General features: G+C 36.1%; 3 protein-coding genes across 22 annotated transcripts in view; 2 read left to right on the forward strand and 1 right to left on the reverse strand.

The window, feature by feature from the left end:
• shep (alan shepard) overlaps positions 1–62,715 on the forward strand; it is a 213,753-nt gene extending 151,038 nt beyond the window's left edge. For 4 of the 7 annotated variants that reach the window (XM_067086199.1, XM_067086194.1, XM_067086195.1 and 1 more), the window contains 9 exons: positions 21,622–22,191; positions 34,298–34,569; positions 44,623–44,681; positions 48,142–48,391; positions 50,409–50,646; positions 50,892–51,062; positions 52,377–52,478; positions 54,680–54,845; positions 59,605–62,715. In XM_067086199.1, coding sequence (XP_066942300.1) covers positions 21,622–22,191; positions 34,298–34,569; positions 44,623–44,681; positions 48,142–48,391; positions 50,409–50,646; positions 50,892–51,062; positions 52,377–52,478; positions 54,680–54,841 — 1,824 coding nt within the window. In that variant the 3' untranslated portion in view covers positions 54,842–54,845; positions 59,605–62,715. The remainder of the gene's footprint in view (positions 1–21,621; positions 22,192–34,297; positions 34,570–44,622; positions 44,682–48,141; positions 48,392–50,408; positions 50,647–50,891; positions 51,063–52,376; positions 52,479–54,679; positions 54,846–59,604) is intronic. The other 3 variants (XM_067086197.1, XM_067086198.1, XM_067086200.1) reach the window with 1 other exon arrangement.
• A 15,240-nt stretch (positions 62,716–77,955) lies between these two features.
• On the reverse strand, positions 77,956–217,780 carry LOC136828322 (large ribosomal subunit protein eL22-like). The gene is made up of 5 exons (XM_067086201.1): positions 217,761–217,780; positions 204,389–204,533; positions 79,150–79,746; positions 78,547–78,668; positions 77,956–78,176 (listed from the first exon to the last, which is right to left on the reverse strand). The coding sequence occupies exons 2-5, from the start codon at positions 204,530–204,532 to the stop codon at positions 78,020–78,022; spliced, it is 1,020 nt and encodes a 339-aa protein (XP_066942302.1). The 5' UTR covers position 204,533; positions 217,761–217,780; the 3' UTR covers positions 77,956–78,019.
• Positions 92,741–152,786, forward strand: LOC136828323 (neuronal synaptobrevin-like). 14 transcript variants are annotated; one of them, XM_067086212.1, is made up of 7 exons: positions 92,741–92,892; positions 102,926–103,079; positions 113,019–113,097; positions 121,800–121,879; positions 122,207–122,258; positions 123,739–123,799; positions 151,704–152,786. In XM_067086212.1, coding segments are annotated over exons 1-6 (381 nt in total). In that variant the 5' UTR covers positions 92,741–92,890; the 3' UTR covers positions 123,753–123,799; positions 151,704–152,786. The 14 variants fall into 14 exon arrangements, with proteins under 14 accessions (XP_066942313.1, XP_066942314.1, XP_066942308.1 ...); XM_067086213.1 differs by lacking the exon at positions 123,739–123,799 and adding an exon at positions 124,136–124,165; XM_067086207.1 differs by lacking the exon at positions 123,739–123,799 and adding an exon at positions 127,552–127,609.
• Positions 217,781–257,500: the final 39,720 nt, after the last annotated feature.

Here is a 257,500-nt window from a genome sequence, read left to right on the forward strand (position 1 = left end):
TTAGGATGCAGTTCGAGAAACTAGACAAGCAACAGCCACCTTTTATTTGTGTATGTTTACAGAGAGAGAGAGAGAGAGAGAGAGAGAGAGAGAGAGAGAGAGAGAGAGAGAGAGAGAGGAGAGCGCCTGTATTGGACTGTGTACTGTCTTACAGTATGGACAGTTTACCTGGTAAAAAACCGGACATTTTACTTCAAGAAACTTCCACCATAAATATACAAGAGAGAGAGAGAGAGAGAGAGAGAGAGAGAGAGAGAGAGAGAGAGAGAGCAGACCTCTGTCAGCTGCATATTTTTTAAAGCAAAGTAGGCTTCCAGAACAGTTGTATTTAAGGGCGATTTTTCCAGTACTCTCCATCATTGTAATTATTGCATCATCACCTTGTATTTAGTTGGCAGATTCGATAAGATTTAGCCGGCCATATGCCAGCACTTCCCCTTGCATAAAAGCGGTCTGTAAATGTGGTTGTGTGTTCAATGGATTAAGGGGCCAGGTTCGGGCTCCGGTAATAGGACCACCAGTCGAGACTGTTGTTCAGTTTCAAGTTGAACAAGGCAGTACATATTGAGCCTCGTGGATTGCTTATAAAATTATTTTATTTATTTTATTAATTTTTGGAGACTATCCTGCTCAGCGCCCTTGATATAGCCTATAGTCGTACCACTAAAATTTCGGGTGATTAGCAAACTTGATTTATAGACTTTATGAATTTGTTGAATTTGTTTCTGTATTGCTCGGTGAAAATATTTTTCATCTTGCAATACGAAACAATATATATATATATATATATATATATATATATATATATATATATATATATATATATATATATATATATATATATATATATATTAAGATGTATATGCGTTTGCACGCGTACTTACTCCGATGTCACACGCTCTTTTGTGAAACGAAGAAGTGAAAACCCGTTCGTAATGGGCGAAATACCAGTAGGTCAGCCTGTGTGCATTCCAGGCATTCCGGAGTTGCTTTCAAATCGTTGCAGTCGTATTTCAGAAGTCTTCCGAAAGTTTTTGGTTCCGTTGGTCTGCCCCCCCCTTCCCCTCTCTCTCTCTCTCTCTCTCTCTCTCTCTCTCTCTCTCTCTCTCTCTCTCTCTCTCTCTCTTACAACCGTTAGGCAGGCTAGCTTTGCTTTCAGTTCCGAGACGGTCGAGGTAGAAAGCGCCCCCTTGCGGCACCACGTGTTGCGCAGACCAGACATGCAGCTCTCCTTCCGCGCACACCTGGATGTTGGATCGAAAACGAGGTTATAGTTGCTGCCGCCGCCGCCGCCGGTGAGATTTGCTCGTTCGCGGCTGGAAAGGCATTTGTCGCTTAGGGTTTTCGCTCCATGTCAGAAACTGCTTCGTAATGCACTTTCGAGCTGTCGATTCTGTCGGGTGGAAGAATTTTTTGATTTTATATTTTGCAGACTCGGAGAAACTTTCAGTTCTTTAGTTATGTTGATCAGTGTACATCCACAACGCTTTTATGTTTTATACAAGACTTCTGTGAGTTGAAAAGTTGTGCAGTACAGGTTAAAATTTTAAAAGTGTTGTTAAAGTTATGTATGAGACGTCAGTGAAGCGTAAATTGTTAGCAAAGGGTAATAATTACTCAGGTGGAAAATTCACTTGCATTGTAATGCGAAAAATATTAATAAACATTAGTATAGATATAAATTTTATTGGCCTTGTTATAAACAAGAACACGAAGCGAGCTATACTAAGAATCGAAGTTACATGAGTGTTCAACTAATGCCTTATGTGTAGTCTTATACAAGACCAATAATGTAGCGCTCTCTCTCTCTCTCTCTCTCTCTCTCTCTCTCTCTCTCTCTCTCTCTCTCTCTCTCTCTCTCTCTCTCTCATGCACACACAATAAGCTGTACAACGTCAAGGATTGTACGGAAAAGTGTATGCTGGATTTGCTTGATCGAATCGTAGGAGACATAATTTTTATGTCAATTTTACAGAGCGAGTGAGAATATTCGTTTAAAAAAAGGGCAAAGAACAATTTTTATGTCATTTTATAGAGTAAGTGAGAATATTTTTCTTAGATAAGGACAAAGGAACATTACCATACCCCGTTATGACAGCAAGGGCATGTCTCGTGCATCCACTCATAATATAGTCTTTCGAGACGAGTTCTAGAGCTCAGGCGGTTCTTCTCAGCGAAGGGAACGAGCGATATCCGGCCATTGCCTCCGGTGCATTGGCTTTGGAAGGGCGTGCTTACGTACCTGCTGCATACCTTTGCATTTCTGCTGAGAGGTGCCTTCCCCACCCCCACCCCCCACACACATCTCCGTCAACTCCCCAATCCAGTTTCTCTCCAACACCCCCTCCACCCTCCTCCCCACCCAACTGGCTACCGAGTCTCACTTCTCCCGCCCCCCCTTTTCCCGGTCTTCTGCCTTAGCATTCAAGATTATAAGTGACCCAGTTCTCGGCACAGCTGGTGGTATGCGGCTTTGAGAGAGAGAGAGAGAGAGAGAGAGAGAGAGAGATTTGGGGGGGGAAGGGTAAGGTAATGTGATGTGATGTGAATGTGAGGTGGATGGATTTGTGGAGGAAAATTTTGCCCTTTAACTTATTGGTAATCATGCGGCGTTGGAGGTGTTCAGTTCCTGGTAAATATTCTGCCTACCCACTGGCATTGACCTCTGTTCTTCGGGCCTGGACTCGTTAAGGGCATTTTGTTGCCTTTCCTGTTGTCTGCTGTAAAGCCGTTTGCCCTAACGATACCCCCAGAGAAAAAACAGTACCCCGGTCATAGCACACACTCATAATATTGCTTCTAAATGTGATTAATCCCTTGGGCAGAAACCTCCTATAGCATTATCCTCTACACAAGCCTACCCGGAAAGCTCATCAGCAATGCGTCGTGACCAACCACACACACACACACACACACACACACTCACACACTGCGACATTCACTTCTACCTCGCATGCACACACTCACTTCCTGGATATTAAGGCTCTTCCTTTCCAATAATTCGTTCACGCCATCTGTCCAGCACTTTCTAGGTCTCCCTCAGTTTTCACTCAACTCTTTCGAATTGTAAACTCTTCACTATTCTCTGTGATCAAACCATCTTCAAAGTGTGTGAGTCGTACTCTTACCTACGAGAACATTTTTTACCCTTACTGCTATTTCTCATAATTTTTATCTTCTTCCTACTTATACGTAACACAAGCAGTTAATCTCGATAGCTTCAACCCTCTGACATTCTCATTCAACAACCGTGTGTATATATATATATATATATATATATATATATATATATATATATATATATATATATATTATCTATCTATCTATATCTATCTATCTATCTATCTATATATATATATATATATATATATATATATATATATATATATATATATATATATATATATAATTTCCAACTATCCCTTTCTGTCTGTGTATCTGTCTATATCAGCTTGAAGCCTTTTCCTGAAAAAGGGCCTGGATATATATAATTTCTAATTATATCAGTCTGTGTACCTGCCTATATCAGTTTGAAGCCTTTTCCTGAAATAGAGCCTTGATATATATAATTTCCAACTATCCCTTTCTGTCTGTGTATCTGTCTATATCAGCTTGAAGCCTTGTCCTGAAAAGTGCCTGGAGATATATATAATTTCTAACTATCTCAATCTGTCTGTGCACCTGTCTATATCAGCTTGAAGCCTTTTCCAGAAAAAGGGCCAGGAAATTCATACTTTTAACTGTTTGTGTGGAGAAAGACAAAAACTGCTGGAATGCAAGTGAGGAGTCTTTCAAATTACTGTTGAGCTCGGCACTTGTTGGGAGTTTTCTCCTCCTCCTCCTCCTCCTCCTCCTCCTCCTCCTCCTCCTCCTCCTCCTCCTCCTCCTCCTCCCCCCTTCCGATCCTGACTTTGACCTTTCTTTCATACCTCTCCCTTCTCCCTTTATTTCCCTCCTCCTCCTCCTCCAATCTTAACTTTTACCTTTCTTTCATACCCCTCTACTTCTCCCTCCTCCTCCTCCTCCTCCTCCTCCTCCTCCTCCTCCTCCTCCTCCTCCTCCTCCTCCTCCTCCTCCTCCTCCTCCTCCTCCTAACTTTTATCTTTCTTTCATACCTCTCTACCTTCTCCCTTTATTTCCCTCCTCCTTCTCCTCCCTTTATTTCCCTCCTTCTCCTCCTCCTCTTCCCTTTATTTCCCTCCTTCTCCTCCTTCTCCCTTTTTTCCCTCCTCCTCCCTTTATTCCCCCCTCCCCCTCCTCCCTTTATTTCCCCCGTTCTCCTCCTCCTCCTCCTCCTCCCTTTATTTCCCCCCTTCTTCTTCTCCTCCTCTTCTTCTCTTTATTTCCCTCCTCCTCTTCTCTTTATTTCCCTCCTCCTCCTCCCGTATGTGTATTCTTCCGCACTTGTTATGTGATTTTAACAAGCATTGTATATATCGCATGTTGTCCTTGAGTAGGAAATAGTTGGCTGTCTATCATTTGCCCCGTGGATGAATAGGTAGCAGATTTAACTTACTTGAAATCACAGGGTTGTTGAATAGGAAGGTTATTTTTTCATATTGCAGATGCATTTAGACTCTTCTTCAATGGACGCCGATTATCGAATGGAACTCAGGGTTATTTCCGTCATTTTTTTGTACGCCCCTTTTATTTAGCATTGAAGTTCTCCCTTCTTTATCATAGTCGCCCTCCTCACCATCATAGCTTGAGAGGTTTTGGTTGTTCATGGAGGGTGGCTAAAATGTTGTCGAAAGGGGGTTCCGCTCCCCCAGTGGGTATGGGAAATATAACATTTTTGAGTGCCATGTTGGGGTACGAATCCCCGTTGAGATTGCTATTCTGAAAACTACTGAGGCTAGAGGGCTGCAAATTGGTATGCTGATCATCCACCCCCAATCGTCAAATATACCAAATTGCAGACCTCTAGCCTCAGTAGTTTTTATTTTATTTAAGGTTAAAGTTAAAGTTAGCTATGATCGTGCGTCTGCACCGCTATAGGTGCCAACAACACAGGCCACCACCGGACCGTAGCTGAAAGCTTCATGGGCTGCGGCTGAGAGTTTCAGCATTATACGCTGTACAGAAAACTCCATTGCGCCGAAGAAACTTTAGGGCATTGTTTTTACTTGTTTTTTTCCTTTTTTGAAATGATAGACTCCTTCAAAAGAATTTCGTTTTAGTTAAGATTCTGAAGATTGCAATACAATCGTTAAGGTGACTGACAAAGATTGTTTCTGTTGGAGAACCGACGGAGAATGATTTTAAATGTAGTTGAAGGATTGTATAAAAGTTTTAGATGTGTAGTATTGTAGTTTTCTTCTGGGCACGGATATACTGGAAGCTGTGATGTCAGTTGAACGTATTTCCCTTGTGAACTGTAATTTAGTTTCCTTTCCGAAGCCATTATTCATTCTTTTAGGGAGAATGCCACAAGCTGTCTAAGAGGAAGAGCCCGTGCTGGGACAACGTCAGCTCAAACTGAAACAACAAATAAATATGTAATAGCACATTTCCTCTCTTAACTTCTCGAATTCCTCACACTTTTTGGATGCGCTTGTCTCTACAAAGCCTTAGATCCAAATGCAAGAAAATGAAGTAATTCTGATGTCGTTAGCAGGATTCGAACCCGCATACAGAGTATCTGATCTAGCGATTCTGTGGATGTGTTTCTCCCAGAAAGCAACAGTAAAAAAAAAAAGTCCATCTAATTTCAAGAGTGGTAACCTTAGATAAATTTCAAGAGTGGTAACTTTGGATAAATTTCAAGAGAGGTAACCTTGGATAAATTTCAAGAGTGGTAACCTTGGGTAAATTTCAAGAGAGGTATTCTTGGATAAGTTTCAAGAGTGGTAACCTTGGATAAATTTCAAGAGAGGCAACCTTGGATAAATTTCAAGAGAGGTAACCTTGGATAAATTCAAGAGAGATAACCTTGGAGAAATTTCAAGAGGGGTAACCTTGGATAAATTTCAGATAACTTTCAAGAGAGGTAACCTTGGATAAATTTCAAGAGAGTTGAACTTGATAAATTTCAAGAGAGGTAACCTTTGATAAATTTCAAGAGGGGTAACCTTTGATAAATTTCAGATAAATTTCAAGAGAGGCAACCTTGGATAAATTTCAAGAGCTCAAGAGAGGTAACCTTGGATAAATTTCAAGAGAGATAACCTTTGATAAATTTCAGATAAATTTCAAGAGAGGTAACCTTGGATAAATTTCAGGAGAGGTAACCTTTGACACCTCGATTACAATCTGATGTTAAATATAGCAGAAGGTTTGAATTAAAGGCCTCGAAATAGTGCAGGAGTCAGCATGTCCCCCTAAGAAAAACGACGGCAGCAACGCTGGTGTTGATTCCATGTCGTCATGATGACGAGTAGCTATCCATCCATCCATCCGACGATGAGTGCTTGACCTTCAAGCCACCGGCCGGCCGTAGCCGACCACCTGGTTACAAAAGTCGAGAGAATTCCGCCGGTTTGGTTCTCTCGCGTTTCTGCGAAGCGGTTTTTTTTTTTTTTTTTTTTTTTTTTTTTTTTTTTTTTTTTTTTTAAGATGTTATTCAGTTTATTTACCCTCACTGCAATGCTGTGGAACTGGCTTGATGAGCGTAGCTCTTTTTGCTGCGATACTTTTCTGAGGGGCTGTTGTCTATTAAGAGAGCTTTGTAACTTGTTAGGATTTTCTGTTGCTTTATTTACAAGTTTACTGATTATATATATATATATATATATATATATATATATATATATATATATATATATATATATATATATATATATATATATACTGTATATATATAATTCTATTGTATATATGCATGTATGTATTTTCCAGATATATATATATATATATATATATATATATATATATATATATGTATATATTTATATTTAGATATATTTACTTGTTTATTTATTTATTTTGCCATCCACCTGCCATTTTCTTGACTTTAGCATATGCTGGTATTATTTTACAGCTGGCTAGGCAAGTGAGCCGCAGTGGTGGAGTATACTCACACACACACAAACTACATATGTGTGTGTGTGTGTGTACTTTCAAATTTCAAGTTACGAATAACCCATTAATACCGACCCCTCTTGTGCCTGTGAGTAATTTGCCCACTAAGGTTAGGTGTAAGTGTAACTGCTGCCCAAATATCAAACCTCCTACACTGAATTTCCTGAGAAACTGGAACGAGGTAAAATTGAAGAAGTGGGACGGCTAAGATGAAATAGGTTCAAGGGAATAGATGTACGGTAAAAGGGATATTGATTGTAAATCCTAAAAGGAATAGGTTGTAATCCGAAGGTGCAGTAGGATATTTGATGTTTATTATATATATATGTACAGTATATATATATATATATATATATATATATATATATATATATACATACATATATATATATATATATATATATATATATATATATATATATATATATATATATGTATTTTAGTATTTACGTTCCAACTTCTTTTATGTTTTGTGCGAAGGAATTGCTAACGGCCTGGACTCTCACTCGAAATACCCGTGTTGGGTCCCGACGTGTTAGAAATTTATTTCTGTGAAACAGGTTCCCCATGTGTTCATTTCAATATATATATATATATATATATATATATATATATATATATATGTATGTATATATATATATATATATATATATATATATATATATATATATATATATATATATGTATGTATATATATATATATATATATATATATATATATATATATATATATATATATATATATATTATATATATATGTATATATATATATATAATATATATATATATATATATATATATATATATATATATATATATATATATATATATATATATATATATATATATATATATATATATATGTGTGTGTGTGTGTGTGTGTGTGTACACACACACACACAACACACACACAAGTAGAGACAGTGAGCTTAACTCTTAACCACATAACCACGAGCAATCTTGGCCGTAGCACTAGATAGAGAAAGGAGAGTCATAAAAAAAGGAAAATTGATGGGTTTTCCGTCTATTGCCCGGGAGCAGCCCAAGTTTGTAATACAGGCGACAGAATCATTTTTCATCTTAATTCGAAGTTCTCAAGTCCTGGTAAATTGGGAGCGTCGTAATTTGCATTTGCTTTTGCAGGGAGATGAACGTGTAACACAAGCAAGCGTGCAACCTGGGTTATAGATGATGACGTTCTTTTTTTTAGCCATCACGGTTCCGGAAGTCCGATCAAGGCTGTGTGAAACTCTCTCTCTCTCTCTCTCTCTCTCTCTCTCTCTCTCTCTCTCTCTCTCTCTCTCTCTCTCTCTCTCACACACTGATGATTTTGCGATTCTTTCGATCCTATTACATTTCTCTCTCTCTCTCTCTCTCTCTCTCTCTCTCTCTCTCTCACAATTTTGCGATTAGTTCGATCTTATTACATTCTCTCTCTCTCTCTCTCTCTCTCTCTCTCTCTTTACACACTGATGATTTTGCAATTCTCTCGATCTTATTACAGCTCTCTCTCTCTCTCTCTCTCTCTCTCTCTCTCTCTCTTTTACACACTGATGATTTTGCAATTCTCTCGATCTTATTACAGCTCTCTCTCTCTCTCTCTCTCTCTCTCTCTCTCTCTCTCTCTCTCTCTCTCTCTGAATTTTGTGATTCTCTCTATCTTATTACTTAACAAGGCCAGCGGTTATCCGGTGGGGCGTCCGGGGTTCGTTGCTAGCATTAATTAATGTTTGTATGTGGTAAGCGCTAATTGAACTGTAGTTCCTTGCCTTATGTTGGGTTTCAGGTTCCTCCCGCGGAAAGAGAGAGAGAGAGAGAGAGAGAGAGAGAGAGAGAGAGAGAGAGAGAGAGAGAGAGAGAGAGAGAGAGAATGTTTTTCCAGTTGAGTACTAGGCATCATGGTTCAGTTCAAATGGCGACGACGTAAAAAAAAGAGAGAGAGAGAGAGAGAGAGAGAGAGAGAGAGAGAGAGAGAGAGAGAGAGAGAGAGAGAGAGGTTTCATTGTTGCTGTTGAACTGAGCGTAGATGTATCTGTGCCGTAAGTAAATGGAAATTTGATAAAGCCAATGGTATTTATTGTGAGGCCCACATGTAATATATATGTCAGTCTTACAATGCAAGTTTCATTTAGCTCTATATCAGCAAAAAAATGAAAAATAAGTTTATCAGGCATTTATAGTCTTTAGAAATTTATAAAATGTACTAATGGCTTCCTCCAGAACTGTGTAAATACAACGGTCACACAATGTAGATTTTACATTCTCGATCTAATTCATCTTCACACACAACGAAAACATTGTTGATGCAGTATGGATGGCCATGTTATGCAGTTGTGTAAGAGGGCTTCAAAGTGCGTCCCTCCCCGCGGAGGGGAAAGATGAAAGAAGCTGGTGGTGGCGTATGATGCGCTCGTTTCCGGTGCCTTAGTTTCTCATCTTGTATTTTGTCGTTGGAAACCTCTTAGCCTCTTGATCCATCCCATATGAAATCAACTCTGACTCTGTGTTATCATTTCTTAGATTTCTCGTTTGATATCTGTCGTGATGTATGATATACATTCCTACTGTGCTCGCCCTAATCGAATCTAGCTGCTGCTACGGACTGCTAAAGTTCGATCCTGTCACTTCAGTCCTCCCTTCCCTTCCCCCTTCTTCCCCCATCCCATCTCCCCCGCCCCTCCCACTTCTCCCTGTACTCATATCCCATTGCTAGTGTGCTGGTAACTGGCTCACCTGCTACCTGGATCCCCTAACCCCCTGACCCCGTCCACAGTCTCATGATGTCTTCCCTCCCCTCTTCCGTCGTCTCCCTCCGTCTCCCCCCTTATTCGTTTACCGTCCCTCCCACTTCTTGCCGGTCTCACATCCCCTCCCCCCTCCTCATCCATCACTCCCTCCCCCAACCAGCGCCTCCCACCCCCGGTAGGTGCCGGCGTTCCAACCCGTGTACATATCCGGTTTTCTAATTATGTATCATCACTAGAGAAAGCTCTAAATGAAAAGCGATTCGTTCGGCTTGTTTGTTTGTCTGCCATACTTTTTTTCTGGTGACTTGGTCGTGGAATAACCCCCCTCCACCCACCCCTCCCCCCCTCCTTTCTATCTCTCTCTCTCTCTCTCTCTCTCCCTCTCTCTGTCTTTAGAGGAATTCGTAGGAAATAACGCCTTTCTGTCTGGTTGTGAAGGTCGCGTTCCGTCGCTCGGGATTTAAAGGTCTCTCAAGGTCGTCCGGAGACTGGTATTCGCCGGGCTCTTGTCTCCTCACCGTTGCTGGCGGAAAACGGACTCGCGCTCTCGACGCTGTATGAACGTGCCTCAAGGCTTGCCACTGCGGGGCAGGATTTCTCTTACATTATTATTGAAGCTGCAGGTTTAATGAGTGTAGGATTTATATATATACATTATTATTGAAGCGGTGCTGTTTGTTTAATGAGTGTATTATATATATATATATATATATATATATATACACATCAGTTTATTGCATATACTGGAGTGCAACTGTTTGGGGTTAATTATCAGTCAAGTCAAATCATTTCGAAAAGTACTGGATGGCGTATTGACTAGCGAGGTCAAATTAGGATTTTTAACCTGAAGTTCCCCCAGTTCAGGTCTTCCAGTTTGCTCTTCTGTGCAAAAGATTTTTTAATATCGTGGACCTTATTTGATAATATCATTAATGTCACTCTTTTCCCTGTTGTGAAGATGTCCTATATATGGGAGTAGCAATATATATTTATTATATATATATATATATATATATATATATATATATATATATATATATATATATATATATATATATATATATATATATATATATATATATTACATAGATTTATATTATATTTATAATGTGTGTTGTTTACATATGCATATATATACATACATATATATATATATATATATATATATTGTATGTATATCAAATATATATTTGTGTGTATGCATATACAGTATGTATGTATCCATAAATGCATTACTTCAAAGTCCTTTAGGCTTAGGCGACCTTGTACTTAAAGATGCATTATATTATAGCCACCATCATGAGAAAAAGATGGATGGTATTTCTCACAAGGAAGTGAATTAGGTGCTTTTTCATTTCTTGTTATTGATGATGATATTGATGAAGAGATGAAGAGATTGATGATGGTGACCATGATGTGGCAAGGATGATGGTGATTTGGTGATGATAAATTAACAGATGTCACAAAAATGAAAATTGTTCTATTAATAACATAAACTGCCAAAGCACAAATTAGTAATAATAATAATAATAATAATAATAATAATAATAATAATAATAATAATAATAATAATAATAATAATAATATATGAAGGTAATAGACCGTCTCCCAAGCAAGTTTTGTTAAAGAGAATGGCAGCATCAGTGGAATTGATTTTATATATGGTTTTCTCAGTTCTTCTTATTTTCTTCTCGTCAGCGCTGATATTTGCTAATAACTAGCCGATGTTCATAGTAATGACAAAATGATAACATTCACGCCCAAATGTGGATGCGTTAGTTGTCGAAAATAGGCCATTAACGAAGGGCGTCTGACCGGTACTATTCCCGGCCGCTTTGTGATTCATTCATCTTGTGGCCTGAATATGTGAGCTGATGCTACCTGGCTACTGAAAGGTCAGAAGCAATTTGTCTGGCGAGCCTCAAGAAGGCCGCCTTGTGTCTCCGTGAAAGCGTTGGAAAGGCGCGAGTGAATAAGCAACAGTTTCCGGTATACAGTAGTTCCTCGTTGGGCGAGTCGGTAGAGTTGTCGGCTAGCACTCGTTAGGCCCGAGTTCGAGTCTCCGGCCGGCTAATGAAGAATTAGGGAAATTTATTTCTGGTGATAGAAATTCATTTCTCGCTAAATGTGGTTCGGATTCCACAATGAGTTGTAGGTCCCGTTGCTAAGTAACCAATTGGTTCTTAGCCACGTAAAATAAGTCTAATCCTTCGGGCCGGCCCTAGGAGAGCTGTTAATCAGCTCAGTGGTCTGGTAAAACTAAAATATACTTAACAGTTTCTGGTAATTGCGATTGTTATACCAGTTGTTGTAGGTTTGTCAGGAGTTTGTGTGTATGTGTGTGTATGTTCATGTTTTCAGTTTATTATTATTATTATTATTATTATTATTATTATTATTATTATTATTATTAGAGGTTTTGTAAACAAAATGGCAGTTTCAACAGCATTTATTTTATATAGTAAACGCTCAATTGATAAGACGAATTGAGCGTTTACTATATGAAATAAATGCTGTTGAAACTGCCATTTTATTTAACGAAACCTGTATTAAAGAAGGTCTTTTTCCTATTATTATTATTATTATTATTATTATTATTATTATTATTATTATTATTATTATTATTATTATTATTATTATTTAATTTCTTAGTTCCACAGGAAGCTCTGTAACCCAGCCAGACTTTGAAAATCATTCTAATTCCAGGAGATTCCGACGATGTAAATGTGATTGTTCAATTTTCTTTCTTTTTTCAATTTTTTTTTTTTTTTTTTTTTTTGTAATGCTTGAAGAAATAACGGGTGCTGCGTGATCAGTAATTACACTCCACTTGACAATAATGACATTATCCGAATGACTACCTCTGCCTCCTGCACAGTAATTTTAATGTCACTATCAAAGGAGACCAAGTTAGAATTTTCACATGGAATATCAGTATTATACGGACATATTAGCTATTTCTCTGTTCTCTCCTGTAACCTGTACTATTTGGAGAATTACGTATTTGAATGATTGTGGATAAAGCCTTTTTATTTTAAGGTCTTCTGTGATGGTAATTTTTAAAATAACGACTCTTATCATGGAAAATATTGATGTTTGTAAAAGCTGAGAGAACTTTGAGTACTGTCGACAGCCTTTAACCATGATAGTTTCATGGCAACTCGCGGTAATTTTTTTTTTTTTATTTTAATTAGTTGTGCGAAAAAAAATAAACGTTTAGAAAAAATTCACAATTTTGAGATTTAGAATAACAGTTAGAGAATTATTATATGAAAATCGTTGTAGAGAGAAAAAATTATGGCGGAGAAAGAATGACAAGGGAGAAATGGAAAGAAATTGAATTATATTTGAATGAGAAACGATGAACTAAAAACTAAGGAGAGTGAATTGAAGTGATTAACAGTATTGGCATTACGTATACTTACATGGTTTTCATCAAGTCCTTTATCTCTTGAGAAACCTGTCGATATTTTTCCCCAAAATATGAAATTAATATTTTAGCAAATAATATACCATATCCTTAGGAAGATTGAATATCAGGTCAGTGGCCCCTGTGGGCTTGTTACATTTAAAGGGTTCAACTAGTGAATAATAATAATAATAATAATAATAATAATAATAATAATAATAAAATTAATAATAATAATAATAATAATAATAATAATAATAATAATAATTATTTGTTGAAAAGCATGCTTGAAAGAGTGTCTTCTTCCTTCCAACAACAACAACAGTAATAATAATAATATTAATAATAATAATAATAATAATAATAATAATAATAATAATAATATATTTCTATCTTCACTCTCCCACATCCAAACCATTTGTCACTTTCCTGGTTGTGAAGTGTTACAGAAGGACTGTCTGTTGATCCCGGTCGCTGTCTGCTGGTGGCCTGAAAGCCCCAGGGGCGACGAAGCCTTACCAAGGTAGTTATAATAGTTAGTTAGTTAGTTAGTTAGCTGTCTGTTGACCATACAGCTCCTTCGTCTGTGTGAGGGATTTTTTTTTTCTCTGTTAAGGTTAAATGGTCGTTTAGATTTTATATTGAGCGTTTTTTTTTTGTGTGCAGTCGAGAAACATGTACACAAGATTGTGTGTATTTGGATATATATATATATATATATATATATATATATATATATATATATATATATATATATATATATGTATAATATATATATATGTATATATATATATATATGTATATATATATATATATATATATATATATATATATATATATATATATATATATATATATATATATATATATATATATATATATATATATATATATATATATATATATATATATATATATATATGTATATATGCATATGTATATATATATAATGTTCGTGTGTGTGTAAGCATAATATACATACACACACATACAATCTTATGTGTTTCTCAATCGCATCGGTTAGATACCAGTCCTGTCGTACCGTATTACCAGTCACTCTGTTTAATACATTCTAGTGTTTTTTTTTTTTTCTCGTCCATTCTCTCTCGTTTTAATTAAGACATGCTCTGCAGTGCAAGTTTTGCAAATAGGGTCTTTGGAGACTCGTAAAAACGGATGAAAACCACAAGTAATATTGATGGTTAGAGCAATCGAGGGCTTTCGTTGGAATGTGTCAATGGTATGTGCCTGGCCTATTTTCTTCATAGCCGCGGGTAATCAATATGTGGCTAGCTAACTAGTGGCTCGTGTTCTCTCTCTCTCTCTCTCTCTCTCTCTCTCTCTCTCTCTTCTTTTGCTGATTTTGTGTTCATGAGAGATAGTCTCTCTCTCTCTCTCTCTCTCTCTCTCTCTCTCTCTCTCTCTCTCTCTCTCTCTCTCAGCTACCGATTTCCTCAGTGTTCACGAGGAATACATGTAGAGAGAAAGAATAGTTTGTGTTTTGACATCAAGACGTACAAGTGCCCAAACTTGTATGCATTTTTAAACTTGATTGCCTGTGATTACTGTTCGGTAGCCTCCATAACATGGCTTTCCACTGTTTTATTGGTGAATTAGTTTGCTGGAAGGTACACTCAACAGAGTTTTTTTTTTTTATTTACTTCAAGTGCAGCGTTAATGTCTTTCTTTTTATTTTAGATGCAGAGTTAATTTCTTTTTTTTTATTTTAAGTGCAGAGTTAATTTTTTTTTCATTGTAAGTGCAGAGTTAATTTCTTATTTTTTCATTGTAAGTGCAGCATTAATTTTTTTTTTTCATTGTAAGTGGTGTTAATATTTTTTCATTTTAATTGCAGCATTAAAGTATTTTTTTCATTTTAAGTGGAGCATTGTTTTTTTTTCATTTTAAGTGCAGTGTTAATTTTTTTTTTCAAGTGCAGCATTAATTTCTTTTTTTTCCACTTAAGGGCAGCGTTAATTTCTTTTGTTTTCATTTCAAGTAGTGTTAATTTTTTTTATTTCAAGTGCAGCATTAATTTCTTCTTGTTTCACTTAAGTGCAGCGTTAATTTCTTTTTTTTCATTTCAAGTACAGTGGTCATTTTTTTTTATTTAGTGCAGCATTAATTTATTTTCATTTCAAGTGCAGCGTTAATTTCTTTTTTTTATTTTAGTGCAGCATTAATTTCTTTTTTTTTTTCATTGTAAGTGGAGCATTAATTTCTTTTTTTTTCATTGTAAGTGGAACATTAATTTATTTTTTTTTCATTTTAAGTGCAGCATTAATTTCTTTTTTTTTTTTTTTTAAGTGCAGTGTTAGTGTCTTCTTTTTCATTGTAAGTGCAGCGTTAATCTCTTTTTTATTGTAAGTGCAGCGTTAATTTTTTTTTTATAAGTGCAGCATTGATTTTTATTTTTTATTTATTTACGTCGGGCAGGGGTAATTGGCGAGGCAAATTTAGTAGAAAAAGATTTCTTTTTATAATCATGTAGTGACATCTGCAATCAAGTATATTTCTAATATTTCATTTTCTGAAGATTAGGCAAATGCCATCTTGCCCTGATTGTGTGCAGTTTTTTTACACACTTGCAACTATTGTATGGATTCTCGTTCATATAAACTTTTTTTATTTTTCAAAATTGTAGTCTTCGTTTACAATTTTTGTTATTGTAGATTAATCAAGCCTTTTGCTGGCATGGGTTCTTGCTCGCGTGAAGTTTGCGATGTCTGGCTTAATGCACTGGGTTGACCTGGTTAGTCTTAGACAAGAATAAATTAAACTTTTTTTTTTTTTCCCAAGCAGAGAAACTTGTCAGGGTAGGTTTTAAGGGGGGGGGGATGGTGGGTATTATTATTATTATTATTATTATTATTATTATTATTATTATTATTATTATTATTATTATTGCTAAGAAATTCACAGTCTTGTGAAAAACAATCTGTGTAATGAAAATCCACAGTTATATAGGTTATTTTACATAGTAATATATTGACTATATAATTGTAGATTTTTATTACACACTACTACTACTACTACTACTACTACTACTACTACTACTGTAGTAGTAGTAGTAGTAATGTTAATGTTAATAAGACAAAGATGAGAACTTTTGTTTGCATGCGATCGTTTGTTATTGGGTTGAGTCGAGTTATCATGTAACATTTTAATTCATTTGAATAACTGATTTCGCTTGTACAGACTTGTTTTTGGGGTCAATTTATGTGAAAATAACCGCATAGTTTAGTTTATTCTCTCTCTCTCTCTCTCTCTCTCTCTCTCTCTCTCTCTCTCTCTCTCTCTCTCTCTCTCTCTCTCTCTCTCATGATTTATTCGTAGCTCGTTCAGCAAAGAAACTAACGTTAAGCTGTCGTTCTGTTTTTCCGTGTGACATTTTATTTTCAGTAAGTGAATTTTAATAAATTTTTGTATTGAATGTGTTTGTTATGCTTTTGGAAATAGATTGCGGTACCCAAAGTTTTTGGATAGGTTACGTACAACTTTATTTTGGGCTGTTTCAGGACCGGAACAATTTTGTCAGCTTGGTGCAGCGAAGCAGCACTGCTTAAAGTCTAAGGACTCGATACTCCCAGTATGACATAACTCCGGTTTTAGTAGGAAATTTATTTTAGCAGAAAATTGATCTTAGTAGGCAATTGATTTTAGTAGGAAATTTATTTAAGACTGATTGATTTGAAATTATTGATTCAGAATTGAATTTCATGACATTTGATGTGTACATTGGCACTTCAGTAGAAGGGAAATGAAAGCTGATGCTTTCTGTTATTTACATTTAATTTTAATCTTAATTGTTGCTGATCTGAAATTGTGTTACTACTAATGAATGAATGTTTCATTTATGAATTACCTTTAAGAAGTATACTTAATTTATGAACTACCTTTAAAAAAGTATATTTCATTTATGAATTACCTTTAAAAAAGTGTAAAGTTAAGTTTTAAGCAAACCACTGTAGATTACAAACTATTTCCCGTGACGCTGTTGATACTGCTTAACTTCGTCTTGCAGGATAGTTTTTAATCGAAGTTATGGGAAAAGTTCTGTTTATAGCTAATCGCAGGTTTAGCCAGCAGCTCCTGAAGTCTGGGAAGTTTATCTTGTACTAGACAGTCTCTCTCTCTCTCTCTCTCTCTCTCTCTCTCTCTCTCTCTCTTAATGTTCAGTATTGAATAACAAATATAACATTTGTTGTACAAATTATATATATATATATATATATATATATATATATATATATATATATATATATATAAATATTATATATATATATATATATATATATATATATATATATATATATATATATATATATATATATATATATATATATATATATATATATATATATATATCACATTGAAAAATTAAGATTTTATTTCCAGGTGAAAAAAGTTAAAACCTCTTATTTTATTTCCTTCACAATGGCTTGGAAATAAGTCAAAACCTCTTATTTTTCACCTGTGGTAATGTGTGTGTGTTATATAAATTTGCATATCTGTTATGTGTATCTATATATATATATATATATATATATATATATATATATATATATATATATATATATATATGATTATTATCATATATATATGTATATATTATATGTATAACTGAATCACGAAAATATGGAACGTGATGAATATATAAATAAAGATAAAATCACGAAGGAAACGGAAACAGTTGAGTGCTGTGAGGGTTTTGATGCTAGCTCCTTTACTTAGCAGACTCGAGTCTGCTAAGTAAAGGACCTAGCATCGAAAGGCCTCGCAGCACTCCAGTGTTTCCGTTTCCTTCATGGATTTTATCTTTATTTATGTATATTATATATATATATATATATGTATATATATATTTTGTATATTTATAAATATACACTCATATACATACATTACTATGTTTAAGTTTTGTCACAGGAATAACAGATATATTGCCACCAGGAAAGTGAAATGAAAGTGTGCAAGTTCTTTCACATTTACTCCAAGGCATTTCAAAGCAAACTACAACAATGGAACAAAAGATTACAGAGAAGACTTGCTTTACAAACAAAAACTTAAGATTAAAGGGGTGTATATCCATATTAATACATACAGAGGTCTTTACACTTGAATTATTTTTAAGTGAGGAACAGTTGTCTAGGATTAAGTCAGGTACTTGGATTGAACATTTGGGGGCAGAGGACATTAGTCAGGTGTCCTGACATGCTTTAGTTTCTCTGTTATATCTTCATCTAAAACCATGGGTAGAATAATGTCAAAAGTGTATAGGTCTGGCATAAATTAATATTATTTTACATTGTGAGTTGCTTCAACTCGGATTCAAGATTTCTGGGAACAGTATTCTACATCTAATAATTATCATTCTAAGGGACCAATCAGTTACCTGATTTCACACTTAGGTACATTTTACACTGAATATTTTATGCATTAATTTTATTGATTGAAAGCCAGTGAAATTACATGTAAAAATGGTTTCCAAAGATAATTCTTTCTTCCCCTCACCCTTATTATAAGATGTTTTAACAGCTTTAGTGTTGCAAGAGTCCAAAATATGAGCTGGATAACATGTGTCTACCTGTTTTCTAATTTTCAGTACTTGGTTATCCAGGAATTCCCGACTGGCAATACATATTTGTCGCAAAAACATTAAGAGATTTGGTCAACATCAATATTCAGTCAGAGAACTAGCCAAAAGAAAAGTGTCCTTTTTGTGCACCTAAGTGAAAATCACACACACACACCAGCTAAATGGACTTCTGTACCTACCATATTTTGATTATGCCATCCTTATCCACCATTTTGGATGTGATAAGTTTGTTACTATATATCTCTTAAATTGAAAGTAATGTGTACAATACAGCATAGTTTAGGTTAGGAACTATGAGGAATTGCAGTTAAATGTAAGATATCCAGAAAGTATTGAAAGGCAGGCTATAGCATAGGTATATATATATTTATATATATAAAATTGATTTTTGTAAATGTTAACATGCATTTTGGCTACAAATAGGTGTAGAATGCATTAGTTACAATGAAATTTTGAGTGGTATGATATCGTGTTATTCTAAATGTATTATTTGTATTTCTAAGATTGTGTAAATGAGATATTAACGTTAGCCTGTGTTACTATTTACTTTTTTTTATTTACTCCCATGCTACTTTTTTGTGTATATTATTTAACCGTGACTCTTACTTTTGTATTGCATATATTTGCCTAGTCTTCTATATGCTAGACATTGTAGGAAAATTTTGATCTCCAAATCAATCAGAAAGAGTTCTGATCCAAAAGATTTCAATTTGTGGCCCAATCATGAAGGAAAAGCTTGGGTACATCACTGCTCTCTTAATACAGTTCTCTTCTGGTACTGAAATCTGTTGCAGTAGTATGTATTGACTGAAACATTGAATTCCAAGAGAACTTACTGTGACTGCATGCTGTTCTCTCCTTCTTAACTCTGGGATCTGGGAATTTGAAGCTCTAAGCTGAAAATACAGTACACTGATAAATTTTCTACATTAATTGCACATGGCATATTCAGTTGCTTTTCTGCTTTATTGTAAATGCAGTTCTCTTCAGCATAACTTTTAACTGGCATGTCGAGCTCCAAGACTAAATTATGTTATGGAATCGCAATAGCGCATTTTCCAGATTATGTGAAACCGCTCCGTTCTAATCTTGAATTTTGTATATGCCCTTTTTGAATGTTTTCATCCATATATATGTAATCTTGGAAGAAATGTTGCTCTTGGATCCCACCTGTTCAGTAAGTATGGTTTATGGAATTTCAGGAAAATTGGATCTGAGGAAAATCTTTACTTATGAACGTACTTTTAACTGTCATTATAGTAATGAAGGAAAATACAGGATGTCTACATAAAGGAAACAAGGGAATGTTGAACTGCATTGCAAGCAGCACCTGTGTTCCATTTTGACCAATGATGGAAAGTACAAATATGTATTGCATGTGACTAGTGAAGAGCATTTTTGCATTTTTATGGAGTTATATCTCACTTGATTGTAGCGAATATGGAATGTTAAATTCACCAAGAACTGCTGAATTAAGGATCTTTTCTTTAATTTGGCTCGTACAGTATAATCGCAGGTTTAGGTTCATGTCGAGAACACTTCAATTAGTGCAGCTCTTGTCTGTCAGAATACACAAGCAGGTTCTAAATTTTGTGTTCCTTTTGAGTTGGTGTGATTTGTTTTACAACTACAGCATGATTTAAAATAGCAAATTCGTTTTAACTCTGGTCAGAATTTCCAAACACAGTATTTTAAATGTTTGTATTCCATGGCTTTTTCGAGCATATATTTTGTACAACCTGACAAGTGAATTGACATTGCTCTGCACATTTTTTGGCTTTGGCATTTTGCTAAAGCCAAGTGTCTAGTGATTTTTTATAACTATTAACAGGAACAGTTGAAGTACCTTTGTCATAGGAGCGTAAAATTTTTGAGATTGCATAATTTTTGTGTTGGTTATATTAGAAAAAGTTACTGTACTTGAAGAAAAGTTGAACATAAATAATTGGCAGATTTAATCTCACAGTATTCCATAAATCAAATTATTTTGCAGATTAATTGTATCAGAGACGATTATTTAGGAGATTCACTTCATTCCAGACTGAGGTAATCATTTGAAAGACAATTTGAACTTGAGCTTAAAAGTAATTCCTGGGTTATGGAACCTGGATCGAGATGATACAAAGAAGATAAACATTCCATATCCTGGAGTATTAATTGTGATCTAGTTGATGCCAGGCACTAATGATTTATTAGTTCAACTTACTGTAATGAAACCCGAGTTGTACTTTTCCCAGTAGCTAGACAAGGAGCATAGGGTCATTCATGTTATAAATCAGTGTATATATACTTCATATATATTTTGTAGATTACACCTGCACACAAGTATTATCATGAATGGTGGAGCTGTGAGTACTATTTCACCCATTGCATGTTAGTGAATGGTCATGGATACTTCACTAGAGAAATACTAGAGAAAGGAGAGGGGCAGCAGAAATGTGTTAAGTATGTTTTCTTTAGGCGGTAGTGTTTTGTCAGTTTGTGTTTTCTTAAGAGGATACTGTAATCATAGTCCTTTAGTCTAGGTATTTGTTGTCAGGAATCCTAACATGTACCTACATTGAGTATTATAGTTTAGAATAAAACAATACAAGATGGTTGATAGTGAAAAGAACTATCAACCAAGATTAAAATGGTTTGGGAATACGCTACTGTTCAAGTCCATTTGTTGACATGTTTGGTTATCAAATCGTGTTTATGGGGGAAATTGTTAGTGCAGTACTCATAGAATGACGTAAAATGTTAATAGTTTTGGTACATGTTTTGGATGTACTGGATTGTGTAAAATACGTGGGAATTAGCTTGCTGTGATGTTTTTATTTTTCTTTTTTTTTTATTCTGTGTTCCAGGCAAGTAATGGTCCTCGGCCTGGTTATCCTGGTGGTCATGCGGGGGGCGGTCCACCTGGCAAGGGTGGGCGACCCCCATCCAACCCATGTCAGGGTCCTGGTGTTGTACAGTATAGACATGCCCCCCACCCCCCACACTCTGCACAACCACAGCCACCTCCACAGCAGCAGCAGCAGCAGCAGCAGCAACAACAGCAGCAGCAGCAGCAGCAGCAGCAGCAATCTCAGGGTCCACAACAGGGTCCTGGCCCTCACCAAGCAGGTTCCCAACAACCGCCTCAACAAGGTGCGGGGACAGCTCAGTGGGTGGGGCCAGGACCTCAGCAAAAACCACACCACCCACAGCAGCAGCAGGCAGGCGGACCGCAGCAAAGTAGCGGGCCGCAGCAGGGTGGGGGTGGCGGGGGTGGAGGAGGGAGTGGAGGGCCACAGTATGGCACTGTAAGGTACCAAGGCCCCCACCCTGGCCCACATCCTGGCTCACACCCTGGCCCACACTCAGGACAACTACCTTTACCCACACAGCCTCCTGCCACTTATCCACCACCACCATCCACATACCATCACCAGGTATGTCAATAGTACGTAGTACCGTAGACAACACTTGGTGTCACTTAGTGTGAATAGGTATGGAATTGCTCACCGCTTAGCTTCAGCACAACAGGTCATTCCAGTTTACCTTTGTAGAAGGTAATAACATTTCAGGTAAGTTTATTTACAAGTGACAGTTCAAGCATTTCAGCATTTACAAGGCTCAAATAACTTTTTAATGGTGCTGCACATAAGGAGCTGCTGTAACGAACAGTGGAAAAAATGTAAGTAAACTTAGTGAATGATAACTAGTGTAGATTACACTGTTGTTTTCCATTTTCAGTATTTGAATATGCATTGGTAGTATCAGCAACAGTTTAACTATGATGTCACATTCTAGTTGAATGGTTATAAAAACCATTATTGTTTTCTGAAAAAAAAGGCATAAAATGAATTTATAATTGCGCTAAGCAGCTTGCAGATTGTTAGTACTGTAAATAATTTTTGTAAGAGTGGTATATTCATGAAAGGTAAGCAGCGTTAAGTACATTTATAAGTGAGAACAAGTCATAATGCTATGTTAAAAGTGTTAATGAAATGTACTGGTACTTTCACAAATATCTGTAATGAAAGAAAGCCTCTTTACAAACCTGTGTTGTTTTGCATGTTGCTTCTAATCAGAGTTAAATGTATTGATAAGGAAGCGTTAAATTATAGTGTATTTGCTTGTCAGGACTTTTGTCAAACCTTGACTTTTATTCATGCATTTTACTAATTATATTTGCTTGATGGTGATTATTATTATTATTATTATTATTATTATTATTATTATTATTATTATTATTATTATTATTATTATTAAAGCATCAGTATTATTATTATTATTATTATTATTATTATTATTATTATTATTATTATTATTATTATTATTATTATTATTATGAAAAGTAGCTTAACCAAACAATTTCATTAACGAAAGCTGTATTTGCTAAAAAAAAGAATGACTTTGGTCCTATTGGAATTAATATTCAGTAATGAAAATTGTAAAATTTTCATTTATATACAGAAATGGTTTTTATACAATAAGCTGTGTAATTCTCAAACTGTTGCTGAGATATAGCTAGATATGTACCGTAAGTGTAAATTTATGCTTTTCAGCTTCTTGCTGCCTGAATTTACGCTCCTTTACCCAAATTAATGTTCCTTTCAAAGTCATTTGTAACTGAATAGAATGTTTGTACTGCAGATCTTTTTTATTTAGTGTTATTGTTATGCATTTTTGGTCAGAATATATTTTAATAGCAGATATATTTTGCTCAGTTTGAATCTGTTAGTGCCATTACTGTTATGTGGTTCTGTGTAAAAGGTAAGGGATATGGTAGACCCTGTTAATTTTCCCTTTATAATGTCTTCAGCCATTAAATTTTCGATCTCCTACCGTAGTAGTTGAATGTAATCTAGTTTACTAAAATTACTAAGAGAAATTTTAACTTTGAACTGAGGTAAACATCATGTGCTGTACTGTACTGTAGTTGATTTTAACCTGGATTGCTGTTTTGCTTCATATAATTGTTGTTCTGTTGATAAAGGCAGCTGGAAGGCAGCACTGGGCCTGTCACAAAAAGAGCACAACTTGTTTGATGTTCAGCTCTGAATACTGTTCATATCCTAAAAACCTATTTCGAGGAGCGTCAAAGATTCCATCACATAGCTTAATCATGGATATTTGAGTTTTGTGTACACATGTAAAAGTCAGTTTCCTTGAAAAATGCTTTCAGTTCTGATAACCACTTGAGTATGTGCTTACAGCTTTATTTCCCATCAAGGTGATACTTCTCTTTTATTTCTTTTCGCGAAGACAGTTTTTCATCTTTCTTGCAGTCTGTTCTTTCATCAGTACTGTATTGCTCTTTTATTTAGAAATTTCAGAGGTATGGAGTATGTCTTTTCTTAATTTCCCCTGTACACCGTAAATGTTTTTCTTGCTTTTGTCTTTCCAGTCCTTTAATGGTGCGTTCTGCTGCCAGGCTTGGTTGTCTGTATGGTCATAATTTACTGTTAATATAATTTTAGACTTCGGTTGTCTTCCTCTTCACATCTTTACTTTTTGGTAACTTGGATTTTACACTGCATCTTATACAACTTTTCTGGTATTCGGACCGACAGACATATGTGGTAAAGATGATTTTTTCAAATAAGATGTAGAAAAATATATTTTTTTTTTTAATAAAATAATTTCCTATACAAACCCATCAATCAGAAATAGTGGTATTCCTTATAAATTGGACCCAGCTACAACTACATGAAAAGTTGACGGAGGAAAGTTCCACCATGCACATTAGTCAAATTCCACTATCAGTATGCAACATATCTCTTTCTATAGGTAACATTGACCTCAGAAATTTAAGTATTTTCTTGAAATAATTGATGGAATTTAAGACTTATACCAGAATAGCACACACATAGTAAATACGTATGGAATAAAGTTGGGTACTTGAAGAAAAACACACTGTTAAGGTTAAACATCAGAGAAAAGGAAAATGCTGGAACTCCAAGGGGTTGTTCCTGAGTTGGTTGAGGTTCTGAGAAACCACTGAGCTGGGTTAGGGCCTCCAAGAAACTTTTAACCGTACACAGCCAGGGAACCATGGAAGATAATGTGAAAGAAGTGTTTAGAGAGAGTATGATTCCAGTCACTCTAGAGATAGGATGGACTGGAGTGAGAGGGTAGGAAAGACAAGCTGTTGTATGCACAACTTGAGAGGTCCCTTTTATGTACAAACTCTGAGGCCAGCTGAAATTCCCTGCAAACTCCAGCAGTTTGGGTAGGGGAAAGAGGTATGATGTCCACTGAAGTGCATAGAAGAGGGAAGGGCAAATAGGAACACAGCTCTGAGAAGATGGTGTCTCAGAAATGACATGTGAGGCTGAGAGGACCACTGACAGGGAGTGATTCAAAGGCTCAAGGAATTCCTTGGAGCTATAAGCATCCAAGGGCAAACAAGCACGAAAAGTTCTGTTAGAAAGCCGTTCCTCCAGGGAAAGCCTGAAGAGCAGGTGAGTCCAAGACCAATAAAAGAGAAGGAAAGCCTAGTGACATTACTTGGTGAAAAGTTTGTATTACTAAAACGAAGATCAGTGTTGACAGGAGGCCTGTAAATTTTACCAACTTCAAATTCTAGCAAGAGTATGAAGGGCAAAGGGAGAGAACCTGCCATCGAGAGCCTGAAACCATCGTCACTGTGACCAAAAGGAAAAGGATCAGTGAGAATAATCTAAGTCCTAGCAACACCCACAACCTCCAAGTCTCTCAGCATTGCCCAAACAAGAAGGGGTGCAAAAATGCCTAACCTTTCCTTCGATCCAAGGCTTCTGAGTCTCACTGGGAAGAACAAAACTGAGGGAGCCCAACTGACAGGATTATGTCAGAGGACCAGTCTGGATCTCCTTTGTAATTCCATGGTACAGGCAGTCACCGGTTAACGGCGGGCTTGGTTAATGGTGATCTGGTTTTATGGCGCTTGTTTAGTGACGAAAACCTGCGATTTTTGGCGCCGAAAATTGTCGATTTCCTCTTTTTAGCGCTGATCTGCGATGTTTGGCGCCGAAAATTGCCGATTTCCGCTTTTCAGCACTGATGCATACCTAACAAAGGCACTGATAACTGAAAATTGGCACTTTTCTGCCCCGATAAGCCCCAAAACTTGCCGAAAATCGCCGATTTTTTATTAGGGGCGATTTTCGGTTATCATCACACCCTAAGAACGGAACCCCCACCGATAACCGGGGACTGCCTGTACTGTGCAGATAACTGATGGAACTATTGATGCTGAAGGAGGGAATGGATGATAGGGAGATGTGGGATGAACTGACATGGCTAAAAGCTTGTTGTATACTTCTAGAGAAGAAATTGAAAGCCAACAAGCAAAGAAACCTGACCTTTTTCTTTCTCAATCACAAGAAGCAGTAGTGAAGTGGGTGACCATAATCCTGACATGACGACTCAACAGGGGTCCAGGAAAACAAAGGAGTGTGAGAAGACTGGCCAGTGTAGGCTGCTCTGTACACCAACCAAAGGTAAAAGGAGTGCCTATGTTCCCAACATGTTGAATCACCGGGAACAAGAAAAGTTAGGAAACATTATTGTGGAACTGCCATCAAAAGGGATCTTTATGAATACAGTACTTACAATGGGAAGGATGTTGATGAACACGGGTCCCATGACCTTGCTCTGCATGGGACAAAATTGCGCGGAGGGATTGACCGTGGTGGCAACCATGAAGTACCAGATTCTTCATGGGGAACAAAAAGCTATCACAAGACATGCTGGAGGACAAGTTATCAGAGCAAACTCCAAAGGGTTATGGGCCAACACTCTGTTGAAAATGCACTTGTTCTTAAGGGAATATTAACCAATGCTTTTATAAATTGAGTTACAATTTACTGTAATGAACATCATAGTCTAGTGCATTCTGCCTTAAACATTCTTAGAACACTTGCTTCAGCTTACAGTTGGGCAAAATCATTAACTCAAACATTATTTTATCATAATGGTTTTGGTATCTTGTGTAATTGGTAGAACATGTATTGAAAGTGAAAAACAGAATGGGTGTACAATTACCCATGATGAATGCACAACGATGCAAACACAGGAACTGAAGAATGTTTGAAGACATAAATAGAAAAATGATGCCTTTTGAAGTGCTGAAACCACCCGTGACTTGGCTACAAACTGCTGCTTATGTGTAGGATCATTGATACTCACACCAAGGTCTCGGAAAGAATTCTTGCCTTACCCTGGATCATCAGTAGAATGAATGGAATACGCTTCTTTTCCTTGGAAGGTGATTGAGATTGTTAACTGTTAAAATGTAGGTTTATATGCAATGGGATTTATGGGCATGCAGCCTTCATGCTTGGTGATTATTTCAGGGTTCTCCTCAAGAGTAATTGCTTTAATACCCTAATTTCATCAGGAGCAGGAGAGAGATATGAAAGTTATGGATGCATAAAAATAGAACATAGGTATAGGAGGGTACCCTAAGAAAATAGTAGCAACACAAAACACTATAGAGTAGGAGTTGCATGCAAAAAAGTTAAGTATACCTTAGTTTAACCAGACCACTGAGCTGATTAACAGCTCTCCTAGGGCTGGCCCGAAGGATTAGACTTATTTTACGTGGCTAAGAACCAACTGGTTACCTAGCAATGGGACCTACAGCTTATTGTGGAATCCGAACCACATTATAGCGAGAAATGAATTCCTATCACCAGAAATAAATTCCTTTAATTCTTCATTGGCCGGTCGGGGAATCAAACGCGGGCCCAGCAAAGTGCTAGCGGAGAACGATATCGACCTTTCCAAAGAGGAACTAGGAGTTGCATGCAATAGCAACAGAGTGGTGGACTGGGAGATTATCACTTGCCCAGAAAATAATTGAGATTCAAATTTGAAAGTTTCTACTAAATGTTTATAATTGCTGTCACCACCATAAAGTTGAAATATTTTAAAAGAACCATCTTAACCCAGGGCATTGATTGTACAGGAAACCAAAGTGAGCCAGCAGAAGGGGAGAGCGAGCAAGGATCTCATAGTTCCAACATAGTGAGGAGGCCATGCTCTCCAATCCTTTGACGACTCTTAAGAAGACCCAAGTAAACCTTGATGGAAACTGTCAGGGGCAAAGTGAGAAAGCAGTGAAACCCTTCGGAGAGCCTGAGGATTGGGCCATGCAAACAGGAATCCTTAGGTTCGAAGAAGCATGGAAGTTATTCACACCAATATCTGCATGAACTCCGGAGGAAACAAGATGGGATGAATGCAGATGGCCCTCAAAAGCACGGAGATGCAAGGAAACAGCAAGACAATGAAAAGTGGCAAATATTCACCAACGACATACGGGAAATCCCCATGGTTCTTGCAGGAGCTGAGGTCTGCACACTGCACATTGGACCAAACCTAGAAGGGTGCACCTACCTCATCACAACCACAGAAGAATAGCCTAAAGAACCCAAGTCATAATTACAGCTGAAGGCAACTTTCAGTGAGAAGTGATTGATACACTTAAGCTCCTTACTCCAGCCACTCCTATCAGGACAAGATCTCATTGCAGGATGAGTGCAAAACTATTCATGCAGTAACCATTGATCAATCAATGGACTGATGGAGTGAACTGCCTAATTAATCTTTCATGGAAAGGTTCAACCTTTCCAAAGGGGTGAGCAAGTCTGGAGGAAGTGTTGCATCCAGAAAACCTCTTGAAATGAAGAGCAGGAAGTGGGACTAAATAACCATTTCCTGAAGGTCAACTAAAAAACTGCTGAAGCCACAATCTACAAGCACAAGAAGAAAATACTGACTTAAGCGTGCAGGAGAAAGCCCAACTCCACCGACTCAGTGCTCAGTTGTCAAACCAAAGGGCAGCAACAGCTCTCCAAGAGGATGGATGAACTAGTGGGAGAAGTTCAACAAATGTAGAGGTTATTTGCGCTTTCAGAAAGTGTCTTAACAGTCAGTTGGAACAGGTAGGCAAGGAATCACTTGAACTTTGGCAGAAACTGCAACCTTCTGACATTGGGGAAACTTGTCAACACAAACAAAGAGAAGTCAGGGCATGACCAAGTCATAAATAGGACTCAGGCATGCACTCTGCATGGAGGTTGTACAAGATGCAACAAAACTGGGAACTGGGGGTCAAGAAATTGGATGTATCAGAGAAAATACATAGATATTAAGGATAAGGGTAGAGAACTGGGTCAGAAGGATGTCATTGGAAAAGGGGAGCATTGCCATCCACAGCAGAACTTTAGGCAAACTAAGGAAAGACGAAACAGAATTTTCAGAATGGAGATAGGTTATGGTCCTCTGCCCAGTGTCCCCTGAAAGGATAACTCACGATTATAAAGAGAAACACTCATACACAAAATTTCCATGCTGTTCAGTTTGGGGATCAAACACTTGTGTAATGAATCAAGAGAACACCCTATCCCTTGCACAAAGATCCTAGTACTGGAATGAAGGAGCAGTGGACAAAGCCTGAACCCTGTTCCCAGTGGCAATGTGAATATCTGAAGGAAAGAGAGACAGAAAAGTATGGGACATAATCCTGAGGATTGAATCTCACCCACACACACCCCCCTATAGGAAGAAAATCAGTATCTGGATGCGATGCATCTTGAGTGAGACTTGAGAGGCACATACTGTACAAGGCTGCCTCAAAACCAGAGAGAAAGAAACTGAAATTGCAAGCTGTCCAGTACTGTCATACACATGCTGCCTGCCATGAGGGAAGAGCAGAATGCTGCAGCTTAAGGTAACATTTCCACAATGTCAGCATAAGAAGGGGGAAGCATGATGGTAACATGATAAAATACATAGATGAAATGAATGTTAAGACTGAAAAGGAGCGCAACGCAAGCATTATTTTTAAAAGTTAAATCCACTGAAACTCCATGCTTTGATGGTAGTGCACCTTGCTCATGTCAAGGTGTGTGGCAGTTTGTCCATAGGCCACCAAGTGTTTTCTTTTTTACATTCAGTTTATAGATTATAATTATTTGTGCATTTTTGTCTCATCTCATTTGCACAATGCGATGCATGGCATTTCATGATTTATTTACACATTGTTACTTTTGGCTGGTAGCTAGCAATGTTGTGGCATTTTTGTGAGTAGCCTTTGTATCCGGTTACTTCTGTGTATGTCTGATCCCGCCCTCTTGATTGTTACAGTGTTCTTGACCTTGGCTACCATGTTGTGTCTGTGAATCACCCTGCTCCTGTTTATCCTACTTGGGCAATCACAACTCTTGCCCTGACACTTGCCTACACCTTTGGTGTTAATACTTTATTACAGTGAATAAGGATACAAAGAACTTTACCTTAAGCTAACAATACATAAAAGCAGGAGACACTAGACGCATACTTAATATTTAGAAATGGTGAAAATCTTGGATAAGAGCTGAACATGGGCAAAAGTTATTCTAATCAAGTCAGGCCAGGATACAGAATAAATGAAAAAGGTTTTGAATGCCAAAAGAGAAATAGGGTGTACCCACTAGGTTGTGTTGGTGATATGACACTACGCTGACAACTGAAGCAAAAAGGGGCTAAAAGAAAATAAAAAAAACTGGGACAGAAGACAGTGTAGACTTAGGATGTATACTGCACATGTCTGATACAGTTTGAGATCGACAAGAGGATGAAAGATTTTGCAGGTGGATGGTAGACTATGGACTGGCCATGCTGCATGGAACTTTTTCTTTCACTGCGTCCTGTTGTAGCTAGGTCTGTTTTACAGGGAAAGGCTTTATTACAATTAATTAGGTTTTGTCAAAAAAAAAAAAAAAAAAAAAACTAGCAGTCCTTTGGGTTCAAGTTCAATGCTTTATATAGTAATTAAGAAAGTTAATACAGTAAACAGAAAAGAAGTGATGCTTGACCTTGTTTAAAACTAGTTCAGGCACAAAACTTTGCAAAAAAAGCAATATTTCGTTCCTTTTCTGTCTGAGTTTGCTAGGTAATTGATCTCTAATGGAAAATATCAATTATATGCATTTGTGTTTCTGACAATGATGAAATTAAATATTACAGTATACCATACTGTACCAGATTTGTAATTTGCATAATACAGTAAGAGTAGTGCAAACTGGAATGCCCTTAAATTGGAAATAAAGGAAAGGACTTGTTGCTTATTGTGTATTTTGAATTTGGTTGAAGGAACACTTTAAATCAGGTTTGACTATCTTGATTTTGTTCACAGGGGAATTTATGTACTGTATACAAAGTTGAGTCATTGGAGAGAAATGTTATTGCCATATTTGTGTGTCAGTATAGACCTTATTTTTTTTGTTTCCATAGCCATTTGGTCTGTGTAAGTTTTCTTTTCCATTCAGATATTTATCATAATCCTTTCTTTATGTACTGTATTCAGTATCCCATATCCCATGATTTAAATACTTTAAATTTGTAAAAGAGAATATGTCTCTAACAGTATTTTGGGATAAAAGACAACTCTCACTGTGCCAACCTGTTTGATAGGATGCATGGTGGTTTTAATTACACTGCTTCCATGATTCTTTTGTTTCTTGTATCTCAGGCCAAAGTAGAAAAAGGCCAGATTTTCTGGTCTCAAGGGATTTTATGTAAAGTTTTTCTGGTAAACAGGATAAGGATTTTCTAAATCTGTGGAAGCCTCACTTCACCAGTTACTTACTGAAGATTCTGCTGAAGTGGTAGAAGTCTGTTGATATTGTATTTACATTTTTTTCATGAGAATTTCACTCTCCAAGAAGGTATTCATGCTTAGAGATTGTATGTGATCATGTCAGTCTGCCTCCTGTGAGAGCACCTTGGAAGACCTAGACCTTCTTGGATGAGAACTGTGAGTCTGTAGGTTGAGGGTGACTAGTGATTTGGAAGCTAAAGTGCAGGAAGATACCAAGTCTTTAGTTGAAATAAGAGGATCTTAGCTGTATTTGGATGTATGATTGTTTTTGAAGAATTAGAGATGAGTGCATTCGTAAGACAGAATGTAGGAAATTCCTTGTATACTCTGGAGATGGAATGGCCTTTGATGCTGTCACCTAGTTATGGATGGAGATGGGAACTCATGTTCACCCACATTATAGAGCTCCAGAAAAACTGAATTGGGTGGTTGAGGAAAAGCAATTTTTATGCTTCTCTAAAATGAAATAATTTGCCCAATAAGTAGTTTGATATCCCTGATGATTATCTGCAAAGAAATTAATAAGAGGGCTTTGGCTGAAGAATATAATCAAGAAAATCTATGAGTATGGTTGGTTGAAGGGAAAGGAAGAAATATATTAGTTAATACAGTAATCTATAGTTGCCACAGGTCTATTGTATGTTCAATGTCATGATTAAGAAAATGCAGTTGATAGTGGGATAATAAAAATCTGGAAAGGAAATGGGTTCTGCAAATAGTTTGTGGCTTTATAACTAGCATTGTAATAACCTAGAATATAGATTGTGGCTGATAGAGAAGATTAAAGGGTTCTAATAAGCAGTGTAGCTCAGTACTTGTACTGATTACTATGGACTTGGAACAGTTTTTATACTTGTGCACTAAAAGAATATATATATATATATATATATATATATATATATATATATATATATATATATATATATATATATATATATATATATATATATATATATATATATATATATATATATATATATATATATATATATATATATATATATATATATATATATATATATATATATATATATATATATATATATATATATATATATATATATATATATATATATATATATATATATATATATATATATATATATATATATATATATATATATATATATATATATATATACTGTATATATGTATATCTATATACTATATTTATATATCTATCTATCTATCTATCTGTCTGTCTACTCCTTCAACACTGCATAATGTAAGGGGTCCTTTGTGAAATTATCCTGTTCATGCCTTATGTACTTATCTCCAACCTCTTTTCTCATAGTTCTCATCCAATCAGGTCTTGATCTTCTAACTCTCCTGGGGCCCCCACTCTCACTTGCTGTTCTCTCAGGGATTGTGTGAAGGACATGTCCAAGCCATCTCTGTGTCCCTTTCATTATTATCTCATCTGTATATGGAACCTCCATAGTTTTCCTTGCAATATCATTCATTACTCACTCTATCATGCCATACGACTCCTTATATTTTTCTTGAAGACTCATTCTCAAGTACGTAATTTCTTTAAGGCAAAATTTACAGTGAATTTTGCAAGTATTTTCTTTAGTTGTACAAATACCAAGGTGAGAAAAGAACAAAAAGCAGCATGCATACGAAATGAAAATACAAATCATACAAAGGAAGCTATTTAGTGTGAGTAATTAAAGTGCAGTGCGTGAACTGTGAAGTTTTCTCAGAGGCTTGATGCCGTCTCAGTGTCTTTAAGTGCTAAATCTGGAGTTTTCTTTTGCATGCTGGGGAAAAATATGCCTAGAAGAATTTAGGAACAAAATAATACAATTATTGTACAGTAATGGAAAGAATTAAACGCTAACAGTTTTTAGTGCTTAGTTTAAAGGGCATTATCAGCAGATGGCAGCACTGGTTACCAAATGATTTCTTGTGTTGCTTGTGCTGGCTAGATTTTCAGTGAGGGAACATAAAAAAAAATCCCATAATTTTGAGGCTTAGTGCACAGATACTTGAAATATATGTAGAAGTGACTAAGGTTCATAGTTTAAGTGCAATAGACCATATTCTTTGTGAAGACATCCTAGTACTTTACTGAATATTGCACATTATGATCTGTGTCCTAGAAGTTACCAGTTTTATTTTCTCTTCATTATCTTTGGTGTGAATTATTTTGAACTAAAACTCTTAGAACTGGACAAAACATGATTTTTTTTTTTTGTTTAGTGGAATCTTGTACCTGTTTGAGTCCCCCTTGGGAAAAAATATACCATCAGGGCTTAATGTACTCTCCTTGTATGGAGTCCAGGAATTGAGGTTCCCACTCTTGTCAGTCACAGCCTGGACAAAAGGAGAGGATTATGTGAATTGTTAATGCCTCTACTTATTGATTTCTTGTATTAGGCCTTATGATTAAGTTCAGTGCGAGCACTAGTGGGTCACATAAGGTCTACGAAGAGACTGAGAGTACTGTAGTGCATAAAGCTTTGTAAAGTGATCAGCGCATTTACTTGGGCTTTGGAGTCTGCAGAATAAGTGCGATGACATTGAACCAGAAACCTTTTATATTTCTGCAAAGATTGACAGCATAATATTGTACTGTACTCACAAATCATTACTGCTAAGGCAAAGATTTTGATGTTAAGGTCACATGACTCATTGCTTAGTACTACTGTGTGTGTGATGGGTATTTGTGTGTTATTAGGAAGGAAGGTGTACTTAGTAATTTTATTATTGTAAGGCTAGAATTGTCACAGTTGAAAGATTACATTTATTTCCTTGTTTTACAGTAGTGATCCTGTTTCAGTTTATACAGTAAATAGCAAGTAGATCATTTGAGGCAGTTCAGGTACTGTGAAACTTAATGCATTTGTTGTTTGAATAGTTTTTAAGCACTTCGATTGATCACAACAGTGTTTTTATATTCTTTTATGGTTTTTCAGACCTATAGTGGCGGTGGTGGGGGAGGAGGTGGTCATGTAACTGGCGTTTCCCCAACTACTACGCCGACGTCAAGCAGTACAGGTGGAGGGAGTGGTGGTGCAGGCGGTGGCGGCGGTGGGGGTGGGAGCAGCAGTAGTTATTCGGCTGCTTCTCCTTCGCAACACTCGCATGCCAGTAGCTATGGTGGAGAACAGCTTTCCAGAACCAACCTTTACATCCGTGGCTTAACTCCAGACACCACTGACAAGGATCTTGTTGATATGTGTAAAAAGTAAATGACAACCACTTGTCTTGTGTATAAAGGTTTCTCTTTTTTATTCAATTAACTATTTTATATGTCATTGCATAAGCACTGTAATTGCACCTTTCTCTGGTACAGTACTAATGAAAATATTTTCCATACACCTTTGTCTGCTAGTAGGCAGTGAATAAGGTCCATTTGAAACTGAAATAACTGCAATTTGGTGCCAGTGGTTTTCTCAGAAGAATAGAGAAACATTTAGGATTGGGAATTCACTGATTCACATCCTGAGAGTCACTTTTTATGTTTGCATTTGGAGTGCATTTGTTGTCAAGCCCTTGTGTAATGGCCTTTTCATTCTCTCGTTATATTGCTTTAAAAGTTCATTATGTTTTGCTGGTATCTTTTTTTTGTCATTAGTTTTGCTTGTATTCAGTAACATTTTATAGTTTTAATTTCGTTATTTAAGGAACTGCAGTGTGTTTTGTCGCGTACTGAACGTACCATCCATGCATAAGAGAGTAACATTAACTTTGTTTTGTGATACACTCCTCAATGCTGCTTTTGTTGAAAATGCATAGGATGTTCATTTCTTCCCTCGTTATGTCAGTTCTGGGGGAACAAGTCATAAATTTAGATTTCTGTAACAAACCCATCATTTATGTTAGTCCATTTTGTGGTCTTCTCGTATCATAGACATTCTGTTCCCAAATTAAAAGTAGAAGATTATTTGCTGGCAGGACAGTCACACTTGGCATGTGCCCGCATGGATTCTTGGATTCAGGCAGGTAAGAACCTCACTTCTTTTGTGTCCAGCTTGATGACAGAACTATATATTGTATCCTTAACTTCTTATTTTCTAATACAATTCTTATTCATACTTCTCTTTAATCAAGTAATTATTGTTTGCTTTTTGTCATCTGTTTGTATTTGTTTAGCAAAATTAGTGAAATCTCAGTGGTTTTCATCAACTTTTCTGCATGTAGTGTAGTGAAGTATGATGTTTGGTTGATTTCACAATAAACACTGCTTTCATTTAGCCAGTGTAACCTTTTCCAGTTCTTCATTCTCCAGTTATTTTTTAATTAATTTTGGCCTTTGAAAAGTTATTGATTATTGGATGTGTTAGTTGTTTCCTTGTTAACGCAGTTGTTTCTCTGCTTGCTTTAATTGGTTGATCATATGTTTGTAATGCATTAAGTGTTTTGAGGAATGAGTATTCAGTTCTTGGTCTCTGACTCCCTCCTTTGATAACTTGTTGCTGTGGTTATGTCTATGAATAACTAGTTAGCAAGCAGTAGTCTAGGTATTCTGCCTTAGAATTAAATATACATAGTGCTTTTATTGCAGAGAAGAAAATATATGCTCTGTTCGTCCTTTGAATTTACTGTATTTTGCCAGCAGTTGTAACAAGTAGTTTTGTATGAGGTGCTTCTGTGGATAAATGGCTTTTACTTCACACACTAGTATGTGGGTTTGTAGTTTATTCCTATCTTTAACATTTTTAGCTTTAGTGAGATTTGGAATGATACAACTTCTACAGATGTTAGATGGTTGTTAGTTTTATTATTTTGTGGATTCTAATCATTGCTTGCTTTTCATAACAAGGAAGAGGAGGATGGTTTCTAAGGTAAATGATGATGAAAGAATTATCTCAAAAGGCTACTGGTCCTGTTTTCAATAAAGACGACCAACAGATGTGAACAAGGCCAGTTTAGGATCCCATGCTGGGTAATGTTGTTGACTTAGGATGTGGGCACAATTGGACTTTGATGCAAATGTGTTGTCTTCTATATCAGGATTTATAGGTTGTGTCATCTGTGCTACCAAGAGAGAATCTTCTTGATATCAAGAACTTGTATTGGTGCTAGAGAACTTTCATGATCTTGATCATTCAGAGAAGTCAAGACTGTGCTACAGATGGGTTTCAGGATAGTAGTATGATGCATGATGAAGCTTGGGCAGTATCTATCACTGCAGCAGTCATGCTGCTGACTATCTTTAGAGAGGGCCAGGCTCGTAGTTTGGAATGTGCTGCTATCAAAGGCTGCACTAGCAACCTAAGCCAACTTCTGCCCTGAGGAGTGTCACTTGAGGAAACCATTTGTCTGAGGCTGCAGTACATCTTGGCAGCACAAGGGACATAGTCAGTACTCTTGCATATGGAGAATGGATCTATGACTGGGCTGGCTTTTTCAGTGCCAGGATCCTCAACAGTGGCTGTGCATTGTGACTTGACTGTGTTAGCAATGGGTGGCAGAAGTGGGCAGTACTATCAGAATCCAGTTGCCTCCTTTAGGGCCAGGGTACAAGGTTGAATATCCTCTGAACTCCAGGTCAGTATGTATATTGGAACCATGCTGACTAAGGAATTTGTACTTAACCAGATTGGTTCAAACATGAAAGTTTTTCAACCATATTGGTTCAAACATGAAAGTTTCTCATCACTACAAGATTTTGAAGGGCTTGGGAAAACTACAAGCCTTTTCACCACGTACTTTTCTACAGGAAAAGCATGGTGTTCAAAACAGAGGTAAAATAACTTGATCTCTCTTCAAGCTTTATCAGTTAGTATGAAGTTCCATATTTGCCCAACACCAGATACTGTATTGGTTGTGTGCTATCAACCACAATGACATGAGGAACAACTAGTCCTTTAGTCTGTCAGTAGTGTTAGTTGTCAGTTGGTTTGTCCCCATCACAAGGTATATATGTGGGCTGTTAGGATTTCCACTTTTTTAAGTGGAGTCCTGTAAAGCTCTTCAGGTTTGAGAGGCAGCAGTTACAAGTGTGAAGAACTCTAATTTTCCATTGATCTTTCATAGACAATCAACCATAGAATGCTCTGCTGACAGGCACTTATATATCAGTAAATTAATATGATTTGGATTCAGCACCATAAAAACAAGACTTGTTCCAGTTGTTCCACTTTTTACAGTTTTCCTGGTCAATGTAGAAGGGCCTCAGTCTTAACTACCACTCTTTCAACCAATCAGATCAGTTGCTGAATACCTAAAGAACCAGTGACTGATAGCTTCTCTTGAACCAAATATCAATTCCTAATGATGTCAATGGAATTTACTGGAATCTATACTTTTTATCCAAATGAGACAGCCAAGCATTAGCAATGTGGATTTCATTAATCCATCACAATATCCTGTATGAAGAACTAAGATTTAATATCTGCATATGGTTTTCATGACCATATGCCACAACTGAGAAGCTGAGAATCTCACAAAAGCCAGCTCTGTTTTTTCTAACCAGGAAGCATATGTACAGTATATGTAAGAACCCTGACCCCTCGCTAAGCAGGAATTTATCTCCATGACATTATTTGCAGGAAAGGATCCATAACATCATCTGGAGGAAAGGATATTGCTTACCTGATCTAGGTAGAGTGGCTGAAATAACAGTAGGTTTCAGGGAAGGAATATTTAAAAATGAGGATGACTTTTTTCGTGTGATTCCAAAATCTTGGCTGGAACTTGTAGATGATTTGGTCCTTTTAGCATAGGAATTGAATTGATGTATTGCTGGGATTGGAGTCAGTTTTGAAAGCCAATAATGGGATTTGTGTGTCTGTCAACCAGGTAATGCTTAAGACCTTAGAGGTATCAATATGCTAGTCATGATAATATCTCAGAGACCTGATTGTCTCTTGAAAAGAGGCCCATGGATTCCAAAAGTGGTCTGGTTTTGTGGGACACCTAGAATTTTGTCTAGCTAGCCTATCTAGATGATTACATTTTTTTATTGTATTCATGTAATGTGCTTGGTCTTGTACATTTAAGCCACCCTCAAAACATTGGTGCCTTACTTTTGGATAGGGTAGGAGGATACATTTAGATGTTGACTGCTAATGGTTTCTTTAAGTTTTTCAAATATCCTTTTATTTTTAGATATTGGATAGATAGCCCTAAATATTTTAGATACCTTATTTTAGATACCCCTGGACCTTTAAAAGATCCCCAAAACTGTTGATGATCCATGGTGCTAATATTGAAGGTGGCAGATTCCTCCCCAAAGTATCTTGGTCTTACTTAAGATTACACTACAAGAGATTTGGCAGAAATTTAGAAAAAAATTATGGATTGTGCATAAGACCACCAAAACATGCTTTAGTAAATAATGGGCAATGAATGCATTATATATCTGGAATATCAAATACTACTAAGAAATCTCATGGAATATATTAGCTGTAAGCAAACCTTAACTCATACTTCAGAGAGCATTAAAGGAAAACAGAATTGAAAAAGTGTAAACTTTGAAACTGAGGATTTATACATATTATAATAAATGGTTTATGGTTGAAGACTGCCAGCCTTGTACTGTCATGGGCTCTTGCTCTTAAGGCAGCACTTAAGGAAAAAGCTATCCATTCAAATTTTATAATCAACTGTGGAAAAAAAATTACTAATGGCAAAACCAGTAAGAGATCCCAGTAAACAATCAAACTATAGACCTATAGCCTAACAAGTTTTCTCTAAAGTAATGACAAATTCAGGGGTGGCATTGTCCTTGAACATCAGTATCACCCATCCAAATAGGGATCATAGGAAAATAAACCTTCACTTGATCTCATAGATCAGTTAAGAGGAGCATATCCTCAGAGGATTTTAGTGTAGCAAATAACTATTTTTTATTTTGCATTATTTTTAAACATCCAAAAGCCATATGATACAATTTAGAGGCATGTAATATTAAAAACATTGCTTGTCAAAGAGTTACGAAGCCACTTGCCTTTATTTACAAAAATCTTTCTTACCAGCTGGACTTTTCAAGTACGAACATGATAGGCATTCAAACCTATAATAATTGGATGTTGATGTTCCAGAAATAACTATTCCTTACTTTTCAGCATTCAAAAGGAATGATACAACTTACAGATGTATTATATTGAAAGATATTGTATATCAGTGGTATCGGAGACCATCTACCTTTATTGTATTTATAAAAACTTACTTATAGATTGCACTTAGCATTTATGAATACATGATAAACATTCAAACTTCTACAGATTAGAAGATGATGTACCACAGGAAGTGTGTTAAGCAGAGTGCTATTCATCCTTGCAAGCCAGTTACCAAGAGGATTTAGAAATGGTTTATACTTGGATGATATTTCAGTATATTGCCTCAAACCTATGTCTTCTCAGTGTTGCCCTAGAAAAAGCTGACACACAGACCAGTAGGTTTCCATTTTTTGTAGAAAAAACAAAAGTTGTCATGTTTTATAAAAACTTTGCAAAAAATGAATTATATGGAACTAAGAATTAAAAGTGTAATACAACTTCGAAAAAAATGAATTATATGGAACTAAGAATTAAAAGTGTAATACAGTACTTATTAACCAAACTTTAAAAGTCTAGGCTTAAATTTTGGTACCCACGTGAATAGCATATGTAAAAGCTGAAAGCAGCAGTGAGTTTGACCTGATGAAAACTGTCACATACAATTTGGGGAATTTACAACAACCCTGATGTTATTGTAGAAAGGAACTGCCCTATATATTTTCAACCTTGGGATCTAAATAATTGGCCTGGCATTGGAGGCACCATTGACAAGTTTAGTTCCAGTCCAATGAAAGACCCAGAGTCCGTACTTGGGTATCAAGTTATCCTCAAGTAAATCGGTACAGGAGAAAGTGGCAAACCTCTTCTCCCCCTTCACTGAGACTTATTAGCCATAAGAAGTGCAATAAAGATTCAGGCAAGCGACCCACCAAGTAAAGAGTGTTTCAGTCAGACTTACTTTTTTTTTTGTTTTATAAACAATCATTCAACACTATTCCCAGTCAGAGCTAATAGAATGTTTGAATCAGTAAATGTGATCATAACGCTACCTCCAACACTAAAATTTCTCTATCCTTGGGTTATGTGTAACATTTGTGTCTGTATACACTTATACCATACAGCTAAAAACTGCATATACCCCTGAATGTCACAAGAACATACAATAAAACGTATGAAATGTAAAGGTCAAAATTATGCAATCTATACAGATTCATACATGTCTTCCTCTGGTGCTGGATTTGCTGTAGCATGTATTGTGCAATAAAACAAGCCAGTTTTCTTTACCCAGTAATGTATCTGTTTCCACAGCAGAGTTGTTGGCAATATGATCAGTAGTTAAGGTTAAGAACTTGCCTCTACAAAAATTTGTACTGTAATTTGAATTATGTTGAATAAGATATAATGTAATCATTATGAATAAACCCTCCCCACCAGGCCCATTAGAGTTAAGAATGTCAGTACAGTGGTCTATTTAAACTATTTATGATAATAATAATAATAACAACAACACCAACAGCTAGCTTGCAGTAATAAGTGTACAAGCACCAACCTGAGGGAGTGATAGAAAACGATCGGGCAAAGATCCTCTGGGACTATGGTATCAGAACAGATAGGGTGATCCGTGCTAATAGACCAGACGTTACATTGATTGACAAAATCAAGAAGAAAGCATCACTCAATGATGTCGTAGTACCATGGGACACCAGAGTAGATGAGAAAGAAAGAGAAAAAAATTGATAAGTATCAAGACCTGAAAATAGAAATAAGAAGGATATGGAATATGCCAGTGGAAATTGTACCCATAATCATAGGAACACTAGGCATGATCCCAAGATCCCTGAAAGGGAACCTAGAAAAACTAGATGCTGAAGTAGCTCCAGGACTTGTGCAGAAGAGTGTGCTACTAGAAACAGCGCACATAGTGAGAAAAGTGATAGACTCCTAAGGAGGAAGGATGCAACCCAGAACCCCACACTATAAAAAAAAACACCCAGTCGAATAGGATGACTGTGATAAAAAAAATAATAATAATAATTAATTATTTAATACTATGTACAGGTAACTAGAACCAAACTGTACATCCTTCACATTTTTGTAATGAAGAGGATCTTGTTGGTTGCCTGGGAAGAACTGTATGCTTTTCCCTCCAGTGATCCACATTGACATGGAAAAGTATAAGCTGTCCCTCTTACAGGTCATCCCTAGAAGCGCCAGCAAGAGATAAGTTGTTGCTTGGGTACAGACCTGTGTTTAAGTGATTGATGGCTGTGCTACATAGTCTTAACACGTACCCAAATAATCAGTATTTGCCTCTCGTGTGTCTCCTAGGGAAAAAATCCTGATGAGTTGCATGTTTTTACATACAAATATGCTAAACCTTTAGATGCATCATCGACACATGACTGACACACTAAATAAATATAGTATAATGGCATTGCAGGAGCTATGGTGTACCTTGATTTAGTATGCTGTGTACATACTGTGAAGCATTCTCTTTTTGTTTGTTTATTGCTCACTGTGGTGTTGTTTGTCCATTAGTCAGCTTGTCAACCTCTCCCTCTTTTATTTGGTTCCTTGACTGATACACCAGCTTATGGCATGTTCTTTTTACAGGACATATACATTTAATAAAGGTAAAATTGGTGTAAATTCTAAATCTACATGAAACATTTAATAAAGGTAACAATGGTGTAAATTCTAAACCTACTTGAAAATTCTTTTGGTAAATGTGAATCATTAGCTTTAGGTTAAACTTTCATGCTTAGCTGATGCATAAAGTTCTTAGATTGAATGGTTAAGGTTAGAATAAAAAATTATTTGTCGCATTGTGCTGAAAAGGTAATGTTTTGTGACCTGATGTACAGTAAACTACTTGTATCTGTATTTAATCAACCAGAACTCTCAAGCCAATTTGCACATTTTTCTTCCAACTGCCACTAAATTCAAAATGTCAAGAGAGGAGAGAGAGAGAGAGCACATTGTTTTTTGCCATTCTTTGGACAGCTTTTTTCTATTTTTTTCCTTTTAATCAGACAAACAGATTTGAAAGCCCTAATAGCCAATCATCTAATTCTTATGTTAGAAAATATATAGTAATAAAACTATAAAAAATAGGTACAGTAATAAAAAATATGTACAGTATTGCCTATTGGTAATGAATGACAAAATGACAGTTTAGGGTGCAGATTATTGCATTGTAGAAGGATTTCTCGCGTGGAAATTCAAATAACTGGCAACCCTTTGGTCTTCAGGGTGTTGATTATGAGAGATTTTACTGCAGTGGTTCTTGCTTAAGCTATGGTTCCAAACAAGTGAATACTGGATATGTCTTATATATGCGAGCCTATGTGGGCATTGAGCAGGTTTATATGGACAGCATTGACCCAAATTTTGTGTATTAATGTAAGGCCCCTCCACCTCATCTTCTGGTAGTTTTGTGTAGACTTGGAATTATGGATTATTAAGTTTAATATTTTTGTTGGGTTTCAAACTTGCATCATGACTCAGTTCATATTAGAGCTTTGGGTTCTTTGATGTTCTTAATTCAGGTCTTGGGTTCTGATTGGCTGTTGATAAGGGTTTCTAAAACAGCTTATTCTTCCAGCTTAAACTGTTATGATGATGGAGTTGTTTTGAAAATGTAGATTTAAAAAAAAAATAACTATTTTTATCAATACAAACCCAACATTTACATAAATTGTCCCACCTCCCAACCCGATTGCTCATAGTTACGACTTGGACTAAATGGGAAGTGAGGCCCTATCAGTGTGGAACCCAAGATCACCTAGGGCACAAGTGTGATGCTGCTGTCCATCTAGCAGGACATTTTCTTTTAATTGAGAAATGTAGGGTCCAGAATTTGGGAAGACCACAAATTGGACTAATGTTCTGCTTTTAAAAACTACATTTTCATATGACTAACTAGTGAAAGCAACCATTATAATGGGTAATCCCCTCACTCCTTCCTTCCTTCATCCCCAGTAGGGTAGTACTGTCAGTGCACCTCATGTGTTGCACTGTAGGTATTAATCATGGTTCGTTGCAGTGTCCCTTCGGTCCCTAGCTGCAACCCTTTTCATTCCTTTTACTGTTCCTCCATTCATAGTCTTTCTTTCATTTTGCTGTCCAACCTCTTTCTTTCATTTTGCTGTCCAACCTCTTTTAATATTTGTTTCATAGTGCAACTGCGAGGTTTTCCTCCTGTTACACCTTTCAAACCTTTCTACAGTACTCCTAATTTCCATTTCAGCGCTGAATGACCTCATAGGTCCCAGCGCTTGGCCTTTGGCCTAAATTCTATATTCCAATCTATTGCATTCCTTCCTTCATAGAATTCTGCATGTTCCTCTCAGATAATTTTTGTTTTTGTCAAATTTTGCCATGATTGATATCATTCATTGCTTTTTTGGTATTGTAGCATTCACACTGTTGATGATTTTAATTACAGAAATATTGCTACAGCTACTCTTGATAACCTACCTTACTTAACCAGTTTATGGTTTCATTTTTATTTTATCTCACACTATAAAACAAATCTCGTTTCATTTTTTGATGTTGTGTTATTGTAGGTTTGTCTAATTCATGTAATTTTCTAGTTATTTTACATGATCAATTCAGAAGATGCTTGCATATGTTATTCTTTTCCAAATTTGATCAATTGTGTTGTGTTTTGCTTTTTATCTTATTTAGCATATTCCCTTGAAAGAAGATGCTGACATATATCCTAAAGTTATAGTATGCTCATAGAAATCGTATAGAAAAGCAGTCGTTTTGGTAAGAGCTTTCATGTCATTATATGCATATTCCTATATTCCTTGTGAAGAGTTAGTAGATTATTGAATGATTTTGCTAATTGTCAGTCTTTCTGTTCCTTCAAGTGTTTGTTTTTCATGTGCTCCAATGCATATATAAAATTGGAGGGTTTTATTCTAATGTTAGTAGTTCATTTAAATATATTGTATTAAGTTTAATATTCATAATCCAGAAAGTGGCACCACAAACCACACTAACCTATTTTTTTTAAATCACCACTGTGGCACCAATTACCTTTGTCAGTTGCTTCAGCTTTCAATTTTCATATAATACATTACACTAGGAAATCTATTAAAAAGTAAAACTGTGATTGTAATGTAACTGGAAATTGTTAACACAATGATATTGCTAAATAGTAACTTAATTCAAAATTTTTATCAGCTTGAGATCACTAGCAGATAAAGTACATTTTGTTCTTTGTTAGAAATTCTTGTATACATTCTAAATTATTGCTATATCAGAAATTTTTTGGATTTCAGATATGGAAACATCATATCAACGAAGGCCATTTTAGACAAAAATACTAATAAGTGCAAAGGTGAGTTTTAGATTTTGTTACAAGTTGTGGTTGTTATTAAATAGTGTAACCATTTATTTCTGTAGCAGATTGGGAGTCTTGAATTTTGCCTAAACTGTTACATCTTGAAGACCTTGTATTATGTAAGCTTGAACCAGCACTGTAGGAGTAGTAAGTCTTTGATTTTTTCATTTGACCTTTTGTGCATTAAAGTTTATAAAGTACGAAAAGAAGGTTTTACAGCTGTTGTCAATTGCAGGAATTACAGTAGGGTATTATATAGCATACTGCTATGGATTTTTTATTTATAACTGAATTTTGAACTAAGAATTAAGCAGTAACACTCCTCAATCCCATGGCCTAGTTTTCATGTCTCCCAAGACATGTTCCTAATAACATTAGAGATTAGGGGACTGATATGGACTCAGACATTTTTTGGAGAGGTCATACGATAGCAGATTTATTTTTAAAAAGTTGTTGATGCAGTTGGTTTCAGTTTTGCTGCTTCTCCTCATTGAAAGGTTTTACCCACAGTTTGCCTTGCATGGTACATGAGATTGTGCAACACTGATTTTCATGGTTCCCATGTTGAGAGGTTCCATTGGTTTTAGGAACTCTCTTGTCATTTATTTCCCTAGGTCTTGTCCTACCTTACTATTCAGCACCTTTAACTTTGCATTGCACCAATTTTAGTCTCTCAATTGGGGCTTATTCTGTTGTACAAACCCTATGAGAGTCTACTAATGTTCCTGATTTCAGTAAGGGGAGCATCTGGTTTTATCATTGTCTCCAATACTGTATGCCACAAAGTGCCTCGAAAAAACCACGTCTTTTCTGTGCTTTCATTTTTACAAATCACATACTTATTTACAGCTTTCCATCTTGTGGTTTTCATTCAAATAGGTCTAGGTCAGCCAACTTTTAGTGCCCAAAGGACACTGTCAAGCACTGTACTCCTTAGGGTGGTGCATAGAACATGTCCAAGCCATCTCCAGTTCCCTGTCATTATTATCTTAAATCTAAGTATGGAACTTATGTCATTTCCCCTATGGTATCATCTACTGTATTAGTTAATGTATGAGTAGTCTGGCTGTTTATTTTGTCTATGCTGCAGCTTCTCACTCACTTCTCTTTTGTGCTTCACATCCCAGTGTGTTCCCAAGGTAACAGTTAAGCTCTACTACTTCTAAGATTGGCAGTCTGTCATAAGAGGGTTCCCAAATCCCCTTTCTTCCTGAATATATATGTTGTAAATTTGAGTATCTTCAGTGATGCCATCCATAACATTCAGTATACAGTAGAGTTCACTCTCCTGTACTTTTCCCTTAACAGCCACGTGGCCACTTCCTTGATAGTATTTTTCATTTATTTCCTATCCAGTCACCTTAAGCTCTGATTTGCTTACATTTATTTTCAGTCCTCTCCTCTCTATTCCGCTCTTCCACCTTTTCCTCAGATTCTGCTGTTAACACCAGGTAATCTGTATGTATAAGCCCTCAGGTACCCACTTTTGTGCACTCCTGTTAGGCAAGAGCAACATCACTAGCTTATTGTTTCATTTTGGTACCTTCTGCCTTCAAATTGCCCACTTAATTATTTGTCTAACTGTGATAAAAGTCTTTTAATAATATACAACAAGTATGTGGTACAGTCACTTCAGTTTTGTGAGGTATATTCCTGTAGTTGCATTATTATAAAGACTACTACTGTTGTTGTGGCTCTCTTGGGCATGAAGCTAAACTGATAGTTATTGATTTGATAAATTCCCAGGTTTTCCAGTATTTTCATAGCATGCTGAAGAAGTCTTATTCCTCTGTAATTTTGCAGTTTGTTTCCTTTTCCTTCTTATACTCTTACTGTAAAGCTCTTTTCCCTTGTATTCTGGTTCTTTTTTTTCCTTTATGATGTTTTCATATACTCCTTGGATTCCCAGCTTTCTTACTACTTTGAAGTTACCTGATATTCTGATATTCTAATATGTGCCATCTTTCATCTTCCTTAGGGTCCTTTTAACCTCTTTAGCTGTTCAGTTCTCTAGTGATCGCCTTTATTTTGTTATCTGCCTCTTCATGCCCATTTTCTGCATTCGGAAGGTATTCAAAATACTGCCTCTAGATTTTCAACTTTAATTTTCCTCTTTTCATTTGTTTTATATACTTTGACCCTTTTACATCTTTACTATCTTTCCCTAGGTGCTGTGCTATCCTGAACATTTTCTCTTTTCCTTCTGTCATGTTGAGATTCTGACTTCATTCCTACCAACTCCTCTTCCTTGCCCATGCCACCTGCCTTTCAGCCTCCCTTTTCTTTCCTTGTCTACATCACTATCCTCTTCCATGCTTGTCCTCAGTAAGAGCTTTGGGCATCTTCATTCCACCACGACATTTTTAAACTTGGGCTTACATTAAGGATTTGTTGTTCAGTTGGAGATGAAAGTTGGGCTAAAGGGTAATGATGCTGGACTGAACAACATTAATTGATTTTGGTGTGTTATAGGATATGGTAATATTAAAGATCTTAGTACCCACTTCAAATACTACTGTATTCTAGTGACAACAACTTTTCTGGCATTTACTGTCTCACTGCAGACTGGCACTGTTATCAAGTTGAAACATGCCACTAGTCAGCCTAAGCTGGTAGTTTTTAAGGGCATAAGTGGAAGCCTTATAAGATGGGATTTGTGTTTGTATTGAAAGAATTATTGCGCTGACTTATTTTTAACAGAGATGTGGTTGATAATCAAATTCCTATTGGTTTTTTTTTTTTAGTTAGTACTGGTTAAATGAACTGTGATTATTAAGAGTCTTATATTCAAACATCAATCTTTACTTTGATGTGACATACAGTATTTAAAGCAAATCATATCAGTTCTTTATAAATCCAAGTTCTTTGAAAATGAAGACTTATCTTATGCAAATCTGTAAGTGAGAGCAGGAAATTCAGTTTAATTAGGATGGAATGAAGTATTTGCTTCAGAGTTATAACAGTGTGGACTTAGCAAAGTTCATTGATTTTTGTAATATGTTTTCCTTCCTAAGATCTATAAATACTGTCGTATAGGTTTTATTTACACTGAATGTAAATGAAAATACTGAAAGGAATACTGGACAGCTTATTTCTCTTGACAGACTTATACTACTGTACGTTAAGATTATAAATTTTGTTTCCTCTCAGTAATTGTAACTTTATCTTATTATTTTAATCAGTTAGAATATTTTATTATTACTGTTATCAAGGTAAAGTAAACAGTTTGAAAAATAGCCTCACATGTAGGAAAATAGGTTGACTGAATTTCATTCTCTATGTCATTAGCCTTTTCATAATTATATAAAGTGATAGTGTAGTTATGTAAGGTGTTTTGATATTAAGGTAATTATCATCATTATCCAAGATTTGCAGCTTAAAAACATGATTTTAATAATAATAATAATAATAATAATAATAATAATAATAATAATAATGATATGTTTTAAATTTAAAGGTTATGGGTTTGTGGACTTTGAGTCTCCAGCAGCAGCTGACAAGGCAGTTAAAGGCTTACAGGCAGCCAACATTCAGGCGCAGATGGCCAAACAACAAGAGCAAGACCCAACTAATTTATATATTGCGAACCTGCCACCGCAAATGAATGAAGCAGAACTGGAACAACTCCTTGCCCAACATGGACAGGTCATATCTACACGAATATTAAGGGACAATAATGTACAGTCGAGAGGTGTTGGTTTTGCAAGGTAAGAAAGATTTTGGATGGATTTATTTTGATTCATTTGAATAATTTTAGATTACTGTTTCCTAGGGGGCAACAGGTTTATTACTATTTTGCCTTTCCCTGGATGATAGAAGAGTATCTTATCTCAGCCTGTTTGTGATAGACATTGGGCATCAACTGACAATTGTGTAACATGATAGCCACTGTTGTGGGGGCCAGTGTATTTCATACGAACCTTTTTTATTTAGGGACTTACAAACTTTTCTTGGTTGTCTTTAGAGTTGAGTTTTATTCTCTGTTAATGGCAAGTTTTATGATGTTTCTAGACTTGTGAAATCAGTTAATGAGATCCATGAGACAGCTGTTTGTTGGATTAAAGGATATCCTTCATAGATCCTTTTTCAGAACTTTATATTTTAATGCTGTGAATAGGTTATTGTTAGTACAGGCAGTCCCTGGTTAACAGCGGGCTTGGTTATCAGCAATCTGGTTTTACTGGGCTTGTCTAGTGACGAAAATCGCCGATTTCCATTTATCGGCACTGATAATTGGGTATTGGCACAGATACATAACTAACAGAGATTCCGATGACCAAAAATCGGTGCTTTCTGGTGTCGATATGCTGCAAAAATCTCTGAAAAAGTGCTGAAAATCGCCAATTTTCGGTTATCAGCAATTTTCGATTATCATCACACCCTCAGAACGGAACCCCACTGATAACCAAGGACTGCCTGTACTAAAAATGTTTTGCAATATTGCTTTTGTGGGATAATCTGAATGTAATGCAAATTGTTGAAGTAGAGACTAGTCAGTATGTGTACATGTCACCATTTATATTACGAATGTGATCATATGTACCTTGATTTTATTGTAATATATTCTGCTGCATATGGTTGATAGGTTTCCACACCTACAGTTTTCATCAGTTCTTGTGTTGCCTTATCTCATGACAAAATTCATATCAGGAAGACAGCACAGTTCAGCCTGATGTTTACTAGGGCTGATAGCACTTTTTTGTCATCTTTCCAGCACAGTTAGGTGCCATGAGTATTCCATTTGGTAGTGGGTCTTATCAGTGTGCATCATTGGTTTTCAGTGCTTGATTAGCAGTTGACTGTTAGTGTCTCCCTAATTAAATCAGGTTAAGGTTCTCAGTATTTTAACTTGCTGTTCCAGTGCATTTCCATTGACATATTCACTTGTCTGGCAAATGCCCCAAGTGTTATTCATACTATTGTTATTCAGAAGATAACCTTATTCATATGAAACAATCCCACAGGAGCCATTGACTTGAAATTCAAGTCCTCTAATGCATCAGGCATTCAAAACTCAAAACTGTGGTAATAGAATACTTAGTTTATGTTGATTGTCATCTCTCGCAGTACTGTGCAGAGGGTGACTGTATCTGTTTTCCCTCCACAATGTCCAATTTAGGAACATGTAAAATGACATGGTTTGTATAATGTAGAAATATGTAAAAAAAAGAACCATTTCATTCTTTTAAGAACTATAAAATATATATTCTTAGTAGATGACATGTTTTTCAGTATTTTAGCTTAAACTCCAACCTTAACAGACAAGACTCATTGCAATGGCTTCGCCTTCAAAGGAGCCAGGTTACTTTCCTGACTTGCTCCCCACAGTAGAATTCAGACACCATTAAAATTGTATTCAAGTTTAGGATGATCAGTAATTTACATATGATATTTAAGCACCTGTAAAGGTATTATAGGTGAAGTCCAAGATAAGTGCCCAAGTAATATTTCGTAAATTAAGAAACGAGATTCAGACAGGCTATTATGTTTCATTTTCATAGCTTATTCAGTAAAGTATGCATTTGTATTTTGAGATAAGGTTAAAATTATAGTCTTCTTGAGTTTTTTTTTATTTTTTTAAGAGAAATCTTTTACTGGTAGAAATGAAGTTATGAATTCTCACAAATTATTTTGTTCATTTTGAGCTCATAAACATTTTGCATGAATTTTGTATTGTACATTGTATGATGGACTGCCACTTACATGTTTATCATTGCCTTTCAGAATGGAGAGTAGAGAAAAGTGTGAATTAATTATTCAAATTTTTAACAAGAAGTTACTAAGGGGAGCGAAAGAAGCCCTTTTAGTAAAATTTGCCGACTCTGGTAATAAAAAACGGAATCAGTATAAGACTAAGGATCAAGCTAGTTGGGAACGCTCTGAAGTAAGTGACTCATTGATGAAAAATTTTTTACTTACAATGATTGCAGCACATTCTCCCCACTCTACAGGTTTACCTTTGGTAGGAAGATGGGTTTTATTTTTGCCTACCAAATTCATAGATTGTTTTGGTTTATTGTAAAATAATTCCTAAGGGTTTATGAACATACATTTTAAAGGAAAAATTCCTTTCTTCTTGTCCCATGGTAATGATAAATATTATTAGTTTTGTACTGGAACTTGTTATTCGTATAAGGTATTGATTCTTGAATTTGATAACTTAGATTAATTTTTTAAAGAATTGATATGACCTAACTTCTTTTTCAGCCTATTCCAGTGTATGAACAGCCATCTTTACTTCCCCAAAATGGTACCTTAATGCCCTCAGTAGCCCCCGGTACATTCCGGCAGTATCCCCCGTCCCAGGTGCCACCATATCAGCTCCAGCCACTTTACATTATGCATCCTCAAACACTGCAGCATATGGACGTATCGTCTGTAAGTCAAGTTGTTTGTGTGCTTGATAGTGCATAAGATTGTAGTTGGACATAGTCTTGACATGTACTGAACTCTTTATGTCACCCTCACATTTACTTTCAATTATACTTGCTGTTCCTCTTCCACTTTTGACCTGCTGCTGTATGTAAACAGGACAAGCTGTTTTAATATCTGTTCATCTTCTAGGCCTGTTGACGTAATAAAAAATATAGCTTTAATGCTTTCTGGTGTTTGAAATATTATGGAGCTTTATAAATATAGTCTTTGAAAATAAATGTTGAACAATTTATTTTCACATTCAGCTTTGTCAGCGATTTAAAAACCATTCTGTACATACTATTATGTGTAGCTTTACCTATAGTACTTGAAAATCGGGAAATTAAACCAAGGCTACAATTTTCAAAACACCCACAAGAAAAGGAGAAGTTTGTAGTCTTTTCTTGTTCCAATTTGTCCATAAAGAAATAACCCAAATAATAAATATCTAAAGGTGTTTGCACTTTGAAATTCTAGGTATATTATACTGTAGTTGGTTTTGCTGTGTCATTGATGTAACGTGCAGAGTAGTTAAGTCTATTTGATCAACACTAAAATTTTGCAAGCATTTATGTCATACTAATTTAGCCATGCTCGTACTTAAGAACAGAGTTAATTATTCATATAATAGAATTTATTGATAAAATACCTAAATTATTTACCTCTACTAAGTATGGTATATTTTTGGTCTGTTTTATTGTTTATTTGTTTGCTAGCAAGATTAATTTCTTACAGTGTACACAACCATTACTAGTACATATATTGTATGTGACTTGTAAGTATTTTTTTACAGAAATTATAAGAAGCACAGAACTAAATGTAAGCAAGTGTACTTTCTTGTGAACTTCACTGAACCTAAATTATTTGTTTGATCTTTTCACTGATCTATTCCTTCTTAACACACACACACACACACACATATATATATATTATGTATAAGTATATATATATTATATATATATGTATGTATGTATGTTTATATGTATATATACACACATATACATATATACTGTATATATATGTATCTATGTATGTATGTATAAATAGATAGATAGATATATAAGAATGCAAACTGCTGCCAAGGCTGAGCGTTTCAGCTTTCAAAAGGTCCTTTCTCCCAAAAGTTAGACTTTCATACATCAGCTTCTGCCTTTCATACATCAGCTTCTGCCTCCTTTATGCTTGTATTGTAAGATAATATGGATTTGTAGATCATAATATAATGTATTAGATATATTTCATTTGGTGTATTAACCTGAAATTTCTTATAAATTCCAGCAAATGATGCAGACGACAATGGACACTAGCCAAATTCCTTATTCGCCTGTAATACCAACTTTGACAACACACATGCAACAGTTGCATCTAACACCTGGCTCTGTAAGTTTAATTTTAAGAATTTTATTGTATACAAGTCTTTTATCATGTAGCAGAGAAATGTGTATAGAAATTTATACAAGTCTTTTATCATGTAGCAGAGAAATGTCTATAGAAATTTTTTGTGATGACTGGTGCTTAAATTTAATTCTGTGTAAAAGTTAATTCCGTGTAAGTACTGAAAATCTCAATCTCTCTCTCTCTCTCTCTCTCTCTCTCTCTCTCTCTCTCTCTCTCTCTCTCTCTCTCTCTCTCTCTCTCTCTCTCTCTCTCTGTTACTGCAATATTTTTCTCATCTTTGATTTCAAGTTGCATCTTTTGTTCTTCCCACACTTTTCTTGTTAGCTTCAGGACTGGGCTAAATGAAGCCATTGTGTTGCCTCCTGTATTGGCCTTTTTCATTAAAAATTTACAGCTGTATATGTAAATGGCTCTGAATCTGATGCTGGGTTTTAGTGTGAGGCTCTTTTCTCTTGAATGACTGCAGTGCTCCCTCACCCTTTTGAGCTTTAGTGTTCTTAGATAAACTCAGAGAGATCTTCATAAGTAACCTTTGTCTGTCCTTCAAAGTTAGATGTCATTGCCTTATTGAACATTTAATAATAGGACTAGCATGCCTCCAAAACTATAAATCCCTGCTCAGAGAACTGTATGTAAGGTCTGAGCATGTGTCCAGTTGCACTTTATACCAAATATTGTGTGTATACTCCTGAAAATCAGAAACAAAACAATAGAACATATAAGATATGAAGGTTCGAGCTGTGCACTTTATACTGAAAATGTCTTATTTATCCATTAAGAACAAAACCTACTGGTTAACCTGTGAGAGTTAGTGGTCTGGGTAAACTGTTGTTTAATAATACTGTAATGAGTATGTGTAGCAGTGTTAGTGAAATTCAGAAATCAGAACTAATAGCATTTGTCAGTTACAAGAAGGCTTTTGACAGCATCCACTAACTAATATTAAGGAAGGTCTTGCTTTACTGTGGCAGTCCCTTTGAATATTTAGAGTTGATATAAATGATCCATGAATGAATTGGATACAAAGCAAAGGTTGATGAAGTCTTGTATAACAGATTAACAGTGGATAGCGTTGTGCTACAAGGAAATGCTTTTTCACCATTGTTGTTTAGATTGGAGTAGTGAAAGAAAAGTGACACTTAGATTATGCAGATGATGCTGTTTTAATCTGCAAAACACCCGAAGATGTATTAAGTTTGTTTAGTAAAGTAATCATATTTGTAGAAACATGGAACTCAAAATATAGGATGAAGTAACCAATTGGAAGAAAGGGTTATTTGGTTAAATATCTTGGAACAATATCCCGTTCAGGTTATCTTGAGTTTGAATTTGGTGAAAGACTGAAAACAACAAATCAGACAGTGGTTAGGCTAAGTAAGATTAGAAACAATGCCATAAAGGAAATTATGGAAGTTCAGTATATATTAGATTAAATAATGTTGAAGGGGAGATGGAGAATATTACATGTTAGTATCAGCTAGGCTTTTATGAATACCACACGACCTACCTAACTATAGTGATTATTGTAGGATAAGAGAAGAGGCGAGTCATAAAATAGGTGAAGCCAGACCAGTAGCAGATGAAAGAGAAAGTTTAATGAGGAAAAGGAAGAGAGGAAAGGAGTAAAGAGCGAGAAAAGGGAGCGTGGCGGAAACGAAGGAAGAGCTTGAAAAGGAGGACAAATGAAGTATTAGTAATCCTTCAAGATTGCACACCTGTGCCTGAGTATGTTAGTCCAAGAAACCATTACCTTGGCTGGCTTAGAAATCTGTCAGTTTCAGTACTTTATCTGTGTGGTTTAACATTTAATCAAAATATCTTCCAAGGAGGCCAGCATTGTGGGATTGATATCAATGAGAGGAAACTGGAGAACGAAGAGAGAGGGTGGGAAAGAGTGGAAATCTGTGGGAAAATAAAGCACAGGAGAGACAAGAGTAATGAAATTTTCCATGTGCCGTTGTTCCCCACAGCATTGGAAGCAACGATGATGTTTTGAAATTGATCATTATGACCTTTAATAACATGAGTTTCTAAAATTTTGATATCAGTATCTAGATTTAATTTAGGTATAGGAAGAGTTTCTTTTCATAGAATTAGGAGCATTCATGTAATTTATTGGTGTTGCATCTTGTACTTTATTAGATAATTATTGAGCTGTTTTAATAAAAATCATAAATTTACAGCAAGGAGGGTACTTAGCAAGTGGGGGTTATGCGGCTTCACCATATGCACCTATGATGCAACATATGACCATGATGGATGAAACTGCTGCCCACTCCCCCGATGAATACCAGCCTTACCCCACGACCCCTGGCCCTGTTCAGTGCCCACCACAACCTAAGTAACAGTGTAAGTAAGATTAGACTGTGAAACAATGTGAGCTTATTATATCCTGTACTGTTTACAAACAAATACAAAAATGCAGATTTCTTGAACATGCGACTTACAGCATTCAGAGGGTGAGGTTTGGTTCGCAGAAAGACCAAAGCTTTCAGAAGTGAAAAAGTTAAAAGAAACTGATTTTCATTTTTTTGAAAATCTGTGGAAACCTAATTTCTTTACTACAGTGCCATTAATCATATTATGATGCTACTTTCCTTGTGTGCAATGAAATCCCAGTTGCACCAACTTATACCATTCAAGATTGAGAGGCCCTAACTGCATATTCCCAGGCATAAAACATTCCTTCATCTCTGATGCAACTTTTGAGAGTGGACATCTTCAGTATGTCTTCCCTTTCCAGGAATGCCATTTGTGCTTTATTACAGTTATGCATCATTTTCAATTTTTCATTTAATCCTCTAAATATTCTCTCATTTGTATCCTTTCATTTTGCTTTGTTTGAGCATAGGTTAAAGTTATATTCATATATTAAAGTTTTTCTTATATCTTGTGTGTAGTTTAGAGCCACCTCTGCTCTTGCCTCATAAGTGGCTGCTGTGCATATTCATTGAAACTCCCATTGTTTTCTTATTCATTTTTACCTGGCCAATTAAGTAAGCATTTCCAATGGCCCTTTCAGGGTCACAACCATGGCATGTGTTGATGCTCCAAATGGGACTTTCTCACATCCATAGACCTCAACTGATAATGGTCATAATAAATGCAAAGAAAAAAATATGTTCAATGGAATGCATGGTACCATGGGTCCTAGCTATCTTCCTCAGAAGGTGAACCATTGGATAATAGGTTTGTACCACAGAGAATCAATACTTGCCAGTTCAGAAGAGTCATACCATCCCTACAGAGCCTCTCCTAGGTACTGTACCTATCTCCAATAATTAACATAGAACTCACCACCTTTCCCAGAATAAAGGTGGTGGTGTCATCTTTGTCAGTTTTCTTCATTGCAAAACTGTTGAACCTGTGACAAGAAGCCTTGGATGTGGTACGGTTTCTGAAGGGCACTGGAAACTGGGGAGGCACATCCATAGGGGAATTTTTTTTACCCCTACTAGAATGACACCTTCAACTGCAGTATGGTATCCAAATGAATGGCAATAGTAGACTTTGCCAGAGTGAGATCAAAAGTCTTGTACCAAGACTCCTTATTGTCCTTTAGTCAATTACTGGTGTTTCATGAATGGGCTGAGGCTGGCAATTAATCTTGATGTTGCAGACTTAAAGGAGCATTTCTGTAAATGGTGTGTTGTCCTGTAGTGCTCACAGTTCTTAGTAAGTTCTCCACCTGACTTTCCTAATACAAAAACAATGTCCACTGCAGAGTTGATTATGGCCCCCTTAGACTGTTTAAGACTACAGGTAATTGACTTTCTGCTGGTCGCTATGTATGGCTTGATGGCATGCATTCCATAAGACATGCAGTTTTTTAGTGACTTACGGTGTAACATATGACTTGACACGTATGTGTGTGAATGTATATATATATGTGTGTATGTACATTAAGAAGGTATTTATCAATTACTATTATATAAGAAGTGAAGTGACTTATAGAAAAAGGATATGTAAATGAAATATTAAAGGTAAATCATTTTAAGAAATAAACCAAAGATATTGTAAGAAAATCTAATAAACTAAATTACAGGAACAAAACAACAATACTGTACAGTACAACATACAAGCCACCAGCAATGCTTGTACAGCTGGACTTTTGACCAGGTAGTTTTGAAATATATTTTTATCGGCATTTACAGGATATATTTTCATGTGATGATGCACTCATGCATGGAAGATTATTAATTGTTATGTTTTTCAATTAATAGTGTTATATAAGCAGGTGGAGATAAAGAAAAACTAAGAATTTCTGTACTCTTCACAAACCTTTCCTTTTATTGGCCAGGCCCTTTACTACGTCATCCTCTGATGCCCACTCTAAGTCAAGCTAAACCTCAAGCAAGGATCCTGTTTGAAATGTGCTTGCCTCCTGGGTCTTAAGTCCTCTTTTTTTTTTTTTCTAGGGAACTTCTCTCTCGTGATGTCATAGATATTAATTCAGGCAACTTAAATTAGTGAGTTGTAGTGAGCAGATGGTGTTTTTATTATGCAAAAACACCATTTTGCATGCAAACCCATTAATCATGTAGTACATTGTCTTCCAGCCCTGGCAGGGCACAATGGAATGAATGTAGCTGTTGAGCAGTGGGAGGTATCTGGCTCAATGGAAGGAGTGCTTTGTTTTCAGGATTAAACCAATGTGATTGGGATGAATTTTATGTGAAGTAAGGCATCTTATGATGTTTAGGTTTGTATAATGGAAAGCGTAACATTTCAAATGTTCTGGAAGGATGAATCCACTGACTAAGAAAATCTGTTTTAGGATGAATTAATAGTAAAAGGCATCTGCTAAGATTAGCTAGAGGGTCATCAGGTTTGGGAGCCTTTGGAGAAGATGAGCTCTTAACAGAAACAAGAAAAGAATGAAAGAGTATAGGAACCTACAGAACTTTTGAGCTTCTACCCCACATCTTCACAGGGAAGAGGTATCAAGGCAATTGACTTGATGTCTGAAGAGGTCCAACTCACTGGTAATGCAGCCCATGACCAGTAGTAGAAGAGTCCAAGGAGGCATCTATCAAAGTTCTAGAACAATGTTTATAGGATATTTTCCATACAAACTAGAACCAGTTATCAGTGGACCAATTGTTAAAGACCAGGCATGTCAGTTGAGGCAAACCTTGCTGACTCCTATTGGGTTGATACAGATGGGATCCTTAATGAGGGAAGACATGAACAAGCTGCAAGCTCTCATGTGCAGGAAACTCCATATAAGGATGCTGAGGCATGGTAAACACAGCAGACAGATGGATGACAGTAATCATACTTGCCCCAGTCACTAAGTCACAGAATAACAAAACTTACAAAAGCCAAACGGCTGTATTTGTATTTATTTAAGTTCAAAAGCAAAAATTCACAAATTGAAATAAATTGAAAAATGAGAAATAACCTTAGAAGCAGTTTGAGTACAAATTAAAAATCAAGTATGTAAAAAGTTTTAAACAGAGAACCAAAGGCTTCTGATCACTGTGAACTGAGAATGTGAAATGACAGTGAGATTACTAACCAAGAATTAACCATGTTACAAGAAAATCCTCAGCCCCCAAAAAATGGTTACAGGGAGAGCCTAGGTAATAGTGTCTGCAGAAAATTTAACTTGATGGAATGAAAAACATGAAAAACTTGAAAATTCTTGGTGAAAAGTTGGGATATAAGAAATGCCCACACCAGTGTTATGGGAGCTAGGTAAGCACTTTCTCAAAAACAACACCGTGGAATTAAATAAAAAATGTACTCTATACAAGCCAGTATTCACAGACTGAAAGAAGGGAACCAAAAATAAAAATGATGAAAAATGAAGGTATAATGGTTGACATCACAGCAAGCATGGTGTTGCCATGCAAGTGTTTACACCATCAAGTTGCACAACAGGATGAAGAGCAACTGAGGCATCATAGGAGGTACTGTACAGTAGCACCACAGCTATTGGACCTTAACTTAGCAGACTTCTGTACTTATCAGCTACTTTATTCTGGTTAGTTTTTGCTATGCTATCCTTTTTTGGATGTGTTGTATTACATTTTTAGATAAAGTGCTTAAAATTGAATGTTAGGTGTAAAGTACAGGTCAGTAACTTTGTGGAATTGCTGATATCTAGAAATTATTGAAGCGCAGGCTATAATTTAGAGACTTCGTTACTTAACACAATTTGTTACTTATCAGAAAGCCAGACCCCTAAAGTATCTGTTAAGTTGAGGTGCTACTTTATAGGCATGTTCATTGGAGGCCCCCCAAAATCTTGAACAAATTGATTTTATTTTTAAAAGATACAGTTTTATGAGATTTCAACAAAGGTCTGCAGTTAATATGACACCAGAGGCTCTGGTAATGCAAAGCATTTGTTTTGCCTCTTTTCATTCCCTCAGTTAATTTAGTCATAGTGGCAAATGTTGCTGAAAAAAAATATATAAAAGAAGTAATATATAGCACAGTGAAATTGTGTGTTAATCACTGTAACAGTTCCTCATCAGGACTAGTGTAACTTTCTACAAAGAATGAAAAATTAGTTACAAAACTAGGGTATAAAGTTGTAGGTAATCTAAACAAAATTGGAAGTTTAAAACTAAAAAAGGTAACGGGGGTAAGCATTGTACTTCATGAAAACATATGAACTGAAATAGGTAAATTATAGATCAATGTATAATTCAAGATCTATGCAGGAAAGAGATGTGCACCTCGGGACCAACTGAAACACTTTACTTAGAAGTTCATGAGCAAAAATAAAAATTGAAATTGGTACAAACTGTAATGTATGTTGTGCTGTAGTACAGAACTTGGACATTTTGTGACAAGTAATGGTAATGACTAAAAATTTTAAGGATAGAATTGTGCAATACATTTTTTGAATAGAATTGTTGCATTGCAGGAGATAGGGTAATACTTTACCAGAGATGAGCCAAAGTGGTGAATTGCTTCCCTGGTGGGGAGTATATCTCATGTGCCAGTGAATTACTCCAGATTACTCAGTAATTTTCATTTCAGTAAATAGCATTTGTTATAGTAATGATTTTTATACATGAAGCATGAAATTTGATTTAAGATTTTTATTTTTAGCTTGCTATGAATTCAGTAATTTGGAAATGTTCCTTTCCAGGTCTGAAGCTAGGAACTGTTATTAAAGGCTGCACTATCTTCTTATGCTACGGGAGAAACCTCAGAAGAATCACGGAGTCAGAACTGTGTAGGCTTAAGGCTACACATAACTGCTCGATTAAAAACACATGTTTTCACATTCAATTTAAACAATCTTCTCAGAGCAAATCCAATAATAAAAAAGGTGCATCCAGCGTTATACTGATTTATGTTTATTTCATCTGTGGTGAGCCTTGTTGTAGAAAATTGAGTAGTCCTTACACTAAAGTCTTTCTGAAGGGCTACTACAAGGAGAATAGGATATGCTGGCCCTTTCTCTCCCGGTTACCCCAATGCATACAGTGCTGCTGCTGATGCCGTGAGTCTTATGGCAGAAGTTAGAAGTCCTCCCTCACAGCAGCTGTTCTCCGGGTAATTACACTGTGCGTGGGGTCAGTGGAAAGGAGCTTGGGTGGTTGTAAGAGACCTGTGATTCGTAGAAAGAACCGTAGATTGATAGTGTAGAAAAAATTTATTCAGTGTTGAATAAGTGAAACCAACGGTATTTTTTAATGAAAGTGACAAATTTACTGTTTTGTTATACTGTAGAAAAGCTTTATGTAAAATGAAAATTACAGTACTGTAATTAAATAGAAAAGAATCAGTTATTGTTGGATACATAATAACAAGCTCATGAAGATGATTACACTGTGTGATCTATTTCTCTCTTGATTGCTGTAATAATTTTTTTCTCATTATCATTATTATCAGGAAGGATGTGCATGTGAATGATTTTATTGAGTGTTTATTGAGATGTTTCTCTTGAAAAAATCTTCCTTCTTGACGATATTTTTTATACAAGTGCTAGTGAATATAATTGGCTGCAACATGACACCTCATGTATAGCAGTTCTTTGTTAGTTGTTTACTTAAAGAATATTTAAATATAGCTCAAAATTGCCTATTATGCCATGTTCAACTGGTAGAATGTGTAGAATTACAACAAAAATCATTGATATCCACTGGAGGGTTACCGCCTTTGAAGTATTGTAGATTAGTGAAAGTATGCCAAACACAGTCCATTTGTTAATCCTAACAACTTAAAAGAATTTTATCTACTGTAATGCAGCATACTTGAAAATTGACTTCCATTTATAACATTTCCTTACAAGTAATATGCCAAATATACATTTATATAAAATATAGATGTGATGTAAAATTACCAGTTCTTATTAGGAATCAAGATTGAAACTAAAACTAACTCCCACTCCTTAAAAGTACTTGTAAATATTATTTCTTATTCAGATTTCAAAAGATTTTTATTTTCTGATACTTATCCATGAATTCATTACCAATTGCCCAAACACATTAGGTAGCATCATGAATCAACATGTTTTGCCAGATGAGAATATCTCCCAATCAGTTGCGTTCCATATCTGGCCCAGTGGTAGTCATGTTTTTATTTTATCAAAGTTAGCGATCATTTGATTAGTGACCTTAATTAGAACTATCAGATTTCTATTACCTCTTGAGTCAGAGTTTCCTTTCTTGCTTTGGTGCTAGAGATCATTGTCATTTTCTAGTGTAATATTTTTCTTTCAATGTATATTATGCCATTCAATACATACACTTTCAGATGTGAATGGCTGGTTTTATAAAATGGTTGATCATTCTTAGCCTTTATGATTAGGAGAAGACAGGAGGCAACAGCAAAAAGCAAGTGTTGTATTGCTTGGGTATACCATTGAAGAGAGAAATTAACTGGGAATTGTCTTTTATTGAGGCACTCAAAGAACTCTATTGCTGCAGTCTTGGACTGTTCCACATGTTACATTCCACTTCATATTTCCGATCAACCCCACTTAGTAGTTTGTTTAAGTAAACTTTCATCTGTCATTTAGTGCAAGTTTCCTACTTGAGAAGCTTGTAACTCTAGTTTGTTCCCAATATCCAAAGGAAATATAAAATAGAGGTAAATAAGAGTTTATTTTTAAAGTTTTGAAAGTAAAACCTATTCCCATTTTTAGATATGTGCCTTTCTTCAGAGACATAAATTCTTACAGGGACTCCAGTAGTAGATATCCATGCCAAATTCTCCTAGTGGATTCCGAAGGGAATGATTTCTGGGTAAGATAGATAGGGATGGGCTCTTGTGGCCGGCCAGTGATTGGGTGTGTGTGTGTGTGTTAGTGTACATGTGAGTGCGCGCAAGTATGTGTGTATCTGTGAGCACTGCCTTTGCCACAGATTTATTGGTGCACCACCACCCTGCTGGCCCCCTCCCCCACCTGAAGTTTTAACTGTAACTGCGAGAGAGAAATGCCAAGAAACCCCTGTTTAGTTTCTGTGGAAGAATGTCGTTGAGTGCCTGTTAAACCATTTTATTTTAATTTAGGAAAGATATGTATGGATAGAGATTTATTTTTATTTTAAGTAGGGAGAAATTAAATATCAAACAGATTAATGTGATATTTATAGAAGAGAATGTAAATAATGTATTGAACTTATCCCATCCAGGGCTTAGGCACAGCAAGAATATGGTTAAAGCGCAGTAAGTTGTTGTATAGTTGATCACATGTTGAGTGATCAATAATGTTATGCATGAGGGTAGCAATAACTTCTTAACACACATACACATATTTTGGTTAAAAGTGAACCAAGTAAAATTTTATCAGTTGTATCAGAAAGGTAGAGCTTATATCCTCCTTCTCTGGAATTGGTAATTCCAAAAAAGTATGTAAAATTTGCCCTGGTAATTTGTATATGATTACAGCTGGCCTTAGATAGTCATCATGTAATGACTAATTATGGTACATAAAAATAAAAGAAACCCGTTATAACCTAAATTCTGAAAATGGAAATAGATTTGATGAATCAATAAAGAATGAACAAACACAAACTTTTGTTTGTTGTGCATAATCAATTGCATTTTTTGCATAATGGCACCTTTATAACTGATCAGTCCTTTTATTAGGCTCCGTATCCTTTGTTTTTAGTTCCCCACACAAAAAATTAATAATGTTAAAAGGAATCAAATGATTCAGCAGACACTACTGCTGTAACCACTCTCATTGTGAAAAATTACCATGTCGCCTGTATTCACCACGTAAAGATAATTAAAGTTGTCTGATAAATGTTTATTTCTTTTATAGGTCCCGTTGAAATAAATATGGAAAACTTGATACAAACAGAAATAAAAACAAGGGTACAAAATTGAAATATACTGATTTGCTGCAAAATGTAGAATGAAATCCATCATGGGAGTGCTATATTTTTATACCAACTTGTGTGTAATATATATATATACATATATATATATATTATATAATATAAATTATATATATATATATATATATATATATATATATATATATATATATATATATATATATATATATATATATATATATATATATATATATATATATATATACATATTTATACACATATATTTATATATATATATATATATTATATATATATATATATATATATATATATATACACAGGCAGTCCTGGTTATTGGCAGGGGTTCCGTTCTGACAGCGTGATGATAAGCAGAAATCGTCGATAACCGAAAATCAGTGATTTTCAGGGCTTATCGGTGCCAATAACCGGGTATCGCCGCCGATGACCAGAAAGCAGCACCTCTGTTAGGTATGCATCGGCATCAATACCCGATTATTGGCACTGATAAATAGAAATTGGTGATTTTTCGGCACTGAAAATTGCCAAAAATTGCCAATTTTCATGGCTAGATAAGCACCGTAAAACCGGATCGCCAATAACCGAGCCCGCCAATAACTGGGAGCTGCCTGTATATATATATATATATATATATATATATATATATATATATATATATATATATATATATATATATATATATATATATATATATGTATATATATATATATACATGCATGTGTGTGTGTATATGTAACATACATGCACACTTGTACATACAACCCAGGTACCATTTCATCCTTCATTAGAACGTGAAGTGTTTGTTATTAGACATGGGTGTTTATTTTTTTTCTTAGAGCATTTACCCTTTCAAATTCCTTTCAAGTATTTCCAGGTACTGTAGAATAAAAGAAAGTCATTAATAGTTATTTTTCTTTAACAAAATCAGTTATTTTTACTGATGAGACAATTCACTGTACATGTAATATACAAATGAACCAAAGAGGAAACCACTTTAATTTTAATTTTGTTTAAGTAAATCGGACATTAAAAACCTTTATGATTGCTAATATATTATTATAGAAAATTGAAGTAGTTATAAACTTTCATGAACCTAATGGATGGATGGATGATTAAGAAATCCTTGTGTATTTGGAGGACGGCTGTGCCAGGCAGCTGGAATGGTGGAGTATCAAGATGTTCCTAATGTTTTGTGCTTACACCGCAGCCATGCTCACAGCAGGCACTGTCAGCGGGGACCAGTTCCCGCCAATCCCTGTGCCTACTGGCGGCTGCTGCTTCATTCACTTTATGGGACATGGCACTGGTGAGAAGCAGGGAAAAGTTGAGTGGAGATGTTACTGGAGGGAAATGAGATAACAACAAAAAATATCTATTCTAATAATGATTAGCGTTTAGTGTAACCAGTTTGATGATGAAGACTTAATAGTGTTAAAAAAGTAATTGGGATGACTGATAGTGTAATGTACAGCTAGATGATGTTATAAATAACCTATTGAGACTGTTGAAAGAATATAGGTTTATTTTGATAACAAGGCTTATTTTAATAAGGACTACATATACCTGACACAACAGTGTGTACATAAACTATGTATCGAAACCATGAACGTTATGATGACTGATATAGATTTTTTCTTTTTTAATGTGTCAACCAGTAATGCTACTAGAAAGGCACAGATGTAAATAATAATTTCTTCCTGTGTGAGTCGAGAAGTCACTGTGCATCAGGAACCAGCATCAGAGAAAAATGTGTGCATGCAACGGCAAGCGAGATACCGGAGACTGGGCCTGGACGCACAGCCCCAAAGAGCCATTCTCCTCCTGTGCACTGGATGGAAGGATGTGGCTTGAGTGGCACTGGCATTGGCAGAATGGATGACGTGGATGCAGTAGCATATTAGCTGTGCTGTGCATTGTCTCGCTTACAGCCAGCCTCTATATCAGTAGAGCTAATATTACTGCCACATGCACCTGAGTCGCAAAATGTGTGTGTGCGAATTGACTCACTTGCTTAGATTAGGTTCTGAAGTTGATGCAGTAGTTACAGTTACGTGACCAGCAAGTTTTGGTAGGCAGAGTTGGTTAAATTCTGTCACTACTTCATCATATTTAGAGTTAAGGCACTTCCAAAGTTAAGAAAATAAAAAAAACATGTGTTATTAAACCTGTGACGTTGTGTTTTGTGAAAGATTCTTTTCCTTTCTGTTCTTTTAGTACACTTTCTTCACTGTGAATTTTGTGCAAACGAATATAGACTTAAGAAACTGTAGGGAAGATAGGATTAAGGAAGTCTTAGATTTAAGTGTAACAATAGACCCATAACTGAGTAGTTTTGTCTATGGATATGTTGCAAGTTGTACTTGGGAATGCCAGCTTCATCCTTTCATATTTTCTGTCCCTTTCTATTATTCCTTTTCCCTTAACTTTTTATCAGCCATAGTTTTATCAAAATCTTATAATAACAATCTGGCAGTATGCCATTGTAGAAATGAAAAGTAGTGGGTATACTTTTTAGGGTAGAGGTTGTGGTGGTGACTAACAGTGAAAATTATAGCATTTAGGGCAATCCCTGCTCTTTGCAGATACATGCAGACTTCCTAGACAAAACTACTTGGTCTCATTTCCTGGGCTGTTGAGTAAGGTTAATCTTAAATAAAAAATAAAAAAAGAATGTGATTTTGGAAATTCTATTAAAAGATAAAAAACAGTTCTAGCAATGAATGTGCCCATTCCAAACGTCTTCCCTGTGCTCCGGAGGGGACAAATTAGGGAGACTGGTAAATGTGCTCGTCTCTCTTTCTCTCTCACTTTGTCTATCATCTATCTATTTCAGTGTACGGAGCAGCTTGGAGTTCCCCTTGCCTCCCTTAATGCCCCCCACGGCTCCCCTCCCACAGCCCCCTGCACCACTCCCACTGCCATGCCACTTCAAACTCCAACATATATATACACAAGTACTTATGTATATATATGATACACAGTATTTGTGATATCCGATGGTCCTTTTCTGAACTATCACACAAATTGATTTGCAGTCAAAAAGCCTCCTTTTCTTTCCGTGGCTCAATCAAGCGACTGATTTAAGTATGTGATATGAATGTTTAGCCAGTTAATAATATTTATCCATCAATCATGATTCAACTCGGACATTGCTAGGTTTAAGTTAATTTCCCTTTCTTTATCTCTAAGGACAACTGTATGCATGCGTATGTTAGTGGCATATGTGTACGTGACTTTAATTGTGCGTCCCGGAGTCAGGTGAGTTTGGGGATTGGGTTTTGTGAGTAAGTAATGACTATTGCCCATTAATCTGACTTAGATGTCTCCAAATACAGCAATGGAATTCTGTATAGCATATGAACTCTTTGGAGCTTGACAGTTACACCATTTGTAATCAGATGATTTTCATTACAAAATTTAGGTCAGCTTAATTGAGGAAAATTGCTTACCAAACAAGCTTCAATGCCCACTGCTTTTCACCACCAAACACAATCAGTACAAATCTGGTAGAAATAAAATGTCATTGTAGCTTTGTTATTATATACCGTACTGTGAAGTAAGAATCCATTATATACGTGATGCAGCGTTTTAAGTTATCGTCCATTAATTGGTAGGTGATTGTGGAGCAGTAGACTAGCTTATGAATGCAATGTCCTCCATTTTTGTATTTTCATTGCAAACAATCATGCATGTGGGAAGAGCACTGCATCTGTTGGTAGGTGGATGGGATGTAAATCATCCTTCAAGAATGGCATTAACAAAATCTTTTAGCTTAAATATCCAAGCATTTACTCTTTTATCAAGTCATTTGTCCCTTTGAGTAGCAAGGACAGTTCGAGTTTATTCAAAAATAAAAGAATACAGATATTTGAGTGCTAGTTTTACTCACTCATATAACGGCTAATGTTGATAAAATCTAAAAAAGATTGGGCTTATTTATAAAGCACAAGCGGACTTATTCACATTACACTAGTTAAAATTCCAAAGTACGTCATCTTCTAATTCAACTTTTTACTTACTTTACTTTTGTTCCCCCAACACCTGCTACTCAGTATTACCCTTTTTTCATAATAAATGTTTGTACATGAAAGCCAGTTAAAGTTCTGTACAGTACGTAAACACAAAAATTTTTGCCGTACTTTAAATGGCATCTCATTTAACTGGTATAACAAATATTTAGTGGTACTGAAACTTGCCTTTTATACATTATATTAACTTATGGGAAATTGATTAGCTAGTATATACTATTCAGCGTGGATGATACTCTTATTGAAAGTTTATTTTTATAACGAGTGAAATACCGGCTGAAAGATGGCCCCTTTTCAGACAGGGAAAGGGAGGGAAGAATGCAGAAGAAAGTGTCCAGGATGTATTATAGTAGTGTGCAAATGATTGGAGTTATACGAGGGGCACATCATTGGGCAAAGCACCATTTGTCTAAGGTGTATTTTATGCTAATTTTGTTATAAAAGATTGATTTGCTAGTGATAGTACCATACTGTAATCTCACTTAGATATCATGAATTTTTTATTTGACATTTGTTTTTAATGTATGGTACGTTTGAACACTAATATCTGATCTTAATTAGCTTTAGCATTTACATCTGTCAAAAATTTACTTTTATTTTCTGCTCAAATCTTATCTAGTTCTCTAGTTTCGGCTGCTGTAACTACTGAATATGATTTTGTAGCACTAATATACAGTACTTAGCTTGGTGTACAGTCTTTGCTGTTCTATTTTCTTCTGCAGAAGGAAACCCTTGAATAGTTTTTCCAGCCAATGTTCCTCATTATGTTGAAATAGATCAAAAGTAGACCATTGATGGAAAATGCTTTGCCTCAGTGGGTGGTGCCTATTTTAAAAGTTACTTTACAAAAGGAGTTTTATCTAATACTTTTGCATCATCACCTAGTCCTTAATTATTTAGTTTTGAGTGATAGATGACATGCATATAGCTTGTACGTAAATGAAATGCATTGCAAAGTTGGGCCAAGGATGGCAAGTGGTGGGCAGGGGGTGATGGCTGGGTGTGTGCGGCGCTACCACTGTTCAGGGCCCTTGTAAATTTGAGATGGGCAGGGAACAAGTTATACGCACGATGCCGTTGCCACATTTCTGAGTGGGACTACTTGAGGCAACCCATGTCTCTTACTGGGACACATGTCATGTCTAACTCAGGTGACTAGTGTAAGAATCTTCGCCTTATGCCCCGGGTGTGTGGTGGCGCCTTACCTGCACCCTGCCCTGCCCTGACTCTCTTTATCTACATTCATTCATTCACTCATTCATTTGAATATTGTTAAACATTTTCTTCTGGTAGAAATGCAGCATTCTTATCAGAATACACAACTTTTTTTCATTTTATTTTTTCTTATACTGTGTGTAACCTATGCTTAATGCTGCATGCTCCTCACATTTGACAAGAACTATGCTTATATTGCCCATTACTTACTTGATATCCATTTTCTCAGTTAACCATCTGGATTGGTATCCTTACCATGCAGTAAAACATGCATGTCAGTGACATTAATAACAGTACTTTTGTACAGTATAAAGCAGTTTTAAACTTATTTTTCTAAATATTTCAACCACTACAACTTTTTCAGATGCAGCTGTGAAGTTTTATGGAAAAAGTTGAAAATTTCTGGTCATCCAAAACTCAAGATCTTTTCCTTTCATTATATTCATTGCCATTTGATTTCCGATCTTGAAACTGTTAACAGTCTAATTCTTTCACCTAAATCAAAGATTGACATTCAGTTCATGTATTCTGTTGTCTTTATAATAAAGATCATGTCAGCTGATTGTTAATCTCAGATTTAGGGTTGATGCTCCTATCCTATAACCCCCCACCCCCAACCTCTGACCTGCCGCCCAGTTATTAGCCTACCTTGGGTACCTGTATGCTAGGCCGCCCCACCAGCCCAGCAACAAGTGAATAGATGTCACTTTTGCTCGTAGCTGATAGGGGCTCACAATTCCGGAACTTTAATTGACTTTAGGAAATTACTCAAAAGTAAATGACCTCTTTAATTTTATTGTGTTAAGCAATTTAATATTAGGGAATGTGTATCATAAACGATGAAAGGTGAATCATGAGTGATGTGATCTTACAGTAATTACTGTAAATGGAAACCAATTGTAGAAGTTGCTACATTTTCTGATACTGTAGTTGGTTTTATCTGATGCTAGAGGTAGTTTACAGTGAACATTCGTGAATATTGTTGAAAATAATCTCAGGTGTACTTTCACTTCTTAAGAAAAGTAGGACAGTATTGTATTAGCATGGTTTTCATTTACAGGTTTTGTTGTAGAGGTATGATAGCTAAGTAAGGCCAAGAGGCACCTGGTGCCCCAAAGCTTTAAGCAGGCTTGCACTTTTTAACATGCCCTCAAGTCGGAGCCAGTTTACATTAAATTATTGCTGGTGTGTACTTGATGGACATGTCTAACAACATTAGATTCTTAAAAGGATATTTTTTGAAAATTCTTTTATGTGACAATACTCTGATGGATGTTTTGTATCCTTTTTAATGGAAATCATTTTATTTCTATAAAAATTGTCATGATAATTTGAAGTATATAGCAAAAAAAAATACTACCATTGATTTTGTATTCTGTATGGACACAGCCTGTCGTGCATTGTTTCATCTGTTCACTTGTTTTGCGCAACACCAAAGCCTCACCCGAATAGAACTTTATTTATCCTTGCTGACCCTGTATATAGGATTGTCGTGAACTTTTTTATTTTCTTTTCTTAATTTATATGAAATATTTTCTTGACTTACGAATGACTGGAGTAGTCATTAAGGGGCGAAGTTTGTGAATGGTTAACGAGGTTGTCGGTCACTTATGCAAGAACATGTGAAACTGGAACCCTTCTTTATATTCTGTCATGGATGTGAGGAATGGCATGGAATATTATGTATAGTGATTCAAAGTTCTTTATGTGAAGTTATTGTTGACAGATTGAAAGGAATAAATAAAGATTTTATGTTTGAAGGTGGTTTACATAACCCCTTTGTTATTGTTTATTTTAATGTTGGTGGATGGTGTACAAAATTCACTTTGTCACTAATATACTACTGTAGACATTTGTTAATGTAACTTGAATTTTCACTGAAGACTGTAAAGGACAGGTGAAATGTTAAAATGAGGTATTGAACTTTTACAGTGAATAGTAATGCACTGTAGTGTTTACACAGGTATGGTTGAGACACATTCAGCAGACCTATGAATCATGATGAATCCAAACTTTGCCTAGTGGTTAATAGACTTCTGTTAATTTATGGACGGCCCGAATCTCGTTGACAGTTGATACTTGTACTTGTGTTTATTAAAACCAAGACTGGCCATTACATGACAAACATACTGATCACTAGGTCGTCTTGAAGAATTACGGTATGAAGAAGTAAGTTTTTTAGTGTTCTTTTAGGGAATCAGACTTCACAACCCAATTTTAAGAATACAGTATTTTGAATCATCATCATCGTCAGAATTCTATGTCTCTTATGACATTGGTGATCATGAACTTCCACTTGATTCCCTTTCTTGCCTACTAAATCAGTTTTGTGATAGTTTGTTTTCTCTGTCACTCTTGGTACACCTCTATATTATCCTTTGTCTCATCTTACCCTTTCCCCTTGATTTCTCCTACCAAATGTAATGTATCCAATATTTCTCTTGTATATTTTGATTAGTATTTACTGAAAAAATGCTAACTAGACCACTAAATTTAAATTCTTGATTCTTGCATGGCTGGCTCAGAATTTGTTCAAGGTAAAATGCCTGAGTAATATCATGTCTGATAAAGGTACTGTGTTCAATTTTTATAACTGGTTAAACTGATGATTCTGGCCAAATTTGAATTTATTTTGAAAATTTGGGCTCGAAATTAAAAGAACACTACAAAAGGAGGCCCTCTCTTTGATGTTGATTGAAACTGATCATACACACAGAAGTTTTGTATTTACCTCTACAGAGTGTAACTGAATCATTGGACCATTCATGTCTTACTGTATTTTCCACATGGAGGGACTAATTATAGGTCATTGAGAGTGGCTATAAAGTAGCAGTTAATAGGTTTAAGAGTATTTTTCCATGTTTCTTTTTGTTCTGATGGATGCCATAACCCCTTTCTGGGTTTAATTGCCTTTAATTTCTGATAATCAGTTTATTTTATTAAGCCTGCCGTTCATTTGTTACAGTATAATGGAATTTAGTGATGCTATATAATTTTTAATAGGAACTTTAATCTGGTAATTAGGGCTGCATACATTTTCACTTTCTTTAATGCCTATAGAACAGGTATTTGATACACTAGATGAAATTTATAGGACCAAAATTTTTTAGTGCCTCTGTGGCACATCAAAGATCATTATTAATGACAAACATTTATTGGGGTGGATTTTTTACGATATTAAGAGCATATCAAATGACGTACTATTCTTGCTCTGAAACGGAGACACTGTTAAGTAATGGAAATTGTTTTCCTGTCTTGAGGTATTGCTGGACCTCCAACACCACATGAGAGATTTGGAACCCCCATAATAAATTGCATAGTGTGGATCTCGTTGGTGTGTTTTACCGTATGATGCTTACGATGCTGTGAGGTGTAATGCATATTTTTAAGGAGTAAAAATGCACTACGTACATAGTATAATTTAGTGGTACAGTTTTATTATTCATCAGTAAAAAATCAATCAATTCCATCACCAACGCTGATTTTAGAACAGAATTTACTAGTTTTGTCGTTAGTTCATGTTTCTTCTCAGATCTTACTTGTTGCTAGGACTTTGTATGGGTTAAGATCAATTTTAATTAATGAGCTCGGATTTGGCTGTAGGAATTTTCTAGAATTAGGTTTTTTATGATTTTTTTTATAATATAGTTTATCTTTTAGTTTTTCAGGTTTATTGAAGATGCAAATAGATTCTGTAACATACATAGGGAACTTAAAGATCTGGAAATGTTCCACAAGAAAGCGTTATATTGAGAAGGACATAATTCCCATTAGCAATCAAATACATTATGAATCAAATCAATTACCTAGTGTTTTAAAGATAATGTATGCAGAAAATAGATGACTGTGACATATTTTGCACTGCCAAAAGCCTTCAACACATCCAGTGTATTCTTAGCACTGCTACGATAAAAGATAACAGTGCCTCTTCAGAAGGCTTCTAATTTTCTGTATTGTATATTAAAGAGAAGTGGGCATATTTCATGCAATTACAAGATTGAAAGACTTACGATCTTGAACTGAAAGTGAGAAACATTTAGCTAGCTGTGTAAAAACACTTAGGCCAGAAAGCACGCAGAGCATACCTAAAAGCAAAAAAGAAAACATTGTTAAATATGACAAAAAGACTATCTTATATAATTTAAGGAGCTGGAAAATAAGCCCTTGATTTTATTTTAGAAAGCAGATGTTCTTTCAGTTTTAGTTTGTGGAATCCTTAGGCTCAACTTCAAAGACCATTAAAAAGCTTTAATCTAATTCACAGCAAAAGTGTAGAATATGAAACTGTGCACACTTGTACTATTTTTCAAATAGTTTACACCAGTTAATTTTGTATAGATTGTTCCAAATCTCTGTTGGGTGTAGGATTTTGTACCATATCTTTCTTAACTAATCATACTTTTGTTTTCAAAGAAAAACTGTCTGCTAGATGGTCAAGCATACTATTACAAAAGTGTGTAATTTTGAGTAACTCAAAAAGTATGTTAGAAGCCCTTTAAAACTACAGAATTGTCCTGAAAACTCTTTTGTTCAACAGATAAAGATTTATTCCACAAATTATATTAAGTCAACATATATGCTGGAGTATGTTGAACATGTGCTCACATAGGCATTAAGAGAAATGAAGATGCTGATAAAGCAGCCAGTGCTGTATTTAGATCAAATATTGCTATATTTGTCAGTGAGTCAGTGAATTGTCTCTACTGTAAATCTCATAATCCTTAATGAATAACAAGCCTCAGAGAATGATTTTTTAATAAATCAAACTTAAACCCATTTTTAGAATGTGGCATTCATTCATTTGGATGAGAACTCCACATTGTATTAATGTTATCATGTCCTCAAGCTTCTCATTGGGCCTATGGGTATTTTATGAATAAACCACATGACCCTCTCCCAGAATGTAGATAAACCATAACAGTTAAACTTGTGTTCTGTGACTGGCCAATTTTCAGTCAAAGATTATCAATTCTGGAAAGGAGTCCCTTAACCAGACTTGTCTGTAGCTTTAACGTTTTTAGTTTATTCAGGTATTAATTTTTGAAGGGTTGCAATTAAAGTTATACAGGTAATATATTAATAACAAAACCTTGGTTGCTACTCTGTAGGAGCTAAAAATAAGAATGATCTGGTTAACAATGATAATAATATTTACGGTAGGTTCTTTAAACATTTCTCCCAAAGATGGATATCTAAACCCACTTGCTTTTAGTTTCAGTTTAACTCCTGTACCTGCTATTTGAATTCTACTTATACAGTATGTGATTTTGGTTAATTGTTTTAAATGAGGAATAGCCACTTGTCAAGGTGTGATGCTATACTGTATACAGTTGATGCAATTAGTATTTGAGTGTTAATGGACATTATTCACACTCAGCATCCTTGGGTTATTATCATGGGAAATGACTTCAAAAGGGATATCATTAGACTTAACAGTTTATGGTGGAAATAGTAGAAGGTTAGGGACCTCCAGCAGGGTGGAAGGTTGGTTGATGAAAGCTTTCTTCAAAAACTGAGTACTGTACTGTGATTAATAGCTAGTGTTATAACTTTTATTTCTTGGTGCACCCTTTTTGTTATTTTCAGGGCTACTATTACAGTTGAGTTGGCATTACAGTCGACCTCTGGTATTCGCGGGGGATGCATACCACTATCGCCCACAAGTAGCTCAAATCCGCGAATACTTAAAACCCCCTCTCAAAACGCTTATAACGGCCTGTTTTGATAGTTCAAAATAATTTAAAAATGCATATACCTGAATATTTTAATAGTTTTATCACAAAAAGTGCATTTAGTTACGAAAATATGAAAATACAGTAATTGGTGAATATTTCTCTATGAAAAATACTGCGAATAGGCGAATTTTCCATGAATACAGTAATGTGTATATATGTTCCACAGAGAAATCCGCAAATAGGTGAAGCCGCAAATCTAGACCCATGAATAGGCAGGTATCCACTGTATAGTACATTTATGAGAGATATTTGGCAGCCACTCTTGTCTTCTTAATTTGCCCAGTATGGATGACTTCTCAAAGGGTTTAAAGAAAACAGTTCTTCATTCATTAATACTTCCACAGTGTTCTGTAATCAAGCAGCCTAGTGGAAGAGACTGTAGAGTAACATTAACAGTTAAAAGTTTTTGTGTCTGAATCTAAATGTCCTTAATATAAATGAAAATGAATGTCATGATTTAAAAAACAAATCAGTGCAAGGAATTTTGTCAGATTCTCCATCATTTTCGAGCGACCCTATTAAAAAATTTATAGGGAGCTGTAATTTAATAAATAAAATCTAAACTTCTTCATTAATAAATTTAAACCCCCTGGGCCAGCCCTTTCAGAGCTACATAAGTTGTTTCAGTGGTCTAGTTAAACTACTTAATAGCAGTTCATTGTAACTCCATTAATCATAAGTATACCTGAATCACTCAGTTATGTTGTGATGAAGAGATGCTGAATGACCCAAGTCTCTGGTAGCTCAAAGGTTTGCACATATTAAGGTCAAAACCCATCATATATAAGATTAAGGAGCTTGTACCAGGTCCTAAGTCTAAGATTAGGAAAGGAAGTACATTCCCCATCAAAATGAGATGTAGCAACCCCAGTTGTCTGTCTGATAACAGTGCCATGAATTATGGCCACCTGTGACTGCCAGTCCCAGGGAATACACATCCATACATTTATGAGAAATGCCTCTTAAATAGATGGTAGTAAAAGTAGACTGGCATTGCCAGGTACCTGTATGGAATATAGAAGACAATTCCAAATTATATATAAAGATAACAAGATGTAGAGAGTGATTTGACTTTGCAATAATTCGCCTATACGTTTTCTAGATTCTAATTTGTAAATGGGGAATTTCTTTTAAATGGTTTTTTCAATCAAAGGAATAAAATATTCCCTGTGATTTTCTTGAATTTGGTACTTTTCCAGTAGTGCTTTTGCTGAACTGAATTTTCTTCCATGGTTTTCATTGCAAGATGATCCTTTGTTTCTTTGTATAGTTATGGGTATTAAGGAAGCTTTCATTTTTGAGGGAGAAATCTTAATTCATTTGTCACTCTTGGTGTCTTTACTTCAATAACCTACTGTCATGTACAGTATTTGTAAAGGTTTCAAATTGTTGTTACAAAAGTTGCAGTTTGCCTGCAAAATCCTTGTGGGTAGAAAAATCATAGGGCGCTAGGACAATTTGTTACTGGACAATTTGGTATTAGGACAGTTTGGTACCAGACAATTTGGTACCGGACAGTTTGGTAATAGGACAGTTTGGACCTAGACAATTCGGTACCGGACAATTCGTTACCACCAATATTTCCTACTAAAAAGATAAACACAAAACCACAATGTATACATATTGTTTAATTATCAGTGATAAAAAAAGACGACAATTTATAATGCTTAGAAAATTTAAACTGCTATTAAAATCTATGTTTAATAAAATAAATAAATTGACAAAATGAATTTTTCCATTTATTATTCAACACAATACTAAAAAAAAAAAAGATCTTAAAGCTAGCAGTACAGTATTTCAAAATGTTCATCTGTATAAGCGATTTTCACAACACCAATATATTTTTGAACCACCAGCATTTTCTTTATGTTTATGGTAAATAGTTTTCGTTATCAACCGATTTCCTCACTTTTCCAAATTTACAAACTTGCAAGTGGCCATTCCATACCTCATGGGCTCATAACTGATACTAAAATTCAGTTAAAAAAAATAATTGACCACAGTAACAATGCAGCCTTGCAGCCTCTCTTTTTTCTTTTACTGTACCTCCGTTTATATCCTTTTTATTCCATCTGACTTTCCAACCTCTATTAAATTGTTTTCTAGTGCAACTGCAAGGTTTCCCACCTGTTACACATTTAAAACCTTCTTACTGTCAATTTCCCTTTCAGCGATGAACGACACGACAGGTCCCAGCGCGTGGCCTTTGGCCTAAATTCTATATTCTCTATTCAAATGAGTAGTTTAGTTAAAAGCCTTCCGTTACTGAATTGTCTAGTACCAAATTGTGTACCGGACTGTCTGGTACCGAGTCATCCAGTACCGAATTTTCCGGACGTCAGATCATAGAATTAGTGGGGTTCATTTTCACTCTGAAAGTTCTTTCTTCGTTCTATAGATAGATGTTTGATTATACACCTGCCCTTATCAGATCCGTGTCGCAATAACTAAGTCATGTGATCGAAGTTCATTTAACTGTGGACCTCTGAGGCATATTGATTGGTTGTCAGTAACCTCTACATTTTACAGCTTAATTATGAAAATAAATTAAGAACTTTCTCCTCCGTGGTGGGATCAAACACCCGAATGCTAGTTAGAGTGAGGTTGCCCTAACTTGTTAACCTCACTTTGAACTAGTGTGTGTGTGTGTGTAGTTTTGGATCTCACCACAGAACAGATATCTCAATTGCTGGGTAGCCATGTCCAATGGGAGCTTTTTCCTCTCATAAGGGAGGACAAGTTTTGCCCATTACTTGGTAACACTATCAGATACTGGGATGGTGGAGACAAATGGCTTTATATCTGCCATGAACTCTCTCATTTCCCAGTCACTACAAAATTCTGAAATTCCGTCTTCACATGGTTGATTGTTTCAAAAGTGAATAGACAGAAGGCTGATGCCTCCCAGACAGGTCATTGGTTCTGTAAAATTGTTTTTGCACTAAAAATTCCATTAAACTGGAGAAAGGTTGCTTCTATGGTTTTCAATGATATGATTGCTTCTATGAATTTCCTTGCTATATTAATAGGCAGGATAACTGTCTCCTTCGATGGTTTCTGAATTCCTGTTGATGGAGGGACCAAGTGCCATTCAGTATTGGGAAAAGCTGCTCTGTCCCAAAATTCTACACCAACCTCAATCAGTTTTCCTTTCATTAATGAGGTATTTTCCATCGGTGAAAGGATGCACATTGAGGTGTCTTGCCAAGGGTTATCGGTATCATTCTTGGGCAGATATTGGTGCCCATACTACATTCTGATTTGAGGTTTTATTGTCTGATCTGGTCTTATCATTGTTACCAGTCAGAGCTCTGGAATTGGATAGGCTGTCTCTTATTACCAATTCTGATTTCAATAATGATCTAGACAACTGATTCAGCCTCTTTTTGGACTTGGGTTTTTATTAAATTGTTCCCATGACCTAAGTTTTTTGGTGAGGAAACCAATCTCTGCCTGGGCAGAGATTGTGCAGCCTCTCTATGAAGATGAACAGCGGCTCCCAAAAATAGGTTTTTCCTATATTAAAAGCTGTTATTTATTGCCCATTCAGATTCAGCATTTGTATTGTGGTGATGATCATAATAAAAAAGTAGGGAAATTGAGAGGTGAAGGGACATTTGTAGTGATAATCATACCCAAAAAGTGTGAGAAAATGTAGACATGAATTGTTGCATTGATAGGCTAACCAAAAATTATGAGGAAATCAAGAAGTTAAAGATCACAGGGGCTACTAAAAATACATGCATGTCCAGTGAAAGTGACTAGCAGCTTCTGTATCCTAAAAGTGATAGCTTGGCACGTAGGACCATATTAAAACTGTTTTTGAAATTTTTTTAGCTTAAGATTCTCTAAATGTGTACTTTAAGAGTCCAACCTGCTACTGGTAATTTGCTTTTGAATTTGTCAACTTTTTCCACCCAAAAGATGCCATGCCCTTCATTATTCATCCTGAAGGAGAAGATATGTTTTCATTGTAACTTATCACTCTGTGAAGAGCAAGTCTCTTTAGAGGGAGGAGGGAGCAGCAAAGATTAGTTAAGCATCACAGGTGGTATTAAGTGTCCTCCTCACTCTGGCCTTGTAATTCAGAATTCTACCATATTTACTTCAGAATTAATCAAAGCACTTTCCAAATTTTTGCATCAAAAAACTCCCTTAAAAGTCAATGGGAAGAAATGAAACAAGAAAGATTACAACAACCCTTTATTAAGTAGTCTGTCACTTTTACAACCAGTGACAAAAATGGGAAAGACTTATTCGTCGCCATCATCATCATCATCATCCTCATCGTTGTTGATATGGAAGTAACGAATTTCGTAGGTGTCCTTCACGTTAGGCGGTGCAACCACTCTCAACCAGTCACGGAGATTGTTCTTCTTGAGGTACTTCTTTGTTAGATACTTGAGATATCTAGAAAAAAATATAACAAATTCACTAACGCAATCAACATTTGTTGGTAATTTTCCTCAGTAGTCATTGTCTTCTCATCATTAGAAAGGTGAGTAATGAGGTGTAGAAAAAACCATACCAAAGTAAGTGTATTCATTATGGAACCTTTCTCCAATCACCTGCTTGAATGCTACCAGTTTCTTTAAACAGGCCTCAACCTTATGGAATCGTTTGCATGAAGGTCAAGCATATCAGGTAAAACTCCAATTGATGCCGTCTCTTGCAGTAAAAATATGTAAAAAATACTCTGTGTAAATGAATCATGAGCACTTACCGTTAAACAAAACACATAGCAGTTACTGTATAACATACTTAAAGGAAGTTTACTAACCTTTTTGAAAACTGGACTTCGGCATGAATGATGATCTTATCTTTACTTCGTTCAAGTCTTAGTTTATTCGATAAATTGTTTTTCTTGCCATTAATCTTGATGTGGCCAAGCAGGTAGGTTTCCTGTGAAGGTAATGGAAACACGTAAGATAAATTGCAGATCATCCAATAGATACAGTTAGGGTAGTCAAGGGTAGTCAACTATAATATGTGACTTAGCAGATTCCTCCCAGTTCAGTATTAATAAAAAAAAAAATCCCTGACTTATTTGCCAAGTGAAATCATTGTTTTTCCTTAGGAAAGACGACCCTGACAATTAGCAGATTTCTCCAAATCCACGATGGTCTTGGAAACGAGCATTTGGCGACGAAAGGTAACTAATTCATAACTGAAATCTGATGGAAATTAAACACAAAATAATGGAGAGTGATGCGTGTCCAAAATATACTTGACATGGAATACTAATGTACGTACTTGACTGTATCTCTAGCTATCTGTTCGTCTTATACATGACTTTCTTTACCTAGTCTCAGTAATCTTGTACTTAATGTGTTCTTAATTAAGAGCTAAATTAAGAATATGCAATGATGAACCATGTACTTACAAAATCTGCAGCATTCATAATTCCGTCCTCCACAGGTTGTCTGCAGTCAATGTAGAATTTAAAAGAAGCCTTCTTGCGTTTAGTTACTCTACCGGTCTTGCCCTGAACACCCTTTAGAACTTGCCCCTTCTGGTTCTTGGCACTTGTAGCTGCCTTGCTGACTTTTGTGGCTGTCTCCTTTTTGGAAGTATCTTTACCCTTAGCCCCTTTACTCTTTCCTGCAGTGGTACCCTTTGATTTTGGGTCCTTAGCAGGTTTTTCGCCTTTGTCGGCTTTCTCTGAGGTTGCGTGTTTCGCTCTTTTCTCCGACTCCGTTGCCTTGTCAGCCGCAGGACGTTTCGCTGCCTTCTTCGCCTCTGGTTGTTGGAGGGTCTTCTCTGCAGCTGGAGTCTTTTTGGCCATTTCTGAGCCCTTCTTTCCAGACGAAGGAACGTTTGTTCCCTTAGCCTTATCACTAGCGGCGGGGGCTTTCGTCTTATCACTAGAACTGCCTTTACTCTCCTTGGCAGTTCCCGCACTTTTTGTTGGCTTCGGAGAGGCTGATGCTTTCTTGTCGCCATCAGCGCCGGATTTCGCTGCCTTTTTCTGTGATTTACTCTGGAAAAGTACAAAATGAAATTACTGTAAACGACTGTGAAGGTGATGTTACTCAACAACTTACACGTGGATGATGAACTGGAAAGTATAATTACCATGAGGTCCTTAACTGCAAAGAGATTGAATAAAATTACAGACACATTTTTTGTATTTTCTAGTTTCCACAGTCGGTATTAGCCTGAAAAGCATCAACATGTCATAAGAACAAATAAAAGCATCAACATGTCATAAGGATAAATAAATTTATGTAAAAAGATTTAACAAAATTATTTAAAAGATTGGTTTATCCTTCGAAGGGACATCTTAAAAGTAATCCCCCTCCGCACTCCCCTCTTTTCAGAAGGAAAGGAAATTACCCACGCGGAAGCTCTGTAAATACTGTTAACGATTTTGTGGGTCTTTTCATCTATACCCCTTAGACACTCGAAATAGGTTTTTGGCTGTTTTATTTAGCAATATATTACTTCTTTCACTGAGGGAGTTCGGCAAATTTAGTAATGATATAGAAGACAGTGTTAAATTCAAGATTTATCTTAGCCGAGTCCATACAGAAATCAATCACCAGAACTCAAAACCCAGTTGGACTGTTTGGTGATCGATCACCATTTTGGCAGGAAGGGAAGAATTACATTCACTCAGGTTATTCAGTAGTACGGTCTTTGTGGTGGAGTTTTATGGTTGTCAGTGAAGTCTCCTTTACTGAGTGGCCTGGAAGATGGTTAGTCTTGACGGATATACTGGTAAGTGAAAGAGTGGACCACAAAGATGGATTCCTTAGAAGCAAATCGTCTGTCCGATTCTCTCTTAATTATGAATCAGTTGGAAGGACTGCGTGAACGTTCACGGTACTTAATGGATATAGAACCTCATATTGACGAATGTAAAATATAAACGGATAAAAAAAGAGACTCGAAAAAGTCTGATCAGTGACAAGAGAGGAAAGTTCAAGTAACCTCTTTCAACAGGTGATGCTGAGGAAGAAACTTCAAGAGGAATATTTCTCAGCAAATCTTTCATTCAACAGATGAAGGTGGTATAAGAAAAGTCAGAACGATGCCTAAATCATCAGTGGTTAACAGCATTTTGATTGTAGTACAGCGAGAAGTAATGGTTGAGGGGGAACTTTCATCAAAGCAATTGGTAGTGACTTGTTTCCCAAAAGATGGCAATAATATACTAATGAAAAAAATACTGAACCATCTGCAGTTTTCAAGTTCTTTGGCTATATTTATTCACAACTTAGTTGCTGCGCTTTTAAACAGTGTAAAAATCTTTCGCACACAAAGAGTACATTGCCATCCTGCATTCAATGTTCCAGCGCTTATCAAAGTGCCAAAAAATAATTGTAATCATGTTTTGGTTTTGCAGGTATTGATTCTTATGAATAGATAGAGAAGCTGATATGTTAGAGCACTGTGCATTATATTATGCTTTAAAGTTCACCCCCGCCCCCACAAAAACAAAAGAAAAGATAAGAGATTTGTGATGAATGATGTAAAATTAATATGACCAAGAAAAAATCTGCTCAATGAGGCCTTTACTCAAAGGCTTTTAAAGAACAGAACAGTGACTGAAAAATAATGAAAATGTTTCTCAATATAACCATGCACAGACAATATAAATTATATAGAGATATATGGTGACGGATTCCATTGGCATGGAAATGAAATAACTGTAATAATCATAATCATAAGCAGTCATGGGTAGCTATATATATGTCTATTGAAAACAAAGGACAATTTTATACCAAAGCAATATAGACAAAACGAGAGTGAAAGTAGAAAAATTATAGTGAAAATGGAGATCTCTCTATTATATTTTAGACCACTAAGCATCAGCAGAGCGTGAGAAATCTCAGAGTTTAAAAGTTATTCAGAGGACACTAAACCGACAAAACAGCTGAATCTCGCGTTCACAGTCTCCGATCGGCATCTGCCAGGAAGAATGTACTACACTGATTGAGAGGTAAGGCGAGCAAGTCTATCTCTTCACATTACGCCTGGTTTCCTAACTTACGTTACTGTCACGCTTACACACTACCTACACACACACACAACAATATCACTCTACCTAATATATTTTCTATCACGCCAACCAGTCGGCCGACTGGTTGGCGTGTCACTGTGTCCTAATTCTCCCGTCCGTCGCTGGTTCGATCCCACGGGACGGTGGACTTATATATAAAATATATATATATATTATATATATATATATATATATAATATATGTGATAAATAGTATATATATATATATATATATACATATATATATATATATACATCATGGATGTAACGAGTTATGAAAAAAGTGCAAAAGAGAATGTTTGGTTTCAGCAACTGATGCATACTCATCTTAAAGAGATTACATAATACGCTGAGAGAGAGAGAGAGAGAGAGAGAGAGAGAGAGAGAGAGAGAGAGAGAGAGAGAGAGAGAGAGAGAGAGAGAAACAAATTACATAATGATCCACATGTGAAAGAATAAATTACTTATATAATATATATATAGTATATATATATATGTATATACATATATATATATATATATATATATATATGTATATATATATATATATACATACATATACATACAAACATACATATATGTGTGTATATATATGTATATACTATATACATATATATATACAGACATAATTAAACATAATTAAATGTATTGTATTGTTTGCTCACTATATATAAACTGTGAGTCTAAATGTGTGTATGTGCATGTGTATGTACGTGTGTAGGCCTATATGCAAGCATGGCTTCAGTATACGACAGACCACTTCCTCATAACCAAACTCTTGGGCGTGCAGGAGTAAATTTTAAAGGCGGGCATGGAGGGGCGAAGAAATTCGAAGGAAGTCCGTAAACTGGTTATTGATCCTTCCTCCTCGCCAAAGACTATACGACGCCTTCCTCCAATCATGGGCCCAAAGCAACTTCTCACTCACTTGCCCGAATCGCTCCGATGCTCGCGAGAAATGTGGGCTTTGTTTTGTTCGTAAATTAACTGTATTGGTTAACAAGGTGGTGGTGGTGGTTTTGGGGGGGTGGGTCTCTTGGTGTTCCTAGAACCAGCCCCCTCCTCTCTCTCTCTCTCACACTTGGTACATTTAAGTCATTTATTCTTTCACACGCGGAGCATTATGTAATTTACCCCCTCTCTCTCTCTCTCTCTCTCTCTCTCTCTCTCTCTCTCTCTCTCTCTCTCAGAGTATTGGGTACATCTCTTTAAAATGAGTATTTATTAATTGCTCAAATGAAACATTCTCTTTCGCACATTTTGTTAACTCGTTACACCCCGCCATGTATATATATATATATATATATATATATATATATATATATATATATATATATATATATATATATATATATATATATATATATATATATATATACACACATCCGCACATAAGGATTTTTTGGAACTATGGTCTAGGAAACAAGCCTTTGCGAATGTACTCCCTCAACTGTGAAATTGTGTCGTCACAGTCTCCACCAAAAATTATTAAAACCTGAAGAAAATTGTATGTCTCCTTTCGTGAAGAAAGGGGAATACTTAACCCTTCCTTCCCAATAATAATAATAATAATAATAATAATAATAATAATAATAATAATAATAGGAAATAAAGCTTACAAACGGGACTGCTTAACGGACAGGTTTATGATCCTTCAAACGAACTAATCACCTAAGATAAGGCAGGTCTTATCTGATACAGACATCATGAAAATCTCGTTTGGTCAGCAAGCGATAAGGAAGGCTCTCTAAAGTAACCCGCATACTAGACTCAAGCCCAGATTAAAGGAGATAAAACGATCATGATTTGTAAAATAAGAAAATAAGTAGTTGATTTAAACTTGAAGGAGATCGTAGCCATACGTTACAAATGACAGTAAGTCCCAATTAGACTAGCAAGATATACGGGCTGCTAAAGATCAAGAGCCCGTGCTGGCCGAGCCAGCTGAAACTAAAAGAAGAAGACCAGAAAAGCCTACATCGTGAGGTTACGAAAATCTCATATTTATGCCAAGCAGGATAATATATACAAGCTCCCGTTGACTAGGCGAATGTCATAACATTCGACGATAAGATTTCTAGACAGTTCTCATAATTATTGACCGCTATATTGCGTGAAATTTGTCCCCGGTTTGGTCCCTGGCGTCATCGTGACCTTGAGAACGTTCCGCTGACACGAGACTGGAGTCTCTGAATATGTTTACCAACGTCGATCGGGTTCGAATCGCTTAAAAAAAAAAGGTCAGCATTGTGCAAATCTTGAAGATGGGAAAGGGAAACGTGATACAGAGACGACCGCACGCCCACGAAAGATAGGAGCGTGTGTGGGTGGACTAGCAATCCAACGGCGGTATTTGCAGCTGCATCCACTGCATTGTTGTCGAATTATGACGTCGAACTCATTAGTACCGTTTCGTATGTGTGACACTAGGTGACGGGCCTAAACCCTCATGAACTGAAAGGCCAAGAAGAAGCAAATATAATATCCGATGAAATTTTTATCAATATTATTATAACCGAACGGGACGCGTCTCTGTAGAACCAAATTGAGCGTATATCTACCTTTTTGTCATCATCTCATTATCATTATGGAATAAGCCAAAATGGCATTAACTTAACAAGGAACGTACGAAAACAATAAAGCAAGAGCCATTTTACGTGGTATGAGAAAATCCGATAGACAAGTTCACTACAGTTTGATGATGGAGAGAGAGAGAGAGAGAGAGAGAGAGAGAGAGAGAGAGAGAGAGAGAGAGAGAGAGAGAGAGAGAGAGAGAGAATGTATTTGCTTTGGCATAACCATCTAAGCTTTTTTATGTGAAGAAGCAAAATACGTCAAACACACGTTATGTTTTCTCTATCATGGTCGGCGAATGTTTCCATGCCATGAATTTAGATTAAAATCATAATATACGCACGCAATGAATATAATGGGAAAAGTAAGATTTGATGGAGGTAATGTGCAAATTTATTTAGGAAGAACAGATGGAATTGGTGCAGGAGGAGGAGGCATGACCTTAACACCGAATACAGACAAGACAAGGCATCAAGGCACCAAATGGCTGGAGAGCATTGGGGATATAGACTAACTGCAGGATGGCCTGTGAGCTACTCCACCGAAATTATGGTGCATTTTACTAATTTATGCGCTACAAATAATTCGGTAATTGGAAGTTTTCTTCGCCCCCAAAAAAAAAAAAAAAAACCCTACAGCCATAAATATACTTGGACTTATCTAGAAGGCAGTCACCGAAACCAGTCGCGAGAGGAAAACGAACAGTGATTGATCTTAGAAGCTACGAAGGGGCAGATGTCATCAGTGATCATCGCCACACCAAAGCTGAATTTAAAACGCGCCCCGCACATTCTTGACAGTATCTAGGCCTAATACAATAAAATATCTTGAAGATGAACATCAAGAAGCTTTTGCACGAGAATGTCGAAATCGATTTATAGTTCTAGAAACCACATCTGAAGAGGAGCAGACAATCAATGAGGACTGGTTTAACATCAACAGAGTATATCAATCGCTGGAAAAGAAGCACTGAGATACTGGCTAATAAAACGTACACTTAAACAAATCTCAGGGAGGAGATGGGGAGCTCAAAGCAGAGCATGCTAAGTACCCAAGTCTAGACAGTGACGTAAACCGAAGACCAAAAAGAAAAGAAGGGAGAATACTTTGACAAAAAGGCTGATGACGTTGATAAAGCCATGAATTCAGGGAATGGCATTTGTTTTAGCGTCGCCCACATAATTATTTATGAAATATCCATTGGTGAAAAATAAAAGAGTAAAATACCCATCAAAAGGGAGGAATGGATAAATAATGTCACGAGGAAAAGAAAAGCAAATCAGGGCGGAACATTTGAGTGATGTCATGAATAAAAGATTTGAGGGTAATAATTTAACTGGTGAACCTGAAACGGACGAAGATCTGGATGTGCTTATGCATGAATTCACCGGTTCTGAAGTAGAATATATAATAAACATAAAATATGGAAACCACCAAGTTATAATGAAATTCCTGCAGAGATGATTTTAAATGAAAGAGAAATGATACCTCGTATAGCCTAACCTGAATATGGAATGAGGAAGCAAAGACTAAATGACTGATAATTGGTAGACATAGTCAAGACACCAAAGAAAGGTGACCTGGCTTCATGTGGTAACTTTAGAGGCACTGAACTAATATTGGTTGTAATGAATATATTCAGCATACAGATTTGCTATAGGCTGAAGAAAGAAATTGAAAAAATCTTAGAGATTAACAAACTGTTTTGGAAAAAGAAAGAAAATGCAGTTCTGACAAATTTGATTGATTACGAGAAGGCATTTTACATCTTCCACAGACCAATATCATGTCATCCCCGTTATATATGGAAAACTAACAGAAATTAATATTGATGGGGTCGGTATAGTAAATTTGCAGTAAACAGTAGGGTACTATTGGAATGTTGTGTCAACATAGCCGTTTATTTTTCTTATAGATTTTATAATAAAAAAAAGGATGGTTGTAGATGGAAGAGAATTTAGTGTGGAGTAACTATATAACTTAACAGATTTAGCATATGCAGAAGATGCGGCTTTAATCAGCAAAACGCCAAAAGATCTGCAGCGCGTCTATAGTACCATACATCACATATCTTGCCGGAACTTGAAATAAATCTAAGAAAAACTGTATGCTCAAGGAATTAACTGACATTAGATGGAGAAAGAATTAATTAGTCTGAATATTTCAAATGTTTAGGAACAATGACATCCAGTGCAGGTTCTCACGAGTTTGAATTCAGTGACGGACTAAAATGGGCAAATCAAACAATTGGCAGGCTGAATAGCACGAAATAACATAGACTGAAATTGTATACGGGCGTAAAATTATACACAAGTCTGGCACGATCTGTGTTGCTAGACGGACGTGAATCATGCTATGACCGTGAAGCTATAGCTAACAGATTTTATCGATCTGAGGAAAAAGCGTTCAGAAAATTATGATGAATAGGGTGGCAGGATAGAGTTTGATATACCTTAAGGAAAGTTACGGAAGTTCCATAAGTAGATGAGATGATGGTAAAAGAGAGGTGGGGAAGGATTGGGCAACAGAAGAGTTAAAAGACCCCCAGACGTACTTGGATGAGAACTATGAGAAGGGAGGCTGGAGATGAGCAGAAGATAAAGCACAGGAAAAACTTAAGTGGTTGAATTTCACAAAGACACTTTGCGTTTGCGGTTTTAAGGGAATGACAATGACACACACACACACACACACACACACACACACACACACATATATATATATATATATATATATATATATATATATATATATATATAGATAGATAGATAGATAGATAGATAGATAGATAGATAGATAGATAGATAGAGCGCGAGCTTTTTTCTTTTTACTAAGAACGCACACAAGGAATCCATCCATAAGAACAATGTGAGTGACCTCTGCTCATGGTTTACGTGACCTACAACACTACTAAGACTTACGGGATACTTATTGTGTTAGTCGTACAATGAGTTAACCTTGTAAATGACATTTCGTACTTTTACCGTTCCCGTTTTGAAACTGTGTATGTCCATGGCAATTACTACGACGAAGTATTGAGTAGATACGTCGTTGGAAATCTTTGATCCCTTATCAGCCACGTACTGTATTCTAGACCAACGGAATCGTGGTTATTAAAACGAACGGTGTTTGGAGAACCATTTTCTTCCAGTTTTTTACTAAAGTGCTGTCGACAGAATTTCCTAAATCGGGTTAGTAAGCATACAAAAATATTTGACCGATAGACCTGAGGTAATTATACGTTGACGGAATGGAGATACGACGTTCGTCATTTATGAATGAGTCATGTGTGTTGATACGCTCATGTTGCCATGTTCGAATAAATGCATGTTTTTTTCATATCCTAAACGATAGAAAAATGACATCATTTAGAGCCTAAGTCGATTTCTTCACCTCACTGAAAAGATCACTAAATAATCTTCTGGATGAAATCAATGTCTTCCGATAGTAAATAATACAACCGGACATAAAGAAGTCTTTCTCCTACAGAAAACCATTTCTGATTAATGTAATAATTATTCTGTTTGATAACTCTCATGCTGCTTCTAGAAAATACGACCTTAAACAGATACTCTTTTTAAAAACTGGAAATATTGCATAACAAACAAAATATATGAAAAATCGAGTAAAATGAATGGTATTGACAAGTTGCAAAACATTGACCAATCAGAGACAAGGAAGTGAGGCTCTGTGAGTGTGTGCGCAAGCTCTAGTCACCCTCGCAGTGATGCCAGATACAAGAAATTCTCTCCTCTTCTCTGGGGACTTGGCGGAGCAAGTTTGCATGAAAGGGGAAAATGGCTTTCTGATTCAATTCTCATTTCCTGGAGAGATGTCGCGAAAAATTACACGCTCATATGAATTTGAATGAGTGGAACGTGGTTTCAGATAAAAAGAAAGGAAATTGCGGTTAACAAAGAATAGGTAACTGTAAATAAATTTTATCTTGACAGGTAGATGGCTAGCTATAGACAATGATCTTTTCCTTGCGTATAAGATTTGTACAACCTAATATTAGCAAGGTGCATGAACGAATTACCATCTGGTTGCTATACTACTTATTCGAGAGAGGGAAGTAATTACCGTTAATTATCAAGGACGTTGTACTACCCCATAAGAATCAAATGAATAATAAAAAAGGAAGCAGTCTCTCTCTCTCACTCTCTCTTTCTTTATTGAATCAACTAATTTTATTAAACGCTCGTGAGATACACGACTGTAGGCTCTTAAAATCCTAGAATATACCATATGCTTTTTCTTGACAATTCTTTGATTCATCGAAAATGAAAGTCGCGTTATACATCACTATTTGAAGGAGACATCTTGAAATTAATATATTCTAATTACACTCTCAATGTAATCATTTAAGAGATTAACTTGCTATCGTTCCAAAATCACTTCATTCGTTCAGGTATAAAGCAAAATCTAAAGATCCTATTCACACAAATTATAATTTTTGTTTGCTTTAGTATTACTAAAAATAGCCGTGAAAATCCACAAGATTCGTGGATAGTTTAGCTTTAGGATATTGGTGGTTAATTAAGCTGGCAGGTAATTATTTTTTTCGTGTTTTCTTTTTCTCGTTTTTTTTATTCAGGAACCTGTTTTTTAAATTGAAGATGTGAGAAACTCTACGGGATATTCACTACAATTTTCACCAAGCGTAATGACATACCTACAAATAATATAAGCACACATGATATGGAACTATCCTAAAAGGTGATTAGTAGAATATCCACACGTGAAAAAAAAAAATAGAAACAAATTCAGTTTTCTTCGAGTTTTTAATGTTTTCATGTGTGCGGTGTTGTGACATATCTAAATGCGGAACACTCTTTTTGCAGGTACGTTGCCTGAACTTTCATGATATTGCTTAACTGCTCTTCGTGCATGATGTATGTATGTATGTATGTATGTTTGTATGTATGTATGTATGTATGTTTTACCCGTTTTTACTGTGCTTTCTGTTGCTAATATATATATATATATATATTTAATATATATATATATATAATATATATTTAATTTAAATATATATATATATATATATATATATATATATATATATATATATATATATATATATATATATATTGGCATTCTGTTCTGTTGTCCTGTTGGAATTTTGTTTTGAATTATTATTATTAATTATTATTATTATTATTATTATTATTATTATTATTATTATTATTATTATTATTATTATTATTATTGGGCCTATGGAAAGTCTTCTACGTCACCATAACAGACTGAAAGGTTACCTTTTAGTTTCACAGTAACCTTTCGAAACAGGTCATAAGTGAATTCATAAGGGAAAATACCAACACAAAATAGTAAAGAATAATATTTTATAATCTGAAGGGTTGTCTGGAAACAAACTGTACGTCAAGTAAGCTCAGAAAGAACATTAGAAAGCACGTAACAGACCAACTAAACACGTAAAACTCTTAATCTGGCAGAGGACTGATTGACTGCCTTTAAAACACTTGCGCTAAACTGTCAGGGGTCGCCGAAACTGAAAATGTTTTTTGGACTGCGAATATAATATCATTTAAAAAAATGTATTGAGCTTCTGAAATCATTAAATGCACAAACATGTAGTAGAGCAGGAATTGCGTCGTTGTCAAGAATATAAAAATATAATGAAAGTAGGTTTCAGTCAGATTCCTCGAGAGAATTACCGATGCATGAATTTTTTTTTTTTTTTTTTTTACAAATGTGGCAGACAATCTTAAAACATATCCTTGCCGCGAGAGCTTACACGCTCTTGCCGGCACCCAGCACGGGTAAAACAGGAAGGTTGGCCGCGTTGGGTTAACGTCCAACGTCTTTCGACATAATTTACCCGTCTGAGGCGAACAGCAGAGGGTCATAATGAGGCCTGAAAGCTGTGTGAGTGAAATCTGTAAACAGCACTGCATTATGGGTAGATGGCGAGAAAGCGTGCAGTGAATTAAATATTTTTCATCCTGTGTTGTTGGATGTCTGCCAAGGTCGGTGACGGCATGTTATACCTCCTTCCATTAATTTTTGGGGGTCGGGGTTTGTGATTAGAGCTTTTCTATGCGAAGGTCGAAGCGGGGCGGGCAAATAATGTCCTTATGATGCTTAAGATATAAGGGAAAAAAAGGAAAAAGTATACTGGTTGTTCACCTTGTTACCGTCTAAGCTTTTCTAGCGGAAATCTGGAAAAAAATGGTCGACCAGCTCAGTCCACTGAGACTGTGGAGTAAACACTCACACCCACACCCACACCACACACACACACACACACACACACACACACAGAGAGAGAGAGAGAGAGAGAGAGAGAGAGAATGTGATTATGATGGCAAACAAGAAACATACAGTGAGGCAAATGATAAGAGAGCACCAAATGTTGCAGAAGAAATAAATCAAAGCAATTACACTCAAATGAAAATAAATGTACGATATACATTGCAGAATGAAATGTTTATGACAAAATATTATAAACTGATAATGGAAAAAGTAATTTTCAGCTGTAAAAACTGACGCTGACTGAAGGAAAAGCAATGCGAAATGGAATTTACCAGAATATATAACATGGCGCAAGAATACTCTATTTGAAAGGAACCGCGTGACAACTGAATACTTAGAAAAATTATGCATTTGATGCTACTGCAGAGGGTCACATAACATTATATATATTTCAAAGGAGGAATATACATTAATAACAATCAAATCTTTATCATTAACGGTGCTTTAACCAGGCCTGGCGTTCTTAGCACTGCTAATCGGATATCTAAAGTCGATAAGCAGCGGGTAGCGTGACTCAATGTTTTCTGTGGATATACGAAGGTATGCATACGCGCACTAGCATAAATGTGTATTGACTGTCATGCATGCACAACACGGTTGCTCGCACATGTGCATATAAACATACCTATGCGCATATATACAGGATAAGTCATGCACCGCATGTCCGTCCAGATTTTATTGTGAATAGCCTTTGCAAACACAAAACCAGTTTTGTGGACTTCCAGCGAAAAATGTGACTAATTAATTCAATTACCCAAAATAAGGCCTCGAAGCTAAGTGGTCTTCCATTTTCTAGTCCCTAGGCTTTGACACAAGTACCATACATCCCTCCACTTGTCCTAAATTACCACTTGTTTGCTTTATTCTTGACCCACTTCGGCAACATAGGACTACAGTAAATTTGTATTCCCTAACTAAAACTGATACAGTCCGAAGCCAAGTTTAAAATCTGCTTGTACCAATTTCTATTTTTTCCTCTTTTATTGAGAAGCAGCATGTTGCTCGTTTTTAAAATTCTACGTTATTTTTAAACGCTGTGCCTAATTGGCGAGCAATTAGAGTGTTCAATATGAATAGAGTCGGTTCTGTCACGCAAGCCAATCATAAGCTATATCGAATGAGTCATAAAGTATCTGAACAGTAAAAAGATAGTGAATTATCATCGGCTTCGTTAAATATTTCGTCAATGAAATTCGTTGTCTTTTTTTCCTTATTTGATAATGTGTCAAAGAAAGATTTAAAATGGCGTATTTTCTTGTTAAAGTACCCAAGTACTTTACTTCCCTGATTTACTTTTAATCTGTTGTATTATTGACGAACTACACCTCCTATTACACAATACCACAGCCATTATTGACTTGTAATGGTCAAATAAACGTAACACCTGAAGAGTTTATTTATATGAGTTCAGACAGCTGCAGATGTGACCGTCTAACTTTTAGTTTACATTAAATTCCATTCCAATGCGGATTTTTTTTTTTTTTTGGCCATAAGGCCCTTCCCCAAAGGAAGGCCTCTCACCCCCTCCCCCTATTCATTTTGTATGCGTCGATACCGCTAGTGGAAAGGTTTAAAATGTACATCATGAATATGGGGAAACCAGTATCACTGATGATTATTTTTTTTTATTCTTTATGTGCTGCTATACTATTTTGACATTTTTAATTTCCTTCTCAAAACGGGACTATGCTTTGAGTATCAGTAACATTTTGGACGTCTTCCATATGAATGCTCACTAATAATATTATTATTATAACAGTAAATTCATATTGAGATACTTAATTTAATTTTACAGCTACCATTTGCTATAGCAGTCTAATGCCAGATGATAATATATACTCCTACCACCATCACGATGAATGTTAAAGCCTCAGAAAGGAAAATGGATACGAATTTTGGAGAGGAGATTAATGATAATGAAATTCGCAATTTAATTGCTTGATTTAATTTTAGAGCAACCATTTACTATAGTAATCTAATGCTGGATGATAATATGTACTCGAGCACCATCACGATGAATGTTAAAGCCTTAGAAAGGAAAATGGACACGAATTTTTGGAGTGGAGGAGCCGGAGGTGGGGGCGGGGGAGGTGGGGGAGGAGGAGGAGGAGATTTTCCCCGTCCCCTCTTCTTCCTCTTTTTCCTTCCCTAAAGTCGCGAGCTCTGGCGAGTCTCGGCTCCCGGGATCTGGTAACACTGCAACCACATCAGCAGCTGGCTGGCCATTTTCGTTTGTGTACCGTTTAATTTGGCAACTTTAACGGGAAATGTAAGTAACCTAGTGCTAACCAGAGACACAGTAGGGTTGTCGAATGCTAGAGGAAGCCCGTCCGGTTGAAAAAAGGGGGTTTCCGAAGAGACAAAGCCGTGAAATAAGGTCTCGTCGATAGGTGTGGGTGTCTTGCATCGATCGACAGAGTCTGGAGGAGGCGAAAGAGAAACAACTGTCAAAGTCCTCTCTCCCTCTCGCTCTCTCATTTCGAGGTGGACTTGCTGCGAGGAATTCTCCCTTCTCTTTCCGCTCGACCCAGGAGGCAGGAAACATGTAAGCCGTCATTCCGTGCTCTCAGAGAAACCGACTGCGTGTCCGAAAATGAAATATTCTGGTTTTCGACTTGTGCCAATGGTGGGCATGGAAGGAATATTATTCGTCAGGTGTTACGGTAGACGTCTCGGCCTGGCCCAGGCGATGACCGCTTCTACGCCGCTCATGTCTCTCGCCAGTTGGTTTTCTGTGGGAAATTGAAGGCATTTGGCCGACAGACCTTCGGTTCAGTGTGGACGGGGTCGACTTCCTTATTGGGTGCAAATGATGTCGAGGTTGACAGGAGTTGTGGGAGTCGAGTGGGTGTGGCATGACTTTATACCCCATGCCGAATAGATTCGTCATTTTTAGAGATTTGTTTGAATAAACTGGTAGTTTCGAGTGGAAATTTTCTCGTTCGAGAAGGTTTAAGGTCAAATCTGCCCTGGCCCACTACCGGTTATGTTAGGCTAGTGGCCCAGGTCATGTTTGGTCAGTCATTGGGTCCGGGGTTTGGGTAAGCTAGCCTGGTCCTGTCGTAGGTTGGTCTTAATTGGTATTTTTGCATTAAACTTCAAATATCGTGAACCTGATATATGTTATATGAGTTTAATAATTGTAAGGCTGAGAGTGTGTTACAGTCTTTTGAGTTGTGGTCTGTTTTCCAGTTTCTCGTTGTTGTTTTGTCGTTTTGACTCGTCATCAGTATTGTATCGGCAGATTTAGCCAATTGTCTTGCGTGTTTACTGACAGAAAAATTTATTTTTGTGATGAAATTTGATCTGTTGCATAGCCTAGGTTTTGGGATTTTGCTAGCCTGTGTTGGCCATCAGGCCTGTTTTAAGGGTGGGTCTAAAGCTCAGCTTATTGAATAACCATGTATCCTGTGTGATTGGTTATTTTTAAGCAAAATTTTCTTTACAATCTGTTAAATCTGGGTGTGGCATATTTTCGCGAGGTCAGTCGTGCGTCTTTAGATCGAGTTCGGAGCTTCGGGTTGTGGCTTAGGGGTAACTTGAGCAGTGTAATAATTAATAGCACAAAGGAAGATAATAGTTATTTATATGAATTCACTTTGTGTACTCAGTTTGTACACCCTGTGTAAAAGCAGACAAAAAATTCAGCAATTGAGATGAAGTTGGAAGAATAGGATTAACATAATGTAGACATACAGATTCTTTAAAGCTCTCATGATGTGGTGATATTCATTTTCCTACATAGTAAAATATATTACCAAATATGTTGATATTTGTCATCATTATTAGAAAAAAATTCCATCTAATATATTGGGCTTTTGTAATGTAACGATAAGGTTAATACCAAATTTCTTTTGAGTTTGTCGCGCCCCATTCACAGTGGTATATGTAATGGTATGGTGAGCTTAGTACACTGTATAGCTCTTGTGCTTGTCTCTACCGATTTTGGTGTGAGTGTTGAAGTGAAATACAAAAACTTTTCTTGAGTTTTAGACATAGGAAGAGATGGGATGCATATGAGCTTGAGTTAGAATTCAGTGAGGATGACTGAACCTAAGTTGAGGTTGACCTTTTGTTGTAGGTATGTTGCCATATTGTTTGAATGTAATCTGGAGAAATCAGTGTTGAGGAAAACCCAGCCTAGAAATTGCAGAAGTTGGCCTTTAGGAGAAATCACCCTCCATATTTTGTGAAAATGAAAAAATTTTATCCATATACATTTGGAGATAAACAGAAGTAATGTATGAGATGTCAGTTATCCATTTTAAAAGGGGATACAGTTTTCTCTAAGACTTACCACCCCCTTCAACAAAGTTATATGTAGGTTAGGTTTTCATCCATTTTTTGCCTGATTTTTGTTTGTTAGGCAACTCAGAAAGCTATAAGCAGCTTTATTATAAGCAGCTTTCAAAATTTTAGATAAAGGTTTATCTAGTGTAAGAGATAAACTGATCAGGTTTTTTGATGCTGGTCCATGATTTGTTCAGATTTTTTAAGACTTAGAAAATGATCAAAATTTTTTTTCCAAGTTCGTTGTATAGTTGGGGGGAATAGTTTCATGACCAAAAATTTACATGACAGTTGCATTGGCAGGGTAATACACCAAGTGCCATCTAGTTCATATAAGAAACAGCACAGATAGGTTCCAGAAGAAAATTAAGTAGGGCATACTTTAGTTGTCCAGATTGCCAGAGAAATAAACCAGATTGAAGATAATTATTGGTGCACCTCCTTATCAAGTACTTGTACTTATCTTCTTATCTTATTACCCACAAAAATTTGAAATGATGCTGCATGTTTTGATTTACCTTCTTCCAGTATGAAAGAAAATTTGGGGCTGCAGTATAATGTTCATATTGTAGTACTTAATGGTTTGATTAGTAAAAGATTAAAGTCTTGGTTGGAAAACTTCCTAGCTGGGTAGGTTATTCATGGAAAAAGCTTCTGCCAAATAATTGTAAAAAAATACAGTAATTTATAAATAAATCTCCGTCACAATAGTTGCATCAACTACTCTAATAAGAAAACCCAGTGAGCTAATTAACTGTGAGTCGATTGTGTGTGTGTAAGTTCTTTGTAAAGATATCCATCAAGACCAGATTAAGTAAACTTCAAAAGTCTATACTGTATAGGCCTGCAAAAAAAAAAACCATTTGATTATGGAACCTCTTTCTTATTGTGTACCCATGAAAATAATTTAACCATTGTAGACCAGGCAAAGTTGTTTATGACCCTGCACAATATCAATTAACCTTTGTTGGTTATTTAGAGTCTTAAAAATATTATTACTTGGTTCTTTGACTAAAAATGTTATTACTTGGTTCTTTGACTAAATTTAGGAAGCTCTTAGCCACCTTCACTGATACTGTACTGTATAAAAATATATGCAGCTGTATGTACCTGATTGTATTGGGAAGGGCTTTTTATTTATATAAATATCTTACAATTATCAAGTGGATAATCCAAATTAATTTCTCACATGTAAAGCATAGTAACCATCTAACATATGCATTAGCTTTCTTCAAGATTTAAACTAGTTATCTTCACGTTATAATCATTTACAAGTAAGACCGTACCAAAGTTGTGCAACGACAGTTACCACTCTGTGTTTGTTTGTGAGGTCACTGATAATAGCAAGAATGCAGAGACCACACTTGAGATAAAGTGGATTTATGTTCTGCAACAGAATTCATGATAGCTCGAATGAAACAAAAGATGGGAGAAAATGGAAATAGAGGGATGGTGTTTGTTTAAGAATAATAAATAAGATGTCAAGTGGGAGAGTAATGGAAAGGTTTAGGAATGCTGAATAAGAAGCTTACTTTTTGTTCATCATATGATGCCTGCAGCTTATATTTTCTCATGTCTTTTTTTTTATTATATTTAGCTGAGGCCAAGCTCATGTAAGATTAGTCGTCACAGAGGCCAACTTTTCCTCGAGGTGGGCATTTTTAAGAAGGAACTTACATTTCTTTGAATTATTGTGAATGACTGAATCATATATTACTTTGAATTACTGTGACAAACTGAATCATATAATACTTTGAATTGTGAATGACTGAATCAGTTTTTATTAAGAGGTGATTAAGGCCACTTACTTCTGGGAGCTGGTATGTTGGAGGACAACTTATATTACTTTGTATTATTGTGAGTGACTGAATCATACTGTATTACCTCAAGTTGTTGTGAATGACTTAATAATCATTTTTGTAACAAAGTGAATAAGGCTTCACAGCATTTTATTTGGGTCCACATGCAGTACAAGGACTGGTGTGTACAGTGTTAGTGGCTGCACAAGATAAGAGTCTGAAGTTTTGGTCAAAGTATGGAATGCTAGAATATTAGTAAAATGGAAATGGTCAAAATTCGATAAGCTTTGCTATTGAAAATGAAGACACTGAGTGTCATTTCATGGCAGTATTTGTGGCTTCCGATATTAGTTTTTTGATGGATATGGTCAGGTTAGCATAAACCATTTTATACTTCATCTTTTTATTTTTGTTTTTAGGATGCAATTTAAAATTGTAAAACTTAATTTCTGTATACTGTAGCTAATTTTTCAAGTGTACTGTATATTGTTTTATGTATTTGGAAAATTTAGCTTTAGGGATTGGCAAGGTAAAGACAAGATGACAGGAAAAGGGGTTTGAGTCTTACTTTTTCCTACAGCTGCAAAATGTGTTGGGTGTAAATGTATTCAAATGGATACAAATGAATTTGTATCCACAAATCTTTATATAACTTCTGTTATGAATGTTATAGTGAAAAATTGTTGCGTAGGGTCAGAATTTGGCTCTCGATGAATTTTTAGAAAACTACTGCAGATGTGATTTTGAGTTTTGACATTCTTCCTTGAAGAAGTGGTAATGAAATGATCAGTGGGAGAGAGAAGTCGTTGTTGTAGAATATGAGAAATATAGACGGGTTACAGGTAATTTTTGTGAGTGAAATATTGTGGGTGGTTATACAAGAAGTTTGCCTGTTATGACAGGTTGCTTTAGAAGTGCCATGATTGCATATTTTGCCCGGGAAACCTGATTCTTTGGAATGAATTTTGTTCTGCATCAGTTGGATGGTCATTTCTAGCTAGGTCATCAAAATGTTTGGTTTGGTAAGTTGAGGGGACATGTTAAATCATCTAGTACCCTTCAAGCACCTCTTTTTCATATTGTTCTCCTGTCATTCAAAAAGTGGTGCACATGAGATCTTGTTGATTGGAGTAATGTAACTACAGGTTTATTATAGTCGTATGTAACTGTTTTTTTAATCAGAGTTGAATATGACCAATATTTTTTGAACTCTCTGTTTGGTTTGATGAATTTAGGAGGATTACCTGCTGTCTATGATTGACAATTACTTCTTGTTATCTTCAAATGTTTCTACTCCTTAGAACTGCAAATATAGCTCAGGATGTCTGAAAGTGAGAAAACTGAGACAAATGAAAGTACTGAGCCTAAAGCTGAACCAGCTGAAGCAGCAAGTGGAGAACAAACAGAAGCTAAAGAAGGGGAAGGAGAAGAAAAGAAAGATGACAAGGCAGAAGGTGGAGAGGGAGAAGCCAAACCAGAAGGCGAAGGTGGTGAGGAGTGAGTGTGCTCGATCCCTCAGAATAGAATGAACCGTCTTGCCTCTAAAGTCATTTGTTTTTGACAAAAATCCTTGATCATGAAATGAGAGGAACAAAACTTGAAAAAACCACATCTGTAACAGCTGATTGTGGATTTTGTTTTTGACGTACTGTACGTAGCATTTTGAGACAGTAAAAGGCACTGGAGACTTCAGAACAGTGCCATAATGCTGCAAGAATTAATCCTTGGAAGTTCTCTTAACAAGTTTTGTTGTTAGCATCTTTTCTCTGAATGGCTCATGAAGAAGTAAGTTTTGTTCATGAGGTACCACAGCTTAAATGAGACATTTTAGCTGCTTTTCTACACCAAGATTTGGAGACATCAGTTGTTTCTGCTGATAATTTGAAGTTATTATCGACATTTTATATTTGTCTTCTTAGACATCAAAGTGGAATTCTTTAAAACTGAAATTCCTGGATAGGGACTGCTGTCTGATATGCTGATAACTTGCACTTCTATATTTACCAAGTTTGCTTGAGGGTAATTTGGAAATGGTTTCCAAAGTCAGTTTGTTTTTTCTGAGATGGCACCTTGCAGAAAGCATGTTACTTTCTTTTTTGTTTTTAAGGCTATTTTATCTTATGAAATACAGTATATATAAAAGATTTACTGGTACTCTAAGAACTTTGTCATGAATAAGTTTACTTATACTATATACGGAATGGAAATTTACCAAGTAAGGAAAACAATTTTTGAGCATGTGTATTTTATTTGAGAGGTGAGGGTGAATTTCTGGGCACTGGGTTATGGTATTGTACTTCCTGTACAGTGCAGATGTTTGGATAATTTTCATTGCATCTTGTTGCATAGCATTGTTTGTCTAATATCTGTAATGTCAAAGTCATAACTAAAATTTATAGCAGAAGTACTGTACAGTATACTATACTGGTGAGTCATGTGGAGGAGTATTGGTTTGTATGACAACTCAGTGCCTTGTTTATTGGTGTTTAGTTTGAAATTTTATTGAATGCATCATTAATTTTAAAATTGTATACATTTTTTTTCTAAATACCTCAGAGATTTTGTGTAATGCTTGCACCCTTATGTTTATTTGTGTTGCTGATACTTCTGGTATTAAGGTTTTGGAATAGGTAAAAAGGGTCATTTTTAATTGCTATGCAATGTGCAATAAGATCATTACAAAATATATTGTCTGCTTTTTGTTTTATTTTATAGTTTCACAAGACTTAAATAACTATAATTTGTCTGCATGTTCTGAAAAACCTGCTTTTCCAGTATGTTTCACGATGTGCAGGTATTTGCAGTGTTAGAGAGATATTGTGTTTGTATATTCATAGTTTGTATGAGTGAGCATTATTCTGAACTACTCTTTATGAAGTGGAATTAGGGTTAATTATAACATTTTCAGGTCTGTAATTTTAGTTTGATTTTAACACGTTCCTACTCAAGTGCAAACACTTACGTACAATACCTACACATGGGTCTTTTTATAGTCAGAGAAATGGAGCATCCAAAATTGAAGTAATCAGTGTGGACGAAAATTCTGGATAACCGTTTTTATGGGTGTTTTCCAAGTTAGCTCTCCAGCTACTTCAGCTTCTATCATGGTGAAATTTTTGTGTTCACATTTATGAAAAGATCCTTCGGTCAGGCCTTTTGAGAGTCAAAATGTGAAGTGTTGGTCTCATTAAACTACTTGATGTTAATGCTGTACAGTAAAAACAACAACTTGCATGGAGTTTGCAGATGGTTTGTGCTCTTAGTACCTGACACTTTCTTATTCCTTTTGATGTACAGTATTGTCTGTCTTGAGTTTATGAAATTCCTCTATTTTCAACTATTTTTATTGGCATTTGGTAATAAGTGTGGGGTCTTGATTATCTTAACCCCTTTTGAGTTTTGAAGAAGAAACATGTCTTTGATTTCCTGGTTTCTATTGGAAACTGTGGAGGGTCTCCTTGGTTTAACCTGCACCCCTGAGTTCCCCAAGTAGCCTAAGCCATGAAAGGGCTTTTCTATAGACCTGGAGACCTTCGGCTCCTTGCAGAATCCCACAGAACTCTGTTTTAAATAGTTTTGAATTCATTCAATATTATTACAGACATAGCTAGGATCGTAGTTCCTGAGATTGCTTGAAGACTTGTTCCATTCTACTGGCAGTTCCATCACTAGTAACTGAGCTAAAATTGGAGCCAACTCCAAGTCTGGTGCCAAAGAGAACCAGAATGGCCTCGAGACTGATTTTCAAATGGATCTATTGCGTGGAGAAATTGTGGAAAGGAGGAGCTGGGTCTTGTCCCTTTTGTTAATATTAGAGAAGATTACATAGATGATTGAATTCAGATTTTTTGAAGAGAAATGGAGAATACAAATCATGAATACAGTATAGATAGCTGACAGTGCATTTATGCTTGTGAAAGGGGCATGGGTGAGTATTGTCAAGGATTATTGATTTTTGTTTTGTCCTGATTCCTCTTGTTGTGTGTAGGGGAAACCCTCCAAATATTACTTGTACTCGACAATCCTCGTCAGCCACTTACAGGCTTCTTTGCTCATAGTGACCTTGCTCTTTGGTTAACATACAGAAAAGTATTTGTTGAAGGAATTGGGAATAAGGTCACTCATAAAAGGTTAGTCATCATGGAGACATCAGGATTATTGAATTCTTTCCTTCATTGTGAATGATAAACTTGAGAGGTTTTAGATTTTACTACACTATAGGAACTTGTTATGCAGATAATTTTTATCAAGCAGAGGTCAGTATAGGTATCTTTGTATTGTACAGTACTTATAAATGTGGAGAGTTGAAGTTTTTAGTTTTTCATGTCAAAGGATTGGACTGAGGAATAACTTTGAAGTTATTTAGCAACTGGACATTAATTGTGCAGATAATGGTAACATATGGAGACATAATGATAGAACTACAGGTTTAGCAGTCAGTAAGCAGGGAATGAGGCCGACTCATTCCACCACCATTGAAACCTAATTGTATACTACTTCATTAAACTCTTCCACACATCTCTCACTGAGGGCACTGAATAGTTAGACTATATGGTTCCACAACTAAATGTGAAGTATGCCTGACCATACAGTTTGGTTATCCATAGTCTTTGCTAGCCACACTCTAGGGTTAGAAGTGGTCAACCACAGCTGTCCAGTCTATGGGTTATTGTAAAAAATTGACCAGAATTGTGTTTTACCCATCTTTTGAAATGAAAATAAGTTCAGTATTTAATTGTTAAATGTATGCTAAACATAAAAAAATATTTTTATGTTAAATTAGTGAATATAGTACAGTATCATTGGCAAAATTTTCCCCAGTCAGGTCTCTCCTTTGCAATTTTCTTTTTGTAAACGGTTTATTTTTTTATATAAATATTTCTTTTTCATATAATAAACAGTACTTTCAAAAGTTCCTCAAATGTCAAATGACATTTTGCTGAACCCTTTACTCTGCAATCCTCAACTTTAAAGGGAGTGAGTTTTAGCTAAGGTGCATTTTGTCCAAAATTGATGGAAGGGTTTCTGTTTGGAAATAGTGTTCCAATAATCAAAAATTGTTTTATTCTCTCAGAAATTTCCCAGCTGCACCAGTTTGATAGATCTGCATCTACACTCTGAGCAGACTTAAGTTGCTCTCTTCTCCCATGTTACAGGGAGACATGTTTGTCTACAACATTTTATCATAGCTGTTAATGTGCCCCTTCCTTCCCCACACGTTTTCTTGATTGTACTTAGCTTGGAGGAATGACTGGAGGCCTTCTGGGATGCTGAATGATTGTCTGGGCATATGCAGAAGGGTCTTTCTTTTCAAAATCTAAAAAGTTGGTTTAGCTAGGAAATGTTTCTATGGAATAATTCTATTTGTGATTCATGTATATAATTTATTTGTGACTAATGTAAAAAAATTGTTATTGATTAATTTAACCAGAACAGTGAGGTCATTTATTTTGCTCTCTGAAGGATTTGTCTGTATTAATGATGTACTGTAGTTTTGATTTTACTTATTCAATTAGGCTTTTGATGATTTTATAATTGGGCTAATTGAATTTGATGGAGATTCCAACAGAGTTTTTGATTTGGCTTGTGTTTATTATGTGCAATCTTTAGGGTTTATTGCTGAAACAGTTCAGAAGTATTTTCAAGTATTTGAATTTAAAAATGCAGTCTGTAGGCAATTCTTCAGGATACCGTATACCGTAACTTGCCTTTATTGATCAGTTTTTATATTTAGCATACAGGCAGTCCCTGATTATATATTGGTGGGCTTTGTTATCGGCGATCCAGTTTTTCAGCGCTTGTCTAGTGACGAAAATCTGCGATTTTCGCCGATAATCATGTACAGTATTGGCACCGATAACTGAAAATTGGCGATTTTTGTGTATCGTCACGCTGTCGGAACGGAATCCCCACCTGATAACCAAGGACTGCCTGTACTGCATATTATGACTATACTGTAATAGCTTAGTATACTATATATTGTGACTATAATAGCTACCTTTCACAATCTTTGGCATGCTCCATTTTTCTGTCGGACGTTTTTTTTATAATATTGTTTTGGAACAGTTTTACCGAGGGCCCCTTAACTCATGGCCTATTTCAAGTTACACAGAATTTTGTTAATGGACATAAAATTGGTGCGGCGTGAGACCGGAGGTATAAAGAACAAAATACTCTTGAGATTTTGATCTAACTCCTCTTCTGCCTTGTTAGGTCGACTGAGGGTGGTGCAGCAGCAGCGCCTGGGGCTGCTCCAGGGGAGGCCCCTCCCACGGGGGAAAATGGGGAGATTGTAGGAGGACCACGCGGACCACAGCAGATAGCAGCATCCAAAAGACTGCAACAGACGCAAGCACAAGTAGATGAGGTAGGATAAAGTGTCCTCTTGATGTGGAGAGAAGACATCAGAGGCTTCAAGATTGTCTTGCTTTTGAAATCTAAATTTTTTCCTCCTTTTTTCTTATATGTTATTCTAATTTCATCCTCGAGTGTATCGTGTACATGAGTATGAGTGTTACCTGTGTGTGTACGTGTGTTTATGCGAGTAGTATTTAATCTGTTGAAAGTGTTGTGAGTACAGTATGATATTCTGGTATGTAAATAAGTTAGTTAAATGTAAGAAATTGTGCATGCTAGTCTGTGAAGTAGTTAAGTGTAAGAAATTGTGTATGCTAGTCTGTGAAGTTGCTTTTATTTAAAAACTTAATTTTTTTTTATACAATAGATGGAAAGCAGCTGCCCAACAATCTGTAAGGTTGAATTGGAATTGAACAGTATCCAAGTAATCTACTAACTTGAAATGTTTATTTCAGCTCAAAACTTCATTTTTGGTGAAGACTGACAATAGAAAATAAAATCTCAGCATTACATTAAGGATGCCTTATGATTTTGTTTATATTGTATGTAGTTTTGATATTGTTGATTTTCATGCAGGAGAGCACGCAGTGACATTTGTTGAAACATTTTGACAATCCTTTTGCTGAATGAAGTAGAGACTTGATGTAATATGTAAATTAGAAAGGGATTTGGTGACAGTGTCACACATAACATTGATCCAAGTGCCACCTTACCATCAGCATTGCATTGTACATTCATTCATTTAGTAAACATCGTTCACTGTCTCTTGCGCACTGACAGGTAGCAACGATAATGCGTAAGAACATGGAACGGGTGATGATCAGAGAGGGGAAACTGTCAGAATTTGAAGCCCGAGCAGGTAGGCCAGAAAAGCATGCCTTGGGCTTTGGGGTGTTGTTTTAGTGATAGTTTGGCTTTTAAGCAGTGGTGTTGGGATTATTTTTCATGGGTGAAGAACAAACAAACCATTTAATTCTACAGATTTTGTAAGCGTACTGAAATTTCTGGTTAAAAAATTTACAAAGCCAATATTTGAAATGGTCAAGTACATGATGAGGAGATAGGGGTAAATTAGGGAACAGCAGGATGAAGACCCATCAAAACATGAAGATACTGTATGTCATAGTTAAAAACTGTGGAGTAGTCAGATATTAAGGTAGCAAGTGCTTAGGACAGGAGAAAGTGGATAACTCACTTCAGGTCTTAACCTCAGACGTGATAATGTTTCTGATAATATGGGAATTGAGAAAATAAGAATGTAAGTTTTGGTAGAATTGATTATTCCTAAACTCGGACATCTGGCATTTGTGTGCAGTACAAGTGAGTTGTATGCTACAAGTAAATGGGAGAAGGTACCAAAATGAATTTATGCTTTATAAAGGACTGACAGTGATTTTTTTTTTAGCTGAAAATAGAGGAGTACTTGATTCTACGTGGTTTAGGAGATTACAGTCGAGGACATTTTTATGCTAAGGATAGAGTAATAATTTGTATCAGTGAATTACAGTTTGACTTTTATAGTACTCATTGCAGTATTATTACTATTATTTTATTAAAATTTTTACTTTTATTACTGATTCAACCAGTCACTTGACTCTTGGGCTGTCCTGAAGGATCTTGTAAGACAAAAGGAAACTTGAAAAGCAGACAGTTCAATTTCAGGGGGCCAGAAGGTTAGGATAAGTTAGGTTTTGCTATGTTGAGCTCCGTAGACATTAAAGCTTTCTATGCCACCTATAATGTTTTGGTTGTTGGGTCAGTTTTTTTATTAATCATTTTTCTGTCAGGGGTCTTGATTCTCTAAACCTTGTACTCTGCTTGGTCACAAGGATCTACCTCCAGCAGGTCTATGCACAGGGTGCTTACTTTAAGATTTAAATGTTTTTCGGTGCACTAAAGCTTTAAAGCTGCTGAACACACATTGAAGGCTTAGATTGTTAAAAATCCGCTTTAAAACAACAGAGCTGCACTCTTGAGGAGGAAAATGTGCAGTATGAATTTGCGAACCATTTTTTACCCAATTCACCATTTGTTCACAGACAGACTTTTCTCTTTCATTTTCACTTAACTACTTTTTGTGTTATGTAATTTAGCAGCTCTGCTATATATTTTGTCTTTCAGCAATCCCCTTTTCGTAAGGTACTAGTTGATTATCATCTTCCTCCTGTAAGTATACCTTTTTGGTGTATAGCCTGCAGGTCTTTTCTGTTGCAGCATACAGTACTGCACTGTATTACTTTTTGGTTTTCTTTTTCTTGTGTCGACCCAGTTTTCAGTTGTGTACGCCATCTTTTTCTGCTGGCTACTTTTTTGATATGTAGGATATAACACCATTTGTATTATTTTATACTCTTGGGAATGTTTTGGTCTTGGGCTTTTCATGAGCCTTAAGCCATTTCACTGGAAGTTGGTTGTGTTGATCAGGACTTCAGTGTGCAGTGTCTCAAGAACAGTAGGAGGTACACTAGTTTGTGATCAAAGTTAGGTTTTTACCTGAAGCTGCCTGTTTGGCAAAGGTTTTTTTCTTTTCCCAGCTTGGAGTTTCAGAAGTTGCAGTACTACTTAGATATGGAAGTTTAGATACAGAGTTAACAAGGCAAGGAGTGGAGTGCTTTCTCTGCTGCCCGAGAAGTGGCTGTATCATATGATTTGTGGCTTCTTAATGACTGGTTTGTCTTGATCACGTAATAATGATAATTCACCATTGTTGCTCATGTCTAGTGCTCTTTGTCATAGTGAGATGATTCCTTTAAGGTAGAGTGTCAAGAAATCTACAAGTGTGTAGTGGGCCATACATGCATAAAATATGCATACATACCTGTCTGTTTTACCTCCAAAGTACAGTACTGTACACACAGATTAATTGTAGTATTAAAAATGTATTAGAGATTAAAATTACGCTGTAAATTCTTTAAGGTACACAATTACTTTTTTAATTTACTAACATGAATACCGGTATATATACAGTAAATGTGAACCCTTTAAAAATTAGTTTGCCAAAGAACTGTGATCTGTACACTGTGTGTGGGGGAGGGGGGGTTATGCCAGCAGCTTTTTCTCAGCTCCCAGCTTCACTCATGTTTCTCAAGTAGTGGTCAATGCGGTAGATTTTGTGGCTCATATCTTTAGTGCAATGCAGCTGAAAAATATCTAATCCAGCTTTGCAGATCAGGGGGTAATAAGTATGTTTAAAGCCCATTACACACTGTACTCATTGAGAGAATTGTTCAGACTGTACTCATTGAGAGAAATTGTTCAGACCGTGGAAGGTGAACCCACTAAGAAAATTTAGTGAGAATTTTGAAACTTTATATAATTGCTGATGCCATAAATGTCGCTGAAAAAGCCATGCTGTCAAGTTTGAAACAATAAACTCGAGGACAAAAACATTGGCAAGAATGTCAAAACATTAGCAAGAATGTGCCAATGACTTCACTGGATTTACCATAGAGCCTGTCAAAGAAGTAATGAAAAAAATTGTGATTATGGCAAAGAAGGCTGGTTGGGAAAGGTTCAAACTGTGGATCTTGAGGAAATTCAAGATTTAATTGATACCACCCCAACTGAGTCACCAGAAAGAGATCTGAAGGATCTACCCAAAACAGATGCTATATCTGATGAATAAAAAGGAGCAGAGGCAATGAGAGAAAACAAGTAGATAGTAGATTGCAGAAGGATGGCAATGGTTCACTTCTTTCATGATATACACCTTGAAAGTGAAGAAATGACTAAAGGAATTTTTAAAGAAATGCAAAGGCAAAAAATTCTCATAAGTCACGTGTATTTCCTGAAAGTAAAACTCAGGATCCCTAGCCACCTCTTCCACCCTTGCAATCGTGAATACTGTACGGTCCACTATAAAGTGTGTATTGTATACAACTCTATTGTTCATAATTTGGTAAATAATCAACTGGTTATGTTAAATTATAAAAAAAAAAAATGTGTTCAATAGTACACATAATACTGGAACAAGGTTTGGAAGGTCAGCAGTTATTTGTGAATTTTCTATGTTCTTGGGGTTGGTGCCCCTAACCCTTACAAATTTCACAGAACATGAAAGCAAAATACTCTGAAATTTTCGATGAATAGTCCACACTGTTGAGTATAATTAAGAATCCGAATCTCTCCCAATATGAAAATTCAATTCTCGTAACTTAAAATGGCCTTAGTTCTCACAGCACATATTTTTGCAATATGTAAGATTATTAAAAATGCACCTCCAAAGATGGTTGTAATTGTAATTGATTCCAGAATTGCTGTGGAAGCATCGTCAACAAAACCATAATCTGGTATATCAAATTCACATTTAATATTTTTCACAAAAGATGGTGTTAATTTCAAACTAAGGTAAAAGAGCTAAGTTTGCAATTAGTAGTGACGTTATCAAACCATAACATTCCTCGAAGTGATTTTGATATCACTTGCCCATAGTAAATGGATAGCGCCTCAGTGGCGTGGTCGATATGGTGTTTGCGTTCCACCTTGGTGGTCGCAGATTCGATTCTCGGCCATTCCATTGAGGAGTGAGAGATGTGTATTTCTGGTGATAGAAGTTCACTCGACGTGGTTCGAAGTCACGTAAAGCCGTTGGTCCCGTTGCTGAATAACCACTGGTTCCATGCAACGTAAAACACCATACAAACAAACCATAGTAAATGGTATGAGTTGTGTAATGGTAAAGCTTATTGAAACCACAGTATTTTTGTGGCAGGCATCAGTACTAAAAGAAAGAAATGTAGAAGTAATTGGACACATCTGCTTAATGCATAATTAATTGATGCCCCCCCCCTCTACCAGTTCCCTTTTCAAGGGAATGCAATACAGCACTTACAATAAAATATATTTTGAGTGAAATTGTTTCACTCTTCAATATTTGCACCCTATCCAGCTGTGAAATTTTAACAGCCATAACTTGGTAGATAAAATTTGATATTCCTTTCATCAGAACAAGCCCTTTTGGGCCATTCCTGTAAGAGCTAAGAGTTTTAGCTCACTGGTCTGGTTGAATGACTTTTTCTATAACCAGCTGTGAGGGAGCTGTATGGTATTTTTTGCTTTTTGTAACCCAGTACACACACCATTGTTTTGTGTATAGTACATACCATTTAATTTCACAGGTTTGAGTGCACAATCTAAAAAGAAGAAATTGAACAGTTTTTCAAATTGTTGGAGGTCATTTTCCTGTGTCCATTCAAACTGTATTTTTACATTTCTTATTGTCTCTTGAGCTTTTGAGCTGTGCATTTAAACTTAGTTCGGATGATTATGATTACAATAATTAGATAGTGGGTGACTTAATATCAGTATATATTAAATACAGTGTATTCTTTTTGTTTTTCTAAGGTCAATTAGTTGTCAGTAATTTGCTAGACACTGCAGATGACATGTATCATTAGTTAGCATTCAGGTATGAGTTTGAAATATCAGTCAAATAGAGAATTAGTTAACCCTTAAACGCCTGTTGGATGTTTTAAACGTCGTCAAAAATTGTCTGTCGAATGCCGAGTGGACGTTGCAAACGTCGACTGAAAATGCTTTTTTTAAATATTCGCGGAAAAATAATTATAGGCCTAGTTTGCAGAAGATTTCAAATCACGCGCCTTGGCGGATGCTGGGAGTTCACGGATCCAGGTGTTGTGTTGTTTTTGAGCGTCACCCAGACGCGCATGCGCGAATTCCCTCCTACTCATGCCAGATAGCATCAGCGTTGGACCTTGCGGGAGCGATATTTTGACGCAGACGTGTTTTGCAAAACTTTGGCGAGTGTTTGCGTATTCGTGCTGCAACAGGACGTTTGTAGATATGTCACAAAGGCGTCAGGACCGTGAAAGGCGCATACTGCCTGTCGGAAGTGAGCGTGAGGCGAGTTTTAGACTGGGATGCTGGAGAAGGACCAAGCAACCAAAGTGAATTTTAACATTCGGTCAACTTTGACTCGACCGAAATGATCGAAAAACGCATCCATAAGCCATAATTATTACATTCGAGTAACAATCAATCATTTACCTTCATTTTTCAACAAACGGAAAGTCTCTAGCACAATATGTAGATTTTTGGTGAATTTTTGAAAAAATTTTCCTTAAGCTCATACATGACTCCACTGAAAATCCTGTCATTTCTTGCGTCAGCTTGCCGTAATTTTTTCGCCGTTTCATATTATTCGTTACATAAAGTGTTATACATCAAAATGTGCGCAATTTCATGTAGAATACAACAAAAAATATATCATTCCTTTAGCTCTTCACAGTTTTTTATATTTATATCGAAATAACGATAAATAGAAAAATATCAACCTTCGGTCAACTTTAACTCGATCTAAATGGTTCAAAAATGCAATTGTAAGCTAAAAACTTACAGCCTAGTAATATTCAATCAATTTCCTTCATTTTGGCACAATTGGAAAGTCTCTAGCACAATATTTTGATTTTTGGTGAATTTTTGAAAAAACTTTTTTACGTCCAGCGGCGTTACAAATTCATGCATCATTTTGTGATAATATTTTCTCTGTGTTGCTTTAATCGTTTTACAATCTGTTATATACCAAAATCATCGCAATTTAGTGTACAATACAACTAAAAAAATTAACTCATTAGCTTCAACCGTTTTCCTTACAGCGATTTGTATACAATTATATATGGTTTTTTTTTTTGCTGTCATATATTCCAATATTTATATATGATAATGGTATTTTTTTTATTTCTGATGGTTGCATACTAAACTTCAGGCAATGAGAAAAAAGGAGCCAAAATGAACTCTTAATCTTGAAAACTAAGCGCTCTGTGATTTTTTGAAAAAAACTTTTTTTCCGCTTCGGCGCTACCTCTCGGAGGCCGCCGTCATACTGGAGATGTTTTTGAAAATAGGGCTTCGGCGTTAAAGGGTTAAATGAATGTGCAAGTATATGCCAATAATATTTGTAGTGAAGTGTCTGAATATTAACCTGTTTGTTAAGGTTTCCTGTTTTGATGAGCATGTTTGTAATTCCAAATAGCATATTGCATATGCAATGCAAACTTTATTACTACTAAAAACATGTAACACAACTAAACTTTAGGCAGTTCAAATTTACTGGTCACTTGGGTTTCAAAGTTCTCACAGTTTCTCATCTTTTAATTTGTTAAAACCTCAAGTAACAAAGGAACAATTATGTACATATGAACAGATCATAATCTCAGCAGTTTAGTGTTTTTCTTTTATCAGTGTTCAGTGTTTAGCCTTTAAAGGTAGTTAATAAATACCTGGAATAATGTCCCTCTCTGAAGCATTTAGATCTGAGCATTTCACAGGTTTTAATTCTTGAAGATGATGGTTTATTATCAGAAGAGATTGTATATGTGAAGTGTGTTTAGGGTTGCTGTTTAGTATGTAAGTACTTCTGTTTTCTCTTTTTTATTTTCATTGCACTGCTTGCATTTTGTTTGGTATAACAGGTTATGGGAATAATGCGAGTCAACGTGGAGAGAGTATTGGAACGTGATCAAATACTGAGTGAACTAGATGGAAGAGCAGGTGAGAGAGAGGGAAGAAATTACTTAAAGGATGACAATGTTTGTAGATTTGTGCCTGCAGTGGGGAAAATTTGAAAGGGTGTGCTTCTGTCTAACATCATCAGCTTACAGTGAATGCTTACTACTAACTACTAAAAAAGCATCAAGTTTTTCAATACTGAATTTGATGTTTGCAGTTTCTGCAGGTTTAGTGGGAAATAGTATTTCTGTACTGTACTTTTCATCTTGGTTTTTGCTTACAGCATCCTAATGGTACATAACCAGGTTTTAAGGATTGTCTTCAGTAAAGGATTCATTGTTTAGCATAGGGCTTCACATTATGGTGGCACTTGGTTTTAGGTACATTGTACCTGTGATTAAAAATATACAGTAATGTTTAAGTGCTTTTGCATTTGTTGAGTAGACCACAAGATAACAATTATTTAGGTCTGAATGCAAAGTTTATTTTAATAGTGATTTTGTTAAGAGTATGGGGTTATTGAGGTCTGTAAGGAATAGACTTAAAGGTAACCTTTGTTGTTGTAAGAGGTAGTCATTTTCCAAGTTAAGAGCCATTGGAAAAAGTTTATTGCTCAGTGTTTCTCCTATAGACTGCATCATTGTATCAATGATTGATTTTTTATGCAAAAAAAAAAGAATGCATTAGTTGAAAATAGGACCTGAGTATTCTTTAATATGTCATTTTTTAGTTCAATATTTTTATTCTTTTTAATAAGTTTATACATTTTAATTGCTGTTAGTATTGTTAGTCAACTTTTGTAATAAAGCAGCTAATATTATTTTTCTATTTGGAGGCTAATCAGTTGGACGGATAGTACAGTAGTTGTTAAAAACAATGGAATAGAACTGCATGATATCTTGGACCCAACCACCATGTTATGTTATTAGAAATATGACTGATTTCTGACGTGAACTTTACTCCTGACTCACTATTTTTATTTGATGGTTTTGTGTTGACTCACAAGCATGGATCTCAGAATGTCCTTGATTCTCTCATCTTGAACTGAATTGCTTCTCTCTTTATGGTCTTCTCTTTTACTGTACCATATTTATAGTTTCACATTTGTCAGTGATGAACTCTTTTCATGTCTTCGGTTATTATTTTTGTGTTTAAGATGGTTTAGTTTATTGCTGAAGGATTTTTAAGAATCTGAGATTATTATTTTTGTGTTTAAGATGCTTTGGTTTAATGCTGAAGGATTTTTAAGATTCTTAGATGCATAGAAAGGTAAAATGTATATGTAATATATTTCCAAGACAAACATTTAAACTAATTTCTGCCATGCATGAACTTTAAGAATATTTGTCAGTTATACTAGAGTGACTATTTTATATTCTATAAAGCCACAATTATTGCTTAATATTGAATTAACTATACCCTGGGAATAACTTGCCCAGTGAGAATTATCAAGTGCTTCTGCCCTGACCAGGATGCAAACCTGGGCTTTGGGTTTAGAAGCAGTGATAAGCAGTTGACTTTGACCTCTCAGCTGTCTGGGGGGCAGAAGCACTTTTCAATTACTGTATAATCCAATTTGGTGTAGGTTATTCCTGAGTTATACTTGATTTGATACTAAATTATATTTGTGGCTTAATATTGCTTGTATACCTGATTCAATTTGCATGCAAATTTGGCTATCTATATGTTGTGTGTTGGGACAGGGAAAAAAATCAATCACATTCTGGGGGTTTTCTGGTTAGGCCAGGATGCTAGGCTATGGTGTGCTGTCTGTCAGAATAAATAGCTTGCTCAAATACAAAAGTGAAGTACAAGTATGGTAATTCAGGTATCAGATTCAGGTTTAAAGAGGAACATTGGAGGAATAACTATCGCTTTGGTAACAAACAAAATTTATAAAGAAAAAGAATTGTTTGCATGTATATTCAGAAAATTACAAAATGTGAAGGATAAGTAAAGATTTTCTCTTTTAGCATAGATATGAGAATATTTTAATTCTGATGATATTATGGATGTAAAATGTAGCATTATTTGTTAGAAGCATGTGTTTCAGAGAACATGCCTTGGTATAAGAGTCGAAGTGACAAGATTTCCTAATGACTTTGCCACTTAGAACAACAAAGGTAATTTTTAAAGATTTTTATATTAATTATAATTTGCTGTATTCATAAAGAAGGGGTGGGGTTGGCTGTTAGTGATGAAGCTAAAATGTAAGGTGAGCAATTGTGTGTGGTTTTGGAGTAATGTTGTTGACTTACTTTACAGGGCTACAATAATGGTGAATGAAACTGCACTTTCTTCTTAATTTTTTTTTTCTTTTTGGGACAATTATTGGATGTGAAGCTTTTATTTTTGCAAGAAAACGTGTTTGTAGTAGTTGGATTACTTATGGTTTACGGATATTTAAAATCTTGTGGGTGGCTTTTATCTCATGTTCTATTGATATGTTATCGTGTGTTGTGGATTTTTTCATGGATTCTAGGTTGTCGACATCATGCGGACTAACGTGGAAAAAGTCCTGGAAAGGGATCAGAAACTATCTGAACTGGATGATCGAGCAGGTACCAGGAGTTGGTTGCTCTTCTCTTTAGACATAATACAATCTCATTTTGGCCAAATTTGATTCTTATTTTATCATTGAATGTTGAAAGGCATTACTCAACTCGTCAGTTTGTTTGCATGTTGACATGCAAACATACAAATTAAGAAAAATATTCAGTGGTTCTGAAATTAGACTTGTTTCACAAGGACTTTTGAAGAACGTTGTGTAAATTTTGTGTATTGTTTGGATTAATGAGTGCAATGAAGCTTTTAACTGAATAATGCCTTTTGTAGCTTTTCTTTGTGGTTGTATGGGTAATTTTTGGTTATTGAGGAAAAAAATTTTATTAAATAACATTTTATCAAATGTAAAGCTGAATTATCAAGATAATCTAAATTTACCCCAACAACCTTATTGTGTTGTAGTAGCTAAAAAGTTAGTCTATCCTATGTATTTCTGTGAAAATTTCAGACCTCACTTTTCTCTTTTTAGATGTTTTCAGTTGTTATTGTCAGGTGCTTCCGTATTAACCTGTCAGTAATAAGAGCATTGTCTACGTACATATGACTCATATGTAAGTGTGATGTACTACTGTCCTAACAGGTGTACTTTTCTCATTTCCTTTTGACATTACCCCTTCCCAAGGAAACAAGAAAAAAAAAAGCCAAAATTGTAAACTTATGTATTTCTACCATATTTTCCTCCTGAGCATTCATATTGTCTTGTCAAGTTTAGGTGGTGGGCTTGATGAGAGAGAACGTGGAGAAGGTGCTCGAGAGAGATCAGAAACTCTCAGAGCTTGATGATCGTGCAGGTATAGAATTTTCGGGGCCCCTGTGTCACTTTTTGAGATTTAGATCCTAGGAGATTCTCTATGAATATGGCACTAGTTATATAGCCTTCATATGCTGAAGAAGACACATTTCCCCACATACACATACATACACACACCATTTTGGGTAGTTCATAATCACAGAAGTATTTGTTACTTGCATTATAAATCTTCATGAATTGAGTAGAGTTTTTGAACAGTTTGAGAAAAGTTTTTGTTTGATAATAGATGAGGGCACAGCCTCATGAATAGTTATGGAGTTTTAATGTAGAGAGGATGTTTGACATTGCTCCTCTGCATTAATATTTTTTTTACTATCCTACCCCACTTTTTGCATTTTAAGATTTGCACTGTTGTTTGATTTAGTTACCAAAGTAATTTAATGTAATTAACATCTTTGGGACGTGCAGTCAGAAGGGGTTAAAAGGCTTTTTGAAATATTCATGATAAACACTACTGGAGATACACGTTTAAATATGAGGTACTGTAATTACGAAACTTTAGATATGGGTCGAAAAATTTTGCTAAATTTATTGCTGAACTTAACAAGGGGTCAGGTTAAAGTTAACTGATCAATTTGTAATTGAATAAGGAATTTGGCTCTTAACGTTTTCTCTGTAACCATTGTGGGGTCTTGTCTTGGATTACTTTTATGTAACCTTCGTGGTGTCCTAGTTTTGTCTTTAATAAATTGGTTATGTCCTTTAAGAAGGATTTGATTTCAGTAGGTTAACAGGTATGGGATTTTATGGTACAGTAATAGGGTCAGGTAGGGCCAAAAAGTTGTGGGAATTGCAAATACTTTGAGATAAGATTAATGCAATTTCTTGAACTAAGTTTGGTATACCGTGTATGTTGTGAGGATCAGCAATCAACCATGGTTTTATCTGAGCGGTCAATAATCTGATAGGTTTACTTTGCCTATTGTAGAAGACCCAATTACTATGTGATTATGAGTTACCTTGAGTACCATTTAGAGAATCCCCTGCAGTGTTGTTTAGCTTTTTGCTGTGTTTTATTTTTTCATGAGTACATGTATACAACTTGGATCAGACTGGGACAGCAACTGATTCAAAAGTTAAATGTTCTGAGCACTAACCCAGTCAAAAAGAATTTTTAGAACATTAGATGGAAATGCCTGGTCATTTCATTGATGTTTTCAGCAGCTTACTCAGTTGGAGATTAAACATCCAGAGCTTTAAGTATGGCATTTTAAGAACAGTGGCAGGAAATCTGAAACATTGTGTTCTTTTGGAAAATTAATATTTTTGAGTTGTATATTATAAGCAATGTTTCATTCTGGAAATTTTTGACGAATATAAAGTAATTATTTTAGTTTATAAAACAAACAGAGATTGCATTGAGTAGCAGTAATATGCTTTATTAAGTATTACTTATTTTTTTTTTTCAAATTGATTTTTCTTATCTTTACCAGTCACTTTTGAGTACTTAAATGATATCAGATGCACAAAAGCATTTATTTGAAATAAGCATATGCTCCTTTGAGGCTTAGAGAATTTTGTAATGTAAAGTAAATTATATGCTTATTTTGAACATTGGCTACCAAACAGTTTATAACAATGTACGTCCATTAATAATGTTCATTTTAACCTCTGGAGTACAAGTACAGTATATTTTTTATGAGAAACCCATTACTTATTGTGCCCATGGTTGTCAAAAATGTTCCCATAAAAAAATTCTCCAAAGTAAGAAGAGGCATGGCAGTAATGCATAGGTGAGTATATTGTGCATGTGCAGTGAGAGCCATTGGGTCTTGGTTGACAAGTCTGTTCATTCTTTGTCTTTATTTCCATTAGCCAGTCGTTCCCAGACTGTTCCAATGGTAGTGTCGATGATTTATGTGATTTGCTCTCTCTTTTCTTTCACTTTATTCATCATTTGTTTTATCTTTGTGATTTTCTCTCACTTACAATTGCACTCTGAACAGTGATAACAATTCAGCTGTTTTGAATTCCCATCCGGTGGTATCTTTGATTAGTAGTAGTCAGTCAGTACCAGTTTTTTCATATCAGTAAGTAAAACTGGTTATTTTCCCATTTTATAAATTTATTTAGAGTTCAGGATGGTCTTCAGGTGTACTTATCGACGTTGCAGATGACTCTGGTATTTTGCGTCAATGATTGCTTTGAAATTTTGCGCTCTTATAGTTAGCACTATTTGGTAGCCTTGCTAACTGTAGGTTCTAGTGTATTCCAAGTTATTGATTCTTTTCTTTGTTACAGAGAAGCTGGTTAGTTATAAATGATTTGTTTAACCAGACCTCAGAACCCTTTTAGGGTTCTTTAAGCATAAGTTCTTCCCCTACTACTGTCTGTAGTTTTAATGTTAACATTTATCTTTATGTATTACCTTGGTTTGCCCTATTATTCGCTAACCTTCTGTGGACATAAGTCCAAAAATCCAATTTTTTTAATTGTTTTGTAATGTATGCCTGTTATTTATAGTTTATGGGATTCACCCCTGATTAGTCTTCCTTTGGTTGCTTATTTGTAGGGTTTTAGTTTACAAAATAGCTCTAGTAGTTCTTTGATGCCAAGAGGATGGTTTTGAGATTGACGTTCCATTATTTTCATTCCCAAGCAAATTATCAGTATCTTCATTAGACTATAAGGAGTAGTGCTACATTCTACATAACTGCTTTTCTCAGCTGCTGTAGCACGTGCTCTTGTGCTTTCCTTGATCTTGATGGAATTACTAATGCTTTTTTAAGGAATTTTATTCTTCCTGATTTTTACAGCATTTGGAAGGTATTCCACATTTTTCGGGACAGATCTGTAGGTTGTCTTGTATGGAGTTAATTATCCTGAAAAGTGGGATTCTGTTTATGTTGTGCATTACTCCAATTCCATATTTATTAATTCTGTATAATTTTTATCAGCTTTTCTGGACAAATTAATGTTTTAATTTCCTACATTATCAGTGCCCTTTGTTGTCTTTTACAAGTTATCGAATTTGTATATAAATAAATAGACTTGATCAGAATACTCATAGTGTTGTGCTGGTTGGAGACAGGCATGTTGAACATCTTTCCTACATGTGGAAAACTCAGGTTCCACTCGGGTTTGAAGCACATGCAAAATGTAGAGGAAGCATTTGAGGTACAAAGCACTGCCATCTTTGATGCCGTACTGGTACTTCCTTGATTCCTAGGCATATTTTGTAACTGCTGAGTTACAGGCTTAGCATCTTGCCTTTTAGAAGCAGTTCTCTAATTTTTTTTTTTTTCTCAAAGCTGGCCCAAGACCACTTCATTGCCATTAAATGGCAAGAGACAACTCCCACAGGTTTAGTAGACAAACTAGGATTGAAGTTGCTTTCTTTGATTTAGTCCTTGATCATGTATTGTTGCAGTTGTTATTTCTAAGACACTTTTTTTTTTTTCTGAGTCCCAGATTTTTTTCTGAGTCCCAGATCAGTATACAAGTGTTGAAAATTGACTTGGCAACAACTAGTTATTGCATGAGAAGTTGGGAGTGTGTCAGCCAGGAACAAGACAACCAAGAATTCCTGTTTTGTTGGTCTGCCATGGTGCTTGCCCCCGAAGACTTCATAGAATCAGAAGTTTCCCTTTCAAACAGGCACTGTTAAAGGGAAAATTGAACAGTTCTGTGGGAAGAAAAGGTAATTTTGTGTCTTCACAACCTCTGTGTACTCCATTTGAGACTTGTCTCCATGATGAATATAACTTCACCCTTCTAAGACAAATACAAAGTTCTATATATTCCACAGGTCTTTTTGAAACTGGTTTTTGTTACTGTTGAGTATACCGGCATATGGACATTTCCAGGAATTGAACTTGGATATGAACACACTGGTTGCACTAGTGCATCTTATGAGGACCAGTCTCTAAGATCTTTTGATGCAAGAGTTGTCAATTTGATTTTCTCTGCCAAGTTGTGATAAGGCTATAATGGCATGATCAGTCTTGTTGGCAAACCCCCTTTGCAGCCTGTCTAAAATTAATAATTTTATTTGATTCTAGGACTTATAAGGAGATATGCCCTTTGGGGCAGGACGTTCAAGATGTTCCACTGTTAGCAGATAAGCCTACTAGATTTAGACTACAAAAGAGAAATTGGTGCATAACTTCCCTATGTTTGGAGGCAGACATTCCAGTTGTAATAGCCTTTGTCCAGCATGCAAATGATGGAAGTGTGCTGAAGTCTTGTTCAGCTACATGACTCATGTCTTATTGGAATATTGGGGGACTAAGTCAAGATGTTTGTGTTGCATTACAGTAGAGATTGACACAGGAACATAGCTAAAATCTGGCCAACATTTTTTATGTGAAATAATACGTGTTTGTGGACAGTCTTGTCCGAAGAGACCAGATTTTCTCTCCAGGGTATTGTGAAATTTTGGGAACACTTGAATGGTAGACTAGTTCACAATCCTCTCCCTGGTAAACTTACCAGGAAACTTCCCACCTTGGAAGAATTCCTGTATTTATTATGCTTAAGCAAGTTCCATCTGAATATAGAGACTATATCTTCATGTGCAGTTTTCAAGCAACATCTCAGTAGTAGGTTTTTGAAAAATCAGCCAAAGCAGTACCCAAGTCATGAAGATTTGATATTACTAGACTGAGCAATGAGTTTCTCCATTTTCTTCTACAGCAAGAAGGTACTGTTAATCTCTGTAACGAAGACTTCTTGCCCCATCTCTTATCCTTAACTTAGGGTTGGTTCCAACTTACTCATTGGAGTTGAGGGTGCTATGACAACACTGAGAAGGGTCTTCCAAGAAGCAATAATCTTGCTTAAAAGGTCTGTCCTTAAGAAGTCTCACTAAAGCTGCTTTGGAGCTGCTAGAACAAGCCTCTATTCTGAACCTTACCCAGGTGGTATTTCTCTTGGAGTTTGTATCTTGTGAGTCATTGGCCACCATGAATATTTTTTAATCATTGACCATTATGCTCTTTTGAGTGAGGTCAGTCTTGAAAGGCTGGAGATTAAAAGGTCTATCTTATGTTACTGGCTTTCATACCAAGACCCAGACCTCAGGAAAGCGTCTGTATTTTTAATGCTCCATTTGCCATCACTTGTGTTACAAGCCTAATAAAATGTAGCTTTATGTCTGTACCTCTGCAGAACTAAGGCCTCCATGGTTGACAGTACATCAGGAATCATTTTTTTCACTGGATGCGTGAGGAAGCAGGTAATCAGGAATAAGTTTTGTGTTGGTTTAGGAAGGTCATGTTGAGAGTATGCAACAACTTGAGAGAAAGTGAAGCTACCAAAGTTGAGTAAATGCACATGGAATAAGAGTTTTATCCATGTTCAAAATTTTTAAACATAGACATTATGGTGTTAATGGCAAGTTCATGGAGATGCCTAGTGACTTAAACTAATGTTCATCTGAAGCAGGTAGACTTCAGATGGTTGGATCCGTATTCATTCCTTGTAGGGGTAGCTGTGGGACATATGATTCATGTCTCTGAGGAGGGATCTAGGCTGTTATTAAGAAAGTCATCATCTGTACATTTCTCCTTTGTTTTTACTGTTATGGCACTCTAATGATATAGACTTCATGGGTTACTTGCTTCCGTGTAATGTGTGATGGAGTTTTCACCTCCCATGTGGCTGTATCTACTTTTGTGCCGATATCTCAAGAGGTTGTAGACATAATCATCACTCACTTCATGAAGTGTACAACCTCTTATCTGACGATCATGTCAGATGATTGTCTTATAAATTTTGACATAAAGGTTGAATTTTTCTTATTTTTTATGCTCCAACCAGATCCGTTTCAGTTATCTGTGTGTGGATTTGACATCTTTAATCCTCTCCAAATGAATTAAGGGTTTGGCACTAAAGTAACTGATTTTTGAAATAGATTTGCTTACAGAATAATTTCTCTACATTCCTGCTGTCATAAGTTAACTATACAAAGGATGAATAGACCTGTCACCCGAGACCCATTGAATCTCACTGAGCCTGCATACGATATGCCTCTGGAGGGCTGCTGCTGTTAGTCTCCTCCCTTGGGAGAATTTTTTGGAAAAATTTTGTGACAAAAGAAATGGCACTGTAAGTAATTGGGATGTATTTAAGATATAAATTATCAAATGTTATTTTTCCTAAATTTGTCTTTAATTTTGTAAGACTCCAATACCATTGTAACTAGAAAATAATAGGACTAATAGTGAAATGGGCTTAATGCTTACGTATTCAGAACATGATTACTGTTTCTGTTATTGGATATAATTTGCATGTCATGCAGAACCTCCCACTGAAGGGATATTTCTTTATGCCGTAGCATTAATTGAAGATGCAGTATGTATAAGACAGGATCCTACATACGTGATGGCTTAAATCATGAAAGCATTGATTTTGAATTCCATAGAATCATGGCAAGAGACTGTTATACCTAAGGCTCTGCAATAAGACATTACCTACATGTATTCCTCGTTTCCTCCTAAGGTCTCTGCAGATAGTAGCAGTTCTGAATAGTACACACTTCCCCAAACAGCATGGCTAAATGATGTTGATTAGTAACAAACTTGGAATTATTGGTAATTGGTTATTGATGAAGATGTGTATACATACATATGTACACAAAATTTTTCCTCATTCTCTTGAAGACAAGTCATTTGCATTCCTTCTGCTGCCTTCATTCTTTCCTTTTTCTTTGGGGTATACCAAGTTCCAGCTATTATTTTTAATTTGTCCATGTCAAATTCAATGAACTATGTACAGTGTGATGACAGGTGATTTTTGGTTTTCTTATTAGAACAGGATGTTAGTCAGTAGTTCTGTACCATTTAGTTTGCTATAATGGTAGTACTGTAATACTTTTATTTTATTACATACACAGGAAGTTCAGGTTTGCCAAATTATTGTAGTCTAGATAATCTAATGGTGGGTTAAAGCTGTTGGTATTCTGGATATTGCATATTGTATATTCATTTTCTTTATACAAGAACAGGTACTTGTTATGATACAATATGACAAACTAGGAAATGCAACTTCAAAGATATTTTTTTTAATGAAAATGCTGTGATCACAGCAAACATTTCAAGTGGTTGGAAGCCTTGCTGATAATGAGCTCAGACAAAATTATTGGAATTTAGGTTGAAGTTTGTAAGCTGTACATTATTCATTACAGATTTTAGAAATTTGACATTTTGAATTCCCTCCCTGGTCTAGCAAACGGCAAAATTACCATTTTAAAATCATTCCCAAGGCCAATATTTTCCAAGTGTCAGTGGTGTCACACGTGGGTAATCTTTAGTCATCTTAGAATCAAACAGAGTCATAAGTGTGTGCATGACAGTAATTAACATAGTCGACAGATGCTCAGTTTTTTCTTAGAGTAGGAAGGTAAAAGCAAAAGGACACGGCGCACCAGCACTAGTAGGACGAAATGCAGTGGTGTATGCAATAGCAGGACAGTCAGTGATAAAAAAAAGCACTATATTTAATGGTTCTCTCTTGTGCATGACTAACTTCACTTTTGCGCATGTAGAAAACGCACAGGTCAAGTAAGTACTGTAGCTTTAAACTCGGAGAAGTTTTGATTTTTCATGTGATGCAGTGCTGTATTTTATTGCATAAGCAAAGTTAAACTATAGAAGCAAAAGTAGTTTAGAGCCAAGTTCTGATTTTTTGTACAGTACAGAGCAACAATTTGCAATTTAATATGATTTTCAAGTATTTTATACATTTGTAGCTGAATTTGATATATTTATAGAATATATCTTCACAGTAAAATCACAGTAAGTAAGTTGCAGTCAAGTTATTTTATTATTCTTAAGAACTTTTATTGATGATAATACGGTATAAATTTTTGTGACATTTGAAGGTGCAGGAGATTTGTCATCATTTGTAAACTTCTGTTCAAGAATTAATACATTTTGATGGTTACAGATGCCCTTCAACAGGGAGCCTCACAGTTTGAACAACAGGCTGGCAAGCTAAAGAGAAAAATGTGGTGGAAGAATCTCAAGGTGAGGACTTTAACCCCAAACATTTGAGGTAGAAGTGAAAAAATTTAACCAGAAAGAAAAATCTTCCTTTTCAGTACTGTTCAAGTCATTCAAGTTGATAATGTCATATTCACTGGGAATGCTAAAGGAATTCCACACATCAGTTCTATGGCAATTTGTTGCATTTGTGGCTGTTAAGAGTGTAGAGATACCACATTGATTTCGTAATTGAATTTTTTTAATGGGTTGAAAGGTAACTATGTAGAAGCTGGTTAGATGGAACAGTTTGAGCACAATATAGCCTTTGGTACGTTATACCTTTGTTGACCATTGTCTTTCCAATGACAGATGATGATCATTATGGGAGTTATCGGTCTCATCGTCCTCATCATCATTGTTGGTAAGTATTGTTGATAACTTTTGTTTTCTTACATTGTTAGGCTTTAGGGACCTATAGCTTTGGGATATTTAAGTAATTAGGAGTATCAGGGACATTGTTTTAGGGATGACATCTTACGGATCAGTACCGTGCTTTTCATTGATGGTAATTTCTGTTAGCTATTGTGTTGTTTAATTATGGAAGAAGAATATCATTAGGTTTGTGAAAGTTAGTATTGTTAGGTAAATGCATGGTACTGTAGGCAGACTTGAATGTAAAAGAGAAGCTATAACTCTTTGAGGTCAGGTTTTAAGACACTTTTGAATTCAGCTTTTGGGCTAAGCTCATTGCAGTAAAAGATATCAGATTATATGTCAAATTTAATTTTTTCTATTGATTTTATAAGAGATAGGTAAGTTTGTAAAAACTGAAATTGACTGTCAAAGAATACAGAGAGATTGGGTTTCTTTAATAAAAAAAAAAAAAATTGATATTTTGAAAATTGTGCTTTTTCTGTATTCAGGAGGTTTCCAGGTTTTGCTTCAATTGAGGAAAAGGCTGTGAAATTATAAAATTATTTCAAGGATGAAAAAGATTTTAAAGCCTATAAATTTAATACTATCAGAATTTGAATAGTAGTTAGGTTAGATGTAGACCTATGTTCTGTTAAATAATATGAACGATTTCTTTCATATCCATAATATTTACTAACAAAACATTTAACCAGTTTTTTTTATCAGTAAGAAGTTTTTCTAGTTTACCTAACCCCCGTGAGCCTGGTATGTAGTAAGATGGGATAACATGAGTGTTTTAAATGTAAGAGTACCTATGAATTTGTGCCACAGGATTATAGTTTAGTTTCCTGCTAATTGTTAGTGAGAATTTACCTTGAAGCCTGCAGCTCATTATAAATTGTTTTAAAATTTGTGGGCATGCATATGGCTTGGTAAATTTGATTGGATAACTAATTAGCCCAGGATATAATACAGATTCCTTCACTCGAAATGGGTATGCTTACGCACATTAGGACCCATCTTAATATATATTTATAGGACACACTCATATATAACCTTCATCCCCCATCCAAACTTGTGCAACTTGACGCTTACTTGAGCAATGTTCTGTTACAAAGTTTGGTGTTTCTAAAAAATCAAACCTTATTCTATACATTGCAGCTAAATAGTCTTTCAGTTTCTAGATGTTAATTTTTGTCTTTTAATGAAATGTGTAAGTTGTAAAGTACATAACTAAATTAGGACTTCGATAATGAAATGTTTAGGTACAGATGCCTGTTTCTAGGATGTTCTTCATTTGGATAGCTGTACTTGCAAACTTTTTGATAACTGAAAGGCTGCGAAGCTCGAGTATGGGATTGAGGTTTGGTTTTTGCCTCAGCTTTATTATGGTGTTGGTGTTTGACAATGTTTGGTTGTATGGGTTTATTGTTTCTCTAATTCTAAGTTACAAACATGAAGTCTAACACAAAATTTTTCTCTTATAGTTAACTTCATGTAAATCGGCGTGTATCAATGTCTTCTGTTTGTGCGCTAACAAATAACAAGGTCAGGCTCTATTTGGATGTACGGTGCCTTAGTGTGTATTAACGTGTGTATTTGTCATAATGTGTGTAATCGTTGCTCACAGACACACTTCCCTTCATGGAGTATTGCCTACGGTTATGCAAACTCTCTTAAATAAGCCATTGCATCGTTTTAAAGTATCGTAGATTTGTTTATAGTCCTAAACAACAAATACACCTTGGATACACTAGAATAATGTTCTGGTAAGTCTCTTCTAGTGGTCCATAATATGTTTTTTGGTGTCTTACTGATAATGCTTTTATTTTGTGTGTGGCTTATTTGATATTGACCCTTCTTACCCATTTTGCTCGCTCGCAGGCATTTAATTGGATAGTTGACTCCATGAAGGTGAGGGGACAGTGCCTCTGGTGAATTTGTTGTGGTGATTATGTAGTGGTTGGTTGGCAGTAGCTAGCAGCACTTGTGATAGCTACGGTTTATGGGTAACAGCCAACTTTTTTTTTGCTTACGGGAGGATTATACTGTAACTCAGTTTTTGGTAAGATCTGTTAAAACTTAAAAAAAGCACTTGAAATGCAGCTTGTGGAAGTAAAACGCAAGAAAGTATCGTATTGTCTTTGTATTTTGTAACGTATTGTATTCCTAGTCACATTGGCACATAGAAGCAAATTGTTTTTACTGCACATTGTCTAAATTTTACTTTGGTAATTGGTATTAGTGAGTAGCTCCCTGTAGGTAATGTGGTGTAGTGGTTATTTTTTTGTCACCCATGAACTACGGCTCCCTCCCAGGTGTCTGTTAGTGTAGGGCATTTCTTTGTTAAATGTGATGGAGAAGCTGTAAGACTTCTGCACCTACACAACATGGTTTCCTTCACCCATCTGTCATGGGACGTTTCGGCCTTACTGACGGTGTTTTGATAGACTGAAGCTGTCTAGTCTGTGAACATGCATGTTGTATGTAATGGTTATCCACGAACCTCTGTACAACGGACGTTGACCAATTAAATTGCTGATGCTGTTTCTTGTCATCTGTTTTGGTGAAGAATGAAGTGTTATATAGGTGACATATTGATTTAAAGCTTTGGTGCATTAGGTGTTGGTCAGTGAGATTGTGTACACACTAGCCAAAGACAGGATTTTGTCTTAAAGGATTCTTTTGTGTTTTTCTTTTTTGTCACTGGTTTGCTCTTTTATAATGAAAAGTTAATTTGCATGAAAAGGATGATTATTGTTATAGGGAACTTGAAAGACCAAGGGGAATATGAATTACAGTGGTTATGAGAGCTTGGTGATGAAAACTGTCTATATGTAAGAGAAAAAAGTGATACCTGGTGCATAAGAACCCATGTATCCTTTGGGGCTCAAAGGATATAACATTATGGTGATGCGAATCTGGTGCATTTGCTGTTCAGTGTTATTTCTATGGTTTTTATGAATTGTGTTGTTTCTGTTGTTTTTATAAATGGTAGGGTCTATTTATTGCTTGTGGCTCTATATTTTCAGTTGACTTGTCATGTGGGTGCTACTTTAGACCATGACAATTTGAAAATTTTTACATTGGTTTTGGAAAAAATTGAAAACAAAATAGGCAGTGTCGAGAGTATTTTTTGAGTTCCATTTGGTTTGTAAGTTTGGTAAGTTTTAAAAGGTTTAATTCAGTGAAAGAGTAATGTGTTATCATTTTGTATTTATTTTTCTTGCAGATTGACTAGATAGCTCTATCCTACAGTTTGTTTTGAAGCCATAGGAATTGTGTTGGTTGCTATTGGATGCATGCTTTGTATAGGAATATGATTGATTTTCTCTTGGTAGGTAGTGAATTACATTTAAAGAGGTTACTTTGAGGAGTATGTATAGATGGGGATAAATGAGATCACATTATGATTTTGTATTCAGGATGAAAAAGTGAGATTAAGGTTGCCAGGTAAGGAGAAAAAGACAATGACCTTGACAATGTTAGTGTCGTAATTTTTTAAAAAAATTTCAAAAAAATCTGTTGTAAGAGAAGACTAAAGGTTGACTTTTTTATCAAAGAAAAATGTAGAATGAGTGTTAGTTAAGGTTAAGTGTGTGCAGTAGCAAATTGTCTTGTAATTGATAACATGTGAGAGCTGAAGGAGAGACAGACAGGTGCAGTATTGCTAGTTCTACTTACGTCATCCACATCAGAAGATGAATCAAAACAAGTTGATGAGAATGGATCAGTACTACTTCAGAATATGTTGATTAGGTCACATTGACAGTGCTCTCTACAAGTGAAGTAGGCTGTGTACTGAATATTTAGGTGATTTCATTGAATTTGTTTTGCTGCACTGATATCAGTAAAAGCTTCGAGTGCTTTCTGTCACCAAATTTATGGGACTCATTGAGTATTCCTTTAACCTTGAGCATTTATTTTAGAAATTTTCTAAGATTTTGTGATTGTGGAATAAATTAAAAGTTTATGGGAAATCAGAGAAATTTTCTTGCAATAAATATATGGAAGAGTTTTCTTAAATTAATTACCAAAAGAATTTATGGAACTGAATTGCGGGGAATGTTAAATTTTAATAAAACTATTTTAATTAGAATTTATGGAACTGAACAGTGGGAAACATTCAATTTTGAAAACTAACTTCATTAGAATTAATGGAACTAAACAATGGGGAAATTAATAAAACTATTTCCATTAGAATTTATGGAACTGAACAGTGGGGAGCATTAAATTATTATAAAACTATTTTAATTGAATTTTATAATTTACTTATTGAATAAAAGCCAAGGTTCAGTGCACTAAAGTATTCAAGGGTTTCAGAAGCCTTAATATTTGATGTGGAGTATGGTAGAGATGGGGAGAAGAAAGAAAAATTGAAATATATAATGATGGGGCCAAATTTTCTGTGGTCATCTAAAATAAATGCTGTACTGCTTTGAAGCTGTGTAATATTACAGGGGGTTGAGGTTCTAAGGTCTTGATGAATGTTTTAATTTTTTCTGTATTGATCTGATAAATCTCTATTCTTAACTTTGTGAGATTGATGCTTTGTAATGGAATCAGACAGTTCCATGCATCTTTGTAAAGCTTTAAGGAGAGCCACAGAAAAGCTTAAAATATTTAAAAAGGGTAATATTGGGAATATCATGATCATTTTTATTACTAAATTTAAAGTAGGGACACATGAATTTTAAAAAAAAAATTTTAGGGACACAGCAGGTAGTCTTTATTCAGTTGGAAATATTTCCTACTTTATTAAAAGTTGGTTTGGTGATTGGGTATTTGCCCTTAGCTATTCTCCATGAAACTTTTGATAAGTGATAAGAGAGAGTACTTTGATCAGATATTGAGAAGAAATTTTGCAGTTGAATTTCATGGGGTCCTATTAGCAATATAAATAATTTTTTTTAATAACTGAAACCACAATATTTTTAACCTTTTGCTTTGAATTACTTCATTACTAATGCATCTTGTTGCTTTAAAAACTCAGCCTATGCTATAATGCTGAGCATGGAGTCTTGTGGCAGCACAGGGGGGATTGGCGTTTTTCTCTACGACGTTGTCACCGACGAGCGTCATGTACCTGTCTCCTTCTCCAGGTTGTTTTTTTCTCTTTTAGAGCTGATAAAAATTCACACACTTTTCCTTTCCTGCCTTCTTTCGGTGAAAAGGTCCCTACCTTCCCAAGGGAAGTGATAACAAGACGGACAATGTAGCCATCAATAACGCTCAACAACCCAACAACCAAACTTCCTACACGATGAATAACGCCCAATAACGCCCCTCACTCTTTGCAGTCAAGTTGGGCATAGTCGAGGTGTAGTGAGTCACCTCTCTCCTCTCACCTACTGTGAGGTAACGAGATCTACAAGTTCACGGGAATGGTCCGTTGGGACACAGTTTACACTCTCTATTTGTAAACAAATTTATAATTGTGGCAGAATGCAAATATGCCTCCGTTAGAGAGACAGAATGCCAAATTGAGGAACATGCAAAGACCTCGCTATTATATGACACTAGGGGTAGCATTAATATTTTTCGCGGAGGTTGCGTGGTTGCCTGATTATCTCCACTTTTTTAGGAATGACTCTTCTAACTTTTAATCCTTGTCTTTCAATGATGCACTCAGTAATTTATTATTTGCCAGAGAAGAGTTGTATTTATTGATGTAGATTTGTTAGACTTGTTGTTATGAAGAGTGCAAGCAATGTGCATCATTGAAAGGGTAAGGTCTTATAGGCCCTACATAAGAGACACTGGTGCCAGCTCGTTGAATACAGTATGCATGTTTACTAGTACCTGCTTGCAATAGCTATTTGCTTGAATGGTTGATCCATTGGAAGAACTTTTATGTATTTTACTTGCACTTTATTTGGGTTTGTTTCTTGCACCTACTTAGCCACAGATATGCACTCACTGTCTCTGTTTACAGCATTTTGGAATTTTTCAAGTCCTTACATTCCTATAAAATCCTCTTTTATTCAGAACTATTGCTCTTAGTGTGGGAAAGGCAGATTATACGTGGATATCGGGAAAGGCAGATTATGCGTGGATATCGGTGGTTATTTATGCCTGACCATTTAGGTAGTAAGTTTAATTGATTAGCTTTTTCGCTTATGTTTTTGAAAACCCTTTGCTCTCTCTGTCGGATGGTGCATGGTGGTTCTATCTTCATACTAATAACAAGTTTAATCTTTCCCATTCCAAATATCCATCATAAAACATGCCACCCTAAATTTATCAGAAAAATTCTTTTTGAACAATAGGTAAGGAAGTGAGATATTTCTTTTATAAGGTTTCCACATGAGGTTTATTTGGTTAGATGAGTTTCAAGTACGTAGATTACGGCTAGTTTGATATTTATACTTTAAAAAGTTTGGTTTTTTACCTTTCATCCACATAGGCAGTGCTATGTGGCATTTTTTTTTTTTTTAACTGAATCTATCTACTTGTTTTCCTGGTTGGAGAAAACTTCCTATACAGAATTGTCTTTTATTTAGCCGACTTCAGTAACCTTAAAATGCTTGGTGTGTTTTAGTTAAGAACAGTTTAATATACAGCATTGGTTTCTTTTTTGCAGTCCAACACTTTTTCTTTGTAGATGAATGAATTAAATAATGATATTTTTCTGCAGAATTTTTTTAAAATTAAAATTAACCGGGAACAAGGCAGTGTGTATATGAAACTTGGATGCTTACATGAGGTTTGAGCATGGCATCTGCCTTTAAGTAAGATAAAAACAGAGCATCTATAAATACCAGCAAGAGTTTTTAGGATATATTGTTGGAGGTACTGTGGCAGTTACGGGCCCCAAAGGGGTTTGGTATCTTACAGTATTTGTGAGACTGAGGAAGAAATAATCCTCATGGATTTGGTCGTAGTTCCTGATTTTCTCTGGAAATATGTCACAGGATTAAATATTTTTAGGTAGTGTGTAAAATTTTGTACAGATTTATTGATAGAGTAACTTAGGTTAGAATTAAGCCAACACTTTTCTAGACATTTTTCTTTTTGATAGTACACTTCTTTTTAATAACTTGTAGTTTTCAGAATATTAGCATGTCTTTCGAGTTTCTCTGTATCTCACCTTTTTAATATGTTCACTGTTTTTTTTCAACAAAGTTGCATTGACTCTTCATGATTATTTTTCACAGCTTTCCAGTGCTATTGGTGATGCAACTTTGTTAGTTTTTCCATGATAATCTCAAGTTTGAGCTTTTTTCATTGTTACTCATGGTTAAGTCCACATTGTTTAACCTATTTTGCATGGTTATTTTTTATAATATGTATGTTATGTACCTTTCCACTTTCCATGTATCTTGCATTTTAATTTTCATGGAATTTGCTCTATTGGTTTACCTTGTATAGTTATTATGAATTTGGATTGTCAGTATTGCCTCGTTTTTGTGGAAGATTTATTTTCTTGTGTTCATTTTATACTTTTTTCATGAACATACCAGTTCTTAATTTATTCATTGGTATAAGTTTCAGTTGTTATACTTGAGTTTTTTGTTGGGGGGAACCTGTTGAAAGCTTTTTTTCTTTTTTATTGATTAATTTTTTTGGAAGAGCAGTTGACTCTTTCGTTAAGCTTATCATTTTCCCAGAGTTTTATAATTTTCTTTTTTATTCCTGAAATTATTCATTCTTTACTCGTTACTTGAATATTAGCTTACTGAATTATTTTCCTGTAAAAGCATTTTATATATTTTTTTTTATTTCATGTTTGGGGAAGTTCATGTACAGTATTTATTTTTTAATCCAACCTTTATCCTTTGTTACAATGCTTTTTAAAAAAATATAATTAGCTATATATTTTGGAATAATTTTAAAGCTTTGTGATGATAACTAGTCATGATTATAGGTTTCAGTATATGCTATTCATATTGCAGCATACAGTACTTACTCTTGATTACATAGTTTGTTGATGATAATTTTGATTAGATTAACATTTTATGTTTGCAACTTATCATTTCAATTCAACTAATCTTGTTTAGAAAGAGTTTCTTGTGCTTCGAAGTACTGAACTTCATTTTGCATTTATTCCAAATATTTCAATTTATGAAGGAACATACTGGCAGTCTGTGATCAAAAGAGGCGGTGACATACGGTTGTTTTTGAGACATTTGCCAAGGCATGGATACTATGTGCAGTAGACCTAAATTAATAGACAGACCTAACTTTTATTTGTGTTTGTGTTTGAATAAGTTTTTGAAGAGAATTTGTGACTGGACAGGAATGTACTGTATTTAGTTTCTGAACTGAAATGGTGTATCCTTACAAATAATAGACTTGTGAGGAATATCAGGGTATTTTCATTGTGCATGATTTGAAGGGGTTTTGGGTTTTACTGAAATCTCGATCCCAAAAAGTTTGGCCATTTTGATTGTTGAGACCAGGTTTATTTACTTATGTTGAATTAAAAGTGGATGCATTGCATAGTACTTGAATGTTTCATGAAGCTTTTTTGGTTTTTTATTTCTTCCGAAGCAGGTTAGTAGATAATCTGAATTTTCTGTCTTAATTATTTACTTAATTAAGGCTGGAATATTAAAATTTAATTTGAGAAGTTGACTGGCAACAAAATTTTTTGGAAGGCAGAGAAAAATGTGTACAATTAAAATTAATAAAACACTTTTTACCTTGTGTGTATTGTGTTTAGAAAAAATATCACGGCTAAAGAATATCACTTGTGATCACTGATTATGTATTGAAAGTATCTCTTCAGGTTAGATACTTGTATGCAAAAATTGTATCATGAAGACAGAACAATTTGTCTTTACCAGTAAGTAAAGGATGTTGTGTTGCTTCTTTGGTGCCTATAAATTTTGATAATAGAAATACTGTAGTGGCATTAGTATTAGCTTTTAAATAGTCAGTTTATGCACTTACGATAGCATATTATTCTGATCATTGTTGGCATTGATCTGCCCATTCATGTTGTTAAAGGGATGCCAGTTGCCTTTGGAATTATAGTCTTATTTTAGCTACCCTAAAAATCCAAGTAGTTTATGTCTAATTTGGAATACTTTTTTTTTTTTCAAAGCCATTGTTACTGGTTAACTTTGAAGTTTGGTGCTAATTTCAAGGCATAAAGATTACAAGAAGCAATTTTCCTTATTTGTAACTGGTTGCCTTTGAGGCTATCAGTAGTGATAGTTGTAGAACAACATATGGTTTGGTATGACTACCAATTAACAGTTCTTTGGATGGTTATTATAGTATAACACATGTTACAACATTGGCTTGCCCAGTAGTGAGAAGGGTTTAGAGAAGGGGTTGAACACAAACACTTTTGAGACATAGAAGCCCTCTCTTTCTGTCCCTTGAGGATACAGAGCAAACCAAGAATACTTTTGTCCTTTAAACCTGTTTCAAGAAAAGACGGGAAATATTTTTTAGTACAGTCTGTATTAGTAAAATAAGAATACTTTCAATTGTTAGTCTGGTATGTTGTTGATAGCTTGTATTTAATGCTGAATTCTTGGTTTGCATTAGATTACCACCAGTATTTAAGGGTACTTTTACCAGGCATGTAATCATCTTTTAGTTTTGAGTATTTTTTTTTTCCTTTGAAAAAGAGAAAAAAAAAAAAAAATTGTCCCTTGAGCTATGTTGAGAAAGGCTTTGCCGAAATTTACAGGCATTTTGATTTCTTCCCCATAACATTTTCTCCCCCCTCCCCCTGTAGTCCTATTAGATTTTCCATTGGAAAACAAACAGGCTGGTATATGTAATATGATTCTGACAACTCATTAAGAAAGGTAGATAAATGTAAATGGTAAGCTATGAAATCTTGAAGTTTAGTAACTGACATAGCTGATTGAGGGGAATTTCACTGTTTAACTTTGATCTTGATATATACTTGTTCATTATTTAATATTGGCCTGTGAAGAGGACAGGCAATTTTATAAGGGAGCATCCTTGGGCCAGTCCTCTAAGGAATAGTTTGTGAAGATTTTACCTAAGACAGGGACAAAAGGAAATAGTAAAGCAAAGGGGAAAATTAGGGGACTAGAGCAGATGAAAAACTGAAGTTCTATTAAGTTAAACAGAAAAATTCTCAAAAACTTAGTTTTACTTCTGAAAGGTAGAGAAATTGAATCGTCTCTTATCTGGATATCATTATACTAATCTCGGTATGTCACTTGATTTGTCAGAGTATTGGAGCTCTTTTGCTGAAAACAAAAAAATCTAGATGGTTAGAATAGGCCAAATTATTTCTTCTCAGTTCTTGTAGTGTCACTTCAAACTTAAAATTTGCAGTATCTGAGTTAACTCTTGTCTATTTAGGTAAGACCAGAGAAACAAATCAAGATATGTTTCTGTTTCTCTAGTTAAGTTATGAAATTTTTATGTTTAAAAAGTTGAGTGTTTAAAGTGTGTTGGTAAAAATTACAAAAAACTTTTAATCTTTCAGAAATTCTACTTTCCCCTTTCAGAGAGAGACAAAGAATATAGTACAGTAGTATAATTGCTGCTATTTATTGTATATGGCAAAGACAGGCGTATGGTAAGTGTGCCCTTTTCCTAAAAAGGCTTTCTATAAATGGGAAGAGGCGTGGCAGAATGAGTTGTTTCTGAGAAAGTTGCTTGGTTGGCATCAGCGATAAATTTTTGATAAACATAAAAAGCTAAAGAGATTTTTGTAATGTTTACCTTTACATCTTCAACACAGCTTTTTAAGAGGGTTGTTATTGCTGTATTATTCATTATCCATTTATCGATTGCAAAGCAAACATCCCTAGAATTAAGTGCCTGTATGTCAAGAAAAACATAAAAGGGAAGCTGTGTGTAATGCATAAATTAGATAAAAATATTATTGGGGCAATAATTCATAAGTGGTAGATAATATATAATGAGAAATAGAAAATAGGCACAGTATACAAGCGTACTATAGCTGACCATTTTATCACTTGCTGCTGAGTATTGAGGACAAAACCTTGGTTTATGCCCATATCTCCAGTTCAGTATGTTATGAAAAATGCTTCCCTAGAAACTGCAAGTGCTGGCTTACACGTGTACATGCTAGGAATGAAACTAAGCAAAGCACAATCGAATTTGCTGTGTTTTTGGGCAAGTGACAGAAGGGCCATTGTTTGAGGCCTCATAATAGTGAATTGCATTGTTTGTGAGTACATTGTTACACTTCAACGGAAATTTGTCATGTTGTAGATATTGTGGATCATCCATACCTTCCATGAAAATTTGCATCAACAGGAAATGGTTCTGAGTATCTACTAACACCAGGAAGTGATCTAGGAGACAGCCTCATGAGGTCAAGTGCATTTTTCCTTATTATTATTGCTAGGTGCTTATTATTATTGGTAGGCACTGATAAGTAATGGCAGTCTGTTTTAACTGTACATGTTCCTCTCATCTGTCCTATGGATTAAGGCATAATTTACATTGCTGTAAATGTTCTGTATGTGGGAATAGATGTTAGAAAGTAATTTTGATGCAGCAGATGAGCATACACAAGAAAAACATCAAGACATAGTACATTGACAAATGCTGGTGGAGGATGCTGATGTAACCATATTGAGGCTTTCAGCGAGCTTTTCAGTTTCCTGGACAGACAGTAGATGAGACCTCTGGGACCACATGAGTTGATTATAAGAAAGGGTTTGGATCATTCACTGCTGTTAGGGAAGGAGATGGCAGTAGTTCATGCCAGTTGAGATGGCCCAATAAAGTGTTAACAAGAATGGCGTAGGTAGCAGTAGTTCATGCCAATTGAGATGGCCCAATAAAGTGTTAACAAGAATGGCGAGTGTTAAGAAGAATGGGCCCAATAAAGTGTTAACAAGAATGGCGTAGGTAGCAGTAGTTCATGCCAATTGAGATGGCCCAATAAAGTGTTAACAAGAATGGCGTAGGTAGCAGTAGTTCATGCCAATTGAGATGGCCCAATCAAGTGTTAACAAGAATGGCATCTTGACACTTATTCAAAAGTTGATTTGTTTGATATCTTAATTATCATTCAAAAATTCTCTTTCCCATTGAATGAATAATTTTACTTTGTATCAAGAATATTTGGCACTGTGTATGTAAATTCTCAGCTGTAGCAGTTTAAACATATAAAAATATACTGTATATTACAGCAAATTTGGTAAATGGTAGTGTCTGTTTCTGTATTAGTATTTTCTTCTCTGAACTGGATGAACTTGAAATATTGCTCCTTTATTTGATTCAAACAACAGAAGATAAAAGTTTTTGATTCGGGAATTGTCATTGGAAACTCTGAGTAATTTTTAGGAAACTTTATTAATTAGGCTTTAGTATCATCACAAACATTTTTTAAACCAGCTTATCCATTTTTTGGAGTAAGTTCACCCCACTCCTGTTTCCTGTGCTCTTTCTGCATCTGAATTCCCATCAGGTCAAGACGGGGCCCCTCTACAGGTGTTTCATCATGCTGTATACACATCTGCTTTTTAGACTTTCTCATCTCTGTCTTACCAGATCTCATTTGAGAATAGTAGTCCTTTTTCCAAAGAATCCCACTTTGGCCAGCCATATGTTAGAGAATGTTTATATAATTATAATATTAATGAGTGTAAAGATTCTTCTGCCTAGATTTAATTATAATATGTAGTAATTAGGCATTGCTTTTTGATAATAATAGTTTTTGCATTACATTCAATACTGTAAATTGGTATTATGCACTCTTAATTTCAACCAACAAGAAACTGCAATGTCTTGGTCACATATTGTAAATGTTTTATTTTAGTGTTTTTTTATAAATATTTAAAGGTGGAGTGTATTAAGCATATTTTTCCTTACATTTGGTCCTGTTCTAAAAGAACATTGATAGCCAGAAGCTATTGTTTGTATAAATATACTGTTTTACATAACCCAATTAATCATATGGTGCCTTTTTCTATGATGAAAACCTAGTTCCATCAGACTTTCATCAGACGAGGTCAAAAACATTACCACTACGCATGCTTTGTTCTGCTTATTTAGTGAACCTCCAATTCCTCCTCACTTTTCTGTGAGAAACTGAAGAGTCCGCATGTCATTTCTTAGGATTGCCGTCTTGCTGCTGAGCCTTACTGGTCAGTTACTTATTCACGTTCATGCGAATCATCTTCGTGGTTATTAAATTGTGTTTTTGGTCTTGATTTTTGGACAGTTCATTGCAGGTTACTGTAAGTTATAGTATTTTATCCTTATATTTAATCCTTAAAAATTTTTAAAGGTTTTCTATAGCCGTTAATATTGGCACTTTTATTAATTTATCGTAGTGGCAAGAAATACACTATTCCACTTTGCCTTGTTATTCAGGCTTGTTCATGTTTTTCTTTTACCTTTAGTGGCAGTCATTACTCTTTTTGTTAAGCATCCTTTCACTCATGTGTCCATTAATGTATTGTTGCTACCAAGTACAGTGTAGTGACCCAGTTATATAGGCTAACTTTTTACCATTTGATTAAGTTTCAGCACACCTCAGCTTACTTTCAGAGTCTTCTTGTGTGAGTTTGAAGCTCCTCATGTTTTCTATGGAACTTGAACAGTATGTGTATGTTTTCCATTGACCAAGAACAACATGAGTGTGTTATACAGAGCCCATACTCACTCCCCACAGTTTATGTGCAAGGTATGTTGTGAGAGGTTTCCTGAGCAGTAGTATCTCCTCACCAAGGAGGGGATGTTATAAGGGGTGTTCATCAAAGATTACTACTGACACCAACTTGGATTCCTTTGGTGGCCTCACTGAAGCTCCTCCAGTAGCTTCTTTTAAGCAGTGTATTTTGTTCAGTGATTTTTTTAGGGAATATGAGTTTTTTTTTTTTTCTATAGCAGCTGTAGAGACCTCAGCTTCTCGATTAGGTTAATTCACTGGAAAGTTGTCAATATAGTTCGTTACAGTTGATGATTGGCTCTTCCCTTGAATTGTCAGCAGCCCTGGACCCTTGGTTCTTCCATGGCAGTCACCGAGCTGTTGGGGGTGACTTTTCATTCTTCTTTGTCTTGGCCACCTTCTCTGCCATCTCATACTCTCTCAGGTTTCTGGGACAATAACCTCCGAGTAGGCAGACTAGTGGTGGTTCCTTTTGTTGAAACATATGTGCTTCCCCATGAAGATGGTGTTGTAGCCATTCCAGTACTCATGATTGTGTCAGGGATTGTTCTATGAGTGCTTGCAGGAGATCTCTTTCAAGGGGGATGCTCCCTTTGCAGAAATCACGGTGGACATTGTGATATGACTCATTCCTAAAGGGACATAGGTAGAGGTGATGGCAACTGTCACTTGAGGGACTCCTGTCTAGGTCAGGATGTGAACAAGGGTGATGCTTATATTGTCTTCCTTTCTTATCTTTTCTAGCACTTATAGGATTGGGAACCTTCCTTGTTTTTGTTTGTTCCTGAATTGGTGACAAAAACCCAGAACCCATGAGTTGCTGACAAGAAATCTCCTCTTTTTCCCTCTCTCCAGGATTTTGCTGGTGGTGGCCCACATGAGATACTTTTAGACCTGGTGCAAGCTGTGAGGTATCAGCTGAGAAAGACCAGACCTCAAGTGACTTTTTTAGCACTTGCAAACACAATAAGGTGGTGTTGAACATCTTTTCTCTCTAACTTAGGGTGCAGTCAAACAGATTTATTATTCATCAGGCACATTAGATGGTTGTATAGTTCGGATGAGTGCTCACAAGGCATGGAATTTGGATTGTCTTTTACAATTTGGAACAAATTTTTGGTAGCGCAGATAATGAGGGCAGGTATAGGGGGAAGTCAGACACTTTTACCTAATTTTACCCAAGTACATCATTCCACATAAGGGATGTTGCCTCTATGTCCTATGTCCCTAGATACTTTTCTTTGGGACCTGTGATGACTGTTCAGCAGGTTGTGTAGCACCCAGGCTCTCCTCGAACAAAAAAGCAGATTGTCTAAGGTACTCAGAGGGCGTAAGGATAGCGCTGACTGGCTTCTTGCTTCCTTCTTTCCTCGCTCTGTGAGGCAGCATCTCAGGTCAAGTACATCATTTTTAGATGGGTGCAGATGCATGTAAGCTACACACACTGGCATCAAGGCTTAAGAGCTTTGGTTTGTAAGGCACAACTCCGCTCTCCCTTTTATCTGACTTGGGTGGGGTGGGGCGGGGTGCCAGATTTAAGCTGTAAGCTGAACCCATCAATTTTATGGCTGATTTGCAGACTGGGATTGATTTTCAGGACACTTCCACATTTGATTCTTCAGATTTTATGATCTATCTCACTGCCTGCAGGCAGATATGGCAAATTCAAGATGAAGAGATTTATGTTAGGAAATATTTGAGTACTTTAGAAGATTCGAGTACTGTAGAAGATATTTGTAACTACCATTTTTTTTTTGGTTGTCAGGAAATTATACTGTTGAATATGTTTTGTGATGTTCAAGAAAAGAATATTATAGTTACATACTTTTACTGTCCTTTGTGAGTATGTTGACTGCAGTTCAATCACCTTTAACCTTTTGCGAACTGGCAAGTACTAATGCATGTACAGTATATATATATCTATCTATCTATCTCCCAGTCAACTAAGTCTGCATTAGATGTTTGTGTATGGAACTAAAAAGTGATGTTCATCTGGGAAAAGGTCAAGTTTATTAAAATAGGTCTTTATGACAAATTAGAAAGGCTAGTCTATTTCTTAAAGAAGCATGTGTGTTTCATGCATCTACTTTGAGGGTTTACACATATGGGTGAAAGCCATTCAGTGGGTCTGGAGTTCTTTCTGTTAAGATTTCAGTGATTCTAGAAGTATCATAGAAGCCTTCAGAAGTTACCGTCCAAAAAAATTTTCTCGTCTAGCAAATAAAATTCTCCTTCCGTAAATGACACAAAACTGGCGTAAAATAGGAACCATGCTGAATCCGTGCTCATGGTAATCATTGAAAGAAATGAAGATGTAAATAAAGTGTGCAATATGACTAGGTAAACTTAAAATTTACAATAAAGTCCATTTAATGAATAAATGGTGGGAAAAGCAGTGAAATGGATAGTTATACATTAAAGCAGAATGAACTTGCATTAGGATCGTTCCCAAGTGATGCTAACCTGTCTGTGAATTCCTTTTTTTGTACAGTGCAATACAACATTAGAAATCAGACATTTTGTGTGAATGCCCAAGTTTCAGTAGAGTGAACTCTTTATAGAAATTTTTGTCAGTCTCTATAATTGCCACTCTGCAAAAGCTGTAATTTTTTAGAAAATCATTTGATAGGTAATATTTACTATTACTTTAATAAGCACAAACTCTTTGGGCCAGCCTAATAAGATCTGGTTAAACTACTTTTTAAAAACTTAAATTAGGTGGCACATTGTTGTTTTACCTGTATAATTCGTTTATTGGAAGTTGAGATTATAAATGGTAAGCTGTGCTTGTTCCTTGTTCATGTAGGCATTAAAGGAAATGAAGATACACAAAAAGCAGCCAAATCTGCAGCTGTTATAGTTACATCAAACAAAAATCCCATTTGTGATTATCTGCCATTTCCAAGTTGATTAAACAAATGATTGGTAGGTTTTGTAGAGTTGTGAAATTAAGTACATAATGAAGATTGCACCCTTAGCAGAATTGTAATCCTCGGAAAGATATACAGTAGACATAGTTATTATCCTGTTGAAAATGTAGCAAACCCATGTAATAATTAAAAGTCATCCAACATTAGCTTTAAAACAAATTTTAGCCAGTGTCTTAATTCCAGTCAATAGGAAATAAAAAATCATGGATGGAGCATCAGAATTTAGTTCATAAAGCTAAGGTTTTAGGAAGTTCCAACACATTAAAACATCACTGTACTTGCATCTTACATAAATATCATTTGAAAAATTTCTAACTACAGTATTGATTGTTGAATTATGGTGACATGCTATGTAAGAGTCTCACATGTTACCTTAAATTTAAGATTTTACTAGAAAGACTGATTAATATGAATAGAATAGTACAGAACTTTGGGAAGTTATTGTATATCCTAGTAGTATTATGATGCAATGTGTACTGCCATTTTTACATATCCATTTCACTTTTTATGCATAGTTTTTACTAGTTTCACATTTTTCCATGGAGGGGGTTTACTGATGATAATCATACATACCCATTTTACTTCAGTGTACATTTTATTCTGTAACACTAATTTTACTAATTTTTCACTGTTGATAAAGAACTTATTTGAACATCCCTTGTGTTGCTCTGTCCTTACAGGGTTTTTTGTCCTGTGCTGTTTGATAATTACACTTCATTCCTTATTCAAAACAATTGTTGCTTCAGTCAGTGTTGCTAAGTTTCAGTTCCAAGTAATGTTTCACTGACATATTTAACTTGAAAGTTTTTCAGTACACAAGGAGCAGATTTGTTTTGTGACCAGATGAATACTAATCATGAGACATAATAGTTACGAACATAAATTAATTGAGAAAATGTTAGATAATTAAAGCTTACAGGCTTGAGAATTATTTTAATATTTAAAATTTTAATATTTTAGTATGTTAGTTTAATAATAATGTATGGGATTAGAAGTGATATGCATAAGCTTTTGTAAATAGTTATTTTTTTAAGTTTGTAGAATTGTGATATTTCATTTAAAGATTGCGGTGTTATATAATTTTTTTTCATTTACAAATTGGTCCCAGTAGCATGACCTTACAAGAGTTTTGAGTCTCGTCGTATTATAATACCGAACCCCGTGTTTAGAGAATGTACTGTATTTAGATACTGAATTGTGAAACATTCAGAGAATGCAGTTAGTATTATTTCATTGACCTAATACTGTATCAGCAAACACTGAATAGTTGGTCTTGGAGTTAAATCCTTTTGAAAATTTCCATAATCTTGCATAATCGCAGTTCATCCAATTTATTTTGTTGACTTGATATCAACAAACACTGAATGATAGGTCTTGAAGATTAATCCCTTTGGAAATTGCCAGGATCTTTATAATCTTGGCAGTTCATTCAACTCACAGGTTTTAAAAATTTTTAAATTAAAAGGTGAGATATAAAAGAACAAACCCTACTAGAATGAAAAATACCTGAGTGGTCTGGGTAAATAATAATAATAATAATAAATAATAATAATAATAATAATAATAAATAATTAATAATAATAAAACTATTCTGATTGGCAAAGGATAGGGTCTTAAATCTTTCAACACTGCCATGGTGGCAGTGATTGTCAACGGCTTTTCTTTTACTGGCCAATTTTTTTTAATTTTTGAGGTTCAAAAGTGGAATACAGTATCTAAGGTTGGCTTTTTGAAATCATTACAGTTTTGTAATGTGTTTGGACCATGCTGCTTACTGTGAAATGTAAGAATGTAGGTTATCCATTACATTTTAGTCTGATGGAAAATGTTTATATCCTTAGCCTTGGCAAATATACTTAATGACAACCAGTTTTATGAAAAATTTGTATGTCCTTGCTCTTGGTAAATGTATTGCTCAATATGACTTTTTTTCAGGTAACATAAAAAATATGATCGTCAGTAGTGATAACTTTTCATTTAATATTTTTTTATGATAATGAACATCCACTTCTGATGTAAATTTAATTGTATATTTGTTCTTTGATGTATTTTAATTGTTTTAATGCTAGTGAACAAGACAATACAGTTAATCTTCTCCATATTGCCCTACCTGTTGAAATAGTGCTTCTAATTATATGGAAGAGTCTTAGGGAAAGTCTGTATAAAGATGAATTTTGGTTTTGTATTTTAAATCTTTCCAGACTTATGCATAAACTCAAAGTACTCGTGATTATTTTTAGGAATGCTGTATACATTTTTTGTTGATTATTTTATGGAATGCTGTAACATTTTTTGTTGGTACTAGATTTTGAGATACTGTATGTTACTTGGATTTGTGGTTAGGAATATATTACAATGTTTAGCTTATCTGATCTCTTGTAAAGATTCAAGAATTTAGAATGTATGGGTATTTCTGTATTAATAATAACAGTATACTTTGTTTGATTCTACAGCTATATTTGTTTGTAACAACGCATTAATCTTAAGATGCCATATTCCATGTAGAATTATTCCAGTCACACCAGCCTGCATTCAGCTGAATAGAATGCTCCCACAACTCCCAACAGTACCCTCATTCCCATTGTCTACATCTACCCTCATTCTGTTGTGCAGTGCTGAATGGCCTCTTTATCTCCAGTGTCAGGCCATGGGCCAAATTTCTTACATTTGATTCATTCATTCCATTGTGCAACTCTCCATAGCATCATCCCAGCATTGCTGCTCTTCCAGTCTGGCTTAAGGAAGTCAGCGCCATGCCGTCCTTTGTCTTGATCTAAGTAATTTTCATGGTTTTCTTCCATGTTTATTTCCTTTCCTAAATATTCTAGTTTTTAAAGTGAATTTTGCCTGTTTGTGAAGGGAACTAACTTTCATCTGCTGTAACACAGGATTGGAGTGAACACCTAGGTTAAGTGTTAAGGGTAGGCTTTGTTCCAGATCCCCCACCCTTTACTTTTTTATTTCTGCGTCGTGGCATAATTTTTTAATTTAGGGTTAATTGGGATAGTGTGTGCACTAAACTTGCATTCTAACTTGAGGGAATTCAAGCTAATAGTCAGTTTCATTTTATTTGCTGCTATTACATTGCAATATGAAGTTTTTTACATGGCTTTGTGATTCTTTGCACTTGTACTTTTTGGAGTTTTAACAAGAGCAACAAATGTTGGGGGATAACAGTGAAGGGCATTGTTCACAAGTCCTCTGGCTGTTTTTGTGTGACTTGGCTTCAATTATGTCTCAGTAGTTTCACTTTTTTAATAAAGGTGTTGCAATCATTGCAGAATTTTTGCAAGAAGCATAGTCGGCCAGTTTTTGGTATGTGACTGTTCCCCATTATTTCTTCCATCTCCCCTTGTCTAGGTTATGGATTTTTGCAGACTGAGTCTTGTCATGTGATGTGCTGCCTCCTGTGTCCACTGCACAGGCCATGCCACAGGCAAGACAAAATTGCAGGATTTGACCTCACTGATTCTTGGGCCTTTGTGCTCCTGATCATGCAGGGTTGGATATTCCCCTGTATTCCTCTTCAAGAGAGTTAGCTGCTGTGAACATTGTTGGCACGGCTGCCAGTTGCTCCCCACTCCTTCATCATCCTGTGGGAGCTCCATTTGTTGCTCAAGTGATAAGTCTAACCTTTCTGGACCATGTAGAGCCACAGTTCTCTTTCTCTGCCAAGGAACTCTAGTTCCTTGTTGGGAGGGTCAGTGTAGTTCTCAGCTAGCACTCTGCTGGGCCCGCGTTCGAGTCTCCGGCCGGCCAGTGAAGAATTAGAGGAATTTATGTCTTAGGTAACCAGTTGGTTCTTAGCCATGTAAAATAAGTCTAATCCTTCAGGCCAGCCCTAGGAGAGCTGTTAATCAGCTCAGTGGTCTGGTTAAACTAAGATATAATTTTTTTTTTTTCTGCCAAGGAAGATCTGGTTTATGCACTGAGGCTCTACCTCTAGATTACCATCATCCTTTACTGTTGAGAGACTTCCTGAATTCCAGAGCCAGGAAATAAACATTTATAAAGAACATATTAACATTCTGGCTGTGGCAAGTCATCCTGAAGGCTATTCAAGTGCTTAGGGTTATGATTTTACCCTTCCAAGAAGGTTAGCATTCATCAATCAGGAGGGTTCTTGGGCTTTAGGATGGTCTTTGCTGAGTGCAAACCATTTTCTTGCTGCACACATGACCATTATAGGCTCTCATGTCTGTTTCACAGTGGCACATCGTATTCCCTTCGAAATTGCTATTCGGGTATTTTTTGGCTAATGAATGAGCACTGTAATATAAGACCAAGGTTTACTTACAAACACATTATATATAGGGGATTAGGGGATTTTTACTGCTCTCCTCCCATCCTCACGCTTGTTCTGTTCAGACCTCACAAGCACAATAAAGGTAGAAGAAGAGAGAGTGGATGATGGTACCACCAAGAGAAATGGGAACATTCAGTTCAGCTAAAGCAGCTTGGTGTAACTGGGATAGTTTTACATGGAATAAGGTATGGGTTTTCATGAAGAGTTGTGGTATTACATTTTATTAGGATGATAAAAACTGTACATACATGTGAATTATTTGTCTGCACTAGTATTCATATTCATAGAAATGTTTGTTTCTAGTAATATTTATAATTTATATATCTGTGTATACACATTTACTCCTCCTGATGTAATTATGATACGTATTTAATTTTTCTAAAAACACCTACCTATCAGGGTAGATGGAAAAGGGTGTGTTTTTGAGGGCCATTTTTTGGTTGTTTGCCTGGTGTGTCAATATTAGACTAAGAAACCATCTAGCTAATGTGGAGACATTTCATTCATTATTTATACAGAATATTGGAGCCTTACACTAAAACTAACTTCAACAGAATTATGATGAATAAGCAAATTATTTATAGTATACATTTGACTTGTATAGTATTTTTAAACATTAGATATAATATGATCAACTTTATATAGATACCTGCACATACAACTATGTGTCAAATATAATCTTGGATATTGCAAAAAAACAGCTCATTTTGTGTTAATGTGGTAAATGTTTTTATCATTGCTTTTCATTGCTCTCATCTTCTCATCTTATTATTGATCAGTGGTATACATTTTGGAACCTGATAATTGTTGAATGTCTAATATAGTATTAAGACTTGCATTCTCATGTTGGAATAAATAGTGAAGGAACCTGAATAGTTCCTGCAGTTTTGTTTATAAGGCAGGAGTTAAATAATAATTTATCTTTTTTTCTGATGTACATTTGAGATTATAGTTACTTTCAGCTAGAGAATAGCTTCATATGATCTTGTTAGGTGCCTGTTGTAGGGATAACTTATTACAATGAGAAGTGGACATTAGCTTTTTTCATCTGCATCTAGTGTTATCACATATGATACAAATGTTAGCAGAATAATGAACACACACATTCATCTGCATCCATTGTGTGTCACAAAAGTTTAACAAAATTTAGTCAAATAATTAACAACTGTTATTGATACTGGTTGCATGAGATGAGCATATTAATCTTACACCTTTGTAAATAGCTTTCCTGCTTAACAGTTCAGACTTGGAGGAAATCAAGATTATAAAAGATTTATCAAAATATAATCAATCTACAAAGTTTAAAACTTTAAGATATTTAAGAGTGACATTCTGAATATCACATGCTGACCCTTGGTCTATCTTTTTCCTCTGAGTATGTATTGTTTGGAACAGAGGGCAATATTTCTTAAAAGAACTGAACGTTTTTAGTATTTATTCCAGGTTTTATTGAATATTAAACTTTGTGAGGCTTTATCAGATGAAATTCTTATGAAATTAAAAACTTCTTGGACTGTTCTCTGTTGGTAAGGTGCAGTTTAAAACTTTTTAGTTATGTCTTTAGCTTGATTGAATAGTTATGTCATATATATACACTGGTACACAAAATCAAAGACATATTGTAGCTCATTGCTTATGGATATAAGCACAAACTCAAAATTAACATATACTTCCTATAAAATAGCCAAAAAAAAATCGAATAACAAGGGGCTATGTTAGGTTTTTTTTATCCATTGTAAAGCCCCCTACTTTTGGGATAGGGTTGGATGGAAAACTGATTAGATTTCATCACTTATGTGAGAAATGGTAGGTCAGATTGTGTAATGGAAAAATGAATGTTGGTTTTACCTGTCACTTTAAACCCTCTATAGGTAAATTATTAAATAGGTTGTGGATAATTTGATTTTAGCATTGGAAAAATTTTGGGCTTGTTTCTGGGTTTCCAGTATTATTTTCAGTCATTTGCAATCCATTATAATGCTAATTCCAAGTGACCCCATGGATTTACAGCTAGAAGGATGGTTAAAGGAATTTCTTCTTAACTCTTATGGATTTTTCCACGTTTTATTTTTACTTTTCACTTTAACCAAGTTTTAAGTCTCCAGAACCTCTTTCGGTTTTAATAAACTGAATCCTTGTTAAGCTGCTTTTCAGCACTTTGCTATTAGAGATTGACAGTTTTTCAGTCATCTTGTTCTCAACTTACTTGTTCTCAACTTACTGTTGCCTATTTTTCTATTTTCTTTCAAACATCCAAGTTCTCTTGGCTTTTTTTTTTCTATTTCTCTTCCTTTCATGCATGAAAATGTAAGTTCACTTTTTTTGTTGCCTCCATCTAAATATGAAACATTGTTTTCCTCCCAGCTCACTACTTTCTCAAGGTGATTGAGATGAGAAGGTGGACAACTCAGGAGACTTCTGTGTTGCATCCAAGGATGTTAACTAAAATTTTGTGTAATACACAAGGCCATTTACTAAAATTTTTGTGACGGCTTTATGTTATTTCAAAAGTTATTAGATGCAGGATACATTTTAGTGAAAATTATAAGTCTTTTGTATGTTTTTCTCACTTCCCTCAGTCTTCAACTAATTCTTGAATACCAAAGAGAAATGAGGGAATGTTGCTTATTTTGAGCTGATCTGCTTGCTCAGGTTTCTTTTCAGTGCAATTCATTACCATTATATAAATAAATACCAGGCTTTCCCTTGCATCCTTCATGGGCTCATTGCTTGGGAAGAACGGAAACTTCATCTGGTTAGGGTCTGTAATAATCCAGTGAAAAATCAGAATGTTCATGTATTTGGAAGGTCTTTTTGATGTTACTGTGCCATCAGACTAAATTAGTCTTATGACTGAAAGTGGAAGGTTTATGAAGAGGTACAACAGCAAGAGAAATTAATTTCATGGAACATGGGAATCTCTGGAGATAGTTTTTGGTTTTATCTCTCAGTGAGCATAATGACTGTACAGTACTGCTTTGCAGTGCAAGTGAAACTCTTACATTTTTATTATTCTTCCAGAGGATCTTGAAATAAGATACCAGTTAAATCCTTCCTACATCAGTTTTTGATGAGAGCGATGCCATTTGTTTGGCAAGGCGATTTTCAGTCCTTCCTACAATAGGTTTAAGACTTGAAGGCCACAATACTGTGGATAGTCCCCAAGAACATTGTCACTCATTATGGATTCTTAACAAAATTACCATTAAATTGGCAGTGATTCTTGCACCACGTTCCACATAACCTGGAAGATCCTTATCTGTATTTTGATTCCAGTCTTCCAGTTTCTTACAGGAATCTTTCAGGTTAGATTTGGTATTGTTCTTGCAATCAACACCCTCAGGGGTCTGGTAAGAAATCTGAACTGCTGGTATTGAACATATGGTCTATCCTTTCTCACTGCTACCACGATGACTCACTGCCAAAACTATCTGCTGAGCGCATGGACGTTTGTGTTGTTCTGTGGGAGCTTTTCATGGCTACTTTCAAAGTAGTCTTACAGTTGTCCTTGCCCAGCATCCAGGCAAATTTAAATCTGTCTTGTTTAGAACTCTTGTGCTTCTGTATACATTTCAAGCCTTAACTCGGGTTTGTTAAACAAGGTTTTAATTCATTGTGTAACCTTTGTGGGTAGAGCAAGACTCGTGTTTCTTATTGGTCTTGAATGTCTTGAGCATGTAGACTTTTAGGCACTCTACTAAAAAATCAGTGTTATCTTTGTTGTTTATCTGTATTTCCCAGATATTGGTGATGATTGTGAATGCCTTTGATTGAGGCTAGTAACTTTGGAAGTACTGTATTTCTCATGTTGACGTGCTTCCAAGTAGCATTTTTATGATCCAGTGGCAACAGCCAATAATGAGTCTTAATAGCTGTACAAGTCCACGCCATATTTCGTTTCATTTAGTATTGGCCTCATTTTTCAGACTGATGTCTGATGAAGTTTCTCATAACAGTAAATGAGTCTTATTCATTCCTTCCATCCTTCAGCAGTAATTTGGGTTTTGGTACTGGTCAAAACTCAAACCTCCTTTCATACAGTATATTCATTTTTTATATTTGTTTCTACAGTATTTAATCTTTGATAGAATACTCAATCAGAGGCTGAGTAGCCAAGTCAGAACTGTATTGCAGGATCAATCTAACTAAGGAAATCAAGGAAAATTTTTTTGGTCTGTTCCTAAGAGTGTCTAGCCTAGGAACATAAGGAAAATATTTCTTGTCAGCCTGTTCCAAGAATGATTTAAGCTTTCTTGTTATTTTGTTACATAAAGGATAGGGTTTCTTCATCATTGTCAGTGTAAGTGGCTAGCAGGAATTATGAGAATCCATCCGTCCATCCTCCTGTCTGAAGAAAGATAGATGGATAGTGTTACAAGTCAAAAGCCCAGCAGTTCAGGTGTCCCCGTTCTATAAGGCCTGCATCCTGGTACCAAAGTCAGGGGTGAGAATGACAAGGTCTTTTTGTTGGAGCATTAGCAATTTGATCCTTCTAGATAGCATGGACTCTCACAATTCCTGCCAGCCATTTCTACTGATGATGATAAAGAAACCCTCTCCTTGAGCATTTTCTGGCCACATCTATTCTCAACACTGTTGAAAGCTTCAGGGTCAAGCTAAAGTGTTGAGGGTAAAGTAAGCACAAATACCAACAAATTCCTTGAACCATCCATCTTCAAAATCAGTGATGTTGCCCAGCCATAATGCCTCTTGGTGTTACATCAGACATTTAAACACTGGTGAGAATTCTCATTTAAGGGTTTTTTTTTTTTAATATGAACTTCCAAATAGTGTTTATTTCCATAAAGTAGTTTCTAGCTTGGTCAACGTTTCATTTTCATCAAGTAATATCAATTTAGTCCTGCTAGTCTAGTTCCTCCAGAAGCTGACTAACACTTTAATGTAATTTAGGTTGGTAGAATAGAAAAATGGGACGAGTAGTAAGGTAGGTATATTCATACAGATCTTGTATAATTTAAGCCTCATTACATGTTCTTGAGCTTTGGGTCCACCATAGTTGTATGTATTTTCAATGTTATGTACTGTTCTTCCCACTGATATTTAGTTTTACATTTTTTCAATCTGAAAATTGCAGCATTTATACATCGATGCATACACGATACTTAATATACATGTAAAAATACCCAGGAAGCAATATTAAGTTTTATCCTAGAATTATACACTACTACAAAACACTGTAACATACTATAATATATACCACTGAAAAATGTAGGGAGTGATAGTTATGTTATTTTAATTAACATCTGAAAATTTATTGAAAGTACAGTATATGATTTAAAATCTGCAGAATTGACCAAAAATGTATTAGATTCACTCTTGTTTGTGTTTTCCTTTAAATTCTTTTAAATTGCTTAAGAAGGTAGAACAACCTAAGGTCAAACAGTACAAGAATGTTTTATGAACTGAAATAATTTTAAAAATGATCATAAACTCTAGGAAGGTAGAATTTATTTTTAACTTTTTAAGGGAAAACCAAGCATCAAAAAAATTTGGGACAATAATAGGGTTTGAGTGATATTTCAAGTAGTGAGTTTAAAAGTAAAAGAGAATCAACTAGTGTACAAGTTATGAAAAATACAGCAAAAGGGAGTTTAAAAAAGATACCAGTCATCCTTTGCAGAAGACTCGGTAATGATTATCGATGGGAATGCTGTGAGATTCAAGTTTCAAAGGATGAGCATTTAGATAGAATTGAATATATTTTGTTGTAATACACGTATTTACAAGAGCAGGAGTATGGTTGTAAGGTTTGAGTGGTCACTCCAGTGTGGTTGAGTATGCTTGCAAAACGAAGGATAAAAATCAGTGTTAAACATAGAGACTACAAAGCAGTTTAGCTATAGTACTAAGGCAGTACTTTCATGGCTAGCCTGAAGTAATTGTTTTTAAATCAGGCAGAAGTTAGAGAATAAAAACAATTTAAATTGCAGTGAGGCATGAAACTGAGTTTAGGGAATAGATGACAAAGTGACAGATGGAAAAGCCACACTAATAGAATTCAGGGATATGTAGCAGAGGTCTGTTATTGCACTTAGTATGGGATGTCTCAGGATAAGGCATATTCATGGTAAGATGCTGAATAACACTTTAGTGACATGCTTAGATTATTCTACTCCACAAGTGTGTGTGTATGATTATTTTTTATGGCTAGCATTAATTTACAGGAGAGGGGTAATGTTTGCCTAGTGACTGAATGAGAGACTAAATAAATTTAGTAGCAGCCGAAGCAAGCCAAGCTATCTGATGTTAACAAGAAATGTTACGTTACAGGCACTGTTCACACATTAAAAGAGAGAAACAAGGATGTTAAGTAGTATCATCTTATGTAACAAATAATAGAGAAATGGGCATTAGTGATTCTCATAATTTTTGGCAAGATTTTCTGTAGACCAAGAAGGAAAAATGTTATTTCACAAACACTTGATTTAATCTTAACAATTATTCTGCTGTAACCTGGACAATCTGTAAAAAGTTGTATTTGTATAATGTACTGTATGTATACTATACAGTATTACAAATAAACATGACGAAAGAGAACAATAATTACACTGCAAATAAGTAGGTTGCTTGATGATTGAATTGACACAAGGTAAGAGTACCAATCATAAAAAATGAAGTGGAAATACTTTGTAAATATATATATTGTATGCACAACATGCAAACTAAATGCTTTCGAGGGCTAGGAATTCCTAAAAAGCTGAGCTATGAAAAACTGAAACCCATGACATCTCAGGCACAGTAGCATAACAATACTCTTATGGAGATGTAACAAGAAAATTATATAGATATACTAAGCAGTATGCATAACTGTTACAATGAAACTTACATACAGTATTATGGGATTTATTACATTAATTCTTGCATATGTGCAGCTGTGAATGATGTTATGGGTTTGATCATTTTAAATACATTGCAATTATTGTTGTTTGATAAGAGACTCCATTTAACATGATAAAGCTTTTGGTAATAGTTTTTGATTATATATGATAAAAGTTTTTGATTGTATATGAACTAGTCAAGTTAATGATAGAAAAATTGGGCAATATGGAGAGAACTGTATACTGTAGTAAGGGTGAACTTAAGAACCATTATGTTATGAATTAGTGCATTTGGATTATGTTCATATGGTTTTATTACTAATGGACCTTTTTTGCTAAAGCATCATGTATTATATGCTAGGATCATTGTAATATTGTAATTTTAGTATTTTCTAGAAATGTGGTAAAAGTTTTGAAATGGTAATTATTTCGATGATGGAAGCGACTAGGTAGTTTTGCCAGGAATGAAGTTGTGTGTGTATTTCAAAGATTTTATTTTCGCTGTAAGAGTCCCACCAAAGGTACGAGTTGGTCAGTTTGGTCTGCCATTATGTTCCTCATTCTTTGCTTTTCAAAAACTGAAGTGAGATTGATCCGAAGCCTTTCTTTTTACATGCAGCCTGGGCAGCGAGCTAAATTGCTTTTCAGGACTGGTGTACGTGAATATGTGGGTGAGAGCTTCGTAACAAGGAAAAAAGAACAAAAAAGTTTTTTTGAACATAAGTCTACTAAATACATTAATAGTTAGGAAATAGCCAGGAGGAGCAGTAGACATTTTGTGTTATGTTTTCTGAAATGTCGTTTTTGCAGGAATAATTTATTATGCAGACTGAGTGCAGGTCTTTTCTTCGAGTGAATCAAGTGGGTGTGAATTTGTGTGAATATAAATAATTTTTATTATTATGATGGAGGTGTATGATTAAGCAAATGTTTTTAATGGTTTATGATGATAGTTACAAGATTTAGTTTAGTAAAATCCCCAAGCCCAGGAATTCAGGGGTGGGTACGGTCCAGACCCTCCCGTGATGAATTGGGCTTGAATATAAAATGTAAGCGAGAGCATGTGGATGCATTTCCCTTAAGGTTCTTGTTTAGGGTGTGTCCAGTGCCCGCAAACAACCAACCTTACTTTGGTGATGTTTTTTGATGTTACTCCCCCTGATGATCTGCACTTAGTCTGTGTTGGAGATTTTGTTCCAGAAGGTTTTTTTTTTTTGTATTTTCTTTTTTCTTGGTTTTTATTTTCCATAAATCTTTTTACTTAATTTTTTTTTCTTTTATAGAGTATTGAGGGTTGTTCCAGGACTTTATTTTAATGTGCCTTATGATTATTTTCATGTCCAACACAAGCTGTCAGCATTATATAGATAGCTTGTCTTGTACAGTCTAAATGTAATTCAGAAAAAATTTTGCTAGGAACTTTAAACTAGTAAATTTGACTAGAACTTCTCCTTCCTTGTATAGTACCGTATAGCATTCCTGATAGATTTTGATTGCAAGAGTTCCTTAGTGTATCTGTTGTTGATCTTGGTGATGTTTTACCGAGTTACTAGATTTAAGATTTATCTTTAAGAGCAGATTTGCTTCATATAATAGTAGTTAGAGTATGAAAAACTACTATTACAGTACAGTACTGTTACTAATCAGCTTTCACATAATGATCTCATAAGGCATAGATAAGTAAAACTGACAGCTTGTGTTTGAGGATTGGTGTCTTGGTTTGAGTTATGCAAATTTATTTTTATCATGGTTTTATCTTTTGTTTCATATTTTTTTTCCTTAATAGTTTGGGCCACGAGCGGTTGAGTGAAGCTGAGCAGCCAGACTGAGCTGAGAAGAATGATGAAACTATCTGTCTGTGGATGTACATTGTCTTTGACTGAGTGCCCCTTGTACATATATATATTAGGAAGCGTCTGTGTAATACCTGGGTATCAGTGTAGCAAAGTAAATTATTTAAAACTTGTTTTTTGAATGGCTAGAGTGTTATCATCAGAATCCAGAATTCACTTTAGGCAATTATCTTTTCATATTACTGTCAAACATCGTTACATAGGAATATTTAGTATGCCTTCTCTTATGAAATACAATTCCTGTATTCATCTTTTGTAAGTATGAATCTCTCACTAGTCATTTGGCACTGATATACAGAATATAAATATAAATATATATATTATATATATACATATTTAATTTTTTCCATTCTTCTGATGCCTATATTTGGTACTACTATATTCATGTAAAGGGCCTTTCCAGGATTTTTCGTGTTTTATCTTTTTTATCTTTTTTGTAGTTATTCTTTATTGGGTTTTATTACCCAACTTTCTCGGAACAGCCCTTGTTTCGTCATTCCGCACCATTATATGTGTACGAGGTTTAATGTTTTCAGCTCATTTGGCAAAAGGAAGTTTTTTGCAGCTTCTATATCGTTAATTGTCTCAGAGAGGAGGGACCTGTGGTGGATATTCTTGAAATACACGATACCTGATTGGCCAAAACTGGGTGACGGTTGTTATAGTACGTGCCTTCCGCAGTTGCTTGTAAATTTTCCTCCCCCTCAGAGCCTCAGGTCCTTCCTTTCTGATGACAAAAGTTATTTTTAGGTGCATAGAAACTATATTCTATTCCCTCCCCAAGATTAGAGGATCCAATCTCTGATAAGTGCCCCCTACCCCGTTGAAAGAATTAAAAGGCTTAATAGATGGTGTCTTTAGGCTCTGTAATCCCATGTTTAAAGCCAAGAAGCCTAAGAATGGGTATTCTTATTATAAATTCTTTAGAGTCCAACATATCTACTGCTCTGTAGTGATGTATCAAAGTAGTAGTAATATTATTCTGTTAAACGTGAAATATACTGTGTTTATGTCAAGCATGAGTTTTTATTAATTCCTTCAGTGTCAGATATTCGAGAATATTTTTGTGTTTTTCAAATGCTAGTGGAGTCTTAATTTATCTCAGTCCGAATTGTGTGTGAAAAGTTTGTGTGGTGGTAGAACACACATTTACTACTGTCAGTTCACTTTTAGGTAACACAGTAAGACCACCTCATTGTTTATTCCAAGTCCAGTACATTTATTTGGCATAATAATGTTCCGTATCTTCACAGCATGATGACGACTTGATGCGGCCAATGACTGGATAATTGTCAAGAATACTCCTAAGTGACAGATGTTAAGAGTTGGTTTGAGGAAGAAGGACTTGGAACACTTAATATTCATTTGTTCCTTTGGGAATACATAGAAACCATTGCCTGTTATGTAGGAGTATTCCTCAGTGCTAAATTCTGCAGCAGAAACACCACCAGCAAAATGACTGGCCGCTTAGAATACCTAGGTAAGAAGGTAGTTAACTGGTAGTAGGTGGGTGAGTGGGGAGAACCCCCAACTCACATCAAGCACTTTTTCTTAGGGTGGAATTGAGTCAAGATGTCTTGATGCACTCTTACTGACCATGAAGCTGTAACAAACTAACAATTTTTGTTGTATGTATGGTCTTTGTAATCTGAAGAAGAAAAGCCAACAACAAGAGACATGAAAGACGTAAGCAGGTGTTGAACCATTAATGCTCTTAGTGTTATCGTAAACAGTTTTGTTATTCTGCACTGGTGCTAGCCATGTACTGGCTGGTCTCTTTTGTAGTGGTGAAGTCTGGAAGCAGCAGAGGATGGCTAGATGATGTTTGCTGGTTTTTTAAGGGAATTACTACTCCCCCCTCTCTCTTTCTATTCTGTTCGTTCTCCTCTGACCCACTTGTGGGTTATGCTGGTGACAGTGCTAACCCAGGTGCAAGTGCCTAGCTCGGACCAGAGGAGAGAGCGGGATGGGTTCATAGTTTGCCATCCACCAGTGCTTCATTCCTTGGTACACCGAGCAACCTGTCTTATGCTGCTGTTCCTACCAAGACATTCAACACTGTTGGGACTCTTGTAGCAATCGTTTTGCCTGTGAGAATAGCCCTGCAGATCAACTACAGTACAAGCCATACTCCTTTGACACATTTACTGTACTGAGGAGAGCAAGACTTGTGAATAGAGCAAGTTGAAGAAACACAAGTGCATTGTCTTCTTCCTCTTTGTAGTCATCATCATTTTCCTTGTCTTCTGCCCCTTTCTCCCAATGGGAGGGAGAGAAAATCTCAGTGGTCTTCTCACAAGAAATTCTGTTGGATTTCAAGTGAAAATCTTCCTTTTTCAGGTTGATGATGGCATCTCGGCATTCAATCACCTGTAGGTGGGATGTCTGCTGCTTTAGGTAGGGTTGACACTAGAGTTCCCTAAGTGTGCTCATGAACCAATCTGCCCTGTTTATTTCCAGAACAGGACAGCAGGGCAGGAATAGCAAGGAGTATGGGGATGAGGCAAGTTTCTTTGCTATAAACTCAAGAGCAAATGTAAATCCTACAGTTGGCCACCAATGACTAGAATGACAGGCTTCACCCATTAAAGCTTGAAGCTCACTGACTTTCTTGCAAGAGGCAAGGCCAACCAAAAACACTGTTTGAAGCATATGTCCAGCAAAGGGGTCTGGTGAGGCTGCACTATACTGAAGTCAAATCTCACGTACAAGCTTTAACTGTAGTGCAAGAAATAAATTGCGCTAAGTGATAAAATGTCAGAAATATCTGTATCACTTCCCAAATCCATGTCATGATGAAGGAAAATGTAGGAGAGAGCAGCCCTTTAACCCTCAATAGCTGAGAGAGAGAAGTTTAACATTCTTCATGTAAACTAATATATCTGATAGCACTGGAAAAAGGCTTCAAGTGAAGGAGCACACTATTTGCTAGAGTAGCTAGACCATGCAACAAATCTTGCCTTCTGGTCTTGGTAAAGATCACTGGTACGGGATCTGTAATGGGTAACATCAATAGCACTAGCCTCCTGGGCAGAAGGCACCAACAGAGTTTGTGAGCAGAAGTTTTGGATCTGATAAAACCTCTGAAAGCACTAATATATGTGAGGATAGGTTTATATTATTAATAGTCATAGTAAACTCTTTGCATATCAGTTTCCTTTAGGCCTGTGTGTGTAATACTTCACTGTAGTGTGCTTCCAGGTAGAAAAGAAACTGAGACCTAGTAACAGAATCTCCTTCCAACACAGGAAGTTAGAAAGGAGTACATATAGGGTGGTCTTACAATATGGTATACTCAAACTGTGGGTCCCCAAATAAAGAAGAATATCCCTATGAAAAGGCAACAGCGACTTAGTTAAAAATTTAACTAAGGGAAGCTCAAAGGTCTCAGATCACAAAACCTATTTGAAGCCTGAAGCATATCCTCATTGGTGTTTCTAGAGGATGTTTCTACTGACAATACACTATCTTTGGAATAATTAAACTTGGATCTGATAGGGGTCCTAGCAGTATTAGAAGGTTCTCCAAATCCAGGAGATCCAGGCAGGAGAGGATAAGCTGCATTTGCTGGTGGCCGAACTGGAGTTACAGGATGAGCAGGTGATAAAGTGTATTAAGATCTTTTACAGACAGAAGTATTACTAGGGGAAACAGTAGGGTGGCAGTGCAGTTTTAGGCCATGGGTAGCTGACTGAAAGCTATATAGTAGGATGAGGAGACCCAGATGCCCAAGTGGCAGATTAATCCCTATGGGAGTACTGTAGTACTGTTATCTGCATTAAGATAGAAAGGACACTGGAGAGTACCTTTAATTTTAATGTCTAGGAGAATGACATTGTGAGCCATGGATGGCACTCTTGTGGAGTCAGAAAGTTCACTGTTCTTCCTTCTCATGGAAGGAGAGACTCCACGACAGTACTTCAGAACGCTTGGCAGGAGGAAGCACCTCAGCAAGAAGAATATCATGCAAGTACTTAACCATGGACAAACCAACATCGGCTAAAAACTGTTCATGGAGTGCATCGGCTATTTTCTTCTTGAGATGATCAACACATGTATCAATTTATTCTAAACATTCCAGCAAATGCATTGGGGGGCAAAGGCAGGTGAAGAGAGCCGAGATTAGAGAGGGGGGGTTCTTATTCAGATGAAAAACTCATGGAGGCAAGACAGTCGGAGGGCTGTGATTCCTGCCCTTCACACTCCCAGTGCAAGGAGGAGGCACTCGGGGCAAGGGAGTCTCATCTGAAGAGATCAGTTTTGATAAAAGTGTCAGCCCTATTTGATAGAGAGGAGTCAGATAATGAGTTTCCCAAGGTCTTGGATGAATAATGCATGTAAGAGCAACTCAGGTCACAGAGAAACCACTGATCAGCAGATCAATTCACATGCACTGCCCACATCTGCAGAGAGTATTTTCCCTCGACATGAAAATGTAGCCTGAGCTCTGAACTTAATGGACCAAAACTGGTGACAATACAAAATTATTATTATTATTGTTGTTATTACTGTTATTCTTATTATTATTATTAAATAAGTAAAAAATGCGCCAAAGTTTCTTGGGCAAACGAGTTTTCTGTACAGCTGATACAGCGTATAATCATGGCCATCATAAAATGGATCTATCTTTTGGTGGTCTCGGCATTATGCTGTATGAGCAGTGGCCCATGAAACTTTAACCACGGCCCGATGGTGGTCTATCCTATATCGTTGCTAGAAGCACGATTATGACTAACTTTAACCTTAAATAAAATTAAAACTACCGAGGCTAGAGAGCTGCAATTTGGCATGTTTGATGACTGGAGGGTGGATGATCAACATACCAATTTGCAGTTCTCTAACATCAATTTTTAAGATCTGAGGGCAGACAGAAAAAAGTGCAAACAGAAAAAAATGCGGACAGACAGACAAAGCCGGCACAATAGTTTTCTTTTACAGAAAACTAAAATGGACAAGCATTCATGTAGGACTAGCCTATTGGCAAAAATAAACTTCCATTGAACAGATGTACCACATACGAGAGAAAATAGAGAAAAGGAAATTATAAACTAAAAAATAATTTAAAATATAAAATATTAACATATATATGAGAGAAAAACTTTATGACAGTAGTTTTAAGCTTGAGGGTAATACTATGATATAAAATCGGCAAAACTTGGAAAGGTTGAGGGCTATCCTATATTTTTAAGGTATAAGTAATGAAAGACCTTTAATACTGTGCAATAGGACAGCGTGGCATTTTAACATAGTGGGAATTGTAGATAAACAAAAACTGATGTACTGCAACAAATGATGCATGATGCTTTACGCCAATGGTGACACCATTACTTGACTAAACCCTTCACTAATCTGCTCCAGTGATTTATGTGTCCCCCAACCCTTCAATCTGGGTACTCCACAGAAGGGCCATAGAACACTGGCATCCGTGCTCCCATGGGAAGTATCCTGTTTCTCTGCCAACTGGGGGACCCTAGGCTCACTCTAAAATTCCCAAGGGGGTGCCCCTAAAATGAAGATTTTGGTTTGGTTTCCTAAATCATAAGGATCCAATCTGTCTGCTATTCCATCACCACCTGGAAATAGGAAGAAAATGGCCACTGGATATGTTATTAAACTGATCTGGTGCCTTCAGGGGTCACAGAAAGTAGGAGCTGCACTGAGTCGTTTTCAGTATCAGAGTAAACCAAATATATCATGAGGCATTACGGAGACTTAGGAGGGAGTCTTGGGTCTCCAGTCTGCCAGAGGTGCCATCATCTGGTGGCTCCCAGGGAGGCCAGGGATCACTGTTCTACAGAATCTGTCTCTTCTGGGCTAACTGGGGAACCGTGAGACCCAGGATTGAAAGAAGGGTCCTCCTCCAGAGCTTTCCGTAGAAGCCAGGGGTCGAATTTCAATTGTTGGGTGAGTGATGGTGTTCTTTTAAGTCACTGAATTCTTAAGGATTAATACTAGTGGTACCCTCTCTGCACATCAAAGGAGAGTAACTCACAATACAGGTTGCACAACCTACATGTTGTAATTATTTTCCACTCAAAGATTCATGACGCATGGGAAGAGTAAAACGAAGGTCTCACATCAAGACATCTGGGACATGCCAGATTTTTCATTAGTCTAGGCTCACTAAAAACCACTTTGCTGACATTCATGTTAAGGAATTAAGGATTGTGAGAGAGTACGTGTATTAACACTATCTTGTAGCCCTATTTTACAGTTTCTAAGAGCCATAATACCAATTTTGAAATAACATTTATCGCCAGGGTAGCTGAGGGGTAAAACTTACGAAGTCCAACTATTCGTTACTTCATGCAGCGACCTGCCCAAGGATAAGTCTAACATTTTCTTAACATTCTTGAAGCTACAAGCTGTAAACAAAATTCTAACACTGAAATAAAAGTGAGTAACAACCTAATGCATTTTAGTAAAATCAAAATGTTTAGATTTATCCCCGAGAGTCACTGAACAATTCTTGAACTGTAGATATCAGGAGTCTGAAATCTCTTGCAACTGATTAAGAAAATAGCTTCATAAGACGTGAAATGCCGTGGAAAAGCTTTTACAATTTTTAGAAACAAACCATAACAATTATATAATCAATTATACGACTTTATATCTGACTGAAACATTGGTCTAATTTGATTTCATAGTATACTAAAACTTGACAGAGAGATTAACCAACCCTGCCCATATTCTTGAGCTTGCGACTAAAATGGAAGTGGATCATTTACTGAAAATCACCGGTATTTAGCGAAAAGTACTTCTTGTTAAACAATCGCACAACCACGATTCCATACTGAGGTCTGTCAATTTACACTCCAAAAACTTGAATATATAGTACAAAAGAATAAAAAAATACAGAGTTCGTACCCATATGCTCTTTTTATCGGCGAAAGTAATGCAAACATCCAGGAAGACATAGACAACACGCAAAAGCACGTTTGAGCCGCGAAGGATCAAACTGTATTATGTATCGCCCGCCCAAAATATTTGGTTTTGTAGGAATTTTGTTGCTACACCTTAAAAAGTGTCATTTCTCGATGTGCTGCCATTCTTCACAAAATAACTGTTTCCAATACTGTTTGATGCCAGAATCATCAAATTTCTGATGTTAAGAAAAAGTTATATAATTTTCTTTACTATTGGACCTGTAAAAGCACTTCAGGTCATCAAGTACTTCTGTACGTCACAATGAATATTTTAAGTATATAGGAGGTTTGTATAAATTCTGAAATTTACGGCTTCTTCTCTGGAAAGGAAATATGAAGGTGTTGGTAAACATGAGAGGTTACGACAAAATACGAAATTAATTAATAATACACAACTAAGAACGACCAGCTAAATACAATGAAGCCAATAATGCTGAATATTTTGGCATACTTTACAGACCTCTGAACTTGATCATGATAAATTTAGCATCTGAGTCCCACAGTAACAGTATCATTTACCACAAACGTTAACTGCACTCGAGGAAATGAGACTAGCTCCAGCCTACGTTTGACTGTTTAGGAAAAATTACAAACGCGAACTGTATTTATCGTTTAGGGTTTAATAAGGGCATAACTTGACGGGACACCTCTTATGCCTATAGAACCACTGGCTAAGGGAACTAGCATCCATACATAAATGTGGATCAAGTTCAGATTACTTCCATGTTAAAAAAATCTATTTCTTCTGGATCCAACTTTCATTCCTGATCTTACGTGACGCCTGGTTCAAAGTGGGACCTCTTTGATCTTGCCCAGACTCAAATTTCCAGTTTTTATCTGAACGAATACACTTGTCCCCCGCAGGAGGGTAGTGCCGTCAGTACATCTCATGCGGTGCACTGTAGGCATCAAAGTTCTTTACAGCGTCCCATCGACCCCTAACTGCAACCCCTTTCATTCTTTTTTACTGTACCTTCGTTTATATTCTCTTTCTTCCATCTTACTTTCCAGCCTCTCCTAACAACTGCTTCATAGTGCAACTGCGAGGTTTTCCTCCCGTTACACCTTTCAAACCTTCTTACTGTCAATTTCCGTTTCAGTGCTGGATGATCTCATGGGTCCCAGCGCTTGGACTTTGGCCTAAATTCTATATTCTAAAAGAACACGCACTGCAGAGCAGGATCTCTCGGACTATTATATTAGGTCCTCTGGAGAGAATCTCCCATGATACCTTTCTTACAAAGGTTACGTAAGTAGCCCGACTGTCTTCATTTCTTAATTTTATGTCAGGTTATTTGAGGGTCACTACTTCCCCTTTTACAGTAAGTCCTGTTTTGGGACTTTATTCCTATTTACACATGATATGCTTGGCTGGACTGACTGTGTAAAAAAAGTGAATTTTTAGTCAATTACTGTACTTTGATCAGAATAGAATATAGAACATGGGCCAAAGGCCAACCGCTGGAACCGATGAGGTCATTCAGCGCTGAAACGGAAATTCAGATTAGAAAGATATGAAAGGTGTAACAGGAGGAAACCCTCAAAGCAGATGCAGTATGAATCAATGTCAGGAGAGGATGGAAAGTAAGATGGAAGAAAGAATAAGAACGGCGTTCTTTGATCAGTACGGCTTGTATGGTATTCAGTACCTTTCGTTTTCCGTATGTCACACGAGCATTCGTTATCAAAAGCGACCAGACTTACTTGGTCCTTCTCTGTACTCAGCACTGCAAGATAGGCCTATATATGCTGAACTATGCCATTAGACTGAAATGCTGTGCGTTTGAGTCACTGGTGGGTTGGGGAGTTTGGGTAAAACCCGCTGGTATGTAAGGTGGTCCAATGCCCTTGGTTTTCACTATAAAGCCCAGATTCGATCCTAATGTACTCATGATGATGATGATGATTATTATTGGAAAGACTACCTTACTTTAGAAACTAACTTCTCATATCCCTCTCCAAATTCTGATTCATTCAACTGGGAACGACAGGGGGTCATCCATAATGTGATTCAAGAATTTTTTTTTTAACTAAGTATGGTAAGGATTACATAGTCGAATATCTCGAGCCTTTTAATTAGGATATGACGGTATACATAATGAAGGACTACTGATTCGACATTTTTTTTCTCTCTCTACCCTAGTGGCGAACCACAGCAGTCGACTGACACCAGATACCCACTTTACTCAATAGGTCAATTGAGGCATACTAGATCTATTTAAAGAAACGCGCCCATGCCGTTCCTCCAGTTCGGGGATTAAACAAGGGCCCACTCGAGAGAGAGAGAGAGAGAGAGAGAGAGAGAGAGAGAGAGAGAGAGAGAGAGAGAGAGAGAAATATGAGCTCGAGTTCGCGCTACCAAGAGCCGGCAAATGGCGGAGAACAGAAATTTCAGTCCCTAAGTTGTTAAACAGGACACAGCGGCCCAAGTTTTGACGTTCATCACAACTTCGGTCCCAAGTGAACGGCAAGTTACGTGCGTATCACAAAATTAATACCGACTCCGTGTCGGACGAAAGGATTCATCTCGACGATGTACTCGGATAGAGCCTAGACCGCCACTCTCTCGGTGGTCTTGATAGAACGCGCGCGTTTGCTTTAGTCATCCGTTTACAAGAATGATATTCACACACACACAAATATATATATATATATATATATATATATATATATATATATATATATATATATATATATATATATATATATATATATATATATATATATATACTGGTTGTCGGCCTAAGAAACAGGAGATCAGCGCCTGCCCTGTGAGCCTACGAGGCCTGGGAGAACTTTAACTTTTTAACTGTCTACTTTGAGGGAATGACGACTCCGCAATCGTTTAACGACCAAGTACCCAATTCAATGCTTACACCAGTGGAGGTACAACGAGAGAGAGAGAGAGAGAGAGAGAGAGAGAGAGAGAGAGAGAGAGAGAGAGACTGCGTTAATTTCATCCCACTGGAATCGATGAATCACACTTAACTCTCACACAATCACCAGGTCACGGGAGCGATCTTTCTTCCCTCCCTTCCAAACCAAACAGGTCTCCCGTAATTAGCATCATAACTCAAAGAGAAAGGTGGAAAAGAGTTCACAAAGTGACTTTTTTTCCCCGCGGAACATAAAGCTGCCCTTTGGCGCAACAAGGCGCGAATGCATCGGCCGACGCGACCCGTTTAGGCTGATCATCGCTATACTGCATTTGTGTTTCCAATGGTTCGCAGGGGCATTGTATGATGCATTTCACGTGACGATTAAAAATCAGTATTGGATTTCAGTGGCGTCAACACCTTTTGATCTGATATGTCCACGTTCACTCTTTTTTTTTTTATATATATAACTAAAATAGCTTTGTGCTTTCAAACAGCAAGTACGCACAGCTTATACAAGAACACAAACACGAAGGATGTTTATACGTACTTGGATGTGTGTGTGTGTGTGTGTGTGTGTATATATATATATATATATATATATATATATATATATATATATATATATATATATATATATATATATATATATATATATATATTATGTAGAATCTACTGGTCACTTTTTACCAGATACATATGTAATTGTAATTGCCACAATGGCCGCTTAACTTCTCGAATCTTCGCGCTTTTTGGATACGCTTGTCACTACAAAGCCTTAAGATCCAGTTGCAAGGAATATGAAGAAATTATGATGTCTGGTAGCGGGAAACGAAGCCGGGTCCCCTAATCAGAACAGGTATATATATATATATATATATATATATATATATATATATATATATATATATATATATATATATATATAATATACTGTATATGTGTGTATATTTTTGGTCAAAATCCTCATCTTTTTTCTATAAGATTTCCTTCCGTCAGGTGTCAACGATGAGGGCATTTTTTACTTAAATTTTCAATCCCAAGATATACACATCCACTTAATCGCTTATAATCTTGGATAGCTGTTTGGCTACGTCCCTGCAATTTCGACGAATATCTAGGGCGAGATATAACAGATGCCGATTTTAAATATAAAACATGTAAGGATTGTGTATAAAGCATCATTACCAATTGGCCGACACACCAGAACTGTGTGGTTTGCTCTAGGATCAAGAGCCCGTGCTGGCATGTAGCCTGCTCAGTCTAATTAACAAACACATTATACATCAGACCAGTGAGCCTTGTGGTTATAAACGTATGTTTTATCTTCATTCACACGTGTGTTTGTGTGTGTGTGTGTGTGTTTGTGTGAAATTTACTGTATTTTACATTACTTTGAAGTACACGTCAACTATATTTTCTTAATCACGGGGAACAGCGTATCTAAAAAAAATTTTTTTTAACTATTTTAGTTACACTATTGCCATACTATTAGTTTCACTAAAAAAAAAAAAAACCACCGTTTCTCATTTAGCCTAAATTTATTCCAGCGGAATACGAACGCCTAAAACAATTTTTTTTTTTTATTATTTTGGTTAAAGCTTTCAGCTAAAATGCGTGCTGCTTTTTTTTTTTTCTGCGGCCGCCATCTCGCAAATTATTGGAACCCCGCCAGCCATTACTTTAAAGGAGATTACGGTATCGCAAACGCTGCGAGCCACCTGACTCTGGAAGAGAGAGAGAGAGAGAGAGAGAGAGAGAGAGAGAGAGAGAGAGAGAGAGAGATGCTGCATCAACAATCTTCATATGCCATTTAATTTTTTTTTAAAGGAAGCCGTTATTATTTTTGCGTAAAGATAAGATTTTGCGAAAATGAATACGAGAGAAGAGAGAGAGAGAGAGAGAGAGAGAGAGAGAGAGAGAGAGAGAGAGAGAGAATTTCTGCAATTACTGGTAGGCAATCCCAAGAGCAACAAGGCCAAAATTATTGCAAAATCCAACGGCGTAGAAAGCACCACTTATCTTTCGGGTTTAAATCTTAAACACCTATCTTCGTAAGTTATCGTATTAAGGTTATAAACTCAAGAGATTCAAGAAAGGAAACTGAAATGAATATAAATGATAAGCGATGAACAGCTAAACAAACTGTCCTCATCCGAGTAGTGCATTAATAATAGACCAATAGAACAAATGTTAGCGCCACCAAACTTTTACCTTGTGCGGCTCTTTCAAAAGTTAGCCAGTTTCGTACAAGCCATTGGCTGAATGATTAAGTATGCCGGGTCTGATCTAACCTTACTCACAACTAACTATCACATTTTATTCATTATAACAGTGGAACGCTGTTAATAAACGCCTTCAATGTGAGCATACAGTGATTCATTTGTGAATGCAAACCATAATTCCTTTTACATCAAAGACAATTATTATTGAGGTGTGATTCTCAGGGTGCGTCCACATTACACTAAAACATGTCATAACACACGTCGGTAACTTATTACACACACATCACAAACAGGCTGAACACAAGTTAACGACCTAGTGGTACTCCAAACCAGTTTCCATACGAAGCCATCACTGTCCGAAGATTCGTTCTCCCCTACGGTTGTTGACTGATTTTCAACCTGCTTGTGACATGAATGCAATAATATATATGCCCACGTGTGTTCATGACGTATTTTACCGACATGTGGACACGCCCTTACTGCCAATATTTTGTTAAAACTCATAACATTAAGAGCAGAGCTTCAGGCTTATGGTTGGAAGAGCAGAATTTTACAAGCCCGGGAGCTCCTATATGGAATCAGCCAAGTAAGGAAAAACTCTCCATTTCGTGACGGGTTTTTGACTTGCTGCCTTTATTATTTATATCTTTATTTATTTTTATATATTTATATGTCCGTTTATTTACCCATGTTGTTATATTCGCTTAGTTTTTCGACTTTCAACTTTCTCCGCTTATGGCGATTAATGGCATTTTATATTTTACGATCGTCTGCGCGGTTGGAATAATAATAATAATAATAATAATAATAATAATAATAATAATAATAATAATAATAATAATATATTTGATGCCGCAATCGAACCCAAAACCTATCGGGTGAGAGACGAGGGTGCTTCCAATAATAATAATAATAATAATAATAATAATAATAATAATCATAATAATAATAATAACTTGAACACCACAACTTGGTGGATGTTTTTCATTTTAATGTTAACTACGCCGTGAAAATTCCAGAGCAACAACAGTCAGTGATGGCGACGATGATAAAGGACTCGAAACATCTCAGCGTTATTAGATGTTTCGAAACTTCCCTGGCCAGATCCCCGCCAGATGTAGAAGAGTGACGTCAGGAGAGAGAGAGAGAGAGAGAGAGAGAGAGAGAGAGAGAGAGAGAGAGAGAGGAAAAAATGAGTCCAGAAAATGGCCACCAGAAGTTCAGAAACGGGGGGAAAAAATCTTTCAATATCCCCTAAATCAGATTCAGTCCGCTGACATCAAAATGACATTAACTAAACGACGCCATAACAATATCACTTATCTAAGTCAAGGGTCTCTCTCTCTCTCTCTCTCTCTCTCTCTCTCTCTCTCTCCCCCTCCCTCCCTTCCCCTACAGGAATCGTTCGCCTTTTTTTTCTTTCCGTATTTTCTTTTTTTCTGTCATTCGTTTCCAAGAACTCGTTTGTGTTTTCGCCTCATCTTTTCATGACTTGAGTCTTCCTAGAAGTGCTTAGTATTTCTTTAAGTTCTTTGAAACTGCTCGTATCGTATCTCTTTATCTTGTTATTCAACCCATAGGGGCGTAGTGTCGTCAGTGCACCGCATACGCTGCACTGTAGGCATCACTTACGATTCTTTGCAGCGACCCTTAGTTGCAACCCCTTCCATTCCTTTTATTATACCTCCGTTCATATTCCCTTTCTTCCATCTTACTTTCCACCATCTCCTAACAATTGCATATTACTTGTTTTTCAGCACGGAATGACCCCATAGGTCCCAGCGCTTGGCCTTTGGTCTAAATTTCATATTCCAATTCCAGCCTTTTAATTCAAAATGTCTGTACTTTTTTTAATACTAAATGTTAAGTTTAAACTGCTTACTCCATTTTGTTGCAAGTGTTCAAGTGTTTCTTTATGATTTAATTACTTTCATTCTTCGTGCTCTCATTTTCAATACCAAGCATTTTTCATAGCAAAATGTATCATGGGAGGAAATGCTGCCATGGAGTCACAAAATCGAGGGTTAATCGCTCTGATCATTCCTTCTTATATTCTCTTCCAGGATAAGGAATCCTCTACATTCTTCCGTGTTTCCTATATCACCTAACGTGTCTCTCTTCAAGAGATGGTGACATTGTCTAAGGGGTGTCAAATAACAAAATATTCTGAATCTTTGAACCATTAAATCGAATATTTCATTTTTTTTTCGTTATCTATTTATCGTGATGCTTCTGTTCCCATTTATTCATTTCATATCAAGTGTTATGACAACCGTATACTTCTTTGTGCCTCACTTATTATGCCGTATTTTTTGTTTGATTTCTGTTCTATTTTATTAATTTTTCTTTTCAATCTCTTAGTACTTGTTCGTTTCTTATAATACATTTATATCTATTTACTAATAATAAATGGAATTCTTTCTGTATTTCCGTGTACTTCCTCTTACTTCTTCCTAATAACATTTTTTGGAAGCTTGAATCTTTGGGCTTGTTCCTTATTTTTCATTTAATAATATTTATTTAATTTTTTAATAATCCCTTCATTCTGAGATAACAGAGTAGTGTCTCGTCATCGGAATGAAGTGGGATCTCTTCTTTTGTATTTCCCTTTACTTCTCTCTCTCTCTCTCTCTCTCTATACATTAATTTGTATATTACATAATTAAGTATCTGATAGCCCGTCGATTACTGACACACATGGTCACAGAACAACCAACACATACTAGAGCCACCCCCGTGTATATACATATACATATACAGATAGAGAGAGAGAGAGAGAGAGAGACTGATCACGCCTCCAACAAGGTATGACGGCGGAAACCCCGCATTAAATAAGGGTGCCTGAATGACGCCTTGAGATTGGGGGCCTGAATAATTGATTTCAAGGAAGGAAAATGAAATGAAGAAGTCCCGTGAAACCACTTCCTGAAGGAGGAGGTACTGAAAGGGGACTCCTTGGTTGAAGTATTGACTCATCCTGTGGAAGGTCAGCGCCGAATGAATGGGTCCCCTTTTCGAAAAGCTGCGTCTTAATAGAAAAATGGAAATGAATAACTCGAGGAGGAGGGATACGGGCGCTCGAGAAAGTCTTCTTCTTGGCCTTGGCCGTAGGCCTCTTGCCGCTCAACTTTGCGCCACAGAATTGAAGGAGATGATGTCTCCGTCTGTCTTTTGTTTGACTTCGCTCCGGCAGCTACGAGTGACTTCAGTTTGACACTTAGATGTATCTAATTATCTATCTATCTATCTATCTATTATATTATATATTTATATATATATATATATATATATATATATATATATATATATATATATATATATATATATATATATATATATATATATATATATAAAAATAAGAGCCAAAAAACGCCAAATGTAAATGCTACATTTCAGAGACCATCTGTCTCTCTCATCAGGCTGATGAGAGACACAGTTGGTCTCTGAAATATAGCATTTACTTTCTACATTTTTTAAGTTTTTTATGGGCTCTTTATATTTGATGGAATTCTGTTTTAACAGAAAATATTTCACAGTCATATATATATATATATATATATATATATATATATATATATATATATATATATATATATATATATATATATATATATATATATATATATATATATATAAATATATAGAGAGATATATAGAGAGAGAGAGAGAGAGAGAGAGAGAGAGAGAGAGAGAGAGAGAGAGAGAGAGAGAGAGAGAGATCGTCTCCTCGCTTCAAAGTTTAGCAGCAAGAATCTGTAAAAGACGCAACAAAATCGTGCTAAGGTGACACCTTTGATGAGAAACAGATTTGAATTTGAACAGAAATAATTAGAAAAAAGGGTTTAGATAATTTAGGAAAAGACGGCCCTGTTTTCACGATATATCCAGAGGGTTCTTATTGAATTCTGACCTTGATCTATTGAAAACGATGAGAATCACAGATTGGTAACAGTCTGTTAAGATGCCAGATTGGGACAAACCATCGGAGATATGAAGAGATAATAAACCGATCTTTACGTTATAAGCCGACGTCGCAACGCCAAAGGTCATCGACGCCAAAAAATCAGTGATAACGAGTAAGATATCTAAGAATCCTGCACTTACTTTGTGAACTGATTATACTTTCATAAACGATAAGTACACAGAACGAAATTTCCTTACACTTTCACAAAGAAAAATGATTTTGGCAGAAAGGATGCCTACACATTTAACTCTGGCGAATCTAAGGAATAAATTTCTGTTGAAGCTGAGTTTCCGGAAGGCTAATATGCCAAGAAATGTTAATGAAAAGTCAAGGTTAGAAATTGAAAGGAAATAGATTTGTATTATGCTTATAACACTTTATATTTACGGTAAATAATTTTCTAAAAAATAAATGGGAAACTTTCATAAGATGAAGTCCACGGAAGCCAAATCATGTATATAAAATACAGACTAAATTCTAAAATGCCAAAAAATTACACTCTTACTAAAGGTAAATAAGGTACTATATTTGATTTTACGAAGCAATATTTATGCAAATTGCACTGAAAATTTACTCCATATTAAAAGTCATAGAATAGCGAATGAATAAACGAGCCATAAAATATAATTTGCGAAAAATCAGGTCTCTCGGCATGATAAAAATGTCTCGCAAAATGCTGTTAACGACGTTTACGTTATCAGGTAATGAGTTCCGCTTAGAGAGCAGACGCAGCCGACTCGTCCGTCTCCAGACGTATGAAGTTGCCTACCATCCCACTTTGTTAATTATGATACTATTACCGCTACTAGTGATTTCTGGGTGTGACACCAGGCGATTTTGTTCCAGTACACGTTTATGTATGTAATGTATGTATGTATGTGTGCATGTATGTGTGTGTGTATAGGTTCTCGCTTGGACACATCTGGACGGAACTGTTTTCCGGGAAAATCATTATTTCCCAAGAGTGATTTTCAAGGTGGCATTGTAGGGTTTATTTTTGAATAGATTCGAATTGTCTACTTAATTCATCGAGGTTATTGAAAGCGACTTTTTGAAGATATTTCTCCTGTGAGGTATATGGCATTCACACACACACACATATATATATATATATATATATATATATATATATATATATATATATATATATATATATATATATATATATATATATATATATAATGATATGTATAGATAAATATAATGCATATATCTATACATAATGTGTATAGATATATGCATTATATTTATGTCATATACCTCACAGGAGAAATATCTTTCACAAAGTCGCTTTCAATAACCTCGATGAATTAAGTAGATAATCTGAATCTCATCAAAAATAAACTCTACAATGCCACCTTGAAAATCACTCTTGGGAAATGATGATTTTCTCGGAAACAGTTCCGTCCAGATTTGTCCAAGCGAGAACCTAATCGCTAGGCATGATTTCAGGGTAAACTCTGTTCTTTTCAGGCGTTATTCTGGAAGAATTGTGAAGAGGGCGGTTAACGAGGAGCCACAAAAATCCTTAGGCTATACGCTATACATATCAGTGACATCTGTAGCAAAGTGCCTATGTGTACAATTCCCTAAAGTAATACGGAGCCTACATGTTAAGGTGCTCCGAGCATTTATACTTTACAAGAAACTGTTAACTGGTTATGAGCCTACGCATAATCGTCGAGCTGTTTAGTTTTGTTTGTCAGAGGGAAGGAAATGGACATCTGATTTGGGTGAAACAGCCCTTGGTAGAAAGGGTACGCGAATAACGACTCTGAATAACCATCAAAATCAATATTTAATACCTTATTACTATATTAAGTCTAATTTCAACAGAACCCATTAAACTAGAAACAAATCAAACTAAGGAGCGTTGCTTTCGTGGATCACGATAAAAAAAACACCAAGATAAAAAGAAATCAGGTCCAGTTATATAAGTAGTAACAGAAAGACGTGCTATGACGAATTCGGGGAGAAATATCCGTGTGCTGTTGGAACAATCTTCAAGACTACACCTCAAAACCCGTAGGCTGAAAGACCACCTCAAGATTATTAGTCGTATATAACTACACCATTACGACGATCTCTTGTGGCAAAGTCTGTTCGGTAAATCAAATTTAAAATTCAGTTCGTCAAAGCTGTTAATTCTATGAAGTCTGCAGATTCAAAATGAGTACCATGAACTGAATATTCAAAATTCTGAAATTATCTTCAGTTCTTCTGACGAGTTTGTGCCTCTGGACGGTTTTCTGCCAATAATCTCTCTCTCTCTCTCTCTCTCTCTCTCTCTCTCCATGTCTCCGTGGTGTAGTGTCTAGTGGTCTTTCATTGCAAGTTAAGGTGTGGATTCGATCTTTGGGTTTAAGATTTTTCTACATCTGTTAGCCTAAGTAGTAAACTGACAAGTGGCCAGTTAGGCTAGGCTACTTTGGGTCAAAGGAAAAAAGTTAAGTATACCTTAGTTTTACCAGACCACTGAGCTGATTAACAGCTCTCCTAGGGCTGGCCCGAAGGAATGGAGAATCCGATGAATACCTGATGAATGGTTCTACCCCAATAAGGGTAGGGGATGTCATTGCCGAGGATCTCCCTTTGATAGTGTTGTAAATAATATGTTAGGCTTCTCTAAGATATCTGTGAGCCACGAAGGCGGCCCCCCTTCTACCAACCAGCTACTTCACTGCGTAGGTCAACAGACTTACAGCGGATTTCAGAAATAGGATCAGATCACGTTTCCTTCAATCAGGGTCGAACCGGACATTCCTGCTCGTAAGGTGAGCCTGTTACCACCACACTACATTACAAGGAGAGAGAGAGAGAGAGAGAGAGAGAGAGAGAGAGAGAGAGAGAGAGAGAGAGAGAGAGAGAGAGAGAGAGAGAGGGTGGAGTCATTTCTTAAGACTTTCTTGAGGGATCAACTCGTTTGAAGAATAGGAAAAAATGTCAACATTCTGAACGCTCCAACCACAGAACTTTCTTGAAATAACTTAAGACTTTAAAGAATCAACTACCTTTTTAAATTTGTATTATGTTTAGGCTCTTCCCTTGGAAGATGCTCATGATGTAGTCATGAAACGCCTTAGTAACTTTGCGCAGTCTTTCCACACGAGAAAATTTTGCGATGTGCAATATCCTTTGCTTGCCAGTGAATTGGCTTACTGCAAGAGAATATTGCCACTGAGCCCAGAATTTTGTTTTTTTATTATATTTCAAGAGTGGTTCTTATTTTAATACTTATAGTGCTGCAGATATATATATATATATATATATATATATATATATATATATATATATATATATATATATATATATATATATATATATATATATATATATATATATATATATATATATATATATATATATATATATATATATATATATATATATATATGCAGATATATGCAGATGTATAATCATATTAAAATAAGTTACGATCTCGACAAGGCAATCCCCCAACCCAGAGGGATAGAACCATTCATCAAATATCCATCGGATGTCTTCTCTGTCTCTCTCTGTCTCTCTCTCTTTTAAGTAGTGGGTCCTCGTTATAAATCCAACTGGTTTGTTTCAACTATCCCAAAGATCTCTTAAACGCCAATTTTTCTTTGTTCAGTGAAATCTCCACATACTTAACACCTATCGGGTTTAAATGAACTGCTTCAGCAAATGGTGAACAAATGTACGAATGTAACTTTAAGAAAAATTATCCACAAGTATTTATTAAGAAAGCATTAAGAGCCAATAATTCTGAAAAACTAACTATCTTTTTACTGAAAGGAGAGACCTACAGGAACAAGTGCTAAATCTGGCATCAGCATTGGAGTTGGTCCATAAGACACGTTATCATTTGGATGGGACCAGTATGCTCCACTTTTAAGTGAGCAGAAAGAAAGGATCAAATATACAATTAGAGCCACAACATCGTTAGGGGGTTCGTTTTCCACATTTTTAGAAGTCTGTGGCCTTTCTACATCTTCCTTATAGAGCAAAATCGCCCTGGTTAATTTGATCACCTGAGGAACCTTTAAAGGCAGTACAACTAAGTAAACACGGAATTTTAAAGGCAGAGCAACTAAGCAAGCACAGAATTTTAAAGGCAGAACAACTAAGCAAACACAGAATTTTAAAGGCAGTGCAACAGAAAACAGAATTTAAAAGGCAAAACAACTAAGAAACGTTTTAAAGGTAAACACAGAAACATTTTAAAGGCAAAACAACTAAGCAAACTTTTAAAGGCAAAACAACTAAGCAAACGCAGAATTTTAAAGGTAAATCAGCTAAGCAAACACAGAATTTTAAAGGCAGAACAACTAAGCAAACACAGAATTTTAAAGGCAGTGCAACTAAGCAAACACAGAATTTTAAAGGCAGTGCAACTTAGCAAACACAGAATTTTAAAGGCAAAACAACTAAGCAAACACAGAATTTTAAAGGCACAACAACTAAGCACACACACAATACTTTTAAACAGATCCCAAACCTATATTCTATGTTTCTTAATGATCTCCCTCTGAAAGGGGGCGTGCCCCCATTTGAGCCAATAAGAAGACCCTTTTCACAAGGATGCTTTGTGCCAAGTTTGGCTGAAACTGATCCAGCTGTTCTGGATAAATGAAAAATTTGAAAAGCCTGCACTAGGCATAAGTACATATCTTCAGGCAGACGGACGAAAATCAAACTTCGATCAGAAAAGCTCACACTAGCTTTCAGCTCTAGTTAAGCAGAAACAATTCAGTGAACAGACATCGCCCAACAAAGAACAGACGCTGAATTCCCGTTTAAAAAGAATATATAATTAAATGTTTTATGACCTGATAAGAAATTCTAATGCTAAGTACAAACGCCTACATATTTTATATTATTCTGCTCATTTGAAGAATGTAATTGCCTAAATGCATCCTATTACAATAACTTGAGTTTAATTACATTCTGTTTTTGTAAAATACTATTCCCTGTTCTAAATGAACCTTGTACCTTTTAAGATGGAATATTTAATGTAAACATGCATAAATCATATCATAATTTCTTGTAAAAACGAAATATTTTGGAAGTCTATTTTATATTCTATAGCCAATGTTCAAATGAATGCCAAAAGATACCAGCGGAGAGAGAGAGAGAGAGAGAGAGAGAGAGAGAGAGAGAGAGAGAGAGAGAGAGAGAGAGAGAGAGAGAGAGAGAGAGAGAGATCCATGATTTTTTGTTCATTAAAATTCAAAGAGAACGAACAGAACTCCGGGGTGTGATATTTCTTATATCGTTGGGGCTGGTGACACAATCAATATGTCATTTATCTTAGCTATTTCGCTGGGGAAAAAATTATTCTTATCCATCTCTCTTTCTCTCTCTCTCTTTCTCTCTCACACACACACACGCACACATACACTAGTTATTTGAAATATTCCCTTTCTCTTTCTCTTACACATAGCCAAGCTCCGTGAGTGACGTAGTCAGTCAGTCAGTCTCTCTCTCTCTCTCTCTCATACATACATACACACACACACACACATACATATATATATATATATATATATATATATATATATATATATATATATATATATATAAATAAACACTCGCACGCTATTTGAAATATTCCCTATCTCTTTCTCTTACATATATCCAAGCTCTCTCTCTCTCTCTCTCTCATACATACACATACACACACACACACACACACACACATATATATATATATATATATATATATATATATATATATATATATATATGCATATAATATATATATATATATATATTTATATAATATATATATATATATATTTCTATATGTATATATATATTATTATAAACACTCAAAGCTATTTGAAATATTCCCTCTCTCTTTCTCTTCCAAGCTGGCTCTCTCTCTCTCTCTCTCTCTCTTCCAAAAAGTTTCGTGAGAGAGCCTTTCCTGCTCGGCACTTTTGTTTTATACCTCCCGCTTTTTCCCCCTCTCATCACTCTCCCGCCTTTTTATTCCTCCCCTCTTTTTATTTAGTCCTTTTGTTATCTCGATACCTCTCACTATCCTGACCATTTCTCTCTTCCTGTGGGACGAAACTTCCCTTTCTTCCCTCTCCTCCTCCCGCTCCCACCCCGACCCCTTTCCTCTCCCTCTAATCACCAAAGATTCTTTTTTATCTCTCTAAATATTTTTTTTCCTTCCTTTCCATCATAACCAACAATGGAATCACTTCAGTAGGGTATATTCAGGCTCCAGCCATTCTTCTCTCTCTCTCTCTCCTCTTCGTCTTCTGCTTCGCCTTCTTCTTCTTCTTCTTCTTCTTCTTCTTCTTCTTCTTCTTCTTCTTCTTCTTCTTCTGCTTCTTCTTTTTTTGCAACAGCCAGGAAGAAGAGATAGATCAAAAACTTTATAGGATGGTGCCAAATTGTTATCCATAGTCGATCAAGAAATATGGAGGAGTTTGAGATAACATTCTTTCGGAAATATCATTTTATCTTTTATTTTTTTTTCGGGATGGGGACGTCAGCTATTTTTTTGTCCGTACTCTCGTGGACACTAGCATAACAACACACTAAAGCAAATCAAGATAGTGCTCCAGTGAAGTAAATAAGTAATAAAGCAAATAGAAAGAAAACTAATGGGAATAATTAAAAAAGGTATCAACTTCTTAAAGGTTTCAAGCCCAGATAAAAAGAGATGGTAAAATACCAGACTGATAAAAAAAAATGGGTCTACTGATACGTCAAACCTCATCAGTCTAGTGCGAGGGGCACGAAGTCAACAGATGCTCGAAAGTCCCCTAGGTGAATACTTTAAGTACTGGTTCTCCCTTGGAGACGGATTTTAGGCCTGTTTTTTTTTTTTTTTTAACCTTAGACCACGAGAGAGACAAATTTTACAAATTAAGCGACCAAGTTCACGGGAATATAGCGGAAGTCGTAGAACTGAAAAAATCAAGATGCAATGGGATAAGCAATGAAAAAACAACTATACACGAATTACCTTTGGGAGAGCTACTGAAAAATACACACAAAGTAGCTTCCTTACATTAGAAAGGCAGAAGTAGCTTCCTTACATTGGAAAGGCAGAATTAGAAAATACGAAGCTTACAGAGACACGCTGGAGGAAGCCCTCATTAAAACTATCCGACAAGAGGACCCTGTGCAATGCACCGTGAACAGGTTACGATTCGTGAAAAGAACTCATTCAAGGGAATAAACTAATTCTGCGTCAACTTGGAAGTTCTCCAGGATACTCGAGTTTGTTGAGAAATAGTTTCTCACTATTCTCATTTACCAGAAACAGGCGGGGGAGACTGTTACTATAATAGGATGACGATTGGAAATTGGACAGGGTTACGCACTCAACCGCCCCTCTGTCTGTCTGTCCATAAACATGTCAAAAAGTTGTCTGCAGATTTCGATGAAATTTTGTGACAACGGGGGAAGGGGGCAGGGGAAGGAAGAGGCAATGGGCCAAGGAAGATTAGAACATGTTTTAAGATTCAGTAGAGAACTAAATAAAAGCAAGGATGGGTCTTCGCATCAGGATAAACCGTGGAATCTCCCAAAGCAAAGCTGAAGTGTAACATGGAGTGACCGTTATTGTTGCTGAGAGGAAGGGACGGTTGTTTAAAAACTCCAGCTAATGTAAATATATACGTTTTCAGACTGTCTTGACCATTTACATAACATTTCGGCTAACCAAAACGTAATTAAACCAGACAGAAAAAAGGATGAATCAATGAATATTTAGGATGAATCAGTGAATATTTTGAAGTAAGTGGGAATGAATGAAAAATGAATAGTGAGGACTAATACAACTACTCCTATTATTATTATTATTATTATTATTATTATTATTATTATTATTATTATTAAATCCAGCCTCCCATTGACCTCATCAGGTCATCCAAAAGATGATGAGCAAGACCGGAAAACACCAGGGCCATTATAACGATATCCCATTTTCCATTTTCGCCCCAAAATGCAGTGGTTCCCCTCCCGAGGGTTAACTACGACGTACCCAAGATAAATCGGTTTCCTCGTGAAGTTTTGGGAATTGGGAAGACTTGGAGGGTGGGAGGAAGGTTGGGTGGGGTGTGGTTAAAGGGGGCGAATGGGGAATTTTGGCTGTAATAGTATTATTTCTCATGATCGGATTAAACGCAAGTTTATATTGCAAAAGTTACCTTCCAGGATGATTTTCACGCCTGAAAACATGCGAGGAGAAGTTTTCTTGGTCGTTACATTTATGAAGAGGGGCGAAGGTGTCAAAACTGACGTTCTAAAAAAAATTCGCGTTCTCTCCTTCACGTTCTGTTAAAGGCACTCCAAGTTAACGTTGTTATTCATAAATACTTTCACGTTCCCTAACTCACAACTCACTGCTTTTTAAAAGCATCGCGAAATTCGAGTTCTGTAGCTCAAAATTCATCTTTGTTAAGCCTAGAACTCCCTTATCCAAAACTGAAACACTCGCGTTCTGTTACAAGAATTTAAAAAATTGCGTGCTGATCCTCAAAACTCTCACGTTAGAGGACTACTGTAACTCAAATTCTAAGGTTTCTCTTCTAAAACTCGTGCCCTTTAACTAAGGTTCAAAACTCCTACTTTCCGAAAGTTACGTAGAAAAAAATTCTCGCGTTCCAGAAGTCACATTTGAAAACAAGAGTTCTAGGCCTCTAGCCTAGTAAAACTTGCGTTTAAATACTAACAGACCAAGACACCTGTTCAAGTTTTTTCAAAATCCGCGTTCAAAATATCAAATTTCAAACTTCACGTTCTTTAAACTTCTATCCAAAATTTTACTTTTAAAAACTGGTATGACCAAGAAATCTCGTTCAAAATAAAAATCGAATGGAATTCAATGTTACCTGTTCGGCAATTTTTAAAAATTAAATTATCATAGAAAATGGGAAATAATTTTATCGTAGAAAATGGGAAGTAATTTTATCATAGAAAATGGAGAACATTTTGATAAAACCCATTTATTCATCACATCGTCCCTACATAGACCACACGGAGGGATTCATTATTATTAATTATATCGGTCGCTGCTGGAAAGTTAGCTTAAACCGAGAAGTAAAAGTAAAATATGTCGGGTAAAAACCATCGTGTCCACTGACATGGGTCGAGAATGGCTGACATTAATTCATTTTCAAATCATTTTGCTACATGTAATAAATGCACTACTGGGAACAATGGCGTTTATTTCATTGCCGCACCGCAAAAATACTGAATAGGCAATATTGCGGGATTCCTGTTCCGGCATTTTTCATTTTATATATATACAGTATGTATATATATATATATATATATATATATATATATATATATATATATATATATATATGCATATATATATATATATATATATATATATATATATATATATATATATATATATAAACACCATAGTGAAAACTGTTTTTGACAATAAAACTATTGCACATATGACATGTATGTATGTATATATATACATATATACATACATATATATATATATACATAGTGAAAATGTTTTGATAATAAAACTATTGCATATATGACGTGTATGTATGTATATATATATATATATATATATATATATATATATATACATATATATACATACATATATATATATATATATATATATTTTGTTTACGTATATTTTAATATATAATGAAAACGTTTTTACATACATACATACATGCATACATATATTTTGTTTATATATTTTAACATAATAAAAAGTTTTTTCGCAGTAAAACCACTATATATATATATATATATATATATATATATATATATATATATAGATATATATATATATATATATATATATATATATATATATATATATATATATATATATATAGTTTACGTATATTTTAACATAGTGAAAAAAAAAAATTTTACAATAAAACCATTTCAGCTCGATGCAAGTACAGAAGTTGAGCAGTCACGAATATTCCCGACAGAGATTTTCTTTCTTTTCTCGATTTGTCCGTGTATGTGTGTGATTGTCCAGCAACATAACAGTCATCTTTCTTGACAGGGATAACATTCTTCTTCTTCTTCTTTGATGAGAGGCTGGACAGAATCATCTCAGCGATAACGGCACTCCAGCACCACCCTTCTAGTCGTCATGTCATTCATTCTCTCTCTCTCTCTCTCTTTCATTACACCGTCTGGGACGATTTCATCATTTCGCGTCTCGGCTCGTAATCTTTGAATGCTTTTAATTTTTTCTCCTATAAGCCTTTATTTTTATAATCTGCTGTCTGCTTTCTGTGTAATTTAGAGTGGTTTAACTCATGAATTGTGAAGGTTTCGTCTGATATTTAAAATTAAGGGAAATTTATTATTATTATTATTATTATTATTATTATTATTGATTCCTAGGGAATCTGAACCTCATCAGGAACAGCCAAACGAGACTTTTATTTTACTAGTATAAAGTTTTATGTTTTGGTGTTTTGCCTCTATTTTAGGTCGAAAATGGCTTCGTGTGTTAAAGCCGAAACGTCCCAGTGGAATAAAAATGTTGATTATGGCACTTGTTTAATTACTATTATTATTTTTATTATTATTATTATTATTATTATTATTATTATTATTATTATTATTATTATTATTATTATTCAGTAGATGAAACCTATTCATATGGAACTAGCCCACAGGTGCCACTGACTTGAAATTCAAGCTTCCAAAGAATATTAAGGTGTTCATTAGGAAGAAGCAAGATCAAGTAAAGGGAAATATAGAAAGAATTGAAGATTTTTAGCCGAGACAGAATTTCTAATTCTTAATACCATTAAAAGAGTGAAACGAATATGAAACCATGATTCACGTTAGAGTTAAACAGCAAAGAAAAGTCCAGCGCTACGCCGAAATATAAACCCATCTTCACGAATGAAAAGAAAAACCAATAGCAAATCCTGCCGCACACTTTTCATTCATCATGACAGCGTCGAGTCTCGAGTACACTTTCATGTCATAATATTTCAGATGCAGAAGCCGGCTGGAAGGGAAGCCTAATGACCTTTTCAGGATCTTTCCTAGATAGTGACCCCCAAAGGATTTTAACCCGGCAGCGTGGTTAGTACAAACCCGTTGGGGATGACCGTAAAAACATAAACAAAAGACTATATTACCTTAAAGATAATGACCCCCAAGAAGTATTAGTCCTAGATAACGACCCCCAAGAAGTATTAGTCCTAGATAACGACCCCCGAAAACCCTTGGGGGTCACCATCTAGGAAAGACCCCCTTTTCAAGCCCAGGCCTGAGGAATAAACAACAACAACAACAAAAATAATAAAACAACAGCAACAAAAAGCGAGGTTTCATTCTACATGAAGCGACTGACCTGACTTTTACAGAAGAGAAAATTATAGAAGCGTCTGGAAAAAAGGAAGAAGGAAGAGAGTACTAAAGCTCACAGGCTGAGGGAAACAAACTGCATTTCAGGCTAAGGCTAATTCCATTCAGCTCTCTCCGTCATTCTTAAGGAACATCCCCACTGCAGTAAAACATGTCATACGCAAATGTCGTCAACTTATCGCGTATCTGTCACTGGCAGTTTGAAAACAAAACAAAGGCCGGAAGTGGCGAACGAACCTTTGGCAAATAATAATAATAATAATAATAATAATAATAATAATAATAATAATAATAATAATAATAATAATAATAATAATTATTATTATTATTATTATTATTATTATTATTATTCAGTAGATGAAACCCATTCATATGGAACAAGCTTCCAAAGAAAATGGCGTCCATTAAGAGGAAGCAATGGGAAGTAAAATACAGAAAGGAGAGATACTGGATGCTGGTTGTCGTATGAAGCAATTGTTAGAACAGTCAATAAGTCATTCACTTGTGTTAAACCTGTTGGTGATGAGTGTGTGATAAGTTACCGGCATGTTTATGACATGTTTGACTTTAAATGTGGATGCACTCCTGACAGGTAACGGCTCATTTTTCCAATCTGATGATAGGCCACCATGAATAAGTTTCCCATTTAATTATCAGGATCTTTCCTAGATAGTGACCCCCAACAAAGTTCGGGGGTCGTTATCTAGTACTAATATTTCTTGGGGGTCATTATCTTTATGAAATACTTATAGTCTTTTGTTTATGTTTTTACAGTCATCCCCAATGGACTTGTACTAAACACGCCACAAAGGTGGATACATGCCGGGTTAAAACCCTTGGGGTCACTATCTAGGAAAGATCCAATTATCATTATAACTTTGGTCGATTGACAAGGATTCATTCCACGATAATGGATTAGATGATAAGTATATAAGTATAACAAAGAACTCTTACCCATAAACTGTCTGGGGTCGTTGGCACAGCTCTTGGAAATCAAATTCTAAGCGATACAGAAATGAAGTTTCGCGGTTGTGTTTCATTTGCATAAAATTAGACAAAAAAAAAAAAAAAAAACCACCTGAGTTTTCACTGCTGTTTCATAAATTACCCTGACTTTCGCTTTTTGTTTTCTGCTCCTTTTCATTTTACTTTATAGATTTTAATTCACTTTTCGTGTGTTGTCAAATCCTTCGTTAGTTGCACGTCGATGGGGAATTTTACAGTGGACGTTTGACCATTCATTTGGATGTATTAATGCGCTTTATAGCGGCATCTACAAAACTGTATTAAAAACCGTTACTTCCTATATATAGAACAAATGCAAACTAAATAACCACTTTTTTTTGAAAAGCAAAATTTCTTTGGGAAACAAAATCGTATCAAAATCTGGGAAGTCAAATATTAAGGACAGAAAACAGTCACTGGCTGAGGTAACTCATGGCCTTGAGTATTACCGTTAAAGGTCAGCTACAGATTAGAAAGGTCAGTGAGTAACATCTTTAATGGTCTCAAATGGACTGTGGTAGAGTGAACCGATGGTCTTAAACACACTGTGAATAAATTGATATAAATGTCACGCCCAGTGCACAAGGAGATACCATCACGGTACAGTAAAATGATTTGTGGGTAAGTTAGTGCTCCAATCACTTATCCCTAGTGGCTCTCAAGCCTCGGTGTGACCTACTGCCACTCACACCAAACCTAGATTTCCAGGAGACTGTTTTTCCACGACTCCTTAAGGGTCTGCCACCTGGTTTTCCTTAGAAAAACAACGACCTCATAAAGATTGTGAAAAATAATGGTGACACAAGCTGATGACATCACAGCTCTTTAGCCAGTCATGACCCCACTGTGGAATCTATTTTGACAGATTTTAAAGTTTTTCACTTCACATAAGAACAAATACTTGTTCGTGTTTTTAGGTAAACGCCACCACCAACAGAAGAGCGGAATAATAATGGCGGTGATGGCATACCAACTTAATATGTTTTGGTGGTCCACTCCAATGAATGGCCGATTGATTGATTTCTGTAAAACTGGTTTCTGAAACTGTTCCTCGACGACAGGTGATTTTTGCTACAAATAAATCTGAGCTGACAAAGGGGCAGAGCTTGCTGAAAAATTTTAATGAAAGATTCATTCTATTCAATGATAGTAAAGCATTTTTTATTTAATTATGCCTGTGAAAACAGGTATTGAAAGCAATAGTTTAATTAATCGATATGAATGATAGACTTTCTTATCCTCTTAATGTTAATCATTAAAATGAGGCTATCATACTATTCATAAACACAGGAGCTTAAAACTTGTGTTCAGGTAGATTAAAAGTGAATGCATTATATGAATCTTATCTGAGCTTAACAAAACAAGTCAATCACTTCACTAAGAATCCAATAGATCTGTTCTTAAATAAGAGATGGAAACTGGCGCAAGGTAATGTTAAAGAAGTTGGACGGCTAAGTAGATTGTGACCGAAAAGAACTTGTGGAAAGTAACAGACAGAAATCATGCAACAGGGGTTGATGAGTATTTTTAGTTTCGTCTACAGTGTGCCACGTAAGACACGGCCAAGAAGTATCCTCACCCAGTGAAGTGCTAAAACAGTCAAACAAATACTCAGGATAACATTTGTGGATGGCGATCGTTGGTATTTTTTAACATTCGGATATAAATCGTATAAGTCTATTCTTCTTTTGTCACTGCAATTCTCGGTCGGTCTTATGGGGCAGCCACGGTGAAAATACCGTAGCTAAGCACATCGGCTGACGGACCACTGGCCAAGAAGGCAATAAAAGCAGGGGGGGTAGCGTCAGTCAGCGGTCCAGACCGTCTTTGGGTCTCGGTCTAGACCGTGCGTCAGTCGTAGTACGGTCATCCCGCGCCATCCTAAAATTCATTTCGAAGATGATGGTCCTTTGGATGCTGATCACGACAAAGTAACAGAGAAATTTACTTTTTGCTCAAAATAAAAATTTCTCAACATTATCTGTCTTCCCCGGAAAAACTAGAGCTGCTTAAAATACCAAGAGTGTTTCATATGAAAAATGGCATTTATCTGGATGAATCTTCCCCACAGAGTTTTCCTTCAATTATAGTCTCGGCGAGAGAGAGAGAGAGAGAGAGAGAGAGAGAGAGAGAGAGAGAGAGAGAGAGAGGGGGCGTAATAATCAGTGACTGGAATGATTATGTTAGATTTATCTTTGTTGTTCTTCCAGGCTCCCTTTAGACTTCTCTCTGTAATTTCTCCTCCACTTGAGATGACGTCTTCTCCTAAATGCCCCTCTCACAAACACCCCCTCCCTCCTCTCTCTCTCTCTCTCTCTCTCTCTCTCTCTCTCTCTCTCTCTCTCTCTCTCTGAAGGTCTTTGTTGTGAGACTCAATTTTCTCCTCCCATTTTGTAAATCTTACAACTCCATGACAAGCTCTCTCTCTCTCTCTCTCTCTCTCTCTCTCTCTCTCTCTCTCTCCCCCGAGAGCATCCAGTAAGACCAGGTCAGCGATAAGAAACTCTGAGATAAGAAGAGGAGAAAATCACACTCCGTATCTTTTATAACCTCTGGAAAAGAGAGAGAGAGAGAGAGAGAGAGAGAGAGAGAGAGAGAGAGAGAGAGAGAAAGTCTTCAACACAGGAGAGAACCAGAGGACGCAAAAATAGGTATGGAAGGAAAGGCGTAAAGTGGAGCTTCAGCAGAGGAGGAGGAGGAGGAGGAGGTGGAGGAGGAGGAGAAAGAGGTGGAGGAGGTGAAGGAAAAGGGTATAAGGAGGTAGAGGGGGAAAAGTGGAAGTGGTGGAGTCGGAGTGAAAAATGGTTTCTCTTGAGGTAGTCATCGATTTGCTCCTGAAACGAGACACTAACAGAATTTATGGCCTCCCTCCGCATCCTCAAAATGATAATGGAAACTTACTGGATTGGATGATCAGAAAATTGCGCTCTATGGCCGCCTTCCGCGCGCACAAGGTCGCGACACACACAAATCACACTCGGAAGCCGGTGTTTGTCCCCCACTCCTTCCTTCCCTCGTGTCTTCGCGAGGGACACCCAAAGGAGGTGGAAGGACAACAGGAGAGGAGGATGGCGGAAATAGGAGAGGGAAGGAGGGGGGGAGTGTTGATGCTTTGGTAGTAGAGGGGGGGGGGGATAAGAGTCCTGGTGACAGCAAGGGTTCTTTCCCCAAAATGAGAGCCCCTATTGCTAATGAAAATACTTCTCTCAGGACATGTGTGTTCGATGGGAGGCGTTCCCACGTCTGCTCCATTGTAATCATCTTTATAGAAGGCACCTTGTGTATGTAATCAGAGAGAGAGAGAGAGAGAGAGAGAGAGAGAGAGAGAGAGAGAGAGAGAGAGAGAGAGAGATAAAACACTACACAGAAAGAAACTGACTCTTTTACTTGGTGAGAGCAAACAAGGGGCCAATGAAATTTGGCTAGATTTTTGTGACAGCAGCTGGAGATTGAAGACAAGGACCTCAATAATGGGCTAGAGTTAAAACTCTACTCTTTAGATGAATACAGAATTGACCTTTTCCGAAGTAAAGGTCAATAAAAACCTGAAAAAAGCTTCTCTTCATTCGTTGGTGGTTCTGGGTAAAGGTCTACTCACGTGAATGAAGGGAACTACAACGGTGGGGAGAATTTGTACCCTGTAACAGTGAGCATATTGGTTTTAATTTAAAGATAACTAATCATGGCGTTCACACACACACACACACACACACACACACACACACACACACACACACACATATATATATTATATATGTGTCACTCAACCAAGCTAAATTAGGTAATTTTTTCTTTAAGGAATTGCCAGATTTAAAAAAAATGTAAAATTCAAATTATCTAACAAAAATGACTGCAGAGGGTCCCAGCACTTGGCTTCTGGCCTAAATTTTATATTATCTTTCCATTCCTAACACCTTTCCTAGCAAATTAGGGAGCTGGGTGTATCTTTGGCTCAGCAATACAACGGAAGATTTTTTTTCTGTCTTTTACGGATCAGCTTCGAGATAAAGAAAAAAAAAATGGTCGTTATCGCGAGCTAGTCGTTTTATTTGTCATCTGATCAGTTTTCTTCATCCCTGTCATTCTCTTTCCAGTCTCCTTGGAATCATTTAACTTGATTTTTTTTAAAAGAATCTCAAGTAACTTTTACGAAGTGGAGCTGTGTCACAAAGTTTGTGAAGAAAGACAACAAAAGTTACTCGTTGGTGTAGAATACCAGAGTGGAAACATGTATAAAGCCCAAGGAACTTTATCTTGTTTTTTTTCACAGAAGGATCTGCTTATTTACAAAGTAGCAAAGTTAACAAGACTTATGGTACCACCTTCCATAACAAGATAAAAATGGGAATAGAATAGACATAGAATTTAGGCCAGTGGCCAAGAACTGGGACCCATGAGGACATTCAGCACTGGGACGGAAAGTAACAGTAAGAAGGTCTGAAAGGAGAGGGTGGAAAAGTGAGATGGAAGAAAGAGCAGATGAACGGAGGTACAGTAAAATGAATGAAAGGGGCTGCAGCTAGGGGTCAAAAGGACGTTGCAAAGAACCTCAAGTAATGCCTGCAGTGCACCGCATGAGGTGCACTGAAGGTACTAACCACCCACCCCCCTACGAGAGATACAGAAAAAAAGGAAGTGAATGACGGGAAATATTTCCTAATGGAACAACGATCAAGCAAGAAAAAAACAAACTTCGAATGAAAATCTTTTTTTGAATCCAGCAACCGGCAATAATGGCCTGCACGGTTGCTAAGCGTTGCAACCTGAAAAGAATAAAAAAAGAAACGCCAGAAAAATAAAGCTGCGAAGTAACATCAGGCTTCTCCATACTCCCAGTATGAAATCGACTGGATTGCTCATTCACTGTCTACATTTTCTTCTGGAAAAAATCCTTTTGACTCATTTACAGCGACTCTTTGAAGTCGCCATGAAAAAATTTACTAGAATGAAAAAAATTGACTAGAATGAATAAAAAATTTAAGGCAAAAAAATTTACAAAAGAAAAAATTTTAGAATGAAAAAAATTATTGCCACTTCGTGATCTGTTCTGTGTGTCTGTTTATATTTGATGCTTACGGAGAGAGAGAGAGAGAGAGAGAGAGAGAGAGAGAGAGAGAGAGAGAGAGAGAGAGAGAGAGAGAGAGAGAGATTATGTATCTGTTTATATTTGATGCTTAGGAAGGAAGGAAGGAGAGAGAGAGAGAGAGAGAGAGAGAGAGAGAGAGAGAGAGAGAGAGAGAGAGAATTATGTATCTGTTTATATTTGATGCTTAGGAAGGAAGGCAGAGAGAGAGAGAGAGAGAGAGAGAGAGAGAGAGAGAGAGAGAGAGAGAGAGAGAGAGAGAGAGAGAGAATTATATTGCTATACTTTAAACCAGGTGGGTTATGCTCAAAACATATTACAGTACCAGAATACTAACATCTGTTCATATTTTGGAGGAGGAGAGAGATTTTGGAGGAGAGAGAGAGAGAGAGAGAGAGAGAGAGAGAGAGAGAGAGAGAGAGAGAGAGAGAGAGAGAGAGAGAATGTGTATTTGTGTGATTGGAGATACTGATTATATTGTATGGTATGAGGATATTGACATTTTTGCAAGTTGCTTGTTAGATTTTCTACTACATAATCGACTAGAGCATCAGTAATAATAATAATAATAATAATAATAATAATAATAATAATAATAATAATAATAATAATAATAATAATAAGATGAAGAAGAAGAAGAAGCAGATGAAGAAGAGAGAGAAATGCAATCACTAATAATAATAATAATAATAATAATAATAATAATAATAATAATAATAATAATAATAATAATAACAACAATAAGATGAAGAAGAAGAAGAGATGAAGAAGAGAGAGAAATGCAATCAGCCCCTAACTGGAAAAGAAAATAAAAGCGGGGGCCAGGGGGGGGGCGGGGGGAACAAAATCAATTGTGTACACAAAACACAGGACCCTTTGTGAAAGTTCTAATACGGCGAGTTGTTGGGAACAGCCGCTGTTTCGTCGGTGGTTTCCTCAGCGACAAAATGGTCAGTAGGGGAGGAGAAAAAAAGAAAGTTTTTATTTTCCGACAGAGGCAAAATAAAGAAAAACAAGACGTGACGTAAGAGAAGATAGCTGTGATAAGAGAGGGCACGTCCGCTCCCGTGATGAGGGAGGCTGCGTCCAGATAGATAGGCCCAGGCAGAGAATCAGGCCAATGTCAACACGATCGGCAGAACGTGCAAGTCTGCCTGTTTGTCTGTCAGTCTGCCAGACCGATGATTAGATTGGTATTGTCTGACTCACTCGAAAGAATGAGAGAGAGAGAGAGAGAGAGAGAGAGAGAGAGAGAGAGAGAGAGAGAGAGAGAGAGAGAGAGAGAGAGAATCAAAATACAGTTATGGAATACCAAACGAAGAAAATATTTTAAGGCTGACAGAATATAGACACAAAACATAAAACTGGCAATTTGACAATTTTCTCCAAGGAAAAAAGTTATGGATAAGGTTCTTTGCTTTGTATAGAAAACTTTCTAACAGATCGAAAGAATTAATAGGAGGTATAGAAAACCTTTCTCTGTCAGATCGAAAGAATTAATATGAATATATATATATATATATATATATATATATATATATATATATATATATATATATAATATATATATATATATATATATATATATAAATATATATATACTGTACATATAAAACGAATAGCCGGAACTCTTCTGTGGGCAGAAGCCTGGATCAGAAAAAGACTCCGAGAAAGCCTAGTGTGTTCTCTTCCTAGAATAAATAACAATAAAAGTTAATGCAATAATAAAAAAAAATCCATTAATCCTTTGCCTTAATGGTGATGGACTTTTGATGTCATGGAAGAGACAACTTATACTTCCAGACTTATTAGAAAAACTCACGAATAAAAATGCCTGTCTCATCTCGCCAAATTTCGTCGACGGGACACAGTGAGTTGAGTAACAAGGCGTCACAATTCCTGTGGTCACGGTTCAATATTTGTGCGAACGGGAAAAGATGGGATAATTGGCAACGACCAAAGTATTGGTCAGGTGAACGTAGAAAGGGGAAAAAGAATCAATAATTCTTAAATTTGTATGAAAATATGTTTACATAATTCCAGATTGAATATCTATTATAATAACCCATTAGGTAAGAAAATGAAAATAAAACTGAGACCCTAAAATATGAAATGACTTTAATTAAAACAACGTAAATAGAGGAAACAAAAATAGATGAAAATAAGCAGAGAAAAACAAAACAAATGAGGAAGCCCACAACGTGGGAATTCGGCAACGTTGCCAATCAAACGATTAGCATACAAATGTAATCAAAGGGAATCCGCGAAGCAGATTGTGAAAAATGAGGGCGAATAACGAAACGGCGAGAGAAGGGGAAAGTAAAAGGGTCATTGGCAAGAAAACGCCAGAAGATGAAACGGGGACCTGTCTAATAAAAAAAGGAAATTAGGTGACTGTGTAATGAAGCAAATAAGATTCACGAACCGATGGAAATGAAGGAACCAGGGTATGTATGTATATATATATATATATATATATATATATATATATATATATATATATATAGTATATAGATATATATATATATATATATATATATATATATATATATATATATATATATATATATATATATATTATTTCCCTCATACACCTTTGCTCCTCACGGGAAGTCGGTGCTAGATGGTGCCACTCTAACGGTTTACAACAGGTATCTATGGTGTGAAGTTGCCAGCCTCACACCCTGCAACATGGGGTCCTAGTACCAACGAGACCCAGTGTTGGCTATCATCACTGAGCTAACGGTCAGTAATATAGCAAACGTTTCTCTTTGTAAAGAAAATAATTAGCTGCAGAACATAAAATAACAGTCTTTCCAATACGTGCATACCTTCTGATCCCAGGTTTTTCATGTGAAACCTGTAGATGTTTTGAATACTTTATACAGAACCATGCCATATGCCACCTACGCTCACTCTTCCTTGTTGTACACGTCAGGTTTCCTATTCTCAGATACTGCAAGGAAGTAGCGAACTCAAGTGTCATCCAGTTTGATCTTTCATTCAAGCCATTAATTTTGTTTCCTAGCATTCTCTGTGTTTCCAGAACCAAAGAATGTAAGCATTTTTAAGATCCTTTTTTGTGTAAAAATACCCGTCTCGTTCTCTTCACCATAAAGAGTATTAAAGGAAGCTTAGGTTAAGCATCGTCCAAACGACACCGCCTTCAGTTTTCCCTACAGCTCTTAGTACTACGCCCCCTTGACAAACCCAAAGGTCTTGCATCTTTAAAGTGGTCGACAAAACGGATTAGGCGTAGCAGACAGCGCTGGTTTTAAAGCGGAAAGCTTTCTATCATGCAGTCAGGGTCCACAGCCGTTTACGCATGTTCCGTCGATATTTGGGAAACGCGCCGTGATGTTAAACCAGCCTCCCAATGAATGAATTATCTGGTACACGACTCTGGCGAAACATGGCCTGCATTGATTATCGGAACTCATTGTGCATTATCAGTCCAGGACGGGATGAGATTCATATAATGAATGAGGCATTCCTAAACTCAGACTACGGCAGCTGGAATTCTTTTCTTAGGCCGTTCGGAATCTGCAGGCACATATTGACGAAAAATTGCAAGGTCTAATATCGCTTGGTCTGGCCTAACCCAGGACTTTGTCGCTTGAAAGTTATCTCACGGAATCGAACGCAGAAAATCCTTTATGTCTTGGTTTGCGAACTCCAACGAAAGACACCAAACTCGACCTTAACTTCAGATTAAACCTCTTGATGTGTTTGCTGATAAAGTTAGTCAGGTCCCAGTTTGATATCGTCGATCTCTGGTCCATTCCCCAACGACAGTTCGTCTGTTTACTTAGGTCATTCTAACACTGGTTTTGGCAGAAAGTTACAGATTTCCGATTATTTATTTTCTGTGTTCTTTTATGAAGAGACCGAGAGGGACATGTCTTCAACTTAAGCACTGCATGCGAGGTAAAAAAAAAAAAACCCCTTTTTAAGTCATACACACGCATTTAAAAAGAGGCAGGTGGAAATAAATTGTGAAACACAGAGGAGGATAGAGAATTCCACATTCGTAGAGTGAACTGTTTGAATGACTGAATAAACTGTTTGAATGACTGAACAGAACAAGATGAAGATTGTGACCTTACGACGGAGATGAAGTGAATTCAAGATGGGTCATTTACCTCTCGGAAAACATTTGACATGTGTATGAAGCCCTTCATCGGATACAAAAACAATACTGAATACAAGGATAGATAAGTCCCACATAAATCTGAAAGAGCTGCCCAGAGGAGAATAAGAATAAAATGTATTGCATGAAGGTGATGCTTTTGAGGCAGACTTGGCCAACTCAAAGAAGTGATTTTTTCGAGACATTTTACTATCTTTTTAAGCCTTAAAGGCTAATAGAACCTAGGGCTTCAATTCTTATATTATAAAAAAAATCAATGTGAAAGTCAATTTAAGAGAAAGACACGGGAATCAAGTGGTCCTGGGAGGTGCCAAAGCAATCCAAGTTTCGTTGAAACGACCTAAGTTTCTTTTGCCCCATTCCGAGAAGCTTGTACAAATCCGGGTTAACAATAATAACTCACAAGGTAAATACCGTTTCACGAGAAATACGTTTTCCGGCATCTTTCAGGAACAAGCTGAATCGTAATCTGGAACATAAATAATCACAAAGGTAAAATGATAATCAAAGGTGATTTTTTAATGCATTCAGTATAATCTCATACGGTTACTTAGCGTTTTACTTCATGACCCTGGAGTTACTCTCGCTCCGACAACTCTGTTTTTAACAGTGCAGAAAAGGAGTATGAACGTTCAATAAGCAAATAAGTTTATGAACATTACAAAAAATTAATATCTACTGTTATTTTAAACCGAAGAGCTTAACCTATAACTCAGGACAGTTGTTAAAAAAAAAAAACTTTTGCCCTATAAATTTGTGAGTAGAATCATGTTTTTTTGTTTCCTATCAGCAACCGCACCCCCATAAAAATACAAAAAAAAAAAAAAAAAAAAAACGTGCTCAAAAACTTGTTCAGGAGTTCTGGAGTCTGATGTGCGTTTGTGGCAGTACATCACAATGAAGTCTACTAAGATCACAGAGCACGTGAGTGAGCTAATTGACTTCAGGCGGTAGCTGGAAGTTCCAAATGGAAATAAGGATTAACGATAGGTATACCTTCCGACAATGGTCCAAATCAGAGTGACCACTGTTTGGAAAAAAGGGACTTACCAATCCGGCTAATTTTGCTCTGAAGCTAGACTGAGCCATGGTCTTGGCAACCCACACTAGAAAAAAATCATGATAGGACGATGCCCAGAAGCGTGTGGAATTCAATTCAGTAATCTCTGAAAATCTCCGCATATTACTAAATTTGTTATTGGAGGGTTCTAAGATTTTCAAGTACCACGAAAAACACACCTGAGTCGAAAACGTCACCAAGTTCCGTCAAATGTTTTGAATCATTAGGAACAATATTGACAATACTCTCTGACTGACATCATCCCACGAGGCCTGCTAATCAATCAGGTTCTCGTCTGTTGCATATGGTAATGGCGACTAAATGTATATTACTGTCGTTGTTGAACTAATTGGGTTGTAGTCTCCGACTGCTCATTATTTCTAATTATGTCCAATTATCACAAGTTTGAAGTTTTGAATTAATTTCTCCGTTCTACCTGTCATACTTCTTTCTGTCACCCCTGGCATAAAACCATTCTTCAAAAACGATACTGCTTCAATTCTAATTGATTGTATATTCTCAAGGATTCGATCTCCTCAACTTCATTTTCCCAATCCAAGAAAATGTAGCACAATATTAATCTCTGTTGAACGCTGTTACACACACACACACACACAAATTAACACTCTATAAGCCTTGCATTCCGATTATCAGCCTTAATGTCCGTGTCCTCCAATACATACTGTAGATTTAAGCAACTCGTCTTGATCTCTTATTTTTAATATTCTGTCAGAGGCCTATTCTTGTCCGCCAGTTACCTGTCTTCCAATCTTATAGTTGATCCTAACCACTGACTTCATAGGTGTTTTCAAGCACAAGCCTGCGAAAACACACGAGAATATGTTTTGTATGTATAAAATCTAGTTATAAGAGCATGGTAGTGTGTGTGTGTGTGTGTGTGTGTGAGAGAGAGAGAGAGAGAGAGAGAGAGAGAATATCATTTTCACGCCTATACGCTTGAAGGAAAGGAAAAAAAAAAAAAGTCCATCATACGTAACTATGAATAATGCATCGGACGCATCAATAACGAACAGGTTCGCAGTTTGTTTCTATTTTCATCACGGGAGGAAAATGGTGCTACACGCGCACCATGATAAAAAAAAGGCAAAAAAAAATCGCGAAAAAAAAAAAAATGGCTCCCGAATACTATTTGTCATCGACGGTTGAATTTCCGTTGATCACCGTTTACTTCATTTGGCGAGGCCTGGTCCCGCCATTACCTCGATATTTATACGCGTTTCAATTAAATTCAAATCGTTTTGGCGCGTCGATTTCGCTCGATTTCCCTACGTGCGCGCGCGCGCAGAGCCCGTGACGTCCCCAGAACGCTCGGCGTGTAATGTATGCGCCACGTAACGCCCCCAAAAAACAGAGCGGGGAGAGGGATTTCGGGTCTGGTCGTAATGTCGTTTCATGGGAATGGGAATGGCTGGGAATTTTGTAAGCATGCTTTCCCAAACGGGAAGGGAATGGATGAAACTGATCCGTTTTCATGTTTTTTTAATTTTTATTTACCTGATGATTTACGATCTACCATGAATCTTTATAGGCTACCTTCTATATTATAATCTTCAATGGCATTTTTTAATCATTCACAACAGGTTTGGCTTTCGTGATTTACCGACTTTCGTTTACTCCACGTTCGTCTTTCTGTTTGCTACGCCATTTCTTAAAATTTGCGTCTCACGGTCACCCTGTAAAATTCTGTAGCACTTATTTCTTTCATTTACATGTTATTTTACCGACATAGATGTGATTCAGGGACATGCATTTATGTTACAGCAGCCCACAGAAATTTTAACCAAATATCCTTCACAAAAAGAATAAGAGGACAACATCCGTCAAAAGGAAGGATGATCAACAGAACAACATTAGAGGAAGAAGAAGAACACAACATTAGGCGGAGCATTTTTGACAGGTCATGTTTAAAAACTATGAATGGGATCATTCGAATAATATGCCAGATGCCCAACAAGGTCTGGCAGTACTAATGAATGAATTCACAGTTTTTGAATGCTAGGTCTCACCTGTGCTGTTTGCCTTTCTCATAAATTATACAATGGAAAAAAAGTGGCTGGTGATGGAACAGGAGGTTTGGATTGGAGTGACGATAAAAATCTGACAGACTTACATATACAGATGTTTATGTTTTAATCAACAAAAAACGGTAGGATTTACAAAGCTTGCTCAAAAGAATGAGTTATGATATAAAAGGGGAAATTATTTAAACTCCATTTATAAATGAGATAATGATCAGTGGAGATGAAAATGGCTTGACAAGTCCTTTGAAAAACCAGGGAGAATAGAACAGGTCAAAACTGCCTACCCCACAGCTTCCACCCAAAAAATAATTAAGTTTACAATGGTTTATCCTCCAAGACTAGAAGAAAACTGTAAAAACGCTTCATAGAAAATGCAGCAATCACAAATTTATGGGGTATAAGTTTCAAAGGACACCGTCGAATTACCTGGCATTGGCAAGGGTTTAAACACTGGGTAAGGCCTAACGATTCCCTGAAACTGGTTGGTTTGTTTATCTTGACTGACTACATCTGAATAACTCATTTACAATGGCTGACTCACGAACAATGACAGACCTGAGTGGAATGGAACTCTAAATAGCTGAATAGCTCTCGATAGCTTGTAAGTTGATGAAAGGATGACTTCGGGACTAAGGGGACTTAGAGAGAGAGAGAGAGAGAGAGAGAGAGAGAGAGAGAGAGAGAGAGAGAGAGAGAGAGAGAGAGAGAGAGAGAGAGAGATAAAACCTAATATATGTGATAAATTTGCACTTCTCACAAAAGTGGATAGCCGAAGAGAGTAATCATTTAGAACCGCAGTAATAAAACCATATCACATACGGTATGCAACAACTCACAAACAAACGCACGCACATACCAGACCAACCGCGCACATACGATGCACACGCAAGGATGCATAATTAAACTAATTATGCATAACTCTGGTATCCTGTACCGTTATCAACTTTACAAACATGTTATGAATTTACGTATCAGTTCCGAGTTAAATATTTTCCCTAGGCGCATTTGAAACACTTAAAGCGTCACTTTTGCTAAGATGTTGAGACATGTTCTCGTGATGACGTGTTCGGCTTTGTTGATAAGTAATCAGGTGATGGTTGATTCTTACGTCACTTTTATTCAAGGGACGATTCGTCTTGTTATTGTTTCTTTTTAAGTCGTTATGTTAGTATACGTTTGTACGTGTGGATGTTCGTCTGCACTGAGTTAATTCTGTTTATGTATACATAATATGATGCATACTTAGATGCTTTCATACACTGATCCATACGTATATATATATATATATATATATATATATATATATATATATATTGTATATATATATATATATTGTATATATATATAAGCAATATATACATATATATATATATTACATATATGTATATATTATATAAGCAATATATACATATACGTATATATATTACATATACATACATGTATATATATACACATATATACACGCACATACAAACCGTACAATATGAGCTGCTTCGCAAAGAAGGACATGACACAACATAAATCACTGCCAAGTCCATCCAATAAGTGATGACTAACGAATAACTCCAGCGTCTTGAATTTAATCCATCATCCATTTGCATCAGAGGAGTTATTTCCTATTCGAAATAAAATGAATTCAAGCACTCATGCTTGTAAATCTCTTTAGCATTTACCGTTGCTTGCTATTCAGTTTTCCGCATCTGGCAAGGCCTTTCTCTCCATATATCACAAGATGGGCGCAGGTTTACGTCCATATGCAGAATTTTTCTTTCAGACTTTTCAGTAATTATATATATACTGTATATATATATATATATATATATATATATATATATATATATATATATATATATATATATATATTTTTTTTTCTTTTATTTTTTTATGTCAGCTCTTAGGACATCGTCCCCGTAGGGAGTTAGTGCCGTCAGTGCACCTCACGTGGTGCACTGTAGACATGACTTGAGGGTGTTTGCAACGTCCCTTCAGCCCCTATATGCACAAACTTTTCAGCCTTTCGCTTAATATCCATTCCCTCCTCCTTTCTTCCGTCAGGCTGTCCAACCTCTCTAACTGTTCCTTATTAGTGTAACTGAGAGGTTTTATCCCAGTTCCATCTTTAGATCTTTATATTTCATCTCCTTTATTTTACTGGATCCCGTTATCCTGCTGTCCAACCACTCAAACTCCCTCTTTTCATTGTTTCGTGATGAATGGGCTTAAGTGTCCCGGGAGCTGACAGCCTAAATTTCCCAAAATGAAATAAAATCCTAAAAGGAATAACATTTAAATACATTTAACACAAACTACAGGTCTCGGTGATGCAACACCGAAAATAATGACGAACGATAAGGTCCAAAATCAATCTAAAATATCCAAAATCAATCTAAAATATAAGCACCGAATGAATCATGGCCACGGTAAAGAATGACGCTCAATATTTTTTCACCCGGGCGAGAAAATTTGCGATTTCATAAATAAACCTCCAATAAGTTTCATGGGTTCTGATATACTTCGGCCATATTGGCGAATCCGTTTGATATAAAGCGCCATCTATTCGTCACTTAAATTATCGTTTATATATATATATATATATGACGGTGTTGGGGGGAGCGACGACACGCAATATGGCCGATATTGAAACGGATTGAGATATCAGACTCAATGTTTTCGCGTAAATTGAACTAAAGAGGTTAAATCAAGCACAGGGGTTTATGTTTAAACATTCGATCAACACTGTGAATGAATGTGAGGTTTCCGAAATGTAAGAGAATGTTTTTTAATAGTTTTCAATTGAAATGAAAAACCACGGACATTTTTAAAAGGAATGAGAGAATATACGTGATTCTATTTATTCTGCATTTCAGTGACATTACCCAAATCTAAACGTTTTAATTGAACGAAATCTATTCGGCTTTGTGACCATTTTTTCTGATTCTGATTCATGAAGGTATTAAATTAGACATGAACGAAAAATGTGCTCAAACAAAGCCGACGAAAAAAAAAAAATATGTGAATATAATTTCTAGCGATCATTCATCGTATCCCGATTTACTGAAACTGTTAAAAATTAGGTGGTGTAGTTTCATTGTTTTAAGCACTGCACTTAATATCCAAAAAATCCCATTAAAAATCTGTCTGACCTTAGTGTTGATTAATGTGACTTTTTTCAATACAGATATACAGTAGATAGTGATATAGATATAGAATGAATTTTTATCACATCACCGTGATTCATATACAAGCATTAAGCTACAAACGTCCTTTAATATCCAATTCGCTCTACCTCGGAAACAATATATTTTCATATATGTTACCGAAGGGGAATTTTTAGTTGATAATAAGTTCGTCGTCCCGGCTCGAACCAACGAGAAAGAACTCAGGACTACAGTGACACCTTAACCTCACTTGTTGGCCTTGTGGGTTAAGGCGTCACCGTAGTCCTGAGTTCTTGTCCTTCGTTGGTTCGAGCCCACGGGACGACGAACTTATTATCAACTAAAAATTCCCCTTCGGTAACATATATGAAAATATATTATTTCCGAGGTAGAGCGAATTGGATATTAAAAGACGTTTGTAGCTTAATGCTTGTATATAGATATAGATAAAAAGCGCTGCAGTTATACCATAAATGATTAAATCAAACGGCCATAAAACTTTCCTCTATTGTTATCCCCTGGTTTCATTCTTCTTTTCGGTCATGATGTCGCTGGTTATGATTCTAAGGAACCTGGCAGTGGCTGGTATAAGGCCCTGTTAATCAAGCTTCCACCTGCAACTTTTCATTAACTACCTTTTTGTTTACTGTTACTGGCGCAACTTCTGCTTACTTTCCTATTAACCTTACTAAAATTATATATATATATATATATATATATATATATATATATATATATATATATATATATATATATATATATATATATATATATATATATATATATATATATATATATATATATATATATATATATATAATTACACACACACACATATATATATATATATATATATATATATATATATATATATATATATATATATATATATATGTACACATATATATATACACGTGCTATACAGAGACACAATTACACACGTGGCGTAAACAGTGCCCATTACGAATCACAGTACAGTATTTATGTGTTAAAAAAAAAGTAAAAAAAAAGACGGCAAAATTCCCGAATTCATTTGGAATATTCCAACTCGTTCAAGCTTTCGTGCATTACGTAATCAACGTGTAATAAATTCTCTTATAAAAGGGCTAAATGGGCAATGCTAGTTAATTTCAAATAGGGGGCAGGGTGGGGAAGGGGGCAAAAAATGCCACAGCCAACTAAAGTGGGAGAATACAGTATTGTTACAGTTTTCGTTTGTTTTGTAATTAACGCCTGTAATTTTTCTAGGGGGGAAGGGGGCTGCTGAATTTAGAATAATGACAACAGTGGTTTGAATATTGTGGAAAAACAGAGGAAGGGTTTATTTTATGCTTTGTAATTAACTTACAGATATAAAATTGTTATTATTATTATTATTATTATTATTATTATTATTATTATCATTTTTATTATTATTATTATTATTAATATTTTTACTATTATCATTATTATTTTTATTATTATTATTATTATTATTATTATTATTATTATTATTATTATTATTATTATTGTAAAAAATTACACGCTAATGTTTATTCAAGACATCAAGAATTATGCTAAAATATGATGTTCTTATCCCAATGAAAATTCATAATACATTAAGAGGCTGCTCTGCCTCTGATAAGTTCAGAGTTTCACACAAGTAAATACATTAAGTTAAGGTAAAGATGTATCTGTTCCTGCAGTGTGTGTGTGTGTGTGTGTGTCTGTCTGTGTGTGTATGTACATGTATGGGATGGCTCCTTGTTTATGAAGTGTGTGTATGTGTATGTGTACATGTATGGGATGGTTCCTGAGCTAAAAAAAAAAAGACAAAACCACTATTCATTAATCCTTAACTGCCGAATGAAGACTGAGCCATCTACATACATATACATACATACATACATACATACATACACTCACACATACACACGCGCGCACACACACACATATGTATATATGCGTATATATAAATATATATATATATATACAGTATGTATACACATATATGTACATATATAAATATATGTATATATACATATTGTATGTATATGTATACACACACACACACACACACACACATATATATATATATATATATATATATATATATATATATATATACATACTGTGTATATATATATATATGTATATCAACTTTATCACTTACACAATTGTTCCGCGCATTAATACAGTTACTAACAGGACCTCATTGAAACTGGATGGTATCTAGCGGAGTTATTTATTCAAAGATATATTACAAGCTTTCCAGGACTAACAGTCCTCATTGCCAACTGTCAGTAGTCCCTGGAAAGCTTGCAATTTTATTTTAATACCTCCGGCAGATATTGAAACTGGATAGTATATCTGCCATCCAGTTTCATTGAGGTACTGTTAGTAAATAGTAAATATATATATATATATATATATATATATATATATATATATATATATATATATATATATATATATATATATATATATATATATGCAGTTATTTACATTGCACAAATAAGGACGAAGTTTGAACTGACTATTGCCACAGATTTCAAGGCAATTTCAATGGATAAGAATCACACCTTTCATTGCAAGAAAGGACCTGAAAGTTTCATGTTTGATGTCAAAATATAATTAAACAGCCCACATTTCTCAGATAGGACGCGGACCCTTCCGGAAATAATCAGGAATATAATGAGAGAGAGAAATCCCTTTAGTCGGGGTGGGATGGTAGCTGTAAAAATCACGGAGGTAATAATAATAATAATAATAATAATAATAATAATAATAATAATAATAATAATAATAATAATACGCCAACTACTGGCCACCTATATCATAACTCAATCAAACGACGAAGCTCACTCCAGAACTTTGCTAAATTTCAGAATGATCTTAAAATCATCTTTTTATTTATGTGAAAACATATAGAACGGAATTCTGCCCCAAAATGCATGATCCAATTGAAACCACCCGAATATCTTTTTTTGCCTGAGCGGACGTCCATGTCTAGCAGGCAATATTTATGCCAAATTTAACATAGCGTTAGTTTACGAAAATATCGAATACAATTTTGCACTTATTAAAAATTAGCGATAAGACGTTTTTAACTGGTATTTATGACTTTGAAAAGGTGTCCAGCGAACCGATTCTACATCCGTCGCCGTACGCTGGACTCGCCGAGATAACGTCACTGGATGCCACCGATTCAATTGGCACTGAAATGGATGATGACTTCCTCTCGCGCCTCCTTCCCTGCTCCGTAATAGTGCCAGGAGCTACCAAGAAACGAGGCCGTTCCGGAATCGTAATTGCCATAACAGGCCGTAAAGCCAGTTGCAAAGGAAGGTGGTCGAAGGTCGCGTGGCGTTATTGCCATTAAGCGAAACAGAGGCAACTGCTGAAGCGTTTTGTTGACGGTATATTCATACCTGGCGGTTTGATTTTTATATACTTTTTTTTTTGCACTGGGTGATGCAAGGAAGCATGTCTGTAATGTTGCTATAATTGTTTAGACTAAAAAAAACATTGTCACTTAATGAACGATGAGACATGCATTCAGGTTTCACATATCCCTCTCTGGCATCTCATCATACAGTAATTTGTGTGTATATATATATATATATATATATATATATATATATATATATATATATATATATATATATATATGTATATATATATATGTGTGTGTATATATATGTATATATATGAATATATATATATATATATATATATATATATATATATATATATATATATATATATATATATATATATATAAATTCATAACCAAAACCTCTGAATTCCTCATAAAAAATTTTAGTTTAAAATTTCATTTGAATTACTTATCTAAAAACTTGACAACCACCACAATGAATTTATCAATTCAAACAATCACATCAACACCGTAGACAGGAATAGACCAAAACCAACTGATAAAAATATTTAACCAACACAATTTTGACATTTTTTCCCCTAAATTTATCTGGCGAAAAAAAAATTGATTCCCCGAAAAAAAATTCAGTTTTAAACGCTATGAATCCTTGTATGCAACGATAACATTAAACTCGAATTCAACAACAAATTGGTTTATCCATAGATTGGTTTATCAATGCAACAACAGCTTGGTTTATCAATTAAATCTTCCCGTCAGTCATGAGGGTATTTTTATTTACAGTCTCTGATGGAACGGGCAACCAATTTACTGCGCCGTTGACCCTAGCTATTGCGACACCAATCACCCAATCCTTACCTAGCCCTGGTCGACGGGAACAATAAATATGTGAGGCAAAGGGTTGGCACTTGACCTCTCAGAGACATTATTATTATTATTATCGTTATTATTATTATTATTATTATTATCAACAACACCCTAAATGAAAGATTTGCTTCATTATTATTATTATTATTATTATTATTATTATTATTATCAACCAAACAAAAACTTCTTTAGTTTTCTTCAAAGATGGAAAGAGAATCTTGTGGGTTTCTCTTTCCATCATTATTATTATTATTATTATTATTATTATTATTATTATTATTATTATTATTATTATTATTATTATTATTATTATTATTATTATTATTATTATTATTATTCATAAAAATCTCATAACAGCACGAGTCACTAAAATGGTGAATAAATCCACAGTGATGTAGGTGTATATATATATTTTAGAAATGTATACACAAAAGAGAGCTTTCGAGAACCTGCTCAATTCTCCTCCTCAACTGAAAATGAGAATCGAGTTATTTCCCGAAAACTCTCGTTTGTATACATATTTCTAAAATGTATATTTACATCTACGCCACTGCGGATTTCTTCACCATTATTATTATTATTATTATTATTATTATTATTATTATTATTATTATTATTATTATTATTTGGTCTTATGTCATGAAAAAGCATAGAACCCCAACTGATTCTTCGAATACATTAACTAAATATCCAATTTATCTCTTCAAAAATACTGCATTTTTTTTTATGCTATACGGCTCTAATAATGGACTTACAGTAAACTTTTAAGAAACCAAATATCAATTATTAATTTAATTTGTCACTGAGTTGTGGATAACGAGACGAACATGAATAATATTCACCTTATAGGGGATGGAAAACTCCATTCTTAACAAAAGGGGTAAGGTTAAATGAGTCTGGAAACACAGAGAAAGGCAGAGAATTCCAAGAGAGTTCCACATCGTGGAAGTGGATAGTTTGAAAGAGTAATCAAACCCGGTAAACCCTCGAGCTTCCACGCAGTAAATGTAGGATCATGTAGTCTGTCGGGTACAACGCCTTCAAACCTATGGATTCAGCGTTACGCTAGCTGCCCGGTGATCAGGAATGTTATAAAACAATTACAGCTTCATGCAGTATAAAAAAAACAAAACAAAAAATAAAAAGTACAGCAAAAACAAAAACAACAGCACTGTGAACAGGAAATTTGCCTGCACAGATCTCCTTGTAATGCACAGCGGAGCGAAGTCCATCAAATTCGGAATGTGTACCAAATCTTTCATTTGCATTTTATTGAAAAGTTTTCGCCGCAGTGGCACTATTAGTTTTAGAATGAATTACCGCTGTTAGTATTTGGTTAAATATCGCTGTGTTGACTCGGCGCAGGCACACTGGTCTGTTGCAACGAAAAGGTCCATTTTATTCAGTTTATCAATGGTGCTGGCAATTTTAGGTTATAAAAATGATTAATTGCTGTTCATTAACTTCTCGAAATAATGAGATATCCGGCAATATAGCGGTAATGTGGTAAGAAAACTCAGGATTTTCCGCTAAAAGTTAATTGCATATATCTAATTATTCGAAGAACCCGTAGAGGTCTAAGCCTTTTTTTTTTAGTCATGAGAGCAAATAGATGCTGATTAGAAAATAATAATAATTACTCAAAATTTTGTGAGTTCAGATGGTGCGCGCATTACCTAATGTTCATACATTTGTTATTTATTGGTACTGAAAGAATGATTTTTAATAGTAAGACTGTAATGATCCAGCTGTGTAATTACCCATCAGTGCGTGACAGGTTATGTAAATATATGTTTTACATTAATTCATAGGTATATATTCTTATACGGTCTATTTAAATACACACATATGTCTGCCTTTATCTACATTATCTAAATTATATCTACTTATCTATCTGTATTTTTCACATATCTATATCTATATCTTTTGATATACATATAAATACATATATATATGTATATATGTAACATATATATATTTATATATATATATTATATATATACAATATATTATATATACAGTATATATATATATATATATATATATATATATATATATATATATATATATATATATATATATATATATATATATATATATATATGTATATGTGTGTGTGTGTGTGTGTGTGTGTGTGTGTGTGCTTGCGTGCGTGCGTGCGTGCGCGCCAGCCGAGTACGAACGGCCGTTCTCTTTTGCTGGAGTTGAAGATATCAGCACTTCAGCGAAGTAGGATTGTTTCACAAAACATCCGCGAATTTTGTATTTTCATGAATTTGAATTTCTGTAACTTTATCTCAATGCTCGTATCTAGCTCGGGACAGGAGGAACTACCGAAAAACGATGAGCCAGCCTCTTGAAGAGGGAAAACTGAGACAAGATGAAAGTTCCAGAGTCAGGCAATAGCAGAAAAGAGACCTCCATTGGAATGTAACTATTGTAACGAGCTTCACGTGAACAATCAGATCTTGAATACCAATGATGACAATCCATTTCCATTGTCGGATAAGAGACGAAGACTCGGCAGGCCAAAGACCATATAAAGTCTTCACAAATATAAAAAAAAAAAAAAATCCTGTCGCAAATGACAAGGCATCGTACATCTGGAATTTAGAACTCTCATCTCTATCGCAGATGTTGCCTAAAGTATTGAAAAAGTAACAAAGAACAAAGGCACCAATAAACACAGTGAAATCGTATTCACACTTAAACATGTAAAAAATGCGCCGAAGTTTCTTCGGCGCAGTCGAGTTTTCTGTACAGCTATAATCAAGGCCACCGAATATAGATCTATCTTTCGGTGTTCTCTGTATAATGCTGTATGAGCCGCGGCCAATGAAACTAACCACTGCCCGGTGGTGGCCTGGCCTATATCGTTGCCAGATGCACGATTGTGGCTAACTTTAACTTTAAATGAAATAAAAACTACTGGGGCTAGAGAGCTGCAATTTGGTATGTTTGATGATTGAAGGATGGATGATCAACATAACAATTTGCAGCCCTCTAGCCTCAGTGGTTTTTAAGACCTGAGGGCGGACAGAAAAATTGCGGACGGATTGTTTATAATATTTGTTAAGTTGTATGAAATACTCCACCACGCCACGACATTCATTCACTTGCTCATGAAACAAACGTCGCCATGAGAAGTACAAAGAAGCGCTGTATAAAGCCTCTACCACTCGACTCCCAAAGCCTGTGACAGGTTTCAGTAATGAGCAAGCGAGCTTGTGGGTCAGCGGTGCCTGCCAGCCACTGAAACCACCCATCCAAGCACTGGCCAGACCGAATGCAACTTAAAAGTAACCTACAGCGAATACCTCCGTTAAAGAATAAGAAATAAAAGACAGATCTGGAAGCAGCAGCTCCATCATACTTAAGACACTTACTTACTCTCCCTTCATATTCCTCTTCATACTTATAAATGAATAAGATGAATGAATATGCTGAAGAGGGGCGTCAATCAACTTCACACATCCTACAATACGAAGACTACCATCTAATCTCAGTCGCCTTTTGGTTGTTGTGGGCGCTCGGAACTCTCCCTTTTCAATCATGTTATATTGATTGATTGGTTTTTCTGTGCCACAATTCATGGCAGCCCAGTCATCTCAGACATCACACTTATTCGACAGGCTGAGACCACATAACCATTGCTCTCGACTCTGGTCTATACAATAGCCTCGGGAGCTTGCTCTCCCTCATTCTTGGGTCTGTGTTTACTTACTTAAAGTCCAATAAATCCCACTTCACATCTACTTTACTGACTAACATTACTTATCGTTGTTATAAGTCACTGATTACAGATAAATTTTTTTACCCCTTTTTTTTTTTTGCTCTTTCCGTGGCTTCCTGGCGTGTTCCATTATAATATATGCAGATTACGAATAACAATAACGTTCAACGGATACGCTGAACTGGTCATCAGATTGATTGGTTTTGTGTCCAACTGGCGCCACGACAGAAAGATTCGCCGCAAGTTAATTAATTTCACTGATTTTCATTAAAAAAAGGCTTTAGATTTATCATAGAGAAGATAAAAAAAGGTCTTGAGAAAGCAACTCCATATAAAAAAATCATAAATAAATATTCAATGAACTACGATGAAAGTAAACTTACCATAAAAAATTTAAGAAGTCGAAGTCAGTTCCACTACGAAAACCGAACACAGCACTTTACTATTAAATCGACAATAAGTCAATGCTTTCCTTCTGAACCTTAATGAACTGACACTATAAATGTTATACCCTTCGAAGAGACCTAACGGACATCTATTGTACATGTAATGTTATGATAACTCATATAGTGGTTCTCTTTATAGTGATATGCGTGTGTGTGTGTGTGTGTGTGTGTGTGTGTGTGTGTGTGTGTGAGAGAGAGAGAGAGAGAGAGAGAGAGAGAGAGAGAGAGAGAGAGAGAGAGAGATGCACGTAAACAGGCATTACGTATATGTGTTGTGTGTGTGTACGAGAGAGAGAGAGAGAGAGAGAGAGAATCGCATACACTCACCTTCAGCCAGAGATCTCGCTTCCCACGAGTAATTTCGACCTACCTGTGAACTGGGACTCGAGTTAAGCGTATGGTGAATTTTGACATTGAGAAGGGCGTCTTCGTCGACAACAATTTCTTCTAAGGAAGACACTCTGCTCTCCAGCTCCTCCACACCTCGCTTCAAGTCCGCTATTCGCGAATCCATTCTGAAAGAGAAGGAAATAAATGGAATAAGCAGAGAAGGAAATAAAAGGAATAAGAAAGAAAAGTGACATAGAAAATAATAATGTTGTTTAAGGGATTACTAATTTAGTTCTAAGGATGTTTGCAAGTGCATTCTGGGAAGAGAGAGAGAGAGAGAGAGAGAGAGAGAGAGAGAGAGAGAGAGAGAGAGAGAGAGAGAGAGAGCAAATATTAGTGTTAGGAATTACTTTTTTAATCTAAGGAAGGTAACCTACTCTATAATTCGACTTTAGTTTGTGTCTGATATTGACAAATTCTTTCTGGAGAGAGAGAGAGAGAGAGAGAGAGAGAGAGAGAGAGAGAGAGAGAGAGAGAGAGAGAGAGAAAATGTCAACGTATTCAACTGAAATGCAGGTGTCCTCTAAATTTATGCAAGGTCATGAAGATTACTCTTCGATGATTGATGGGTAACTAAACAAAGTGGTAGCGGATGGACCAGTATCGATTATTAAGGAAGGGGGTCTATTGCTCTCCCTCACTTTTATCACCTCTTAAATATTTCCTCCCTCATTTTCTCCATCTCATTCTCATTCTTCTTATAGCCTATACATCCTGTTTCCATTTATTTATTTTTCATTTTTCAGTTTACCGAAAACGACTCGCTATCAACCACGCATTCAGTGTCTATTGAGGTGGAAGCCCATCAGCACTTTTTCTGTGGTCTTTGACACCTTTCCGACAATATGCACAGAGTAGCATGTCTATTTTCCTCTGTCAGCACAACTGCGGTCAAGTACGTTCCTCGGGAGTTGCCACATTGACACCAAAAAGTGTACATTTAATTCTGCCACCAATATTAGCTACTTAGTCCGATGTTTGATGTCGGGAAATCTGCCACCACTAGAGCTGTTAATCAGCTCAGTGGTCTGGTACACTTAACTTTTTCTTCCATTACCTCTATGGAACATAGGTGATCAGTGCATTTGCGCAACTGACTTCATAATAAACAAGTAAAAATGCGCCGAAGTTTCTTCGGCGTAATTGAGTTTTCTGTACAGCGTATAATGCTGTATGAAACTCTCAGCCACGGCCCATGAAAATTTTAGCTGTGATCCGGTGGTGGCCTGTGTTATTGGTGGTACCTATAGCGGTGCCAGAAGTACTGTTATGGCTAAATTTAACCTTAAATAAAATAAAAACTACTGGGGCTAGCGGGCTGCAATTTGGTATGTTTGATGACTGGAGGGTGGATGATCAAACACACCAATTTGCAGCCCTTTAGCCTCAGTAGATCTTAAGATCCGAGGGCGGACAGAAAAAAAGTGCAGACGGATAGACAAAGCCGGCACAATAGTTTTCTTATCAGGAAAATAAAACTACTGGCAAAATGATTAAACAAAACTTTAGGTAGGTAAACACTTTATCATAATAGTTATTTCAACTTGCAGAATGTAGTCAATTTATTGTCCTTGGTACTGTATACACTGTAATTAGGTATAGGGTGCTAGGCTAGTCAAAGTCGAACTGTGTGGCTTCCCCGTTTCAACAGTCCTTCGGGACCCTTAAAATTATCTTTATTTGGGGAGGTTACGTAATACTTTCTCAGGTTCATCTGTACAGAGTATACTGTAGACTAGTTTCCCTTTGTTACGTAACAGACAACGCCTCTAAAAACAACACGAGTCGGTGAGCTAAAAATATAACCAAGAAAGTGAAACTGTGGTTAGAGATATTTACATACACAACACGCAGAGAGAGAGAGAAAGCGAGAACCAGTCGCGTTAAAACAAGACTTGCGACCACTAAATACACTTGAAAGTTTAAATCTGTTCCGAATCTCTCTCTCTCTCTCTCTCTCACACACACACACACACACACACACACAAAACACAGAGGAACACAGAGCAAGAGATAGAGAGATAGTTACAAAAGAACTAATGACCACAAACAGCATTTGAAAGTAAAATTGTACTCAGCGTCTGTTCATTGTGAATGACAATCTAGAAGTGTATACAATTTGCATTTCACTTTGCATATTCTTTTAATATTTTGGCTCCTCTAAGCGAGGGGGAGACGAATCAATGTCTGATCGTAAACTAGTAAAATAATCTTGGTTTCAGACATCCTCATTACTTAATTAAGAGTAAGAATGACAAAGTAGTCATTTGCATTTCATTCAGGGCGTTGTTAAATATTAGTTGCAGAGAGCAGTTGCTTTTAGAAGAAAGTGTATGTCTCCCCTCTCAGCCAATAGTATCTTTTCTTAAAAACTAAACGAATTAATCGTAATAGCAACAGCAATCAATGAAACTAACCTCAACAGCAACCAAAATCAAAACCAGTTCTCGTCAACTGCTCCGCGAACTAGTTGACGTAGTTTTCCCAAAACATACAGGTTTGCCTCTTAATCCTCTTCTCTCTCTCTCTCTCCCTTTCTGGTCAGTTAGGTCACTGTTTCGTCTGCCAGCGTTATCCCGATCTCTTATTATTGGACGTGTGATTTCACCCCAGATTATATGAGATTAAGAGCCTGGCCCTAAGCCCAGAGTCAAGTGACACTGGCCCCCAAAATCGATCCGTCTCTACAACACAGGTCGACGGTTCTTTATTTACATCGTCGAACAACGGTTCAATTCCGTCGCCAGCCCCCTCCTTTCTTTAACCCTAAGGTTACGCAAGGACGCTTCAAGTGGAAAGTTGCGTCTCTCGAAGGAAATGTATTGGTCACATAAATGAACGTATGATTATATGGTTTTAGGACCCGACGTCACATACAAAAGCAGCTCGAGTGAAAGAGGTTATAAGGTGGAGAGTCTAGATTGGGCTCGCTTATGCCAGCACAGGCATAAATTGGCATAAAATGTTATAAAGGGTCTCAAAGGCCTCATGTGGACCTCTGCTCTCTTCATCCATCATGGACGAAGCTATAAGAGCAGCATTAAACTGAAAAAATTCCATCTATAAAAAATTATGCACATCAGATAAAAATTTTCAACTGTTTAAATAAATATTCTTCTCTGAAACATTTTTTTAAAACTAAATAATACTTTGACTTCCTTATCTCCTCAAATTATTTAGTCTTTAGAAATTGAGAGCAAAAATGAATAAACCTTAAATTAGTTTCATCCTTCCGTGTATACTGTTTGTATAAAAATAAAAAAGATGGAGAAAAGACGATCGTAACTCTTGAGTTTATGACAGTGAATCATGAAACACTGTCGGGAATATTTAAGGAGAGAAGGTGACCGCGCTGGCAAAATGCCAGCTCCATCAATCAAGCACCAAGAACAAAATTATCCGCAGCACCGACCATGATTTTTTGTTCAGCTTACGAACGAGGCTTTAGCATTTACTAATTGGGCACCTAATTTGCATACCCTTAATATCAATAAACTTTTACACACACGCAATTGCCCTGGTACATTGTCATGTCATACCAACGAAAGAAGTGTTGTAAATATAAAAAAACGGAAGGACTTGTGAAAGAGATGGCTACTGAACTGACATACTGAATTATAACCTGAAAATCAGTAACGTAAGATTCACTTCCGTACATAACCTACAGTAAATACCTCGGCGAGGAACATTTGATATGATTATCTGGTTTCAGGACCTGAGGAGTACGAATTATTTTATCTGTTTTGATGTGCCATTAACTTTTCGGTTTTCAGTAACGGAAAACTATATCTCTGCTTTTCCAAACCCTGGGGTTCCCCATAGCGTCTGCGGAAGTCTCCGAAAGTGGGCACAACAGCCACATCTGGGTGTCAATATTCGTAAGATTATGGGCCTCAGTCGAACTGGTCCCCTGTGTTCCCTAGATTACTGACCTCCAGGCGACATTCAGAAGCACCTGAAGAGGGGACCCTCTGCTGTCAGACCTAGAAACCCACGACTGCCTCCGGAATCCCCGAAGAACTGCTTCTAGTATTAAGTTAGATTACTCTAATGACAAAAAAGACGCAAGAACCAGATATACTTTAATCGATTCCTCGAGGTCATTGGATCCATTCTGCAACTCGCCCTAAGGCAATTTGGGATCTCTTTGGCTCCGAGGACTTGTAGTGGGCTCTAACTTTATCTTTAGTTTCTAAGTAGTGATGGAACAGCTGGCAGAATTAATCCGGTGGCTTCAAGGACCCTCACGATAAAGGAGCACAGCTACAAACACACACACACACACACACACACACACACATATATTTAAATAATAACCTAAATCTAATTTGTTATTCGGGGGCAATCCTCCATGGATGTCAGAGGGTACCTAAGGTCTCAATTTCAACACAGAACGCCTTTTTCTAATGCTTCCCAGTTGAGCCTGTAAGACACTGTTCTACAGAACGCCTTTTACTCTGCTTAGCTGAGGACCCAAGGACAAAGATTTGACTGACGGGGCCTCCTCCACAGCCTCTTACAGAAGCCAGGGGAAATTTGAAGGTTTGGGAGATTAGTTATGTGTTTTTACTTGCTTACAATCTGCACAGATTAAAATACAGTAATTGTTTGTATTCGACTGGTAATATTTGATATAGTAACATATATTATAATCATTAGGCAAATGTGCACACTAACTTGAATGAGGGTTTGTTTTTTGTAAATGTCTGTTTTTTTAAAGTTGAAATCTGCCATTTTTGAAAGGCCATTATAGTTTCTCAGACTAAATCTAAGAGGGTTCTAACTCTGAACAGGCTGTAGCTTTATGTTTCCAAGCTTGGTTTTTTCCGCAAAATGCTCAAAATACGAGTATGTCCTGTTATATCGCTTCCAGTACATAATTTTTTTTTTTACTGAAAAATTAATACATTTTATCTCATTAGGGTTATGTTACAAACGTGAAAAAGTATTTGAATTATAGCCTAATATATCTGAGAATGCAATGAATGCAGGTTGACGCCAGAGAGAGAGAGAGAGAGAGAGAGAGAGAGAGAGAGAGAGAGAGAGAGAGAGAGAGAAAACAAGCGCAAAATCGTTTGATCATCAAAATCTGCGTTCGACAGCATCACAATGCTCCCATTCCCGTAGTGAACGCAACCCGAACAAAAAAAAAAAAAAGTTATTCTCGAATCAGAAAAAGCTTTCCATAAATTCCCTCTGATTCTGACCAACGGACACAAACAAAAAAAAAAAAACTTAACCCGAAAAAGCAATGACATAGGAACAAAAAATAAAAAAAATTACGGCGGAAAGGAAAAGAACGAAGAAAAAAAAGTTATGAAAAATATGAGACGTGATTCCGTTCAGTTATGTGCCCATGGCCCCCTCCCCCCACGCCACGCCCCCCACAGAAACATTCCCCCAAAACAAAACAGGAATATTTGCTATTTCCATCTCTCCTTCGACGTCGGACAAATAGGAAATGTTTAGCGTTGTTTCCTGCTTCGAGTTTTGCCGCCCTTCCCCCCCGCCCACCAAACTCCCCCCCCGCCCCCCGAGGAATTATGACCTTGGGGAGGTATATATTTCATGTTTCGTTCTTTGTTTTGTTTATTTTTTGGCTGGTTCTCGCTCTCTCTCTCTTTTCTTGTTTCTTTTCGTTTCCTTGTTTTTTTTTGTTTTTTGTTCTGATACATTTGTTCGAAGACGAAAAATAAATAGCGAACATAAATACATCATCTAAGAAATATAGTTTTCATATAGGAATGCCTAACTAATTAATGATATTCATATATTCATGCCTAACTAATTAATTATATTAATAATATATACGTTTAAAATGCCTGTTATGAAACGATGAATCATAACATTACAAAAAATAACTGCCTTTTTAATGATCCAGCCAACCACTTAGTAAAGAAACAAGGTTACCCGGGCAAGGCAGACATGGTAAAAATCACGCCCACACTAACCGAGCTTCATTGAGCTTCATTATTACTGTTAAAACGAGGGTAAATTATACACTGCTTTGACGGACATTGCAATGCAATATGAACCCAAGATATTTAAGGGGTTCCTCGAGCCGTATGCAGTACCTAAACCAGTCTAAATGACGTAAGCAAAGATAAATGTATCAAGATACTGTATCAAGATATGACAGTGATGTTGGAAATTGATTTTTGAGCTTACACCACTCACGATATTTGAATAACTTTTTTCGGGAAATAAGATAAATGAAAACTTTTTTGGGTTATATAACAGGAAATTAAAACTACTTTTAGAGAAGATCCATGTCTCTAAAGAACAAGTTATTCAAGGAAATTTTAAACTATAACAGACAAATAAAGAGGGCTTCCTAAAACAAAGATTGACGGGTGGATGACTGGATTTTGCATATATCCATTCCATCAGCTAAAAGCGAAAGATTTTTTTTTTATCTGATCCGCCTCCTCAAGAATTTTCTAATAAAATTGTCGACTATCTGTTTTTATATCGGGTGCCTTTGGCCCCTTCACATAAAAAAAAAATGTTTTGAAGAAAGTTCCAAGTTCTTCCAGCAACTTGACTGGAAATCCTACGTACAAGGAAAGGATTTGTACGAATACTGAAATCGAGGCACAGAAAGGAACTGTGACCTTCGTATATTCAGATAATTTACGTAAGCGGCATTGCCGTCTCTTAATGATTGTGCCTGTAACTATGATCAAGTAAGAACATAGATATTAAATATACCACATGTAACAACAGTAACGATTCCGCTGCAAACACCACGGCAAGATCTCTCTCTCTCTCTCTCTCTCTCTCTCTCTCTCTCTCTTTACGGAAGTTGTTGCCTGTTTTGAATAATTCTTAGTTACCTTATGCTAACGTATTTTGCATATTTAGATTAGATTCGTGCCTGTCTTCCTTCCTTGACATGACCGGAATGTAATACAATTTCAGACATAATTGCTGAAAGTTTTAGAAGCCTTTAAGTCCCAAGGTAACGTACCAGCACTCTTACTAGACTGTGAATTGCAAGTAGCTAAATGTTCACTTACATTGGAAATGTGTCTATTACATGATGACCATGGCAATATTAATCATTATTATTCAAGAGGATAAACCCCTGTTCACATGGAACAAGCCTACAAGGGGTCCATTGACTTTACATTTAAGATTCCAAAGGCTATGGCGTTCATTGGAAAGTAGTTACAGAAGATAACGGGAAATGCAGAAAGAAGAGATTATTTACTGAAAAAGAAAAAAATATAAATTAATAAATTAATAAATAAATAGATAAAAATGAAAAATAAATGATCAAAATTCAAGGCGTCTTCGCTTGAACTTTTGAGGTTCAAATTGCACATCCTCAGGGAGACTGTTCCACAGTCCAGTGGTATGCGGAATTAAAGACTTCTGGAACCGAGAAGTTCGCAATTGATCAATCAATCAACTGGAATGTGTACTCCATTGTCAAGAATCTTGACATCTCACTCAGCACATGGTGCCACTGAAAAAGTTAAGCATATCTCCTAGGGCTGGCCCGAAGGATTAGATTTATTTTACGAGGCTAAGAACCAACTGGTTACCTAGCAACGGGACCTACAGCTTATTGTGGAATCCGAACGCTGACGAGAAATGAATTTCTATCACCAGAAATAAATTCCTCTAATTCTTCATTGACCGGTCGGAGAGTCGAACGCTGGGCCAACAACGTGCTAGCCGAGAGCTCTACCCACCCGTCCAATGAAAAACATAAGAGATCATTACAAATGCTAATGGTGCTACTTTGGCTTGTTTTCTATGCATCACCTACTCCGACGTGCTAGTACTAAACATGGCGGAAGCTCCTTGAGACGCCGTGCTTAGTACTAGCCCCTCGGGGATCTAGTATTATATACACCCATTTCTATATTGTGTGGTCGACAAATTATATTAATAGACGATATCTTCGTGCGGCCGCCTACTTCACATTTACCATACGGTTTTTAGTATACCTTAGTTTTTTTTACCAGACCACTGAGCTGATTAACAGCTCTCCTAGGGCTGGCCCGAAGGATTAGACATTTTACGTGGCTAAGAACCAAATGGTTACTTAGCAACGGGACCTACAGCTTATTGTGGAATCCGAACCACATTATAGCGAGAAATGAATTTCTATCACCAGAAATAACTTCCTCTAACTCTTCCAGCACCCCGGAGTAGATGACGCGTTGATAACAAGCCAAGGCAGCACCATGTGTGTGACAAGCTCGCAAGGCCCTTTTTGTCTTCAGTTAAATCAACAGTTATTAACGTCTATTAGCTTACTATCGCTGGAATGGTTAATCCTCAAACAACTTCATCATTTTTAGTGATGAGTTTCGTAGAATTCCGTCGGCTCGTCCGCGATTCTACGCTTCAAAAGATCAAGTAGGCTACTCTGGCTTCCGATATTTTTCTTACCGATTGTCTGTGCGACCCTTGGAATATAAAAGGGCTGGCTAGTCAGTCTTAACCCTTTCACTTTGTATTACTATTACGAATGGTTTACATTTTCAGTCTCGACTTTCAATTTGATTATTACGATTACTCAGAGGATGAAGAAAAATCACGTTAAAAATGTGCAGGATAAAATGACTTACAAAGTTAAGTATTGCAGATTAATTATAGTCTTACCAATGCATTTTCGATCCTTTGCTTTTAGTTTTCTGTAAAGAAAACTATTGTGCCGGCTTTGTCTGCCCGTCCGCATTTTTTTCTGTCAGCCCTCAGATCTTAAAAACTACTGAGGCTAGGGGACTGCAAATTGGTATTTTGATAATCAACCCTTCAATCATCAAACGTACCATATTGCAGCCCTCTAGCTTCAGTAATTTTTATTCTATTTACCGGTTAAATTCAGCCATAATCGTGCTTCTGGCAACGCAACAACACCACGGCCGGCTGAGAGTTTCATGGGCCGCGGCTCACGCATTATACCGAAACCACCTAAAGATAGTTCTATTTTCGGTGACCTTGATTATGCGCTGTACAGAAAACTCGATTGCTCCGAAGAAACTTGGGCGCATTTTTTACTTGTTTAACGGTGTGTTTACTTTACTATTATCAAGATTACACATTCACTTGGAACAACCTTTGCAATAAAGGGACAATGATTTCTATAGCAAAATTCAAAAGAATAAAGTGAAGAGACGAGAGAAGTCACACTGAAGAAAATACGAATACAATAAAATTCATACTGGTTTGTTAAAGAGAGTCCTCTGTGGTGAATTTTTCTTTTTCAGCGTAATTCCCTCTCTGCCCGTCCATAAATACAATATATTTATTAAAGCAATCTTGTCAGTCAACAAGTACCCCCTCAATTATCAAGACTATCTGTCCCTACCCCTATGAATATGTCACTGAAAACAGAATTGATGTAATTTGCAGCTCTCTCTCTCTCTCTCTCTCTCTCTCTCTCTCTCTCTAGGTTTCTAGGTTTTCTATCTGCACACTCTTTCAGCATTCTATGTTCTGCCATTTCCAGTTCTTATCTCTCTATCTTTCTCCTTCTCTCTCTCTCTCTCTCTCTCTCTCTCTCTCTCTCTCTCTAGGTTTCTAGGTTTTCTATCTGCACATTCTTTCAGCATTTTATGTTCTGCCATTTCCAGTACTTCTCTCTCTCTCTCTCTCTCTCTCTCTCTCTCTCTTTCTATCTGCACACTCTCTTAGCATTTTATGTCTGCAAATTCTGCCATTTTATTTTCTCTACTTCTCTCTTTTTCTCTCTCTCTCTCTCTCTCTAGATTTCTATCTGCACTCATTTTATGTTCTGCTCTCTCTTCTCTCTCTCTCTCTCTCTCTCTCTCTCTAGGTTTCTTTCTCTCTAGGTTTCTCTTTCTATCTCTCAAAGTTTTCCATCTGAACACTCTTTCAGCATTTTGTTTTCTGCCATTGCCAATTCTTTCTCTCTCTCTCTCTCTCTCTCTCTCTCTCTCTCTCTCTCTCTCTCTCTCTCTCTCTCCAGAATTAAATAAAACTTATTCAGTAGCGGTCCAAATACCCTTTAAAAAATTTTCCCGTTAATTCATAGGGATTCGCGTAACACCAAACAGAGGAACCCTAATTTATAGGCTCCCTTTCTTAGAACCCGTAGTACATCACCCTGGCCCTGGGTACTTGCGACCAGGTCTTTTAATCTCAAATGCCCTTCTCAGTTCTCAAAATTCACACACAAAAGCGTTCTCGAACTCACACTAAACATATTCGACACTTAGCTAACTAGAAAAATGGGCTTTCTGGCAATATGATTCTATAAGTAATGTGGCTTAGTTCTGGGACCTTGTACAGTAATGTTTTTCATGTATTTCCAAGTTTATTGGGTAACTCACCTTTTTTCTTTATATTCATTGGTTGCTCACTTCGCCCTGTTTGTCGCTTTTTCCATATATAAACACAGTTTATTGGATGAATCATCTATATTTATTTGATATTTATTGGTTGATCATTTCGCAATGGTTGTCACTTTTTCATAAAGTAAACGTATGTTATTCTTTAAAATTTGCTTTGCAAGTTAATGAAATTTTGTGTTCATTCCATGTCTTTTCAAATAATGTTTACAAAATCTGGATAATAATAATAATAATAATAATAATAATAATAATAATAATAATAATAATAATAATAATATTGTCGCAAACAGAACACTATATATGAAATTGGAACTCTTTTTAACTCCAGTAAGTATTCGTTATTGCGTTATTTAAAGAATAACCGGAAAACCACTACATTACAACGCAATATCTATTTTGAGAGAGAGAGAGAGAGAGAGAGAGAGAGAGAGAGAGGTGATAAACTAAGTACGAATTTATGTCGACAGTGAAAGCCCTAGTTAACGGTAATGTTTCCCTAAACCACTTTTGCTTCATTCAGTCCCCACACGTTAAGCTGGTCCCGGGTTTCATGAGCGAGTTATATCGTTATACGAAACTGCAGCGCATTTAATTGCACGTGGAGTAGTTTGTTACCATATGCTTTTATTTGCTTGTGTGTGTGTACATGTGTATATATATATATATATATATATATATATATATATATATATATATATATATATATATATATATATATATATATATAAAAACATATAAACACTTTATGTACTAAAAATATATGGTATATAAACTATATATGTATATATATATATATATATATATATATATATATATATATTATATATATATATATGTATATATATATATATATACATATATGTATATATATACATATATATGTATTTATATATATATATATATATATATATATATATATATATATATATATATATATATATATATATATATATCGAGATTCATTAACGAATCATATCGTTACACAAAACTGCACCGCATTTAATTGCACATGAAGTAGCTTGTCACTAAATGCTTTTATTTACCTGAGTGTATTAATACACAGCATATAAATACACTATTATCATTATGCAGATGAACCCTATTCATATTTAACGAGCCCACAGGGGGGCCACTGACTTGAAATTCAAGCTGCCACAGAATATTGTGGCGTTCATTAGAAAGAAGTAACAGAAGGTAATGGGAAATACAAAAAAAAAGAAAAAAATAGATAACTTATTAAAAAATAAAAATAAACTGGCAAATGAATAATCAAATAGATAAAAATTAAAGTAAATGATTAAAATGCAAGGAGAATTGTCTCAGGGTAGTAACGTGTTGCATCTTCGCTTGAACTTTTGGAAGTTCCGGTTACACATTCTCAAAAGGTAGTTTTGGAACACTGCGTTCTGCCTTTTACTTTGCTTTCAATTCCTCTGGTCTCCCAGAAGTCTGGCTCTGCTATAACTCTGCCTTTCTCCACAATCATCTCTCGTTTTAAAATAAAAAATCCTTCGGGCCTGCCTGAGAGTGTCTGAGAATGACTGCTCTGTGGTCTGGTTAAACTACATTAGGACTAATAAAATTCATGAAGCCACACACATTCATTGTGTGTATATGAATATATATGTATATGTATATATATATATATATATATATATATATATATATATATATATATATATATATATATATATATATATATATATATATCATATATGTTAGCCAGAATAAATGTTTTAGACTCATCATCTCCACGAGTCACTAACCTAGCCACAAGCAATCACTTCGAATAAAGATTACACTAAATCAAACATTATCATAGGTATAACAACATTTCCTTTCCATTTTTATTTTATATATATATATATATATATATATATATATATATATATATATATATATATATATATATATATATATATATATATATATAATGCTTCCAGTTGCTACCTCAGCAGATGGCCAACTTCTCGCACTCGCTAACATAATCTGGGATGTTTTCCCCCCTAATCCTGATTAGGCCTAATGCCGCGGTGGATTCTCTCTTTCCTTTGGAAGCTAAATATATATACCTAATTGCGAGGACCGGGAGCAACCAGCTATCAGAGGCTGGTGCTATTGTTGCTGTCGTTGTTTGTTTGATGTGGTCTTATGCCGGCGTGATGATCTGATCCTTCTTGACCAGCTTGTAAAATTATTTTTTTAAACATCATCTTTATAGGTAAGTCTAATGACTTACCACGAATGCTCTTTCATTATCTAACAGGGTGAAGACCCAGAGAACGTCCTGAGAGAGAGAGAGAGAGAGAGAGAGAGAGAGAGAGAGAGAGAGAGAGAGAGAGAGAGAGAGAGAGAGAACGCAATATTGCGGAAACCCCTAGCGCCAGGAGAAAGGAAGATCTGACAAGTGGTTTCACCCATTTGCGGTTAGGATTATGCCTCGTCTGCGCCATCCGGTGTAAAGCTGTGATCTAACCGTATTTTGTCGTCTCTCTCTCTCTCTCTCTCTCTCTTCAGCCGGAGGTGCGACACTGCTTAAATACGAAGAGGCTCAATGGATTTCTCAAGAAATGGGCTTAAAACACCTGTCATCCTCTCTGGGAATCGAGTTTGAACTTGCAAGTGAGACGAAGATGAGAGAGAGAGAGAGAGAGAGAGAGAGAGAGAGAGAGAGAGAGAGCGTTATCATGCTACGTTTCTCATCCGAAGAAAAAGCAGAGAGGGAGAGCGAGAGAAAGAGGGAAAGTTATTATGCTACGTTTCTCATCCAAGACACAGGAGAGAGAGAGAGAGAGAGAGAGAGAGAGAGAGAGAGAGAGAGAGAGAGAGAGAGAGAGAGAGAGAGCTCGCGATTACAATATTCCTTTCCTCCTGGAAAAAGGAAAGAGAGAGAGAGAGAGAGAGAGAGAGAGAGAGAGAGAGAGAGAGAGAGAGAGAAGTCATCTCCGCAAACGGTACTCTATCTAAATGCGTTCAAATTCAACTGATATTGCAAAGGAAAACTGATTTCGAACCTACCTGTCGGGCAAGCATCCCCATCCCAAAAAAATTCGATCTTCACAACCTAACGCTAGACGGTTGAAGTAAATGGCAATGGGTTACAATGAGGCCACAGAAGAAAAGAGAGTGAGAGCACGGAGTAAATGACTTGAAACCGCAGACAGAGAAAATTGCAGTGTAAACACAGCGTTCAGACCCTGAGACTATATACACCCCTCCCTTCCTCACACTCTAATCCCCCAGGGTTCAAATCTGTCCCTGAGGGAGATTAGGGAGCCAGGAATTAGGGAGGAGAAAAGAGGAAGCGGGTTTTAGTCCCTCCTTACTGGGGATTAATAGGGATTAATGGATGCCCAGTGTCTGTATCGGTTTAAGGGCGACTTTCATTTTTCTCCTGGGCGAAGATTTTCAGGTTTCTTTTTCCCCCGTTTTGTGACGCTTTTGTTCACAGGGGAGATTTTGAGTTTTTAAAAACTCGCTGAGTGCATTTTTGAAATATTATCTTTATCCATTTTTTGAAATATTGCCCCTGTGTATAATATTTTAATGCCTTCATTTAAAATAAAAATTCCTTGAATTTATACCTGACAAAACAATGAAAGACACACACACGTAAGACCCTTGACTTTAGAGAGAGAGAGAGAGAGAGAGAGAGAGAGAGAGAGAGAGAGAGAGAGAGAGAGAGAGAGAGACGCAAGTGCGTTTTGAGATCGCGCCAAATTGGCTAAAACACCAAAACATAGTTAATGACGCAAGAAACCCGAGGATTTAACAGAGAGAGAGAGAGAGAGAGAGAAAAGGAGCGGAACAATGTGGGTGCTACTGCTACTGCTGCTAATAATAATAAAAGGAAGAACACAACAATAACAACAACTACAGCAATAAAGATAAGAAGAAAAGGAGGAATAACAAAACAACAGGAGACTTTCACAATGTGACAAGGAGTCTGACACCAATAATCATGCAGATACTGTAATCGTTTTCTCGTCGTATAGAATAGTTTATGCAATGGCCAAGCGCTTGGACTTATGAGGTCATTCAGCGTTGAAAGGGAATTTGACAGTAAGGTCTGGGAGATGTAACAGGAGGAAAACCTCGCAATTGCACTCCAAAACAATTGTTAGAGAGGGTGGAAAGTCAGATGGAAGGTAGAGACTATAAACGGAGGTACAGTAAAAGGAATGAAAGAGGTTGCAGCCAGGGACAGAAGGGACGCTGCAAAGACCCTTAAGTAATGCCTACAGTCTACCACGTTAAGTGCACTGACGGCACTAGCTCCCCTATGGGGTTTCGTTATATAGGTATCTATCATCCCCCAAAAATGTAAACAGAGAATGTCACCCGCAGAGAATTCGTAATCGCTCTATTCTCCGTTCAACTTTTACCAAAGCTTACACGGAAGACGTCTGCGGTCAAATGCCTTTCAAAGGAGGTAAGTGCTGTTGGCCTTGTCTTCTGGGTGTAAACAGTTAGCGAAGGAAACTATCAACTGAGAATTAAATTGTATTTTTTTTCTCAAATGAAACTGTTTCCGCCTTTCGGTATAGAAAGTTCGAGTAGCCTTCAGGCGTAGACACAGGAGCAAAATCTTTAAATTCTGCACCAGGTACCAAATGTTATGCGACAAAATTGTAAGAGTCTATGTTTGTACCCCTTCGATAAATGTTTAACTTCAATTTAGACCCAGCAGAAAAAACAAACGTAGAAGCCCCCTCGCCTCTCAATGGAGAGGCTTGGGTTCGATCCCGATGTGAGTCAGATATTTATTTCTGATTCACACGTGATTGCGCTGATTACATCTATCATATGTGTGTATATATGTATATATGTATATATATATATATATATAAATATATATATATAAATATATATATATATATATATATATATATATATATATATATATATATATATATATATATATATATATATATATATATATATATATATATATATGGCTTATAAAGCAAGCAGACTAGTATGGTTAATATCCAGGGCTTGACAATGTGCAAGCTAAAATATTAAACTATAATAACAATACTATAATACAGTCCGCTTTAAAAACTTAGATCAGAACTCCATTTCAGATACAAAAGCAAAGCCTCCGACTAATCTGCCTATTGAATTTTTCCCGTAGTCAAGAAAAATCTTTATATTATTTTCGCATAAAAAAATGGCTTCAAAATGATCGAAAAACCTGCGAGCATAAATAGTAGAACCTTTGAATATTTATTATGTTATTTATAATATTTTCAACGTCATAAAACCGAGAATGTTACAATTCAAGATAGGAGAGTACATTTAAGGCTAGTAAATTGGTACTTTCAAATCACAATCCTGTAGAAATAAGTTTTAAGAAGTTTTCAAAACTTCGGATCTGACGGTTGGCAAACGAACCGTCATATACCAGATGTATTGCCAAGGCTACCGTACCGGAAATTGTAGATACTGTCAATTTTTGTCACTGTCAATCTTTTCTTCACAAAATTCCCCTTTGATTATCTCACCATTAATATGTACCACCTTAACTTGACAGTAAAGCTAAGGTTAATTAGGAATGAAATGGGGCTGCAGTAGATATAAACAACTGAAAAATGTTCTCTCTCTCTCTCTCTCTCTCTCTCTCTGACTTCAATGAGGGAGTTAGAGTGGTTGGACAGCAAGACAAAGAGATCCAGAAAATAAAGGAGACAAAGTACAAAGATCTAATAGTAACAGTTAGAGATGTTGGACAGCAAGACTGAAGAAAGAGAGCGGGAACGGAGGTAAAGTAAAAGACTAAAAAGTGAGTGCAGCTAATACCGAGGGGACACCACAAACACAGTGCACCACGTGAGGTGTGCTGACGGCACTGATCCCCTACGGGGCAGACTTCAAGTGCTGTATTTTTTGTCAATCATCTCAGTGCCCCCCAGAAAGGCTTCCCTAGATAAAACATATACTGTAAACTGGCCCATAGTGCAACTGTTGTATTAAGGTTTTTGACTCTCTCTCTCTCTCTCTCTCTCTCTCTCTCTCTCTCTCTCTCTCTTCTCTCTCCAATATTGGATAATCCTTGGTCTATAGATTAAAGGCACTATATTTTACGTTAGCAACAGAATGACAGAGAATTTAAAGGCCTGCTTCCTTGCCCAAAACTGTCAGAAAAAACACAAATGTAAAAGTATAGTAAGAATGTCAGCAGCCAGAATCGAAATGAAGACAAAAATAAAGGAATGATATGACAAAAATAGTTAACACACATCAAAGGGAAATCACTGCATGTCAAAAAACAACGCAATGAAGTGTCACATTTCACAATGAGATGCCCAATAAATAATTATAGAAATCAAACCTTCCATTAAGCTGTTTCTCCTTATTAGCCTTTCACTCATGTGCAGTTCTTTGGGAATGAGGTTGCTAGCCCATGCGCTCTGCCCTGATTACTACCACTGAAGCCATATAACTATCAGGTGCGTAATTCACTACTTCAATAAATGCTCAATGGGTTTTTAACGGATCGTGCTTATTCACATTTCTCCTCACTCAGGATTCGAACCTGGACCCAAGAGCACGGTGTATGCACACACATATATATACACACTGTATATATATTACATATATATATATATATATACACTGTATATATATATATATATATATATATATATATATATATGTATGTATGTATATATATATATGCGTATATACATTTAAAAACAAGTATAAATATATGTATATATATACATGAACATTTATACACGCACATACAGTATACAGTATATATATGTATATGCATATATTTATGTACTGCATATTTCTCACGGGGCGTCTATTGTGTGTGTGTGTGTGTGTGTGTGTGGAGAGAGAGAGAGAGAGAGAGAGAGAGAGAGAGAGAGAGAGAGAGAGAGAGAACACACCTGAGTACCAAGAGCAATTGAGCAATTAGCCTTTTGACCCAAATATATCTGCATAGGAGAGAGAAAAAAACAAGAAATTCTGGAAGTAAATCCATATGAGAGAGAGAGAGAGAGAGAGAGAGAGAGAGAGAGAGAGAGAGAGAGAGAGAGAGAGAGAGAGCTCAGCTCCAAGGAGAATCAGCCGCTCGGGCAAACGTTCCCAAATCAGCTCTATATATACTGGCTACGTACACGGACGCAAGAACTCACGCACACATCCGCTCACGTGCCGAATTTTTACTGCAGTCACGGCAGTGGGGGTGTTGACCGTAACTGTATCTTGTAGTAACTCTCTTACGGACAAGTGTTTCTGGATCAAGTGATTACGAAAAGTGTCAGTGAATGGCGACAGGTGCACTTGCGACAACGAAGATCGTGTTGTCTTTTGTAATGTGTCTAAGAATATACATATGCATACATTTTTCAGTGTTTATTCATTATATAGCTTTCGGATTGTTTTCACTGGTGTGGGTCTCTCTCTCTCTCTCTCTCTCTCTCTCTCTCTCTCTCTCTCTCTCTCTCTCTCTCTTTCAGAGTAACTTCAAGCGTGCATATTAAAATGTATTCAGATGTTTTGTCACATATTTATAGGAGTGACTCTCTCTCTCTCTCTCACTCTCTCTCTCTCTCTCTCTCTCTCTCATACACAGTAATTTCAAATGTGCATATTAATACGTATTCATATGTTTTGTTATATATTTATAGAAGTGACTCTCTCTCTCTCTCTCTCTCTCTCTCTCTCTCTCTCTCTCTCTCTGTCACACACATACACAGTAATTTCAAGCGTGCATATTAAAATGTATTCAGATGTTTCGTCATATATTTATAGGAGTGACTTTCTCTCTCTCCCTCTCTCTCTCACACACACATACACAGTAATTTCAAGCGTGCATATTAAAATATATTCAGATGTTTTGTGATATATTTATAGGAGTGACTCTCTCTCTCTCTCTGTTTATGTATATGTGTGCTGCTGAATATTTAAGTGTTCTATATTTACCGCTCCCATACCATCAGTCAAGAGGAAAAAAAAGTACTATTTTCGTCTGCATTGTTGAGACACAACTGTAAGTGCAGAGAGATTCGCGTAAAGCCTTATGCATTTATGTACTCATTATAATTAATCTTATATATAAATATATATTTATATATACATATAATATATATATATATATATATATATATATATATATATATATATATATATATATATATATATATATATATATATATATAATATATACATACATACATATATTACAAATTTATCTTCTATTCTGTAAAGACAAATTTTAACTCTGAAGAAACACTTTCCTTCCCTATTGAATAGCTAAAAGATCTTTCTAAGGGAAAATATCATCCAATTTTCTATCTCATACGGCAAAAGATAGATTTTTTTCTGTCTTAGAAAAAACATCCATTTTTTTCTCTTCAGCAAAAAACTGAATATCTCACAGCAAAAAGATCCATTTTTCCATCTCTCACTGCAAAAAGTATCCATTTTTCTATATCTCACAGCAAAAACTATCTGATTTTTTATCTTTCACAGCAAAAAACTACCCATTTTTCCATCTCTCACTGCAAAAAACTATCCAATTTTCTATCTCTCACTGAAAAAACTATCCATTTTTTCTATCTCTCACAGCAAAAACTATCCAATTTTTATCTCTCACTGCAAAAAACTATCCAATTTTTATCTCTCACTGAAGAAACTATCCAATTTTTATCTCTCACTGAAGAAACTATCCAATTTTTATCTCTCACAGCAAAAAGCTATCCATTTTCTATCTCTCAAAGCAAAAAACTATCCATTTCTCCATCTCTCACTGCAAAAAACTATCAAATTTTTTATCTCTCTCAGCAAAAACTATCCATTTTTCTGTCTCTCACAGCATAATACTATCCATTTTTCCATCTCTCACTGCAAAAAATATCCAATTTTTTATCGCTCAAAGCAAAAAACTCCATTTTTCTGTCTCTCACTGCAAAAAGCTATCCATTTTTTTCTGTCCTACTGCAAAAAAATTATCCGTTGTTTCATATCTTACATGAAAAATCTAATTTTGAAGAAATAAGTCAAAATATGCTAGTACAACTCTATTGCCAAGGAGCTAGCAACTGTTCACACAAAAACCCCTTTCTAACATAAATAAAACAAAAACAAAAATCAAAATAAATAAAAGTGAAAAAAACAAAGACCACACATTCTCCTTTGTTAAAACTAAAAAAAGGATATAAAGTCATTATGAAAAAGGTAAGAGTCAAAAATATGTTAATCTTTCCCTGCGTGTTCGGACAGTTTCATTTGTTGCATAGCAGACGTCAAGCGGATTGAGGCGAGACCAGTGAATGAGGAAGAGAATGTATGGCACACGCCGTCGACTGCAACAATAATATCCTCAATGAATGAATCATTAACAATCAAAGGGTATTGTTGCATCTAACATGTTCAGGAAATGTTGCACGAAACATTGCTGTTGTAGTGTTCAATATTTTCTAAGGAACACATGTTTTCTCCAATATGATTCCGTTCCTGTGCACGATGCTCATCATGCATTATGTTTTTTCCTCCTCTCATTGTGGGTATTTCCTTTACCGGGATACAGACGAGAAAGAGAAGCAAAGGAATAAAAGCGAAAATAAACTAAAAGATGTGGCAGAAAACACTTCCGCTTCCACTGGCTAACGCATGCGTTGTGTGAGCGGAGAAACTCTCACTTGTATAGTGTTGAGATCAGACTGAACATTTGTTTTATTTTTGTTTCTTCACAAAGCAAAACTCACCGTAGCAAGAAAAACTCTTACCTGTTACTCCTAAATTGTTAGGAAACTTGAATGTCACCAGAAAGTCACATAAAAAACGACACTTCACTTTTTCAAATAAAAAAAAATTCTTTTTCCGCGGTCGACGGAACCAGTAGTTCTTTTGGAGTGATGTTTCTTTTTCGAAAATGAAACAATGATGTGCTATTTTTCTAAACTGTTCACCACTAAAAGCAAGTTCGAACTGTCATTCACTTATAGTTAATTAACTCGACTGATCGTCTAAAACACCAAATCTGTAAATTTTCCAAAGCAAGTCATTGGGATAGGCATCACGACTCACTACGGCTTTTCTTTAACGAGATAAAGATTGACTTCTGAAGCGTGACACGTCAGACGCGTGGTGTGTGTGTACGTGGAGTGGGTGAGAGAGTGAGAGTGAGGAAGAGAAAGAGGAAACAGACACACATGCAGGACGCCAGCTAACACCGCCTCGATAGCAACTATTTTTGAATGTGTTCGTCAACTCTAAAAGTCTCCATCGCCGGGTCCGCTTCCTCCTCCCCTCCCCCCTACACCCCCGGCGGGAAGTTTTCTTTGAGTCATCCGAGACGAATCCCGTTTTCTTACCTGCGCGCGAATGCTTCTCATTTTCTTTGGCACTCCCAGAAGAAACATTCTTGTCAAAATTAGCGGTTTAATTCCTTAAGTATATTAAAACATTCTAAAGTGGAGTGCTAACAACCGAGTCTGCAAATGTTTCGTCTGTCGATATGACTGAACGGGGAGAAGCCCATGTAAACAGACGGTCTAATTAGTGGGCTGCGTTTTCTACGACCACGAGGCGCAAGTCAAAATACGACTTAACAAAGTTCTCAGGTCTGACGAATCTAGCATTTTGCAATGCGATCACTTTCCTGACGCTCAAAATAAGCAAATACTGTTGATACTGCAAAGACCACGGAATCGTTCAAAATATCTCTTTAATTGAAATAAAGATTTGAATCGACAAACTGTGGTGCCATGTCTACGTCCATTGTCTTCCGACATAATGACGTAACACTGAACTGATTTAAGATGTTTATAGTGTGACGTCACGCAAGAACGCGTCACACTATGCCACATCTCCTCTAGGATCTAGTTTGACTTCATCTATACCTTTGGGTAACGGCAAATGAACATTCCTTATTTTGTCAGCTTTTTTGTGTATATATTATATATATATATATATATATATATATATATATATATATATATATATATATATATATATATATATATATATATATATATATGTATGTATAGGTATACGTGTGTATGTATATATATATATATATATATATATATATATATATATATATATATATATATATATATATATATATATATATATACATACATACATAAATCTACAGGGCTTTGTATACACACACACACACACACACATTTCGTGACAGAGACAGAAATAAATGTACAAGATTAAGACCCATCTCCCGTAAATCTAATCGCTTGTTGCTACTTGAGAGGCTTTGAAGCTCTTATGTTCAGATTTTCGTAAAATCCCCATGTAAATTTTTGGGCGTAATTCTGCTAACATACAGACAAACAAACAAACAAGCCCATTAAAATACATAACCCTTTTGGAGGATGTTGTAATTAAAGTAGTTGGTTACAGATTTAATATGGAGCCGAGAAGAATATTATAAATGGACTTATGCAGTGTCTGAATTTATGACGCCAATTCATTCATTCATTTGACGGAAACATTCTCTCTCTCTCTCTCTCTCTACCAATAATCTGTCTGTTCACTAAGGGCACGCCCCCAGAATAAAACAAAACTGCAATAGATTCTTTGACTATTACTACTCCGGTTACATCGAGAATCTTTGCTCACGGTGTGCGTGCAACCTATGCCGTTTAACACGCGTCTCCTCCTACTAACTTCACTTAGGTGACTATGGATGACTTCTAACGCATATATAGTAGTTCAATATCAGAATTGATTCGATAAGCAGCAGTCATTTCAGTTCATTTCAGGGTCAGTGACCATGGTCGTTGTGAGAAAAATGAAGGTATCTTGACCTTGCTGGTACCTTGGTCCGGTCTTCAGGACGGTGCGTTAATGTCCCTAGGGACGGGACTTATCTTCTCGACCCTCTCATATACTATCGTCATTTTGACGGTAGTGGTACACAGGCTTTCTTATATTTTATATTCAGAAGATTCATTATTATTCAGAAGATGAACCCTATTCGTATGGAAAAAGCCCACCAAAGGGGCCATTGACTTGAAATTCAAATTTCCAAAGAATATTATGGTGTATAAGATTAAATACAATGTTTCTTTTATGCGTTTGCCATCTGTCAAAAACTTCCAAGTAAGTAGACTCACTCTGCATATGCAACATGACAGTGTTTTTATATAATTATCGTGTACTTGTTTGTTCAATTTGCCACGTTCTTTGCTTTTACTTTCACTTCTTAAACCTTTCGCAACTTTCGCTGTCGTAAAAGATCAATAAAATTGTCAATCTTAAAATATTTGACGTTGAATGAGCATATTAGCAGTGGAACTTGCAACCACAAGTTGCTTTTATTTTCAGTACATTTGCTAATTTTATCTATAAATATTTATTTATTTATCTGATATATCTATAAATATTCGTTCTTTAAAAGTATGAACGTACTCTTGAGAATTCACCAGCTTTTATTTTCAATACATTTGCTAATTCTATATAAACGTTCGTTCTTTAAAAGTATGAATGGACTCTAGAGAATTCAGGAGCAGCATCAGAAAATGTCTAAGGTATTTTGGCTCTGAATCAATAGCAATGTCTCCTTGCGTTTTTTGTATTTTATAAATAAAAAACATGTGCGACCAGTAATTCAAACAACAAAACTAACTGTATGTTTCAAGCGCAACATTCATGTTGAACGTTCTCTTGCGAGATCGAACTGTTTCCATCTCCTCAAACGTAAGGACCAAAGATGTGGGCCAATCTTGTATCATTTCCTAGCCCAGGCCCGAAGAATACCAAATAACAAAGCGCCGAAGTGTTTTCGGCGTAATCGAGTTTTCTGTACAGCCGCTACAGCGTTTAATCAAGGCCACCGAAAATGGATCTATCTTTAGGTGGTCTCGGTATAATACTGTATGAGCCGCCGCCCATGAAACTTTAGTCACGGGCCGGTGGTGGCCCGTCTTATGTCGTTGCCAGAAGCACGATTACGTCTAACCTTAACCTTAAATAAAATAAAGTACTGAGACAAGAGGGCTGCAATTTGGTATGTTTGATGACTGGAGGGTTGATGATCAACATACCAATTTGCAGCCCTCTAGCCTCAGCAGTTTTTAAGATCTGAGGGCGGACAGAAAAAGCGCGGACGGAAGAAGGAACAGGCTCAAAGGAGAAGGAATTGACAGCCCTGCCCCTTTAACAGACAGCAAGGCCGATCTCTACATGCGCAAACTATATAGCCTATGTATCACCGTAATTGTCCTCGAATTCAAGTTTCACGTCACAGCGAAGTAAACTTTTGCTAACCTCTAAACATATCCCTTAATAAATTCTGTCAGTTCTCCCTATTCCAGGTAGCTAATTCAAAGGAAATAACAGTCCCTATTCCAGGTAGCTCATTCAAAGGAAATAACATTCTCCCTATTCCAGGTAGCTAATTCAAAGGAAATAACAAGAGTCCCTATTCCAGGTAGCTAATTGAAAGGAAATAACAAGAGTCCCTATTCCAGGTAGCTAATTCAAAGGAAATAACAGAGTCCGTTTATTTCTGTAGAACCCTTACAGCTGATGCACTAAACTGGACTGAATACTAAAACTTTACCAACGATGGGTATCGGGACTGGATGACTGACAAGTAGATTTTGAAGAAAATGCTGCAGTTCAGCCGCTCGATCACTGTTGACAATGAAAAATAGCAAAAAAATCAGCTATCGCTCACCACTGGAAGTCATATAACCAGACCTTCCAAGAAGTGGAAGCTAAAGTCCTAAAAATTATTGCATTCGAAAGTCCCTCTGAATCTTCAAATGTCCCAGCTTAATACCATCCTTGTTAATGAAAAACAACACTGGGTCCTTGTGCAAAGAAAAATATGGCTTTGATCAATATACTTGATTGATATTGCCAAACCTCAACAAGACGTTTGCAGTAAAACAAATACCACTTAGTTATCTTTTGACACCTTACATGAACGCATAACTGAATGACTAAACTTATAAAAGCTTTCAGGAGTCCAAAACTATTCAAAATGAATCATAATTCAGCTACCTTGTGATACCAGCGGCTGCTTGAACTTCCATACAAAACACTTTCTTAAAGCACATACTTTCTCCAGTCACGTATTGTCTTCTGCAAGCAGATACATGATGCCATCTGGTGGCAATGATGAACAAAGGATGCTACATCATCCTTACACCGATGTAAATTATCAGCAGAAAAAAGATGCTGACTACAATGACTTCATGAAGAAAAATTCCTTCCCCTCATCTCTTCCACATTTGTTCATCCATGCAAAAGTATTGGGGGAGAGAGAGAGAGAGAGAGAGAGAGAGAGAGAGAGAGAGAGAGAGAGAGAGAGAGAGAGAGAGAGAATCCAATCCAAAGCGTACTGCGTGTATCTGTTACTTAAACCAGGAATCACGTCCTATATGCCTATATTTCCACCAAAGGTCAAGAAAGTTAATCTTGCAAGAAATATGACTGATGACATTGATGTCTACTTCATACCTAAGGAACTGCAAGCAACATACCCAAAATTAAGGGGTAAAAAGCACTGTGCTGATAAAATCGGTTACAACAGAATTGTGAGAATCTCTGAATATCTATGAATTCACAGATGAACCGACAAAGTCAAACCCCTTCCTGACGTTAATGTAAAAGAAAACCAGGCTGGGTCCCTTGTGCTAAAGAAACTGCAGAAGAAGAGTTATCTTCAGTAGGACCTAACGGAAGACAAGAAAATACCGTCGAGTCCGCACACACACGAGTAAGGAAATGGCATTAAAATATGCGAGGACGTTGTCGTGTTCACAAACGAATGCAAAATGGCTTTGATCTCACCCTGAATAATTTCTTCTGCGTAGCTCAAAAGGGTATCAGAGGAAACCTCTTGTCTTATTAGGAACACCAATTAACTTATATTAATTTATTCATAGCCTTGCTAGGAAGTATACTCAAAAGTGTGAAGAGAGAGGAAATATTCTTGGAGGCCACATCCGGATGAACAAGACTATGGCAACCACTCTTGGACATTCTCAAGCTTTCCCCCTTCAGAGCATTCGTGGATAAATGTAGCCAGTATCTAATGTTTAAGGGGCTTCAGATGTTTACACATGCAAGGGGAAAACTAGATAAAATGCAGTTAGTCCTGTCGATAAAGGAAGTGACAGTGCTGAATTGAACCTCTAATGACAAGTAGTATCACCATAAGTCAAGTATTATCCACCTAATGAAATCTCATTTATGGGATCCCTCGTCGATTGGGTATATGAATATACATATCCTAAGTAACAAGAAGCGCTCTCGCGCGTGCTCATATGCATACTCTTGTCAGTGTAGGATCCCATATACTGAAAATAACCTTTCTAAGACAAACGGAACCTCTCTGACGAACCTCTGCATCAACTGGAAACCTACTTTAACTTTTTGTAAAGAAAAAAGTCCTGAATTTCGCTATAATCCTACAACAACGACTAAGGATAAATCAAAGTTGACTGCAGAGGTAGGGAAACTATATATAAAAGGGGCACTTCAGACAGAAAAGCGAAACGAGAACTCTGTCTGTATCGGACACGTCTCGTAAAAGGGCAGGTGCCGAAATTCCAATAGAATCGGATATTTCCCAAATCGGAGTTGTTGGCTGGACGACCAAATGAACATTATTTTGCTTTTTTCTTTTTTTTCTTTTTAATTCCAGCGGCGCTGCGGGGTTTTATTACACAAGAAGTGACCGTCAAATAAAGGTGAAGCCTACACATACAACAAACATTAAATGATACTTGGATTCTACAAAAATTCACATACACAAGAACACACCACCAAATAAAGGTGAGGAATATACATACGACAACAAAAAATGGTACCTTTAAATTCTACAGAAATTTGCGCGAACGTGCGAAATGTAATATTTGTAATAAATGGGCAGAGAAGAGGAGGAAAAATACGTGTATTTTTTTTATAATTTCTATCTCATGTAATCTGCCTTGCCGCGAAATCTTACATTAAGACACAGCACTTCACAAATTTGCGTGAACACATAATGTAATATCTAGCAAATGCGCAGTGAAACGAAAATAAAATACTTTTTTTTTAAATTTCAACCTTAAGTAATATGTCTTTTCGCAAAATTTTGTTATTAACTATCATTACCTTTAAAAACGATGAAGGTTAAACGGTGTATCCAACGAACTACTTGTGATCTCACGTGTAACAAAAAAAAAAAAAAAATCTTGAAGTACGTGTCAATCAAACGCGAATTCTTGTATCGTTTGGCCTTTTGCTATCAAACTTTGCACCAAGCAACCAATACTGGTAGGAAACATTAACCAATATTAGCGGCAAACATCAACAAATATTAGCAGCAAACATCAACCAATATTAGCAGCAAATATCAACCAATATTAGCAGCAAATATCAACCAAATATTAGTAGCAAACATCAACCAATATTAGCAGCAAACATCAACCAATATTGGTAGCAAACTTCAACCAATATTAGTGGCAAACATCAAACAATATTAGCGGCAAACATCAACCAATATTAGCAGTAAATATCAACCAATATTAGCAGCAAATATTAACCAAATATTAGTAGCAAACATCAACCAATATTAGCAGCAAATATCAACCAATATTAGCAGCAAATATCAACCAAATATTAGATATCAACCAATATTAGAGCAAACATCAACCAATATTGGTAAAACTTCAACCAATATTAGTGGCAAACATCAAACAATATTAGCGTAAACATCAACCAATATTAGTCAAATATCAACCAATATTAGCAAATATCAACCAAATATTAGTAGCAAACATCAACCAATATTAGCAGCAAATATCAACCAATATTAGCAGCAAATATCAACAAATATTAGTAGCTCATCAACCAATGCTAGCAGCAAACATCAACCAATATTGGTAGCAAACTCCCCAATATTAGTGAAACATCAACCAACATTAGTAGCAAATCAACCAATATTAGCGGCAAACATCAACCAATATTAGCAGCAAACATCAACCAATATTAGCGGCAAACATCAACTTTTTGTAAAACATCAACCAATATTAGCGGCAAACATCAACCAATAATAGCAGCAAACATCAACCAATATTAGCGGAAACATCAACCAATATTGGCAAACATCAACCAATAGAGGCAGGGAAACTCATAATATTAGCGGCAAACATCAACCAATATTAGCGGCAAACATCAACCAATATTAGTCTGCAAATATCAACCAATATTAGAGCAAACATCAACCAATATTAGCAAAACATCAACCAATATTAGGTGCAAACATCAATAATATTAGCGGCAAACATCAACCAATATTAGCAAAACATCAACCAATGTTAGCAGGAAACATCAAATGAACATTATTTTGGCTTTTTTCATTTTTTCTTTTTAATTAGCAGCAAACATCAACCAATATTAGCAGCAAACATCAACCAATATTAAAGGTGAACATCAACCAATACAAGCAAACATCAAAATATTAGCTACAAACATCAACCAATACAGCAAACATCAACCAATATAAAGGTTAGGAAACATCAACCAATATTACAAACAAAAATATTAGCAGCAAACATCACCCAATATTAGCGGCAAACATCAACCAAATATTAGCAAAAACATCAACCAATATTAATAAAACATCAACCAATATTAGGAGCAAACATCAACCAATATTTTTTTAAACATCAACCAATATTAGCAGCAAACATCAACCAATATTAGCAGCAAACATCAACCAATAAGATAGCAAACATCAACCAATATTAGCGGCAAACATCAACCAATAATGTAAAACATCAACCAATATTAGCGGCAAACATCAACCAATATTAAGCAAACATCAACTTTTTTAGCAAACATCAACCAATATTAGCAAAACATCAACCAATATTAGCGGCAAACATCAACCAATATTAGCAGCAAACATCAACCAATATTAAAAACATCAACCAATATTAGCAGTGGGTCATCAACCAATATTAGCGGCAAACATCAAAAAAATTAGCAGCAAACATCAACCAATATTAGCGGCAAACATCAACCAAACGCGGCAAACATCAACCAATATTAGCAGCAAACATCAACCAATATTAGCGGCAAACATAAACATCAAACAATATTAGCAGCAAACATCAACCAATATTAGCGGCAAACATCAACCAATATTAGCAGCAAACATCAACCAATATTAGCGGCAAACATCAACCAATATTAGCAGCAAACATCAACCAATATTAGCGGCAAACATCAACCAATATTAGCGGCAAACATCAACCAATATTAGCAGCAAACATCAACCAATATTAGTAGCAAACATCAACCAATATTAGTGGCAAACATCAACCAACATTAGCAGCAAACATCAACCAATATTAGCAGCAAACATCAACCAATATTAGCGGCAAACATCAACCAATATTAGCAGCAAACATCAACCAATATTAGCGGCAAACATCAACCAATATTAGCGGCAAACATCAACCAATATTAGCAGCAAACATCAACCAATATTAGCGGCAAACATTAACCAATATTAGCAGCAAACATCAACCAATATTAGCGGCAAACATCAACCAATATTAGCAGCAAACATCAACCAATATTAGCAGCAAACATCAACCAATATTAGCGGCAAACATCAACCAATATTAGCGGCAAACATCAACCAATATTAGCAGCAAACATCAACCAATATTAGCAGCAAACATCAACCAATATTAGCAGCAAACATCAACTAATATTAGCAGCAAATATCAACCAAATATTAGTAGCAAATATCACCCAGATATTAGAAGCAAACATCGACCAAATATTAGTAGCAAACACTAGCCAATATTTAGTAGCAAACATCAAGTCCAGTACGTTCGTTCAGAAAATATCACTCGGACACGTTTTCTACAATCTTGCAGCACAGAGCTACAGACAGCTGCGACAAGGAACCAATTCTAGAGGCAAGATTGCAGTTGCACACTATCGAACTCTACTGACGCAGCAGTCCTCATAAAATTTGCGCTATTCCAATTTGCTTAATGACAATATGCCCACATCATCATCACCGAAGATACTGCTAGATGTAAAAAAAAATGTTAGCTTGTCTGACGATGCTCTGAATCACCCAAGAAGGACCATAAAAAATTAATTCAAGTATTTTTGGGTTTCATTCCTACCTCTCTTTTAGTCTGTAGCTTGAAATTGGTCTAAATTTCCCCAGCCATTTTTACGGAGGCTCATACGAACAAGAGCCCGTGCTGGCATAAACCCAACTAACTCTACCTATAACAAGCCACTTCTTTAACCTTTCTGTAGAAAGGAAGCTCCGTGACAAAACAAGAATACGGGGGATTCTGTATATTCTCAGCTACTCCCGCCCCCTCCCCGCGCTTCTACACTGTGAGTTCTATAACCTGCCCTCCCTCCTAGGGCGAATTTGTCGCATCCTCCTCACATCCGGTGACTCCCCACTGACCAACCCACAGGCATTTGAATTACTGAATTATTTCAGACACATTCTCGCTGTCACCGGTGTGCAAATTCATGTATACGATATGATCGGTTAATACTCGTATAAAAAGAACAAACTGGTTATTATTCTCTATTATATCTGTAAAGCAACGAGCGACTGGCCGCCGCAGCTGTTATCCGCAATGCTCGCTGATGAAAGTCAAATGGACAACAGGTAATCGCCCGACTGCCGTTACCTGCACATCGATGCTGCCGCAGATTTCACAATGAACTCCAACTTCATCAAAATCGTTTTCGTAGTTCATAAAATCACTCGGAGGTGATCCTGTCGACCCTGGGAAATGCAGTTGTTGACGAAGAACAGACAAAAAGGGAATAAAGGTCAGTCATCTACAGAACTGACAGAAAGGGAATAAAGGTCAATAATCTAAAGAACAGACAGAAAAGAGAATAAAGGTCAGTAATCTGAAGAACAGACAAAGGGAATAGTCAGTAATCTAAAGAACAGACAGAAAGGGAATAAAGGTCAATAATCTAAAGAACAGACAGAAAGGGAATAAAGGTCAGTAATCTAAAGAACAGACAGAAAGGGAATAAGGGTCAGTAATCTAAAGAACAGACAGAAAGGGAATAAAGGTCAATAATCTAAAGAACAGACAGAAAGGGAATAAAGATCAGTAATCTAAAGAACAGACAGAAAGGGAATAAAGGTCAGTAATCTAAAGAACAGACAGAAAGGGAATAAAGGTCAGTAATCTAAAGAACATACAGAAAGGGAATGAAAGTTGAGTAATCTAAAGAACAGACAGAAAGGGAATAAAGGTCAGTAATCTACAGAGCAGACAAAAAGTTTTTTATTTTATTTAAGATTAAAGTTAACCACAATCGTGCCTCTGGCAACGCAACAACACAGGCCACCACGGCCGGCTGAGAGTTTTATGGGCCGCGGCTCATACACCATTATACCGAGACCACCGAAAGATAGATCTATTTTCGGTGGCCCTGATCATACGCTGTAGCGGCTGTACGGTAAACTCGATTGCGCCGAAAAGCGCCGAAGAAACTTCGGCGCATTTTTTTCTTGTTTAAATAGCGATCGACTAAGCACAGAAAGATAATGAACTATTACGGAACGCTGTGGAAATGTTTCTCAGTAAATACCAGTTTTTTCTAAATAAATGCAGAAAATAACGACTTGCAGACGTCACAAAAATGATGGTCAGTAACGTCAAAACTACGTCACTGAAAATAACCTTCCTTACAAAAGTCTTCTCTAGTTGATCATTAGTCACACCAAATTAATGAGCTTCCTTACAAAAACCATCTATTATCGATCATCGTTCAAACTTTTGAATTCAAATACTTCAAGCATAAATGCTTAAAACTCCTCCAGCTCATGTAAATTGAACAAATAGTTTTCTATTTTCAATGCAAAGGTCTTTGGGCAGAAGAAGACAAAGATAAATACAAGGGAAGGATAAGAGAGAATATAATAATAATAATAATAATAATAATAATAATAATAATAATAATAATAATAATAATAATAATAATAATGAAAGCGTCTGCAGCATCAGCTAAATTCAATTTACAGAGGGTTTCCGGATCTTTCCTAGATAGTGACCCCAAAGTGTTTTAACCTGGTATGCATCCACCTTTGCGGCGTGTTCAGTACAAGCCCGTTCGGGAATGACCGTAAAAACATAAACAAAAGACTGTCAATATCATAAAGATAATGGCCCCCAAGAAATATTAGTCCTAGATAACGACCCCCGAAAACCCTCGTTGGCCGGGGTGGGGGGGGCGGGGTTCAGTATCTAGGAAACATCCGAGTTTTCTCTATCATTCTGATAATTGTTTTTTCAAGGTCACTGCATTCTGCCAGCAAAACTAACCAAGCTTGCAACTGCTTTCTTCTCCAAGAATGACAGGCATCTTCGCGTTACTGGCAAGATGCAGTAACCCTGAAAAAAAAAATGTCAGGAACGTAGAGAAAACTCTATGCTAATTGAATGCAGCTGATGCAACTATCACTTTCAATAAATGCTTAAAAGTGGGTCTTCTACCTACATATAATAATAATAATAATAATAATAATAATAATAATAATAATAATAATAATAATGACTCAAAAAAATAACAAAAACAACAATAACCACTTCTACTGTACAACGAAAAACCTATCTCATTTCGCCCCCCCTTGCAAAAACAAAAAAACTTAGGCGCAACATTTTCCCGGATAATTAATTGAACCCAAATATTTTGCCTTTCTTTTTTGTCTAGAACTAAAGGCTGAGAGAAGGAGGGGGGGGAGAGGGGGGAAGGAAGGAAGAGAGTAGCCATCCCCCCCAACCCAACGCCCACACCCGAATTATGCTCACTCTCTGAATGAGCGGCTAAACGCCCCCCAAACTTTTTTCCAATTTCCGCAGGGCAGTCCCGAAAAGTTCGGGAAAATTAAACAAGAGAGGATCTGCTGGCGTACAGGCAGGGGGGCCACACTCGGCGTTTATTTGACTCAATCTGCTTGCCTCTCTCTCTCTCTCTCTCTCTCTATTGCCTAAGCCTGTACGTGCACGTCTCCTTCTCTTCTCTTCTCTCAGTCGCGGCTCTGTCAACACACACACACACATATATGTATATATGTATATATTTGTTTTTATATTGAGACAGGGAACCTGCATTGAGAGAAGAGAGGGAGAAAGGCACGCACAGGCTAAGAGAGAGAGAGAGAGAGAGAGAGAGAGAGAGAGACGCAAGCAGACTTAATCAAATGTATATATATATATATATATATATATATATATATATATATATATATATATATATATATATATATATATATATATATATATATATATATATATATATATATATATACACACACATCTCCAGGTGTGGCGCTAGCCCAGTTTGCTAGGTCCATGCGTTGGCCCGACTAACTGCCCACCAGTCCACTCAGCTATAAACGGGTACCACTATCTGCTAGTGTCAAGAATAAAGGCCGTGTGGCCAGCAACCCCATTCCTAAAGACTACCTAAGAAATAAGATACTGAAAAAATGCACATCTGTTGATAACAGCAAAGTATCACATCTGCAAAAGCCTTAGGTACTTAAATTTACGTGAGAACTGAGATGTATTGAAGTATTTCTAAAGGTAACAGTACTCAGTACTTGCATACATACGTTTGACGAAGTATTAAGTGATAAGTCTGATAACAATTCTATTTTTCATGAAATCAGTACAACTAACCGAACTTGTTGTATACGCTCTGGCGACGATAATAATAATAATAATAATAATAATAATAATAATAATAATAATAATAATAATAATAATAATAATAATAACAGACCCCTACTGCCATTATAAATGCTCTGATGATGATGATATTATTAATAATGATAAATATTTAACGGTCTTCGTCGCTTAATGCTAATGAAAATTTAATTACAAGTTTACAGTCACTAGTTTTGCCAAACTCGAGTTCAGCCAAGAAATATTCACGTTAAAGATAACTAAATTATCCTTAATGGTTTTAGTAATGTTGCCCAGTTGGCCTATTGTATTGCAAAAAGGGGAGGGAGGAGATAGATAGGAGAGAAAGTGGAAAGGACAGGGGAAAAGTGGAAAGGAAAAGGTTGTGGATAGGAAAAATTTGAAAATACAAGAGGGGAAAAAAGGAAAAGTGGAAAATAAAACAGGACAAAAAGGAAAAGAGAAAAAATGGAAAATAAACCAGGGAAAAAAGGAAATGAGTTAAAGTGGAAAATAAACCAAGGAAAAGAGGAAAAGAGAAAAAAGCGGAAAATAAAACATGGGGAGAAAAAAGGAAAAGAGAAAAAATGGAAAATAAAACAGGAAAAAAGGAAAAGACAAAAAAGTGGAAAATAAAACATGGAAAAGAGGAAAAGACAAAAAAGTGGAAAATAAAAGTGAAAAAAAGAAAAGAGAAAAAGTGAAAAAAAGGAAAAGAGAAAAAGTGGAAATTAAAACAAGAAAAAATGGAAAGGAAAATGGGAAAACATAGACAACGAACTCGCGAATTTTCACTGAACGTGAAGGAAAACGAATTTCGGTGAACAGAATAGAATATAGAATTTAGGCCAAAGGCCAAGCACTGGGATCTATGAGGTCATTCAGCGCTGAAAGGGAAACTGACAGTAAGAAGATTTGAAAGGTTGCACAGTGAAACAATTGTTAGAGAGGGTGGAAAGTCAGATGGAAGAGAATATGAATGGAGGTACAGTAAAAGGAACGAAAGGGGTTGCATCTAGGGGCCGAAGGGGCGCTGCAAAGAACCTTGAGTAATGCCTACAGTGCACCACGTGATATGCACTGACGCCACTACCCTCCTACGGGGGAATTTCGGTAAAATTATGAGCTTTCATTTCAATGCTCCTCGGAAAACTTACGACGCGGAGGCAACGCCAGAAAACTCTCTCTCTTTCTCTCTCTCTCTCTCTCTCTTTATTGCGTCGTAAATATAAACCAACAGGGTGTCTGTGCAATGTTGCACGAACAGCAGAATCTCATATGTTGTTATTTCCATTATAAAGCTCCTGCTTTATAACGTTCAACCTCCAAGCCTTTAATAGATGTTACAATAGTATGACAACAATGGGTTTCTTTTCCCAAAGCGAGTTCTTCACTGGAGGGGTAGGTAGAGCTCTCGGCTAGCACGCTGTTGGCCCAGCGTTCGACTCTCCGACCGGCCAATGGAGAATTAGAGGAATTTATTTCGGATTCTACAATAAGCTTTTAGGTCCCGTTGCTAGGTAACGAGTTGGTTCTTAGCCACGTAAAATAAATCTAATCCTTCGGGCCAGCCCTAGGAGAGCTGTTAATCAGCTCAGTGGTCTGGTTAAACTAAGATGTACTTAACTTTTCCCAAAGCGAAGAGGGAGAACTGTGAACGAGTTCCTTTGAGGGGCATTCTCTTTTTATTCCTCTCTCCGTCTAAAATTATAATTCAATAATAAATTATAAAGATATAATGAATTGTTAAAATCCGGATAATCAACTCAACTCAAAATCTTAGGACGATATAAAAATGATTTCGAATACAGAATAAATGAATGCCATAAAAAAAAAGGGAAATTATCATATGACTAGTCTTCTACAACAGATTGTATCTTGAAAACATCAGATGCTGTCCGATTACCAGCAAGATTTTGGGACATACTGCCTACCATATTCCACACTTGGGATATATACTTTATAATGACCCCCACCGTATTTATATAATGGAATTATCTTCCTTGAAAAGGGAAAGAGCCATTGAAGTCTATACACACACATACGCATACACACTCGTGAATTTATTTATCTACGGTTGGCTCCGATATAAGTCTCACCATTTTGTATGATTTTCATCTAAAAAACTGAATTAGATGCATAAATATTATAAAACAATGATAAGCACGTACATACGCCAACTGTTGCTAAGAATAATAAGGAAAAACAGAAAGACAATAACATCACATCTCACCACAAACAAATTCACCTTAACTTTCACATCATCAAAATAAAGGAATATGATAATTTTGCTTTCGGAATATCTCCACATGACAAGAGCGATACCTGGCATTCAACAGGTTTCCTTTTCGGCCGAACACCAAACGTGAATCAAATCGTTTGTTTTGTTAAAAAAAAAAAAAAAAAAAAAAAAAGAAAAAAGATAAATAAAAGGCAGATTTCGAAGCCTCCTTTATAAATCAGGGAACGATTTAGTGAAAAGGCATAAAATGGAATTGGAAGATGAGTAATGAATAATATTTCAATAAATATCCTAATAATTGCGTAATCGACATTAGATGCTTGAAAGGAAAAGAGATCAACGAGAAGAAAAGAATTTTCGTGTCCTAAAACTTCCTCCCCCCCAACCCCCGTTAAGTGCGCAATGCAGTCAGTGCACCTCGTGCGGTGCACTGTAGGCATTGATCAAGGTTCTTTGCAGCGTCCCTTTGGTCCCTAGCTGCAATCCCCTTCATTTCTTTTACTGCATCTCCGTTCATTTTCTCATACTTCCATACTACTTTCCACCCTCTTCTAACAACTGATTCATAGTGCAGCTGCGAGGTTTTCCTCCTGTTACACCTTTCAAACCTTTTTACTGTCTGTTTCCGTTTCAGCGCTGAATGACCTCATAGGTACCGGCGCTGGCCCTTCGACCCAAAGGAATAGGAAAGGGTCAGATTAACCTTGGGTGAAGGTACCGTTATAAATCGCGCCATCGAGATTAGAACAGTGCAGGCGTTCGAATCCAGAGGGTCATAATGGAATCGAAATACTGTGCTGCTTGTAAACAACGAGGGGTTGCACAAGTTTGCATAATATATACACACATATATATATATATATATATATATATATATATATATATATATATATATATATATATATATATATATATATATATATATATTACACATTAAACAAGTTCTTCATAGGACGGGTGGGTAGAGCTCTCGGTTAGCAGGCTGTTGGCCCAGCGTTCGACTCTCCGACCGGCCAATGAAGAATTAGAGGAATTTGTTTCTGGTGATAGAAATTCATTTCTCGTTATAATGTGGTTAGGATTCCACAATAAGCTGTAGGTCCCGTTGCTAGGTAAACAGTTGGTTCTTAGCCACGTAAAATAAATCTAATCCTTCGGGCCAGCCCTAGGAGAGCTGTTCATTAAATGTGTGTGAGTAATTGAGTAATTATGACATACAGCACTACGGTCTCAGCACAAATATTGGAATGGGGTACTTTAAAGAACTGATATCCTCCACATTATGTATTCAAAATTACCCAATTACACCCAACATCAACTTGGAATTGCTGTAGGATTCTCCAAAATAATTTTTGCTAACCATCACACTCAAATAATACCACACCAAGCAACAAAATTGTGGTTATCAAAGATATGATGGTAAGGCTTAACAAATCCAGAAAATATGTTTGATTTTTCGAAAGACGAGGCCAGCTTAACTGAACTTTCTTTCATTCTTTAAATCTTCAGCCGAAATCCTGATGGACAGTCAACAGACTGTAATCCTAAAAGAAACCAGTCTGCAAAGAGATAAGCGATAGAAAAACGTGAAAAATAAATAAATATGAGGGAACAGAAAATAAAACCAACATACCCTTGAATTCAGGAAATGTCACCTGAGAGCAGGAACGAATTTGTTCCTCCTTTAAGCAACTGGAGATCAGAAGGTGGCACAACTGCCATAGGCAAACTATTGCACGTTTTACTTGTATCCAAGATAAAACTCATAGCAAACTGAAAAGTATTAAGCCTGACTCTTGAAAACAACAATCCGTTTGCAGCAGAACCTGGCTAGTGTTGCCAAGAAAAACAGATAAGTCAGGTGAAATATGCGGAAGATATTTGTCGTTGCAGTGCATTTGGTTTAACAAACATAATGAACTCTGTCACGCCTGTGCCCTAAGTCAACATTAGGAGTTGGCAAAATAAACTTGACTGATGACAAAACTATGTCCAAGAGTTTGAGATGCGAATCAGCACCCGGAGACCGAACAAGGAGTAAGAGTTGAAACGCTTAAATATAAAGGTTTCTTCACGAAACATTCGGAAACATTTCCATAAGACACCAATTTTTGGAGAAACAAAGGAAGCAACAATACGTAAAGTATACGCTTCTCAAGAGTAAATTTCTTATCAAAAGACACACAAAATCTTAAGAGAGTCACTGTCATTTAAAACCGCACCATTAAATGTAAATCAGGATGAAAAAGAAAAAGTGTCCTGGATCGACTACCTAACATACTTTGAGTTTTAGAATACGTGCCAGGTCTCTACTCAAGGAATGGAATGGAATATAGAGTTTAGGCGAAAGGCCAAGCACTGGGACGTGTGAGGTCGTTCAGCGCTGGAAAGGAAATTGAGAGTAGGTAGTACTGAAAGTTGTAATAGGAGGAAAACCTCGCAGTTGCACTATGAGATCATTGTTAAGAGGGGATTGATGCAAGATGGAAGAAAGATAATATGAATGGAGGTACAGTAAAAGGAGTGAAAGGGGTTGCAGCTAGGGGCCGAAGGGACGCTGCAAAGAACCTTTAGTAATGCCTGCAGTGCACCCCGTGAGGTGCACTGACGGCTCAAACCCCTACGGGAGGTCTATTCTAGTTGTCTGTAACTACAGTCTTTGAAATATAAAATAATTCTTTCACAAAAACCATCAAAGTGGCAAATGGTGCGTTTATTCTCCCACCAAGTTGCTTACAACTTTAAACGTCTGTCTGTAACAAACCTTTTGCAACAACAATTGTTTCTTCTCCTTTTCCGGTGCCACTTGTTTTTATATTTATGAACATATATGAATAAAATTCCTAGAATGTAATAAAAATGGATGTTCTACTTGCTCCCTCTGTTTGTGTTTGTTATTTCTGAGCTTCATTACAGCCAAATGCAACTGGCACCTAATTCCTAAATTCCGTTTCATGTTTCATGTTTCACTGCTTTTTAACATATTTTCGTGCTAACCAAGTAAGCATCAATACTAAAGTCAATCCTTCTATGTTGTAAGGACTCTGAGCTAAAATGAAAGTTCATTCCCATCTTTACACCCCCATCTTGATAGTTTTTTGTTTTTCGTTTTTTTGGGGGGTGGGGTTATTTTGAGAAGACAGGGGATTTCTGATAAGAGAAATGGCACAACATCCGTGTAATAGAAACGCATCCGTAGGCCTAAACAGGGATTACATTTCCGTCCGTACACAGCACCCTGACAGCGTCTCTCTCACATCGTTATCAATCCCGGCCTAACGTTTATGACCCGGTTCTAAAAACGTTTTTTCCCATTATATATATTTGGTGAACCTTTCATTTTTTTTTTAGCCCTGCGCCGTGTGGTACAATTGTGTGTCTTGGAGTGGGGTGGTGTGGTGAGGGGGTGTAAGGCTGGGGGGAGGAAAGGTAGGGTGGGGTGGGGTAGTGGGGGTAATTTCTTGCCGTTTCAACACTTGAACAAGGACAAATAACTCGACTGTGGAGAAATAAGGAAAAGAAGAACAATGGTATTGATGTCGAAAACTTTCAAAACATTACTACAATTACAGCAACAACAACTACAACTACTACTAATAATAATAACAGGAAGGATGAATAAAACGGAAAAAAGTAATATTTATAAATCGTTTCTGCTGAACATTATGATAAATCATGATACGGTGGCGGAACAGTGATAATGCAAAATATTAGCTGACATTTTCGTTGCACCGCAAAATCCCTTCACTCGATAATGTCTCAGCGTTTCGGTTTAATTAACAAGTGCTAGCTGCTTACTTTTACTTTTTCCATAGCTTTCTGCAAAGTAAATCTACTAATTTCATTACAATATTGTCTATCTGAACGTGTTAAGTGTTTATACACAACTGCACTTTCTCTCTCTCTCTCTCTCTCTCTCTCTCTCTCTCTCTCTCTCTCTCTCTCTCTCTCCTACGTTTGAGTCAGTTTGTCGACAATATGAAAATCCCTGAAGTAATAATATATCTTTCCCCAACTGCCAAACTCTGGAACTCCCACCTCTAATTCCGTGTTCCTAGATTCGTTTAATATTTTATGCAATCAAAAAACACCCCTCTCTCTATCTTTACTCTATTTTTAAACCTAATGAATATTATTCCATTTCTCGTCTACTTTTAATTCATCGGACGAATACTGCCTCTACTCTGGCTTTGCTGTTCTAATTTTTAGTATATTTCCAATGTTATTGCATATCATTATTTTTCTACAATTGAATGTTTTTGTTACAATGATAGCAGTAAAAACAGTAAAATGATAAGAGTACTACCACTGCTAATGAATTTTATGTCCAAGTTTTAAAATTCCATCTTAAAATGCGGCAAAATATTCGTGGCAGTATAAAAAGTTAACTGGAAATGAAACTAAATGAGAGGAAACGACAAAAAAAGACATAAAAAAAATGATGAAATAACAACAAAACGATGGGAAGAGCAAAGGACAACCGAGATATTGGTGGGACGAGATGAAAGGGCGAAAGGAAAATATAACAAAATAAAAAGACTTAAAAGAAAATGGCAGGAAGAGAGAGAGAGAGACGAAAGAATAATGACAAAATATTCAATACACTGTGGCACCAAGGTACTGGGTAGGAAGACAGAAAGGGAAATAAACAAATAAAAAAAAGAAGAAGAAAGAAAAAAAGCGAAGTGGGTGTGGGGAAAGGTGGAGATAGGAAGCACCACCACCAAAAGGTGTTGGTCTTAGGGTTCATGGAAATGTCTGGCGGCCACTGATACGATTTGGTGGCAAAATTACCTTGCGGTTGGGGGCGGGGTGCGGCGGTGCCTGACGACATCGAATGCTTCCAGCCATTTTTTCGCTTAACGTTGGGAACTCGGATGCTGCCCTTGTTGCTTCCAGCCATTTTTCTCTCCTTAAACTTGCAGCTGGTCAAGTCGATAAACAACCTTCTTGTATGGCATCGGGAGGGAGTGGGGTGGGCGGACGGACGGAGAGATAAACAACCTTCTTAAACAGTCTTCTTGTACGGCATCAGGAGAGGGAGGGAGGGAAGAAAAACCACCTTTTTAAATAACCTTCTTGTAAGGCATCAAGGGGGGGGAGGAGGGAGGATAAACAACCTTCTGAAACAACCTTCTTGTACGGCATCAGGAGGGGAGGGACAGACGGACGGAGAGATAAACAACCTTCTTAAATAACCTTCTTGTACGGCATCAGGATGAGGGAGGGACGGAGGAAAAACCACCTTTTTAAATAACCTTCTTGGGAGGGAGGAGGGAGGGAGGGAGGGAGGGGAGGGAAGGAGGATAAACAACCTAAACAACCTTCTTGTACGACATCAGGAGGAGGAGGAGGGAGGGGGAGGAGGATAAACAACCTTCTTGTACGACATCAGGAGGGAGGGAGGGAGGGAAGGAGGGAGGATAAACAACCTTCTTGTACGGCATCAGGAGGAGGGAGGGGGAGGGGAGGGTAGGCATCAGGAGGAAGGGGGGAGGATAAACAACCTTCTTGTACAGCCTCAGGAGGAGAGAGAGGGAGGAGGATAAACAACGTTCTTGTAGGCATCAAACAAACAACCTTATTAAACAACATCCTTGTAGGGCATCAGGAGAAGGGAAGGAGGATAAACAACCTTCTTCAATAACCCTCTTGTACGGCCTCAGGAGGGCGGGAGGGAGGATAAACAACCTTCTTGTATGGTATCATGAGGAGGGCGGAAGGGAGGATAAACAACCTTCTTAAACAACCTCCTTGTATGACATCAGGAGGAGGAGAAGAAGAAGAAGGATTTCGTCGTATGCTTTGGACTCTCGTCAAGAATGGTTATCGAAAAATGTCGGGGAGGCGTTTCATTCAATTATCTTTTAACAGCGTTATTCTGGGAGAGGGTTTCCACGTGTCCCTCGAGGGTCATGTCTAGAATGGCTATCAAAAAATGTTGGGAAGGAATTTTCGATTGATTGAAGTTTTTAATAACAGTCACGGTGACGAGGACCTCCAATTGAAAACTTATCGAAAACGGTTGTTAGGCCACTTCGAATCACTTGTATTTAAAGTTTCTAAGTTCCCGAATTTATTTTTTTTTTTTTAAAATGTTTCTTGAAATATATTAAGGGTATGATGATTCACTTGTCATCAATAATGAAGAACTGATCGTTGCAAATGTATCAGATTCAGATTCAAGGGTCATTCGACTTGTTAAAGGCCTACACACAATTCCTCACTTGATGGGGTTTCTTTATCAACTACACTGACTTATGTTGTCATGATTTATCACTCACTGGGATTTCCATGTCAAATTTATGTTTTGTTAGCGTCGAAAACTTATCATATGCTGGGATTTAACTATATGTCGAACTACTGTTGAACTAGTTCAACGCATATTGCAACTCACTCGTCATCGGTGATTTAAAGATGATGTTGAAGTCAAGTTTTAAATACTCTTGATTTTTAAGCAACACAAAAACCCTAAAATATAATACACTCAGACTGATAGTAAGGTTTCCAATAGCACCTATGGATTTACCCTTTTCAATACAGAAAGAAAAAATGTCATCATCTATATTTTCACGAGATGGACATCACCATATCACATTTTGCTCGCAAAACAACTTGTCAACGGAGATGGCACATCCATTTGTCAAAAGCTTGCTAGACACGTAGTTTCTGATAAGTAGGCTATTAACAATTAGTACTCTTCAGGTTTAAAAGTATCAGAAATAAATGGACCATCCGAAGCCCGATAGGAAGGCTTTCAAAATCAACAATGATAAAGATAACATATAAACTTTCAATTGGTAAGGCCTCAATAGACTAATAATCTCAGGAGCTTGTTCACAGACACCTCCACCACGCACAGTCAATGAGAACTGAAGGAGAAAAAGAGGGATTTTTAGACGAACCACTTAAGCGTGCACAAACCACAGCGACTCTTCTAAATTGTGGTAAACGGAAAAGAACAAGAGTAGCAGTTATTGTTAAATCATCATACCTTTACATCGCAGAGACAAGTAAACACACTATTCAACTATTTGCTAACTACAAGTTTAAGGTGTGGTAAAACCTTAGTGTATATATATGTATATATATGTGTGTGTGTATTTATACAGTATATGTGTGTGTATTTATTTATTTATTTATTTATTTATAACAAATACCCATGTAATCTCAAAAAAATGTAACGGCAAAAAAGGAAAATAATAATTTTTATATGTGAAAACATTCAGATAGAAAAAGGAGAAGGTGGGGAGAGATGTACCTACATACATATATACATACATACATACATGCATGCATACATAGACACACACATGTATACTTTTTCATGTGAGGACACCTCTTTGACATAAACGGAAAGGAAGGAGATAATTGACATACATACATACATACATATGTATATATAATTTTATATATATATATATATATATATATATATATATATATATATATATATATATATATATATATATATATATATATATATATATATATATATATATATATATATATATATATATATATGCTAGCCCCTCGCATGCACAGGCAGGTAAGCAGTAAATAAAAAAGAAGAAGAATGACGACGCTTGTTGCTGTGCCGGGGAGGAGGGTGGGGGTGGGGAGGGGTAGGCCGGGATGGACGGGAGAACAGAATTGGAATTTCAGACTCTCTTAACAAATTCTAATACTACAACTTTATACGAGGCGCCTCACCGGTGAGGACCGACTTTATTGCACAATAAAGAACGAAATTTATCACCAACTGCATCTGGGCAATAAACTAACGCTCATAAGGATATGAGAGAGAGAGAGAGAGAGAGAGAGAGAGAGAGAGAGAGAGAGAGAGAGAGAGAGAGAGAGAGAGAATTTACTGCAAAAGTGTGTGTGTGTGTGATGAGAGAGAGAGAGAGAGAGAGAGAGAGAGAGAGAGAGAGAGAGAGAGAGAGAAAATTTACTGCAAAAGTTGTGTGTGTGTGTGTGTGTGTGAGAGAGAGAGAGAGAGAGAGAGAGAGAGAGAGAGAGAGAGAGAGAGAGAGAGAGAGAGAGAGAGAGAGAGATTTTCAAGAAATTATTGGGGAAAATGTATATGAACGTTTTCATGGCTGTTATCTTTTGAGAGAGAGAGAGAGAGAGAGAGAGAGAGAGAGAGAGAGAGAGAGAGAGAGAGAGAGAGAGAGAGTTTAAAGAAATTGTCGGGGAAAATATAAAAGAACGCTTCCATGGCTGTCTGTAATCTTTTGAGAGAGAGAGAGAGAGAGAGAGAGAGAGAGAGAGAGAGAGAGAGAGAGAGAGAGAGAGAGAGAGAGAGAGAGAGAGTTAAAGAAATAAGAAATTTCGGGGAAAATATAAAACAACGTTTTCACGGCTGTAATCTTTTGATAAAAAGAGGAATGAGATACGAAAGTGGATTGCCAGAAAGAATAAACGTGAAATAATGTACGCTGAGGGAGAAAAATAGGAACGTTTTATTTAATTCTTTTATTTATTGATGAAATACTCATAGACATACATACATACATATAAATACACACACACACACACACACACACAAGCCTTTATCCAAGAGCAGAGAACAAATGAAGAAACTAGCCTCGTTTATCACGATTCGATCCCATGCACGAGAAATTCCATTGGTGACTTGACAGTACATTTTGCTGCGCATGCGCCAACAAGTTTAACGCGTCTCATGAAAACATATATCTGTCGAATTCAGATACACTTTACTACGGCTACCTGGACCCATTATGTTTATATATATAAATATATATATAACTATATGTTATATATGGAGCAAAGAATTTTCGAGTAAAAAGAACGCTCGACTCATCACAATCTTTGCCAGGAACTGAAGGATTTTGTTCATGTTGTAAACATTTATTGTTATTATTTAATAATAATAATAATAATAATAATAATAATAATAATAATAATAATAATAATAATAATAACTAATAATAATAATAATAATAATAATAATAATAATATTATTATTATTATTATTATTATTATTATTATTATTATTATTATTATTATTATTATTATTATTATTCAGATGAACCCTATGCATTTGCAACAGGCCCGCATGGGCTACTGACTTGAAATTCAAGCTCCCAAGAATATTGTGTTCATTGGAAAGAAATTACAGAAGGTAAATAAAAACTGCAGAAAGAGATCAGTTATTAGGAAACAAAGATGGATGAACAAATTAGCAGATAAACAGACAAAAATATAAACAAACGATTAAAAGTACGCGGAGAATTGTTTTAGGGGTAGCAATGTATTGCATCTTCGCCCGAACTTTTGATATCGAGGCTAGAAGATGATGGGACCATAAGGGCATGAAAAGATTAGCTTTTCCCTGCAGGCTCTATGACCTTATAGACGCCATTCGCGTGAGGGTTTTAGATTTTATCACTTCCAATTTTCGTCTCCTTTTTTCCTGCGGTTGTTGGGGGCTGGGAAGAAATTCTGATTTGCTTTGTTAGAGGCGTTTTCTAACATGGGGTCAGAAGAAAAGTATACGTTAGTTTAACCAGACCACTGAGTTGATTAACAGTTCTCCTAGGGCTGGCCCGAAGGATTAGACTTATTTTACCTGGCTAAGAACCAATTGGTTACCTAGCATCGGGACCTACAGCTTATTGTGGAATCCGGACCACATTATAGCGAGGAATGAATTTCTATCACCAGAAATAAATTCCTCTAATTCTTCATTGGCCGGCCGGAGAATCGAACGCGGGCTTAGGAAAGCGCCAGCCGAGTACGGTATCGACCCATCCAATGAGGAACTTAACAACATGGGGTCAGGATACACTTAGGCCAGATAGCTGCTACACTGCTGATTTTAAATTTTATTATTCCATGCTGGTAAAAATGGTATGGTCGCTAGTGTCGTGACATGCCGCTCAGATGTAGCGAGTTCGCACCTCCCTCAAGGCGATAAAAAAATCACTGGCTCTGCATCATGGTCAGTTACTGCCGCAGTGTGGGGTCTGCGGTGGGAGGTTGAAACCAATATTCTTTGGAAGCTTGAAGCTCAAGTCAATGGCCCCTTTGGTGTGAATAGGTTTCATCTACTGGAATAATAATAATAACATACGTTACACAGTTACCATTTATTAGTTAATAAGAATGAATCACAAATCTATTCATATTTTACCAATATGTCGTGATAGTTCTAAACAATTGCGTGATTCTAAAATAAGGGTATGTATTATAAGGATTCAATTTTCATGTACTTTGTAAATTTACCAAATGTAAAAGACTAATAATTTACTGTTTATTCACAGATATACCATAAATCTGATATTTAATGAAACGTAAGTTAATCATTAAAAATTTAAATTCTCCTCTGAAATGACCTCAAAGATATTAAAATATCATGCAAAGATGTTTTGTAATTTATACCAGGTTCCTACGAAGCGACAGAAAATGGCAGATTGGTTTTGGACGAATCTCGGCTTATAAATATACTAAAAGACAAAGATCACTTGTAGAAAAAGCAACAAGTAGAAAAATAGACATTAGTTGGAAAAAGTCAGCTTGTAGATAAAAAAAAAGTCAACTTGCAGCTTAAAAGACGAATATCAGAAAAGGAGAAAGTAGCTATAAAGCTGCAAGACAACAAATATTTAAAACGATAGAGACGATAACAATGATAAAAGGGTGCTAGCAGATAAAAGACAACGAACAGCAAAACAGCACTATAAATAATAACTAGAACAAGTAGCATAAAAAGGCAATGGGTAGGTAACTTGGCGGATTCTGAAACCAGTGGATGCCATTTTAAAACTCTTCTGGATATTCACTGTCTTGGCAATAAGAAAGAATTAAGATTAAAATTGAATGCTGTGCAATTTTTGCAAATGCATGCATGTAATATTTGCCTTTTCAAGTACGAACTACACACACAAAAAAACTCAGATAAATTCGGATAATAAGTATAGGGTTATCAACTCTGGCATATAGTAAAAAATATTACTGAAACTTTCAACAAACCTTAGCGGTCTGGTGTAAGCAGTAATGGGCCACACTGAGGCAGTGGAGTAACAATTATATATATATATATATATATATATATATATATATATATATATATATATATATATATATATATATATATATATATATGTGTGTGTGTGTGTGTGTGTGTGTGTGTGTGTGAGCTCATAACTTTATCACTGGATTCATTTTATCTTGGGAATGAATTACATCCCAACGGAATTATAAATCATAAGTGCATCATCTGTCCCGGCCAGGATTCGAACCGGTGTCTTTTGGATTAAATAGAGAGGTAGACAGTTGATTTATCTATCCGGCTAAATCCTGGCACCTATAAGTCAAAATTCCCTCCTGGATGTAAATTATTCCAGAGGTAAAGCGAATTTGTGGCTTAATATTTGTGATTATAGAACTTTAGGCATGGATGCAACAATTATAATTATTTTTTCATAAATGAGAATGAAACGGTCTAGAACAACCCGATTCACTGATTGTCTTAGGTCAATATGGCGTTGCAGTGACCTTTGTCAACGAAACGCTTTCGAAAATAGTGATGAAACCTTATAACTGTTTTAAAATGTCATGAATGAATGATCCGGCCACTGAAGTGGCTTTTGCGGAAGCCACAGAAAAAATGGCAGTCTCATATCAATAACACTATGTTTTCTGATAATATTTTACTCTGACTTCGATACATACATACATACATACATACATACATATATATATATATATATATATATATATATATATATATATATATATATATATATATATATATATATATATATATATATAATCAAATATAAGGAGCCCATAAAAACACCAAATGTAGAAATACGATGAACCTTTCAAAAGGCGCCTAAGATTCAGATATAGATAAAATCTTCTCCAGCCAGTGATTAAGAAGATTAAAGAGAAATTGTCAACTCGAGTGACGTAACGGCTGACCTATGGACCTTCTGGTATAAATACCACTTTTCTGTAACTCTTTCTCATTCACTATTTGCTTGATGAGAGAGACAGTTGGCCTCTGAAATTTACTTTCTACATTTTGGCGTTTCTATTTACTTTGATGGAATTCTGTTTTAACATTTTGACAGTCATTTCTATATATATATATATCCTATATATATATATTTGATATATAATTATAATATAATATAGAAAATATTTGACAGTCATATATATATATATATATATATATATATATATATATATATATATATATATATATATATATATATATATATATATATATATATATATATATATATATATATATATATATATATATATATATATATATATATATATATATATATATATATTATATATATATATATATATATACATCCACCTCCCTTTTACGAGGTGGCAGCTTTAGGACGACCCTTCACAAACCGTGTCCAAGAGAATATAAAACAAAAGACAATAAAATCACTGAATAACCCCAATTTTCACAAGAAACTCCCGGAAAACGAATTAATTCTCAGGACGTTGGGGGCGGTGGGCAGTGGGCCAAAGCAGAATTTCACAGGCGTTTCAACATCAGCGACTCAATCTCTCATCCAATCATAGATTGCCGTGGGGGTGGGGGTGGGGGTGGGAGTGGGGGTGGGGGGAAGAGGGGGTTTGGACAAACTGGGATGGTATTGGAATGGCCTCTTCGGAAAAGAGGCCGGACGATGTTTATCTGTTCCCTCTTTCCTTATCTTTCTTCATCTGAGTCTTGACTCGTTCTCTGTGATTCATAAGACTCCTGTGATGGGCCGTTTGACCAAACAACGGAAGGCAGATACTTTTTTATTATCTTATCGAAATGATTTTTTGTCGTAAGTATCAAACAATAATTGGCCAAAGACGTCATAGATGATATAACTATATTTAGATGAAGGTAATATCTCTTTTTGTCTGTCGATCACTATTTTCTTTTGAGAGAGAGAGAGAGAGAGAGAGAGAGAGAGAGAGAGAGAGAGAGAGAGAGAGAGAGAGAGAGAGAGAGAGATTCTTGACGTTATGAAAAATCTAATTAGTATGGCTCGCTCAAAAGACTATTATTAAATGGTTATCATATTAAAGCAATAGTTATACTAAAGTAATAACTTGAGTTTGCATTTTTTCCATGCCTTATGGGACTTGATATGTCTTGATGTGCCTTTCAATAATATATATATATATATATATATATATATATATATATATATATATATATATATATATATATATATATTTTGTTACTTTATAGTTTCATAATCCTATCCTCAGTACATATATTTCCCCCCACAACCCCACCTGACTGTCTGTCTGTCTGTCAGTCGTTCCTCATTCTTCAAAAAGAAGTACTGTGACACTATATTATATATATATATATATATATATATATATATATATATATATATATATATATATATATATATAAATATATATATTATATATGTAATTTATATATATATATATATATATATATATATATATATATATATATATATATATATATATATATATATATATATATACACATACAGTATGTTTAATACTGTATGAGAATTGGTGCCGCCCCAAAAGAAATTTTTCTGGATCCACTACTGCGACAAACGTCATCGCCATTTTAACACTTGTATGGCTTCGCTCGTTTCTCATCTCGTCTCCTTGATTTGCCCTTCTTCTTCTTCTACTTCTTCTTCTTCTACTCCTTCTTCTTCTTCTTCTTCTAAAAGAAGGGAAGGTAATAAAGATCTCCCTTCGTGTTTGGTCCTTCCTTTCAAGTCCACCTCATTAAACTTGTAGTCCTTCCTCTCCTCTCTCTCTCTCTCTCCTCTTCCTTCGTCTTTCTCTCATTATCTCCTCCTCATTCTGCGTTCTCTTTCTCTCTTCCTCATTCTCTTTTCTCTCTCGCTTTCCTCCTATCCTCCACTTTTCTTGTTTCTCTCTTCCTCCGCCTCTCCTTTCTCTTTCTCTCATCTTCCTTCACCCTGTTTTTCTGTTTCATTCTTCCTCTTCCTCCAAATTTCTTGCTTTTCTCCTTCTTTTTCCCCTCCTTTGCTGCTTTTTCTCCTCCTTTCCCTTCACCTTTCTCGATTCCTATCATCCACTTTCCTTTCTCTCCCTCTCCTCCTCCTCCCCCTCCTCCGCCTCCTCTGTTGCTGCTCTTCTCCTCGACCTTTGCCTCTTTCTCTCCTACTTCACCTCCCCCTTTCTCTCTTTCTCTCCTGCCCTTTTCTCTCTTTCTCTCCTCCCTTGCCTACCCTTTTCTCTCTTTCTCTCCTCCTTTATCTACCCTTTTCTCTCTTTCTCTCCTCCTTTACCTATTCTTTTCTCTCTTTCTCTCCTCCCTTACCTACCCTTCTCTCTCTTTCTCTCCTCCTTTACCTACCATTTTCTCCTTTCTCTCCTTCTTTACCTATTCTTTTCTCTTTTCTCTCCTCCCTTACCCCCTTCTCTCTCTTTCTCTCCTCCTTTACCTATTCTTTTCTCTCTTTCTCTCCTCCCTCCTCCCTCTCTCTCTTTCTCTCCTCCTTTACCTACCATTTTCTCGCTTTCTCTCCTCCTTTACCTATTCTTTTCTCTCTTTCTCTCCTCCCTTACCTACCCTTCTCTCTCTTTCTCTCCTCCTTTACCTATTCTTTTCTCTCTTTCTCTCCTCCCTTACCTACCCTTCTCTCTCTTTCTCTCCTCCTTTACCTACCATTTTCTCTCTTTCTCTCCTCCTTTACCTATTCTTTTCTCTCTTTCTCTCCTCCCTTACCTACCCTTCTCTCTCTTTCTCTCCTCCTTTACCTACCATTTTCTCGCTTTCTCTCCTCCTTTACCTATTCTTTTCTCTCTTTCTCTCCTCCCTTACCTACCCTTCTCTCTCTTTCTCTCCTCCTTTACCTACCATTTTCTCCTTTCTCTCCTCCTTTACCTATTCTTTTCTCTCTTTCTCTCCTCTTTCACCTCTTTCTCTCTTTCTCTCCTCCTTCACCTCCCCTCTCTCTCTTTCTCTCCTCCTTTACCTACCTTTCACTCTCTTCCTCTTCCACCCTTCTCTCTCTCTCTCTCTCCCTTCTTCTCCACACCTCTTTCTTTCTCTCTCCCTCCCTTTCTCTCGTCCCCCCCCCCACCTCCTCCGCCTTTCCTCATGGTTCCTCTCGAAATTGCCAACGCCCTGTCTCCCAGGGATCTAACTAAGCCATTTTGTCCCCCAATTTCTGTTACTTCTGCAATCACCCGTGGCTGCCAGTATCGCTAACTATGGCGCTTCAGAAATATGGCTCTCTTTCACTCTCTTTACTCTAATTCCTTTTTTCCAGTCTATTTACTCTTTTTTATCGTTACTTTACGCATTGTCAGCAGGTATAATGACTTCTTGAGTTCTCGGTTTCCTCACGAAATTTTTGTATGCATTTTCCAGCTGGAAGCCTTGGATCCACAACGGGAATAAACGAAGAAACTTCTCTTTGTCAAGTGGGATTCGTAAGCACGCACTGCAGAGAGGGTTCGGTTACCGGAAACCCATCCTATTATATGTTTGCCTCATTAATGTGCTACGCTTACTGCATATGATTTCAACTGCGTACAGTTATTTTACATGAGTAAAAAAAAAATACAAAAAAAGAAAGGTAACATGAACACCTTTCAAAACTTATATATTCCCACTGACTCCAAAATTAACACCAGCTAGTCAAGATTCGCCTTACTTTACTGGGACAACTAAAATCAGATCACACCTAAACGAACAATCGTGACAGGTTACGGTTAGCTTTGCACGGTGCACTGTAAACAATGCTAAAGGGTCTTTGAAAAGTCCCCTCTGCCTGTCAGCTTAATTGTGTCTCGTCGTCAATTTTTTAATCAAATTTGTTGTGTACCTGTACATAACTAAATGTTTATCTTCTTCAGTTCTATGAAATTCCGATGATTCAATTTTCAGCTCATGGAAGATGAAATCTCTCAGGCGTACCCTTTTGGAATCTAGAAATGGCTCCTAGCCCATGTTAAATTATTTTTTTTACAATAATAATAATAATAATAATAATAATAACAATAATAATAATAATAATAATAATAATAATAATAATAAGGCAACGCAGAAAAAAATCGGCTACTGGAGAAACATCGGCTACTGAAAAAACATCGACTACTGAAAAAAACATCGACTACTGAAAAAAACATCGACTACTAAAAAAAAATCAGGTAATAAAAAATTCGGCAACTGAAAATACATTGGTTAGTGAAAAACCATCGGCCACTGGAAAAAATCGGCTACTGAAAAACATCGGCCACTGAAAAAAAATATTGGCTACTAAAAAAAATCGGCCGCTGAAAAAAAAACACTGACTACTGGAAAAAATTTCAGCTACTTAAAAACATCGACTACGGAAAAAACATCGGCTACTGGAAAAAAAAATCGGCTACTTGTTAGTCGGCAAAATGACTGAAGCTTAAGAAGAAATCATCCCCTGGGGCGCCGTTCAAGAAGCACTGTCCTAATGCATCACCTCTTTCCTCGACGGTGCGTATCGGCGAAGCGGAACAACGAAATCTGAAGCGAATACCAATTAAAAGAACAAAGAGACAGAGACGAAAAAACCGGAGCCTTTATGCAAAGTCGCCTTTTTCGAAGACTGACGATGAACAAGGCGAAAACAGATCCCCCTCAAAGGTTCCTCTTCTTCTTCTTCTGACGCTTTGATTCCGGCACTTTTTCCGGAGCTCAGACAAAGGGACCTCTTTGTATCTACCGAGTCCCCAGGAACGAAAAGTCCTATCAAAGCGCCCCAGATTTTATCCGGCAACCCTACTGACTGAAAAAAGGGACAGAGAAACGACATAAAATGACCCTAATAAGAGTGAAGTTTGTATAATTAATCGGTTTCCGTCAGCAGACCGGGGTCCAACAAAGGACTCATAAATCATGATATATGAAATCTATGTTTAAACAAATGAGTTTGCCTTTGATGAGAGATCTTATGATTTAAAACACTAGGCAACAATATCGTTTTATCACAATGTCCTTATTGGAGATGATTTTGTGAAGATAAATCAGAATGATTCGTTGAAGCCAACATTCTGGTGCCTTCAAAATATTGAGTAAAATGTTATTAATCATATTACGACATTTTCGTCCTGTTGATATGGGTGCTCGGCTTTCAAAATGTCTGTAGTAGCTTAAGCATTTAATGATCGAATAGCTGTGACCTAATCTCTCTCTCTCTCTCTCTCTCTCCTTGCGTGAGAAGTCTTTCCTCCAACAAAGACTGATGATTACTTAATTTTCACATAATGTCCGTAATTTCTCACCTCCTAATTCTCTCTCTCTCTCTCTCTCTCTCTCTCTCTCTCTCTCTCTCTCTCTCTTAGGTCAATAACCTAGATGTTGTCACGCCAGTTTAAGTAGTCATAAATCACTCAATCAATCAATCAATCAATCTCTCTCTCTTTCTCTCAGGTCAATAAACTAGATGTTATGACGCCAGTTTTAGTAGCCAAAAATCAATCAATCAATCTCTCTCTCTCTCTCTCTCTCTCTCTCTCTCTCTCTCTCTCACGTCAGTAACCTAGATGTTGTGACGCCAGTTTTAGTAGCCATAAATCAATAAATCACTCAATTTCTCTCTCTCTCATTATATCTCCCTCACATTATATTAACGCAAAAGTGTCAACAGGGACTCACTTCTATGGAGTACACGTTTAAAACTCCTCCTACTCATTTTTGTGAGGTTCTCGAACCCCGAGTTGCGAGATTCTGGTATACATCTTAGTGAAAAAAAAAAAAAAAAAACGACATAAATAACCCGGGACCTAAGCTTGATTTAGAGGACGGGTCCTGGGGAGACGTCATAACTTTCCTC

The sequence above is a fragment of the Macrobrachium rosenbergii genome, chromosome 42 (assembly GCF_040412425.1).
Source record: "Macrobrachium rosenbergii isolate ZJJX-2024 chromosome 42, ASM4041242v1, whole genome shotgun sequence".
In the NCBI taxonomy this organism is placed as follows: domain Eukaryota; kingdom Metazoa; phylum Arthropoda; class Malacostraca; order Decapoda; family Palaemonidae; genus Macrobrachium; species Macrobrachium rosenbergii.

Excerpts from the sequence above, each read along its gene's own strand:
- LOC136828323 (XM_067086205.1), top strand. Across the intron at positions 103,080-103,849 it reads CGCAAGCACAAGTAGATGAG|GTAGCAACGATAATGCGTAA; the intron begins GTAGGATAAAGT and ends GCGCACTGACAG. Across the intron at positions 122,259-127,425 it reads CGTCCTCATCATCATTGTTG|GTCCCTACCTTCCCAAGGGA; the intron begins GTAAGTATTGTT and ends TTCGGTGAAAAG.
- LOC136828322 (XM_067086201.1), bottom strand. The coding sequence starts at position 204,532 with ATGGATTCGCGAATAGCGGACTTGAAGCGAGGTGTGGAGGAGCTGGAG. Across the intron at positions 78,669-79,149 it reads TTATGAATGCTGCAGATTTT|GAAACCTACCTGCTTGGCCA; the intron begins GTAAGTACATGG and ends TTACCTTCACAG. Across the intron at positions 78,177-78,546 it reads GAAGTCCAGTTTTCAAAAAG|ATATCTCAAGTATCTAACAA; the intron begins GTTAGTAAACTT and ends ATTTTTTTCTAG.